Source organism: Drosophila novamexicana, unplaced genomic scaffold (genome assembly GCF_003285875.2).
Source record: "Drosophila novamexicana strain 15010-1031.04,08,12 unplaced genomic scaffold, DnovRS2.1 tig00000008-arrow-pilon, whole genome shotgun sequence".
NCBI lineage: Eukaryota > Metazoa > Arthropoda > Insecta > Diptera > Drosophilidae > Drosophila > Drosophila novamexicana.
The window spans coordinates 37,583-325,319 of NW_020824765.1; the positions used below are offsets into that span (position 1 = coordinate 37,583).

Here is a 287,737-nt window from a genome sequence, read left to right on the forward strand (position 1 = left end):
GCTCGAAACATATGTATGTATGTATAACAAAAACTTTCTTGCCAGACGTGACTCATTCCCTTTCAGAGTCTGGACCCCGTCCCGCCAGGCATATAAATTATAATGCGGAGTAGGTGTAAAATTTTCGATTACGACAGGCGGCGGGCAGCCCTAACCACCCGCTGGAAGCCACACTGCGCTGCTGTAGCTACTTTGCGAATCCCCTTCTTCCACGGCGGAGTCATTGTCCAGTGCAGGTCGTCGTGGCTTGCAAGGACATGCACAGGACTCGGACTCGAGGCAACGTTTTGCATTTGCAAAATTATGCGGCATGTGTGCGACGCTTCCCACACCAAAGGCCCGCCTCCGCCTTTTCCGCTTCCCCCTTGCCGCTGACGCTGCTTTTGGCTTTTGTTATTTTGTTTGTTGCTTTTGCTGTGTTGCTGTGGTCAACCGGATGGCAACAGGGATAATTAATGAAATTAATGCGCTTGGGCATGAGTTTTAAGTGCACGAAATATATTCGATAAATGTAAATTCTAAATTATGAGCCGTAGCAGGCAAAAGGCACAGGTACAGTCACCATTTAGCCAAATGCCCGTCGATAGGGTTGTTCGCATAACCAGCTGCATTTTAATGGCAATTAACTTCCGTAGACACATTGGCATACCTATTAAGAAATTTCACAAATATTATACCCTCGAGGTGCCGAAAATTAGATACTCTTGCGAAATTAATTTTATATCTTTTCGATATAAAAAAGCTCCTACAGGTCAGAAGTTAAGTTTTTGTATGAGGACACTTGTATTCCGGCAGGGATATATTTAAAATTCAGGCTGATAAATGCTCTTTTTATTGTTTCCAGATATTTCAAGTATTATTATATTATTATTATATTAATGCTAAGCAAGGGTTCAGCCAGCCGTTAATAGGTCTTAGACGGATAAAGCAACAGGTTATATTCTTAGCTAAGGTAGAAATTATATGTAGAACTATTATTCTAATTAAAATATTACTGTAAGACTTCAAATTTCACTTTATTTCGCGCAATAGCATATTGATTTTATTAATTAGATGATTACAAATAGAAAATAATTTAGTTCTATCAAACCTATAAGCTAATATGCCGAATAGTTGCTGACAAAGCAGACAAAGGGGAACTCGAATCCTGCTGCACAGCGTTAAATTTTGTCATATATACGAAATATAACTCATGCAAGTCATTCATTTATTGTTTACACCCACACGATGACAACCTGTTAAGATGATCCTTTGAAGCTGAACTGTTTGATTAAAGGCAACTCTTGACTTCTTTGCTCACCTTTCTTGCAGACGGCGCACACAATGCGAGCGGGTCAGTGACATGGCCGAGGGCTGCGAGGACTCTGCCGGCGCCGCTGAATCCACCACGTCACAGTATAAGCTCGACAAGATGCTGGGTACGGTGCTGCCCTGCGAGGCGGCTATTGTAGCGACGCCCGGCAGCAGCAGCAGCAACAACAATAACAACAATAACAGCAGCAGCAACAGCAACAACAACGGCAGCAGCAACAACACTGCCAGCAACATTGTAAAGCGAGAGTTTTGCGATGGCAGCATCATGCCAGGTGCTAGTGTCAACAACAACAACAGCGCCGTCAGCAACAATAACAACAACAACAACAATACCAAAATGCAAGCATTGATATGCAGCAGCAGCAGCAACAACAATATTAACAGTAGCAACAATAACAACAACAGCAATGCCAACAGCAGCAGCAGCTCATCATCATCCTCCTCCTCCAGCTCATCCAGCTCGTCCAGCTCGTCAGCCAGCACTTTGACCAGCTGTACCACCGCGGCCGTAGTGCCCTCCAATTGCTCCACAAATGCCAACAAGTCGCCCGGTTCGCCCTACTCCCAAAGCGGCACGATCGGCATCGGCGTCGCCCTCGCCAGCCCCCTGCGCGAGGCCAGCCCGCTGCTCAGCCGCTGCTCGCCAGCGGCCGCTGCGGCGCAGTCACCATGTGGCGGTGCCACGCCCGCTTCGCCGCCATCTGTCTCCTCCAACAGCTCGTCGCATGTGCTGGCGCTCAACATCAAAACCGAGTCGGTGAGTCGCTAAACGCAAACATTTCCAATTAGAATTTTCTAATCAGAGCAACTGCGTGAGTCGTGCTTAAGGGGGTTAAATGAAGCGCAATCGAAATAGATCAGCTGGGCGGATAAAAACGATCAAGTGCATAGTTGAAGAGATAATAAAACAAAATTAATTGCGTTTTTAATAGAAAAATGGGGTATTATAAACCAAATTCGATTCTTGCATTATTTATAAAAGTTAGTGCCTTTTTGAAATCGAAAATGTAGTGCAATATTACGAATCACGCAGAAAACTATATTTAACTCCTCTAAAATCTATTCTAAACTCTTGCCATTGACACGAAAATAGTCTCGCTTGGTTCTGCGTGACAAATAATATGGTCACGCGCGCATCTCTAGTTGAATACTTAAATTGGTTTGCATTTAATTAGCATGCAAGCGGCGCGGCGATCATTAATTAGTCGCGGCACCGACTGGCTAATCATGAAATCAGCGAGCTTGCCGCAAAATGTTGCCACTACAACAACTTTGACAATTCCTGCAACTCAGGCCGAGCGTCAAGGGCAAACTTGGCGTCAAACATTTTACGCTACAAAACGTTATAAAGCAGCCGCAGGCTGAAGCCATGTCGTGCGCAAAAACAAAAACAAAACAACAATAACAAAAACAAAACAAAAAACGAGTAAATAAATAAAAAACAAATGCCGAAAACTTAATACAACAGCGGCAGCAACACTCGGTCAAATATTTGTCCCAATTTTAATGACCATAAAAACTGAGCAAAAAACAAAACAGCGACAACAACAACAACAACACCAACAAAATGAGATCACAAAAAAGTTTGTGCAATTGTCAGCAATAAATAAAAAATTTCGCATGTCCTCGTTGGCTCAGTTCGCTTGGGCTCGCATTGGCTTTGCCTGGGCTCGATCTGTGCCTGCTGGCGCATAGTTGCTTGGCGAATCAGCAGAAACCAACAGCAACAACAACAACAAGAACAACAGCAACAATGCCAATAGGAAAACAACATTGAAGACGCCGATCCGTCGATAGCCGAACCGAGCTTAAATCAGTTTTTTTTTTCTCTCAAGTTTCAAGTTTATTTTTGTTTAATTTTAAGTCTAAGGCGATTGTTGTCGTTGCTCGTAAAATTGGGCTAAATTATGGCCGAAATGCTGTCCCTTTTCGAGTAGGTTCAGGCTGACAAAAGCAATAAAGGCAATTACAAATTTCGGATCCATAAAATTATGATGTGCAGCAAATTTAGGCAAACAAATCAAAATTGTATATTTTTTCGAATCATTAATTTTAAACCATATTTTCTTTTTCTATTATATAAACATTTTTTCCATCAAATTTAAATTTAAATGAATTCAAATCTAAATCTTCCTGATTGAGTGAAAAAGAAATTGTATTCAAATTGATTCACAAGTAACTGCAATTATAAAATAATCGAATTGTTCTCTTTGTTGGCCATTCCATATTCGATAAATAATAGAAACATATTTGATATCTTTGACCGCATTTTGGCTTTGCTCGCTTTGTCTCTGTCCGATCCGCATTCATTCTAATGACACAATCAGCTCACACGACACGCACACACAACGAGTGACACCCTCTCATGCGATTTAGGCCCCCTCTTATCCCTGCCAGCGACCCCTGCATACCGCCTGCCGTTTTCCCTTGAGCAAATCATGCAACTAAAATGCGACTTGTAATGCTCAAAAAGCCAAACAAAATGTTGTAAAAAGCAATTAATAAAAATAAAGCAATCAAAAAAGTGCATAAAATTTATGTGCATGCAGTCAAATGAGTAATCGCCTGATCCAAACACACACACACACACACACACACACACACACACACACACAATAGAGTCAGCAGCAACAACAAGAGCGACAATAATAAACCAGCAGCATTTATTGAAAATTAAACAAAAAAGAAACGACAGCAGCAAGAAAAAAAATCGCATAAGCCAAATAATAAGCGCAAAATAATCAGCACACACACAAACACACACTCTCACACACACATTCACTCACACACTCGTACAAAAAAAGAAATAAATTTATATTGGCGACTGGAAACAAGAAAATCCAGGTGCTATAAAGATCGTATTAAAGGCCACAGAAAAAAAGAGTGAGAAAAGCCAAGTTTTTAAAATACCGAAATTTACATACACTTGCAAGGATAGCAAAAGTTGTAAAATATTATTCCTAAAATTAATTAATTAATCAATTTAGTTTTTAGTTTAAATTAATAACAATAGTCTCATAACAACTATGACGCCTTGTGAAAAGTGTTTGCCACAATTTTAGTTGCACAGCCTCAAGACATTGGCGAGCAACTCTGTTGTAAGGGTATTTCGAGTTAAGCAACTTCACAATAGCGCACTGACAGCAGCTGGGGAAGCGGAGCTGGGTGCAGTTCACAATATATTACAGCTAATTATGATCGGGGCAGTCGGGCAGCCCATTGGCTACGCAATTTGACGGCTTTGGCAGCGCAACTGCAATTTCAATGCTGCATTTGAGGCCAAGGCGGCAGCCAGCCCGCTGGGTGACTCATGTTGGCAACTGCAGCGTCTAATGAGCCTGCTCAGCCCGAGGCTTGGCCCGGCCGGGCTCTGGTGAAAGCACCGCAGTCCGCACATGTACTCTAATTTAAAGTCTAAAGTCGCTAATTACAAGCTGCGCTGAATAAGCACAGGCTGGTTGCACTATTCGCACTCGCACTCACACTCATGTTCATACTCATACTTACGCCTTTACTCGCTTTACAGCGCACATGTTGCGCATGTGCAATGAGGATGCCTTCTGCTGCGTGGTGGCTGCCACGTTTGACACGGCTGCGGCTACGTGAGTGCCAAGCGGATTTCATGTGCGCTGCCTCTTCTGCCCTGCTGGGTGGGTGTGTGTATGCGTGTGTGTGTGTGTAGAGTGTATGAGTGTGCTTTCGCATTCACATCTGCAACGTCATCATCATGATGATCGGCAAGAGCACAGAACAGCAACTGGCAGCTAAGAGTGGCAACCGGTTTCTGCATTTACTTTAAATGTTGCAAATATTTAAAGCGGGATTATCCACAAGCGAACCGGAGGCCTGGCCTGGTTCTGGGCCCAGTTCTGGGGCTTGTGCTCCCTACCTCTCTCCCGTCTCTCTGTCCACCTCTCTCTTCCACTCTCTGGCCTTAGCTGCATGGCATGTAAATCGTTTGTAATTAGTTAAGAGTCTCTACGCGTCAACGTTTAAAAGGAGCAGACAATAATTGCTTATTAAAAAGAATGTTTTCTGCAACAATTTTTATGACCGCCGAGCAGCGCGAAAATTGACTGCAAATGAGGTGAGTGAACAGCGCGATAAAGAAATCAACCCGCAAATACCTTTGAATTGGGCTCAGCAAAAAAGCGCAGAGTGCATGTGCTCAAATAGGTGTTTATTGGTGATTTAAATAATTAAAGTCTGAAGATATAATATGTTATTATTAATTATTTTATTATATATTATACATTTTATATTAATTTTTTAAATTTTCAAATAGTATTTTATAATTTGAAAGTAAAAACTAATATTGAAAAAGTAACAAATTCGTTTATTTTATAATTGGAACTAAATACAAATGCTTTTTATATTATCTAATATACCAGACTTTTAACATATAATTTAATATTAATATTAATATTTTTTTTTTATTTTTTTCAAGTTATATGAATCCTAGAAATTAACTAAATTAAACAAAAATATCATTTTATTTTCTTGGTATTACAAACAACTTTTAAATTAGTCTATCAATAAATCAAGTTTCGTGAGCAACTTTTATCAATTAATTTAGTTATCTCGCTGAAAAATTAATTAATCTCCACTTTACATATTTTCAATATCCTCGACTTACTATTTACGAAGAGTTTCCCAAGCTGAAGCAGCAACTACAGCGGCAGCAGGTTCTCAGCTTTAGTCCCACATTCGACACGCCTTCACCGTCGCTTTCACATGGCTGACATTTGACAGGCTCTTCGGCTGCCCCCAAAAACTCAGTATTTATGTGGATAATGTTTCCCCCCGCTGTCTGAGGTGTAAGTGTAAGTCGCAGCCAAGACAAGACCCAAATTCCATACGGACAATTTGTGGTTTTTTCTTTATTATTTTTTGTTGTATTAATTCAAAATTAATTGCAAATAAATTACAAAGCAATTTGTGTGTCGGACGATTGTCGTTGTTGTTGTTGTCGGTAGTTGTTGTTGTTCTTGTTGTTGTTGTTGTCGGTATTGTTGCTGTTTCTGCGTGCTGCTGCTGCGGCTGTCGTTCTTGTTGTTATTGTTGCTGCGGTTGCTCCGTCAGCTGCATGCAACTTGAAATTGGCAGCGTATTTAATTATAAATTAATTATAATGCAAGCTGTACTTATGCACGTCCACGTAATGCCAATAATCATCAGGCGCTGCATTTATGGGCCGATATTATATGGCAAGTTGATTTTTTTTGACGTTGAGCTCATTTTTCATTTTATACACCCCCTGCACCCCAACACCACCCCTTCTGTTCTCAGCGGAGGCCTTGACTTGCCTTAATTTCATTTTACTTACGCAAAAAAAGACAGCAAATGGCAAATTGTCTTCGTCTTAATTATGATGGGTATTAAAAAATTATTAACAATGTTGTTGACGTTGCCCACAATTCTGAAGTTGTGTTGTTGTTATTGATGCTTGTGCAGTTATTGCTGCTTGCATTTGTTAAGTAGTATAAGCTACAAATAGAGCTGGAGACTCCGTTCGCGCTTGGATATGACAAGCATGTGAACAACTCCACCTGCCCGCTGATAGTGGCGGCTAAGCGTATTAAATATTTTAAAATTTGAATGCTAATGGGAAAATGAGCTAATTTTGTGACTATAAACTTTTAAAATGAGACATTTAAGCGTAGGATAAGTGAATCCTTCTTAAAGGCAATTCTCGAGCGGAATACAAATTAAAAGGAGAAAGGGGGATCATATGTCATTCAATAAGCACATAAAATTCAAAGCCTGAAACCTAAAAAACTTATTAAAATAATAATCTTATGTGAAATAAAATATAAAATTAGATAAGTTTAAGATTAGTCACTACACGAGCTCGCATAAGTCCTTAGTTCCAAAAATCCATGTTCTTATGAACCTCAAGATTTCGCTGTGTGGAATTTTCGTTGCTGCCTCAAGTGATGAAAATATGTTTAACTTATGAAGCCATTGTTCTTTATAGATCAGCTAGTTTGCCCTTTGCCAGCCTAGAGTTCTTTATTGCTGAGCCCTGACCTTTGCTTAGTCATCTGCCATATGCTACCGTAAACGCAACTAAATGAATGTATCTATACATTACAGAGTGTGTATCTGTGTATGCTTTCATATCGGCATCTGCATTGCATTTATGGCCGTATCTCTATTGATATCTGTGCCTGTATTTATATCTGCCGCCACGTGCAAAAGTGCTGCACATCTGCATATGCGGTTGACCTCTTACCTAAGCCAAACTTAAAAACCGTTGCTGTAGCTGCAGCAATAACTGGCTAAAAGAGCAGGCCAAGTAATTAGCAAGAAGCGGACCAAATTCAACGGTCAGTCAGCGAGTTGGGCCGGGTGAATACTTGTACTTAATAAAACATAAAGCGCAGCACATTATCATTAAAGCCCGCGCGACAAGCCAAGGCGGTGGAAATCAAGGCAGCAAAACAATACCTATGCCCACTGGCCATATAAGACGGGGTCTTGATGCTGAGATTGAAACCGAACCGGGACAAGACGGGAAGCGTCTCTGCAATGAGCGCGCGCGCATTAAAATAAATTTAATATTGGCGAGTCGAGCCGGTTGCAAGTTTGCTAGTTGCCAGTTGCCAGTTGCAAGCTGCGAGTTGTGAGCTGCGCATGCGCCACGTTTTGAGCCTGAACTTGGCGGGCCTCTCATAATTTGCAACCGAGTGGCAGATTGGTAGAGTGCTGCAGCGACGTTGTTGGTTCAACTTTGCTACACTCAATTAAATGCCCCTCGGTAACTCGATGTGCCTGTGTCTGTGTGTGTCTGTGTGTGTGTGTGTGTAAGCCAGCAATAGTTAAAGCCAAAAATAGCATTTAAACTCATTAATTTAACGCGTGATTATGACCATGTTTGAACGAGTACGAGTACGACTATGAGTACCCGTTGCAGTTGTTGTTGCAGTTGTTTTTTGGGATTTGAAAAACTGTTGCCAGCAGGCATAATATTTGTTGTTTTTATTGTTGTTATTGCTGCAGTTTGTTGTTGCTATTTTTATTTTGGCATTTATTTTGCGCTTCTTTGAGCTGCGGCCTCTGGAGTCGTACGTGGCACCACTTCGGCCATCGCATTGATGTTTTATGCATCAGCGGGACAATTTGGCCAATGCGAGTGGATTACACTGAGGGACAGATTTAAAAATGATGACTATAGAGCTCATTATGGCATGAACTATAAATAATATAAATATATGTTTTTGTGAATTTATCTCAGTCTGCAAGTAAGAGAACATTATATTACCCCTAGGCTTGTTATATATACTGCGAGTTGGTTTACATTTTCAATGTTTTCCTATATATTTTTTTAAGAATTTTCGTCAAATTTGGTCGAGAGCATCATTCACTAAATAAAACCGTCAGAACATTTTTATGCTTCTCTCGTTTATCTCATCTCAGCCAGCTTCGAGCTTTAACTTGCTGTCTATTTAAAGTCAAATCTGAGCTTCGCACAACTGTATAATATAGCTCCCATATAACTAATCAGTTGGCAATTGAATTTTGTACTAAACGCAGCTGAGTATAAAAACAAGCCGCTAGGGTAAACATTCTTCGGCACTTTTCTTTTTACTTTTTAGTATACTTGGTTTTAACTTTGTGCAATTAGTGTTTAATTTTTTTGAGTGTTGCCCGTCTGCTTTACAAATTAAATGCACATTCGTTTTGGCATAAGGTAAAACCCACAACTACAGCAACACAAACCCACAAACGGCGACTAAACATAAAAGAGATGCCACAATTGCGATAATTTTTCTATTTGTTAGCGCTGCGTTTGTGGCCCCAAAAGAAATTGGCCATGAGCGAAACGTACCTGGTTTTAAGCCAGCATTAATATTTTATGTGATTATTCGGGGCCAATGAGGGGACAGGGGCAAGTAGAGGGGCTGGCAGCCCGGTGACTGGGCCAGGGCAGCAGCGGCTCAGTTGTTTATTCAAGCCAGCCATGCAACAGTCCCAGCGGAGCTCCACACAAGTCGAAAGAAAGAGCCAAAGTTGGCGCTGCAGTTGGAACTCGAACTCGATAATTGCAATAAAGGCGCATTCTTTGGCCATTTAGCTGGAGGCGCTAATTCGTTTATTATGAGCGGGCCAACTGGCTCGAGGAGTCGTTTTCATAGATGCACTCGCAGATGGCATACTAAATTCGAGAAGAAAATGCATAATTTTTTCTCTATTTGCTTAGAGTTTGCGTTTGCTCCTGGGTGTGGCCAGCAAGAGCACAAACAATGCCAATGCGAATAAGTAACGTGTAGCTTGTGTTTTCTGAATGACCCGAAATGGGCGGAAAACAGGAAAGCATAAGGAAAGCAGAGCGGGGAGTGAACGAAAGAAGAAAATATTAAACAAACAAGCTTTCGTCCAGCAAACCGGAATCGCATTTTAAACGATCTTAGCTAATATATCTATCTGTACTTTGGGCAAAACTTAATTTTTCATTACATTATGAATACATTTAATGATAATTTGCAACTATTTGTAAATGATTTATGTATATGTATGATGATTATGATTATGTATATGTATATTATGTTGCGAAATATGCAAAACTATTATAGCCTACAATTAAATTGATTTACAAAAGATTTTTAAAAAATTGTACTTTGAACTGTTTTACAAACTTCTGAATTCTTGACATGATTGCAACTTTCTTAGATATGAATTTAACAAGAGATGTTTTCCTCTGTGGGAATAGAACCTACTTCAAAAGTGCTTTGAGTGTGGATCCTTTTATGGCCCATACTCTAGCCAAAAGTGATTGGAGTGTGGATCCCTTTATGACCCATACTCTGGCCAAATTGGTGGCAAACATCTGTCAGCTGCCTTTGTAGCTGCTGCTGCCGCTGCTGCTCCGTGCAACTAATTAAAACATACAATACCCAAATTAATTACTAAAACAGGTTAACTTGTGCGCAATAATAGTCATCTATTCACTCAGTTGGCTGGGTCAACAGCGGCTACAACCTGGCGACGTTGCTTGATGCGGCTGCCAATGAACCTCCTGTCCCTTGGTCTTCCTTTTCATCTGCCTCCTGCTGTTGCTGCCTCGCTGTGGCGCCAGCGAAATTTGTTTGAATAATTATTGCAGTCAACTGCTGTGGGTTGTTCCTGGGTTCGTTCGCGCCCGACCTCTTACCATGATCGCAGCACTTCAATTGTTTTATTAGTTCGTACAATGCCGTTGGGTGGTTGTGTGGGGCGGGCAATGTGGCGTATGTGCAACGCGTCACAGTGTCATGTGTCTTCTGTTCTGTTCAAATATTCTGCTCTATATGCTGTATATGTATATTCACTAATAACTATTTTACCTTAGCGACATGTGTCGTCCCGAAAACCAACCAATCAAGCCAACTCATTTTTCAGGGTATCCTTGGACAAAAAGTTTGCTTTGCTGTTTTTGGCTTGTTTACTCTGACACTGCGCATATGTCAGCTGCGGCACTCATAATTTATTGAAGCACATAAATTTCACTTAATTGGCATTGACAACAATAAAAGAACAGCAGCAATAACAACAAACACAACAGCAGCTACAATATTGATGTTAGTAACAAAATATTAAAAAGTCTTTGCTCTTATATGCACATTAGTTGCAATTAGCCAAACGACTAATTACATGGTGCTCGGCATGCATACAGGGTGCTTCTACACTTTACCCCCACACATATTGTGCACCCATTATCAATTAGTTGCAAACAACTTTATTCTAGTTAATAATAACGTATTACAACTTGCTATCAGCTGGCAGAACTGGGCGTAATTAAGTAGAAAATGGCAAAAGCAGAAATTAGTATGAAATGATTGTGATTGGGCGTTCACTTAAAATCTTTTTTGAAATTGTTAGGCTTTGAGCTACTTTTTTAGCTAAGACCATTTTATATTACTGCTTTTAAGACTGAAAGCCTAGTTTAAGCCGAACTGGTTTGAACCCGGAATCAGAATATTTTATTCTCCATGAGAAGAAACTCTAATCGGTTGAATAACAGGTGAACCCAAAACTGAATCGAACCATACATTATAAGGAGTTCGGTTTTCAAAAAATGTAGTATTGCAATACCTTTAATTAGACTCAGTACTCCACGAGAAACCAACCAGTTTCTCCAAGTAGCAATTAATATTTAGATAATGTATATATGACACAGAACTGCAAGTCATTAACTTGAAGCAAATTTAAAAATATATATTTCCTTCTATCCTCATTAAAATCTTTCAATTATTATAATCTTACCCTGATTAAATAATACCTGATTCTTGAATTGTACAAGATAGCAACAACGTGTTAAGCTCAACTTCTAGGAAGTTAGCTGAATTTAATTAACTCAGCTACCCTCAAATCGCCAGTCTTGCTGCACCCTCTCCATGGGTAGATATATTAACTAGCTGCTAGCTGGAACTGGAGCTCGTTGCAGGAGTCGTCGCCCCACGGCCATCTAAGCATATTTCAAAACCTGGCTAAATATATTTTTAATTATGATTTCGCCTTAATAATTATGAGCTAACAAAACGAGTTGCAAGTTGCAGTTGTTGTCGTTGCTTTTTACTGCAGTTGTTGTTGTTCTTGTTGTTATTGTTGTTACTGCTGTGCCTACAACTGCTGGAACAACAACTAATTGTGGCTATATCCTACGATACCCAGCGGAGTCGAATGCTTTAAATTAATAATTACGGAGAAAAAGGCGCAGGCGACTTTCAGGCGCGTCGCCACGTTTGCATGTGGTTGCAAAACGCGAGTGAAAAAATAATTAATGCACTTAATGTGTAATTATTTCAATTAAACGATACGTATTGCTGTCCCGGGCCCGAGTTAGCTACCATCAGCGGGTCCTGTTCCGTATCGTTTTATTCCGTTTCATTTAATTGCCGGAGGGGGGCTGCCTGGATATTAAGGTCGGCCTAATTGGCATTGGCTCTGGCTCGTACTGGACTGAGCTTATGCCGCCCCCTTCTCTCTGGCGATCATCGATAGAGCGTCCGCATATGGAGTACTGGCGAGAGCAGCCACATCAATCAGCCAGATCAGCTAAATGGCATGCCAGGTATCGGTACCGGTTTTTTGGCTGGCCAACAATTTGACTTAATTATAAAATGTCGTGCGACTGTCATTACAATAAATTTTATTTAGTCAAAGTTGTAAATTGCCAGTCGAACCAAAAATCCGATGTTGGACAAAAACTCTTTTGGGGCTGCCCCTAATCGCGGCATATAAATTAATGTGGACGCGCAATCGCCAATATTATGTTGCCAAGCACTTAACCCGGCAACATGTTGCCAAGGTGTGAATGCAAATGGCTTAGCAGCTGATTAGAGGTGGCAGCGTGAGAATATTGTGGCCCTGGCCAATTGAAATGATTGTTGTCTTATTGAGTTTTAGTTATCGACTTAAAAATGATCTATATTTAATTTATTATTATTTTTTACGCCAAGCCAAAGTAAATGTTGCCTCAAAAGTGGGTGTGAGTTTTTATTAGCTGTTTAAGAGTGGGGCCTTGCCCAATGCTTGATTTATTCTCGATTAATCGATTATTAGTTAATTAGTCAATTATTTTCTATCGTTATGCATTTATTGTTCATATATACAGCTCGATTAATCCAAAATTTGGACTAGGGCGAGCTTTCATTTATTTTGTATTTATTTCAGTAGCAAATAGATTCTGACTAGACGGCATACATTATTTCTTCAATTTGTTCACGTGATTCTTGCACAGTCGATGAATATGCTCACGGTCACGCTGTTAGCTCCAAAAGAGCTTGGCAACATGACTACAAATTTCTTAGCAGCATGTTGCAGAGGCAACATTTAATTGTTGCATGGCAGCTGCGGCTGCAGCAACTTATTCTCCTTTTCTGCCTGCAATTATTGTGCGATTAGAAAGTTTTCCGCTGCCTCATATTGATATACAAATGCCGCCTAAAATTTGCACATATTTTTGCATGTGGAAATGACGTTGCGTCCGCTTTCCAAGTGGGTTAATGGCATATTTATTTATTACCGCCATTTGTCGCGACTTTCCAAGCGTGCTGCACTCACGTGCTTAGTTCTGACCACATCGTACTCATTACTGTCCTACGCTCTCTTTCTCTCTCGGCACAGCTCTGCGTCATAGCAGGCGCACAGCAAACGGCAGCCGGGCATCTGGCTAGGGAGATTGGGAGCTCACACTCACAAGAAACCCTCACACTATGAGTAGGCATATATATACACGAGTACTTCCACTTGGACAATACTTGGCTGGCAAGAAAATTCCGATAAGCGGAGTTGTGTGTGTGCGCGTATGCGGGTGTGTGTGTTATTTTGGCATGTGGGTGAGTGGGTTGAGCTACAGCTGTTTGCTTAAGGTTTGATTGAAGTTGCTTGGACACCCCAAGTAGAGTGTTGAGAAGGCAAAAAGAAACACTTGAATGTTTTTCCCTTCAGATATGCAAAGGTATGTGGAGAGTGTAAGGACAGCTATGTACTTGAAGCTAAAACATCTAAGTTTATCGAGAATTAGGAAACTTCAAATATTTTATGGCATATTAAGCAACAGCTAAGTGAGCAAAGTGGGTAATTTATCCAAAGAGGCTTAAATTATTTTACCTCAGTTAAATTTCATAATTATATGTATTTAAGTTTTATGCGTTAACCTTTAATGCCAAGATTGAAATGCTATGAAGTTTATTATCCAAAAACATATGCATTTATTTATACGAGTAAAGAAAATGCTAACATTAAATTTAGATGCGTGTCATCAAGTCTTCAAGTCCCACACAAAGCATGAACATTCACAGCTCTTATGCTTTGGACTGGCCACATTCAATTTGATTATGTTATGTCCGGCAGCTATTTTAGATTTGATTTTCACACACATTTTCTGCTGCTCGTCCGCTCTTTGCTGCACTCCCTGTCGCCTCGAGTATTTTTCATATTTTAATTTAAATTAGAGTTAGAGAGAGTGAGTGGTTGAGCATGTCAGATTGGGGGAGAGAAGTAGACCCACTCACACTCGGACACCCATGTTCGCAGAGATGCGATGCTAGCACTCACTAACAGACAGCTCTGATACATATAACCCATTCAGACACTTGCTCAAACCCACTCAGACCCTTCAGAGCCAGATACTCATTCTGCGCTTAACGCGCTGATGTATGCTAATGAGCCGCATTGTGCCGGGTCCGGGAGTTGAGTCTCTAACTGGGGGCCCGTCCATAAATATGCATAATGCAATTAACAACCAAATGTAATTGCGAGCAAGCAACGAAAAAAGAAATATGCAGAGAGAAAAATACAAAATAATGCAGAAGCTGAGGCAGGCAGTGACAAACCACCCGCCTGACAGTGACAGTGACAGTGACTGCAATACAGTGACTGCGACTCGTCAGCTGTCACATAGCGCCAGCAGCTGTGACTGGATGCCGGCGCTTTTGCATGTGCCGCTGCTGCTGCTGCTGCTGCTGCTGTACAACTTTCCAGGCTCTTAACCTGTTCGAGCGCACATTTTAATTAGGCTATTAAACAATTGCAGAACGCATGTTAGCTGCCTTTCCAGGCCCCAGCCCACCGCACCACCCCTTCTAGGCACCCTGTAAACCAGTTGGCCACTTGGCTCTTAGTTCCGTCTCAAATGGCTGCGAATCTGTGCCAAATTTCGCATAAGAAAAAAATTCAACAATTCACAGCCGAAAAAAAAATATACGAAAAGGCAAATAAACCGTTGCGTGCTTTAAAGCCTGGCCAGCAACTTAAGATCTCTGTCTCCATTACCAGTGTCTCAGTCCTTGTCTATGTCTATGTCTCTGTCTCAGTCTCCGTCCCTGTCTGTCTCCGGTTGCCTGTTAGCCTTTTTGGTAAGTTTGGCTGATTGGGCGCGCGTTTTGGCTTGTTTTGCATTTCACTGCAAGACTTTGTCTCTTGGCTGCGTAATAAAATGTATTTTAATTTGGCTAAATGTTCAATTAAATCTAAACATGCGCAGTTTGTTGTTAGCCGTTTGTTATTACTGTTGTTGTTACTGTTGCTGTTCACTGTCGGTGCGTAGAACTCAAGCCAAGCAACGGAGCCAATATATTAATACTTAAATCAGCAGCAACCAGGAGAGAATAAATCGAAACTTACAACAGTATAAAGATATTCACATTCAAAATTTTGAGAGTTTAAAAGAAAAAGTTCGATCCGTTTGCATGTGAAAATCTTGAAGAATACACAAAGGGAAGCGACTGTCTAGTTGCTGTTAATCAAACAAATGCATTGATTTTAAGCTCACACATATCATTGTAAACAAAATCTTCAAAATCTATTGTTGTTTTAAATAATTCACTAACAACAGGCAATAAGACGAAGAGACGATCTAAATCTAGCAACAAGATTAGCTAGTTCTAATGGCGGGCACCTCCATTCTGGCTACGATCTGTGCGGAGCGCCTGACCAAGTTCCTAACGCGTTACTCTAAGGCGCAGACGGGCAACTTGCGCAGCAGCATTCCAGTGGCATCGATTAAGCCAAATGTTGCACCACCCACCGTACGAGTAGTTCCCGTCGAGCGCAAGTATTCGCTGTGCCAGTCGGTAGAAAATCAATTTCAAATGCCGCTCCTGGAAAGGCCCAAGCCTTTAGACAACCTCTACGGTTTTATAAAGGGGCAGGGCAAGTCTCAACAAAGAGACGCCAATTCGGACGCGAGACCCAGAGTCAGCGGCCTGCAAAGATCGCAGCTGTTGGCCGACTTTCATGGATTTGACGCATCAGAAATGCTCTGCAATGGACGCCCTGTTTTTTGCGGTCTAGGTCAGCAATTTTTCGATCAGACCTTGACCAAAACGAAGGCTCGCTATCAGGTCCTGGCCAAGTATGCCAATGTTCTACTTAATTCCAAGCCGCAAATACGCCCAATCTTTTAATTATCCCTCCACCGTGCCATTGGGTCCAAAGTACTTCTTTGTATTTCGTCTTTAATCTGTAGTATGCAGCAACGTGATCCTTCTTCCTCTTTCGGCTGTAGTCCCATTGCTTTCACAATATTTTATTGTGAATAAACAACAGTCGACTGTGGCAGAAGGACCCCGCTGCTTTATATCCCAACAAATAAACAACTATTCTCGTTAAGGTTGAATCTTTCATTAAGCTCGTAAGGCTTGTGTAGGGGAACCAAATTGGAACTCCATTCAAGATTGGATGGTCAATGATACGTCTGGGCCTTTACGAACCCCCACATGTTAGCCTGGCTAGGTAACTCAGAGAAAACAATTTGTGAAAACAATCGTTCAAAAAATATTTCCGGCATTTATAACAGTTTTTGGATAAGCTTTCGGTAATGTCAATTAAATTTTAAATTTATTCCTTTTGTTAATAAGCGTAAGCTAATCTCTACAATGCTAAGGAATGCGGTCACGGGTGTTACCGTTCGGTCAATAACGCGATGTCAGCCGAAACATATACCCAAGATCCATTTCCATTGCACTAACAGGTTGCGAGAAAAATATAATCCCCGTCGCCCGCTGGACTGCCCAGTATCAAATACTGAAGATTGCAAAACCTTTCTCTCAAAGCCATGTCGCCCAACGGATCCTCCAGTGCGGCCATGCAGCGAGCAGGATTGTCCAGAAAAACGAAATGAGTCCTGTTGCGCGAGTAAGCGAATTTCGAATAACATTTGTGAAAAGCCTGTCAAGGCATCAGAGTTTAAAAGGAAGCCGGACAAGTTTATATCGATGTGGGAAAAGAAAGTAAGTAAGGAGCGGGCAGGGAATCTCGTATGGGATTATCCACCCGAGTGTTGCCCCATGTGCCCGGATATTCCCTTTGACGTGATGTACTATCGACCATCGAACAAGTGTCGTCAGTTTCAGCGTACGTGGTGGGAATGCTGTCCTCGAATGGTGCCCAAGCGCGTCTGCTGCTGGTGCGATTCCATTCCGCCCGAGATATCACGGCGTTGCTTGCCTCTCTGTCCGCGTACCAGTTGCATGCAGGGCCGTGACAAAAAACGTATGGACTGCGTCAACCAGAAGGCCAAGGGCTGCCCTCGGCAAACCATGCCGTGCTGTCGCGCGTCCCGCATACCGCCTAACTGCCAATTAACTCGTGAACCGACCGACTGTGTGAAGACCAAATGCCCCTTCCCTAGTTACTCCGAATGCGATCGCATGGACCCTGCTGTAGTAGCCGAACGTCCTCGGGAGTGCGGTTGCTCAAGCTTGATATCAATATGTGAAGCCTACCGCTTTCAGAACAGAAAGGAAAGGATTTCCCAAAAATACTGCTTTTGCCCCACTTGCGAATAAATTAAGTCCACTTAAACTATACTGTATTATTTCCTCTCCGATGCTAAATATGCAGTATAGTTTAGAAGGATTTTCTATATATTTAAGGCCTGGGGCAAAATGCTCAAGTGTGCAATTCAGAAAAGATATTAACAATATAAATGTTCTAATACAAACATTATCTTTATTTTATTATGCAGTTATTCTCTTAAGTGTGTTATAAATTTCAAGCGATATCTATATTGAATTTTTCTAGAATTCTATAACCTCCCTCGGTTCGGTCATTAGCGAAAGAATCTTCCATTCTTCCGCTTGCGAACAACTTGTTTTAGAATTTCACCCGAAGCCTTGTTGACTTCCTGAAGTGCTTGCGTTTGTCGATGATGGTTTGTTTTCCAGTTTTGGTTACATTTTTACTCACGCGTCGCAATAGCTCCTTTAGTTTCTGTATACTGGATTAAGACAAGATTCCGTTTTAAGTTTTTCCCCTTAATCCAAGCAGCCCCTGACAGTTACATTATTTAATAGAATAATTTTCTTGTACTAGTCTACTGTAGCTCTTGAACTTTACAAATTATCGTAAGCTCTTAACTTATCTTTGGAAATTCTAAATTTTCGGCACCAAAATTTATATACAAATATTATCAGCGCTTGTCTATGAACTACAGCCGCTGTGATGTCCCGTCTGTTTGGGATAACTTATTATGTACGCTCATTATGTCGTTGCACCCTAGCCCCGCCCTCATGGATGCCTGTCAGACGGTGTAGTACCTCAGAGCAAAGTCCGCCGTTGGATGGGGAAGTTCTGAGCGCTGAGGGCTTATCTCATCTCAATGAACATCAGAATGCGAACAGGATCGAATTCCCACATAATGAAAATGCTGTACCGAAGGAAACGTATAGTAACAACAGCAATGAAACATACCAGGACCTAAGTAACGAAGATCTGAACGCTGGAAGTAATCTAAGCAAACAGAATAGTAGCATGAATGCTTACAGTGACCAGCTCGGACAAACTAATGAATCTGAGTATGATCAGGATGGACAGCTTCACAGCTCGGTGCTATCAGATTTTCCAGATGAATTAACCGAGACTTGGAGTGAACAGAAAATGGATCCGGAGCTGGAAAGAAATGTGAAGTCTATAATACAGCTGTGCGGAACGCGAGATGCCGAAATAACAGACGATAATTGCATCGGGGTCGAAGAATTCCATGTGCCATTCATAAATAAAATGAATTTTGATTCCGGCGAGATGTTGGACGAATACATAAGCCAACAAGTCGAATCTGATGGTTCAGTTCGTAATCCCTTGCAAGACAGTGCAGATAATGCATATTCAATAGATGCCTCTCAGAAGAACTTGCAGTCAAACATTAACCAGAGCCCTATCTCTACAGATAATTACGAGGCAGATGGCGAAATTCTTGGCTTAAGCCCAGGCAAGAATCGGAATGTGGACCTGCTTGATATCCATGGCTATAAGAGTGCCCAAGTCTACAATAGCATGAAATACTCTGGCTGTAGGTCGCGGCACTGGATGGGCCAATCTGAATACTGTGAGGCTCCATGCCGAATTGATGGATTACATGACGGCAAGCTGAAAATTCTGCATCAAAAAGAAAATCTTAGGCGCTTGTCTAATAAAACTCCACATGATTCCCGTAGCCAAAACGACGGTTTCTATCAATCAAAGAACCCGGAGCCTTATCAGCAGAAGGGCAGAGACGACAGTACCATACCCTCTTATAAGCCCTTTCGAACTATTGAGGTGCCGATAACAGTTCCAGACGCAAAGGAAGCGGCAAAAGCAACTAAAAAATCTGAACATCCAGAGAACGTTAAGTACGAAGGAGTTAATCAAGATGCTGACCTCGATAAGATTAAAAAAGCTGGCAAAACTGAAATTGAGACAAATATGGAAGATCCCGATTCAAGGCAACTGATGCGTTATGCCCTTCTGCGAGCACTTCACAGACTGGATTCTGGGACCGGTTATTTTTCGGCTAAAATTACTATCACAGAGCCCTAGAAAGTTTTCAAGTCGTGTAATTGGATATAATTTTGCATTACGTACAAATAAAATAAAATTCTAGCTGATATGTCCTTTATTTGACTTCAACGAGTATACAGCAGCTGACGCGTTCTTTAACGAAACACTGTAGCTTATCCTTGCTAGGAGGATGGGTCCACAGTGTTGTTAAGGTACCGCTGCTGGCCTATATCACATTTGTCAAATTGAATGATCCAAGGCTCGTATGTGGATCTTCTGTAAAATTTTGTCTTGGGTTAAGCCTACGCCTTTGTGTGTCCGTAAAACGCTTTCCGTTCAAAGTGTGTGAGGCTTTTGCAAATTACGTTCTAGAACAATCAATGATGAAAGACCATGGGGTATATCTTCATTGACTGCTCGAGATCGTGGCTGGACTAGCAGTAAAAATTTTTCAATCCACTAAGTTCTCGTTTGTGCAACATTCGCCAGATTTCGCACCTGCTAATGGGCTCTTCGTGGCACTGTCGAGCTCGCAGTGGTTGGTACCTCGGGCGTTGTTCCGAGAAACAAGGATACGGAGTTCGTAGCCTTCTACACTTGCTGAGCCTCTTATGAACACGGCAGCTGTTATTACAGCGCGCTGGCTTACAGCACGGCCAATGTATCTTGGGGCAGCGATACACAGATTCAGCCCCTCGATTCTTGCAAATGTGTCGCATGCGTGAGTAGTCAAACATACAGGTCGTTTGGGGACAGCGCTCCTTGTTGCGCTTATGCACCTCCGGCGGACTAATGCCATCCAGGCAACAGACCTTCTTTAAACGTTCCTTCACTGGCGGACATTCAACCCACGTGCGCTGATAGCATCTACACTTAACCGACGGCTTGTAATAGATTTCATCAAAGCGCGGTAACATTCCTTTACAGTAGCGTTGCTCATGTGTCTGACACTGTATCTCCCACATAGAACGGAACGGCGGACACTCTTCCTTCTTCATCTTCTTCCGTATTGGATAGACCCCCACACAGGGATGCTGATGGGCCGTGCGTAAAACGCAGCACGGCGGTTCCAACAATTTTTCTCGCTTCAGCCTCTCTAGATCAAGCATGTGCTTGTCAAAGGGGAGCTCAAGTTCCAGAATATCACGGGACGGCGTGCATTTATCTTTCACGTAGTGGCAAAGCAGATCGGGGGGCTGGCAGGGTGGATCAGGAAATGTGGGTGAAAATTTAGCTAAATTGCGAGAGCTAGATAAACCACCACGCACGCTCCAGAGGCACCTGGCTGGTGACAATAAACGAGCCAATTTAGATTTTAGTACCATTTCCGAATATAAATTTAGAATTTGGAGTTATTTTTGATAGCAAATGCCGAATATTGTATCAAAAGAATCGAATGACTAGATCTGTGGAAATCAGCATAACCTGTTAACCCACTCAGCAAGCGTTTCGCCCAGAATTATCGCAAGCCTTCTTGTTGGTCTCTAGCCTATAGGGCGTCCACGATTCTTAAATGGACAGTAACCAACTATAGCTTCAGTGCACTTCTTAATCAAACTTGTGTTGCGATGATGCACACTCCATAAGTCGCAGAGAGAGGGTGCCAATTTGCAGCCGCACTCTGTGTTACAGTAACCCTCTATGGAGTCTTTTTTACACTCGGAAAAGCTTGGAAATGGGGCCTCTACCTTCTCGCACTTTTTGGGTCCTTTGATTATTTTGCATTTCCTTTTCAGCGTCACATCCCTGTGACACTTCGACTTGCACTCCTTGTCAAGTATGTACAAATACTTTTCGATCGTAGTCATTGGTGGCCGTGGTGGTGGCCTCTGGCGTCGACAAATAGGCGGATAATACTCCGGATCAGGGCAACAGGTCTTTTTTGGGTGCAGCCAAATAAGTGGACACTCGGGCCATGTGCGCTGATAACGACGATTCTTGTTTGATGGTTTATAGTAGCACATATCATGCTTGATTAGGCCACAATCAACCTCTGCGGGTCTTAAGATGTGAAACAATTGCATGGGGTATTCACCAAACGACACATACTCCTCATCGACTCGCTTGTAACATTTATTCGGAATTTTAATGGGCTTGCATTTAAATTTACCATCTAAGCATTTATACGTTTCAGCGTCGTGCATTTTACAGCACTTTTTAGAACTGGCGTCGTAGTTGCCCCAGTTGTAGGCTCGTTGTGGATGGAATACCAGAGTTTTAGTCAATACTCCTGGACGCTGCAACAGCTTTGATGTTAATAGCGGCTTAGAAGGCATTATTTTGAAATTTGAAAATAATTTTCAGGTTTGCCGAAAAGGAAATCAAAGACTGAATATAGAGTAAGCTATGAAATACAAAGAATTTGAATTATATTACAATAGAAGTTGCTCGGATTCGCTAGCCTCAACAAATTAATGTTGAAAATTTACATCCAACGGCCCCGTAGTCCTTGTTGTGGTTAAAAGGAAGCTCCTTACCGCCCACGTTACTGTTCATATAAGTCAGCTCGCGCTAATCGGGCAAAGGAATTAGCTCTTTTGATTTACTCAAAACACATTGTTTTTTATTTTAAATTTAAAAAAGTGTTTCTATGTTCCGTCTGTTCAGGGGCTTGAGCCCTTCTCTACTGCGGACGCTTAGTCAACTGCTATACTATATTGACTGACCAAAGACGAAAATAAAATATATTGTCAAGGGAAACATAATTATTAGTATTAGCTTTGCATTACTTTCCACTTAATTGTTGTTTTTTAATCTTTTCTTGTATTTCTTTGTGAGTATCAAATTCAATAAGTTGAACCGGCGACTTCTTGATTGGACACCTAAACCAATCAGTCTACTTACATAACGATTTCTAAGCTCAATTGTATGGCTGACTTATTTTAGTTTTTTGTAAAAACTGACCCAATTATAAGAGGACACTTCAGCTCATCCGCCTTGTGCTATGCCTTGGTTGCGGTTCAGTCAGTCAGGACACTAGATGACATGAGATATGTGAACTATTAACTTACGGAATAGCTGTCAAATAAACTATACGAATTATTATCCTTTTCTTATATTTGATAAATTCTGATATTATATTAAATATAATTAGTCTGCCATAAATAACGAACATCCTACTACGTTTGACAAATATTCCTTGTCCGTATATCGTAAGATCTATTATTTACCTTGATGTACCCAGTAACACATTTGAAAAACATGCATACTAAACAAAATCGTAGATTACATACTTATAGGCACTCAACATAGGGTGCGCACCTTAAGCCGTGTCGTGCTCCTTCTTACGTCAGCTCCCCATAAAAAAAATGCATTCTCGAAAATTAATTTTTATTATCCACCTTCAAAGAGGATTTTCAATTAGTGGTGAAAATTGCAGAATTTTGTTTAAGAACCTATATACCAATTTTGACTTCTCTCGGATATCGAAAACGGGATTTACAAGCTCCTTCTGCATTCCTTGCGCTATTTTTGTCGACAGTTCTTTTAGTCAATTTGATTACTGTCTATCGGATTTGTGTTGCTGAGCAACATATTATTTATGGCACTTTGATATGAAATATTTATGAGTCATTTAACTGGATACGTTATCTTATGGTCCGATTTGTCTAGGATTTCTTGTTGCGGAAGTATTCCCAAACTTTGCACATTGGTGGAGTCTTATAGCAGTTGCATTCGATAGGTGGAGTGATCGGCAATGGATCTATGAGACACTCTGAAAAAGCAGGATACTTCGTTAAACGCTTGTGGCACTTTTTTGGCCCTCTGGCGCCCTTCTTGCACGTAGGTGGAACAGCACCCGACTTACAAAACGGCATTGTTAAACGTGGACATAACTTTTTTTCTGGCCGTTTGCAGACCTGTAGTTTTAAATGTGGGGATCCTAGGGCACAGGGTGGCTTTTCACAGGCCGAAATCTTTTGTGTGCGCTCAAACTTGCGCCGCTCGTGTGTAACGGGCTCGGAGACGCACTGCAACTTAGCCTTGCGCTGTTTTACCACACAATTATTCCAAGTGCGTGGATACTTGCGCTTCAGCTTGTCGGACGGCTTATAGTGGGTCAAATCAAGACGAGGAGCATCCCATGCACAGGGGTTTCCTAGACACTTCTTGCTTGCATCAATGAAAGTATCCAGCAAAAACTCTGGATCAGTACGGCACTTGTACTCCGTACGACGAAGTGCTTGCCAGCATGGATCCTTGTTTATTAAGCGATCAGGCTCTTCCATTTTCTTGATGTCTTCTCGGACCGGAGATATTTTGTACGACCCTGCGCAATCTTCACAAGACTCTGATTTATACAAAGTATCCAAGCCACGCTTGGAGATTAGGAGGTTCGAAGAGCCAATGGTAGAAACAAGTTCTGGTTTCTGCGAAGGTGGACTCCTCTGTACCATCACCAGCTGCAGCTGAGAAAAGCCCTTTCTCAGGAACTGCATTTCAAAGAAATTTTGTACCCAAACGCGTTGAACTATTAAAAAAAATATTTTTTATTGCTGAACGATTTTCATATTTCTTACGGAATGATACTGCCTTCAGTAAATCTAAATTAAAACTGAAAATTTTTGAAAAGAACAAATAAACATCAGAATAGAATAAATCTTGTTTGAGTCAGGCACAATCTCATACATGTGGAGAAGTTGTGTTGAGGTTTCATTCCCAAAAAGTCACGTGAAATTTGATGATATATGTGTTCCTGAATGGTATATATGCCAAGACGCAAGAAGAGGGTGGTATAAAAAAAAGTAATCGACGCGGCTCGTCGCCGTGCGCCTTCCCCGTTCGGTTTCGTAGCTGAGCAACTGATGTAACCCTCTCATACATATGTTTACCAACTTTTAATCGGCTATGACATCGTCCCCATTAAGTATATATATTTCTGACCTGTATCAACTGCCTTGGCGACCGCTTGTCCCGGATTCACAGCAATCCTGTAACCTTCCAAAGGTCCGACTTTCTGTTGCTAATATAACATTGCTAATATAACATATCTCACAACCGGTCGGATCGGACCGGATCTAAATGAGAAACCCATAAATAACTTCTAAAACATGTCGAATTTGATATTCTCAAATTGCTCTAAGTTTAATTTTTGGCGTAGATATTCCTAGTTATAAGACCTTTTAAAAGGTATGTGGCTCAGCATATTTTATTATTGACATTAATATTTTAAAGTAATTTTATCCGTCATTTAACTGAATTCATCTAGGATTTCTTGTTACGGAAGTATTCCCAAATACTGCACATTGACGGGGTCTTGAGGCATTTGCATTCGACGGGTGGTGCTGTCGGTAACGGATCTATAAGGCACTCTGAGAATGCAGGGTACTTGGTTAAACGCTTGCGGCACTTTGATGGCTTTCTGCCGCTAGTTTTGCATTTGGGTGGAACAACGCTTGTCTTACAAAATGGCATTGTTAAACGTGGACACGTCGTTTTTTCTGGAGGTCTGCAGATCTGTAGCTTTAAATGAGGGGCACCTAAAGCGCAGGCGTCCGCTTCACAGGTCGATGTCTTGTGTATACGTTGGAACTTGCGACGCTCGTGTGGAACGGGCTTCCAGGCACACTGCATCTTAACTTTGCGCCGCTTCACCACACACTTAATCCAAGTGCGTGGATACTTGCGCTTTAATTTGTCGGACGGCCTGTAGTAGGTTAAATCAGCACGGGGTACATCCCATGCACAGGGGTCCTGGAGACATTTCTTCTTTGCATCAATGAATGCATCCAGCAAAAACTCGGGATCAGTGCGGCACTTGTACTCCGTACGACGAAGTGATTGCCAGCATGGATCCTTGTTTTTAAAGGGATCTGGCTTTTCCATCTTCTTAAGGTCAGTTCGGGCTGGAGATATTCTGTATGACTCTGCGCAATCTTCACATGACTCTGCACCATACAATGTGTCCAAGCAACGATTGGAGCTTAGTACGTTCGAAGAGCCAATGGCCGAAAGAAGCCCTGGGCTCTGCGAATGTGGACACCTCTGTATTACCGCCATCGGCAACTGAGAAAAGTTCTTTCTCAAAGACCGCATCGTCAATTTAGATTTGTTAGAGAATACAATTTTCGAAGAAATTTTATACCCAAACGTGTGATTAACCAAAAATATTTTGTTACTGAACGATTTTCATTTTTATTTTTCCGGAATGATCATAACTCCAGAAAATCTAGCTAAAAACTAAATAATGTTGTATGGAACACATGACCATCTCCCGATAAATTTTAAGTAAAAGTCATAGCCAACCTGATGAAGTTTTTCTTAATATCAATGATAATACTTTGATGTTTATTTTGCTTGATATTACCCCATACTTTTTATAATGTAGTAGAAATGATTTTTGGTTGCAAATGCATGGAACAGAAAAAGACTTTTTCGACCGCATTAAATACACATACAACCGTTTATATCCGAGTCGATCCAATTCGTCGGCCATTCTGTCCGTCGCTTCATTCTAGGAACACATTTGAAAATACAAAGTTCTGAGATTGTCATGGATAGTTAAATCTTTCTTATGGGCCTATTTTGGTAAATGGGCTGTGAGAGAAACTATAAATACAAAAACCATTGAAATAATGCCTCACAATATGTGCTAAATGTCTGGCCTAGAGCCTTCGTTTAAACCGATTTTATATGCAGCTTTAATGCAATCAATGCCCAGCTAGCATAATTCCCTTTTTTTAAATAACAACCTCATTATATTTTCTCGAATTATTTATAATCATATTTAATCGTATCTTAAACAGTAACACGTCGGAAGAAAAGGGGTGGGTGAGTCCGAGAGTATCGATTGCAGGCAACACACTCATATTTAACCATGTTCTTGTCCTGGTCATCCGATTTTCTGAACTCCGCGGGCTTTCTGAACTTGACGGATGACATAGTTTCATGGGCCAGTTTTGGCTGTGTTGCCACACAGCTGGGTTGAAGCGAGTGTAACGGTTCAAAACTCTTCATATCTTCAAAATCAGCCCAAGTACGCACATAAAATCGGTCCTTTAGTTTTTTCGGTCTGTAGTGGATGTAATCGAAGCGGCTCTCGCCCAAAAGCTCATGTACAGATTCAACCGGCTCTTGAACGCAGACTGCCTTGTGGTTATCTTCTTTCGCCACACCTTGAACCACATCCTCTCTAGACAACCAATTTTGACTGAATAAGTGGCGCTCACGAGAGCGCGGTCGATAAAAATTTTGATCGTAGCTGGAATGTCGCTTTTTTTGGGGCGCTTCAGATTGGCGGGCTTGCTTGCGAAGGTCCCAGCATTTATTATCCAGTATAGACGAGTTGGCAGCTAGATGAAGGCTCAACTCTCCATTTTTTAATAGTCGCCAGAATTGTTTTAATGTTTGCATATTCGCTTTTAGAATTTAGACACAACAAGAATTTATATTATTCTTTTATTTTTTCCCCCAAATTTCAGTTTTAAAATAAAATTGTGTAACAGACCCAATCATGTAATAAAAGGTTATAATTTGTAAAACACATATATTTGATATAAACCCAAGATACCTAGGGTTACTTCGTTTTCAATTTGAAAAAGTCTTCAATTTGAAAGTAATGGCAGCATATGATGAATGTTTATTGATTTTCCAAGAGCGGAAAACGAAAAGCTATAATATATATTCTATTGGCAAGAGAATATCTCCAATAAAATTTTTCAAAAAATCTCCCTTCTTTCACCAACTAGGACGTTCACATTCATTTAACTTTGAATAATTTGCAGTTTTATTTTTACTATTAGCTTAAATCATTTGTCCGGCTTTAGGCAATCGCATTCGCTGGGTGACTTCGGCGGAGTTGGCTCTTTTCTACACTCTGAAAAGCTAGGGTAAGGAGCAGACGTTTTCTTGCAGTCCTGGGGCTTGCGTGTGCGTTTACAGCTAGGCTTGGCCTTGTTTTTGGAGTCGCACTTGGCTGCCTTGTCGCCACATGAGGCATCCTTACTAAACAATCGAGGAGCAATTGCGACTGGCCGTGCAGTGTGTCGCAATGTCAAATGCAAATGCCAAGCCATTTCTCGAAGCATTATTGAATTTTGTGTTAATAATTTCTGGGAATAATTTCTATTTTAAGAGCACGTCTGTAGAATTTTAAGCACTGACAGAAAATAGACGGCAACCATGATAAAATATCGAAAGGGTATCTGATAAAAATTTGCATTTGCGTTTATTAAGCATGAAGCTATTTTAAATTTCAGTTTCTTGCAATAAATTGAATAATTGTAAGTATTATTTGCACAATCCGTTGCGAGTATTTCATACTAGAACTCGTGCTCGTCGGGCATCTTGCAACTCAAGCTAAGCCTTAAGCTTCGCCACAACTTTGGGTTGGCTGTTGTCCCCTTGCAACGCGTCGACGTAATACCGCCCATGCATCGCACAAGGCAAAGGCACTCAGGCATTTACATTCTGCCGGCGGTAATGGTATCGCGGCATCCTTTTGGCACTCGGAAAAGCTGGGATAGGGCGTCTTGCGCTTTTCGCATTGGCCAGGAGTGGGGAAGGCAGCACGACACTTGGGTGGTCTGCGACCAACTTTGCAGCAAGGAGCTTTGACGTACACGCATGTATCTTTTGCTAATAAGGCGATACAAGACTTCGCTACCTGCGGAACAGCAACCACCTTGGCGTGCTTGCGACGCTCTATCTTGGGGCGCACCATTCTTTCATAGAGACAAACTTTTCTTGGTTTGACAAGAAGGCGTGGACATTCGTTCCAAGTCACCTGGTATTTGCGCTTCTTCTTATCTGAAATGCGATAATACTTCATGTCGTAGCGAAGGTCCAAAGTACATATGTCCGGTTCACAATTCTCTATCTTCCACATTGACACCAGGGGAGGACGGGTAACCTTCGGCTTGGGAACGTACATCTCAGTGGGCTTTAAGCCACAGGTGTATTCGTTTAGCACAAGACCGCACTTGGAGGCAGTTACTGGCTTACACTCTTCTTTGTCCGAATAATGGCGTACTGGTCGGCTTGTCAGGCTAGGCGATCCCAGCCGAGCCACCGAGATGATGTTGCCTACGCCACATCTTTTGGGAAATCGGAGCATTCTGAATATTTTCTCGCAATGAAAATTTTAAACGAATTTTAATTTTTTTTTAATTTAGAAAACCGAAAATCCTAAATAAATTTTTGAAATTCCAAAAGATCTATCCAACGAACACTCGTAACACAACTAATCCCCGGGCAAAGCAAACCCCTTTAGCTTACCAAAAGCAAGGGCTCCTTTGATGTTGTGCTGTTTGACATAGCTATTTTAACTTAACCATATTAATCTAGTGCCTTGTAATACTTTCGATTATTTAATATTTATTTCATGACAAAGTACCAACTTATGTACTGAACTTAAAGATACAAGACTATGCAATCATAGCTAGAAAATTGGTTTCAATATTGGTGCATTAAAAAATAACAAGCAACTAGGTCGCTGATAACCACCTCAGGAATTTTGCTCGTCGTCAGACGATTCTTTCAAGTGAAGTGAAATTACGAATGCTCTTGTCGCGAGTTCATACATAAGAGACACTCTGAACCCGGCCCGAAATAAATTTTACAAAAAATCTTTTGCTCTCAGCCCAACAATATTAGTAATATGGCTATTTATATATATATTTTTTTTGGGTCTAGTGTGATTTTAATAAAAAATTGCATGGACTTTAAAATACATTTTATTCAAGTGTGGGGTTCTTCGGATAAGGTATCTTAATTATGTACACCCTATAAAACCTTAATACCCAGATTACCCAATTTATCTATAGAACCTCCGATATCCGCTCAAAAACAAATGCTGAAAATCTATAGTTTTGATTTTCGGAACAAGAGGAGAATGCAAGATTATTAGGCCTTAAACATTTACACTCCTAATCGATTTACCATCTTATCAATTATCAAGATTTCGGAATCGATTAAATCGTTCAGCGCAATCCATTCGACGGCCCACGTTCAAGGCTTTTTGTCTTTGAGATTAAAGCAGACAGGCGCACCGAAAAGGTTCACCAAATCTATCTGCTTCTGTCCCTTACCTACAATTTGAATAAAGGAATTAATAAAGCAAATAAGGCTTCAATTTAACAATTTATTTATTTTTTTATTTTGTACATCGCATACGATAAGAAATTTGCCGTCAGGAAAGTCTTATTGTCTAGTTGCCGATCCGACAGACAAGCGACCTGCTTTAAGTAAATTATCAGGCAAAAGCACTTTCTCAAAGGGTTTCTTCCTTTCATCCTTTTGCTTTCTGCCAAAAACATTCTCAGTCATAGGCTTCTCTTCTCTTTGCTTTCTGCAGAGGACCTCTCCGACCATTTCAAAGGGTTTTTCATCCTTTTGCTTACGGCAGATAATCTCTGGATTCATATTGACTGGCTTCTCTTCCTTTTGCTTTCTGCCAAAAACATTGACAGTCATAGGCTTCTCTTCCTTTTGTTTTCTGCAGAGGATCTCTTCGATCATTTCAAAGGGTTTTTCTTCCTTTTGCTTGCGGCAGACAATTTCTAGATTCAGGCTGACTGGCTTCTCTTCCTTTTGCTTTCTGCCAAAAACATTCGCAGTCAAAGGCTTCTCTTCTCTTTGCTTTCTGCAGAGGACCTCCCCGACCATTTCAACGGGTTTTTCTTCCTTTTGCTTGCGGCAGATAATCTCTGGATTCATACTGACTGGCTTCTCTTCCTTTTGCTTTCTGCCAAAAACATTGGCAGTCATAGGCTTCTCTTCTTTTTGTTTTCTGCAGAGGATGTCTTTGATGATTTCAAATGGTTTTTCTTCTTTTTGCTTGCGGCAGATAATCTCTGGATTAAGACTGACTGGCTTCTCTTCCTTTTGTTTTCTGCCAAAAACATTGGTAGTCATAGGTTTCTCTTCCTTTTGCTTTCTACAGATGATTTCTGTATTTTTAACGACGGGTTTTTCCTCCTTTTGTTTTCTGCCAATATCCCCATTCGTACCAACGGGCTTTTCTTGCCTTTGTTTTCTGCCAAAGATCAGCCCATCCGTACTGATGGGTTTTTCTTCCCTTTGTTTTCTGCAGAAGATCTGTCTTATAGCCTCTGGCTTTTCGTCCATTTGCTTTCTGCAGAAGATCTCGCCATTTATACTGGTAGGTTTTTCTTCCTTTTGTTTTCTGCAGAAGACTTCTCCACGAACGGTCTTTTGTTCCTTTATCTTGCGGGATAATATTTCTCCACTGGTAAGGATTGGTTTTTCTTCTTTTTGTTTTCGGCAGTAGATTTCTCCATCTATACTGAAGGGTTTTTCTTCTTTTTGCTTTCTGCAGAAGATTTCTCCATCTATACTGACGGGTTTTTCTTCCTTTTGTCTTCTGCCAAACATCTCTCCATTTATTCGAAGGGGTTTTCCTTCCTTTTGTTTCCGGCACAAGATCTCTCCATGCGTATTTAGCGGCTTTTCCTCTTTCTGTTTTCGACAATAGATCTCCCCTTCGAGAATTGGCTCTTTGCTCGTTGGTTTTCTTCCAAAATCCTCCCCGGCGACACTCAATGGTTTTTCTTCCTTTTGCTTCCTAACGGACATCCCACGGTTGAAAGTGCGGGGTTTATTTTCTTTCTCCAAAGGATAGTTACTCAATTGCTTTTCGCTTATGGTGCCTCCAATTGGGAATCCCGCCAACAAGGATCTTTCATTTTCTGTATGCCTCTGTAAGAATCCCTGTCCACCTATCGTCCTCGAACGCAACAGCGCTGTCAATCTTGAGCTGGAGGACATACAACGAACCATGGGGCTTACGACACGAACGCCTTTCGCAATAGACAGCATACCAGACATTTTGTAAGTGTCGAATCAAAAACAAAGTAAAATAAATAAATTTAATTTGGAAGTTATGCCGAAAAGAAAAAAAATTTTAAATTTGTTCTTATTGTGACCAAATCATGTCTGAATCTGACAATGCTACGAAAATGTCTTTCGAACTGTGTGGAAAATCGAATATATGCCTACTTTGATTTGAAAATAGCTAGCTATGGCTGCCATGCAACGTGGCAGCCAAAATCGGACTACCTGAACTCGTGCAAAAGAATCCACTACGCCGCTATAAACTATAAAGAATGATCGTATAAATGTATATGCTCTGCCCGCCGCAAATTAATTTTTTTGCTTAAAATGAATTTTATTAATTGATAAACCGCCAACAGAATAGATTCTATTTAGCAATTTTGGCTACAAAGGAAACCATTTTCAAGCTTTAAAAATGTTGGTAATACCGAAGCCTCTGCCGAGAATTGGAGGAAAACAACAAATATTTAGAATCAGTATTTATTTATTATGAATTCGAATGAATAATGTTCTATTAACGCCTCTGATTTTCAAATAGAGTCTACGATCAATTGATTCTATTAATGCCAATTATACTGTCTGCTACTCTAGCTAAACACCCAGTCAATGTGTAGCCTTGATAACCATCAGTTTGTTAGGGCTTGCAGGGATTCATGCTTATATTGCCGGTAATGAGACGCCTGTTTAGAACCCTGAGCAGCTCGCACATTGGTATTTCATCCCAGCAATGGCATTCGGATCTGCGCCTCTTGCGCAGCTTGGGACGGGAGCACTCCGAGAAGGCTGGATATGGCGCCTTCACCTTTACGCAATCAGAGGGATATCTGATACGTTGGCACTTGACTGGAACACGCACAGGCCTACAGTGGGGCATTGTAAGTTTTGGACATTCCAATTCCTCACACTTTTCGACAGGTGGCTTGCAGGCCGTGCTGGGTCTTTCCTTGGGCTTGCGACGCTCAAAAGGTGGGCGCGCATCCTTGACATGGCAACAGATCTTCTTTGGCTTGATTTCAATAGGTGGACACTCCACCCAGGTGATCTGGTACTTGCGCTTGTTCTTGTCTGATTCTTTGTAGAGACACTTGTCAAAGCCAGGAAACTCTAGCTCCGCGCAATCCATTTCACAGCAATCCTTGCTGAATTTTATAAGGTTGTAGAAGGGAAAAGTTTCTTCAATATTCTCCGCCTTGCGTGCCTTGGGGTGGTCATCGACGCAAGCGTCAGTGTTCTGTTGCGAAATCTTACTTCTCTCCATGCATGTTGGAGTGGGATTGTGGCCCTTCTCCGAAAAGCGTCGAAGCCCAACAGAATTTAGAATCCCCGCTTTTCCTAGCAGGCATCGAGACCTACCAGATACTTGTTTCCACATCGACATTGAGCTTTAAAAATTTGGAACCAAAAAGTGGGAAATTTAAATTTTGAAAATTTTTCCAGAAAGCCGAAAAGGAAAAATTAAAATCAAATTTCAACTGTCGCAGTTGATTGCAGACTGAACGTTTTCAGGCTACACATTCCTACCCAGAAAATCAATGACAGTCATATTAACGTCTGCTTTGATGGTTTTTTTTTTTTTTCAAAAGTAAATAGGGAAAGGTTTTTTACATTATACTAGCGGGTACACCCGGGTCCAGGCTACTTAACAATGTAAATGCAAAACAACAGAAAGGCAAGAGTAAGAGCAGTCAAGTCTCTCATCTGGCATGCAAAGTATCTTTGGGCTTCCTGCTGCGCATGTGCAAATGCACACAATATTGCTCTAGTCAAGCGTGCCTGACTAGCATATACCCTGTACTCCGCTATAAGCTGCCGTAACAAACATTCGAACTTTCTTCGCTGTCTATAGTCCGATCTTAATGAAATGTTTAAGACTTGGGATGAAAATAAAAAAAATATGGTAGTACTTTTAGAGATGAGTTATGGGTTAAAGGGAAATATGCAAAAATTAAAATAAAATAAGAAATAACAATTAAATATGTTAGACGCGATCTTTTGGCTAGGCAGGTCCAAGCTGTAGGCTATCAATTTTTGGGGTATGTATGCTTCCGTGGCCAAAAATTTTAAACCTTATCTTAAAAGACGATTATTGTAGAAGTCTGAAGGAAAGAAAATCAAGGGGCACTGCGTGCCATATTACATTCGCTTTATAGCAAATTACCAATGCAGATATATACACACAAATCAGTTATACTCGGCATCTATCAGCATATGGTCGCAGATACATATATTTGTAGATCGTATATGCATGCGGGCCGCATTTATTTGAGTTCGACTGCCAGCAACGGGCTGAGAGCTTCGAGTTTGATGTACGAGCGCGTCTACCAAATGCATGTGCATAATCAAGAGGGAGACAATCGAAATGAGTGGAATCACATTTAAGCAGCTGCCAAAAGGCAAAGCTCGACTTCAACATAATTGATGGATGGATGGATGGTTGGATGGCTTGGTTGCCTTGGTTACCTGAGATAGTTTGGCTGCCCTCGCTGGCTTGACGACAAAACGTTCTGGCCGCATCCGCAGCTAAATCTTTCGCCTACCTGCCTAAATAATGATGTCGCATTATTTATGCGGCGCTTGATTTGCATAGGCATAGTGGGCCGGAGCTCAACTTGTGCTGCTTGGGCAAGGCAATGCTTTCTTTAATAAATGTTTAATTTATAATTGATTTTCTCTCAGCTCCACATTCACACACACACACACACACACACACACATGCACGAGCGTAAACACATGGACAGAACGCCTTAGCCTTAGCTAAGCCCTATAACTTTTACTCAGCCCACGAGGCAGCTGAACCGCAAAAGGATTTTGCCCGCGCACGAAAACACTTAATTAATTCGCATAGACAGACAGGCTATATGGTGCTTGGCATGGGGGAATCCGGCAGGTCGAGGACACAGCCCACCCAGCTGGTCAGACAGCCACAACTACAACCACTAAACACATACATACACACACACACACACACACACACACACTCACATAATTGAAATAATTAGAAATTAGAATGGAAAATGTATGCAAGTCGAGTTGACGATAACAACGCCCTAGAAATGCGACGCCCACACTCCGAGTGGCCCACCGAGGCATATTTACAGTGTAGCGACGTCGACTGCGGCAGAGCAACTACTATATGATTTAAACTATATATGTTTGTGTGTGTGTGTGAGTGTGTATATATACTTAGTCCCTTTTAAGCAAACCCGCGACAGCAGTCCAAGCCCAGTCGAGCCCAGTCGAGCTGCCATGCGGCAAAAGCCGTTTCGATTTACATTGTAGCACTAGCAATTAGAGATGACACTTGGCATAGCGAATATCGAAAAGTTGATATTAGACGACATATTAAATATTGGCATATGATAGTTTGTGTTATACAGTACATTTTATGTAACATCTTGCCTAATTACTTATTCGGTCAATCATGTGTTTTTATTACATATTCTCTAGGTAATTTATGAAAACAGTGGAAAATGATATGCATCAAATGTGGTATAATATAACTCTATTCAAAATCGATTATTATCAATTCAGATAGCTATTTTAAGCTGGTACTTTGATTTTAAAGAGCTTCTGTTAAATAATTCGAATGAAACACTTTCATATATATGAGCACATACATACAGTGAGAGATGACATTTTCATATAGAGAATATTGATAATTCGATATTTATATGACTGTAAGCATATGTGGATGGACTTAGTATTGTCTTTGTATTGTCCGAATATCGATTGACTGATATATATGGGGCATTTAAATTAAGTAACTGTTATACTCAGAGGTACCTTCTATATAATTATCAAAAAAAAAAAAATTCGATGCTGTAAGTAGCTCATTCCCATGCATTATCGCGCTATCTGGATCTATTTGTATACTGTAATTGCTCAATTAATTGAAAGTTTGCAGTTGGCGATATATCAACCCTGCTGAAACTAATCAGCATATTCGATAACAAAGGGCGCTTCCATTGCCATTTGCTGTAAGCAAAGTCAACGGCAGGACGACGTTAAGGACTACAAATGACGTGGGGATACATTTGCTGCTAATATCCGTTTACGTCTTTAGCTGGAAGAAAATTACAATATTTCGTGTGAGATAGTTTGCCCGACGCGGACAAACTGCACCCGAACACCCACCATGCAGCCCTGTATATAAGCATATAGGATTTATATATACATATATATAATGTATATAAACAGTGAGCTTGAGCTACTTTTGTATCTAATTTAAATTTCACAATTTGGTGAGCAAGAAAAACGCCAAACGAAAAATGAGCTGGGCCTCAGCTTAAGCTAATTTTCTCGAGCTGCGTAGCTGCCGGACTGGGTTGGGTTATACGGGCATGGCTCGGGTTCTCTGCCGGATTAAAGCCCAGCAAGTGGACACAGACAAGGGCCTAACAAGGGGTTTCTGCAGTATGGGGTTTTGGTTTTGTGCTTGTGATGTTGCTTTTTCCTTTACTGCTTAGCCAAATTATATTATGACTTGTTTAAAATTCAAATTTGAAAACACTAAAATCATGTTTTCGATGTCTGGCCGCCGTTGTCCCCCACATTGGGCTGGGACATAGTTTTGGCCAAGGGTTTAAGTAGCGTACGCGGCTGGCAGTTGGCACAGGCTGGGGGCGACATGGGGGTAGCTTGGCATCTTTGCCTTTAAATGCGCCGCTCGCAACTTTAGCAGTGTCTATGTTTCTCTCGGCCGGCTCAAGGCAATGTCCTTTGCGTGTATATCCTCGAAATGGATGTGTGTATAAAAGTATATATGTGCTTATTATATTTACCTTCAGCTAGCCACATAAATTTAACATGGCGCTGTTTACTAATGTGTGCGTGTATATGTGTGTCCTGCATGCCTTTTGAAAATTTGCTTCTAAACAATTTTAATGATTTCATTACTTGAAGCCATGGAAAACTGGCATTAAAATGAGACAATTTCGTAGCATGAAATTAAGTTTAATTAGGGTTGAATTGATTTGCGCTACAGTCAAAATGTAAGGTTGACAAAAACATCTGCATAACAAATTGTGTACGTACACTTTACATTATATTCGATTTATCGTATCTACATGCAAAATCAATGCCAGCTTGCCTGTCCTAACCACTTTCGCAACCAAGTCAATTAGGCTCATTTACAGGCAGACATAAAGTTTTGCGGGCGGGAAACTATTGCACCTGCATAGAAAACTTAACATTATACCTGCATATATCCCTTACCTATCCTTACAATCTAATTAACTGTCATTGTGTTAAAAAGACGCCAAACTGGCAACCAAAACTCGCTACCATCCACACTTCACTTCACTCCCCGCCGCCTGTGGCCTGCCAGCCGAACAATGGCAGGCCCGCAGACCGGCTGTTCGCGTGTCAGTCCTGACGGCAGCCCAAGTCCTGCCGCGTTGCAAGCTCCCCCCGCGGGCCCAACACGGGCAAGTCACGTCATTTGAAGCGCTAATACTAATGCGTTGGCAATAACTGGGGCTACACAATTTTACATGCTCTCGCGTGGCTCCCTTCGCCAGCCTTCGGAAACTAATCAATAGCGCAAAAATTTTACGTTTAATTAAAAATGTCTGCGTGTGTAAACCGGGCAGGTGGCAGAGCCTCAAGACAGTTTCTTATTGTTTAGGAGTGTTCCACGTGTGCCGTGTCTATGACTATGCAAAATGCTATGGAGTCGGGGCTAGTTAGCCATAGGGTTGTGGCATTAACCGAACTGTCAGACTGATAATTGCATTGCATAATGCATAATTACGGCCCAAAGCAAGGGGCAAACAAGGCCACAGATATTCACTCAGTAGATACTTTTCGAAATTGCTTTTAACACAATTAAAGTTTTATACATAATTACATAATTAATTTTCAAAATCAAAGGCATGTTTTCTTCAATTTCAAAGGACTGCAATGATAGGGCTTACTAAAATAATTTATGATCAAGATTTTTTTATCAAGAGTTTCACACAAAAACCTTACAACAACCTGCTAAAGGGACCAGCTTATTGATACAAAAACTTCGCTATCAACTCTGGCATTTCGTCCGAATCTTCTGATTAATTTGTATTAATCGCTTTAAGATTTATATAGTACGGCCTTCACATATTTGCTTTTGCAATTACCCAATATTGCATTATAAAACTTGAAAAAAGAAAATCATTTCCGACGCATCTAACCATAATTCTTCAATTATATATACATTTTGAAACCTTATCTTAAATATTTTTGAATAATCTCTTTTGATTCGATTTAGGTGTTTCCCTGGCGAATCTTTTGCTCGCAGTTTGTTTAAGCAAGCCATAGATATGCTTCCTCCGCATCCTGTTCTCTTCCGTTGCTGCTCTGGGCAACAAAGACAGGTCCGAATGATGCCGAATGTAATTACAAATCCTTAACAGGCATACACACACACTCAGACACAAGCATACCTGATAATGTGTGTGTGTGTCTGTGTGTGTAACTGCGGCTGCATTTGGTTTGATGTGTAAAATGAAGACATTTGGCTGCGGTTTGAGTTTGAGCCCCGTCGGCTATAGATTTTCTTAGGCAAGCCGACACACACACACACACACACACACACAAACGCTCTCTGTTATATAATGCACAGCACATATGTGTATGTATGTTTACCTGTGCCTGTCCTAGCGTCTCAGCCTGATTTTCCTGCCCGCTGGCCATGCGGGGGCATCAATATAAACTGCCTTCAACATTTAATTAGTGTGTTTTCGCATACATAGAAACTGGTTGGTCATGTATACAACGTGGACTATGCAAATGTCGACGCGCACAACTGTACATGCTTACATATATACCACACACACACACACACACACACACACACAACACACACATGCTGGTCGCATGCAGAAGACATTGACGTTCAGTTGGTTATGCAAATTCCATGCCAACACCTTTTCGGCCAAAGACCAAGACAAACTTAAGTGGGTGTGCGGCTGTATGTACGTGTATAACATGCATATACATTAAGACAAACATGCACATAAGCCCAGACACACACACACACACACACACACACACACACAATTGCCTTTTATAATTAATTTTACAGTTAAGTGTATTTCAAGAAAGTTAAATTTACGTAAATTCGAAAATTTTGAAAGGCCATTGCCTTGGCCAAATCCTACATCTAACAGGCCAGAGAAGGAGACAGAGAGGAAGTTTTCTAAGAGTGTGCATGTGTGTGCGTGTGTGTGTGTGTGTTGGACAAGGCATAATGCCAGGGCGAGACATCGCTGCGGCTTGTGTCTGAGACATTTGACTGCTTTTTGGGTTTAGTTCGTCCCAGACTAGCACCGAATTTTATTGAAATTGCCTCGGGTAAGGGTTAAGGGCTTAGACCGGCTATGTGGTGGGGCTTGGCGTCTAGTGGCATCCACTGGCCGCCTTGGCAACACTTACATAATGCAATCTAATTATGTGAGCCGGCACATAAGTGTGTGTACATCTATCCTGTCTGTCATTTCACAGTAAAATGGCGACTGAGTTTTAAGCTCGCTTGCGCACAAGACATTTCTAAGCGCACAAGTGGTTTTAAATTTATATAAATTGATTAGGACGCAAGCGTAATATTTTTAATTTCAAAGCAAATTTTTAACACTAAAAAGCTTTTGTTCTTTAATTGAGGATCTGCTAGGTTATAAATTTAACAACAAATTGGTTGTATTATATTGTACAATAAAATGTTTGACTCTTAACCCTAAGAATACACTACCCGGCGTAGTTATTTGACTCAAGTTTAATATTTGTTTTCGTTTTCACCTACTGCCCTCCAATGGAAAATCTATGTTGAGTTATTAAGAAGTATAAGGTGGAATAAACATTATAGTCCCGTGGTATGATTTCCTCAAAGCTTTGAACCTAAGATATCATATAATCTTCGTGCATTATAATACTCTACGCATATTTAAGAATGTTGCAATTATATGCAAACTACTTTGTAATTTATGTTCTATGGAACTCAGAGTAAAGGTTTTGCATACAATGCCTCGACTGTCTTAGCCTGCGTAACAAATAACGCCAACGCCTAAGTTGAAATATTGATCAATAAATTGCTATAATACAAAAAACTAACAAGACACGAAAATCGTAAATACGAATACCTATTCCTACAAACAACCATCGGGGGTATGGTGCAGCCACCAGTAAATGCAGCTAGATGGACACACACAGTCATATACATATGAACAGCTTGTCATTGGAGTTCAGGCAAGTGAAGAACCGAACCATTTAACCGACCGAAAATATTTCGAATTCATGACAAATGCATAAGATTTCAACAATGGCAGCAGAATGTGATGTCGAGGGCTGCACGTAGCATGTTACCCTAAACAGTTAAGTGCAATAAATACATGACTCACACACATACCCACCCACACAGATACTGTGTATACACACTGCCATAAACACAATCACAATCAAATAAATTACAAAGCATTTAATAATTCATTCAAAAAATGGCCACAAGTACATGGCTAGCAAATGGCAGAGCCACAAAAGCTCAAACCCTGGCTCGAAAGCCTGATAATTTGAAAAATCAACAAGATATATACAACAAATATATACATATATGTGAGAATATGTATGCATGTGCAGATGTGTATATTCATAACTGTAAATGCATTTTGACCACAATGGAAGGGTTTGGTTTTTAGGTTTTGTTGCATACTTTAGAGCAGCTGCTGCTGCTGCTGCCGTCTGCCTTGAATTTGTCTTTATACACTTGTCTGTCTAACTCGCACACACACACACATCTATAAATATATCTCTCTTTTCTCTCTCGCTCTCTCTCTCTCTCTCTCTCTCACGCCCATGCCAGCATGCCATTGCACTCAATTAGAAGAATTTTGTCATTGTGTCTAACAACAGTTTTGCCATTGCCCTATCTCGTTTCCACGCACTCACACCCACACTCACACACATACACACACACATTCACACACACACGCACCCGGTTGTTTTGTATTTTGATGTTGTGTGTTAAATTTCGCTGCCATTTTTGTTATTTTGCACTTTTAGTTTAAATATTTGATGCCTTGCATATTGATTGGTGCTCTGTGCAACGTGGCGCATGAGTAATAAATTTATCCATATACACTTACAGGCACTTTAACTACTATACATACATGTGTAGCATATACACATGTATATATTGCAATAGCAATTTTTCATTAGTATGTGTATTGCAACGTATTATAAGCCAGTAGAGATATGTATATTATAAGAAGCGAAAGGTGTGAATATAACAAAAATAAACTTTTGAAAATTTACGTTTTGCAAATTATTTAGTTTTCCAGCTGATATTTTAGTATACCCAATTTTCATCCCAGTTGGATATCAAAAGATCTTTAGCTTTAAATCAACTTTAATTTCGTATTCATTTGTTTTTTTTGTATATAAATGTATTATATGAGCTTGGTCTAGTTGATTGTTATATTTTTAAAAGAAGAGATCCGATTTCATGTGGAATTCAGATTAATGTTTAACTATTTACGTTGGGGACAAAACAAACAAAACAAATATTCCCAAAAGTTTTATATTCTTGTAAAGTTATATTTAATAATAATTTATGGCCGTCTTGAAGATATGAAGGATTGTGAACCAAGTTTTGTGATCTTTTTCTGCTATGTAAAACGCGTTGAACACTGTCCAACCTCCATTTCTTATTTGGATCACTCGATATTTCACATATTAAATCCAGGGCTGGTGCTGAAGGAACTAAAGCGTTTCTGTGCCTACAGACCAATGCCATTTAGGCAATGTCTTTTGTTCTTCACCCCGAAATGCGAACCGTAATTTCTCGTGGAATGCGTTTGCCAACGTTTGCCGCCATCGCCTATGGGCACGTCGTGGAGTAAGCTCCAGCTGGAGTCATCTGCCAGTCACAAAGTCGGCGTGGGTGAGAGATTCGTGGGCGGCGAAACCAAAGCCACGCAGCGACCGACAACAGCAGCACTAATCAAGAAATCCAAAAAGCATAGCATATTTTCAGGCTGATTATATTTGCAGTCGGACGGGAGGCGGCGTGACACCTGAACAGAGCACAGGGAGACAGAGAGCAGGCAGGCCTGATTGCCAGCGCCAGTCCGGGATGGCCGTGTCTGGCTCATTCGCATTGTTGGGCTTAAGTTGCGCCTAAGCGTTGCCAACAGTCGGCCAGCCGGCCCTAATGTATGCAACAAATCTCGCCGAAGCAACGCATTTTGTAGCCATTTAAGCTACTTGCATAAATGTAGCTGCAGTCAGCAGGCTCCACCCGTCACCCGGCACCCGGCAGCCGGTAGCCGGCTCCCAGCACCCCCGTCAAAAGAAAACGCAGACCCACTGAGCTGAGATCCAAGGTAGGCGACTCCAAAAACAGAGCCGGGTGTGAGCTGTTGGGGTAATGAGTGCTCCAGTGCGGCTTTGACCGAACACAGGGCCATGGGCCTGTCCAATGTTGCAACTCTCAACTCTCGCATCTCGCCTACCCGCAAACGTTGGCAAATGAATCTCATTTGCATTTAAATTAGGAATGAAGCTCGATTTGTTGTTGCTGCTGCAACTTCTAACGTTACATGGGTCTAGGTCTGGTTCTAGGCTCTGGGCAATGGGCTCTTGTCTCTTGGCTGGGGTACAGGTTGAGGGGCGATTTTTAATGAAGACAGCGCAGCTACTTAGGCGCCAACATGCATGCATGCATGTCGCCACCTATAGCGCTCCTTGTTCATCCAAATCTCTCCATCACCCTCTTTTCTCGTGTTTCTCACCCCACTCTTTCCCTCTGTTTGCATTGGAAATCTGGTTATAGAACTTTGCTACTTAGCTGAGCTGCGTTGGGCAGCTCATGGTTTTCGGACAAGTTGCTCGATTGCATGCGAACTAATGGACAACAGCTTGGGACAAATGTGCTGGTAAATAACACAGACAGGAGCCAAGGGTTGGCGGTACTGAGCTCAACTAAATGGGCGACGTTATGGCAAATATGTTAATAACCATTTTCGGGAGCGGGTCTCTACAAAATTTTAATTAGAAATGTTATATGAGGCGCACGTTTTTCGCTCTCCATATGCCGGTCAGTCCTGGCCGTGCTTAGACAACATTAGGGTTAAATGTGCAATGTGGGCGGACTTGGCATAAGGAGAGGGTCAAGGCAGTAGCGTGGGCCGATGCGACGCTCAACGACATGACAGTAATTAAACTTTAATAGTAGATAATGAAAGAAAAGCTCGGTTAACGCTTGGAGATACTCCATCTGAGTTCTGTTTGTGTACAGAAATCATAGCTGTGACCTGTTTCAACTACAGGTTAGAAAATAATTATTTCAAAATAACTAAAAATTCATAATATACTGTCCAATTTAATATAAATTAAATAAAAACAATTAGATTGAATTACATATAAAGGAAAGCTTAAGAAAAATTGTCTGAAAATCGATAGTTATCGATAGCGGGCAATTATCGAAACTTGTAAAAAAAACATGGTGCAATGCAACTTTAAGGTTTCTAGCACTTTTAATCTTTGAACTAAGTTGATATTATATTACATTAGTTACGATCTTAACGCGGAACTTCATTATGCCGCTGCCACCTTGACCTTTTCGCTTATTATTCCAATAGTAGTTCTCAATAATGATTTTATAATAATTTCAATTTCCATTTTTATCTAATACAATTAATTTCTGTCAAGCATTATTTGAAATTAAATAAAGACATTTACATATAACAGCCATAATTATCTAACTCGTTTAGACGTATCATTAAATCGTTCATTTGTTACGTTTATTCGCTCACGAGCTCCACAATTCAACCTGGTGGTAAGCAATTGCAGTGCTCACCTGGCTCATGGGCCGCTTCTTGGCTTTAATTAGCTAAGCGATAATGCGAAATTACAAGAAACTAAATGCAGAATGCTTGTGGCGCACCCGCTCGGCTGGTGGTGCTCACGGGTGGGGGTGGTTGGGCTGGTGCTGGTGCTAGTGCTGGTACTGTTGTTGGTGTTGGTAATCTTGTTTTGCAACACTGGCCCACCACTGCCAAATGCAATGAATGCAGCTATTCATTTATGTCAACGGTAATGACATTTTACATTGGGTGTGTGCCGTCCACGACGATGACGACGACGTCCGACGTCCGACTAGCAACAATTGCAACTCATGCAGCCGTCTCCTGGTAGGCTCTCCATTCGCAGGGCGGGCTGGGGTTTTTTGTGTTTGGGCCCGGCTGCCATAGACAAGTGTCAGTTGTAATTGAAAATAGGAATATTAATTTTAAAGCGTTATAGCGTCATATGGCTTACACCAAGGTAGTTGCCGCGGGGCTGGGCGAAGGGCACCGCGCAGGGTCGACAAAGTGTAACATGTTCGAGCAGCAGAGACACTATACAACAATGCAGCACAAAGTAATTACATTTTGTTTAGTCAATACGCACGGCAGCAGAGATGGTTAAGGATTGTTTCGACAAACAGTAAATGGGATCTTACGGTATATGTAAATTAGCATAAATGTTGAACATGAGTTTATACTCAGCTTATACTATTTTAAAAGATATTTCGATACACATACTTTTTTTTTCATTCAAAAAACCATAAGGGTATTCCCAATTGCAAGCAAAGCTGCAAAAAGTAGAACGGTGAAAGTTACAGAAGAAGAATCAGATTTCAAACGGCAAACTAAACTAAACAATGGAAGAATAGACTAAACTCCTCCTAAACTACTGGGATACAATATATGAAAGGTCGTTCACACTAGATCCTGTGGGAAATGTATTAACTCAACTTTAGTTATCCTTGCTGACAACTGTGAATAACCGAATATTCAGCACGAACCTTAAATTTGATTGGAAAAACATGAGAAAATATCTTTTAGAAATGGAGAACTTAGACATTGCCTAGACTTTATATCATGTCATGTCATGTGTCTTTAACTTTATCAAATTTAACCAAGAAAACTAAGCTATTTATGGGTTTATATACCAAATCGCAAAGACATGTTGTAGTTATCTTACATTTCCCAAACTTGTGTAAAGTTCTTCATCCAGTATAGAGGTTTTACTGTATGAGACATTTAATGGCCACGAATTTAAGTTACGAGTGGTATCTTTATTACTTCTACCTGATCGGTAGAGGAGCACTTCTTTGAGATGCACTCAGCCCGTGCTAATGGCCAATCGCGGAGTACACAGGAAACGGGAGCCGCTGGAGCTGAGGAGCTCGAATAGTGGCCGCGCCGGTCGCCCCCGCAGCGTGCGACAGGGACAATGGACAATAAAATGGGTGTGTTGCTCTACGGCTAAAACAAAAATGTTTCTGCTGTTGTCATTGTGCTACTACATGTGTTGCCTGAGGGGGAGGGGTGCTGGGGCTTGAGGGAAAGGGTGCGCTGGGGTAACGGGACCAATCAGCAGCAGGCACACAAACGTTACTTTTTCTTTTTCTTGATAAAAACGCAGCGTCGGCAGCGAATGAGAAGTGTAGAGAAAAGCGTAGAGCAGCACACACGCACACACACACACACGCACACACGCACACGAATACGTACGCTCACAGTCACATCCCATAGCACATGTGAGTGTGGCCCAAAGAGATGAAAACAATTGCATAAAAATGCAAAGCTTTTGTGTTTTCTCAACTGCCGCCTAAAATAAAAATAACGCATCAGCAACAACAACAACAACAACAAGAAAGAGAGCAACAAAGGAAACAACAAAATGCCAAAAAATAACAACAAGAAGTAAAAGAAAGCGACAGACAAACAACAAACATAACGGTAGCCAAGCAGAGATCAAGGGAGCAGCGCATCTGTGCCGCAGAGCGGGGAGGGGGAGTCATTGCTAAAAAGGAAACAAAAATTGCGTACGAAAAAATTGTTAAAAATAGCAGAAGCCGACAACAAGCAGAAGCCAAGCGGTTTGGTGTATGCATTTCGGGTAGGGTAGAGGGCGAAGAGGTGCGGCAAACGTTGGAGGAACAAAAAATAATCTGACTGGCGCTAAAGGTGACAAAGCAGCTGCCAAGTGGTGCAGTGGGTGGAGGGCGTCAGGTGCTGGGTGGGCGGAAAGAGGAGACAGGAAGGCGAGAGGGTATGACTTTATTTGATGCGCTGATCTGAGCAATAGTCTGATAATACACCTTTAGTACAGTTTGCGAGAGATAGAGAGAGAGTGAGATAGAGAGAGAGAGAAAGAGAACAGAGAAAGACCTAAGCAAAGTTTCCAAAAATGGAGGAAAGAGACTTACAATTTTTTGAAGATGTACGAAAATCTCTACACTTGAATATCAGATAATGCTGCCTGTTATCTTGATGATAAAGTGAGAGACAAGAAAGACAAAGAAAATATCAAATAAGAATATGAGGCAAAGAAAAGCTCAGTCAACACATAACCAATTGACAAGATAAACAATAAATTAGTAGAGAAAAAACTCCGAAAAGAAATAGATATAACAGATGCCAAATCAACTTATTTTAATGATTCCACAGTAGGTAGATAAAGTAATTATATGGTATATTCATTGAGATATACTAGAAAAACTGTATGATGAGTGATGCCTTTGTAAGTCGACAAAGTAAATATATAGTATATGGAACTTGGGCTCTTAGTTATATATGGGGCCAGTAACTCTGCAAATTTTAAATCGTTGAGCTTGTGAAACGAAAGCCTAGAGTAGTCGCAGAGGGGCGCAGAAAGAGCCAATCAGTATTTCTAAGCCGCTTCTGGCTTATTGTCTTTCACTGTCTCCACTGCTGCTCCACTGCCCCCGCTCTCTGTGCGCTCCTTTATGCACACGTCCACTCTCTGGCACCAATTCCAATTAAAAATTTGATGTAAATGAGCAGCAGAGTCAAACGGAGCGGCCCCCAGGGGCTGCAACGTGGCAATAAATGCCGCGACAGACGCCCGAAATGGTAGAAACGCGTGGACTGAGGCTGGGCTCACAACTGACCAGTCAAAGGAGTGGGCAGGTGGTGCAACGGGGGGTGGGTGGGGTGTGGGTGTGGGTGTGGGTGTGGGTGTGGGTGTGCGGTGCAACTTTTACTTTTATTTTGGGCCGCAAAAAAGAAATGTGCCGCCAAAAGTGAAAATCAAGCAAAAGTTTCTCATACGTAACGCACGAGGGCGTTGCCGTTATCCAGAACCTGCAAAGAGGTGAGTGTGTGCTGTGTGGCGGGAGGGGGCAGATAATAGCATTTATTTGACCAGCGAGCGTCGAGAGGGGCCCAAGAATAACTGCGGCTGACCAGCGACCAAGCAGTCAGAAAGTTCTAGCAGGCAAACGCGGCGCTCAGGCCATGAAAAATGGCCAACAGCAAAGAGAATGAGCGAACAAGAGAATGAGGAAGAGAGAGAGAGAGAGATAGAGAGAGTGAGAGAGAGAAAGGTGATGAGCAAGAAAGTATACGAAAAAAATTAAATGAAGCGGCGCATAAAAAAAAGCTCCGTAAATATAGTGGGAAGAAAAAAAATTGGGTCTGCCTGTACTTGTGCCTGGGGTTGGGACGCGCTGCCTGGACAATACTTGGCCTTCATTGTTGTCAAGCAGCAGCCGTCGCCCAACACTCCCCACTCCCCACTGCCCGCCCCCAGCGACCCTTGACAACACCCAGCCCGCACACAATTTCCAGCCTGCGTGGGGTTGATTGAGTGGCGCGCCCATTGATGTCGCTGCTGCCGTCGCTGTTGATGGGCCCATCGACTGCTGGACCGAGCCTCGAATGGGGTGGTTGGGGGGCGGGCAGGCGGGCAGGCGGGTCCGCAACTCTGCTGTCAGTTGTTGGCTCTGCTGTGTTTTGTTCCATTTTTATGCGCTCTGCACTCTCTCCACACTTTTCTCCATTATTTTTTACACATTTTTGTTTTGGTTTTTGTGTTTCGCTGTTGTTTTGCACGCTTTTTTGTTTTCGTTTGGCCATTCGCCATGCGACTGTCAGCTGGCTGCGACTGCGCCCCCGCTGCCCAATCCGCTGCCTACCTATATATTTTCTAGTGCATCTGTATGCGTGCGCTTCTGTGTATATAGAGAGCCGGTCAAATGCTCGTGAAAATTGCAATGTCTGCAGCTCTCAGCTTTTGTTTGTTGTGGACTGATTGAACTGCGCGGCCGAGTTGCGGGCGCAGCGGGTAGCGGCGTAATGGGTTTCGACTGCGACTCCGCTGTATTCGTATTTGGTTTCGGCTGCAACTGCAACTGCAACTGAAGCTTACATTTTGATTCACACTGTGTGCCGAGGAAATTGTGCAAGAAATCGCTTGGCTATTGCAAATGGCGGCTCACGTTTTTTATTTGTCTGCTTTATTATCGTCTCTTTTGTTTTTTTTTTATTTCTGTGTCAAATTTTTGCTCTTCTTTTGATGTTGTTTATTATTGGATATTTGGGTGATTCTGCAGTTCATTGGATTTGGCCAATGTATAGCGGGGGGCTAAACAGTGAAGGGGAGGGGGTGGGGGATCTATATAATCTGCCCTATAGAGGAATTGAATAAACGAAAACTCGGATTTCAAACATGAATTCGTAGCTCAGATTAGTTCGAAAGTCATACTTATTAAACAAAATTAATGCCAAAAAATAATAAATAAAATAAAATGATGTAATCGAAATTTAGTTTTAAATACGCAAACATGATGCAGAAATTTGGTGCACTCATTTTATACATATCTTACTTAACTCTAGAAGGCTTTCTACCAACTTGAGAAGTTTTATATAATTAAAAACTAGCTAACAAGTTAATATAGGTTTATATATATTTATGTGTATATGGGTATGAAAGGCAGGACATATAACTTTATATAAAATACAATCTTGATGTACCTTATATATATATTATATATTTGCAGCTTTATCACAAATTGTGGTAAAATTGATTGGTAAATATGTATGTGTGTAAATATGTATCTGCTGCATAAGGGATATGTCAAGAGAAATGCAATAGGCAAACAAAAAAATTTAAAAACTTATTTTAAAACTGAATTCCATTAATATTGCTCACACACTAGCTGGTAGCTGCTGCAGAAGTTCAATGAACCACATTGGACTCACATGGAGCAGATCGAATCAGATATATGATGTCCTTCTGGCCACGCCCTTAAATGTTAGGCCTGGTCAAGCCATTTACCAGAATACAGTGTGGTTTCATTTGAGACTCGGCATTACCAATTCAGGCATATAAAGCAACATAAATATTAATTGAAAAATATTTTCACATCTCTGAGCGACTTAACAGGCGCAGAAGTTGAAATAAAAGAAAACTATACACAAACAGAGAAATACACACACGCACGCACGCACGCACACACACGCATGCTCAATGATGAAATTATGTACATTTGCATTAAACAAAACATTAAATATGCAAAAGTGCATGCAGCTACCGAGGGATACGAGGCGAGGGGGGCTACCAAAAATATTTGCATCCACACGAACAAAGCGGGGGATGGCTGCCGAGGGATACAAAGGAGAGCTGGCCAGCAAGCATGTAGCATATTGCTGGCCACAGCAGGCGCTGGCGACCAAAAATAGAACAAGTCAAATATTTTTCGACAATTTATGAGCCTGTTTCCCCCCCAGCCCCTGAGAAATGCATGTCCACTCCAAGCTTTTGGCCGCGTGCCGGGAAAGGGTCCCCGTGTGGCTGTTGGTCAGCCTGTAACGCGGGCGCCCCACAAAAAAAAGATGCCATTTGCAATTAAAGCAAACAAGCAACGCAGTCGACGCTGCAGCCGCCGTTTTCTTTTTATTTTTGCTGGCTACTTTTTGGCAATTGCATTTTTTAACAGGCGACGGACGCGCACCCTGCAAATGGCCAAGTACAGCCTCGACCTCCCCCCAAAACACTCAGACGCCCGGTCGGTCGCAGCCCCTGCCACAAGTCGTTCGCCCTGGTCACATGTGTGAATTATAATTTCGCATTCGGCGTCGCGCTCAAAAGCATGCAACGAAACCAGCAAAAATGTGCTAAAAAAAAAAACTGAACGACAATAAGATACCCTGTATACTGTTTCAGACGGTTGTTAAGCTCTTAAGAATATTTTGAGCACAGCGAAAAGTATAATTTATCATTTATTTGAATAAGTAGATGACTTTTGTATATTCACATAATATTTAACTTAACTTAAACAAACGTCTTCTGCATATCAGAAAGTTTATACACCAATTTTGTGGTATATTTATTATTTGTCTGAACCCAAGCTACCCTCTTAGACTCACAAAACACAGGGTATACAAAACAAGAAATACAAAACACAAACACACACACATACAGACGCACACGCACACGCACACGTACACGCACACAGATAGAAGTCCCAGGCCTATAATAAGAAGAAAGCAAAAGCCGCCGTTTCCATCGCATTCGCCGCCATCGCATTTCCATTTCGCGCCGGGGCTTTTGCTTATCATTGGGGCTGTCAAGTGCCCAGCATCCTACCCCGTTCCCACTCTCCCTCTCCCTCTCTCTGTTTCTCTCTCTCTCTCTCTGGGAAGCAACGCAGCTCGCGCTTTTTGCAATAATTCAATTCATTTTCTATTTTTTGACTTATTTTCATCTGACGGCGTCGCAAAAAGCAAAAAAAGTAAAAGTTGTTTCACATTCATCGTTCGGCGGCTTCAAGTGCTCGCTTGATACGATACGAGTCGAGGGGTGCCGGCTCATGTGTGCTCCTGATGCTTCTGTCCGGCCCTGTCCAGAGTGCGGTCCGAGTTGCGTGGCTATAAATTTGGCGCTTTACCTTTTGTGAGCATTTGTATTGCATACGTTGAGGCGCCTCACAACTAAGATATTAACGCAAAGAGACAGCTCCGATTGGGCAGACAATAACCCCAGTAATGACGAACTCTACAAGCACGCCTTGAAATGTGCACGATCTGATATGAAAATCAATGGAAATTGAAAAGAACAACAATTAGCTTGTTGATGTGGTACTATTCATATATATAAGTCTCTAAGAAATACTCTATAGGTTAAGTTAGTTAAGGGGGTTTTGTGGTGCTTGAAAAATATTAATTAAAACAGCTTTCTTCGAGAAGATAAATTGCTTTTATCTTAAGATTATAGCATTCATAGCCAAGGTAGTTCATTTTGTGTTGGACCCTTTTGTGTACATTCTTATTCGAGTGAAGAGAATGTGTGGGATTTCTAAAGCTGAAATCTGTTTCTATTCAGGTTAGCTCATGTGCAATGAGTGTATTCCAGGAATTTTGGCATTCCATACTGCTGCAGTCATCAGTTGTGGCAAGCCTCTGCTCGAGGACTCGCAACAACAGCCTGGGGTCGTTGCATGTGGCGAGTCGTTATGTTCACAGCTCGAGTGTGCAACATTCTGCTGGTCAGCTGGCATCTCTTCATCTATTTTGCTACAATTCGTTCGTAACTTAGCTTTTGAGGCGCCCTTCTGTGCTGTGCAGGCTCATATAAGTTTTGGCTGCCCAGAGCATATTAATGCATATACATATGTAGGCAAATGTTCATAAGTGAATGATATCTCTCAATATGTCTCAGCTGCAGCAGAGTCCGTGACACTGCCCTGCTGCAACACCCCCCACTCTCCCACTCTCCCACTTCCCCATCCCCGCACTGACTGTCATCATACTAAATCAGTTTTTAATTTCCGCTCATTTGCGAAACTGCTGCGACTGCTGCAACAATAACCAACGCCAGCGCCTCATTATATGCCCCGTTTTGTTCGGCAACTTTGATGCCGCGGGCGCAGCGCTAGCCACGCCCCCGCACATAGTGGCAGGCAGCACCTCCTGGGCTGTGGACTCACTCTACCATTCAATTGAGCGGGTGTAAATATGTTGAAAAGTTAATTCATTGCACATCAGTGCATCAGCCAACCCCCGCCCCAGCACCAGCCCCCGCCAACTACTACTGCCTGGCATATAGTGACTGTCAGCGTCGTCGGCGGTTGTCGTCTGTTTGCATAAAGGACATGCATACAGGACATTTACGTTGGCTGCTTTTCATTTTTTCCCTCCCTTTTTTTGTATTTGTAGCTTTTCACCTTTTTTTTCCTTTTTTTGCGCTCGTTCAATGTGTGTGTCATAAATTTAGTTCGATTTGCTGTTCAACGGCATTAACTTGCTCGTCCTCACCGGGTGGCTACAACTATCGAGAGTCCTGTTTGCGCACTGGCAACCGCTCCAGCTCCTGGTGTTTTAATGAATTTTGCTGCCCTGGCCAGAGCCCAGCACCTGCTTAAGTAGTTGCGGGTGCTTGTGCTCTCCCATTGCCGTTGTCGTCGCCAATCAATGCCAATTTTCACACTCGCTTCCCAAATCCAAGACGAGTCTATTAGTTTTTTGCAATGTCCGAGTTGCTTTCAATTCATATTAGCGTAGTTTTTGGACCAAGGTTGCAGAAAGAAGTGCAAAAAAAAAAGTCCTCAAATTTGGAAGGTCTTATTACCAACTTTTGATCCAAGGTCAGTTAATGCATTATGCATTATAAAAGTTCATATGAACATCAAGTTTCCTATTGTTAAAGTCTAAAGATACCCAATCCTTACATTAAGTAGACTCTTTTCGACTAATGCAACCGGCTACAGAGTATTACGCAGTCGGTTTTAGCTACGTGCAACGTTTTTACGTCTTTTAATGTAGTTTAAGCACGCGGCAATGAAATATATCAAGCGCTTAATTATTGTCCTGGCATATGGCAAATGTCGTTGCATACTTATTGCAGTCAGTTTTGTAATAGATGGACACAGGATACGTTTTTAGAGTGTGTCATTAGATGATAAAGGACAGCATTTATATGCCGTGATTTTCAGAGTAGAAAAACATACGTACAAAAAAGAGAATTAAATGAAATCAAAAAGAGAAAAATCATCTTTCGACGGTCGATTGAAAGCAGTTTTTTGTTATCTTTTATTCGAAATGTGATACTAAAATTCAAGCTGAAAACCCGCTTTGGAATGTAAAACAATAAATTGTCTTCTATAAAGTCACATAGTTAACAGATTAGTTGTGGTTACGAAGCGTTTGCTGTAAAAAAAGTTGTAAAATTATAAAATAATTTGTTATCTTTTTATTTAACTTAATTAGTAAAAAGAATTACTGCGAGCTTAAATATTATTGAAATACAAAAGTATATTTTTGAAATAAGTACAAAATTTAAATTCTTTGTTCTTATGTGATTATCTGTAACCCTTATGCTTAGTCGCATTGCAAACGAAACATGTATTTAGATTGGTTTCCATTGGTTCGGCGAGTATCTAACGCCTCTATAAAAATTCATTTAATTATCACTGTGGCCAACAAATTTCTATTTGCATTTATTCCTTGCACATTTAACACTTTTTCTGTACTGTCACGTTCGCTGCTTATTTTTATTGCTTTTTGCCGTGCATTTTTCTATTTTTTTCTGCTTTTTATTTTGTTTTTGGGTTGTTATTTTGCACTACAATTATGTTAATTTCCTATGCAAATAAAATTTAATTGAAGCTCTGGCCAGGGCACGTCGCGGCCCACGACGCCGGAGACGCCAGCAACCCGCACTTAGGCAACTGCGACGCCCTGGCATTAATGTGGGGCCTCTTCCCTGCCACATTTCCTGGCCAAACGGGCGCGTTCTACCGCCGGTTCCTGCTGGACTTGCAGCACATTTAGAGAGCGTTGCCAGCATTAATTGCCAATAATTATATTGGTTTACCTTTCCACTTTTCTTCTTTTTTTTATAAATATTTTCTCTATGGCGTCCTGTTTACCCAGAGGCAAGTTCCTTCTTTAAATAACAAATGCTTCGATGGAAGATACGGACGGAATATTTAAGGGCTTTAGCTGCAGAATTTTTTATTTGAAAAGGATTCTTTAAAATATCACATTTAAATATTAAAATAAAGATAAAATATATTTATTATATCTTCTATTCTAACGCATTTCGCATTGTATAAAAACATTTTAAATTGATTCGGCAAAGTAAATTGAACGTCTTCGAGTTGATGAGCTTCAACAACGAAACTAAAATAAAGAGACGTTCCTTAATTAATTTAATTGTTAATTACCTAATGTCCTTCAAGTTATGTGCCTCCGTTTAAATGCCCACACACTCACACACAAATTGGCAATTGCAACCAATTAAATTTGCATAAATTGCGCTTGAGCCCCTGCCAGCAGGAAACACAATAAGTGTCAAACAATAAAAGTGCGTTGACAATTACAACAAAAATTAAATTAACTTATTAACTCATATAGCCCCCATGTGAAATATTTAAACATGTAAATGAACACTCGGCAGAGCTGACAAAATGTAATATAATACGAGTAAATGCCGCGGCTGTCGCTTAAATAATAATCCAATCAGCAAACATTTGGACCCCTGCGGCACAATGGCCACCTCCCGTATGGGGGCTGGGCGTGGTCAAACAATTGACAGTGCTGTGGATTATGTAATTACCAAATGCGCAAATATAATTTAATAAATGCAACCACGGCGCTCAATTCATTGGCTGTGCCGTGATTTATGGTGCACGCGGCGTATGTGTAATATTCTGTCGGTTCTCACGCAGTTGCTCTTGTTATGCAATAGTTTTGCCCAGCTTTAAGTTTTAAGTGCTTTAAGCTCATAACTAATTATCAACTTTATCCACTTTGGTTGCAGGACTACGACAAGGAGATCAGCTGCCACAAGATACATTCGCCCAGCAGCAGCAGCAGCCACGCCCACCACCCCTTGCATCACCAGCACCACCAGCAGCAACATCATCAGCAGCAGCAGCAGCACATAGCGCACCACCACCACAACCACAACAACAACAACGAAGATGACATGGAGCCGACGCTGCTCTCGCCCGCACACTCCACCCACTCAGCCTACGACTCCAAGGAGCATGTCAAGGAGCTGGAGTTCTATAAGAATCTCGCGGCCAAGGCTGCCTCGCTGGCCAACCACCAGCGCGATACGAACTCTGCCTCGCCCCTGCCCATGCAAATCGATGCGGATGAGGACGAAGCGGAGGATCAGACTGCCGAGGCGTTGCGTCTGCGATGCGAGGAGCAAGCCCAGGCCAAGGCATTTGCGGCACATCTCAATGGAACTAGTGAGTACATATCGAAAACCAAACTTTAAATGACAAGCAACAGAGATGGAAACTATTATATACAGCTGCATAAATATGCTAAACAACCAGGGTACTTGTTAACAATAAAATAATAAGCAGGGAGACTAAAATATAAAGTCCTTATAAGTTTAGTTACATATGTATGTATATAACATGAGTGTATTTGAATTCTTCAGCTTGTTTTATTGTTTGTAAACTGGCCGAGAGTGTTCGACTGAGAGACACCCTGTCATCAGCGGCGAGACGAATTAAATATCTCCATATCATATTGGATGTGATTGGTAGTGCAACATATTGATGAAACACACATTACACATCATTAACACATTACATATGTTAATAAATAGAGATTGTTATCGATTCTTAACGTTTTTGTGATAGTTTCCATCCCTGAATAACACATTCACACACTTGCAGTCCTTCGATAGAGTTAACTGGCAATTAGTGCTGGCAGCTTTTAGGGCTGCTTCACTACATTCAAGAGCTCCGTTTTGACATTTCTGCTAATTTTGCAACTGCTTCACCAAAAACTAATGAAAACATTTTCCATGTACCTTTTTGTTTATCTCCCACTCGAACCAACAGTGCAAGACATGATAAATTTGCAAAAATTACAAAATTTGGCCACACTACAACAACAACAACATCAGCAACAGCAACAGCAACAGCAGCAGCATCAGCAGCAGCAACAACATCCGCATTCACATCATTCCCATCATCATCCCGCCACGGCTGCCGCACTGGCAAGTCTTCAGGGCTTAGCCGCCTCCGTGTTCAACTCACCATTGAATCTGAGCGTTGGCGCAGAGGCTGTTACAGCAACAACAACAGCAGCAGCAGCAGCAGCAGCAGGTGGAGTCACATCCACGTCCGCAGCAGCAGCTGCTGCTGCAGCGAAAGCGAGTACCTCGCCCAGCAACAACAACAACAACAACAACAACAGCAGCAGCTGCCACAACGGGAACAAGCACAAGACGTCAAAGGGCAACAACAACAACAGCAGCAACAGCAGCGCAGCCGGCAACTCCTCCAGCCAGCAGCCGCAGGATAATCCCAGCAGCAGCAGCTCACCGCATGCCCATGCCCATTCCCTCAACGCGACGACGCTGGCCAATGTGTTGGCTGCAGCGACCGCATCGCCACCGCCAGCGCTCCAAGCGCCGCCGGCGAGCGCGCAGATGCCGCAACTGATACTCGCCTCCGGGCAGCTGGTGCAGGGTGTCCAGGGTGCTCAGCTACTCATACCTACAGCTCAAGGTGGGTACACACACACACACACATGCCCAGGATGTGTGTGCTGGGGATTAGTTTTAGTTGTGTTGGGTATCAATAACATAGTTGACTTCACTTGACTTTGGCTTATATCGCTGCCAAAGTCGGTGGCTGGCCGCGTCTATTAAAGCCACAGCTAAAGCGATTTGGCAATTTTCAATTTTCTTGATTTAGCAACCCATTTGGGCAGTTCCGACTTGAGTTTCAAGTTAGGATTAACGTTTATTTGAAAGTTATAGATTAAAATTAAAAGTTTTCTGCTTTCTTTGGGTCGCAGAAATGGCATATTGACGGATTGTATTCGGGAAGATTTCTTAAATAGCTTATATTCAAAGTTTCGTGCAAGGCAATTTTAAAGATGGTCATTTTAAAGATGCAAATCAAGTTTGAATCTAATCGATTGAAAATTGTGCTATTTCCATGGAATATTATACCACATAGTTCGACAGACAACCGCTAGAACACAGTTATTCAGATTCAATTCAATAATGAATCTGCATAATTTATTTTATCTTATACTTTAAATTATTTAAAAGATTTACCTAGAGAAGCACAAATTTGATTGGGCTCTGCCGAAGTCTAATTCATATTAAGGTTTTAATATTAGTACAGAAGTCTTAAATTACTTATGTCATTATATGCTATAAATTTATGATTACATATTTATATGTATATAATTATTGTAAATAATAATTGTAAATTGTGTATCATATATATCATACAGTATATATATATATATATATATATATATATATATATATATATATATAATATGTACATACTTTTATATACATTTAATTTATTATTATTATTTCAGTAATTTAACATTTATTTATTATTATAGACATCTACGATTATTTATTTAATTATTTTTATAAATATCGAATATTATAACAGGCATCTAACTCACAAATTTTTTTAAACTCTTCTGCACTCTACTCTCCCTTCGTAGGCATTGCTGTGCAGACCATTCTTACCATTCCGGTGAGCCCACAGATTCCCACCAGCGAACAGTTTCTACCCAACGCATTCGGAGCTTTTGCCAGCTATCAGCAGCAACAGCAGCAGCAGCAGCAACAACAACAACAACACCAACAGCAGCAACAGCAACGCGAACAACAACGCGAACTTTTGGCTCCACCGCTGGCTGCGTTACAGCATGGGCCAGCCTTGCCGCAATTGGCGCAGACACCGACGAATTTACTGAAGCCTAATCTCTTTTCCACGGGCGTACAGCAGTTGCTGACAGCGCTTCATCCGGAGCTATTTGCAGCCGCTGCCGCCAATCACCAGCAGCAGCAGCGCGAACGGGAACGCGAGCAGCAGCAGCAACAATTGGCGGCAGCAGCAGCCGCCGCAGCGGCGGCGAGTCACTTGCCACATGCCCACCTGGCCGCTGATATGCGTCGCTCTGCGGAGCGAACACCGCCTTCTGGCTCACCCACTGTGGGAAGTCCGGCGCTGCCGACGAAACAACCACCACCACCGCCACCGCCGGCTGCGGCGTTCTTGCTGCAACAGCAGCTGCACATCAAGCCGGAGACGCAAACGCACCTGCATCATCATCTGCACGGCACGACGACGGCAGCGTCAGCTGCACATCCACAGATTAGCTTGAGGCATCCGGATGAACTGACGGCTCCGCAGCTGGAACTGAAGCCGCTGGAGCTGAACAGCAGCAGCAGCGTCTCGCCGCCCGCGTTGCCGCCTTCGGCTGCCCTGGCGCGACATCATTTTGGGCACAATTTGCGCAGTGCGGCAGGCTCTTCGCCCAAGCACAGTCCAGGACGCGGCTCCTCCGGGGCAACAGGCATGAATCTCAGCCAGCACCATGACCGGCTCGAACGACGTTCGCACACGCCCACTGCGACGGCCACGAGAACAAGCTCTGGCCTAAGCACATCCAGCGCTGCGTCGGTGCATCATTTGCCGCATGAGCGAGGAACTGGCAACATGCTCAGTGGACGCCTGACGCCCACTGTGTCTACTCCAACCGCTATGGGCAGCAGCAGCAATGAAAGAGGCTACTCATCTCCACTGTTCCGCTCACACTCGCCGCCCGTGCACGCCTTGAACATGGGCAGCTCGCCGCGACTGGAGCGCGACTATCTGGGCAATGGACCAAGTTTGAGCGGCGGCTCCAGCGGAGCCTCAGCCGCGGCCACCAACTGCACAGCGACGGCAACGGCGTCCAGCTCCACGGGCAGCGTACTTAGCAGCATCAATAGGTAAACTTTTGGCAGGAATTATACTTTGAATGGATTATCTAAACGCTTGCCTTCTTCTGCTCCCCTAGACTAAACGCCTCCAACGGCGAGCTAACCATCACCAAATCTTTGGGCCCGCCGACGGCTACAGCCACGCGTGCCTTATCCGCCTCACCGCGTGACGATTCACCCTTGCCAGGGCCATCCACATCAGGGGTTTCACTAATGCAGCCTTTGAAGCTGAGCCCCTCATCGCGCAGCGAGCCGCCACATCTGTCGCCCAATGGGAACGATAATGACAACGACCTGCTTATGGATTCACCGAGTGAGTAAAGATCGACTCTTTTTCCATATTTTCCTCTAATATTAGTTAGTCTGTAACTGCCTGATCCTTCGATCAATTTATTTTGTTAATTTTTGTGCAGTGAAGTTTCTAGTCCCTTAAAACCATCCACATATTTCTTGAAATTCTTTAAATCGTTTTCAAGTCTAATTTCGGGTTCAGTAAATAAATGAAGTGTAAAAATAAAATTATTTCATTCCAGTCCATATTTTAATTAAAAAACCAGAACTGAATTAAGGTTAAGAGTTAAGTTAAAGGTCTCTAATGTAAATCTGGAGAGCATTTAGTTGCCTTCTATCTACAATTTATTAGTTTTCTAATAATCTCCGTACTCATTCATGCCAGTTAATCGCAGCAACTTAGTGAAACGCCTTTTGACAGGCTGTTGCTTGAGATTTGTTTCTTATTTCCCCGGACTTGTTACCGACGCGTGACAGGTTCAACACTGCTGCTAATTTGGCTAACACTTTCGGCTGACATCTTTCAACTTTTGGCAGCGCGTTGCAAAATCTTTGGCTAGAGTTTTGTGCGGCGCTCGTCAAGCAGCTCGCGGCTGCATCAATTATGGACCATGTTCTGGGAAGTCGTGTAAATGCACAGCGAAACTTTTGCACACATGCGACGCGGGCCAGGCCAGAACTAGCTGCTCGAAAAGGCCTGTTGCTGCACCCTCCCTCCCCCACTGTAAACTTGACGCGCATTTTCTTTTAGAAATTACATAAAATCCTGTTAACTTGTTAGGGCTTGTTTTCATTTAAAACGCAGTCGAAGTTTTATTTATGTTGCTGTACTCGAATCGCTTTAATTAATGTTGAAAAAGTTGCCGAAAATGACTTACTGCTTATAAGTGTGTGTGCATGTGTTTGTATGTGTGCGTTTGTGTGTATTTATATCACTCATACGCCACGCTGCACACGAAGTTTTGGGGCTAGCTCTTAAAATATCAAATCATCAGGGAACTGCATCAATTCAACATTATCAACAAGCTGAAAAAACAGCAACTCCAATTGAGCTTTTCACCTGGCACTCGAATTTCATGTACCCTAATCCCAGCTCTGTGCTCATTGAGCATTACATGATGAGTGTGTGTATCTATCTGTGTGTTTGTGTGCGTGTGTGTTTCTGAGTCTTGAATATGCTTACTAATTGTGTAAGCAAATATTTACATTTTCTGTTCGGTTCTTTTTTTTATATTTTGGCTGAATAACAAATCCTTTTTCGAACCTTTTTAAAATAATTTTGCGAGATTTATTTTATTCAATTCATTTTATTTTCATTTAAAATATATTGAAATGGTAAATGCGAACAAGGTTTATCGAAGTTTTTGAGAATTTGGATTTAATTTATGTAAATGTACCAATTTTTCAAGTTAAATAAACTAAACTTTCTTAAACGTCAGCACTCTATGATATTTTGAGCCCGTGTCAATTAATGTTCTGCTCGCTAGCAAAAACAAATGTATGCATGCGTGCATGGATGTATACATGTATACATTGTGGTAGCAGCTCGCTAAGACCTTAATTGAAACTTTGGATGCATTAAAAATGCAATCAGCACAACAAGAAGGCAAAGCCAAGCCCCAGGCAGAGGCATCAGCTAAACCATCAGCTAACAGGTTTAGTACCACGTAGCGTACGTAGTCTCGATTGCATTGGGGGATCGTTTGCTTCTGCTTCTGCTTCTTTGGCCACTTGCTACTTCGTACTTGATGGCAGCTCTCTAGTGTCGCATCGCATACAAATTGCAGACAATATGCAGCTTAATTACTACTAATTGATGCATACAAAAACTTAAGATGTTTTCGTATTTAATGACATATTTCACTTCTCGAAGCAAAACAAACAACAAAGACGGCGACGACAGCAGCCCAAGTTATGGCTTGGCAAGGATTCAGACAAGGATAAGACTGGGTCTGGGTGTGGGTGTGGGTGTGGGGAGGCGCATCTTAATTACCGCTAAAGCTGGGCTGCAGTTACAGTCAAGTGAATGGCTTTGGTTTGGCTTGCTGCCACGCCGCCTGCTGATGGTGTCCTCTGTCTTCTGTCCTCGTCCTCGTGCTCGCCTCCTTGTTGTCGTCTCCTTGTTGTCGTCTCCTTGTTGTCGCTTGCATATCATTAATAAATAAATCAAATTTCTGTGCGTGTAGTTTGGCGCAGCAACAACAGCTGCTAACAAATTAAGCATATAAAGGCAATAAGTTTTGCCTGCCTTGGCTAATAGACAAGCATAACAAGAGCTAAGTGACAGGCCAATAAAAACAACAACATCCGCATCCAAGTTCCTTCCCGGGCTATATGGAAAATGAGTTTTATCAATTTACCTGCGACACTCTAATAATATTTCGCAATTACCGCAATTAACTGTAATTAAGAGCCGCGACTCGGAGGCAATTTATGGTGTCATTTCGCATTGGCAGTTATTTACCGTGAACCGGGCTCGTTAAGAGACTGTCAGTGAGGCAGACGACGAGTTAAACTGTTTGACAGTCGGTTTGACTAACTGGCCGCCATTTTAGCTTATCACTTAGCGTTAGCAAAGTAAGGCTCGCTTATGCCCTTTTGACTTTAACCCTTCAACCGAACGCTACTTTGCAGATGAACCCACCATCAACCAGGCCACCACCAATGTGGTCGATGGCATTGACCTGGATGAGATCAAGGAGTTCGCCAAGGCATTCAAGCTGAGGCGCCTCTCGCTGGGCCTCACCCAGACCCAGGTTGGACAGGCTCTTTCGGTAACCGAGGGACCCGCGTACAGCCAGAGTGCCATTTGCAGGTGAGCTATGAATAGAGGACACGTTACATACGTATCTACGAACAAATTATCTAAATTGATTAAATGAGATATGTACATTAAATATTAGATATTAAATAGTTTACAATCGTTTTAGATTAAGTTACAAAAGAATTTTAATTCTGTTTTATAGTATTCAAGCACGTTCGAGCGTTAGCTGGTATCAATCGAATTTTTTATTACACTCAGAGCAAAATCTGTTAAATACAACTTAACATAAAATTATTATGTGAGCCTTAAGTATTAAGTATTTAATAAATATTCAAATTCCTCTGAATTTATTCCTTTATTTACATAAAAACAAAAATAATTATGTGATATACAAACTGTAAAGCCTTACTATAGTCTTTCTTTATATAAAATTGAATTTTTATTATTTACCAAATTTAAAATTCAAATTTACTCAAAATTAATCCAACCTGAGGACAAAAAGAGCTTAGAAAATCCATAGAGTAAATCTATTTTTATAATTTATCAAAAAAAAAAACGGAAATTTGCATTGTATTGAAACAAATTGAGAACGCTTTAGTTTTAATTAGTTTTATAATATTTCTGGAACCATTTTTAGAGTGCCAGGACATTTTGAACAAGCTATTAAAAGTAAATATATATACACAAATATATATATACATATATTGTATGTATTAATATTAATATATCGAACATAATGCTTAATTAGTTAATTATTTAAACAAGTGACAACAAAAATAATGCGAAATTTATTTTATTTATTTTATTTGTTTATTTTGATATCGCCAAATCGCCAACCGTCTCTCCTTCTTCACACTACCGTTTCACAACTCGCTGTCAACCGACTGTCAAAACCTCACGTCAACCGTTAACCGTTAACCGTCAAACGCCAAATGTCAAATGTCAAATGTCGAATGGCAAATACCAATATGCAAGCAGTGCACTCGCTGCGCAGATGTATGCCGCTCAACTGTCGACGCAACAACAGAACATGTATGTGTGTGTGTGTGTGTGAGTGCGTGTGTGTATCTGTGTGTGTGTGTGAAAGAAACTTAACTAAAGTGCAAGAGCTCATTTTGTTTACATTTTCTTTTTGTATTTATATGTTATAAGTATGCGCTTTTCCAACACCATCTAATCAAATTGGCCAGGGCATTGCCAATGAGCAATTTTAGCAGCTTTCAACAACAAATTTTGTATGTTTTTTGTAAAGCCAAAAGAAAGACAAAGTATGCTACTTGACAATGTCCTGGCACTTTAGTTACGTTTCTTTTACGTTAATCCAATTAGCGCATACAGACATTCGGTGTGTTACTAAGATACTCTATCTATATACCATGTAGGTTCGAGAAACTCGACATCACACCAAAGAGTGCACAGAAAATCAAGCCCGTCTTGGAGCGCTGGATGAAGGAGGCCGAAGAGAGGTGAGAGTATGGAGGCAGTTCCACGCAACGTCTAACCATACAATGGGCAACCCAACTAAACTATATCTCTATATACTCCCACATACAGTCACTGGAATCGCTACAAGTCCGGCCAGAACCATCTGACAGACTACATTGGCGTGGAGCCCTCGAAGAAGCGCAAGCGTCGCACCTCGTTCACACCTCAGGCACTGGAGCTGTTGAACGCGCACTTTGAGCGCAATACGCATCCATCGGGTGAGTGGTAACTTTCAGTTGACCAAAATGAAAATCAAACACTGGGACTTGTCTTTAATGCATATTCTATTTTCATTATGGACTAGGCACCGAAATAACTGGCCTGGCCCATCAGCTGGGCTACGAGCGCGAAGTGATTCGCATCTGGTTCTGCAACAAGCGGCAGGCCTTGAAGAACACTGTGCGCATGATGTCCAAGGGCATGGTCTAGTAGGGCGTGTACATATAGAGGCCTGCTATATACTGTATATAGTTTGTGTGTATTTTGTGATAGTTTTAAACACTTAGCGTTTAGTTTTTAGGCCATGTAAAGTAAAAGCTGTGTCATAGCATTTACAATAAATGTCAGCATATGTCAACCGCCCCCTTCCCCACACTTCGCCACAGTCAACAAAATTAAATACAACCATGTACTATTTATGACTAACATTATGGACTAACATTTATCATATCCCAAATAGCCTAAAAGTAGGCTTACGTCTAAAGTCTACAGGCGCAAACCTTTGCGGATTTTAGGGCCTATTTTATGATATTGATGTGCCATTCCAAAAATTAAAATACAAAAAAAAACAAAAAAAACAAAAATATATATATATATATAAATGGGATAGTATATGTATAACAAATTCACAACTAGAGATTTACATTTATCAATTTGTATGGCTAAGCGCAAAACCAAAATGAAAAAAAAGAAAGAAAAAGAAGAAGCATAATGACACAAGTAAACAAATTCTTTATAAAACGTAAGCTATTTGATTTAAAAAATAATTGCATTTAATGCGTTGGCTATATTGATATAACGTGTATACTAAAGTGTATTTTATTTAAACAATTTATAAGCAAATTATAAACTCTAGCAATTAACGATTCTCATTTGGCCATCAAAACCCTCTAGCCCATAAACAAACAACCCACTAAAATGTATGGCAGCGCACTAAAAATCTAGAATAAGCAAATTTATGTAGCAATTGTCGAAGGCCCAGAACAAAAAACTTAATACAAGAACAAACGTATTTCGATTGCAAAATTCAAATGGTACACAAGAACAAACAAAATCATGAAATACTGAAAACGTAAAAAATATTTAAATAATTGTAATAAAAAACCAACATAATTAAAAATATGAATCTCCTTTGCGTTTTATTTATAAAACGATACAAGTAATCCTTGGGTCTATTAATATCCTTTTAGATCGATGCTATCTGTTCGTTAGCTAAAAGTAATCCACTTGGGAGCACTTTCTTTGAAAATCAAATTTTTTCTTTTCTTTTTTAATTCTTTTATTAGCTAATTTGTTGATACTACTCTTTAGCATCTTAACCTAGCTTTACAACAAGAGAATTAACATATTTCCCATTAATTATTAAGTTATATACACCGTTTAGTTTTATTATTCAACTTATATAGCTTATAGCTTAATAGCTTCGACTTAGCTTATATCTATCCAAGTACCCGTTTTTAGAGATCGATAGGGTGGATCCTGCGCAGTTTCCGTCGCTTTTTTCTGCAAAGCCTTCTTGCCAGTATAGAAGGGTGAGCAGAAAGACGGGTTATGTGGCAGGTGGACTGCTGTCGTATAGCAAACAAACAAATCTGTGGAGGTTTTAGGACTGAAAAATCAAAACCGAACCAATTTTTGCTTGAATTGTGTAAGTTTTCGAGGTCATTTCATATTAGTGCAAAATTCATCATTTCATATAAGCTACCAGAAGAAGTGACTATAACCTTGTCCTAGTCTATCGCTTGGACAAGTTCGTCACTAATCGATGCACAATTTTCAATCAAATTGATGAACCGATATGAACCGATATGAACCGATATGAACCTGTATGAACCGATATGAACTGATTCAGACGTCTCTTCTAAATCAATATATATATTTTTGTGAAAATTAACCCATGATATCAACTTTGAATAAATACAAATTTCAATTTGCAAACGTATACATTTAATAAAAAACATTGAAGTAAAAACTTAAAAAATAGTTGTTTAATACTAATTACATTGTTCCTAATTGCTCTTAGTGTAGTCTGGCAATATCACATCAATTAAGATTAGAATGGCAGAGTGGATCAATCGCTTAACATGGCTTCCAAGTTCTTTTGTTTTTGCCACACCCGATACTCTATCAGACCATAACTGTAAATAATACAGGGATTTTAAAAATGATATTCCATGGGTCTATTCAAAAAGTAAAACTCACCCCACGCAGCCCACAAGCATGGCACACATTAGGATTATCAGTTTGGTGGACGTGCACAACTGCGAGCTGATGACGTAGCCAATTACCGAACCGGTGCTCTCCCATAAACGAAAGTTGCTATACGCGGCAATCAGGTGGTTCGGAAACAGAATGCCATAAAACGCTGTAAAGAAACGTTAGCAGCGCTGAGCAACAGTCAACGAAAGCTGTGGCACTTACCATTGACAACAACCAGCCAGACGCCATCGCAGATACCCCAAATGGCCGCAAAGGCGCAGTAGGTCAGATAATCACCCTCGCGCGCCTCCCAGCTGTACATGTAGGCCAGCAGGCAGAGATTGAGCACCGCACAGATGGCTGCCAGTGTGACACGTCCGATGCGCTCCACCAAGGCGCCGGCAATGCCAGCGGCAATTGCATTGGCAATGCCAAAGCATATCATGGCAAATCCAATTTTGGAAATGCCCCAACCACAGGCAACAAACGACTATGGTGAATAAGAGGCAGGGAGTTTAGTTGGGTCGCGCACCCGGCTAAGCTCTAAAGCTCACTTACCCGTGTAAAGTCCACGGCCAGAAAGGCCTCTTCCAGGCCAATGAACATGGTAATGGGCAGCATGAGTATCTGGCGGCGTTTGCGCAGCAGATTGATTGTCACCGTCAACAGCCGCAGGCCAGAGATGCCATCGCCAGTGTCGCCGCGCTTAACGCCATAGCTAAAAGTTGTAGAAAAGGATATTTTATTCGTAAGTTACATAAATATATAAACCTTGCGGTGCATTATAAATCACAAAGTATTCCAATCTTACCGCTTCAACGAGCTAACGCCAAAGATCATCATGACCACAGCGCCGGCCATGCACGTGAGGAATATGGAGTTGAGCAGTTGAATTTGTTCGGGCGCAGGTGGCACCAAATTAGGATTCACCTCGGCACCAATGCCGGGGCAGAAGCGGGCGCCGCACAGCTCGCCCACGCGACTGATGCTCGCCTCCAGTGGCTCCAGTTCCAGGCTCTCGTTTGCCGACGTTGTCGCTGCACCAGCGCTGAGTGTAAGCACCGAGGAGGATATGAGATTGCCCCAGACCTGGGCCATTTGGTAGAAGATGAAGAACAGGCCAAAGAACTTAACCGTGTTTACATCCTTGCGAGAGTTGCTGCCGCGCACCTGCGTCAGCGCCTCGGAGACGGTGGACAGATATGTGCACTTGGAGCACCACAGCGGACCACCGCCAAAGCCTACCATCAGGGCGGCCGGGATGAGCGTTTCGAAGCGCGGATAGAACTGGGCGGCTATATACGGCATGTAGGCGAACAGGGCCAGGGCCATGGTCAGCCGGCAGCCAAACCAACTGTTGATTAGAGTAAGTGGTAAAGCTTTAGTGTGTTGCCCATTTGTTTTGGCCCAGTGGGGCAGCCATGCAGGAAGTGAACAGCCAAGCAGCTGACCCAAGGACAGCCATAAATCTAAATAAATCGAGTTAACTGATTAAAGTTGCCACGGCCAGCATTTTTGGGCCGTCGGCTGGCGCGCGTGCCTGGAATAAGTCAAACGGGTCGGAAAAATTGTCGAAACATGTGCGGGAGGGCAGCTACAAACGTTTTCTATAAATTAGCGATTTGTTTAAATGTCAGCCAAAACAAAATGGTCGCCAGCCAGCCAAGGGACGAAACGGCGAAAGGATGCAAAGACAGGCAGCAAGGGCAAAGAGAACGCTTGGAACTACGCCCCCAACTCCCAAGCTCCTTCCGTTGACATTTCGCAGTCAAACGCTTTAGGACGCAGCCAAAGTATTAACTGCTGACTGTTGACTGCTTTTCTGACTGTAGCATCTGCATAAAATTGCCATAAAAGCGCCACGCAATTGCCAAACATTTATGGCAATGCCGAAAATGTATGGCTAAGCACCACTCCAACCTTGACGTATGGAAGCAATTATTTGACAATGAGACTGTCTTTCAGATTTGAAAGAAAACTTTTGGGATTCTTTAAGTTTTAGCTCATAAATGTAAAATGGGGTCAAAAGCCGTTTAAATATATAATCTTGACATATAATATAAAACACCCTTCTATGCGATTCTCATCGATTCAACGAAAACAGCTTTGAAGCTCTTCCTCATTCGTGCTGTCTGCCGCTCTGTTACTTATTGCCATTTGCATTCTAAATATATTTTAATATAAATTTACTTTTAAGTATGATAATATATTTTATTTGAGAAGGATTTATTTGAATGCAAGTCTCCAGCAAGTTGGCCTTTTAGAGTAAATTTTTGAAGAAACTTGTCTTCTAGTGCATATCGTGGGTATATAAAATCAAAAGAAGCTTTATCATAATTAGTTACTTTAAATATATGCATAAAGCCCACAGTTACGAAAAACAATCGATGCAGAGACCAAAACATTCGAAAATTAGGACGTTTGGCAACACTATAATATGCACATAGGTATAGAAAATGGCATAAAATTCAATATTATATGTACACAAAGTGCTTGGTACTTATTTGTATCTTTAATATGTTTATCTATCGCTCATTATGCTATTTAATTATTGCCAACCTATTTTTAAACTACTCCTGGACTAGTCTAAAGCGCTCTGTACCCGTGATTTGTCTGTAATTGTTCACGCATGCTATGGAGTCAATTAGTGAGCGGAGTTTTTGCGATCCACTCATGCGTTAAGTGCGGCATAGTTACTCACCTAATCACCGTCATGGGTAAAAATATGTTGGACAATATGAGCGAGCCATAGATGACGGCAAGCGTTGTAGTGCCCAGCGCCTTGTCCGCATTCACTGAGCTCTGGAGATTCGATGTGCCGTGAAAGGCCGTGAAGTGTATCATGAATGCCAGACCAATGACAACAACATTTTTGGTTATAATAAACCGCTCTCGTGGCTCATACTGTCGCTGATTCGGCTTGCTGTCACCATTTGCGCTGCTGGCGGCAACAACGGCCGCGCCAGAGTTGCCATTTGCATGTGCGATGCTCGTGTCCAGTGCGAGCTCCTCGTTGTGTGCGTCCGATGCGTCCTTCGGGTAGACCATGTTTTGGAAATTTGTTTTCTATAATGTAGTTTACAGATAAAAACTCTTTTAATTATCTTTTACAATTATTATATATTTACTAATGAAGTCTGTATTATAAAAAGGTTTCTAAATAATGTTTAATTTTCTCCCATAACGTTTATATGCTCTTATTCATAACGACAAGCTGAGTCCATCTGTTCGTCTGAATGAACGCGTCTATCTCGAACTTAAGCGTCGTTTGCAAGGCATAGGCCAAGTTATTTTTAATGTTTGATAGCTTCCTCTATGGTGATAAGCGCTAAGTATCAAATTTTAATCATATTTTTAGGAATATCTGGTAGATCACAAGATATACCATATGCGCGGAATAAGACAACTGAGCTAGATGTAGATTATCTTTTAGTCGAATATGCTAGAAAGCCGTGAGTCATCTTAAAGCCCTCTAGAGTTTTATAACTAACAATTACAAAGGAAAATATCTTAAAATTGGGGATAAGTTTGGGGGGTCGATTAAAACATGTGATTTAAGTAGAGTCTACAAATTGAGGAATTCATCTTTGCTTACGATATGTTATTCAAAACGGAATCCCCTGTTTTAGCCAATTGATAGCTTTTTATTGCGCTCTAAGGATTATATTATCTCTTTGCTTTAATTCAAAAGGGCACAACTTGAAAGCTATACACAATTTCAATGAAGAGACCAACGACAACAGACACTTAACCGCAGAACACTTGTCGGCATCGGCTTGCCATACCCTTAACCCAGCTGCACGTAGGGTATATTAGCTGACGTATGTGCTAAGTAACTGTTGCTAAAGCGCTAGTCAAGTAGGTATACACAGGTTCTCAATAAATCTTGGTCTTGTGCATCTTTGCAAATTGTCAAGCGCCAGAATCGTGAGCTGTGATACAGGATACAGGATGGGCTCTGGGTGGGGGTATATCATAGTCAATCGCTTGTCTGCAGCATTGGCGCTTGTTTGGCAATAACTCTGCAGGCGTTACGCCCCCCTGAATGAAAGTGATATAAATTCTTACGTCCTTGCCAAGGCCCGGCAGGCAGCCCGGGCCTCGGCTTGACTTGGCTGCGTTTCAGTATCAAGGACGAAGTCTGCGACTGCCGCCTCTAATCCTTTAGGCAGCGCCACAGCACGTAGCTCAGGCTTCAGCGTAAATTTATGCCTGTCTACGCCCACACACTGAAGGGAAGCCCCACACACACCCACACACACCCACACACACCCACACACACACACATGCACACCGACACAGATATACAGAAAGAGAAGGAGTCTGTCGGAGTCTGTTCGGCCAAAACTGAAAATTCGACTCGACTTGTTTGATTTCGCGATGCCAACGACATTTTTGTGCAAATTTAGCACCTTTGATAAAGTTAAAGGTTTGTTTGCCAGCCGCTGAGTGGCCTCCCACGCGACCGTAAAGTGTGTTGATATTTTAGAAGGGCAATGATTTTGATTTAACGTACTCGCAGGACTCGTGCCCCGCCCCAGAGAACTTGATTGAATTGAGTATCCGGCGCTGGAGCGTGCGCTGACACCCCTGGGCGCCACAGCCGGCAGCCGGTTACTTACCGAAATGTTTTCCCAGATTTTTGGCAGCGTGATAAGCGAGTTAAATAATCAAGGGAAATTGATTCGGAATACCTTGGGGCGTGACAGCAACAAATATTAATTGCCGCAATTTAAAATCAGCCAAACTTGAATTAATCTCCAAATGAACCGAGAGCGTTGCCAACAATTTCTGAACTCTTGATAGGCAATTAACTTGGCCCAAACGCAGTCCGTAAATCACTTTTATGAGCCATTTCCCAGCACCCAACTCCCCGCATTAATCATACGCAGCGTTGATCGATTGCGTAGGGTCCTTGCATGCAACTAATTGTTACCATGAAGTGCACTTAGCAAACACGTCTATTCCGCTGAACAGAGTCCATGCTAATGTGCAACAAATGCATTATTGATTACACACATTCGTAATTCTAATTACATATACATTGAGTGCCCATGCTCTCATTTATGCAAGGCGTACTTGCGAAAGCTATCGGAACATGATTTATTTTTTGAATTTTGTATCTTAGCACGAATAAATCACTGCAAGGGTATAATTAATAATTCTCTGCATCTGTTATTCAAATGTGACCATAAAATTGGCACTTCAAATTTATTAATAAATGGTCGACAAAACGAGTGAATAAAAAATGAAGGGCCAAAAAACTATACTTTAATACAAATAACATATATATAAATTTGTTGAATTCGAAAGTGTGCCATTATTGTTTTGGGGCAAAGCCTTTATCAGCAGTCCAGCAGCGTTTAGCATAAATAAATAAAAATCCCAAAATCACTAAGCAACCAGCCATACACACCGCCACACACTCCAAAACACACACACACAGATATGCGCAGCCATTTGGAGCGACAAAATTGAAGCCACGAGACACCATTAAAAATAAAAGTTTTTATGGTTTGTTGACAGCTCACGCGACGCAGACATAAAATTTAACACATGCCTGCCAATTGACGGACATATTTGGCTGGCCTGCGCTGTGAGTGCGGGAGATGAACAAGCTGCTTGGGCCTCGTCCATCATCTAAATGGAAATCAAGCATAATCACCGAATGGTGAGGCAAATGTGACAACCATTCTATCTACTCTCTAGGTGGGGCATAAAACAATGAAACCTGGCGCTGGACTCGGGCGGACTTGGTCCTTTTGCTCAAAATTTGTGTCATAAAATAGCGTCCAGCTTGTGGTTATGCCTGTGTATGTTTGTGTGTGGGAGAGCCTGATAACAATAATTTGTTGGTATTTTCTTTATGTTTGGTTTTTATGTAGCGCCCCACAATAATTTTATTAAGCTGTTGGAGCCCACGACCCACTTTTTAGCGAGCTCGCTTTTAAGGTCTGAAATTGTGTGCACATGAGATATGAGACGAGCTCCACATAGTCATATTCATTTTCTGTTCCCGGTACTGAGGAGTATCTCTGAGAATCATGAATTTCTGTTGAATAAATTAACCGTTTGATTGCCCATTCGACTGTATGAAAGCTTTCCTGGAAGCTGCTTTGACAACAGCCTCGGCTGACCCACAAACAGAGTAAGGCAGCAGCTGGCCAACAGCTAATCAATCACTGGTTAAATTAAAAAGAAAACAACAGGAAGAGTGCCAAAAAAAGAGCAGCAAGTCAGCCGAAAGAAAAACAAATACTTTGACTTGTGGCACAAGCCGGTCAAATGCATATGTATTACAGGCGCCCGAAAAAATGTCGGTAATTATGCCCATAACTAGGCACTCAACAGCACGTGTCGAGTTGAGCAACAGTAATGACAGTAATTAACTTAAGATCTGTCATATATATATACACACACATATATATACATATATATTTGTATAAATATGCGTTTGGATTCAGGCTCAATCATGCACAAGAAAAACAAACACAAGTGACTCGAATACATCACGAAATGAATGGGCAGCAAACAAATCATTTGCTTGACCAGCTCATTAGAAACAACAATCAAATTTGAATCGCGCCCGAAAGCAGGCAACACAAAGTTTCCCATATCATCGCCTTGTTGTTTGTTATGTGTGGAATCTATGAATGGGGAGCTTCACAAAAGAATCTCGAGACATAATCTCGTACATTCTCAATTACAGTTATCTGCGGTTTCCAGACATTAAGCCAATGTGCTGTATATTTCGAGACTCTTCTTCTTATTTACTTTATTATATACTTCGCGTCATCAGATTAGCGCCCCCTTTACCTTCTTAATAATTGTTCAATATTATGAAAACCATTTGAACTATTGTCTCAAAATTTTTGTCCATTTGACTCTTATCAATTCTTCTTATAATAAATCAAAAATGGCTATTCTAACATTCAAGATAATATTATAATTAATTTTTAAGTAAAACTCCACAAAAAAAAACCTATGCTTTGAGTATGTTAGGTCGATTGTTGCGACTAGAGATATATATTCACAATTAAAAAGATGCACAAACCATTTCGACCATTGCTTGCACTGAGGCAAAAGCACGAATTTCATGACGATTGGAACTAGACGAAGAAATTCGCTTGCAAAAAACACGTTTGTAGTTCTTTTCCACACTAAAAGTTATTCAATACTTTTTTTTGTGAATTTTTCTATGAATTTCAATGCAATCCCAACGGTTTTGTGTTTGTCAAACGGCTTGCACTAACAAAAATAATCACAAATGTTTTGAATGGGTTCTCACAAGGAAAGGAAACAATAACGACAATAATAATACCCTGTAATTGGTATATATTGATGCTGAAAAAAGTGCGATAATCTCTTAAAAAATGCATATTTATAATTCATAATTCACATGGATGGAAAATGTAATTTAAAACCGAACTGTGCTACTTTACATCTTATATGAAACATATTTGAAAATTCAGATCAGGCCATTTCACATATACTTTGAATAGTTGGCTTTAAGTATTATTTATTATTTCAAGATGATCCTAACAGACTTGCAACTTTCCTAAATAATATGCAACTCTTAGTTGAGCATAGGTCCAGGTCGCACCTTTAACGAGAACAATGAGTATGAAATATGAAAGCCAGCTTTGAGAAAAACAGTTGACACCAAGGAAATGATATATATAGATACATATACAATGTGTGCATGGGTGTATGCGGATATATTGCTGATTGTTGAGTTGGCCCGTGGAGGCTGTGATTACATTTGATTTGCCGGCTTTGCAAGCCGGCAGTTGCTGTATGCAGCCATTCGACATAAAAGAGTTTTTAATATGAGACATCAAAGAGGAGCGCGCAGTCGTCAAAGATATCTAGATGCAGTGCGTCAGGTGCAAACAAAACACATCAAAGCAAACAATGGAAACTTTTGTTTGCATTGCCAAAAACAAAAAAAAATTGAAGTACAAAATAAAACGCTGCTTGCCATGAAAACTTACTTTGTGTGCTAACCAGGCGGCCAGGTCACGCCTTCTGCGCACGGCAACATTGTAAGAATGGCAGCAGGCGGCGGGCGGCGGGCGGCAGGGCGAGTGGGCGGGGCATATAACAAAGTTGTCCAAAAAATTAAGCAAAAAGTTTTTGGGTGCCGCTTACCAAAAATGAAAAACAATTTCAATGCCAGAACATCGAGGCTAGAGCATAAATCTTGGCAATGCCTGCCAAGCGAATGCTGCTGCTGCCGCTGCTGGGATTTCTTTTGTGCCGCCGCGGGGGATGCCACATTTTTACAGCATACTCTTGGGCGAAATTGTTTTATTGCCCAGTGAGTAACTCGGGTAACTTGTCTTGGACCAAATAGTAGAGACTACATGAATTATGTTAGTTTTTCATCTCAAAGCCAAAAACAAAACGCCAAACAAAGCCAAAAATCAGTTAATAAAGATGTATTAGAAAACTATATAAAGGTGGAATTTACTCAATTGGGCGCTGCTGAAAACACGGCTAATAGCATCTATCTTACACCTGAGCATTTATAATATAGTTGAGCCTGTCTCACTTTGCCCACTGTGCGTCTTTGCAACGTGCAATCGCTTTTGTACGTTACATGCCTATGCGCTAGCTCAGGCAAGCCTTTTATTGTTACTTTGAGTACGCGATAATTTAGTTTATGTTTTGCCATTTCCTAATGAGCCATGCCCCCAAAGTCAGATCCGCGATTTGGCGCCCAGCAGGGACGCAACTGCCGCACATATGCACATTTTATGAAACAAAAAATCAATGCCAGAATTTGGCGAGGAGTTTAAGGCCCGAATGCGGCGTCGTCAGCCAGTCAATCATAAATTTATAATGCTTACAAAACCTATAAGCATTTTTATGTTTATCACCTACCTCCCACGCGAATAAGCACAGCTACTTAGGAGACTGCGCGCGGCTTTTATAGGCCGTGTGCGTGAAACTTCGGCGGAACTTAGTCATAACGAAAATAAACATACAAAGTGTAATGCAAACGTAAACGTTTTTCATTACTTCAGCGGAATTTGAAGGGCAATAAAAATGACAATAATAACTGAGACGGGCCAGCGGAAAATCAGACCCAGCCAAAGTACTCGTTTATTATGGATTTCAATCGAATGAATTCTACTTTTGATTTGATGTGCGGCATTTCGTTAAAACTTCAACATTGCTGCCTACTTTTTGGCTGCCCAGTTAATGTTACTGTGCGCTCGCATTACAGAGCGCTGTTAAAATTTCCCTGCTCTCAGTCCATGTTACTGGCTGTAACAGCTTAAGAGAGTCTTACAGCGACAATATTGGGGAGACACAAATGAAAAGTTTTACGACTCGCTTTGCCAATTTCCGTTATCAAACTGATAAGCGGCTTAAACAAGTTGTCAGCAAGCATCGAACATTTTAATGAGGTCGTAGTTTATTGCCAAGTTGTCAAAACTATTCAGCAAAATGACTTTAATCAAGGGAAGCTATTGCTGGAGACAAAAAGTATTGTATTTATAATGTCTTAACAGCCATAACAAAATCAGAAAATATTAATAGAGAAAGAGTTTCTTATAAGTAAACCATATTAAATAGCGAAGAGGTGTTGTTCTTTTGGCACAGAAGCTGCTTCTTGAAAGTCAAAGAATTAAATAATAACATAGAAATGTATTTCGTAAAGCCAGCAATAAGCAAAAAAAACCTGTCTTCTTTTTTAAGGTATCTTGACCAAGCTAATCTGTATTTAACTTTGCTAATATAAGAATGAAAGTAATTAAATCATTTTGTTCATGTAAAAGCAATTAGTCGCAGATTGCATAACTATATAAAAAACAACTCAGGTATAAGGATATCTTGAACAAACTCAGCAATTACAAGTTTTCTCAAGCTTTGGCGCAAACTTGTGGCGCATATCCTACAGGTCTTAAAGTTAACTCTTTTTTTAAATTCATAAAACAAATTTAATTTATAATTTATTATGTTTACTTTATATTCCAAAGACTTATTTAGAAGAAAAGACTTTCATTTAGTTAGAGCATTTGGTAAAGAAGTCTAGTTGCTTTCATTATTACTTTAAATTAGCTTGTAACTTGTTGCATGTCATAAAATCAGTAAAGAAAATCAAAATATATTTTTAAGGATGTTTTAACTAAAGGCAATTTTGATTACTGTCAATAGCTCTGCAAAGGAGGAACAGCTCTTCAGCTAACAAGTCAGAACTTGTGCAGCTGATGGCAGTCGAAATCTTGTCCAATTCTCCTTCTAGGCTAATTTATATTTTTTAATGCTTTCAAAGCATATTTTCATTTGATGACAATGATACAGGCAAATAGTATAAATGTCTTTCGCTAAACTAGAAAACTTCTAATAGATTAAGCCCTAAACATATTCATATTCATCAAAGGCAGCGCACTGCTTGTCTTTACTCCTTGCCACTTACTGTTAATTAATTGATTAAAGTGCAAGTGAAGCCAATTGGAGATCGAACTTGCTTATTAGAAAGTGCTGCTCAAAAATTAAAACGAGGCTTGTGGCAAGCAGTGTGCAACATGCGACATTGATCAAACAGCACATACCCATAAAGTGCACCAGCTCAGAAGCAGAGGCATCTGCAACAAAGTATGCTACAATTGTATATGCGTATGTATATGTGTGTGCGTTGTAGCTCCCACAGCTAATTTGCACGTCTGGAAGCTTTGCAGCTGGCCACATAGTGTAATGAAAGATAAGCTAACCGAGGTAAGCACATAAGGAGCATGCAAAACAAATGCCAACCGGAACCGGAAATGGAAATGCTAACTCACGCATTTGAAATCGAAACTCGAAATGTGCACTTTTCGAGCAGGTGCAACGATTAAATTGCAAATGTTCTTCGTATGCCAAATGTCAAAACCATAGAAAGTCCACTTCAGATGGTTTATTTATTCTGCCTCTGAGCTACAAAACTATGAGTCTCCAAATTGTACAGAAAATAGCATTGTAATACGCTATGCATAGCAAGGCATAAAAGAGAAGAAACCATTAAGGAAGAAGAACAAAGCCAAATTTAAAAATTCTTCCTCAACTGTGCTAGCGAGGGTAGCTGGAAATGGATAATAAAATATGAATGAATTATAATTACAAGAAAGCGCAGTCTAACAAGGCACAAAAAAAAGCGAGAGTACAGGTATAAAAGCGCATGCATATAAGCCACAAAGCAGTAAAAAGCTACTTTAATGCCACGTTTGTGTACGAGCCACAAAAAAGAATTGGCAAGACAAATGCTCTTTTGGACTTTTGTAAATGAGGGTGGACAAAGAATTCTCAAGCTTAGAGTATAAACAAGGGCAAATGAGAAATGATTTTGTGAGTGAGGATGAGAGGTTCCACGCATGCAAACGGACTTAAAGCAAACGTTTACGGATGAGCCGCAAAGCAGAATTGAAAAGTGAAATGGTCTCGAGAATTTTTGGTTTAGACCGAATTGTGGCAAGTGCCAAAAAGGCAACTCTCTGCTAATACGAAAAACCCGCATACTCTGGCTAACCACCGTGAATATTTCTAACAATCGCCAACGGAAGAAAGTTATTTTCAGCTGCAACTCAGATAAAATAGCCGCCGGAATATTGTGTAAACATTTGTTCAGTTGCAGTTTGTCGTCTGCTTCTCTTGCTCTGTCGCGAGCTGATTCCTAAAGTGGAACTCTGTACCACAGGCATGTGCCAAGTTCGGGATGCGTGTGTGCATTTGCTGAAGTGTGCGCACAAAAACTGCTAGTTTTCCTCATTTTTTTACTATTATTATTTGTAGAGTACTTCCGCTTTGCTGCTCTTTATGTTGCTTATTTTCTGCTCGGCTTTCTTGTCGCAACCAGTGGCTGACTGACTAACTGACTGACTGACTGACTGACTGACTGACGGACTGATTCACTGACTGACTGGCTGACTAAGTGAGTGCGTACGAGTATATTCAACTCTGAAACCTGCACTGAATGTGTGCATTGTAGTATTTATCATCGTCTTTTTCGTATATTGTTTTTTTTTTTTTGAAAGGCCACGAACAGAGATCTTTGTGAATGTGCCAGTTGCTTGCTTTTGGTGTGACTCTTTCGAGTGTTGTGTAAGAATAAACATTAAGCAGATGTCCTTAAGTCCATTTGACGTATGTTTTTTTCTGAAGCGGAAAATGGCGATACCAGGACTGAGTAGTTTGGTATAATAAATAACTTTTTAAAGATTGAACTTCAATAGAACTTAAAATAAGCAGACTATCCATCGTGTAGCTCTTTCGGCTCGCGGGTTCCACTGACCAATGCCAATAAAGATTGTGGATTGACAGCCAAAATAATGTTCGCTTTCGGGCAACTTGGACAATTTCAAGGAAATAAACTAGCTTTGTCAATTTGAAAGAGATTGCCATGGACATTTAGAACCAAAGCAGCAACTCATGAGAGTTTAAGAGATGCTTGATTTAATTATTTCCAATTTTTATATGCGATTTGTTATTTAAGAATGTTTTGAATACAATTGAACTGAACAGAATTAATGTTTCAATTGCTAAACGGTTGTGAAGAAGCAGACAGTGAAAAGCTTTTAAGATATTAAGAGAGCGATAGAACTGACTTAACGATTCAATTGTCTTTATTTTTTATACGACTTTATAATTAATTTAAATTTCAATTATTCCCCATTCACTTCATACATAAGGAAGTGCGCTGACCTGTACTAACTTTTCAAATTTGCTTTTTCGATTTGTGTACCCTATTGTTCAGCATTCCGAGAGGCAATTAATTAACTTTATGCCAGCAGCTGCCAATAGCCATAGCTTTGTATAAATATGCTTTGAAAACCCGAGCTCACACCCCGAAGCCACTCCGTCGCATTGTTGAGCTACAAATCAAAAATCGCAGCTTTTGATTGCAATGCAAACGAATAACTATAAATGCATGAACACCCCTTCCATGGTGAGGGTGTCAGTAGGGCTGAAACACGTTAAAAGCGTTGGCAAAATAGTCCATTGGCTAATAGCCAGCTGCGGGAATGGAACGGTTTTTTAATTGGCATTAAATATGCAAAACAAAGGCAGCACCATCGCACTTATGGCAAAGCTGAGCGTGAGAAAAGCCAGTCTGTAGCCGATAATCCCCCGTTCAATATATGTATATATATTTGTATATATAGTCGATGCTATAGCTGATGCAATTTGTTTGATGGCAGCGATCATCGAGCCACAAGCTCAAATTGCGTAAATTACAACAAACTCAGACCAAAAATGGCTGCGGTGTCAGAATCCCAAGTGTTATTTATGGCAAATGAGCAAATGCGCTGCACAGATTGCAATATGGTCTGGTTGAGAGGAGGGTGATTGGTATAGAGCGTAGAGATGGACATTTTGATTGCTACATGAAGACGAGCACTTGTCTAGCACGCACGAACAGTTGAAATAAATTGATTGGATTTAACTAATAATGAGATTTGCCATTGCAATGGCATTACTTTTAAAACTATGTGAACCCTAGCGAAACGAAAGGCACAATCATGGTGACACATAATGATATCTTCTTGCATAGTTTAATGTCCAAATTCGTGCGGGGCTCACCTTAGACACGCATGAGCTAACATCAACAGCAGAGTTCGCTGTTTATCGTGCTTCTTCGTGTCACGAAAATGTCATTGAGTCACGGCGCTCAGCTCCATGGCGAGAGGTAGAGTCTCGTGCTCGTGCGGCAATCTCGTAACTTAATTTATATGAAAAGGCAACAACAACATTTGGCACATGCTGCACGCAAAAAGTTGTTTGGGGAATGTGGCGCGGCTGGGCTGCAACATGCGTGTGAGTATAACAAGAATTCTGGGGACCAATGTCGCGACGCGTTTCTTGCCACCTGCCACGTGTGCAGTGCCTGTGCGTGATATTCAAGAAACGAATCACACTTTGCGTTTCCGTTGCGCATTTTAATGAGTTTCTCGTGAGCGTGTAAGAGCCCAAATCAACCAAATGCAAAGAGGCCCTCTTAAAAGCAAACAGCATCAGTTGAACATTTATTATACTATATATTATACTATACTACTGTCTATGGGCGCACGCTTGATTCCAATATATTCCTATCCACCCAACTCATTAACTATGCTTGACGTTGAAGGCCACAAGCTTTCAATATTTTTTGATATTTCACTAATTAAAGCCTAATAATTCCCCCTTATAAAATGGCTTTAAAATGCTGTACTTAAAAAATATGACAAAACTATATAATTTTGCTAGTGATGGTACCAACTATCGACTATCGGGCATGGCCGATATAGAGATTTTAAAGGGATTTGGAAATTGAGTAGCTTGTGGCAAGGTATGGGATTAATAGCCATCATCGTCAGTATAGCCTTTTTATATATATATAATTTAACAGGAATATAACACTTGAAAAATATTAAAGAACAAACGGCTTACGGTACCAACTATCGAATATAGATCAAGGCCATTTGGTTTGGAAATAGTTCAGGTAACAAGGTGTTAAACCTAAAGGATCATCAAATAATCCGTATTACAAAGTGTAAGCACATATGGATCCATTCAATATATCAACATAAGTGAAATAGTTCTAATAGTATATAGGCTTTAGATTTAATAAAAATATAAGTTTAAAAATGTAGCTTTATAGCAAGAATAAAAACCATCAATTTATATATTCCACGTGAGTTTTACTCTTGATTCGTAAATTTTCTTTTAAGATATTCCAAGTTATATCATTAAGAATGTGCTCTCGAGCTCCATAGTTTACCTCCCTTTTGTTTATTTTCCACTTAAGAGTCCTCAAACTTAAGTTGGTTACTTAAATTGATTGCAAAATTTTTAAATTAATCGCAATTATTTACCCGCACTTAATTCACTTTTAGCGCTTTAAAGGCCATTGCGAAAGTTTTAACTTTGCAACTTTGTTACTCAAACAAAATTTAATGCTGGCCGGAGCTAAATGAAAACCATCAATGTGACCGCCCAGCCACGCCCAAGGCTGCCAACGCACATTTCAATTATCATACAATTTTTTGCCTTCCAGCCAAGAGTTGTCTTCTTTCGTTCATTTTGCTTTCTGGTGGATTTCAGAAACGCCCTGTTGTGGCCCATTTGTGCAAATGCTTGGCCAAGGCAGATGCCAGCGAATATGTAATTGAGTAAAGTCTGTACAATCGAGAGCCGCATGCATTTAATTAAAGATTTACATTTAAGGAATATATCACAGAATTTTACGGATATATTTTATTACCAATCAAATGTAGGCTAAGAAGAAAAGTCTTGGAAATAACACATAAAAGAGCTACCTAATAATAAATGTGGTTTTTGCACACATTTACTGGCCACACTTATGCCTAATACTGCCAATTTAATGTTTTTTTTTTTTTTCGGCAAAAGAACGAGTAATTAAATGCTAAATTAAAGTTGCGTGGCAATATAAAACTAGAATGTAAATTGATTAAATTATTTGCGGCTTAAATGAAGATTTATTGAAATGAGCATTTCAAATGAAGGCATCACAATCCATGTATCGAATACAAACAAAATCAAACTGGAAATACAGCGTCTTACAGATATGGAAGTGAGTTGAAATAAAACACGAGCCCATTGTAAAAACTTGATACGCTCTAGAGGGTCGCACATCTTGTTGTCTGCTTTAATTAAAATTCATGGCAAATATTCCGCATGGGGGAGGTTTTGAACGGCTCACTTTTTTGCAGGGCCCAACCATAATTTACAATTTAACCGCTTGCTTTTTATTGCATGGACTCTTGATTGTGTGCACAATTGATGCAATTTGCTTTTCGCACTTTTGCGTATACGTGATTTTTTCAGTTCACACTTCACCAGCTATCAATTATTCTTGCTTAATTCAATTTAGTTAGCTTTTGATTAATTGCACTTTGCATTCAAATATTAAGCAATTTACCTGCGTTAAACAATTTTGAAAAAATACTTTTCACTTTGTATATATTGATAAAATAGATGTCGAACTGGGAGATGACACTCCACGAGATATGCGAACCGCTCGAGCTGTGGCACTTCGCGGCGAACTGTACCGTTGTCGCGCGCTATTAAAACTGAACTGAAATCTCAAATGGCAAACTTCTAAATATGAAATGACATGGAAATGAATGCGACAATAACAACAAGAGGGCGGGCTTGCCAGCGGCCAGCAGATCGAGACTGGTTTTGGGTTTAGCTCAGTTCCAGCTCTCGGGCTCCCCCTTATTTGCATGCTGCGATTGCCGAGTCGCCGCCACTGGCGTGAGCTTAGTGCAAAGCATTGTTTAGGTATTTGTTTATTTTTATAATAATAGTTTTTATTACAATTCTTTTTTTTTTTAATGTTACCTTGCCACTTGCCACGTCGTGACGCCTTTCGCCACTTGGCGCTTGGGCGTGTCAATTTAAGAACTAAACGCGGTATCTCAGCGAACTTTTTGAGCAACAATCAGCAGATGCTAACCACAACGTGCGGCTAGCCAAGGGCTGCAGGTGAGCATGTGTGCACATTCGAAGGTTAGGCTCAGATCAAGTTTGCACCTGACTCATACGCCCTGTGGTTAATCTGGCATGACACAAAAAGCGCAGTTGAACCCGTTTTTAAGCCAGAAGTTGTAAACATTTCCACAGGTGAGAGTAATGAACGGATGGATTTATCGGATATGCCTTATATTTGATGGGCCGAGGTCACGTGAGTTGTATAAACTTTTACTATGTGCATTCATTGTTTTGTTGAGTGTAAAATCAGCTAAACAATTGGCATGCCAAATTAATTTTCGAAAGCCTTCTAAATTCTACATGAAAATTTGTATTGGAAGCTACGATGAAAATATTTTTGTACTTCTCCATTTCACCTTAACTAAGTTCAATAGCAAACAGATAAGAAAACTACAAGACAAACCATTTGTATTTTGAGATAGCAAAAGATAACAAAATATTGACACACAAGTATTGAACGAAGTTAGGTTCAAAGTTATGTTAAACGCACTTTTTAATCGTTGACTCTAGCTTCTTTTTAAGCTCAATTCTGATTTTTAAAGTTGTATAAAGAAAACTGTGACGATATTGATATCTACTAAACAATATGCCAATATGCTTGTCGAATGTTTAAGATTGTGAACAGAGTATGGCGCAGTCTGTTACACCCAGCTGCAACGTGCATACTTGTATTTTATAACATTAAGCAAATCTTGGCGAAGCATTTTATTTTTACGGATTGAGGGTCTATTAAAAATTTCACTGATAAAATAAGTGCTGGAAAACGAAGCTAATATTTATCGCCCTTAATCACCTTTTGTCCCTTATGAGTTAATGTTTTCTCTCGTCTCTCCTTTCTCTCTCTCTCTCTCTCTCTCTCTCTCTCTCTCTCTCTCTCTCTCTCTCTCTCTCTCCCTCTCTCTCTCTCATGATTAATAAGTTCTCAGATACTAGACCAAATGAACCAACAATGGTGTAAATTATTATGATGAAATATGCCACGTTATATATTTTATATATTACAAAGGAATCATTTAATTTCTGGAAAAAAAAATATACAAAATCAAACTGTTGCAGATAATTTTCCTTGTTTCTTGAAGACATACTTCTGGCATTGCCCATATTTAAAAATATATATTTATAATTATCGCTTAATTTTAAAACTGTAAATAAAATGTAACACACAGGTAAATACACAGCTCTGATGATGACGGTATTTACTTATTTAAACCAAAATCGGATTCTTTTAGCCCGTTCAATTAATTTGTTGACTTTGTCGTAATGATTTACTAATATATGCTAATCGTATCAAAACAACGCACAACGGGGACAAAAATTCCCGTGCTTTAAAATAACATTCATAAAGCTATTAATTTGTTTCGGACCAGTTACTTGACAGTCAAAAATAAATAAACACGCCGGAAAGTTGAAGCAGATTCGGCATGTGGAAGCAGAGGCAAAGGACGCCGACACTTTAACTTTGTTCTGCTTTATGGCTTAAAGTTCAGGCCAACATTGTTGCTGTAGGTATATCTAGGTATTTCCCCAATTGTTTGTCAATGCGTCAGGTCTGGAAACTCGTTAATTGTTTTTGTTACCGGTTGTTTTTTTTGTTAGTTCTGCTGTCGTTGTCTTTTGAAGCTCTCATGCTCTGGTGCTTTACATCTGGTTGACTAATTGAAGATGTCTAGTACGTAAAACGCGCTCAGTTCTTGGAATTGGAGACAACTTTCATATATTGTGTGCCTTTTTTGCATAATCCGCTTATATGTGCTCGCCAATAACCAGAAACCAAACATCGAAGAGGCACGCTTGGGCGCTAAGCCCAACCCCCTCTTATGATTTTGCTTTTCTGTGGCGCTTTTGGCTGTTTGGTTAAGCACAGCGTACTTTAGTGTTTGCCAGTTGAAGCCTTTCACTTGAAACAGTTTGCGAATTGAACTGGCCGCATTGAATTTGCAGCTCCGGCTTTGATGCCATAAATCCAGTTGAAGGTCGTTTTTATTTTTATAGTTTTTGTCTGCTTTGCTTGACAGTTTTTTGTCAACTGGATGCCGCTCTATGGCATAACATATGTACATTAATATGAATGTATGTAGCTTGAGTAAAAATCCGTCAACAGTTATGGACTGAAGTAAATGCACTCGAGTAGCAATTGAAATGGTTTTTTTAAGTGACTTTCATTTCAAATTATTATGAATGAATATAGGAAAACATATCGTAGATATTCTTTGAAAAGTTTGTCGACTTTTTATTATCATAAGACAATCGATTTTGATGGCACAATATTAAGACGTTGTGTACAATTTTCTTAAATTCGATCCGAACATATAATTTTGTGACCTTTCGAATAAATTTATATTTACATAATCATTGGTATGCACTTATCTGGGTTTATCTTTGACTCTAGTTCTGCGCTATTCTTAATAAATCGCACCTAACCGGGACTTACGTCAAGCATAAAACTAATTCAAGGTAACGATAAGAACTTAGCTCATTGTTAGTTTGCTGTAAGGTGTTAAATAGTTGCCCATGGATATTGACTAGCGTATAGAATTTGTAGATATTGATTTATGAGCCATGCAACTGTGAATGTTTATTTGTGTTTGAGAATCCCTAATTAATTGGAGGCCCCGATTATGCATACTCAATCTCAATCCATTAGTGGGCACATTAAATTACAAATTGATGCAGGCAACCGTTGTATTTGTTCTTGCTGATGTTGTTTTTGTTGATGTTGTTGCTGCAGCTGACAAATGTTGATTTTGCCAAAAAAAAAAAGTCGAACAAAACGATGTTTTGATTTAATGTGTAATTATTTGTACATGCATGTTGAGTTTATGCGACAAAACATTCGTTTATTTAAATCAATTCTCATACAAATAAATGGTAAATAAAGGCCAATGACAGATTATACGACGATATACAATTAATAATAAGATATGTATGGTATTGTGCCTTAAGATAAAGTTTAACGGTCAGTGACATTTAAATTAGATGCTAAATTAAAATATTAAATTTAATTATATTAAATAAAACCTAATTTTAATCAATCCGTCGGCATGTCGCCAGTTGCTCAGAAATCTTATTAAACCAGTTTTAACATAGGCTCCACAACTGGCGACTGTTATTCGAAAAGCTTTTGCTATTTAAGACACGAACCAGCTCTTGGGACAATGTGAGTGCTGTTAGCGCGCACTGTTAGCATTTTAATCGCTTGGGCAGTTGTTATTGGTGCATAATAAGTTTAAACATGAAAATCAATTTTATAAACTCAAACAACCTTTAAATAGTTTGATTAAAATATAATGTCAGCAAAAGTATAGCTCAGATAAAGTTAATTATAAATTAAATTATATTTTAGAAATTTGTATGAGAAGTCCATTTATATCAATACATACTATGTATCACTGGCATATTCAATCGCTAGCTTTCCTTTAATTTACATGCACTTAATTTATTAAATTGAATCCCTTGTATTAATTGAAAAAACAATTGCTTTGATTACTTTATTTAAATAGGCGTAGAATGAAAACATTTTTGTTCAGGCGAAAACGAAACCATTGAAGATACCAAAGCCAAATCAAAACACAGAAATCCCATTTGGGTAACATAAATGTGGTTGTGTGATCGACCAGGATATGACCTGAAGTCAGGCTTAAGGGTATCCAAGTGAATACAAAAACGTGATTTGAGATTGTTCTGTATCAATGAATGCATATATTATACATATATATATGTATTTTTTTTTTTAATTTACTTCTTTTCATCGGTTTAGTATAATATTATTATTATAATTATATGTAATAATTCATAAATTTATAATTATAAATTTAAATAATTTGAATGATAACAAGAATTAAAATTCGTACTATTTATTGAATGAGTACAGTTATTTGTATGCATATTGACTTCATTCAATACTTTTGCAGCACCAAAGTAAAGCTAGTTTTGTAATAGCCATTTATTTATGTGCGTAGAGTGTAGGGTATAGCAACATATGTTAATGTTGAATACGCTTATCAAAATTGTGCAAACAGTAAACAGCAAAACATATTTTGATGTTTTAAGTAGTTAATGAATAGAGAATAGTCGATAAGTGAACTGTATTAAATGTAAACCCACATTTAGTGAAATTGCAAAGTAACTTAATATTCATGGCTGATCATTAAGTTTTAGCTAAACAATGCTGTTGACTGTCTGTCAGTCCTTACTTTTACCTGAACCGAATTGAGGTAATTGAATTATTTCAGCTGTGCAGCCGATGCAAACGACAAACACCTGCTCCACATGGAACTTATCTCGATGGCATTCAATTTGGAATAATTCAAATCAATTTCCAGGTGCGTGCCAACAAATGCATAATTATACTCGACATTATTGTCGGCTCAAATGAATTTAGTTATACCCCGTATTCACTTCTTAGGCTGGGGATTGTCAGGACATGCCACGCACAAGCATGCACACACACACGCACACACACACACACACATGCATATATTGAATATCAGACATGGTAAAGCGATATTTCTCAAAAATTGATTGAACAAAAGTGCGTTTGGAAAATATATGTATGGTTAATTTTGTCAGTGGCTGCCTGTCTGGCAATATACGTGTGATGGATCGAAATTTAATTAAAATAAAGCCTTTGAAATAGTTGGTAGCATATTTTCGGGGCTTATGGCAATAAATTGTGCAATTTATTCGATCTGCGAAAAATGCAAAATGCGTTTCATTGCAATTTTCAAATTTCCAACCGCAAAACTTGTTTTAGTAATTAGGCTCAATCAATTGTGGTCGAGTGCGTGTAATTACAAATTCCATTAGGCTTAATCGATGCGTGCAATTCAATAAATAATCAGGTAACAAGCTTTGCACTTCAACACGCCCAAAACCTTAAAGGCCAATCATTCATCAATGTCAAGAGCTAGACAGCATTTTGTTGCCACCTTTTCAGCGTGCTTTAACCGGGACCTCGGCGCTTTAAGCCCCCTTTTTTTGCCGTGCGCGTCCCAGCTGCCTTTTTACATGCGCGCAAATATTGACAAAAGAAATGCGAACCGGCCCCGGGCCTGGGCTAAATTTACAAAAAATGTCAGCCACGGCAATAAGTAAACATAAAAAGTTTAACCAAACATAATGAATGAACCACGAAATATGCGCTCAATGAAATTGATTTTTTCCCCCCATTTGTTGCTCTTTTTTTATGGGTATTTATACGTGTACATTTGTTTCCCTTCGAGTACTCTGAATTGAATGAAAAATTATTCAAATTAAATCAACTCAGTTGAATTCAGAATTCATTTAATATTATTAATAATTGCATGCCTATTCTTCTTCTACTTTTTGTAACTGACAATACATATTATTACAATATTGATCAAGTTAAATTTAATTGCACAATAACAATTTGTGTGAAACACAAACAATTATTTTTCAATAAATCTCCGATTATATGCTGCACTTATTCAGAAAGGATTAAAGAGGCTATCAGAAGGATATGCCAATACATGCAGAGCAATCTCCCACATAGGAACCAAAAAACAGGGCTTCAGCTGAAGTGAAATATGTGATTTTTTCTTTGTAGATAAGTTTACAATATAAACAAATTAATTAATTAATCAAAAACATTCAGTAATTAGCTGCGAGCTGTCGATTTTTAATCGGCACGAGCTGTGCTCCCAAGCTGGGTCAGTGCTTTTTTTCCTGCTACAAAATATTTATGTATTGTATTATATTTTTATTTAATATAAACACTTTTGAGCTAGCTTTCATAGTCTCTGAGATTGACGCGACCTACATTTTATTTGTTAACCTAAGAATTGAATACATAAGAATTTATAAATTAAATGACCGCGAGGTAGACGGAAATGTATACCCTATCCAGCAGGCTATGCCCTTACTCATAGCTGGCCACGGTCACTGAGTTCCCGAAAGTATCCTGAAGGCAAAGATTTTATTAGAGCGAGAATAACTTCCGTGATACAATCTATTGTAATTTTAGCATAATCCACGAAAAGAGATGTGCACAGCTTAATCCTATGTGCACGTGGATAGAGGTAAATAGAGAATAAATTTATACATTCTGGGTTTATGGATAGTTGAATTTAATATTCGCCACGCAAATAAATAAAACGTTTTAAACTTAATTGAAAACTTTATGCAAAAACAAGTATACGCGACAACAAAAGACAATTGCATATAACAATTTGTTTTGTCGGGCAGGTGAACAAATAAATCTTTATGGCTTAAGTAGCCTGCGAAGCCAATGTACACCAGGAGTATGTATTTTATCATCGATCTAGATATTGTTGTTCTTGTTGTCGCTTCAGTATTCATGCAGTAGCGCACACAAAATTTCGAGCGCTTTTAAACTACTTCTTGGCGTGGCACCCCAAAAAAATGTTGCGCCCCGAGAGCAGAGCACGAAGTTAGAGATAAAAGGTGGTGCACGGCTGAGTGGGAACCGGGCGGGGGGAGGGCTGAGGACGGCGAAATCAAATCAGTAGCAAGCATAATGGCCGCGGTCAGCAACGAGTGATTTATGCGGCAAGCGGCTGCGGTGTGGGAAAGTTGGGGAGACATAAGGAGGCGAGTGCTGGATGTGGGAACGAACATTAAGCTTTAATGAGCTCGCATCCTAATAAATAAATTTGTCAATAGAAATGCGGCCAACAACAACAAGAAGAACAAGAGCAACAGCTGCGTTAACAACTGCCGCCATTCAAAGTGCAAACAAAATGGCGACATTGTCCTTGTCCTTGCTGGCGGTGGGAACTGCTAGCTTGTGCTTGAGGCTAGGATTACGAGTACCTCAAACATAATGAAATGAAGACGAATGGCATGCCCATACTATACGTAGGCCTATTGAATGCTTGGCGTCTTTTGTTGGCCATTTTCATTTGCCAACCCCACTCCCCAGAAAGCGGGCAACACATTGCGTTGCCTAATGAGCCTACCAAAAGCTAATTTGCACTGTGTGGAATTAAGTGCTACGCGAGTAAGAAATGTGTGAAGAAAAATACACAAACTTACACACACAGCAACGAATTTAATTGCATTGAAGTATCGACTAACAAATGGATCTGCATATCTAATGAGCATCAGCTTTAAGTCGAGCAGACTGCAGAACTAATTATCGGTAATTAGGCCACTGACAGCGTGTGCAATTCTATAAATAATTGATACAGCTAATTTAATATGTTCAATTTAAATAATTCAATTTGCTTTTTAAAAATGAAAATACAATAAGTATTATGTTACTTATCACACATACTTTCAAAGAATCATAGCCATCTTTTTGTACAATAATATGCCTTTTCTTTATTTTAGTAGTATAATCACATTATCAATCAATCAATCAATCAATCAATCAATTGGGCCAATTGATTATTTAATACGTTAAAAAAAATAAGTTCAATATTTATTACTATTTGTATTTTAAATTCATATGTTTGACACTCGAAACATAGCTATTGAAGCTAGTACATATTTGACTTTTATTAGTAGTTCCCTTTACCCGAATTAACGTTGGGCAATGCGGGGATTCACAAACATTAGAAGGTCAATTTATTTGATTTAAAGTTTTCTTCTAGCCAATTAAATAAAGCTCTGCGAATCTCATGTCTCTGTACAGGTATAAAGGAATCGAGAATATTTAAAACTGGAGCTGGACTCTTGGGTCTAGTCCGGCATTCCTGACTAGAGCACTCATAGCTGCTTCATTATGCAATTCATCATCATCTTCCATAGTTTTTAAGCGTTCCACGTCAATTTCCCAATGCAATCGCTGTTCCGCTCCCTTCAGGGCAATTCAAACCATTTGCTTCCTTATTTAAGTGTGCTTTAATTTTAGTTTTATTTGATACTCGAGCTCTGCCATTCCCAATATATGTATATATGTATGTATGCATGTGTTACAGGGACTACATTGTAGGTGCTGCGAATGGCGCGTCTTTGGTCAATTTTCCGCTTGATTTTATTGTTTGCTGACCAATTGACTTGTTCCTTCGTTTCCAACGTCTATCTCCCGTTCCGCCTGCCGCTGCTGCTGTGCCCGCTGCTGTTGCTATCCGCTGGGGCAATCAACACATCATCCACTTGAGAGTGGGGATGAGCCCTCGCGTGTCATTAAAGTGGCATTGGAGCAGATTCACATTCCGACATCCTTATTATCCATCGTGCACATCATCAATGACAGCAACAGCAACATTATCGTTTGTTTTGATAGGTTTTTTCTCTCTGCATTTTTTTTTGTTTTTTTTTTTTTGCTTTTTTTGGTAGGTGGGAGGCAGGAAGAGATTCAGTTCAGGCACATGTGAGTTTTTGGTCTATGTGAAAGCTGTTTGTTTTCATTTTACTTTGCAGCTTTTGGCCCTGTCTAAATTTTTTGTTGCCGACAGTGTGTGCCCGGGTTTTCAGGCTTAATCTGCACAGGAACAAATCATGCAAAGCATTCATCAATTCTTTTATCCTTCTGGTGGAGGCTTATTGCCTTTGGCTTGGAACATGAACGTTCAACATGATTGTTAGCCCTACTCTAGCAAACATTTGCAGGTGCTTAGTCAACATGTTAAGAATCCCAAAAATAGGCAATGCAGATTGAAATTGATGAGGCTTGCTTAGGCCCTAGAATGGGTAACTGGTAACTGGGTAACGGGCTTAGCTCGTGCCCTAACATGATATTTTGAAATGTTTAAGTTTTCATTGAGAATAGCTTAGGACGTTTAGGAAAGCTTAGTGTATATCAGAATGTTGTTATTTAAGATGTTGAGATTTAGAATACAGTAATAAAAGCACACATAGTAAAAGTTTAATTTGAATATCATAATTTTCTAATAATATATTCTATTTAACTTATAATACAACTTTTCGGCTTTTTGGTTTAGAGTTATCACCTTATTTTAGACCTAAGGCCTAAATATACCATAATTTGTTTTAAATAACCAAGAATTTCCGCTTGCTGATTTGCCAGCCACACAAAGTATTTATAAGCTGAAGCACACTCAAGTGGTTAGTAACAGACACACCTGCCGTCACCTGTCTACTCCCTACTACAGCTATCTATCAAATTGTATTTTGGGTTGCGTTTCCCCAGGGACAACAAAATAAACAAATTTGTTATAATCATATGTGACGCCTGACTGACTTACATATATAAGCACATGTATACAAATATATGTATTTATATTTTTCTGCATAGATATGTATTTATGGTGTGTATTTGCATATGTGGTGGGTGTTCGAATACCCTGTAACCCCTGAAAAGGATAAAGGGAGTCCAATCAAATTGGGTGTTTGGTCAAGTAACAGCAGAGATAACACCGACGGCTGCGGACATCATCCAACAGCAGAAAATAACAATCATAATTACAGCCTAAGAGCAAATAGTTTTTTGCGCGCTCTTTGTAAGCTGCTGCCCACTCTCCTTCTGCATTGCTTTGCTTTGCATTGCTGCCCTTCGCTCTAACCGGCGAGCGTCTTATTGGAGTTTCGTTTCGATTCGCTTTACATATTGTCATAGTTAGTCTGTCTTTCGTTTGATCGCAACCTAGGCACAACTAATTCGAGTTGGCTGCCAAGCAACAATATAAAACTTATAAATTCTAATAAGTGCCCTGCGCGGCAAATAAATCCAATGAAAAATAATCTAAGTGTTTGAATTTCGCTGCACAAGCAGTTAGAATTAATTGGTTGCAAAAAAGCTTGCAACTACACATTGGGCTTGAATATCTAAGACGGACACAATAAAGTATGTTTATAAATATATATGTTCTTCACCAGCATCAAAAGCGGAGTCGATCTACCTTCTCTCTGATCTTCACATTTTATATGGATATAAGCTCCACGCTCATCATCTGGTTCTCATACAGCAATATTTTAATCTTTGGATATCTCTCCTACTTAGCCCAACTGTGAAATCCAATGCAATTTTTATAGTGCTGTGTTCTTATTAAATATACGGTATATTCAAGTCGGGCACCCTTGAATACATCACTTTTTCTTGTTTGTATTTGTTGTGGCTGTGTCCATTTATGGATTTTGTACAACTTGTGATTTGTGCTGTGTGATATCTTTTGTGATTGTCAAAAAAAAAAAAAAAAAAAAACGGACATTGACAGACAATATCTGATAAATTGAGATTCGGTCTTTCAGCTGTGTTGCATTTTGTTAACTTAATTTGATATTTGGGTATTTGGCTTCAAATTCAACAGCTTTTCCAATGAGCAATGCATATTGATGAAATGATTTAAACAATTGATGAAGTTGTTGGCTGCTTGCGTAATGTTATTAGGCTGCTTTGCTTTAAATAACTTCGTCTTTCAATTGTTTAAAATTTTGTAGGTTTTCCTCTTAGGCACACAATATAGCTTTTGCCATTAGTTTTTGAAATTGGATTACACAATTAATAAGAAAATCCGTGTAAGTTGTGCTTACAAAGTAACCAAAAAGTGTTTAAAGTCTCAGACCAACTTTCCGTAGCATATTCCAAATTACCTTCTGACTGCCTCATTTCCCACCTTACCCGTCTTAAGCACTATAAGGGACTTTATATTATTGCGTTTGGGCTTCTGTAGCATATTTAATTTGCAACATTTTTGCTTTGATTTAAAAGTTCCGGCACAGGACTTTTACATAAGCCAAGGTGAAAAATACCGGCTAGTGCAGTAAACTACAAACAAACTATCACAATGGAGAGCAGCCCGAAAAGGCTTTCATTAGAGAGTTTACAGTAAAACGTACGCATATACATATAATGCATACAAATATATAGCTTCAGACTATCATTAATTACGTTTTTATTTAAAAATAATTTTTGCATTTTGATTTCGACACTTTTCATGCAAAGCAGAAGCATGAATTGCAAACATATTTATTTTTGTTTATTTGTTCATTGTATATCCAATTATTTATGGAAGACCAATTACTTTATTTGTCGTAACAACAAATCAGGTCTTATGTTTAGCGCATGTTGATATGTGTGTGCACATATTTATTTATTTGTTGATGTACAATTAAACATGATTTTAATTATATGAATATTGTGTATTTATAAAGTTTTGGTCATTTGTGTCAATAAAATTAACATAAGTCGAGACAAACAAACACGAGCAACGACAATACAAGAACAAGCCACAAGCAAATGCACACAGACACATAAACACACAGACACACGCACACAGACATGTTCACACAAAGCAATTTCAGTCTTAATGAGCAGCGCGCGGCTCGAAGACAAGGTCAAGCAACTATCCTGCTCACTCGCTTTGCCCTGCGCGCCGCCTGAGGCTGATAAAGATGATAAGCCAAAGGGAATCGCCGCCAGTTTATGTTCACGTAGTGCACGACACAAGGCAAGGGAAATATTAGGGGTGGGTACCAAACAAAAGATTTTTAGTTCACTGTTATAACAGTGTTGTATAACAGAGTATTTCCCCTTAACAGACAGCTTCTTGCTTAGCTCGATTCTGAACCACAACACAAATTGATGTCATAAAATATTAAAATAAATGTGATAATAATTTATACATAAATATATGAAATCTATGAGTTTAAATGTTAGTGAAATTGTTCAGTTCAGTTCCTTTTAAGGTTCTTGATACTGCTTCAAAATAAAAAAAAAAAAAACAATTATTCTTCCCCCTTGTTCAATGTAGATGTTAAAATTATTGCACTGAACTTTGCCAAGAAGATAATGTGATTGTTAACTAAAAGACATATGAAAAACAAGTCATAACCAAAGCTTTTTGAGGTATGTTCTCTGTCAAGAAACTCGTCTACCTACCTTAAACTGTTATCCCATATTCGATTGGTCAACTCTAGTTAAGTAGATTGCCTACATAAAAGCCATGACGCATCCTGCAGCATTTATCGCGCTTGCTAAGCACATTTGAGAGGGCTGACAACCCTGAAATAGCTGTTGGCAATTGTGGCAAATGCGTGGAATCTGTGAATCCAGTTTGAATCCAGCTGCCAAGTGCTGCGTCACTGTGTGTCAAATTAATGACAATGCAGTAAAAGAGTAGAATACGAAAGTAAAATGCTGCGCGTAATGATAAACATTTCAAAAGTTTTCGACAGCGGAAATTGTGCGTGGCACATCGCAACGGAAACCAACCAAAAAGCCAATTGGAAATTGTTCAGCTAAATTACTGTAAATATCTAAACAAGTTTTTGCCAAATCGCGTCAAACATATTACGATGCATTGCACAATACACGCAACTATTTGAAAATCCGTAAATTGGCAAACAGAAAACAATTTTGGATGCACACAACATGCAACGTCCTCCGAAAATCCAATAAAATAGGCTCCCGTGCCCAGCCACGAACGGGGGCGTGTTAATCCAATTGGAAGGCAAATTGAACTGGTCAGCCTGTAGGCCAATCGTTGTGACTGCCCCCAACTTCTACAATGCTAATGGCATTTGTATGCTGCCACAGGGCTGGCAGCCAGCTAACAATCTGCAGTGGTCGGCATAGTTGCATGTTGCGTGAATAGACATGCCACATGGCAAAAAAAAAGTTTATCAAAAAAGGCATTAGGCCCAGTGTTTTTGAATTTCTTCGTGCCTTTAAAGCGGATGCGGATTGTCTTGCTGTCATGCTTGAGTCCAATATATGTCCCCCAAGGCCCTTGACCTTTTATATGCGCCTCTCTTAGCTTTTCATAATCGATGAGCAAGCGAGTCCCCAAAGGCTTCACACCGAAACAGCTGCACAGACGGCGCCCCTTAATAAAGGGTTTCCAACTTTGACCTGCACCTTTTTTTTACTTTTTTTGCAGACTCGGCAAATACATAATAAGTGAGGCCAATGTAGAAAGACGCACAAAAAGTTCGGCAGCGTTAGTTGATGAGGGGGAAACTTTATAAGGCTACCGGCATTTTTACAACCGCTCCCCAAAGATTTTGGCTCCTGTATGTGCGCGTGTGCGAGTGTGTGAGTGTGTGAGTGTGTGTGTCAGATGTGCAAATTGATGTGAGAGCCTGAAAAGTGGTTTAAAGAGAAAACAATATTGTATTAAAAGGTTTTAAGACCATAAACGAGTGGCTGCTCTAGAAAATAGAAATGAAATTTTGTGATATTCAAGGGTTTTGATTAAACGTTTAAGTGCCTGTAATAAACTTAATATGAATCTGTATCCATTAAAGTGAAGTCTGTTTTGTACACAAACATTATAAATATGTATCACAAGCTTAATCTTGTTCTACTATAATAAAATCTATTTATATATGTCCCTTCGTGGTATTTTTAGAGTTTAAATTGTTTAAAAGAAATGTTTAATGTTTCCATTCGTATGTTTTTATTAAGCTAAGGCTGTAAAATTTAAATCTATCAAAGCGCGCGTAAATTTTCAGCCTACATAATTCGATTGTCATAGCAGCCAGCTTCTTAACATGCTTAGTGCTGCGAAACAGCTGACGCCAAAAACTTATATATCGATAGAGCTGCAGTCGATAGTTTCTTCCTTAACGCTTGCCATGCTATATCATTATATCGTTTGCTGTTGTCACAATCGATAGTAAACCAAGCAATAGCACAGCAGCTGTGCAATTAAAGAATAAGAAATAAATTGCAAATTAAACGCAGACAGTAATCAAAATGGCTCAGGATATGCTGCTCGGCAATGAAGAGCCCAGCAACAACAAGGAGACATTTCTGCAGCAGTTCTGCCTGCTGGCCAAGAACGCAACCGGCGCCGCGCTGCTGGATGTCATAAAACAAGTGCTGGACGCGCCGAATGTGTTTGTGTTCGGTGAGCTACTGGCGGAGCCCAATGTGGCCGAAGTAGGTACCCGGTAATATCCACTCCAAGCCTAGCTAAAGTTTATTTTTGCTACAGCTGAAAGACGGACCCGATGCCAAGTACTACAACACGCTGAATTTGTTCGCCTACGGCACCTACAAACAGTTCCGGGCACAGCAGCAGGAATACATTGAACTGACGCCCGCGATGCAGAAGAAGCTGCAGCATCTGACCATCGTCTCGCTGGCCATTAAATCCAAAAGCATTCCGTATGCAGTGTTGCTGAATGAACTGGAAATCGATAATGTGCGACACCTGGAGGATATCATCATAGAGGCCATTTATGCAGGTGCGTAAATTATCTATTTGTACACCAAATTGGTATCATTCGATGTGGAATACTTCGGAGCTTGCAAAGTGGAGGTGTGCTATGAATTGATGTAAGAATATATAAATATTCAAGATTCCAATACGAATTTCATAAGGAAAAATTTATATAACGCTTGGCAAAAACTTATAATTTATACCCTTGCTGACGGTATTATAATATTGTTTCTAAATATATAACGCATAAGAGACATGTCCGACCCCATAAAGTATATATATTCTTGATCAGTACCAACAGCCGAGCCCGTTTGTCTGTTTTTATGCGTACTAGTCAGTCAGTTTTAAAGCTATCGTCATCAAACTTTGCATACGTTCCCATTTCTGTTGCACGCAGTCCGTATGCCTAAACCGGCTGGATCGGACTACTATATCATAAAGCTGCCATATGAAGGATCGGTTGAAAATGAGGCTTCTGTATGAAAAACTTTTTTTTTATCAAGATATCTTAGCCAAACTGGACATTTATAAGTGTAACTATGCTTCTCCTATATATGCAAAATCCTTTCAGCATCAGAACACTGTATCTAAATATTCATTATATTTAATTAAGTTATTTTATGGCATCATATTCGGTTTTCCAAGATTTTTTTGTCAATCTCAGCATTTACGAGCACATCACATCTCTGCAAGTGTATTAAATCTCCGGCGTACCAAAGATAACTTTACTTTCTCGTAGCGGGTATTGCCCGGCCTTGCCCGTAGATCATTGTGCTAAAAGTTTTAGGTATTATCTTTCCACTAAGTATACGCTCGTGAAAAATTGAAATCTCCTTAAAATAAGAAACCCGGATTTATTTGTTTATATGTCTATTAATAGAGAACAAATTAATTTGATTAGTGAAATATTTTTGGTTTAAAAATGTATTGCTAGGTCCAGTCCATCAGGTACTTCATTTGTAAAATAAAAAACAATATTCGCGACTAAAACAAGTTGGGTGGTTAAGGTGATGTCCGCTTGTAAGAACCGTCCAAAAGAGATTGGTCAGCTTCCTGCTCCATCTCTCTATACCTGATTCTCCTTCTCTCCGAACTAAAGCTGCATTCATCAGACTTTGCAAAGGGTCCTTTATCTGTTGTCGACGGAATCGAGTGGATGCTTTAGAAACATCGGTTTCGTTCTGGTACGAAAACGTTTCTTGTTTTTCTATAGAAAAAATCGATCGTGTATATGAAATGTGGCCATCTTAACATTTAGAAGTTATTAAAGTCACTCTACTTCTACCATGTCAAAAACTTCTCTAACTTGACTAAACTCAGCTTCAATCTTCTCGCCTCATATTTGTAAAACCGTATTAAAAAGACTGTCTAGCTCCTGTAGGGACAATCAGTCAAAAATATAGAATTTATATCATATCAAAGAAGCTTACACATTAAAGTATTTTAAAAATCAAAGCAACAAACAAATTACATTATAATAAAATTTTAGTTCATTATCATATCAAAAGTTTTATTACCGCAGATATACCGTAATACTGCAAGGGTAATTAATCTTTTTAAGGGGGTAAAAAATGCAAATTGTAGCTGTAATTAAAAAACTTTTAGCAAGCATCACCCCAGACGACATCCGCAAAACTTTACTCAAAGCTAGTTGAGCATAAAATAAGTTAACTGCATTAAATTTATTTCAAAAATTGCAGCGTGCGTGCGTAATCAGAGTTTGCGATAAGCTAAAGTCGCGTAATGTTGTTTCTCGATCTGCATTTTGTTTTGAATCCTTCGTATGATAATAATAATTATATTAGCGTAGCTAACACTTTTCCGCTTTAACTGATGCATTTATATATTACCACTAATTAGGTGGTATACATCATTTTAAAAGGGCCTGTAAATACAATTTAATTCACCATGCGACTGCTACGGCTATCTCCCTTTTGCCCCACAAATTGCCGTTATGTTTCACAAGTTTCACATTAAATCTTACATAATTAAATCAAATGGTAATTTTTCAATTTTTCCGACTGGCTAACGAACGACGAGCGCGCCTCAATTACCATTTTAAGGCCGCAGCAACAGCTGAGAAGGCATCAAAACGGACTCAATGACGTGAATGTTACACCCCAGAATATTATTCGCGACTGACTGACTGTCTGACTGACTGGTAACAGTTGGTACGAATTCTAAATAAACTCGTGTCATGTTTCTCGTCTGCTTCAACTCCTGCTAAGGCAGTGCACTTGATTAGCCCAGTTAGTGGACATTCCTTTACCTTTCTCCTCCTAACGCGTGCTTTTTTAGAATTTATTAAATAACGTGGGCCGTTGTCGGAAAACAGTCTGACTAACCGAAAATCAAACCCACCAGTTGCTCCCTTAAGTTTGCCATGATAATATTTTACTGGCCTGAAGTAAATTCAACTTAAATGTAGTGGGTGGCAGCATTCACTTTGTTTTACGTTGAGTTCTTGGTAAGTGCATGGTTAAAGGAATCTTTAACCGTATATAAATTGTGGCATTTATTTTACATTTGAAAGAAGTAGAAATCAACTTTTAAATACCTTGCATACTATTTATATATAAAAAATGCATTTTTCTTTTTCTATAAATTAATATCATAAATATATTACATATGTCGAAACCGGATCAGACGACTATATCGTAAAGCTGACTTAGGAACGATCAGTCGACATGAATGTTATGGTTTGGCAACACTGTGATCCCCATGAAAAATCTTATCCATATCGTTTCACTATATGATAATTTACCACTGTTGCGGGAGAAATTTCCCAAATCGCTGAAACACGTATTCATGAAGTTTTTATGTGGAGCTTTGAATTTAGAAATGAATTTGAGTCAATCCAAATTTTTCTTATCTATATGAACAAACCGTCGCATATAAAATTTTTGTATCAACAAATCGTCCCAATATCACAAGTTTGCTACGGTAGTCAATCTTCCTCTTACTTTAAATTAATTAAAATAAAATATGACTTCAACGTCGCATTTTAAGATGAATTTTTGCTAGATGCCCCATATTTTGTTGCAAACCTAATTAGCTTACATTTCTGCTGAGCTGACCCCTTGCGCCTGAGAGCATGAATACCCTAATAGCCTCAGGGGATAAAATGCATTCAGGTATTTTCGAAGAATTTTCCAACCAAAGCTGTTGCCATTTGCGTATTTTGTGGCTTATTTGTTGTAGCATGTAGTAAAGCAACTGAAAATGTTGCAACATACTTTTATTTCCAAATTTTCAGAGGTTTCTCTCTCGTTCTCTCTCTTCTTTCCCTCCAGCAGCGCCTCCCGCTATTTTTAATTAATTTCAGCTGGGCTTGTACAGCATTCTAGCTAACTATTTGACCCCCTATTGCAGTGAATTTACATTCTGTTGTGTGCAGCTCGCAAAAGCCACAAGTTATACGCAACCAGAGCCAATCCCCAAAAAATTGTTAGGATTGCTGCATTGATTAGAAAACTCGCGCGGATTTTCTCGCATGCTGTTGACTTTTCGGCCTAGGCCAAAGCAAGCCGCACAAATAGCTTTGGAAATAGCCCAACTAACTGCCAGTTGTAATATTGCTCAGCTCAACAAATGCAACCAACCAAAAATGTTGCGAACGGGCGCAACCGACTTCGTAATACTCGTTCGGGATCCAATATCTGGTTATGAATTTGCCTAATGTGCCACGCAAGAATAGAATATATAGAATATAGAAGAATCTTTCTGTATTTGATATTCAAAAATTGGATTCTAAAGCTATCGAAAATATATAATCTTAAGACTTTCTCTAACGCGAGTACACACAAGGACATATATAAAGCTTTTTAGGTCGCAATAGTGTCAACAAAAAAAAAAAATTGCGTTCATATGGACAGCAAGGCGGACATTCTACATAACCTATATACTCCTTTCAGTCGTGTGAAAGAGTATACAAACTGTGGACGCCGTACTGTTGCGCGGCTGAGCCACACACCCGATTAAAAGCTTTTTTTGTCTATTTTCTGTAGCAGCAATTTCCAAAGAGAAACAAACATTTTTACGCTCAAAACTAAACCATTAAACAATATTCATATAAAAAGCAAGCCGGCCGCGACTGCTTGACTGAAAAATACTATCTAAACTTGACTTTTGCAATCAAATATAAACAAATTTTATATTTTAAAGTTAAAAAAGAAAAAACCATTTGTATGAATGAGTACAGCAAAATAGTTCATTAAATTTTTGCATTTTTAAGCTATGGCAAGCTGTGAATTTAATGGAATAAATGCGGAAATCTGAAAGGCGCAGCTCTTACAATAAGCATATATCCATTTATATAGAAATATGATATTGCTTGACGTGATATCTAATGGGACGCATTTGCTCACTTCTCGTAATGGGATAACCCTGCATCACACTTTCTACATTTGCATTAGTACAGGGTACGCTTAAAATAAATAGAGCTTTAATATAATCTCCTCGTCCATTATCGAAGTAATCAACAGAGCAAATAAAGTGATAACTGAATGTTGTTAGACCATAGCTCGTGGGCTTTAGGCAGTCTGTCCTCATAAATAAGACGCAGTACGCAGAGTGGCTGTCCAGGCGAACTACCTGTTTAATTGCTTTTCAAATTCAAAACAAAATCCCGGCCACAGACGCAGCCAGGAGCAACGGCAGAGATTTATATTATGATAGGCATCATTGAGCCATCACGAGAGGGCGACAATCTGGACACCTAAAAAGCGTTGCATACTATTAGGCGCTGTAATCTAAAATCGCAATTGGATAGGCATTGTGAGGCGGTCGCGGGGATTGTAGACATAAGCTGCCATTAGGCAGCTACGGGGCACCACAGGACATGACTCCTGTTGTTTGCAGTAGCTTTTAGGGTGCTTTGTGTGCCGTTAATGTTTGCTCTTCCCTTACGTTTCACGGGGGCCCATTAGAGCATCATTTGTCTTGGCAGCGCGCTGATAAGCATGCCGTCGGAGGTGTTGTGTCCCAAGGTGCTTACGTTAATTAAATGCGTTCTATAATTGAAACTTGGCAAGTTGAGTGGCTATAGTTGTAAACAATGTCCGGTGGTGGCAATCGTCTTGTCTAGATTAATTTTATGCACATTTTTCAATTCTTTGCTGCCCAGCATTTAAAGACTAGGGAAATAATATAGAATTGTATATATGAGTGTATTGTATAGGCATTTATTATTCTTTTCTTTTTAAAACATATTATTTTTTAAACAATATTTTGATCGTCGTCTAAACATAGTTAAACAATGCTTAAGCAGCCCCACTAAGAATTCGTAAAAGGAGAAACAGCATACAATTTACATATTGTTCTTTAATTAATCAATAGTGCGCGGCTCTTGGCGATTTTTGTGCTTCTTTTGATTTTCTATGGATTATATGACATTTAGTTAGATATTTAGATACATAAACTTTGCAATAAAATTACTAAAAATGTACTCTACATTATTCTTAATCTGTGATGTGATACACTTGTAATCACCTTTACGTCATGTCATAGACTGTGGTTTCATCAGGTCTTACTAATTTACCTTAATTTACCTCTGCCTTTGTGGTGCCCTCATTTGTTTTGCTGCTGGCGCATTGGTTCTGACGATTTAGACCCTCATCAATGTAGGTTAAGCATGTGTCCGTTGTCAGATGCATCAACTTTCCAGCTAAGCTTGCTTTAATTCTTAGGTCTACCAAAATTTGCACATACAAAAACAGCAACAGCAATTGAAACAACGACGTCAAGAGAGCTTTAAATAACCGCAGCAAGCTCCTAAAGTCTATTTGTGATGTTATTCCCACTGCATCGCGATGTGTGCACCAGTCTTTTTTTCCCAATACCCTGTACCTATGACTAAGATATGGCCAGTCTCGGCCTCAGCTTAAGATATAGTTTGCATTTTTATAAGAAGTTAAAACTGTTAAATAATAGCACTTAAAAGCTAACGTACAAAGATTAAAAATAATATAATAAAGTAATACAAAAGTAATTTCTCATATAAAATAGAAATTTAATAGTTTATTTTTATTCAATACAAGATTTAGCTATAGAGTCTGGCAGCAGATGCAAAAGATAATTCTTATTTTCTTTCAACAAAAGTTTTTACGGGAATATTAGCTTTATTGTTACCGAAACTGACAGCATGTCTTCTAAAGTAAGATGTATATGAACGCACTATATGCAATGTTTAAATGTTTAGGGTAACTCTTCGCCAAGCATCCGCATAGTTTTGATACTGGACTGTTTTTTTATGCGAAAATCTGCGTTGCTTTTGTGAAAAGGTGACGGGGGCTGGGGCTGATAGCAGGGCATGGTTTATGGGCAAAGCGTTTAGTTTCATCCTCGCTTTAAGTTCTTTAGAGGATGCTGCTCTTGTCAAAGCTGAAATGACGCATTATACATAACGCTTTTGAGCGTTTGACTTGGATTTACCTTGTTTCATAAACATTGAACATGTTTAAGGGCGTTTTGTTTTTGGGTACATGAATTTAACAGCAACAGGAAGCATTTCAGATCCCATACATATATTATTTAGAATACAAGCTGGGTCGATCTAGAGCTAGGTATTTTATATTCATATTTCATATTTCCCATCTCCTAAGCGATAAATATCGACTTCGAGTCTTGGGTTTCTAAGCATAATTCCAAAAGTATTCGGTGTGCTGGCTTATCTTATTTAAAACGAAGCTTGCAACGACAGCTTGTCGCGGGGCACAGAGTCTGCCCTAGTCGGGCATTCCTCAGTTAAGCACTCTTGTTTATTACGTTTTTTTTTTCATATTTTTGTGGTTTTTCCGATTTTGCGATGCGTGCATTTATTGCAGTTGCTGTTGTTTGTTTGACACAACACTGACAACAGGATATGAGCCACGCCCAGGCCGACGCCCTCGACCACATGTTGGTCGTGCAGCTGTTTTTGATTACTTTGCGCTTGCAATGCATATTTTTTGGGCGAGTGCGGAACATTGTTGTAAGTCGAACCGCCAAAGTTTCGAACAGCTTCCCCTGCACTTTTTCAGTTTTAGGTGAAAAGTTTCCAATAGTTGCCTGCCCGACTTTATATTGATGGCACAAGTTTCCGGGGCGGCTATATTCTACCGTACCTCTGTATACCCTGTCTGTCGCCTGCTGTCGGTATTTTGAATTTTCAATTAATAAGTTTTCATTTTACTTTCGGGGAAAAAATCTGCTGCCAGCTTTAGCTAAAGCTGTCAGCGACAGGTGTATGCAAACTTTTCATAATGTTCAGCTTCACATTCCTTTGACTGGCCATTTAGATGCGCCGCTCCGTTAAGCACTCAGCGGGGGCAAAATTGGCGTCAAGTTATTGCGTTTTGCGGATATAACAAAGGATGAGAAACAAAAAACAAAATAAAAGAATAAAAATAAACTCTACATTTGGACAATCAATTACCGAGAAAATTACAAAAAACGTATTATATCATTAAGCCTATTTTTGAGAACTTTGAACAGACTACAAATATGTTTTGTATTTTATGTATTTTAAAATAAATATATATTAACAATCACTTGAGATAGATACTGAGCAAACCTTTAACAATTTATATGACATACTTGTTCATTTGACCGCAGGGTTTCCACTTTTGCGTCTTCCGTCAATGTCCTTAGTGAGACTTTGTAATTGTATTTGTATTTCTGCCACTTGGGCTATTATTCATTTAAATAAAATTGAGTTTTCACACTTAGCTCACACTAATGGGTTGAGTCATGCTTTTAAATTCAAATGTCTGATGACTCAAGAAGTGCATTGCGTCTTATTTAACGAAATTAACAAATCCTTATTGCATGTTTGGAGTTTTTCATTTGTGAATGTTTATTTTATGATTTTTCTTCGTTTGTTTTTTGTCGTTACTCAAGCGCCTAAAAGCGTGTTTTAAAAATTTTTATATACACTACGCCAATATAATATATATATAAGCAGCCACTACCCAGCCAGTCTCTACCAGTCGCAGTCAGATTCCGCCCGGGCTGCGCAATTTTTGGCACAATTTACGGCAGCCCCTGGCCCCTGGGTGCGGCGTGCACAAAAAGCATGATTGATTGTTTTGGGGTTGAATTTCCAGCTTTGCGAGCTGACACCCCCATTCCCAGGCCCACACACATGCACGCACATGGACAAGCGCGTGTTTTTGCGCACCGCAAAACCAAGACACATGTCAACGCCAAATATACCGCAAAACTTTACAACACTTGTGGAAGCCACGCCCACTTATTGCTGGCGTTGATAAAGGCGCTCGTCATGTTTTTTTTATACCCTGAACCCATTAAAAATGGGTATAAGGGTATATTGTATTTGTGCGAAAGCCAAATGTATGTAACAGGCAAAAGGAAGCATCTCCGACCCCATAAAGTATATATATTCTTGATCAGCATCAATAGCCGAGTCGATCTAGCCATGTCCGTCTGTCTGTCCGTCCGTCCGTCCGTCCGTATGTATGAACGCAAGGATCTCAGAACCTATAAGAGCTAGAGAAATTTTAGATGTAGGTGCTCCTAGTTCCCGCGCAGATCGAGTTTGTTTCCGATAATCGATAACTAACTCCGTTTCCAAGCAATCGATAAAAATCGATATCGATATCCTGTTTTTTGGCAATCTTGGTAAATAATAAGAGTTAGAGTCACCAAACCTGACATATAGCTTCTAAAATAGAATACATATGTGCATTTGATGTTGGAAGAAGAGGGTTCAGGGTATCCCCTAGTCGAGAGCTCCCGACTAGAACCTCTTACTTGTTTTATCATTTATTTGTTGCATGCTTCTTGGGCTCAAATTCAATTAAAATGCCTGCGCCCAAGCTAATCAAAGGAAATGCTTGAATTGACAGATAGCAAGAGCAAGGCAGGAGGTGGATACCCTGGGCACAAGGATTCAGATCTGTGCTGGCAACTAGGCTGCACATTTTTTGGTGCGTATTTGTGACAAAAGTTGGTCGTGTGCAGCGTACTTCAAGGCCAACTAGCCGTTAATTCAATGCCAAAATGCGCTTAAGGTCTTAACTTGTGCTTTCACATGGCCAGAAAAGGGCGAAACTCCACACAGGACATTTAATGGGCTCGCCTGGCCGTGGCCCAAAGTTTCTGACACTAGCTATCATTTTTGGCCATTCGTTATGGCCATGCTCGTAGTCCTCTGTCCTCTGTCTTTCCCTCGACCGATTATACAACACTTAAGTGCTCTATAGCACAGCGAACGCAACCCCTTAGGAAAACTGTTCAATTGAAAATTTCTACTAATCCATGGTTATCCGATTTAAGCGCATTAACAATTTCAAACTAATTACGGCCAACAATCGTTGTCGGCCTGTCCCGTGCAATTTCCATCCAAAAGCAGCGCTTCCGGGCTTACACTTTCGACTGGATATTGGTAATAAAGTAGCTGCTGGCCAACACTGAAAGCTAATCACATAAGCCCTCGGCTATGCTAGCTGCCGTAAAATATCTAAAACAAAAGTTAAATATTCGAATGTTCATTGAATAACGAGTATTTTTTATTATTTTATCAATTGCCAGTAGACTCGACTCCCCCTTGGGAGCTGATGGGGCCTGCTTGCTTGTACGAGTACATAATTATCATCGATATTGTTGTACGGGCAAAATCAATTTGTCTGAATTTTTCGATATTTCTGATTTTTGTTTTATTTCTCAAATTTCTCATCAATTTAATTGATATTGATTTGATAAAGGGACAGATTGCAGCCAATTCAATGTTGATTATGAAAGCTTTTAAAGCTTTTTGAATGGATTAAAAGAGACTTACGCTTATATTATTATAAATATCTCAATTGAATACTCGAATTTCTTTTTTCACAAACGTTCACAGTATGACAAAATTACGTTGCAGTATTCATTGCAAAACTATGTATTAACGAAGCGATTTACCAAAAGCAAGATGGGTATACTTATTTTATAAATGCTATATAAATGATATTATATTGTTACATTTTTGTCTTAATATATTTTGATAATTTATTTGTTTTAAAAGTCAGAGAATTAAGAATTAGGAAATCCTATTTGTTGACAATTAAATATTTATATAGCAATTTAAGATTTGAGCTTAATATGAAATCCTTTTAGCTGGCAATCAAATATTTATACGGCATTTTTAGATTTTCAATCTCAACCTTCTTCTTTCGGTCAGAAAGTTTTGTAAGTTTTTTGAACTCTGCCCTGCCCAAGCAGCTGTTGCCAACTTGGTGTTGGGCTATGTTTAATGCCTTCGGAAAACTAGACTGTCTGTGTGAGCCCGAAGGTCACGTTCTCATACCGAAAACTTTTTGTGTGCCCGGCACTAAGATGCCAATGAATGACACATGGAAGCACTTTGAAGTGTTCGCCAAGGATCCTTTGTCGCAGTTATTGGTGGGCAGCTAACTATTATCCGCAGCCAAATACAGAGACCACACAATTGCCACATATCCCGGCCACAATCAACTCAAACTGTTCCTGAGCTCTGGCTGTGCTTGTGTGTTGTGAAAGTCGATTTTTTGAGCTGGCTGCAGGCGTCACTTGAGTCCACTTATTTATTGGATTGGCATTTAAATTCAAAATTGCCCTCTGTGCTGCCATTGGCCAGCTGATGCACGACGCACTCCACTCGTTCTGGACAATTAATCAGCTTTACTTGACAGCATGTGACATACTAAGTAGCTGAGGTAGAGTATAAAAAATCTGCATGACTATTAAAACAGGGGTCAGTATTTGGAATAAATGTTGGATTTGTGCAGCAAAAAGTGCAGTGTAGTCTCTCATCGTTTTATGTGCTGCTGATGGCTTTTTGTCGCATTTTGAACCATTTAATAATTTAAGCTAAATGCTTCTTCTTATATGCAGACATCATACATGGCAAACTGTTTCAGAACACACGCATTCTGGAGGTCGACTATGCCCAGGGGCGTGACATACCCCCTGGCTATACAGGCAAGATAGTGGAAACTCTGCAGGCGTGGGTCAATTCCTGTGATGGTGTCTCCAACTGCATTGAAATGCAGATTAACTATGCAAATGCCGAGAAAGCCAAGCGCCTGTATAACAAGGAGCGCATCGAACAGGAGGTAAGTGGACAGCCACACTATTGACCATCATGCTGAACCGTGTTCCACTTGAGTAGCTTATCAATTTGAAAAAAGTTCTGAAGAGCCAGGCCTCGGACAGTGATGAGAGCATGCAAATTGACACACATGGGCCGGGCACAAGTGGCACCAGCGGCATGAGCCAATCGGAGGTGCGCAAGAAGCCCACAAAAATGAAGAATCCACGCAGCAGTGCGGGTGAGTAAAATAATACATAAATTAACACTTTTTCAACAAATAATATCTGTTTTTATATTCCTTTCTTTGAAAGTTGGTCTTAAATTCAGCAAGTGAGTGCAGGCCGGCCGAGTGCCAAGAAGCCTGCTCAGGCCTAATTCGGCGCCGCGGGGCAGCTGAGAACTGGCACATTCGGCATGTACTGGAACCAAAATGCAACTCATTTAAAGACTTAATACAGCAATAGCAGCCGCATTCGCACCAGCATACACGCACCCTCTGGTATCCATAATTAGTCATTAAACTTATTGCTAAATAATAACAATTAAAAATACAGTTCAGCAAATTTCAAATAAAATTCCAGAAACGTTGCTACTTATTTTGATAAATGCGCTTGTCTAAATGCGATATTTGTTTACGTGCTCATGTCCATTTCATAGCATTTAATTTGCGCCCGCAGTAGATACACATCCACACCCACATACAACTTCACGCATGAGTGTGCTTGTGTTCGCGCGGGCCGCACAATGTGGCATACATCAGTTATTTGCGGCTAATTAGCAGTGCGCCCAACGAGGCGCGCAAACAGTGTGAAGTTAAATGCGTGCCAAAACATTTTGGACATTCCATGATTGTTTTTGCCTTTGCCACTCGCTCCATAATTGACCTGATTCCATCAAATGTTTCATAAATTTTCAGCAAAAGCGTTTAATGCAAAGCTTATTTGGCTGTCGAGCACAACCAAACACGATTAAGTTCTGTAATTTAGGGACACGATGGATTTGGGAATATTAATATATTTTCAAGCATATATTTCTTACGGTGTCCATTTCGGAAGCATACCAAGTAAGTCGGGCATGCCGGACTAGGAGGTACCCTCAACGTCTTTCTGCTAAAATCAGAAGCACGCATGATGGGATAAGCTATCGATGATTTAAGACGATCCGCATTTATGGCTTCAGGGTAAACTTATGAAAAAAATATCGAATACATCAATAGATGTCTCATATAAATATGCATTTAGTTGATTTAATTTGAGAATGCATATTAATGTTCATTAACACACGCACATGAAAAAAACCGGAAACAACTCGAGCTGCTCGTTCACTTGATCGGGTTTTAGACATAGAAATAGATCTTTTGACGTTGTTACCTAATTAATAGGTAAAGTGATAGCATTATAAAACAAATAATTTTAATAAATTCTTCCCCTCAGCGATATTTTTCGCTCCCATCAGTCAAACAAAATAATTGCATTGCCTCACTTCCAATTAAATGAAATAGCTCACGCATATCAATATATTCATATGCATGTGACTGACACTAACAGACACATGGTTATGCCAATATGCCCACACGTTTTCTTTAATAACATTACTTAACCAGTTCTGGTGAAATTCGCAGGTTGCACGAAAGCAATGCTTTATTCATCCTGTTACATATACTTCCACAAAAACATTATAGCCTTCATCAATGCTTTCTGGGTATATGTATAATAAAATGACAGATGAACCCAATTTCCACGCTATTATTTTTAATTGTTGGCGTTATGAGTAGAGCGGTTACGAGAGAAGTAGGGCTTGGACAACGTATAACAAATTAAATATATTTAGCTGTTATAAGAAGATACATATATTTCTATGGTAAAGCATACATAAATATACGGACAAGACGAGGTTTAGGCAGGGAAACGGAACCTGTGTAGATCTACTAAGGTTACTCTTGAATTGAATATTCTATTCGCTAAATACATATACGTTTTGTTTGTTTCTCATTTTAATAAAATGTGTTTTAAAATATATCAATGAATCTCAAACTACATTAAGCAACCATACTTTGTATTGAAATCTGCTAATGTTTGCGGCCAAGTAGAATATAAGGAAATGGATTATTTTATGCTTCTGTCATAAATTGTGTGTATGGGTAAGTTGTTGTCCTTAAGCACATGGGCACGTTCACAATAGCTCGACAATTCGAGCTGATACTTGACCTGTATTACCAAAAAATTTCCATAATTTTATGCCGCTTACATTTGCAGATTGAGAGCTGCCAAGCCCACAACTAAACATTCATCAAATATATTTCAAGTGCTGGGCCCACGTCATGAGGAAAGTAACCGCGTGACACGCCTGACTTCGTACGTGTCTATGATGTCGATATTGTCGAAAATCTAATTCATAAATATTAAAATTTAAAAAAATTAAATTTTAGAACGAATTTTTCGGTATGACTTATTTGATGTGAAAATCCGACGATGACACGATGTTTGCAGAATCTAGTATAAATCTGTAAGCAAATCAAAATGTTTTTTATAGACAACTGAAATGTAAATCGTTTCGTGCGCAGGTTTACGATACAGTTGTCCGACTCAATTGGCAAGATGTTTGTATAAAAACTGACAGACGGAGATGACTAGTTGTGGCTCGGCTGTTGTGTGGTTTATTCAGTTTGTACGAATAAATCAATTTAAAAAAAAAAGAAATACACCAAAAGTTAAAAGTTGTGCGTTTGTGTTCGTGTATCTAAAAAAAAATACAACATGTACACATCTCTAATGCTCAGCAAGGCTTTAAAGCAAAAGCTGCACATATGTACATACACACTATGTATGTACGCACATTCATTCAGCATCACAAACAATAGACTGCTATGTGAGTTAGGGGATTTGAGGCAGGTGTCAGTCACACTCGGAGTATCTCAGCAGCAATTACTTAATTGAATTCGTCTAACAATCTTGTTGAAAAACTTCATCATAAGCATCGAGTCAGGCCGAAGTCGAGAGACACATATTATTGTTTCATTTGTAAGTGGTTTTCCAGTTAAAATTATTTTATATTAAAGTTGTATGTTGCATATAAAGAAAAAAAATCTTTCTTTGACTTGACGCTTAATTTGTTTGTTGCCCTCTGCATAACACAAATTCCGAAAATTATTTGTATTCATTTAATACTGTCTGCTGAGCTTTGTTGTTGGCAAAATGTTTGCCAATCAAGAAATCAGATCTGCTCAGATTAAATTAACTATGCAGCTGCATTTAAGATTTCAATATTTGTATCCGTCCCTGCTTAGCTCAAAAGAAGAACAACAGAATATGCAAATGTGCTCTAAAGGAAATATACTTTTAAAGACGAGTTTAATATGCAAAAGTTTGCAATGGATTTGTGTCTTATGGCATTAAATTATTTATTAAACAAGTTGCCTTAATTACCTCTTTTGTTAGCAGCAGGAATAACGTCGAAGAATACATGTGTTAATCAAGTGGAGCAGGATTTTTTAATCCAACAGTACTACAGAACAACTACCAAATGCTCACCATTAAAAATGCTCTAATTAAATGGTATATATGCCACTTAATGCTTGCATTTGTTTTATAATTGCTTCTAAGTTGTAATGCTCTGAACTCGGATAGGGAACAACGTGTGTAGCAATAGAGTTTCATTCACCACACGACACTTATCACTTCTGAGACAGATCGGCTCGTAACTGGAAATTGTTGACTGCGACATAGTTGCACATTTTTAATCTCGTCAAAGTCAACTTCCAACTGATTGCGCACTCGCCTCTCTGTAATTGTAGTGAGCTGCGTGCTGGTTGTAGTTGATGTCTCTAATTTACTATTCGTATTTTTATATTGATAGGCATTGGTAGATAGGTGAAATGAATGCTGTTGAGGCTGGTTGCATTCAGTAATCTCGAATCGCTGCTCATGTGAAAATGTTTGAGGTAGTCTTCCTAGTCGCGATTAGTGCTATTTTTGTTCTATGTTGGGTTCTGTATGGGCTTCGATATGAGCGCCTTGTCAAGCACATCGACCATCAGTTTGCTGGGCCGACATCCTGGCCAGTTGTGGGCAACCTATCACAGATGGGCATTAGCCCAGACGGTAAGCGAAAATGTCAACGGGTAACACTAAGTGCGATAGCCTTTGAAGTCTAATTGGCATACGTTTTTATGATTCCGTGCATATCTATGTGATAGGACTGGTTTTTTTCGGTTTGTTTTTTGTGTTAATTAAAATTCTGGTTTTCTTGTTGCTATCCTAAAGGTACAATTATTAATATGTTCGATTTAATCGTGATGTTAGCGCCTTTTGGCATTCAGTCTTGAATCTGGTTGCTGCTGTCATCTGTCGCAGTTTATGTATGTGCAAGAAAAAACATTTGCTTACCTGTTCAGATCAAGTTTGTTATATGATTCGTGCAAATATCAAATGCGCCTCTTTCTTTTTAATGCGCGTCACATTTTAATTTGTATGAAAGCATATTAAACGTTTGTCAAATCACATTCAATATAACTGTCCCGTACAAACTTAAAATGGATATCGATAGCCTTTAGACTATAGGAAATAGCTAAATATATAAAATTCCTCGTTCTTGGCCTTCCATTTAATGTGTCATAGCTATCGATACAAATAATATAAAATGAAACTGTATATGTTATACGAAGACCTTCGTTCTAAAAAAAATAAAAATAAATACAATTCGATATTCTCTAAAATTAACGCGTTTATTCAGGCAGAAAGACGTATAGACAGACAGCAGTACCATACAGTGCCGACTCAGCTTATGGTCCTGATCAGAAATATATATATTTTTACCCTAATCCCATTAAAAATGGGTATTGCAACTTTGTATTTGTGCAAAATCCAAATGTATGTAACATGTAGAAGGAAGCATCTCCGACCCCATAAAGTATATATATTCTTGATCAGCACCAATAGCCGAGTCGATCTAGCCATGTCCGTCTGTCTATCTGTCCGTCTGTCCGTATGTATGAACGCAAGGATCTCAGAACCTATAAGAGCTAGAGACTTGATATTGTAGATGTAGGTGCTCCTAGTGCCTGCGCAGATCGAGTTTGTTGCCGATAATCGATAACTTACTCCGTTTCCAAGCAATCGATAAAAATCAATATCCTGTTTTCTGGGCAATTTTGGTAACTAATAAGAGCTAGAGTCACCAAACTTGACATATAGCTTCTAAAATAGAATATATATATATGCATTTGATTTTGGAAGAAGAGCTCCCCTAGCTCCCCTAGTCGGAAGCTCCCGACTAAAACCTCTTACTTGTTTTTCTTTTGATCAGGGAACATTTGAGCTGCCTGTTACATACATATTAAATTAGAAAATTGAATTTTATCCCCAACCGACTGTTGATGGGAAATCTAAAATACGAGTTGTGAAATAAAAAAGCGTATACAGGCTAGGACTATAGGATAATACTATCTAGTTGCTAGATAGCATAGAATATAAGATTTAATTGAACAGAATACTCTCTAATGCTTATTGCTACATTATATTACATTAGACAGAACCCGCAACGATTCACCTAAAAAAAATGTTAGAGACGAAGGTGTATAATTATGTGTTATTTTATTAAACATTATATGCCTGAATAAGACTTTCTCAACTGTTTTTTGAAGTGGGGAAAGAATATTCGTCAAATAGTTTAGATTATTCATAAGAACACAAACCTAAAACCTGACAAGAGAAGCATTTATTTATGTCTTACTAAGTTTATAAGTGCTTATGAACATGATTACAAACCTTAATATAATTAGTAAGCTGTTAGTTACTTTATTCATGCCCCTATAATTATTCAATCTACGAGAGTATTCAGAGCAATGAGAAAATTATAATAATTATTAGCTAATTGGAATAATAACGAAAACAACAGCCAATTACAAACTCTCAGCAACAATATAACAACATAAATAAAATAGAAATAAAAACATTTTGTTAAGCAATTAAGTCAGATGAGGTGTCTATCATATAGCAGACATTGAACCCTAGAAAGGAAATAGTTGTAAATGATAGCGCTTAGCTACGGTCGAAAGATTTAAATAATAATAAACTGACTGCCGGCCGGCGAGACAAGATCCCAAGATCAGGGTGATCACTTGCTGCTAAAACTTGTTTTGGCCTTGACGCTTTGCTTTAGCTACTGGAAAGAATAATATACGTATTTGTTTTCGAAATTGGCGAATGTTATGCGAATCGAAAGCGAAATTAAGATTTGCAAATTTGCAACCGGTTTGTCAGCTCGATTTACAGTTAGACACTTTTTTATAGGGCTCTTGCTCATTCATTGGAGTATTCCGTGTTTTTGCAGGCATTGTTCTTCGACTGGGAATAGTTTCTGCTGCTGAGAAAGACTCTTTGGCCCACTGACTGCTTTGGTTAGTGGCAAACAGTGGTGATTAGAAAAACATCAGCTTTTTAATATGCTTTCAACAATTCGCTGCATATATTTTTCAATTAAAAAATTAGTATGCGGCAAAAACAATAAATGTACGGATTATTTTTCTGGGAGTGGTCCATTCGATCGAGTCAACATGTTCAGAGCCTATTTCTCAAGCTTTGAGGGGTGGGCAGCAATCCATTCAAGAGCGCGCTGGATCTCAACTGGGATTGGGGGTGGTGTGGGCAGCAAATCGCTCTGGGGCTGGTAACCATTCTCATCAGCCACATACTTAACCAGAACATGGACACCTTCGGGCGAGACCCAGCTGAAGTCTCCCTGAGAGTTTCCGTGCTCATCACCGCTCTGAGCTTGTTCAATGCCATTGGAGGTCTTCAGGAGGGTATTGAAACCATCTGGGCGCACATCGTCCTTGCGTTCAAGAGTTTCCGCATTCGCTTCAGACTCCACAGCGGCGGCCAGGCCAATAACTGCGCAGATCAACAGCTGAAAGACCAGATCAGATACTTTTTATATATTGCCAATCCTTAACATCTTTTGAGGTACTCACGATTTTGAACATTTTGAGTTAAGTGCAGTTGTTGATTGTAAGGAACAAACGTTGACTGATGATCCATTTCAGATAGGCGCCGTCTTATATACAGCTCCATTTAGTGAAAAAAATATCAGACCTGTTCCTCCATGTCGCATATGCAAATTTAATATCAAAAATAAACCAACTCATCACGCCGAATTTTGAAAAAAAAAACAACTTGCAAACCTATTAGACGAGTTTCTACAATTGAAGCTGCATATTATATAACAGTCTACATTCTATATAAATACTTTGCCTTCTAAAAGAGAGTACAGTAGAACCTAGATTTTTTGTGATGCTATGGAACGAGCTCACAAACGAGCTCGAATATCCAAGTGAAAAGGGGTCATATATACCAGTATAGAAAAATATGTTTATAGATCAACCACTCAACTTCCCGGCTAATAGATGTTCCAGCTTAATAATGATATCTGTATAATCGAAGTTCTACTGTATTTCACAAGAATTCCGGGGTGCTATCACTAATTAACAATATTAAAATTCGCATTTTTAAAAGCATAAAAACAAAGAGAAAGAAATAAAACAAGAGGACACTGTCGGGCATACCCGGCAGAGAGATCCCCTGAGTTGCATTTAAAAGCATTCTAGCTTATTGCTAAGTATGTATATAAAGAAACACACGTGCACACATGCACACACACACACCCACAGAAGTGTACCCAAGCTGAGTTTGTTTGGAACGGAAGAGATCCGAATGTGCTGCACAAAGGAGCATAACTTTCATGTCGTTGTCTAACTTATGTGTATGTTTGTATGCAAAAACAATATAATACGCAACGTCTTTTAAAATAAAAAATATTTTTAAAAAATATTTCTCGTTTTGTTGTTATTGTATCTTGACTCGATACTATAGCAAAATAAACAGTCTACATCTTCCACAAAACTCGTTCAAGTTTGGTACAGCTCTTCTCAAATATCTAATTATACTTATAACTGAATATCACACTGCAAACAAAAATGTGCTTTACTGTATAATAAAAAAACATTTCTATGAAAATCACAAAGCCGAATATAAACTGTGCTAACTGTATTAATTCAGATACAATAAATCTATTACGATCTAAATGAGCAAATTCTTAGTTTTACTCAACTAAAAAGTGTTTCATAAAGTGTTCGTAATCTGTTGAGACCAACTCTAATTAATTGGTTTAAAAATACATTTTTTTAGTTTTAAGGTCAAACATTTTTGTATTGCTACTTGCAAAAAGAGTATTTTATTTAAGAAATAGTTTTTTAGATTGGAATAAAGTTAATTTGCGCTTTGGGATTACTTGAGAACATATCTAAATTTACAAAAATTTAGAAAGGATGTAGCTTAGAGGCATATATCAGCATGTTCAGTTCAGAGCCTGACAATGAAAATCAGAATATTTTTATTAAAGCTCACTACTGACAACATTTTTATTCATAATGTTCGCGATCATTTTTTTCAGGCACTGCCTTTCCTAAAACTTGTAAAACAGCCGAAAAAAACAATCAAAATGGTTGATTATATGAGTTTATTTTGAATTTCAAAAATCAATCATGCTGCGAAATTGTATATGGTAAGATTATGGAGAGAAGTCCATTAGAAGATCCATTCAACTGACTCAGAGCTTAGTCCCGCTCAGGTGGTACTATTCAGAGCTCAATGCTCGGGCTTTGATGGGTGAGCAGCAATCCATTCAAGACTGCGCTGGATCTCAGCTGGGATTGGGGGTGGCACGGGCAGAGATGCGCCTTGTGGCTGGTATCCGTTCTCATCAGCAACATAAGAGATTTCGATTTTTTCACCCTCGGGCGAGATCCAGGAAAAGCTGCCGTGGATGTTTCCGTGTTCATCACCGCTCTCTGCGCGTGTGATGTGGTTGGTTGTGTCAAGGCTTGCGTCGAAGCCATCCGGGCGAACATCATCCTTGCGGGAAACAACTTCGGCCTTTACATCGTCAGGGTTAGAGGCAACTGGCAAGGCGGCGGCCAGGCCGATAACTGCACAGATCATCACCTAAAACGAGCTCAGTTTATTTTTACACTTTTCAACCCAATCCATTTCAGAACTCACAATCTTGAACATTTTGATTTTAGTGCAGTTGCTGACTGAAGGGACTAGCTTTCACTGATGATCCAGTCTAGATAGGAGCTGCCTTTTATACAGCTTTCTCCGTTCTGAAAGAAATATGCAACCTGTTTCTAATCATCATAAATGGAAATTTGGGCGAATATTCAAATTACTAAAAATCTTCATACAGCCGAATTACGAAAACTCTTTAAGGCTTTTTGACAGAAATATATTTATTTAATTAAATTTTTATTTCGTATTTATTTCTTTTATTAAATTAATGTTTTTAAAAAACTATTTTAGAACTTAAATGTTGTCTTGACTAAGATATTTTCCATCAAAAATATGCATACCTGAGTAGAACAAAGTTAGCGATTTATTTATATTGCCTGGGTACTCAAGAAAAGCAGGGATATCATACGCTATGATTAAATTATTAAACCTTCAATGAGAGTAGATGAGGAAAGTGGATTTCTAATATTCTGATTATTTTGAATGCTAAAGTGCATCAGCGGCTTCTGAAGAAAACTGGTTCATCTTCTTCAAGACTAGTTATGACTGTTATTTTAGAACTCTTCGAATCACGTCTTAAATGTATAATATTATTCACATAACTTCCCCCTCCAATTTTGAAAACTGGCTCAAAAGCATCTGATTTCGATGGATAAGCAACGTCATATATGACTTTATTGTTGGTTGAGTGAATTAATGTCACGAACGTTATTTCGGGATTTCGGGAGTCCAAGATCAATCATTCCCAATACTTATCACTGTTTTCATACCAAAATTCAATTTCCGGCCTACTGGTTTTATGGGTTCTATATAATAATCCACAAATAATAGACAACAAATAAACAATTCGTTATCTGCACAAGTTTCGATTGGTTTAAAATAACATGTTTCTTCTTAATATCTTATATATCCCCTTCCATCCCCATAAAGCTAACACGGTCTTGACTAGCTTTATTAACGCAAGGATCTTATCAAGTAGTTACTTATAAGAGCTTCATATAAGAAAAAAATCAGAAGGTGACACGTGCAGTTCAAAGTTGTTTTAGATAATTAAATCTTGCCAGCGTCTTCATGAAATCAAGAAGTCGAGAAAGTAGACATTTGCACTACGGGCTATGTAAAATAGTGAAGCTTGTAAATCTGAGTTTGATTAATTTATCATAGAAAAAAGAAAATATAATTTGACATAGAAGAACCTACTTTTTGACCAATCGTTCCGATGGCAGCTATAAGTTTCAGGACGATTGCCTAAAAACTGAGATACTAGTTCGCATAGAAACTAGATGGATAGACGGTCGCGCCGATTCTAGTGGGGTAGGGTAAACTCTCGTGAAGTCTACATAAATCCAAAATATTTCACCATTTGCATCCCTCTCCATATTTATTTTGATAGTCATATGTATTTCCTGACCGTTTTTTTAACGTCTGACAATAAGCCCTGCAATTATTGAATAACGCATTTTCCATTGTGTTGGGTTGATAGAAAGAGAAGCAGAGCCGCAGCATAAAGTGAGCAACTTGCGGAGTGCTTATGTGTGTTTGTTTATGAATGTGTTTAGGGTACCTCTCAGTCGAGTATTCCCGTTAATCTCTGCAAGAGTATTTAGCTGATCTATGTTAATGATATACACATATATAATAAAATGAGTCTGATTTATGATACTTTTCGACTGTTAACAGAGTGTGTCAAGTTCTCTAATGATGCATACTTACTTAGTAATGAAAATTGTTGTAAAAACATGTTAAAAAAATACCAATTCCAATTCCCAAAAACGTCTACCAACATGAGGACCCAGGGCCTGTCTGTCAAATGATAACAATATTGCTTGATAGACAAAACTTCTTTTTTATTTGTCATAAACAATGCGCGGATAACTTAAAAATTATAAACAAAGGGAGTTCGAGGGTCAAGTCCATATGCGAACCAATATGCACTGTCAAAAGTCATTTAGTGCTTACTATCGTACTCGGGTGCTGGGGGATGGGCGGCCAACCATTGGAGAGCTCGTTCAATTTCGACAGGGACTGGGGGTGGGGTTGGCAGAGCTGCGCCCTGTGGCTGGTATCCGTTCTCGTCAGCCACATAAGAGATTTCGATTTGTTCACCCTCGGGCGAGACCCAGGAGAAGCTGCCGTGGATGTTTCCGTGCTCATCACCGCTCTCTGCGCGGCCAATCTTGTTGCTTGTTTCCAGAGAAGAGTCGAAACCATCCGGGCGCACATCATCCTTGCGGGAAATGACTTCGGCGTGCACATCCTCAGAAGAAGGAGCAACTGGCACGGCGGCGGCCAGGCCGATAACTGCGCAGATCAATAGCTGAAAGATGTGCAACATAGTTAGCCATTGACAATCCTTGTGCTCGTGTCCAGCTACTTACGGCTTTGAACATTTTGAAGTAAGTGCAGTTGTGGAACGTGAGACGAACGTTGACTGATGATCCACTCAGAGAGTTCTCGGCCTTATATAGCTCTCTTGGTATACTATTAGATGACATTTTGCGTGCAACAGATATGCAAATTTCGCTCGAAATTAACGAGTCCCGCATATAATGTACATATTATCGATTTTGACTGTTGCAGTGCGTTAATAACTAGAGAAAACGGGTCTAACTGCTTGCAAACTCGTTTTGACTTCTAAATAACTGCTTTAAAATTCCCAAAATAACGCATCGCTGAATATCTGCTTCGCAACAGCTCTCGTAAAGAAGAAATTTATTTCTTACCGAGCCCCAATTTCATGTTTTTAACTTATGATATTCGGTAATTTACTTTACAGATCGTTATAAATCTAGGCAGTTGAGCTTCCAAAATAAACCTCTACCCCCTTATTTGTCGGAGTCATGTACAGTTTTTTTTGATTAGTTGAAATATGAATGGCATTCTTTACTCGTTAAATATATACACTAACTGTATACATATAACTGTAAAGTTGAATGTTACTCAAAAGGCTTACAATTATTTTATTATACATCAAATCACAATGTTCATAATATTTAAGCAAAACTTATCCATAAACATTACAAAATGTTATAAGGTAAAATAAACTAATAAATCTTTAATATGAAGAAAAAATATAATATTTTACATATCCATAATATACAATTTGGGCCGTGGGGCTCAAATAGAACAAGTCAATTTGCCTTTTTTGCCACAAAGCCAACATTTATTTGGAGAACCATCTGCCCGAACAATTTATTTGATTATTGCCTACTTTTAGGCACTGAAAAAAGATGCGACGGGATTCTAACAGATTTTAACAGAACACCATTCTACAAAGATGTGCGGTAAAGTTCAATGCCTAGAAGTGATTGCATAAAATAATTTATATTTTCAAATGATTATTCTTATACTATCTTATACTTCTTCTTGACGACTGAGACTGAGACTTGCGAGCAAGATTTTAACTGAACGCTTAATTTCCTAATTGTCCTAACCGAGTCCATATATACTGGTCAGATGAAATAGTCCCACTCAAGTCAAGGTCTACTCCTGAACAATATGTACATAAGTAATTTGGGTCTTTTCAGATATTTATATAAGTGAAAATCTTGCAATATCTGAAAAGCTTTTATAGTTTTTCTTAAAAGGGCTTACCACACTTTCTTAAAATCGCCCAAATTAACATAAAAAGTAAAATATTCAAATATATTTTTTAATTATTGCAAAAAATGCGTTAATTTATGCTTTGGGAACACGTTTTAAAAGGAGAAGTTGCTTTTGACGTCACAGATTAGGTGGGTATAGTTCATGAATTGGTTTGGTCTCACTTTTAATTTATTTAATAACGACACGATTTGGTTAAACAGATAGCTTCGGTGACACATGGAAACAAGTTTGCGACCAGTTGGCTCAAGCCGCTCTTGATGCACTTTAGCATTCAATAAAATATTATAGTACTATATCATTATTTTTGAACTCGCATTTGTTTGGTGTCGTCCAAGCATTGGTTTTTCGTGTGGGTGTGTCGGTTAAACCCATAACTCATGCGCCTGAACAAGTCTCTAAGTGGACACTCTCTAAGCTGCGGCTGTATAAAAGACGCCGCCTGGCCGTTTTGCAGCATCAGTCATCGTTCGCTTTCTGTGTTCTACAACTGCCAAAATATCAAAATGTTCAAAGTAGTAAGTAGTTTAAGACTGGGGATTAGCGGCAGTTAATAGCCAGTTGTTACAGTTGATGATTTGCGCCTTTTTCGGCATGGCCGTCGCCTTGTCACCTGGTCTTCTGCGTGGCATCCGTCCGGTTGCGCATCCAGTGCGCTCCAGCCCCGTTGGACACGGCGAGGATGTGCACGCTGAAGTTCTTTCTCGCAAGGATGATGTGCGCGCTGATGGCTTCGACGCAAGCCTTGAGACCAGCAACCAAATCAGCCGCGCAGAAAGCGGTGATGAGTACGGAAACATCCACGGCAGCTTTGCCTGGGTCTCGCCCGAGGGTGAAAAAATCGAAATCTCTTATGTGGCTGATGAAAACGGTTACCAGCCACAGGGCGCAGCTCTGCCAACCCCGCCTCCAATTCCAGTCGAAATCGAGCGCGCCCTTGCCTGGATTGCAGCACATCCTCCAGCACCCGAGAAATACTCTCATCATTAAGTATATGAGTTGCATGGATCGTTAAACTGACTTGGTTCTGAAACTCTTTTGTGCTCAAGTAACTCGATTCTTAAAGACAGTTAAATAAACAACGTTTACTACAGTCATGATATCGTGTACTGAATATGAATTATATAATGCTTTTATATTTTTTGCAAGTTTTACCTGCAAAGACTCAAACATTTACCAGCTTCACTCAATAGAGAAAATCTACATCTTTTTAAATATTAATACTTACTTATATGTGTTCGCAAGTTCACGCATGTGATAAAGCTTGATGTAAAAATATATAGCCAAGTTTATAATTTGCTTGCCGCAGTCCTCGGTAGAAGAGCTGTCTGAGTGAACCATGCATTCAGTTAACAAAACAGCTAAGATTCGAAAGGACTATGACTTTTTGACTATAGCTCTATTTTGTGTAAATGTAATTATTGAACGAAAGAATACACAAATAACGTTAGAATAAACTAAGAGAACAAAACAAAGGCTGTACCTTTGCAACCTCAATCTTTTTGTGAATATGTATAATTGCTTTTTTATTATAAGAAAAACATAAATGTATAGAAAAGAAAACTAATAAATATGCAATATGCTTGTTTTGCGTCCCGCGATGAGTAGATGGAATGTAAATTAGCCACGTTTTGTTTAGCCTAAACACGCCAATTCCATTATTATTATTGACACCCAGCCTAAACCTGACTTGTATTAACAAACTAAAGCCAAAGCTTATACCAAGAGGAAATTCCTTATATAAGGCAAAAAATGTAGACAATGGATGATTAGTTTCTGTTTTGCTCTGCACTAAGTAGTGAATATGTTCAAAATTGTGAGTAGCCCTCGACATTTGGAAACTTGTCCTTATTGTTGACACCAATTTTAGGTGGTTTTTTACGCTCTAGCCGTTGGAGTTCTGGCTGCTGAAATTGAGGTGGTGAAAAATGAACATGTTGTCAATCCCGATGGCTCATTCAAAACTGAATGGGATCTGAGCAACGGCGTAGAGACAGCAGTAGAGGGAGTTCTAAAAAATCTAGGAGACGAAAGTGCTGTCGTTCAGACGGGAAGTCAAAAGTGGGTTTCACCCGAAGGCGAAGAAATTAAAATTGATTTTGTGGCAGATGAAAATGGATACCAACCAGTGGGAGATCATATTCCGACCCCACCACCAATCCCCGACGCAATCCAGCGTTCACTCGAATATATAGAGAAACATCCTCCTCAGGCTTAGTCTGAGCATCGGACTTATCCTTGTTTTATCCCACTGCAACGATTGTAATTTAGGGTGTTTAATTGTACGGCTATTAAAGTGTACAAATCTATATGGGTATTTTATATATCGCCTTTTTATAATCAACGAAATGCTATAATCGATTGGTCTGATTAATTATTAGTATATTAATAATAGTCAAGGTCGAATATCTGTTGGGCCTCTAAGCTCGAGGCTCACTTTATATTTGAGCGGTATTAACATAATTAACATGCGCCTAATAAAATCAAATCAAACTAGTTTGTAATAATTTTCAAAAAATTTTCAGACAACGAGGCCAAAATTCGCAATGTTTTAATTGTTATATTATTATTTTGTGATAATTTTTTCACTTTACGAAATATAAAAATATCAAATTGTCGACGAAACGTAATATATGTTCAATGTTTTTGTCAGACAAAAAGGATTTTATAAAAAAAGAGAACAAACAGACGAGCAGAGTGCTTGTTGTAACTAATCTAGAATATGTTTACTTTTTTGTCCATTTGATTTGGCCCCTATATATACCCTACCTGTTATGTTGTAGCCAAAATTGGCTGGCTGATTCTTGGCAAAACAAATACAAGTAAACTAAAATATTATATGTTCATCCTTGCAGCCCATTTAAGAAATCTCTTAAAATTGTATAAACAATACAATTACAAAAACTTTCGCATCTGGATTGGCCCAATGCCCTATGTGCTATTCATAGAGTGCAAATATGTAGAGGTAAGCAATTAAGTGTAGATTCAATCCAGTTCTGATCTTTATTTCAATGAATCAGCACGTTCTGAGCAGCACTGCTCTTACGTACAAACATGATCCATATACGTTACTCTACCCCTGGCTGGGCAGTGGCCTGCTCACCGGGAATGGCCGTCATTGGGCGGTGCGGCGCAAGCTGATAACGCCCTCCTTTCACTTCCGCATCCTTAAGGACTTTCTGCACATTATAAACACGACGAGCAACCGTTTCATGAAGCTGCTGGAACAGGAGTCAGACGCATCGAAGGGCCAAGTGATGGATATGCAGCGGCTAGTCTCTAGACTTACCATCGATGTCATTTGCGGTAAGCTCTGTAAGCTCTGTTTTCATTTCGCATATGCAAAATGCAATTTGCTGCAGAGACCGCAATGGGCACCCGAGTAAACAGCATTGAGGGACGACCATCGCCGATTGTGGGTGCCATCGATGATCTTTGCAACATCATTCCCGAGCGTGTGTTCTCAGTATTTAAGCGCATGGATTGGTTTTTTAAATTTACATCGTTATATAGGCAACATCAGCAGGCTCTGAACACACTGCACGTCGAGTTCGCTCAGGTTGGCAGCCAAAAATGACATTCCATAGCCTCGCATATAACCATGCATGCATTTCAGATCATTGAGCAGCGTCGTCGCTTGATTCAAACTTCAAACTACCAAGCGGCGCAGTCGGACGATGAACTACTGGATGCCAAGCGACCTAAAATGGCATTCCTAGACAACCTTATAACCGCCAAAGTTGATGGTAAATCTCTAACATTTCAGGACATTTTTGAGGAAGTTTCCACATTCATGTTTGAGGTAATTCCTTCCCAATACATGTTTACTTGTACACACTAATACACACAACATATAAACATGGACATAACCAGAAAGAGCTCGCCGTTTGCGCTTGATGAAATGGATAAAATTATACTTCTTTGTAGTATTATCACAAAAGTAGTTTTATAATAATTGTATTCCCTTTCCTAGGTTCGATATTGGCCACATCAAATCCAAATACGTTTACAATATCTGTCACTGGGCTTGCCAACATTTTCTATCTAAAAGACTTGCGAATTTGCAATAGGGAATATACTTCACATTGTGGCATTAGTTTTAACCCGACTTTTTAATTATTCGATTTTGTAGAATTCCAAAGAATAAAATAATTTACCCCTTTGTTCTTGTCTATGGGTTAAGATTATAAAAATCGTATAGAAATCGGTCTACTAAATTGAGATGCTATGACATCATTCCGAACATAATTCTCAGTTTTTTTTGTAATAACAGATTTGTATATTTCAGCCTGATTGTTAGAAGAAGATTAGATAAACTCAATAATAAAAACAATTAATAATACGATTCTCGAAAATCGAAATTGACAATTTCAACCAAATTTTTATTTATCATAAATTATGTTTTTAATGTTGATGATTTTGAATCCTTAGGGTCATGATACTACCGCTTCAGCCATTACATTTTCCATCTGGTGCATGGCCAGGGCACCGGATGTACAACAACGCGCCTATGAAGAGCAAGTGTGCCTGTACGGCAATGAAAAGGAGCGTGAACCCACATACGAGGAGCTGCAGGACATGAAGTATTTGGATTTGGTCGTCAAGGAAACATTGCGTTTGTTTCCTAGTGTGCCATTCATATTTCGAACGGCCCGCGAGCCGAGTGTCATACGTGAGTGATGAATGCTGCATCCCTGTTCCCTGTCTAAGTTAACTGTCTGCATTACAGTTGACAAATACTTGCCCCAGGGCACGACCATTGCACTGCCCATCTTGGCCATTGGACATAGCCCGCACAGCTTTGAAGAGCCCTTCGAGTTTCGACCTGAGCGATTCGAGGCCACTGAACGAACACAGGCAAATGCCTTTGACAATGTGCCATTCAGTGCGGGTCCAAGAAACTGCATAGGTACGTATCAATTGTATGATTTATTAAATATATACTTTTTCATCATTTTACTAACAGGTCAAAAGTTTGCGCTGCTTGAGCTGAAGGTGACGCTGTCTAAATTACTGCGCAGATTCCGCATTTTACCCGCACCCTTAGCTAAACAGACCATTGCACAGGTATTCAATGCTAATTATAAGCCCGGGCCACAAGAGTTGAACCTACACATGCCTATTACTCTCAAGTCTTTAACCGGTGTGCCCGTGCGACTGCAAAGGCGATGAAGTCAAAGCTCGGGTTAAACGGGCTTCATTTTTTTCTCAAAGTTTCTTTATTTCTGTACTTTATACATATTTGCACGCTCCTAAGGGTTTCATCGCAAGTTTTAATGTTCTACATTCATTTACATAGCTTATCAGCATCTGTGAGGCTTCGTCGTTAAGTGTCCAACTCTCTAATTGGGCTAGTCAGTGCAGCTCTGTCAGCCTATTCTTTGAAGTTGAACATATATACGATCATTAAGTTAGCATAAAGATATATTATATAAGTGCGATTTCCAATTAATTTTTATTGATTGCGCGGGGAAGGTGGGGGAGTGGTGTGAGGCATTCAAAAAAAAATGCGCTTGATCTGGTTATCGTATACCTCCGGTTTTATTTGATCGAAATATTAGAAATAAATATATTTTGCGTATGAAATGGAATATTATTATAACACGGCTAGATACTGAGGTTAAGGCATAAACCAAACAAATTTAAGCTTAATCTGTCTTGAATTATTAACGTGCAGCATACTCGTCGATATACATATGTAACTCCAATGTACGAGGATTCTAAATAATCTTCAGTGAATCCATCCGCGCTATAGAGGCTTTTATTGCATAGCTGTTCGTTGTTTGAGCCTGATTTGTATGCCATTTTCGGATTTGAGCGTTACACGAATGTTTAGCACCGGATCGTATTCACTTTGAGGCACGCAGTCCACTTGGCTGTGGTCATTGATGCCCGGCGGCAGGCCATCCACTGCGGGCAGTATTTCAAAGTGTCGCACCAGCAACGAGAGCAGCGCCTGGAGCTGATACATTGCATACTTTTCAGCTGCAAGGTAGGAAGAGTGGGCATGGTCAGGACTGAGCCGGTAATGGGCTGTAGGGCGGACTTACCAATGCAGCGTCTGGGTCCAGCGCTGAACGGGACACTCTTAAAGGCTTCGATGCCTTCGTTCGTGTTCGCCCGCTCGAATCGCTCCGGCCGGAAAACGCAGGGCTCATCAAAGTAACGCTCGTTGTAACCCATGGCAATAAGGCACATGATGACAGTTGTGCGTTTGGCCACCTTTGTGCCATCTGGAGGGGCGACAGAGCCTTAGATTGGCAAAAATCATGAAATCTTCGTATACTTACTTATGTCTATGGACTTGCGGTTGGTGCGTGCTATCAGCGGTACAGCGGGATACAGGCGAAGAGTCTCGCGTATTACCAACTCCAGATAGTGCATTTGCTCCAACCGCGCTATGTCCGCTTCTTCGGATATATTTTTTCCAAAAATACGTAGCTGTTCGTCATAGACCTTCTGCTGTATTTCTGGATGACGGGAGAGTATGTAAATTGTAAAAGAGATCGCAGAGGCAACTGGATCGTGGCCCTATTGGAAAAGAGTAATTTTAGCTGGAGTCTATATATGGTAGAATGTGAGTGTCAAGCTTACTGTAAATATAAACGTGGACAGCTCCTCGATTATCTCGCGCTCCTTTAGCGCGCCCCCATCAAGCTTGGAGCACAGAAGGACATCTAAGAAAGACTTGTTTTTCTGATCGTTGGTTTTGGACAACTGCTGTTGCCTTTGTCTGTCGGATATTATCTGATGGAATAATGGTTGAGTGGACATTACATCTAAGCAGTTATATATAAAAACGTACGCGTTTTATTTCATTCCTGAGCAACTGCAGCGCCCGGCGCTGCTTCAAGTAGTAGGGAGTCAGACGGAAAAGTGCATCAAAGCGCTTGACTATACTAAATGTGCGCTCCTGAACGATTTCGCACAGGCTAGCAGAGGGTAAAAGTGTATAACGACTGATCGGCTGAATGCTAGGATTATATTGAAGCTTACTCTTTAATGGCGCTGTGTAAATCTGACGGCTCATCGTTCAGTGAATTGCTGGCCACGCCTGTTGCATTCTCTAAAAGGATTTATTATAGGAACAAAGTTAAAGTGAATAATTTAAAAAAAAAAATGATAATTTCATAAAAATGTCCCATTATTTAAAAAATTTAATCATTCTTGTACACAATTTTTAAAACATGTCCTTTGCACTGGTACCTTAATAACTCACGGAATATTTTGGGCGCGGTAAAACTTTTTTGCCAGACAATCTCTGGCACTTGTAGCCATTTTCTATGTTATAAATCGTATTTATAAAATGGCCATAATAAATTACAAAAATAAACGAGTGCAACGCTCCCGAAACCGCACCCTGAAAGTTAACCAAAAAAAAAAGAAATGCCCATGACAAATGCTTAAAGTTTTACAACAGCATGCCTGTGCCCGCAACCTGGCACCACTGAGGACCAGCTACCACCTACCGCAAACAATATCCAGCGTACACTTGGCAACTAGCTCCTGGGCGTCAAAGGGCTTTGATGCTTCCGTCTGCTGGCGCAGCTTCTGTACAAACCTATCGCCGGTTCGATGCACCACACGCAAATAGCCCTCGATGGCGGAGCGTTCGAAGGCGGGCGCATAGAGCTTCTGGTGTTTGAGCCAACGGGCACCGGAGCTGGTGAGCAGCCCATCCCCCAGCCAGGGGCGCAGAAACGAATACAAGTGCTCCTTGTACAACAGTGAAGAGCTCGACAACATGTTCTATCAACGGCAAATAACATTAGGGCGCTTCCATGTAAGTGTTCAGTCTCAGCTGAGGGAATGGGCAGAACTCACCTGAATTTCCGCCGGATCGCTGAGCATTATGTGATACTGCAGGAATACAAGCGAACGGAAGCCTTGAAAATCATATTTTCTGCAATACTGTAATACCTTTTTGGGATACTCTGCAGAAAATTAATCACATTTTAATTAGTAGTATTTCCAACCTAAATTTGGTTTAAGTTCTTAGGTACTTATATTAAATTCATATCAGTATATACCCCGACCCAAGTCTAACTCATTACTTAAGTTATTCGGATTTGGCAGCTCAATTTCTAAACGCACAACTTCCCAAAAGCTGTAATTTCCTGTGCGAGCTAGCTTGACAGTTTTAATATTCAGCTTCCTGGCTGTGAAATGTTCTTTGTGAGCTCAGTTACTGGTAACTGCACGCATTATGTAGGTTACATTTGAATTTGCAAATTTCATTTGCTTACATTTCAGTCGTTCAATAATGTTATGTGCATTGAACTGATAAATTGTCAAGTCCTGGCTGCAAGATGCTATCACTGGCTTTAAGGCCTGAAATGGACCACCTCTCTGAGCTGTGAACTGTGTGAATTGGTTCTGAGCTGACCTTACCACAACTTTATCCCATGCATGCTTTAATGTGCTCATTTTTTAATCCGCAATGCACAAGTCAAGTCAAGCAAATGGAAAAGAAATGAGCAAAAGCTGCCAACAAACAGTGACTGCATCAAGTATCTATTAAAATCCAATGAAAACAAAATCAAACAAGGATAATGGTATTGACAACGTAGAACCCGACGGGGATGCCTACACTGAGCAGCACACTCGCAGAGAGAAAGGAAGCAGTCTCTATTGAGACAGCCAATGCCATTGGAGCATGGCAAAGCTATCAATTGTTGTGCAGCATTTTGTGCTCAGGCTATTGTGCATTTGGAATGATTACTTGGCAAGCACGTTCAGGAAAACAACACCAAAATTACTCAACAAATTGTGCGGGCGTCTGGCGTTTGAGATTCGGCCTGGGCCTTTGAGCTCGAGGGAAATGCGCTGGAAAACAAAATATGATGAAAATTGCAAAGAATATTGCAAAAATGAGAAAATGCACCCTGGCTATGATTTCTGCTGAAATATGTCGTAATATTAATATCTAAGATAAAGAAATCTTAAATTTTTATCATAATCAGGCAAGTGGAAGCAGAGAAAAGTATTATAAAATAATATTTTATGCTTATAGTTACTTTTCATTAACAGTCGCATTTACTTTCTAATCTCTGACTGCCTATCCAAATAGTGCATAAATATTGTGCTTACCCGCTGGCTTCAGACCGAACTGAAAGATATTACCCACAAATGGGTATGGCGTTGGGCCCGGTATCATTTCCATAATGCCAGCCATGTGATCAATATAATTGAATATCTTGACACCCTTGAACACCAAAATTGTGGCCAAAACAATTGCCGCTGCTAGCAGAAACATGTTTTGATCTAATACTTTTTAACTGATGTAAGGAAATATATATTTATTTTTAATATCACAATTTCTGTTTCACGTTGCGTTCACTTTGCAAATGCTTTGCTAACTGATCGACCCCCAAAAAATGACTTCGGCTTTCGCTATAATTTTGTGCTCGAACCGACGATAGCGTAGTCGATAGCTTATCTGTCTTTTAGCTACCCCTTTCTTTCCTCACAGTGCTCAGCTCTAACGTTGGCTACTAAACAGTCATTAAACGGAGACAGTTCAAAATAATCATAACAATTATCGCCAGCTTATTACAACAGTATTCAATTACCTGTAGCTGCTGGCAGTAAGATAACTGTCAATAATAATTATAATTGCCTTATTACCTGTTCAATTGACTCACTTGAGCATCTATATTATGACGTGTAAGTCTAAAGGGCACCTTCGTAATCAGTTTGTTTGGTTGCGATTGCTGACAAGAGATTGCAAAATTGCAGCTTGGGTTATAATGTGACTCAAGACTAATAATAACTCCCAAAATATTAACAAAAAAAAAACAATTATTCTATTATTTGACACCTGATAAAACGGATAGCATTCAAACTAAACAACAATAGTTTCATATATTAGGGACAATTATTATAATTGTTGTTGCCATAACAGGATGTATATCCTGATCCCTTAAGCAGCTCATCTACCAAAGCCTGTGATAAGATACCAATATTCATATGTACGTATGTTACCATACGAGCACTAGCGATTACCCGGTGCTGTGGGAAAGGTTAACACTGTTCAAAACGCAGCTCTACTATATGTCACGAATAAAGGACAGATCAAACAAAAAGCTTTAAAAAAACTAAAAAATTAAAAAAAACGGACAGAAAACAGCACAAAATTTGCAAATTTATTGATAGTTATTAATAGCTGTTTTTTGTCTTAGTCAATATTCTCATGATACTCATGAAAAAAAGGCGAAGCTGTTTTTTTGATTGATTTGGTACCCTATAAAATATGTCGCAAAATTGGGTCCATCGGCTTAGTTGTTGTTACAAGCTTTCATTAAGCCTTAGCATATTTTGAAAATTAAAAGCTTTTTGTAAAAATAATTGAAATACAATAATTATGGTGGAAGAACCATATTATGCTGATAATAATGGGTTGGCTCAAACAATCCATATTAAAAGAAAAAATGTTTCAAAGCTAAACATTAAATAGATAGACTTTCGGATGTAGAAAAATTTGACATTTTTACAGTCGGTAAGTTTGAAAAGATCCGATTTGGTGAGAAAAGAGCTAAATCGGCAACACTGGTATGCTATATTTATCGAAGACTTGCACCCCTTCTCAATGTAATGAAAACATTCCATACTTTTGGGCAGCATTTTCTTCTGCCGATAATACATATTCTACTAAACATCACAATTATTTACGTTTTAACCACATCTGCCATCTTTTAGTCCTGAAAATAGCATTTAGAGATCGGACCATAATCACCGAAGTTTGTGCAGAATGAATACAGCATTGTGTGGGCCCACGGAAGGAGTAGGACAGCCGCTGAGTGAAGTGCGTAGTTTTGAATGTTTGTATATATGTATGTATTTGTATTTACATATGTATGTGGAAAAGTTTGAATTTTTTATAAATTTTAAATTGTTCACTTTTGTCAATGAACCTTGGATGGGAAGAAATATTTTCAAAACGTTTCTTCAGAACGCAAAGATCAATATACAGAAGAGAGTATTTGTCGGGTCAGAAGAGAGATAATTAGTTGCCAATGTTTAGTTGAGCGTTGTAAAAACCATTCGTTTATGTCTGTTTTGATAGTAATGAGTCACAATTTATATATAATTTTATTAATATTGTATATATACATATTATTATATAAAAAGGAACAATTGGCGCTTTTTAAATAGTTTTCGATTCGCTGCTGAACTCTAAGGCTGAACTCGGTTCTCTTTAAGATGGGCTTTCTCTTAGTTTTTTTTTCTGCCAACTCATTATGATTGGCAAGTATTCGCGAGTGTTTGGAAGTTGTTTAATCGAAGAGACAGCTGCTAGCGATGGTTGTATTTAAGTTCTTCACAGTCCCCAACTAGAATCATTTTCATTACTTTGCTTGGCCCGAGCGGATCTGATCGAAACGTGGATTTTTGTTTGTTGTTAAGTTTTCGTGGGCTTACAGTCGTGTTTAAGAATGTGGTTTATTTTGTATGCTTTTCTGGCATTGCCATTGTTGGTATTTGCGTACTTTGAATTGAGTGTTGCTAAAAAGAAACGTGTTCTTAACAAAATAAAGGGCCCACGCACACTGCCGATTCTTGGCAATGCTCACCAAGTGGGCAAAACTCCTGCTGGTAACTGCCTTACATAAGAAAAAATTACTTTAATAATACTAACCAAAAAGGACGAGTGCTCGAGTAGAGACTGCTCCACGATTATATGTATACCATGAAACAAGAGTGGAGCTACCGTAAAAAATATTTTAAGCAAACAAACATATGCACACAGTCCGCTAGTCTCGTACTTTATCCCTTAAAGGGGAACGCATTATTATTACAAATATACTGATAACTATGTTTTCCATTAGTTAATACAAATATTCTTATTATTGTTTTAATTATTATTATTATTATTATTACATTTTTAATTATAAATAATATTATTATATTAATACATGCATTAATTTTTATAATTAATAGTTAACAAATAATAGAGTTTATCTATATAATACATACTGAATTCAGATTTCGCAACTCAGTTCTTTGATCCAACGTCTACTATTACGATCTTGATTTTATGTGGTTTATCTCTAGCGGTAATTGTATACAATTTAAATTACGGGTTCACCTGTGTTTTAATTGAGTAATATGTCACTGCAAATATGTCTTTAACTAATTCAAAAATTGTTGTAGAAATGATTGCAGTTCGTAAATTTGCAAAAGTCGTTTGATAAGATGCAGCATATATATAGTTTTTTATATAATTATATACTCAAAGTAAAACAGTAACTGGTTTTTTTATAAACACTTAGCCATATTAAATACCTTGTTTGACTGGTGGCATGAATACGACAAGGATAACTATTGCATGTGGGTAGGCTACAATGGAAACATTTGTGTGACTAATCCCAAACATTTGGAGGTAGGTAAAATGCTATAATATTTGAAAGCATTCTTAATAAACATTCCTATATTCTCAGGTCATATTGAACAGCATCACGTTAATCAAAAAATCTGGTATTTACGATTTGTTGAATCCTTGGCTGGGCGAAGGTCTGCTCACAAGCTCCGGCAGCAAATGGCATAAGCACCGCAAGATGATAACGCCCGCCTTCCACTTTAATATCCTCCAAGATTTTCACCTAGTCATGAATGAGAACTCAACCAAATTCATCAAGCGACTCAAAAAAGTTTCGGCTGGTGACAGTATTATAGATTTCCAGGACGAAACACATTATTTAACATTGGACGTCATCTGCGATACAGCGATGGGAGTGACCATTAATGCCATAGAAAAACGGGACACAGTAGAGGTTGTAAAGGCTTTTAAAGAGTGAGTTCCTTCTTGCAACTCTCTTGTGCCATGTAAATATCTCTCCATGTGTTTAGCATGTGCTACAACATAAACATGCGGGCATTCCATCCCTTCAAGCGTTCAGAGCTGCTTTATCGCCTAGCTCCCGAATATGCCGCCAATGCGAAGACCCTGAAAATTTTACAAAACTTCACCAATGATATAATCGAGAAGCGTATTGAGGCTCATCGCACGGGTATCGCCAAGAAGACGGAAGACAACGAATTCTCCCGTAAGAAGATGGCTTTTCTGGATACCCTTCTTTCGTCTACCATTGATGGACGTCCTTTGAATCAGCAGGAGATATACGAAGAGGTCTCCACATTTATGTTCGAGGGACACGACACGACGACGTCGGGCGTGGCATTTGCTGGCTACTTACTATCCAGGTTTCCGGAGGAACAGGTAACACGCAATTATGTGAGCTACCGAAAAGTTGACTACAATTTTACTTTCCTTCTATTGACCAAAGCGTAAGCTTTTTGAGGAACAGCGAGCTGTCATGGGCAATGACATGCATCGGGATGCCACATTCCAGGAAATAGCTGAGATGAAATACTTGGACTTGTTCATTAAGGAGGCGCAGAGAGTCTATCCCAGTGTTCCCTTCATTGGTCGATACACTGAGAAAGATTATGTGATATGTAAGCAATTGAATGGCAATAGCTCATGAGTCGCAACTCTCCCCCTCTCTCTACCACTCTATTCATCTCTCTCTCTCTTTCTCTCTCTCACACTCTTTTAATAGATGGTACCTCAATACCTAAGGGCACCTCTCTAACTCTAGTACTTATTATTCTGGGCTATGATGATCGCATTTTTAAGGAGCCACATCGATTCTATCCAGGACGATTCGAGGTGGATAAACCTGGACCCTTCGAGTATTTGCCCTTTAGCGCAGGTCCACGCAACTGCATTGGACAAAAGTTTGCACTGCTGGAGATTAAGACTGTGGTATCGAAGCTTGTGCGCAGCTTCGAAATATTGCCCGCAGTAGATGAGCTTGTTTCCAAGGATGGCCATCTTAACACGTATTTGGGCCTGCCCAAGGCGGAGAAAGAAAAGAAGGAGAGCCAAGGTCACAAATACGATCCCATATTGTCAGCCGTTTTGACCTTAAAATCAGAGAATGGTCTGCATCTCCGCTTGCATGAAAGAAAATAAGTGTTTTATATCGCATCATAGTACTTTTTATCAATATTAAATGTCGTTGAATTGACAAGCTGGAAATTAAATTGGCCACTTCTGGTGACGATTTTAACTCTTACAAAATTTATTTATTGGGCTGCAATTGGCTGTGGCCCATTGCGATTTCCATCGCCGTAAAATTTAATAATGTTTTTGAAGCTGGTAGAGGCGTGTGTCAACGACTAACCCATGCCATTCGCAGATCATGTCGTAGGACTCTTGCTAGAGTGGGTCGCTTAAGCTGCTTCATATCTTCCGGATCGGGGCAACTAATAAGAGCAACTAATTTTAGAGCGTCTTATTGGGAAATTGGTTTTAGCGAGCACCTCCGTAAATAGACTGCTAAGAGTAATCAGTTTGTTTGGTTATGCAAATCATACACTATATAATGGGAATAATAGGACCTTCTAATATTTATGATATTTATTAATAATGTTATAGAACATAGTTAAAAATAAGTGAACTGTAACAATGTAATAATATGCCTGACAAAGAATACCTATTAACGGCTTTTTAGTAATTCTTGTCATATAGGCAAGGAAAAAATTATATTTGTTAATGTTAATTTGCATTAATTTTCAATTTAATTGTTGTTTCTTAATTTACTACTCTGACTTTCCAAAGTAATTAAATGAATATTAAAGTTGAAAATATATGTATATACAAGCTGCATCTGGGCGAGTCGCTCGTTAAGGAGCCAGCCAATTATACAAGCCGTGCCACCGCCTCGGTGCGCTCGCCCATACGTAATCTGGTCGATGTTAATCACAATGTGAACGTGCCCAAGCTGTTCTCCGCCGTGGGGTATCTGGAGGATGGCGGAAGTTGATCAATCAATCCCACGGAGAAATGGTTCCCTGGCATTGAGGAGCTGCGCGCCAACTATAGCTCTTGGGATTGGGTCATTGGCAAGAAAAAGATCTCGAGGTGAAGGGCGATGAGCGTTACATGAAATGTCCTGCAAAATGTTTAAATGCTTAAAAATAGGTGCTAAGTGCAAAAATTATGACTTGCATTTATGGCTCATAGCTCCGCCAAATAAAGCCCGATTGTGGGCAGATGGGCGCGTTAAGCTCGTGGAGGTCCATATTCCAGATTGGCATCAACAGTTTTTTTCAGATTTCAGAAAAAGTCATGTTTCGTATCCTGGCCAAATCTGGTCCGATCTTGGTCTCGTTCGACTCGTAATCATTTTGGCAACACAATAGTGATCGCAATTTTCTCAATTTGGTGGGATTTTTTAAATAAATGCGAAATGTATACCGAACTTATAGCATATTTTTGGGCTTAATGATTTAGTACTGCCAGATCACACGGGTTCAACAACACAATACACTCTTTGGGTATCAAATAAGAGTGGACTGTAAGTCAAACACTCTTAAATGCTGCTCGCTTATGTTTACATTTTGACCCAATCTAGCTTAAATTTATTCTGATACCTCTACAAGTAAACACTTTTTCGTTTGAAAACTGGTTTTTGTATAATAGTGGTTCAAGTTTTCACTTTTAGAAAAATAATTAATATAAATTTAATTAAAACAATCCAATTTTATTTGAGACTCACGACATGACAATTTACTGTTCTGTAAATTATGAAACTATTGGCTAATTAATTATCTTGATTGAAAATAAAGAAAATATATATAATCAATTTTATCGATACGCTGATACTGTTAGAATGGCCCCAAAATTTGATTAACCAATTTTTATATATCTTGCATGTAAAACTTGTGTCAAGAAAACGTAATCGAACGTAGTCTCTTGATAATTTTCTTTGTCTTTTTCTCTCTCCCGATCTTACTCGCTCTCACTAGTTTCCGTCCTACTCGTTATCATAGTTTTCCGCGCTCACTTTCCAATTTTTGTATGAGCTGTAACATGGAAGTAGTCCAACATCTGCTCAAACTTTTACACACACACATATATCTTTGAATGCATGAGTAAAGAAACAATATATTAATTGTCGTTACACTCATAGAGACAATATGATGAAATCTCTGTATTATTTTAATTAAAATACAATTATACTATGCACACTGTGCTCCTTATGATGAAAAAATAATGAAAAAATCGTAATCAAATATTTTTATGTTGTTTCTGACTTCTTTAGAAAACTGATCCAGAATTGCTTCTCAAGTTGTTATGGTCTGCTCGTGAGGCACACATAAATTTCTGTGGCGTTTGTTTTTCAAATCGTACATTTTATATCAACTAACCTTGCACAAGTTGCAATACATCCTAAGAGAGGCCCACAGAGAGCCGAATCGCTAGCAATGTGTAATTAAGAGATTTTACAGCAATCTGTTTGTTTGTTTTAGTTATAGCAGCGATAGCAACAACGAAAAATAACTTTAGATAAGAGGAATTCCACGCTCAATGTGGAGCAAATCCACATTAGCGAACGATGCACTATTCAGAAAATAAAAATATGCCAACCAAAAAACAATCGGCGACCATTTGAATAACACGCGATTCACGGCTGCTGTAAAACTAAATTCAAGCGTTGTTTGAAATTGACGCTCTCTGAATTTTTTACGCTCATTAAATCACGTGTATTTTATAACAAACAAATTGAATTATATTTATTTGTATACATGTAGGCATAATGTTAAGTACACATATGGTCTTATGTAAATCTATTTACTCATTAAAATATGTTTAGGTGACTCCATCAAATCTATGCGTAGCTCTTCTCTCCCTGCTCTCGGTTGTTTTTCTGTCAACTCATTCTGACAAGCTGAAGCCCGCGAGTTTTTTGAAGTTGTTTAATCTGAGAAACAACTGCTCGCGATATTTAAGTTGCTCGCAGTCTCAATCTAGCAGTATTTTGATTCTTTTGGTTGGCGCGAGCGGATCGTTTTGACTTGAATCGTGTTGAGTTTTTTCGTATTTGTATTTAGTTTTCGTGGCCTAACAATTATCTAAATCGTTTAAAAATGTGGTTTATTTTGTATGCGTTTCTGGCATTGCCATTGCTTATATTTGCGTATTTTGAGCTGAGTGTTGCTAAAAAGAAGCGCACGTTGAGCAAAATAAAGGGCCCTCCCACAGTGCCGCTTCTTGGCAATGCCCACCAAGTGGGCAAAAATCCGGCGGGTAACTGCCCTACATAATAGGAAATGACATTAATAATTATAACAAGAATCTGAAAAGTTTTAATGGTTCACTTAAGTGGCTAATTGCCTTCTCTCGAATAGCATTATGGCTGATGTCAGTTCTGGAATAACATCAGTTGAAATGCCATTCGGGTTAAGGCATTTAAGAATTGGCAACGAGCATTTGAGTACAGACCATAGAAACATATAATTTAATTTTCATCCAATCAGCTGCGACAGACCCAGACGTATTAATTAGTTCGCTAATAACTTTTTTTTTGTATGCTAAAGATTAGAGGAGCGATACAGCGAATAAAGAAATGTTATTCGGGCCATAGATTGTGGTAGTGCAATAAACTGATAAGTTTAACAAACAGTGATTGCCTGCTTTTTAAATATATCAAAAATGTATTATATATTTAGCTTTAATTATTATATTTTTATTATTATTATAACTAATATACCTAACTGTCTACTGCGCCGTTGATCTTTGACATCACAATCTCAAGTGGCCCTGCACGATATGCATTAGATTTGGATTGTATGCGATAAGATTCTACGACTATACAATTTGAATTAGGAGTGCGGTTCAACAGCCAATCACGAAGGGTTTAACTAATTGAAAATTGAGAAACTTAGCTCGTGATTATTGCAGCTGTAAATTAATTGCAATTTTAGTTTAATTATAACAATCTTATATAAACGTCTTATATGGTAATCTATGAAATTATCTATTATTGCACACTCAATTTAAAACATTAACCGTCTAACACATTTTTTCTTCTTCTTTTTTCTTTTGTTAAACATGCATAGAAATTCTAAACACCTTCTTCGAATGGTGGCACAAATATGATAAGGATAACTTTCGCATATGGATAGGCTATTATGCCAACATTTTGGTGACTAATCCCAAACATTTGGAGGTAGGTCATAAGCAAAATATTTGAAAGCCTTCTTAATAGACATTCCTATATTCTCAGGTCATAATGAACAGCAACACGTTAATCAAAAAATCGGATATTTATGATATGTTGCATCCTTGGCTGGGCGAAGGTCTGCTCACAAGCTCCGGCAGCAAATGGCATAAGCACCGCAAGATGATAACGCCCGCCTTCCACTTTAATATCCTCCAAGATTTTCACCTAGTCATGAATGAGAACTCAACCAAATTCATCAAGCGACTCAAAAAAGTTTCGGCTGGTGACAGTATCATAGATTTCCAAAATGAAACACATTATTTAACGTTGGACGTCATCTGCGACACAGCGATGGGTGTTCCTATTAATGCCATAGAACAACGTGACACAGTAGAGGTTGTAAAGGCTTTCAAAGAGTGAGTTCCTCCTTGCAACTCTTTTGCGTCATTTAAATGATTTTTGTTTATATAGTATGTGTTACAACTTGAACATGCGGGCATTCCACCCCTTCAAGCGTTCAGAGCTGCTTTATCGCCTAGCTCCAGATTATCCCGCCAATGCGAAGACCCTGAAAATTTTACAAGACTTCACCAATGATATAATCGAGAAGCGTATTGAGGCTCATCGCACGGGTATCGCCAAGAAGACGGAAGACAACGAATTCTCCCGTAAGAAGATGGCTTTTCTGGATACCCTTCTTTCGTCTACCATTGATGGACGTCCTTTGAATCAGCAGGAGATATACGACGAGGTCTCCACATTTATGTTCGAGGGACACGACACGACGACGTCGGGCGTGGCATTTGCTGGCTACTTACTATCCAGGTTTCCGGAGGAACAGGTAACACGCAATTATGTGAGCTACCGAAAAGTTGACTACAATTTTACTTTCCTTCTATTGACCAAAGCGTAAGCTTTTTGAGGAACAGCGAGCTGTCATGGGCAATGAGATGCATCGGGATGCCACATTCCAGGAAATAGCAGAGATGAAATACTTGGACTTGTTCATTAAGGAGGCGCAGAGAGTCTATCCCAGTGTTCCCTTCATCGGTCGATACACTGAGAAAGATTATGTGATACGTAAGCAAGCGAATATAGAGAAAAAGGCTTAGATTTTAACCTTTTCTTTCCCGCTCTTTCTCACTTTTAATAGACGGCACCACAATGCCTAAAGGCACTACTCTAAATCTAGCACTTATTATTCTGGGCTATGACGATCGCACTTTTAAGGAACCACATCGGTTCTATCCGGAACGATTCGAGGTGGATAAACCTGGACCCTTCGAGTATTTGCCCTTTAGCGCAGGTCCACGTAACTGCATTGGACAAAAGTTTGCACTGTTGGAGATCAAGACTGTGGTATCGAAGCTTGTGCGCACCTTCGAAATATTGCCAGCAGTGGATGAGCTTGTTTCCAAGGATGGCTATCTTAACACTTATGTGGGTCTGCCCAAGGCGGAAAAAGAAAAGAAGGAGAGCCAAGGTCACAAATACGATCCCATCTTGTCGGCTGTATTGACCTTAAAATCAGAGAATGGTCTTCATCTCCGCTTGCGTGAAAGAAAATAGTCTCGCAGGCTTTGTTATATGTTATATCATAATACGATTTATTATCATTTAATGTTGTGAAAGTTAGAAGCTGGTTTTGCTGGAACTTTAGTTAATGGCTACCAAAACGGTGCCCACATTGCCGTTGGCAACAAAGGTTGCAGTCTTGACGGTTTCTCCATTTATGTACTGGGATTGCAACGAACTCGTTATGACCTCCGCATCCGCGCCCAAGGTAAAGTACTGGGTGAGGTCAATAGTCTTGTCGCTATTGCCTAGATTCAGGACTACGATATATAGATCGCTGCCTTCCTTTTGCCTGGAAAATTAAAGAGAATTGTTAGGAGAGTGAGCCCTTCACAAAAGGACAAGTTAGGTACCGTGAGTAGACAATGATATCATCATCCAGAGCTTGAATCTTGATCGCACCAGCACGGAAAGAGGGCTCCTGACGCAGACGCACTAGCGTCTTGAAGATTTGCAGATGAGAGTGTGGAGCGCGCAGCTGTTGCAAAGCATTATTTGTCTTATAGTCATCCGAAACTGGGAGCCAGGTGTGATCAGCACTTGTGAAACCTGTGCAAATAATGCGAAACCATATGAAAAGAAACAGGCAACGGACAATTGGTTAGAGTGCTACTCACCCGCGTTTGAAGATGCATCCCATTGGTAGGGTGACCTGGCGGGATCACGAGACCGATCATAGTAAGTATCCGGATCAGAATTGCAGGCCTGAGGATCCACTGTGTCCTCCCAACTGATGAATACATCGGTCATGCCAAGTTCCTCGCCATTGTACGTGACTGCATGGCCGGGCAAGGTCTGGAGCAGAATGTTTATTAAATCCGTACGCTGGACACCAAATCGTGAAGCGACACGTTTGTTGTCATGATTGCCCAGCACCCAATTGGCATAGACGCCAGCAGGCATGGCATTCAGCCACTTTTCTATGTGCTCCACGTATTCTTTAGCCGTAGAGGCGTTGTTAATGTTCGAAAGAAAGTCGAAGTTGAAGGGAATTTGCGAGCCATTGCGAACGCCATCACCGTAGAACTTAATCATATTTTCAAAGCTGGTATAGGCCTCTGTCATAAGCAAACGCTGCTCCCCGCCGTGTTCCGTGCGGTACTCGTCGACTACCTCACGCCATTGATAGATCATGTCGACAGTCTCGGGCTGGTCTTGGACGTAAACGTGCGTTAGATAGCAGGCATCGTCCGGATCAGGACAGCTGGTGTCATTAGAGAGCGCCTCATCAGGATACTGATTGTAGCGATCCAGGTCGATTTCAAACAGATAGGGTATTGCATCAATACGGAATCCGGCAACGCCCTTGGATAGCCAGAATCTGAGCACATTTTTCATCTCGTTGACCACTGCAGGATTACGATAGTTCAAGTCCGGCTGCGCCGTGGCAAATTGATGGAGATAATACTGCTGCCTAACATCGTTCCATTCCCAGGCGCTGTACCGAAATACCGAATTCCAATTGCTTGGAGGCTCACGCTCTCCGGTTTCCTCATTGATTTTGCCATCGTGCCAGACATAAAAGTCCTTGTAATCAGGATCACTGTTCACCGACTTAATGAACCACTCGTTTTCGTCACTTGAGTGATTGGGCACAAAGTCCAAGATTATTTTAATGCCCACCTCCTTGGCGCGTGCAATCATGCGATCAAAGTCCTCCATGGTGCCATATTCCGGATGTATCTGATAAAAGTCAGCAATGTCGTAGCCAAAGTCCACCATGGGTGACTTGAAAATGGGCGACAGCCAAGTAGCGGTGAAGCCGATGTCCTTCAAGTACTGCAGCTTCTCCGTAACACCATTCAGATCTCCAATACCGTCTCCATCGGAATCGCGAAAAGAGCGTGGATATATCTGATAATAGTTTCCACTTTCCCACCACTCAGTGGCACTAGCGAAGCCCAGCACCGCAGCTAGGATCGCAACAACTGTCAGCAATCGCATGTTGAATAAATTTGTTCAAACTAAAAACCGACTAGGGCCTTTTATGCCGATTGATAAGATCATGCCCCATAAGTTTTTGCCCACTTGGAGTGGGCATTTCGATTGCTGGGTAAACAGCTCGCCCGCATGGGTTCATGCGCTTCCATGCTGAAAATAATACCCCGCTCGAATGTCATTGTTTTTAAGCACTTTACTATGGGAAATCAAAAAAGGTGATTTCGCATTGCATTTTAATGTTACCCAACAGCGATTTGTGATAGTGGAAAATTAGTAATTCTCTCGTTGTTTTTGCTGTAACTGAAGTGCAGCGGTTTTAGTCAGTTGGGCAATAATCAGCTGATAGGAAGTAACGAAGAATTGTCAGAATACTTAAACCAAAAGGGTTTACTTCTAGGGCAAACCATTAAAAGATAACTCTAAGAGCCATTTAATAGTTAAGGTTTAAAACAATATTTTTTTTACGAGTAAGCTATTTTTCATAATTGTTGGATAACCTTGCGAATGACACAGTTTAATAAGTATATTCATATGTGTGATATAGTTGAAACATTCATTGCACTTTAAATATAAAAATTACATTGAGTGCTTCTAATTATGCCACAAGCTTACGTTAGAAACTAAATTGCAAAATATGTAACAGTTCACAATTGCATTTTTTTTGTATGTTTTTTTTTTAATATATCTTTATTTCTATATGAGTCCACATGATACCGATTGAAATCGATCTGCAAATGTATATTATTTTGTACCTATGAAATACAAATATGCTGGACTCAATTTGATGCAACTACATATTTATTAAACTTATTTAAGAAAAACATTGTTTAGGTGTGAAGAACTTAAATGCTATCGAGAAATATCTGAGACTAGTCCGTTGTACGTTCCAAGTCCACTATAAACAATCAGCTTAGGAGCTGAATTTGCCTTAATGTTGAGAGCCATGGGGAGCGCTATGGGGAACGCTATGGGGGTTGTGGGGCTCGGGGGCTTGGGGATGCGCCTCGTTCCATGCAATGGAGCGTGCGATGGCTTCTGGGATAGCGGGGATGGCAGCGCCCGATGGCTGGTAGCCGTGCTCATCGGCAACGTACTTGATATCAATGTGCTCGCCTTCTGGGGAGATCCAGCCGAAGCTGCCTTGGATGTTTCCATGCTCATCACCGCTCTCTGAGCGAGTGATGTGGTTGGTGGTCTCAAGGCTTGAGTCGAAGCCATCTGGCCGAATGTCATCCTTGCGGGAAACAACATCAGCGTGAACATCCTCGCTATTATGAACGGGCACTGGGTGTGGTGCAGGGTGTGGTGCAGGGTGTGGTGCAGGGCGTGGTGCAGGGTGTGGCTCAGGGTGCGATACCTTCACTGGATGGTGGGGCACTGGGCGATGTTCTATTGGGTGATGCACAGCGGCGGCCAGGCCGATAACAGCGCAGATCATCACCTAAGGATAGATCGATTAGTATGGAATCATTACCGATCCTTTGATTCAGTTCGCTCTACTTACGAATTTGAACATCTTGATTTGGATGTGGTGCAGTTGTAGAACGTAGAGAACAAACGTTGACTGATGCTCCACCTTGGCCAGGCACACGCTTTTATACAACTCCAGTGGGTGTTGCCCTATATAAATTGTGTCCAGTTTACGACTTGTACCCATCGAAAAGTTATCGCTCTGAGTTATTGATGTACCCGTCGAGCCCCCTTCCAATATATTCGCTTAGAAACAGTCCCAAAAAAACAATGTACGGTTATAATCTTAAAATTAAAATCAATGCATTAGTGGGTAAACAACTGCCAAATCAAACGAGTTTAGCTCAAAGCCCAAACCCGTTTCCATTTCAAAACAACAGAGCTCCAATGTGTCACAAGCCCCTTGAATTAAACGAGATCCGGTTTCTAATAGGCAATAGAGTTTGGTAATCATCAAATTGCAAATTTTCCACAATTGGTTCGAGATGGGGTTCTTAGACCTCACATAAATTTTATTAAATTTAATATGATTGACATTAAAAACTGTGTTAGTTTATTTATAGATCTGGGTTTAATCTTAAAACTTTAAAACAAACCATATACAAATATAAATACTTTTGAATATTTTTTAAAATTATAGAATAGGCAAAATTATGTATATCTTAAGTAACAGTAGTTAATGGTTGACTAAATAGAACACAACTTGGAGTATGTCCTTATAAAAAGATTGCTCAAAAATAAAAAATACAAAAGTATATATAGAATCTATTCTAGATATCGATTGCGATCAAACTTTTCGGGATAATATAAATCCCAAAATAAATAAATAAAAGGTGTAATTAATAGGTAAGCAACTCGAACACAAATTGGAAACTAAAATTAAAACCTATCGAATTGAAACCAAAGTGTACTCAATTGAGGCCCTTTTGCCTTAGGACAATCAAAAATTATTTTCAACATCGAATTTGTTGTCACCAAGCACAATAAAGGAAAAAATACTGTTCTACCAATTGATATGGAATTGGAATTGAAACGATTTGAAATATTATTTTCATTTTATGCCGAATCGAAATAGTTACAGCTAGTTACCTTACAGAGTAGACTCTATCTGTTTATTTCGTTTCGTATTTAAATTTGGCATGTTTCATTTAAATTTGGCATGTTTTACTAAATCTGATGGCTTTCGGCTGCAGGGCTTAACATTTTAAACATTTTAGTTGCATAAAGCTAATACTGCTTTTAAAAAATTGTATATTTTTTGTGTTTTTATTAACGTAAATACACAAAAACCTGATCAAAAAATAATTAAAGCGGCAAAATAAGCGCGAATACATTAATTGAATTTAAACAAATAGAACCGCCCTGGGCCAGGCACTGTAGCTACCCCGTAACCCTGATGAGGCTAAAGCAAATGTGTTGCTATCCATGTGGAGAACGTGTAGAATGAAATTTGCTATAAAGAATTTTGGTTAGCCTTATCCTGGGTGCACATTTGGACGTTTAATTCCAGTCATTAATTAACTAAGTATAAATTTTAAGCAATGTAATTTATTTAAAAGCACATCAAGTTATTAATGGCCGGGGGCTGGCAAAAAATTTGTCAAAATAAAGTCGAGCACTTTTGAAATGTCAAGTGAGCGGTCGTCGGTCACAGTTGACAGCTGTCAAGAGGCCAGAAGGACACGTACATGAGCTTTTCGACCGTTGGCTTTTATTGCGTCAAGGATAAATCTTTATGTTCCGTTCTGTCATGCATCATTCGAGGGCAATTCCACACTACTATTAAAAAAAAACAATGACTGTGGTATGTCAACATCCTAGCCATCATTTTGGGCTTATTTCCCATTAATTGTGAATCAATGTGAAACTGAGACTATTTAAAAATATTTATCGGCCTGGCAAGTTTTTATTTATAAGCGACAGCGAACTTTTGACTAATTTATGTTCTTCTCAGATAAACATTATCAGCATTTTGTTCCTTTTAAAGTCATAAATAGCAGAACTTGCGACATTCCTTTGCATTTCTTAATGGTTTAATTGGATCGCTATCTAGAGATGATTCACCTGGGAAAACACTGTTATTTTAAACAGTTTAAAGACATTAAAAACCGTTCGCTGTCCAGCAAACCTTTCGGTCAACCGTCGTAAGTGCAAAAGACAAAGCCGCTGGGTATCTGAATGTTATGCTCAGGTCACATAAAACCACTTTATGGCAGCTTTGGTGATTCCGCAGGGGACACAACCAGTTGGCAAGTGTATCGACATCAACATCGACGCATACGCATATCCCCGGCACACAAGAGTGTTCGACTATAAGATACCTTGCAAAACATTCGGAATTCGTAAAAACACTCTCGGGTGGAATTTCCCGAAACTCCGCCTTAAAGTGCACCTACATCACTTACGCTACAGTGGAAACTCCAAATTCCTAGCTCCTACGAAGGTCAGTTAGTCAGATAGTCAGAACCAATTTATGTTTAATGATTTATATTTTTAGCATGCTACATTGATGAGAACAGGGTACATTCAAGATTGCTTGCAATTACTCTGTTTCAAGCTTAAGATAGTGGTAATTTTTATCTTAGTTGATAACGACTTCGGAAATGAGTAAAAGGCACAAATGTGCGAAAAATAATAGACGTGTCTAAAATTAAAGGTATCTAGATTTTTCCTTCTTGTGAAGCAAAGAGTAGGCGCAAACTCCCTCTAATAGACAGAAGAACACATTGGCATTGCAAAAGTCCAATACACTCTTGATAACTTTGGAAAGAGGGTGTTATAAAGCACAACCGCAACTTGTGTAATCTAACAAGAATGTCATAAAAGTGGGCAGATTACCCACGTGCTCTGTGGGCCATGTATGCCATATTCGAGTGCGCTGGCGTTGTTGAGTTTAGCCTTATCGCTGCAATCCCTATCGCAACAAGGAAAAAAGCAATTGTTATTAACTAATTGATTTTGCAACACTCAAACGCGAGCGAAATGTCAACGCGATTACTTCTTGGGCTGCTCGCGGCGCTTTTAATAGGCACAGCAGCTTCGACAGACATTGATTGGTGGGAGAATGCCGCGCTCTATCAGATCTATCCGCGATCCTTTCAGGACAGCGATGGCGATGGCATTGGCGATTTGAATGGCATAACAAAGCGTCTGGGCTATCTCAAGGAAATCGGGATCACAGCCACTTGGCTATCGCCCATATTTAAGTCACCCATGTCCGATTTTGGCTATGATATATCAAACTTTACAGAAGTCGATCCTATCTTCGGCACGCTAGCTGACTTCGATGCCATGATGGTGCAGGCCAAGGCGCTGGACCTGAAGATTATATTGGACTTTGTGCCCAATCATTCAAGCGATGAGTGCGAGTGGTTCCAAAAGTCTATTAATCGCCAGGACGGCTACGATGACTTTTATGTGTGGCACGACGGTAAGCTGAATGAGGAGACGGGTGAACGCGAGCCGCCCAGCAACTGGGTGAGCGTTTTTGGGGGCTCACAGTGGACGTGGAATGGAGTACGCCAGCAGTACTTCCTGCACCAGTTTCAGGTGAAGCAGCCCGATCTGAACTTTAGTAATCCCATGGTGCGTGAGCACATGCTGGACGTGCTGGGCTTCTGGCTAGACCGTGGCGTCGACGGCTTTCGCATTGATGCCGTGCCACACATCTACGAACATCGTAATGCCGACGGCAGCTATCGAGACGAGCCCATCAGCAATTGGAATAACGATCCAAACAGCTACGACTATCTAGATCATATCTACACCAAGGACCAACCAGAAACAGTGCAGTTAATGTACGAGTGGCGCGATTACCTGGTACAGTATCAGGCACAGCATGGCGGATCGACCCGAGTACTGCTCGCAGAGGCCTACAGTCCGGTAGAAACCCTGAGCGCCTACTTTGGCAATGGAACGCGGCTCGGCACACAGCTGCCCATGAACTTCCAGCTGATGTATCTCAGCGGCTACTCGACTGCAAAGGATGTGGTCGGTTCAATTGACTACTGGATGCAGACCATGTGGACGGAACATCAGACAGCCAATTGGGTTGTGGGCAACCATGACACACAACGCGTGGCCAATCGCATGGGCGTACACAAAGTGGATCTGCTCAATGTGATTGTGAACGCGCTGCCAGGTGCCTCGGTCACCTACTACGGTGAGGAGATCGGCATGTCCAATGTAGAGACTGAGTGCACGGAGATCTCCTGCGACGACCGCGATGGCGAGCGAACGCCCATGCAATGGGCTCCAGTGAAGAACGCCGACTTCTCAACAGCCGAAAATACCTGGCTGCCCGTCAGTCCCGACTATGCGCGTTACAATGTGCAAACCGAAAGAGGCGTGGCGCGTTCCTCGCTCCAAATATTTAAGGGTCTGCAGCAGCTGAAGAGCAGCTCTGCCTTTCTGGCTTTCAAGGAAGAGGGTGGCTTCTCCTACGAGGCGGTCACAGAGCAGGTACTCCAGATTATACGGTAAGTGATGAGTTACTGCTTTAGAAATATAGTTTCATATACATTAACTTTGTTACAGCACCAATAAACGCAGTGAGGAGTACCGTATTTTCGTCAACATGGGTAATAGCATCGAAATTCTCGAGGGTCTGTCTAATAAGGTCTATGAGTATGTGCTTGTAACCGCCTACTCCTTGCACACACCAGGGTAAGTATGTCTAGTATGTAGGCTGCCTTCCATGATAACGATAATTATTACAGGGAGACGATTGATCTGAAAGAAATACTGGTGCTAATGCCCTATGAAGCAATCGTGCTGCGGTGGTTGGCTTGATTCACGGAGTTTTGCTTAGCCTAATCAGTGCATTTTATGATCCTCATAAAGATTAAATTTAAAAATGGGCCTACAGCCATATGCCTGACTATAACAACAGTTTTTCGCCACATGCCAGTGGAAACTGTGTAATAAATACAAAGTCCAATTCGACTTTGAGTGGGCAATTACTCGAAAGAATTGTAACTTCACCACTTGATGAGTTTTTCAATAAACTATTTACAACAGCTTCTTAATATGGGCTCAAGATGTAAATTATAGATGAACAGAATTTCTGTCTTCTGAGAATGAGATTTATGCACGTAAATTAAAATCGATAAGAAATAGTCGATTTCCAGCCCCAAGTTTTTGGTGTTAGTAGAGACCCGAATCTCTCATTTAACATACGCTGATAAAGTTTATTAGGGCTATTGATTTTTTTCCCATTTCCGACTAATCGATATAATTGTTTTAGTAGTCGTTCGTCGACCAATCGCTATTTTTTGTTTTTTAAATGCTTCAGCCTATCTTTCTTTTTTTTTTTTTTTTTTTTTTTTTTTTTTTTTTAAGGATCGGACTTAATTAAGGCCAGATTTAGTTAATTTAAGTTTAAATAAGCTAAAATTATAAATTATGCTCGTTTTGTATAATTTTAAGAGAAATAATTAAGAAAATTAGCATAAAAACAGCAATTTTATAAATTGAAACATAAATAAATTTAAAATAAAAGCGAAATTCCTGTTTTTTTATTTAAAAATTTAAAAATCAACGGTTTTTAGATATCCATTGCATACCGCTGGCGCTGGAGTTATGTCGTTTTGGAACGTCATATCTCCATTGGCAACCGCTGGCGCTGGAGTTATGTCGTTGGAACGTCATATCTCCATCGGCTGGGTCCCAAAATTTAACTAAAATTTCCGAAAAACACCAGGCGAACAGAAATGCCCAGAAGGTCGACAAAAAATATTTTTAGCTGCCGAAAAAATTCGTTGCATACCCTCACGGGGCGCCCTGGTCCGCGGCTACGCCCCAAATTTGCCCTAAAACTCCACTAAAATACCAGGCGAACAGAAATGCCCAGAAGGTCGCCGAGTGGTTTGAATAAAAATTTTCATTGCATAGCATCAAGGGGCGAAAATGTAGCTCAATTAAATGAGTGCTGTTAATTAGCAGAATATGTAAAATGAGTGCTGTAAGCTGCCTGTTAAATAACAGCTGCAGCTGCAGCTAATGTAAAAGGGCTCCTGAAAAAAAAGCATACATGTTTTTGGACCATTTCAATGCACATTTTGCAAGGATCTGATCCTTTAGGTTCCCAAGGACTATATCGATGGTATGGTATAACCAAGGATATCCTAGTCAACTAGCAACCATTCAGGGGGAGGGGCTGCTGCTGGGGGCGGCTGTAAAAGAAAAGTATACATATTTTTGGACCCTGTTCATAAGCATTTTGCAAGAACTTGGTCCTTTAGGTTCGCTAAGACTGCATCCATGATATGGAATAACCAAGGATATATAGGTCAACTAGGTACCATGAACAGCGATCATTTGCTGACCAAATGTTTTCCATTGGCGTGGAAGATAAGGTAAGATAAGGCTTGTAGAGCACTTAACTTCCCCATTTTAAAGTTTGATAATGTTAATTGAATAAACTTAATACGCTGATAAGCTGATATAACAAACTATTTTAAAAGCGGAGTTACAAATCTATTAAAAGAGTGTATAATTTTTGTATGATCTTTTATTTTTTGTAATCTGTATTTCAAACATCTTTTGGTCTTAGAGATTGTCACGAAATATAATATAAGCTAAATGAGTTTTGGAAAATAGGAAATTAAATAGTGCTAAGGACAATGGCTTCCTTGGGCATCAACAGCACCGAATTGGCATAGGTCACATCACTACAGAAAATAAGAAAGAAAAATTAACGAGAGAAAAATGAAAATTTGTAGAGTAAATTAACATTATCTTGAAAGTATAGCTTACTTCTTGCGACGCGCACTCTTGTCATTGACCACAACATAGCTCAGCTGTGAGCTGAGTTCCGTAAAAACAGAGTCCAGATTAACCGACTCGACATCATCGTTGATGTTAATGACAGTAATGTATGACTTGTGACCGGCGAGAGAGCTGTGGATAGGTATTAATTATGCTTAGCCCGGTATGGGTCTTAGTTGAAAAATATGGACACTAACCGCTTGAAGGCCAGCACATTGGGTCCAATGGCATTGACCGTGACATCACCCTGTTTCAGGGTGGGTTCATCGCGCAGAGCTCGCAGCTGCTTGTAGATGTTCAGATGACTGAGAGCAATGCCACGCTCCCGCTTCACATTCACCAGCTTATATTTGTCCGAAACAGGCAGCCAGGTGCTGGATCCATTAGTGAAACCAGCAAATTCCTCATCACTCCACTGGAATGGCGTGCGGACGGGATCGCGTGTGAGGCGCTCGAACTCCTGTTGGTTGGACTGGCATGCCTGCGGATCCACAGTGTCTTCCCAACTGATCCAGACGTCTTCCATGCCTAATTCTTCTCCTTGGTAATTGACACTGATGCCGGGCAGCGTCAGCAGCAGCATGTTGATAGCATCAATGCGATCGGCGCCCAGGCGCGTGCCAATGCGGCTCTGGTCATGATTGCCCAGCACCCAATTGGCAACCTTATCGGCAGGCATGTTGTCCAGCCAATTATGCAACAGCTCCGAATAATGATATGCATCGGAGTTGTAGTTAATGTTTGAGAGCAGCTCAAAGTTGAACGGAATCTGGGAGCCATTGTGGGTGCTGTTGCCGTAGTACTGCATCAGCACATCCAAGGGGGCATATGCCTCGGTGAGGAGAATACGATCATCACCACCCAGCTCCTGGTCAATCTCTTCGATGACCTGGCGGAATTGGTAAACCAAATCAATGGTTTCGGGCTGGTTTGTGGTATAGATGTGGTCCAAATAGGAATAATCCTCCGGATCGCTAACATACTCATTTCTTGGTTCATCGGGCCAATCGCCGTTGGAGTCGGGCGCGACTTCGAAGACATGCGGTACAGCATCGATGCGGAAGCCAAAGACGCCTTTGCGCAGCCAGAAACGAAGGACATCCTTCATGGCCTCCACAACCTTTGGATTGCGGTAGTTGAGATCCGGCTGCTTGGCAAGGAACTGGTGCAGATAGTACGCCTGGCGACCCTCGTGCCAAGTCCACTGAGAGCCGCGGAATACGCTTATCCAATTCGTTGGTGGCTGCCTGATGCCATTGACCACCTTGCCGGTATGCCACACATAGAAGTCCTTGTACTCCTCCTCACCCGCTGCAGAGCGTATAAACCAGTCGCACTCATCGGACGAGTGGTTGGGCACAAAGTCCAAAATGATTTTGATGTCCAGTTGCTTGGCGCGCTCTAACAACTTTTCAAAGTCCTCCATGTTGCCAAAGAGCGGGTCAATGTCGTAGAAGTCGGCCACATCATAGCCAAAGTCCGCCATGGGCGAGGTGAAAATCGGCGACAGCCAAGTGGCTGTAACACCGATCTCTTTCAGATAGGCCAGCTGTTGCGTAATACCTGCACGCAAATCAAAATGACACTTTTATCAGCTTTTATTGTTCTCACCTACCATTAAGGTCGCCAACGCCATCGCCATCGCTGTCCTTGAAGGATCGCGGATAGATCTGATAGAACTGCGCCGTGCGCCACCAACCCACCTCGGCGAGCGTGGGCAGCACAAGTGCCAGCAGGCAGCACAGTGTCAGAGATTTGGTCAACATGTTGTCGCAATACTGACTACGACTGCGGATTAGTTGGTAGCCTTATTTATGCACTAGGCCCCATGCAGCGAGCAGCGATGATAAGCTTAGGCCGTGATAAGCCCCCAATAATGCAAACTATCGACCACTGATTAGATCTGAAGGTCTAGGCCTGATATGTTTACGACCGAAGCGTTTTCAGCCTGGTCTTCCATAAGAAAACGGGCGTAGGTATTTATGAGAGCCACTCATTATCGCTATTATTCTGGTTTCACGTTTGCAGATCATGAGACAGATAAGCAGCAAATTAATTTCGTAAATGCATAAAAAATATGACTCAGCCCAAGACCGAACAACTGCTGTTCTTATGTTAAATTTATGAGTCCAATTTGCTGGGGATATTTTTTAAGTATGTGCACATCAAGCGCCATCCAGTACATTAATAGAGCAGCTAAATGAAGAAGAAAATGAAAACAAATGTCTAGATAGAGACCATAATATTTTTTGTTAAAATATATTCTTGCAGCAAATAAATTTCCAATTGGAATGACACACTAAAACTTTGTATACAAAAGAATTCCACCCACATTCAATTTATAAAAGTCCCTCACCCATAAAACTGATCAGATTGGTCAGTAGAAAAAGTTTTAAATATGGTTTGCTATCGAGGGAAAAACCCTGTCTATCTTTTATAAATAAATCAGCCTAATTGTCAATTCCATCTTGTTCTGCACACTGTAAATAAATCTATAAAGTTGTCTAATGTACTATCTTTTCAGTACTAACCTATTCCAACAGTTCTTTGCAATATTATTTATAAATTAAATCTAAGCTTCATAAAATCGAAGCCTAAGAGGTTTTCTACATCTTTAAAAAAGTACGCGAATCCCAATTTTTTCCATTTAGTTTCATAAATCACTGGACTTACCCCCTAGTGAAGAGGGCCCACACTTCTCGAAAAACAACGATAAGCGCTAATGCCAATTGTTTTACAATTTAGATTCGAGCATTATCGATAGCAGCTGAAGGCATATAATAGGTCGATGGACCTCGGGGCTCCTTTAGTTTGAAATGACTACTTGGTCTAGCATTGCCTTACTACTGGGCTTAGGCCTGTTGGCCGTGGATGCGGCTGCGCCGTGGTGGCAGACGGCCTCCTTCTATCAAATCTATCCTCGCTCTTTTAAGGATAGCGATGGAGATGGCGTTGGCGATCTGAATGGTGTTACCGAGAAGCTGGAGTATCTGAAGGAGATTGGTGTGACAGCGACTTGGTTGTCGCCGTTCCTGCGCTCACCTATGGCTGACTTTGGATACGATATATCGGACTTTAAGGAAGTGGATCCTCTCTTCGGCACAATGGAAGACTTTGAGAACATGGTAGCACGTGCCAAGCAGCTAAATGTTAAAATCATCTTGGACTTTGTGCCCAATCATTCGAGCGACGAATGCGACTGGTTTATTCGCTCTGCTGCCGGTGAAGAGAAGTACAAGGATTATTACATCTGGCATCCGGGCTTTTTGGAGAACGGCGAACGCAAGCCGCCAACCAACTGGGTGAGCGTATTCCGTGGCTCGGCTTGGGAATGGCATGAGGGACGCCAGGAATATTATCTGCATCAGTTCCACAAGAAGCAGCCGGACTTTAACTTCCGCAATCCCGTCGTCCGCGAGGAAATGAACAATATTCTGCGTTTCTGGCTGGAGAAAGGCGTCGACGGATTCCGCGTGGACGCCATATATCACGCTTTCGAGGTTGAAGCCGATGAAAATGGCAACTATCCGGACGAGCCTCGCAACGACTGGACCAATGATCCCGACGAGTACGGCTACACCCACAAAGTCTACACGGTCGACCAGCCCGAGACGCCGCATTTGGTGTACGAATGGCGTGAGATTCTGGAACAGTTCCAGAAGGAAAACGGCGGTGAGGAACGGTAAGTTAATTAAACGCTTTTTCGGAATGTAGACTTAGTAATTGCACTTGCTACACTTAGCATACTCATGGTGGAGACCTGGTCCCCCATTGAGATTGTAATGCACTACTATGGCAACGAGACAGCCGAGGGCGCACAGATACCCTTCAATTTCCAGCTGATAAGTAATCTGCACATGGACTCCGATGCCTATCACTACGAGTACTTGATCAACAACTGGCTATCGCTAATGCCGACCGGCAAGAGTGCCAACTGGGTGGTAAGTTGACTACAAAGGCTTCCTACAACCATGTGATTAATCGCATATCAAATCAATTGACTATACGGCGCACAGATTGGCAATCACGATAAGAACCGCGTCGGTTCACGGTTTGGTGCCGATCGCGTTGATCTGTTCAACATTTTGTTGCTCACGCTGCCCGGCTGCAGTATCACCTACCAGGGCGAGGAGCTGGGCATGCTGGATGGGTATGTTTCGTGGGAAGATACAGTGGATCCTCAGGCCTGCAATGGGTACGAGGAGAATTACATGGCGATGTCCCGGGATCCCGCCAGAACGCCCATGCACTGGACAAATGGTAACTTGGCTGGTTTCACCAGCGGCAGCGACACCTGGCTGCCAGTTGCCCAGGACTATGCCCAGCGCAATGTGCAGACAGAGCGCGGTGCCCCGCTCAGCCATTTAAATGTCTTCAAGCGTTTGCAACAGCTACGCCAGGAGCCAACCATTGAGCAGGGAGCCGCTGAGGTGAAGGCTGTCAGTGGCTATGTCTTGGCGGTCAAGCGGTAAGTGAAGCCCTCTTATAATAAGCCCCAGTATATTTATCACACCATATCTCTGACAGCTATCTGAGTGGCAATTACGTGTACATTTCACTTTTTAACATTTTCGATAATATTGAAAATGTGAATCTGAATGACGTATTCAGCGGGCTGCCTGACAATTTCCAGTATGCCCTGGTCACCGACAAGTCCATCAAACAGCTAGGCGACAAGGTCCCCGCCAGCAGTGTCACGCTTATGCCCCATGAGGCCGTTGTTCTGCGCTCCACAACAACCATCTAAGCCAGCACAGAATATCAAGAGTTGTGCGAAATAAAAAATGGATTTATCTCGATAGGATTTATGTTTTGGACTTTTATTTAAACTGATTAAGCTTATCTTCGACTAAAATCTGAATTTATTTGCGCTTGAATCATGCATTTATTCTTGTCGCTAAAAGTGCTGTGATAAACAGTTATGTATGTATATGTGTATATGAATGTACATATATTCCCATATCAGTCTATCGACAAATAAATGTAAACAAGCTTCGACGCTATCGAATAAACACCCTAGAAACGAAAAGGAAAAAGAGGTTTTAATTTGTAAAGATACTAGTTGGGCAATCAAGTATTTTTCATTATCAGAAAATAATACAAACAACCACTTAATAATTTTATAAATCTACATCTATCGCTTCTACCACAAATAAATTAAATAAATAATACCATCCGAAGATATTAATATTTGCTAGTTCTTAAGGTTGGCAATCCTCTTAAATAAGTTGAGTACAGGGTATACAAACAACAGCAGAAAAATATGCCGGCAGCTGTAGTGTCAACTGAGAGAGCAAATTAGAATAATGATCGAATTAACGCCAAATATTGCAACTGTATGCACAGTGGGTTCTGTATGTACATGTACATTTAAAAATAAACATAAATATATATTAAAATGATAAGTTAATTCCTTCTATTTCTATACAAACCAATATATATATTATTATATATCTATACAATATGCAAAATTCGAGTATTTCCTTATTTAGTTTACCTAACAAAGAAAAAGTTTAAAATACTTAAATCTCCTTGAATATAGCATTACATTAAAACGATCTTATTAGCCTATTTATAATCTTGTCCGTAAAACCATAAATTATCCCCATTCCGAACTATTTTATTCCGATCACCCACTGTGCCCATTCGAATATACTTTTTATATGTTTGAGAGTAAATGTGTTGCTGTGCTCTCTGTTTTTTCATGTTTCTATCAATTCGTAAGTCCTCTCTTTGCGGCTCAGGTGGTACGGAGAGCACGTACGCTAAAAATAAATCAAATAAACCAAATTCATATGCTCAGGAGAGCACTAGTGGAGGTGGCGTTAGCGGACAGTCTGTGAATTTGCATGATCTTCAAGTGTTTCGCTTGCAATCGTCAGTCGCTTTTGTTTGTTCGTTGCATTCAGTTCCAACGGAGACAGTTTCTGTGGCGAAGCCGATCATAGAGGAGCTATCAGAATATGCTGATCTCAGTGAAAGCTTTGCTGATGCTGCTGCTGCTGCAGTTTATTGGCCCGGCGTTGAGTCAGCCCTATCCCAACTATCATGCGGACTTTGTGGACATCGATCACCGTAGAACTGAGCCCAAGTGGTGGCAAGCCGGCGCCTTTTATCAAATCTATCCAAGGTCATTTAAGGACAGCAATGGCGACGGCGTGGGCGATCTGAATGGTGAACCAGAGCGAAAGAATAAAGCAACAAGTAAAAGAGATTCTGAAAGTGATAAACATTTTTAGGCATTGCGGATCGTCTGCCATATCTGAAGGAATTGGGCATTACGGCCACTTGGCTATCGCCCATTTTTAACTCGCCCATGGCGGACTTTGGCTACGACATTGCCAACTTCACCGAAATAGCGCCTATCTTTGGCACTATGTCCGACTTCGAGCGACTCATGAAGACCGCCAAGCAACTGGATATGAAAATCATTTTGGACTTTGTGCCCAATCATTCGAGCGATGAGTGCGACTGGTTTAAGCGATCGGCGGCAGGCGAGGTGGAGTACAAGGATTTCTATGTTTGGCATGCCGGGCGTATGGTTAACGGCACTCGCCAACCGCCTAGCAACTGGTTGAGCGTGTTCCGCGGCTCCGCCTGGGAGTGGCATGAGACTCGCAAAGAGTATTATCTTCATCAATTTCTCAAAAAGCAACCCGATCTTAACTATCGAAATCCCAAAGTGCGGGAGACCATGAAGGTGGGTTAAAGATATCTACTAATCTTAAATTAAATAGTCTAGGCTTGACTTATTCTTGCCCAGCAATAGAGACCTTGGCTGGGTCTCAAGTTAATCTCTATTGGCAATGTCCAATATGAACCGTCTCTGATTTTTCCACTATTTTCTTTTCTCGCAGAATGTGCTGCGCTTTTGGTTGGCCAAGGGCGTTGCCGGCTTTCGAATTGATGCAGTGCCGAGCGTGTTTGAGATAGCGCCCGATGCTGCGGGTCAGTATCGCGACGAACCGCGCAACGATTGGGTCAATGATCCCGATGACTACGGGTATCTGCAGCACATCTATACGGTGGATCAGCCGGAGACACTGGCCATGGTGTACGAATGGCGTGCCGTGCTCGATGAGTTCAAAGATGGCGACGAGCGAATCTTGCTTGCGGAGACCTATTCACCCATCGATATTGTGATGCAGTACTATGGCAATGCAACATCAGAGGGTGCTCAGCTGCCGTTCAACTTTCTGCTGATAACCGAAATCTCAAACAAGTCCAACGCGGTGGACTATGCTCAAACCATACAGAAGTGGATACAGCACATGCCGCAGGGTCGCACAGCCAACTGGGTGGTAGGTTTCCTACTGTCCCCTTGTGCTTTATCCCCTGCTAAGGTTTTTCTTTTCAATATTCACAGTTGGGCAATCACGATCAGTCGCGTGTGGGCTCGCGTCTTGGCGCCGATCGCGTGGATATGTTGAATATGCTGATCACCACATTACCGGGCGCCAGTGTTACCTATCAGGGCGAGGAGCTGGGCATGACAGATGTGTGGATATCATGGAAGGACACCGTTGATCCCTCGGCCTGCAATACGAATGCCAGCATCTATGAACATTTCTCACGTGATCCCGAGCGCACACCCTTCCAGTGGAGCGGCGATGCCGATGCCGGTTTCAGCAATGCTAGCAAGACATGGCTGCCCATTGCCGGAGATTACAAGCAGGTTAACGTGGACCAAGAGCGCCAACAGCCACTGAGCCATCTCAATATCTACAAGGATTTGCTGAAACTCAAACGAACGGAGAAAACTCTGCAACTGGGCAATATTGAGGTAAAGGCCTTAAGTGGAGCAGTTCTGGCCGTGAAACGGTGGGTGCACTATGTTTGCAAAGCGAATCATTTGTAATTTGTCAGCATATTCTTTTCATAGCTTCCGAGAGAATGACTTCACCTATGTGACATTGCTAAACATCTTCGATGGTTTTGAAACAGTTAATCTGAATCAGAGCTTATCGGATTTGACAGCTCAAATGGAGGTGGTGCTGGTATCAGGCAACTCCAAGCGTAAAGTGGAGTAAGTAGTTTATATATTAATTATGTCTTTGGTAATATTTAATTAGAGACTCATATGTTAAGAATACTCTACATAAGCATACGTAAGTAAACACACCAAATATGACCAGTATGAAATATATGTATTTAAATTTATCCCTTCATTATATTATATAAAATATATTTTTATTAAATTCCAATTTGCAGACAGCAAAAATAGTGAGACTTACATCCTCCGCCCATTTCATTTCATTAAAATGAAGCAAATTTCTTAACATTCCTCTCCACATAAGTATATTTACACCCTTATATATCTAACATATATTAACAATCGACATGTTTAGATTGTAATTTACATTTCAATCCTGTTTTCTATATAATTGGATGAGAGCGAGCTTATATATGTTTTTGTCCGTTTCTTAGACTTGCTAAAGACTTGGAACCTTTGATAGTATTATATCTTTTGCCATAGCTGACATCCCCAAATGAAAATAGTTAACAATATTAATTATCTTTAGTTTCTTAATAAGTTATTACTTCTAGAGAATTAAGGCTTTTTAGATGTTTAATCTAAATTTTAGACTTTTATGCTAAGTGATCTCTGCTCAAAGCGACCTGATATATTAATATTTGTCTTCACATCTGTATTTCCTTAGTGATCTCATCGATAGCAGCTCTCTGCAGCTGCTTCCCAAGGAGTCGTTGATTCTGAGAAGCACATCGACTTATTACACGTACTATGTGAATGGAGAACATCGTAAGTTGCCTGTGCTGGGCATTTATCTGGTGTTGGCTCAAGTGGTACTCTATCTGAACTATTGTCAAGTTCTCGCACTCAATCGCAGGTGGTAGTCATTTATAATAATGTGAATACTCATAGCCAAATAAATGTTTACAAACATTCGATGCACTTGATGCTTATCAATCTAATTGGAACGTTCGCTGGGGAGCACGATGAGTATATATAGCTCTGCGAAATCGCGCATTTAATCAGTTATGGCGCATTTATTAAAGTTGTTAGTCACGTTGCTGTGCTTGGGGCTGCAGTGCGGCCTGGGCCAGACAGCTGCTGTCGATCTGGAGAGCGCGAGCAGCAGCAGCAGCAGTGAAGCTACTCGCGATTGGTGGCAGGTGGCACAGTTTTATCAGATCTATCCACGCTCCTTCAAGGATTCGAATGGCGATGGTATCGGCGATTTGCAGGGCATCATTTCCAAGCTAGATTATCTCAAGGATCTGGGCGTTACGGCCACTTGGCTGTCGCCCATTTATACCTCGCCCATGGCTGACTTTGGCTATGACATAGCCGATTTCTTTGACATTCAGGCGGAATACGGCACTCTAACGGACTTTGATGAGCTCATTGCGGCTGCAAACGAACGTGGACTTAAGATCATACTCGACTTTGTGCCCAACCACTCGAGTGATGAGAACGTCTGGTTCCAAAAATCAGTGCGTCGCGAGAAGGGCTACGAGGATTATTATGTGTGGCACGATGGCTACTTGAATGCCACCACTGGCCAGCGTGAACCGCCGTCCAACTGGCTGCAGGCCTTCCGAGGCAGCGCCTGGGAGTGGAACGAGCAACGTGGCCAATATTACCTGCATCAGTTTGCTGTAAAGCAGCCCGATCTTAACTATCGCAATCCCGCGGTGGTGGCCCAAATGAAGCGCGTCCTCACTTACTGGCTGGATCGTGGCGTTGCCGGCTTTCGCATCGACGCCGTGCCCTGGTGCTTCGAGGTGGTGCCCGACGCTCAGGGTCGGTACCCTGACGAGCCGCTGAGCGGCTATACGGATGACCCAGATGATTCGTCCTACCTGAAGCACATATATACCCAGGATCAACCCGAAACCGTGGACATGGTGTATCAGTGGCGGCAGCTGCTCGATGACTACAAGCGCATACATGGCGGCGATACGCGCGTCCTTATGGTGGAGACCTATTCGGCCGTGGACTATGTAATGAAGTTCTATGGCAATCGCACCACAAAGGGCGCTCAAATACCCTTCAATTTTCAATTTATTGTCGGCGGGCAAGGCGATAAGAACAACACGGAACTGAATGCTGTCGGCTTTGTGAAGATCATTAATAGCTGGCTAAGCCAGATGCCAGCGGGCCAGACAGCAAACTGGGTGGTAAGTATTTAGGACTATATATTAAATATTATTATAATCTATGCAGTATCAGACATCAGAGAGCATTATTCATTTAAGTATAATATAGTACTACTTTCGATTCTATATATGTACTATGTCATTATGCAGCGCCTAACTTTCAATCTGCCTCTTTTCTTAGATGGGAAACCATGACCAGCGTCGCGTGGGCAGTCGCTATGGAGAGGATCGCATCGATTTGATGAATATGCTGCAAATGTTTTTGCCTGGGGTGAGCATTACGTACCAGGGTGAGGAGTTGGGCATGACGGATCTGGATATAAGCTGGGAAGACACGCGTGATCCGGCTGCCTGCAATTCTAATGAGAACATTTACGAGCAGTTCACGCGAGATCCCGCCAGAACGCCCTTCCAGTGGAGCAGCGAGCAGAACGCTGGCTTCTCCAGCAACAGCACCACCTGGCTGCCCATCAATCCGAACTATGTGACCGTCAATGTGGAGACAGAGAGTGCCGCCAACTCCAGTCACCTCAAGCTGTACAAGCTGCTCGTGCAGCTGCGTCAGTCCAAGACACTCCAGTACGGAGCCACTCGTTATGCAGCCGTCAACGACAACGTAGTGGCCATCAAGAGATCGTTAAGTGGACAGCCCACCTATGTGCTAGTTGCCAATGTGCTGGGTACCAGTGTCAGCGGCGTAGACGTGGCCAGCGCGCTCTATGCCTCCGGCAGCTACAAGATTACGCTGCTCAATCCGCAAGCCCAGGCAACTGTGGGGTAAGTTCGCTAATCAATAGCTCAATTTAAAGCTGACTTTTATTTCAATTTCTGCAGCGCCAGCGTCACGTTGAGCAGCCTGAGTTTGCCGCCATATGCGGCTCTGATTGTGGAATCTGTTTAGGTGTCCCTTAAATTATTTGCCTTGTCATAAGTTATCAAGAATATATATGTGTGTGTGCTCGCATGTAAAAGTCATTGGGAAAACTTTTCAATTTGGGGTCCCAGAATCTGGGAACTTATTATAAATTATTAGAGAACTTTGTCTGCCTCAAGTATGCCCGTGCCACCCCACCACAAAAAAAGAAGAAATTCCATTAGACGTGATTGATAAGACACACAAATCACGCATACGCAGTGTTGCAGCAGACATCAAAACACCTCCGACTCGCTGACTGTAAATTTGAGCTCACATCCTTGCTGCTGGCCGTCGCCTTGGCCCTGACAACTTCCCCGGCCAGCCATATTATAGGTAAGTAGGTGTGGTTGTGGTGTGGGCAGGACACGACCAGAATGCCAAACAACAGCAAAAAACGACTGGGGTTAGCTTTTTAATTTACTCATAAAAAACTGAAGTGAAATTATTATTAGCTTTCAACTCAGGGCAATACTCATGGTGTGCTTCAAATTTATGTGCATTTCTCTCTACCACAAAAACATGCCCTGAAATGAAACTTGAACCTGTTAGCCACAAATTAAGAACGAGCTGCGTCAAAACAAAAGCAAATACGCGAGGGTAGGGTTGGTAATGTCCTAATTCACGCTGGAACTGAATGTAAACAAGTAAGTATCGTCGGGAGCTCCCAACTAGGGGATACCCTGAACCCTCTCGCGCTACGAGCTCGTTTGCTAAAGCAGTAATAACGAGAAAGAAAGGCTATCTTCGGCACGCCAAAGATCTGATTACCCTTGCAGACCCAACCTTTTCATGATGCGTTACACATATCACGACAAAATGATAATACCCTCTGCAAGGGTATAAAAATAAATTTAAAACAAGTAAGAGGCTCTAGTCGAGAGCTCCCGACTAGGGGATAGCCTGAACCCTCTTCCTTCAACATCAAATGCATACATATATATTCTATTTTAGAAGCTATATGTCAAGTTTGGTGACTTTAGCTCTCATTATTTAGAAAAATTGCCCAAAAAACATGATTTCGATATCGATTTTTATCGATTGCTTGGAAACGGAGTAAGTCATCGATTATCGGAAGCAAACTCGATCTGCGCAGCCACTAGGAGGACCTACACTTAAAACCATTTTTAATGGGTTCAATGGGTATAAAAATCAGAACAGTTCCCTCAATAAGACTTTAATCCATAACAGTACGCACTAGAAAGCGATTGCTGTAAAAGGAAAGATACTGTGGCATAGTATCATACTGTTCTTTAGGAAATAGGAATAAATTGCGCTGTGTATTATTTATATTTTATTTATTTAACGACAATTTTACTCCGAGGTATAAGTTCAATGTGGCAACTAGCTGGGGTATTTTGCGACTATGTGATTCGGGGACTGATAGTTTCCTTCGAGTGTCGTTTGACCTTCGCTCTAGTAAGTTAGCTGCTGCAATATTATTTAGTGTCAAATAAATTTAAATCTTTATAAATTTATATGTATACAATATCTATCTGGTTGCCGGCAGTCTGCCCTTTAGGACGCAGTTCTTTAATACGTTGGCAAAGTAATTTACATCCAATTGCTCCCGTTTATCACAGTTATAAATCAATATATAGTATTTAAAATAGCACTATGCATATTTGCCTGTCATAAAAAAAATTAATAAAAGGAACTGTTTGGTAATCAATCTCAAATCTTGAAATAATGTATATATCTGTATCTGTATCAAAAACTAAAGTTCGGTCAGCTCTTTCTTGTCATTGCCTTCAAGCGTGAACTTCGGAAAATTAGCAGTCTGTGCCGAAGCGGCTTACAAAATAAATAAAAATCGTGTAAATGGCGGCGTGACTGGCCAACCCATTAAATGGGTCGCAGACACAATCTGAGCCGGGGGCTGGAGCCTCCTTACTCTCGTTTACGTGACCTGAAACCCAAAAAAAAAAACAAACCGAAAAGAAAACCAACAAGAAATAAATATGTATACATATGAATACCGCAAGACAAGGCCGAGCGCCACCTGGCGGTGGAAGCCTACCTAGGGCGGCATTTTGCTTGGTTGGGCGCCATTTTGTGTGCATTTTATTTTGTGAAGATAATGAAGTTAATTTCCCGAAAAGAGGGTGCTTAAAAAATCAACGCATTTCGCATTAAGTTGAAGATGGGTTTCAAAGATTTACGATGAAGCAAGCCGAAAACTTTTACCTCGTCCTACACCAAAACTTTGAAATGCATTAAGTTTGTAATCTGTGGTAATTTCGTAGGCAGCAAGGAAGGAAACAGTGGCACATTTACTAAATGTATTCCAGCCACAACAGCGTTTGCATATTAAGTTTGTTTGCACACGGAGCGTATGCGTAATATTTGAGTGCGTCTCAAATTTGTTTGGCTTCTCTAATTTTCCAGGTATTTCTAGCCTAGTTTCTGTTCTTATTATATAGTTGTAAACGAGCCTCGATGATTTTTTCTGCGATCTACCCTATGCCAGGCACGTACACATTTGGTCAGGTGGGCATACAAAAATTACAATAACCTTTCGATGCATCGTATATTTGAATTTATTCTGCTTAAAGACCAAGAAAACATGGCCAATTGACTTACAAATGCTAGTGAAGGTTAAGCCCCATCAAGTAGTTTCAGTTATGACTATTTCTTATCAGCTCTTTACACTCTGAACGCGGTGGAAATGGGCATAAAGGTTATAACGGGCTATATATATGAAAATATATGTAACAGGCTGTAGGAAGCAACTCCAACCCCTTATGTTATACGTATTCTTGGTAAGCATCCAAGGTGATCTGGCGATATTAGGGTATTTGTGCTATCAATGCTCTTAATAGATCGGGTACTCCCGACTTGTGCACTCTTACTTGTTGGTTTTGAATTTGAATTTGTTGTATTACCTAAAGGTTAAGCCTTGTGAAACAGCTAAAAAAAAATTCCCAAACACTTCATGACATTATTTTTCCGAAATATTCCAAAATTTACTGACTTTAAAAAGGAATTGTTTTTTGCTTAATACAAATTTTTTAACCCATCGATTTTTAACTTTTTTGAATGCCTACAAATTCAAAGGGGTTTAACATCTCAAAATTTGACGATATTACCCGAGATATTAATAAAAAATGATCAAAAAAGTTTTGCTTCTCTAGCCAACCATAACGATAACGATAATAGCTCCACAATTATAGCTCATTAACCCTTGTGCAACACAGGCAAAGGGTTCAGATGGGCGCTTTCGCCATTGGCACCGCTTATTTGGACGCCACTCACGTAGCTGCCACCAAAACGATGACACTTAAGTCCAACTAAAGGGCAATAAGTGAGAAGAGACCACTTGGCATCGCTGCTGTTCGGTGTGAGCATAATGGTATTAGGCATAAGAATTTGCGTTTTTCAAACGCATCAATCAAAGGTGATTCGATTAAACATCAATTTTATGTAATCAAATTCTGATATTTAGCCACATAGTTTCAGTCACTTAAATGAACATTGATTGCATACAATTAACTCTATTAAAAACTATTGGATATACAGGCAAAATATGTGTTGACAATCTAAAAGATAAAAACCTCTATAGTTTTAAATAAATTAAATCATTTTTCAGAAATAAAATATACGATATAAAACGATGTACGGTTTAAACACAACTTATTAGACAGTTGCATTTTCGTACGTATCATCTTTATACTTGCCTTTTAAACCTCTGGAATATACGAGAACAGCTTTTTTTTGAGAAAAGCCTGTTTTTAGCTAACTAAAAGTTGTGAGCAAGGTAAACACTTGCCGTCAACCAGGCAATTGATTTTGTATTCTCGCACACCTCAGTCTGCAAATCCGATATGGAAATCCGGAGAGGTACTTAAACTAAATACGTGTGAGTGACCCATTTCTGACGCATTGAAGTTGTGCTTTCACCTGTGTCACCTGTAGGCACTTTAAAAATTCTCAACTATTGTACGGCTATTTTTGGTCGTGGCTTACGCGTCATTTGCCTTGCTAGCGCCAACAAATTAACATGTGTAAACTCAATTTAATTATCTTTAGCATAATTGAAATTTCACTTACAGAAACCTAACCCATACAAGGGTATAGCTGCGAGGGTCAGTTGATGAGATTTCGTCTTTTGAGTTATAGAATCCATTATATAAATAAGAAAAAGCTCGTGACGCGTGTTGATTGAAGAGTATTCCCTAGTCGGGAACTGGACGCATTGAGAAATATACTAAAAATGTTTTTGCTCTACATAAGCACACATATTATATACCCTATAGCTCTTTACATCTTCGAGACATGACTAAAGAAGGCTACATATAGATATTTATTACGTAGAAACAGAGGTTCTTCTGGTAAATTAAAAGTGAAGTAACTTGAGTATGAAACCGAACGAACAATCCTCTTTCCTGCTCTTTAGATCCATTTGTATAACCCAATTTCTTTGAGTACATAGGAATTAAATATATTTCTTTTTTTCGATTCTTTTCGACGTTCGCCTTCAATATAACTGTCCACTAAGTAATTAATTGTACGCAACCGCAAAACCACCAGCCAGCCCTCGTTAGGTGCTCTTAAACTTCAAAGGTGGCCAGGACATCGTATAAGGTCGTCATTTTTGGGGGACTAGGCCCCACATATCTCTGTATTTACTTTGTGTCACGCATACTTTGCTTTTCGGTTAAGCAAACAATTTATAAAGTACCAAATACGAGACGGCTCGCAGCTCGACTTTAATTTTTGTGTAAACACTTTAAATGGCGACCCCCGTAACGAGTCCCGCGTCTTGCGGAAATTACATGAGTGTGTCGAGCACTTGAGCCTATCTGCGAGCATGTGTGTGTGTGTGCGCGTGAGGGTGTGTGCGTGTATGACTGAGTGGTTTGTTTGTCGATTTGTTTCTTTATATATTTACACAAGCTTCGGCATATTTGCTTTAAGCCAATTTGCGATAGCAAACTTAATTGGTTATAAAATAAATCCAAGTAGAGGAACTTTGTTGCAGTTAACTGGCACTCATAACCAGAGCCTCTCCAGCAGCCAAGCTGAGACCATTGCGCTCAAACAGAACCCTTTTATATAAATATAATTGAAAAGAGTTTAAGTTTGTCAATTGTCAAGTTGACCTAATGACTTACCCCTCTGCCTTTGTGGAATTCAGGCTGCGGATCTGCAAAGTCAAGTGAGATGGCAAAGTCTTGTCAAACTGGTCAAGATCAATTGTGGTGCCGCTGCTGCCTAAATTGGCCACATAAACAATGCTGGGAGATCCAGACAAGTAGCTGGGTAGTAATAAAGATAAAGATTGTTAGAAAAAATAGACAGAGAGCTTAGCTGGATTTTTAGAGAAGGTCATGCTTTCGTGGCTTGCCAGCTCCCAAAAAGGTATGTATCCAAAAGATTTGAAGATCTTTGTCTGACTCAGATATACTCAATTGAATAATTATAATATATTTATTAAGATATAAAAGCAACTCGGATCGATGGCATTTTTTCCATTAATAATCATGTGATAAAAACTTCCGATGCTTGTGAAGTAAAATCTCCACTTAAGTGCTAGGTGTAAAGTCAGGATCGTAAATTCTTCAACTTGTCATAAGGTATCTTGATAATATAAAAAGAAATGTTTTTAAGGACCTATGACTGCCAAAATATATTGTGATCCAATTCTACACCAATCTATTTTATCCATGCAGAAAAGTAAGATAGCTTCATGACTAAGAACGAAGTAGGTAGAGCCTTCGCCAGAATTTGTAGACGGGATCAGGAAAATATATGTATAAATATTTAAAAGGTCGGGTAGAGCCCTATGATGTTCACTCAGAGTTTTGTCAGGATTCGAACAAGCGAACGAAGGACCAGAAGCGACAAAGGGTGTGCACTGAAAACCTGAGAGCTCCTGAACTCTTTAATTAAGATAAGTAAGGTTAAGCCAACTAAGTTAAGTTAATCTCTGCTTACTGAGTTAAGTTAACCACTCACCGCTTTGCCACAAAGACATTTTCATTAAGCACAGCATATTTAGTAGCGCCGTTCTGTAGGGTTTTGGAACTCTTACGCAGTGCCACCAGCGACTTGTATATCTTTAGATGTGAGCGAGTGGCCGCCGATTCCACCTCCACATTGACCGTTTTATAGTTCTCGGCAAGGGGAAGCCATGTCTTAGCGGCTGTGGAGAAACCCGCGTTGGTGCCACTTGTCCACTGAAAAGGCGTCCGTGATGGATCACGTGTGAACTGTTCGTAGAGGCTCTGGTTGGAATTGCAGGCAGCAGGATCTTGAGTATCCTCCCAGCTGATCCAACCATCCGTCATGCCCAGCTCCTCGCCCTGGTAGGTAACACTTCCGCCGGGCATAATCATGACCAGCATATTCATGGCATCCGTGTTGGCCACCCCATAGCGACTGGCCGCTCTGCGCTGATCGTGATTGCCAATCACCCAGTTGGCAGTGCGTCCGGCAGGCATGTTCAGCAGCCAGTTGTCCACAGCTGTCTTAATAGAGCTTGCCGAGACGCCGTTACTCGCCGGCACGGTAATCAAATTGAAATTAAAGGGCAGATGAGCGCCCTCCACCGAGCGATTGCCATAGAACTGCATGGTGTAGGCAGGCGGGGCGTATGTCTCAATAAGAAGTACTCGAGTGTCCCCGCCGTAAATGCGCTGATGGTCGTCCATCACAGTACGCCACTGGTAGGCCATATCGATGGTCTCGGGTCTGTTCTCAATCAGGTCGCTCTTCAAATAGTTGCGATTATCCACGTCGTCGGTTAAGCCACTCACTTCTTCGTCCGCATACTGGCCATTCTCATCCATCTCAACCTCGAAAAGCACCGGCACCGCATCACATCGGAAGCCAGCGACGCCCTCGCTCAGCCAATAGTGCAGCACGCGCTTCATCTGAGCCACCACATCCGGATTGCGATAGTTGAGATCCGCCTGCTGCACCGCAAACTGGTGCAGGTAGTACTGTTGACGCTCCTCCACCCACTGCCAGGCACTACCTCTGAATGCCTGCAGCCAGTTGGAAGGAGGCTCCCGCTCTCCAGTTTCAGCATTGACCTTCCCGTCGTGCCACACATAGTAGTCCTCGTAGCCCTTCTCCCGCTTCACAGACTTCTTGAACCACTCGTTCTCATCACTGGAGTGGTTCGGCACAAAGTCCAGAATAATCTTCAGATCCAGCTCGTTGGCTTTCTTGATAAGTGCTCGAAAATCTTCTAATGTGCCATACTCTGGCTGTATGTCAAAAAAGTCAGAGATATCGTAGCCAAAGTCTACCATGGGAGACTTGAAGATGGGCGATAGCCACGCAGCTGTCACGCCCAAGTCCTTAAGATACTCCAACTTACTAGTAATGCCATTCAGATCGCCGATGCCATCGCCATCAGAGTCCATGAAGGAGCGTGGATAGATTTGATAGAACTGCGCTGTTTGCCACCAGTCCTTCGAGTTGCTTTCTGCTGTTGTTGTGTCCTGGCACGTCTGGCCAAGAAGCACCAGGCAGAGCAGAGGAATAAGCACTTGCAAAGATTGCATTTTAATCACTAGTCCGGTGGACGGTCAGAGCCGTGGTTTTTATACAAGCGACCAGCTATAAGCTGACCAGATCAACTGGGCTTAAATGATAAAAAACACGCCTCAAATAGCCAAGGAATTTGCCAAGCACTTAAGCGGTAAACATTGCGAGTCAAGTACACACTAAACAAGTAAGAGGCTCTAGACGGGAGCTCCCGACTAGGGGATACCCTAAACCCTCTTCTTCCAACATCTAATGCATATATATATTCTATTTTAGCAACAACAACATTTTTCAACCAATCGAAGATTAATTTGTTTGAATGCCAATTGATGGTAGGGATCCGTACGCATTCAAAAAGGTATAACATTTTAAAATCAGACACTATTTACCCGATATATTAAAAAAAAAATCATCGAAAAAGTTTCGATTTTCGCACCGACCTCGATTTAAAAAAAAACGTGATGATTTGGAAGGTCATATCTCCGCGCGGAGCTATGTTGTTTTGGGACGTCAAATCTCCGCGCGGAGTAATGTCGTTTTGGAACGTCATATCTCCGCGCGGAGTTATGTCGGTTTGGCACGTCATATCTCCGCGCGGAGTTATGTCGTTTTGGAATGTCATATCTCCGCGCGGAGTTATGTCGCTTTGGCACGTCATATCTCCGCGCGGAGTTATGTCGTTTTGGAATGTCATATCTCCAAGCGGAGTTATGTCGTTTTGTCGATTTGGAACGACATATCTCCGCGCGGAGTTATGTCGTTTTGGGACGTCATATCTCCGCGCGGAGTTATGTCGTTTTGGAACGTCATATCTCCGCGACTCGGCTATTGGTGCTGATATATTTATACTTTATAGGGTCGGAGAAGCTTCCTTCTGCCTGTTACATACATTTGGATTTTGCACAAATACAATATACCCTTATACCCATTTTCAATGGGTTCAGGGTATAAAAAGGTTGCGACAAGTGGGTGCAAAAAAAAATAATCTCAAACATTCTTGAAACGGTTAAATGTGCATTTTTCGCACATATACCCTTTCCCAATTGTTGCCCAAACATTTATTTTTAGCTCTTCTCTTTTCTTCTCTTCTTGTTTTCCTTTTAACTTTCTTTATATTTAATCCTTATAATTTATTTAAATTTATATAATATTATATACATTGTTTATTTGAATTTTTAATTTTCTCAAGGGTCTTTTTGCAAGACTAATCCCTAACGAATTTTAGTTGAATGTCTGATCGTATTTACCCTTCTTCATTTAGTTAGCACCTTATTTTAACTTGCATAAGCTGCAGACATTGGCAATTTCCACTTTTGAAAACTTATCAATATTATCTGACTTCCCGCTCGTTGGGTATATAAAAGTGCCTGACCAGCTATACACCGGTACAAAATGATTTTATTTTCAAAGAACACGTTTGCCTGGCTGAGTCTTGTTGTTTTGGCTACCCTTGGCCAGGCATGCCAGGACACATCAGCCACGGTGAGCACCAAGGACTGGTGGCAAACAGCGCAGTTCTATCAAATCTATCCACGCTCCTTCATGGACTCTGATGGCGATGGCATCGGCGATCTGAATGGCATTACTAGTAAGTTGGAGTATCTTAAGGACTTGGGCGTGACAGCTGCGTGGCTATCGCCCATCTTCAAGTCTCCCATGGTAGACTTTGGCTACGATATCTCTGACTTTTTTGACATACAGCCAGAGTATGGCACATTAGAAGATTTTCGAGCACTTATCAAGAAAGCCAACGAGCTGGATCTGAAGATTATTCTGGACTTTGTGCCAAACCACTCCAGTGATGAGAACGAATGGTTCAAGAAGTCTGTGAAGCGGGAGAAGGGCTACGAGGACTACTATGTGTGGCACAACGGGAAGGTCAATGCTGAAACTGGTGAGCGGGGGCCCCCCACGAATTGGTTGCAATACTTTCGGGGAAGTGCCTGGCAGTGGGTGGAGGAGCGTCAACAGTACTACCTGCACCAGTTTGCGGTGCAGCAGCCGGATTTGAACTATCGTAATCCGGATGTGGTATCTCAAATGAAGCGCGTGCTGCGCTATTGGCTGAACGAAGGCGTCGCTGGCTTTCGGTGTGATGCGCTGCCACCACTATTTGAAGTGCGGCCTGATGTGCAAGGTCAGTATCCCGATGAGGTGGTGAGTGGTACCACGGAGGACACCGAAGATCGCGACTATTTGACAACGACATACATTGAGAACCAGCCGGAGACCATTGACATGGTGTATCAGTGGCGCGAGGTGCTCGATGATTATCAGCGAATTCACGGCGGCAACTCGAGTGTGCTGCTGATTGAGACGTACTCCCCGGCCTGGTTCACCATGCAGTTCTATGGCAACCGGTCGGTAAATGGCGCTCACCTGCCATTTAATTTCAACTTGATAACTGTGATGGAAGAGAGCGGATTGAGTGCCGGTAATGTGCAGAAGGCCATTGATCTGTGGCTGCAGAACATGCCCGCCGGACGCACAGCCAACTGGGTGGTGAGTGGTGCAGATTGTTCTGAAGATTCTTGAGATAATTACTAAAACAGCTGCTGCTTTTTAGCTGGGCAATCACGACAAGCGCAGGGCGGCTAGTCGATACGGTAAGGAGCACATTGATGCTATGAATATGCTGGTCATGATTTTGCCTGGCGCCAGTGTCACATACCAAGGCGAGGAGTTGGGTATGACTGATGGCCAAATCAGCTGGGAGGACACTGTTGATCCCTGGGGCTGCAATTCCAATCCAGAAATTTACGAGAAATACACCAGAGATCCCGCACGCACGCCCTTCCAATGGACAAACGGCACAAATGCTGGCTTCTCAGCTGGCTCGAAGACTTGGCTGCCTCTAGCTGCCGACTATGAGACTATCAATGTGGCCACGGAATCCGAAATGGAGCACTCCCATATAAAAATCTACAAGTCGCTGGTGGCGCTGCGTCGCAGCCTGAAAACGCTGCAAAACGGTGCCACCAAATACGCGGCGATTACTGAGGATGTTTTCGCCCTGAAGCGGTGGGTTGGAGTTGAAAATTCCCTTTAAGAGTACTTTATAACTCTCTTTCGTATCTTTAGTTCGCTTTCTGGAGCTGCCAGCATTGTGTACGTGTCCAACTTCGGCACAGCAGATGTTTCGATCAATCTGGAAGAGTTCGACAAGACCTTGCCGGCCAGCTTACAACTGCTCGTGCGCAGCCTGGAGTCCAATAAAACAGAGGGGTGAGCAAATATGCCAAACGTACTTACATATCACAAAAACTAATTCCGCTTTTATTATATAGTGTCGGATACGCCACCGATGAGCTGCTGCTATTGGCTGGAGAGGCTTTGGTTTTAAGCACTGAATAATTCAAATGCCGTTGAATTATTTAGTATTTTATTGATAGTTCTTTGTTTAATGCTTTGTAAGTTCTTGTAAATATATGCCACCCAACAAGATTTATCGGTATTTAATTTACGTATGTATACATATATATACTATATAATTTCATGTATTTTAATTTTCGGAGACATTCAGTTATATGTGTAAATATGACTTGTATTTTCATATGAACTTTCTTGTTCTATTTTGTATTTTTTATACATTTAATACACACAGAATATTTAATACACATGCATTTTGCTAACAATTAAACTCATTTTAATTTGGCTAGACTTTTTTTTCAATTTCTTAATGTTTACTTTAATTAATTTTATTTGCGGGTTTTCCTTATCACCTCTTCATATCAACTTATATTAAATATTTTGTTATAAGGAGTAGAAATGCTAAACTGCAGCACATTCAATAATTACGAATACACAAAAAGAACGTACAACTATATTATTATAGGTATGTGTATACGTGTAAGTTTGTATATGTACAGCTCGCTTACAATTAAATGTTGGCTCTGGACGCCTTTTTATCCACTTAACAATTAAATCTACCATGTTGCTGGGCTCAAGCAGCACAGTAAACGCAATTGTTAAGGCGCCGTCATTGCCGCTACGTTGCAAGGGGGTTGCGGGTGTGTTGCATGTGCTGCATGCAACCCCTTTGTAACATAATCACACCAAAATAAAAATTCACTCGAGTGCGCAAGATGTTACTTAGGTTACGACTTAGCCTAACAGTTAGTACAAATACAAGATAAGTTTTGGTTTTGGGTTCAGAAACACACACATTTTTGAAATTATATCACATTTTTTCTTTTTGGTAATCTTTGCTGCGATTGCAAGCAAACCCCATGCTCTATAACTAGTTAAGCTTAAAGATAAAACATTTAAAACGTTTCGCAATTATACAATTAAATGTGGCTGACAATTATTTTTGACTCTTCGTTGGGGTTATTGTTAAAATTGTTGCAACTTGTTTTTTTTTTTGTGCAACAGATTTTGCACAATATATTTTCCAAGTAGCGATGCAATCAGGGCAGGGAGGTTGTCTAATAACAATTATAAGCGACCAAAAAAAAGCTTTAAATGCTTCAAGCTTAATGAATCAGCGAAAGAAAATAAGCCATAAAAAGTATGAAAAGTAATAAAATCTTATTCGATAGAAATGTAATTTATTTATCGCTAAAGCAAACAACAACATTTAAGTTAAAAATATAAAAACAAAATATATAAATCCATAAAAACTAAAACTTTAAACTTTAATATATATTAATTTTTATACAAATTTGAGATATTTAGCAAAAGAAAATATTTAATAAAAAAAAAATGTATATATAAATAATATCCTCTTTTTTTTATTTCTGAATATACAACCTTTCAAACAAATGATGATGACACAAAATAATACTCTTCTTATCAACCTTGCATTCCCTGTCTTTAGATCACTCTGTATGCATTTTAAGATTTCTATCTAAAGATACCCTCACTCATCCTTTAGCTGCGGCCTATGGCTGACCACAGCTCAAACTGGAATCGCGGAACGCTTCTTGCCGCTTCCGTTGCCGATCGTTGTGGCACTTCCGTTACTACTGCCAGTGCTTGCAACATCGCTGCCATGGTGGTTGCTGGCGGCAACTTCACTCGCTGCCAGTTGTGCTTGATCCGCTTGAGCTGGATTGAAAAACTCAAGTTGCTGCTGCTGCTGTTCCTGTTGCTGGCGTTGCTGCTCCTTTAGCAGCTGCTGTTGCAGTTGCTGTGCGTTTAGCTATAAATTGGTCTGCAGCACCGGTGCTCGTCTGCTGCCGTTTGATGTGGCCGTGGGCACAACTTCCGTTGCGGATGTTGCATCCGTTGCGCTAACCGAAACCGTTGATGCCGTTGTCGCTGTTGTTGTTGTTGCTACTGTTGCTGTTGTTTCTGCTATTGCTGTTGCTGTTGCTGCTGCTGCTGTTGGTGTTGGTGCAGTTGGTGTTGCTAATGGACTGCTGGCCATGTGCTTGTTGGCCGTGCTGACTACCACAACAACATTGGCCTGGCCATGCTGCTGCTGATTGATTTTGTTGTTGTTGGCCACAACCTGCTCGTCGGTTGGCTCAGTGCCACTGCCATTGGCAGTGGGCGTGACCGTGGTTGTATTATTTGGCACGTATTGATCGGCATACGGAATTTGGTTGTAAGTATTGCAGTCAAGGGACGCAAATATGCTGGATAACGCAATCGTTTGTGTGGCCATTTCGCACAATTTTTTCGCCTTAATCGAGTGCTCTGCAAAAGATCGCCACACATTTTTGATGGGCCGGGCAAGAGACGGGTTCGGGTACCTACCTGTTTCAGTGGGCGTGATATGTTTTTGTAATTTCTCCTCCTGTGCACAGGTGGCGGCAGTCACAACCGCAGCGGCCATCATTGAGGATGGGCCAGTGCCCGCGGTGCGATGCATGTTGCCATAACGCGGGGGCATCATGCTTTGGCGCACATTACGCTCAGGTCGAACAAGTATTATGTAGAGCTGAGTGTTAAGAGAATGAGAAGTGGAAAGCGAGTCAGTACAAAGACAAGCTTGTAACAGGAACAGTTACAACTTAAATTGGCCCACATTTACTGGGGCCCTTCATTAATCATACGCCCCATTGTACGTCCCCTATTTACGACTTACGCTACGACACGCCCCCAACAAGGCTGGAATACTGGCGCCATTAGTAATATGCCGTTTTTTGCGGTCGCGGTAATTATTATCAAAGGCCACTGACACTGAGACGGCGTTCAACAATTCCAGGCCATTAAATTGTCAACGCTCCTCGCTGGCCTTAGCCGAGGCTCAACGTAACGTTAAGCTCTTGCGTTACGTAACGCGCTGCCATTTCCGGTATGGTGTGACATTGTTTGCCAGCCATTTGCCGCCGCTTGTTATTGTTTTTCTTCTACAAACAAACAACGGAACACGGTACAGGAAGCAGCACAGCCGGACGCTAACTCGGACGGAGACGGCACACGGCACTCGGCACCCGGCACCCGGCACCAGGCAAAGAAATACACAAAAAGGCAGCTCCGACTCGCCAGCAAATGGTGGTCGGAAGTTGCTTACAAGCCTGCCCCCACTTGTGTGCCCCGCCCCAAGGGGGCATCGCGACGCGTCGGGCAGCCAGCTCCATGGCTTGGATCTGGTTTGTTGCCTTAGTTCAGTGATCCCAGTTGCTTTGTGCTGGACTATTTGCTGTGGTCTCTTTTGTAGTTGGCAAAACAGCAAATACTAAATTGCATTTTTATGGCTTGAGGTGTTTATGGCAGCCACCTGCGTGAAAACATGTGTGTGTACGTCTTGGCTTGGTTGTGGCTGTTAGTGTAAAGGAAAGTGTGCATTATGTGACACCTGATAGCTATGTGGGCCCAGAACCCTTCATTGTGCTGGTTAATAACGACAACTGCGCTTAGTATTTATTGCACGGTAGAAACGTTTTATGATAACTAGTTGGGAATTGCTGCCCAACAAAGGAGCTCTTAAGGCAAAGTTCAAAGATGCAGAGTTAAAGGAAGTTTCTTTATGTAAATTATTTGCGCCATCTACATCTAGGATGCTAGCTATTCAAAATTTTACGTACTGTAAGCGGACAGCGAGTTCAGTTATTTTAATATTATATATATATATATATATATATATATATATATATATATATATATAAGTTAGGGCATTTGCTATATCAGCTCGGCACCCTCGACTAATCTACATATGCACTAATTTGTTTGACAAGAGAGCAAGCCTAAGGACATCTAAAGTAATTTTTTGTGCAGCTCAAACAGCAAGAAAAAAACCCAAAGTGAATCCCAAGTTCGGCATTTAATGGCAAACTTTAAGATGTCAACTAAATGTTACAATTTTAACGAAGTGCGCCTTTGGGCCAAGTAAGTTGTAAATCTCCGAAACTGTCCAAGAAAGTTGTTAGTGAACTTTTATGCGCAGAGTGCAGCCAACTCAAGCCAAATCCTCCGCTAATCCCCACCTAGTGCCAAATTCTTGGCCCCCAACAGTCATAAATTGCTAAAGATATAAAGCTCGTCTTGCGGTTCGCCGCAATTTAATGGCTAATAATGAAGCATTATTAAAAATGTTGTGGAAATGTCATGAACTCCTGGTCAAAGGCAGTGAGCATAGTGAGAAGAGGCGGACACTAGTTTGGAGTTCATTGCACAGTGCTTGCACTTTTGTCTGTTGACACTTAAAGCTACTAAGTTGGACGCTTCAATAATGCAACACGATGTGCCTGGGTAAGCTTTATCCAAGAAAGCGCTTAAGGGAATTGTAAATGTAATCAGCACGGGATCAGATTGGAAACAAAATACCTCAATTATTAATAGGAAAGATAAGCAATAAATGGGCGGCCAACGTGGCAATCGATTCGCGCTTTTTCAGACGACGTATAAATTATTAATAGCCACTCATCTTACCTTTGGAGAGAACAGACACGCAATCGTCACGCTGGCGGACAGGCTAATTGTCACCGACATGCTCGTTATTCGCAGCGGCACGTGATTGGCGGTTCCAAAGTACAGTGGCACAAAGGCCAGCCAAATGACGCAGGTGGTGTACATGGTGAAGCCTGGAGTGATTCAATGGATGCAGAGCACATTAATGCCAAAATCGATTAAAATCTCATCTTATTGAAATATACATCAAAAGCATTCTATTCATAATAGATGCAAGGAACTCACTCTTACAACTTAAGTACAGCATTTTAAACTTTAATTTGACTCTGACTTCAAGCTTGTTAGTTGCAAGAATTTAAATTTGTAAATAGTACAATTTAAAAACCAAAGATGTACATCATTTTTCAACTAGCGAACAATAAACGATAAGTTTAAAAGAAACCCAAAAAAAACTGAACCCTTTCTTGTTTATATTTGTTTTTAGTTTGTATAGTTCTGATTAGATTGTAATTTTTGTTGAACGTATTCTTAACACTTTAAAAAAATGCTGTCAATACTTTGCATTGTCTCTTTCTTTATTGTTGTTAACATTTTTTAAGCAGTTTTTGAAGCTTGTCAGTTTTTTCTTTTAGTTTTTGTGATTTTTATATATGATCATGGCTTGCGCAAGTCCTTACAGATTTGTATTATTTTAAAGTTTTTCAACTGAGTTCGAATTGAAAATGTTTGTATTTTTTACGTCTACGACAGGCTACCGAAATAAAATATCGCTGTAGAAAAAAAATGAAACCTTAAATACTATAAATATTTCAAGCAACTGCAATTAAGCTCTATCTCAAATATCGTATCGTGTTACTGTATCTAAATTTAAAGATACAGCATCAAAATACATTAAAGTTAAGTTATATTACTTCTTGCTGTTAATAGAAAATATATGCTGGAATATATTAAAAATCAACATAATTATATAGACGACTCACCGATATGCTTAGATTCATTGAAAGCCTCGGGTATCTTGCGGGTAAGCACAGCATAAACGGTGCACACCACAATCAGGAGAATGGGATAGAAGAACGCAATCATGTAGGAGGCATCTATGTAGGAGTCGCACACCAGCAAATTATCCTCGCGTGTCGGATAATGATGCATAGCATGTGATGGGGCAATTACCATCCAAACGCCATTAATGAGTATCTGCAAAAAGAGCGCATCGCAAAGTTAAGCTTAATGGGTGCTGCATGAGCGTGGAGAGAGATCCTTCACCTACCTGCACAGAGACTAGGCACGTGCAAATCACCAGCTGCGATTTTGGGCTAATGAATGAGGGCCGTTTGGCTGACTGTTTGCCAGCCTTGAAGATGCGCGCTATGCGATTCGTTTTGGTCAACAATGCGGCATAGACGACCGTGAAGCAGAAGCCCACGCTAAAGCTGCAAGCATGGGACATGACCAGATAGTTTGACACGATAGCTGCACTCACACAATCGCACACACTTACCGCTGAATGGCGCAGACAATATTCGTTGGCTTCAGCACGAGGGCAAAGGTTACGCCATAGCACATAAATATGCCAGCCAGGAGTATATAGCTCAGCTCACGACCAGATGCGCGCACAATGGGCGTGTCGTTGTGCCTGGACGGAAGATGGTTGGGCGAAAGAGCGAGAGAGTACAAAGTTATAATAGTTATATAAATAACAATGCCAATGCACTGCCAATTAAACGAACTTGAGTTTTTGCAACTGGCGTAAATACATACAAGTTGTTACTTGCCACAAACACACACACACACGCGCACACCTTACATTTGGTCACACAGAGAACTCAATTAAAGTCACATAGATTCAGTTACACAAAAACATGCACAGACGAAAACTCACCTGACAAACACGCCCACGACAAAGAAGGTTATCAATATGCCTGTCGCACTGAACGCCATGGCGCCAATGGCCCAAGCGGACTCGGGTCTAAGGTAAACCTCCGGTATGGGACGACAGTACTGCTTGTGGGCATCGGGCAGCGTGCCCAGTTTGCAAACGAGGCAGTGAGTTTCATCAACCGGATGCCGTATCTGCAATTCGCGAAAATTGAAAATAAGATACAACTATTAAATTATGCGCAATTGGTAATTAACGGCGCACTGCCCGAATCTGTTGCATTAAGAACTGAATGAGGAGCCAGAGAAATAAATAATGGGTGAAATAAAAATCACAAATATACAGCATAATGAGCTTAACTGCTGGCACGTAACTGAAAGCAAGTCAGAGTACTTCAGTTGTGAGTTCAAGACTAGAAGATACCCTACCTTCAATCTAAGCAGCTTTATCATACCTTATGTGATACCGAGACGATAGTTACAAATGCAGCTTCCGCTACACACTCCTTTGCCTTACCAATAATTATAATTAAACAACAAAAAATTTAAAGTCAAGTGTCCAGCTCTTATAGATTCTGTTATCGACTCGACTATTGATGCCGTCCATTAATATATATAATCTTTATTGGAACGGAGATACTTCCTTTTGCCTTGTACATGCATTTGCACAAAATCATTGTATCAATTAAACGGTAATCAGAAGATTTTAATGGGGAGCAAACAATATTTTAATGAAATATATCTATGCATGATGCGCAAGAACCAAGATTTTAACCTTATTTATTGGTAATCGACTATTATTGATCTGTTAATGGCAATACTTCCGATATCATACGTTTGATAAAATTCAATGCGCCAATGCTAATTAATTGCCTGAGTACAGGGTATACAAGAAGCAAAAATGTACATTACAAGATTACATATGAAAATGGAAAAGCCGAGCAATCACTTTGAAAGTTAATCTCTATAGTAATAAAAAGCGTATTGGGACTTTCTAAATTAAAACTTGTCTGCGTATTGAGTTAAACTTAAATAAACTGTAAACTTGTTATACATTTATGCAAAAAAAAAATTGACATTTCAGTGTTTTTAGAGTGCTCTTTTCTGTGAAATTCATTGAATACCCCTAATGTTGTTCACGTTAAATGAATGATGCAGCTCGTTTTCTGAATGAATTTAATGACATGCCTTTCATGCCACACTCTTCGCATAGTGTGCATTTTTTATGGTCCTGGACATTGAGCATAGAATCTATTCATGCTCTAGTTCTCACAATAATTCACTACATTACATTTCAATCAGGACAAAAGCCTTGCAAATAAATTACGAATTTTGCGCCACTTGCTTGCGGCAAGCCCCAGTTTCCCATAAGCTCAAAACAAGCGACCAGCTGAATGCATTACATTAGAGTTGCTTTCAAAGGAAGAAAGGGGGAGTTTCACTTACTTGATAAGTCGTACAATTGAAACAGTGCCAACAACAGCTCTCGCCCTCAACGTATCTCTTGGCCTGACCACGCTCGCAGGGCAGACTGCAAACGGATTCCGGTGGCTTGGGATGCAACAGCTTGAACTTTACCTCTGGAGTGTGCAAACGAATCAGCATAAGTTGCACCTGGCTGTGAGTACCACCTGTTGAGTGGTGTCTACTTACCGGACATGTTCAGGCGTAGTTCGCCCTCGTAGTACTCGCCCACCTTGACCCAGCGGTACTGACCCGCCACAGACTGCTTGAAGTGGATGATGTTATAGCGCGCGGGTCCGTCGCCGTTGCCGTCGAAGCGAAAATCATCGCCGCTGAGGCCTGCACACAATAAATGTTCGGGGTTAAATGCGTTTATGGCTTGACGCCCAGCACCAGAACCATGACCAGAATCAGAACCGTGAACCCACAGCCCAAAGCTCGAGCAGGCTTCAGCTTATCAGAAAATTGACAATTTGCGCGTTTTGCGTCAGTCGGCGGATTGCCTGCTGCTGCTGGCTGCTGTGCTGGCCTGGCCTAGGCTGGGCTTTCTTGTATAATTTATTGAATTTCAAATTGAGTTCAATGACGATGACAAGCAAGTCAATTTTCCACTCGAAAGCATGGCCAATGCGCATTGTGGGCACAGCTATGACTATGACTACGACGGCTGCAGGAATACCCACTGTGCGCCTTGGATATAACCACTTAAATTATTTGCGCAACACTTGCGACATTGACACACACTCACACACTTAAACAAAAACCAAAACCAGAAGCCGTCATCCAAGTCATCCTATAAAACTTTCGTTAAATGTTTTACCAACCGCTTGAATTATGCAGCTTTCCAAAGAACTTTTAGTTGTTTAAATTGTATTTCAATCGCTATATCCATGCCTCCTCATTGGCCCTTAACATAGTTACTGATAGTAATTGATATATATAAGTTAACAGAGGTCAGCGACACCAGCTCCACATGCTGATATAGCACTGAGCCGAATGTTCTTACGAGCTAACAGAGGTCAGCAAAATGCAACATAACACCAGCCGCAGATGCTGACATAGCTCTGGGCCGGATGTTCTTGCACGACGGCAGCGCACGAGGCGCAAGCTAAGCATTCTAGCGGCCGTTGTGAAAGCACACAATAGCTTAGGTATTTTTGATCAATCTTTTGTAAATTTAGTTTTTAATGCGGCTTTCACTGAGGCACATCGGCCCAGAGACTTCGCGCGTAGTGTTTCAAAATTTATTATTACCCAAATAAAGTTAAATATAGATAATCCGCGAGGACTATCATTTAAATCTTAATTTATATACACATATATTCCAGAGATTTACTAAGAGCATACCATGAGCATAAAGTCTAAAGAGTAATTTTGTAATTATGTAGTCTGCCGTCATGAGTATGCGTAGTACTTATACGCGAAGCGTAAACGGGACTGAAATCAAAATGAGTAGAAGTAGCAGGGGCGGCTAAAGCAAACATCATATCCGAGTGTATTGGTTGGAAATTTAAGCCCACGTAATGGACGTACTCTAAATTAATTAATTTTAAATGTCTGACAAAAACTATGATGGTTCTAGTGTATTTTGAAAGTCAAATTAAAAGTAAATTCAAAATCATTTTCTCTCTTATTAATAATAATTATAAAAATAATTAGCAATATTCAGGAAAGAATTCATTAAAGATCTCCGAAACAAACTTTTTGATAATAAATTTGAAAATCAATTATTATCTATACCGACATCAAAAATACGTATCGAAATATATATCGAATTTATTGATACTAAATGTAAATCGAACAAAACTTTTTCTGTTCCTTTGAGCTATTATAAATTATAAAATAAATTCATAAAAAAATAGGTAGTGTTCATGAGGAAATTCATTAAAGATCTCTAATAGAGACAATGATGGTAAATAATGAAAATCAAATAATATTGATACCAATAATGATATAGAGAATATATACTCATTAATCAAATTATTCTCAAATCCTCGTAAATATTGAAAATAATTTTAAAGACCTACACAATGATGGTAAATATTTAATACAACTATTATTAATAGTGATATTACTAGGGATAGATAAAAGTATATAGAAAATTTCCTCTATTTTCCTTAAATTAATCTGATGTCATTATTCAATTGTTCTTTTAATAAAGTAGTATTCAGAAAAGAATTTACTAAATATTAATTTATTTAAGTTTTTATTCAAGCGGTTTGTTAAAATTCAAATATTTATTAATTTTAACATTTAAATAAATTAATTGCAAAACCGCATATTTTCTCAATAATTCCCATTTACGCCTTCATTCAATTTGTGATATTTTTTTCGAACCACTGATAAATTAATATGTAATATTCATTTGATTTAACAGTTGAACAGAAATTTAATCGTTCTGTATTTGCTTGGGGCTATTTGATATATAAATCGATATCAATTTATTTGTTTTGCTGCCCTCACGCTTTGCTTCTTTGGCACACACAAGCTCGTAATTAGTAAATGTACCCGTAAATTTGACTTTGCGATTACTCAACTTACCCTTGAATTGAACCTTGCGCAAATATTTGAGCAAATCAGCACCCTTGGTCGGCTTCATGGCATCGCAGAGGGACGGACGACCGCCGCACAAATCGCGATGCATGTCCCTGCGAGGATTGGGGCAGTTGTAAACAGCTATTGGCTGGCTTATTGCACGGATGTGTGTGCTTTGGGTTGAGCTTACCTCAAGGCATAGGCAAATGCCATCACCGCATCGCTAACGAACTGCAGTTGATCCTCAAAGTCGGTATTCTGCCGGGATAGGCGTTCCTTGGTGGTGCAGGTACGGGTGTAGTTGTTGTACGGTGTGCTGGTGCTGCCCGGATAGCGACATTGGAAATGGTCCTCCCAGAATTCTGGAATGTGAGTTCGAGTAATTAACAAAAGCTCCCCAGGCTGAACAAAGGAAAAGGCAAAGGAATTTTGCGTACCCACAAACCAGGGATTGCGCTGGTTATTCTCCACGGTCAGGTTAAGAAAATATTCCTCGAAGCCACGCACAGGATTCGCCTGCGGCTGCACAGACAATGTACCCTCCACCTACAAAAGGAAGAAATTATAACGTGGACGCACGTTGCGTATGCGTAATAAATTTGAGTTCAGTTTCGGCTGCCACTAAGGGTTGTGGGGCTTTGGGTGGCAAATTAATTTGCCAAAGCCTCGCCCTGTGCCAGGCATACGCAATACACAATTTATTTCAATTAAACCATAATTCATCATAGTAGGGCTACATTTTGTCTGGTTGGTGCTTTTGTTTGTTGCCATCATTTATAAATTTTTAGTTGGTGGCATGTCACCGCACGCCTCCATCACTCATCTATGGGCGTGGCACATCAACAACTTGCCCAACGATTCATTAATCACACTTTCCCGCACATTTACGCTCATAATTTCCGCGTGGCACTGACACCACAACATTTAATCTAAGGCTAATAGTTTCTGCTACTTGCCTCTGGCTCATAGTCATCCGAGACGAGATTTCGTGCACTCCAGCCGTCGGAGCCAATCCAGGAGAAGGCGCCTGTTGCATTCGCACGCCTCACCGCCCGCATCACTTGCCGCACTTCCTGATCCGAGCCAAAAATGATAGCTCCTGTTCGATGGCCAAAATTTCCATGTTTGATTTTCAATTTTCCAATTTCGATGCGAAATGCCAATGGACACGCGGCGTAAAATGAGATTGGGAAAGAGAGTGAGTGCGAGAAAGAGAGAATGTGCAAAAATTAAGTTTAATTGCATTAAATATTAAGTAAGCGGATTCACATACAGAAAGCCAGCCAGGCCTCTGACTCTTCTGTGTCCATTTGAAATAATTCGTTGAATATTTCATTTTATTCTGCGACGACCTTTTTCACTGCAAATTGATTGCAAATTGCATTTTGAGTCGATGCATGAGTACAGCATTTCTCATTTATTAACATTTTTGACGTTAACCATATTAAGTAACCTGAAGCTGTGACAGTTGACAGGTTCATAATTCAGGTTGGCCCAAGTCAGTCTAAAAACCGAAGTATCACTCGAAAAGACGCCACGCTGTTCACATCAGTTGATTCTAACACAACAATTTCATTACTGATAGCTAAGAAACTTGTATTTATACAAATTGTTTCACGTCAATTACACAGGGAAAAAACATCTGCACTAATTTATTCAAATCTCACTTTTATTTCAAAATTGTATTGAACATATATTCCCTCTTCCGTCTCTTTAAGTTTTTCAAAGTCATGAAACCGAAAATATTTATGAATCTAGAAAAAACGCAACTCTTAAGCTAAAGCTTATTTATAATTGCTGTTCGGGGACTCATAAATATCTTTTTGCTCGGCATGCATAAAAAATTAAATTCGGAGCCCCAGCGCCGAATTCCCTACATTTACAATACTTTATTGCCGACATCTTTTGGACATTCAACATGGCAAACCATAAAAAAAGCCCTTTTAAATAACTTTTCAACTACATTTTAAATGGCGACAGCGCAAAATCCGTCAATCATACGCCCATAATAAAAAAAAATTCATTCAATTCGCTTTGATACCCTGTTGGCAGACAGTGAAACTTTAGGGTATGATGAAGGATTCAAAATGTAAGTAATAAGCGGATAGAAGCAGCATTGACACTGTGAAGTGTATTAGTTTTATGTGATAAATAATAACTAGAAATCTAGTATGTGTTATTGGGGTCACAAAGGTTACAGGGACTGTGGGTTACTTAAAAGCTAGATTCAGGGTGTTTTCTAGTCTATCAATGTTGCTTTAAGCATTTCCACTTGATTTTTTATTGCTTTGAGGTATTCGAAATGTATGTATAAGTCGCTTTGATTTGCAAATATTAATCAAATGCCAGCTACAGATTACCAAGAAATATATTAAAAATAATTACCATCACGAGCTCTTATGCATATCATTAATCAGGAGCGACTGCCAATGAACAACAGATGGCGCTACAGTCGCTCCAGTCGCTCGAGTTGCTGTTGATTTACATAAATGCGCCATCAGTAGTCGTTAAAAAATTGACTGGCCATCGAGAGGAGAGGTGCGAGCCTTTCGAAAAGGGTTTCTCAACAATCATTATTTATTGTGATTTGTGATTTGACGCAATTTACCAAACAGAGTCCCATTCAATACCCTCTGCGCCTGTTCGACTCATGTATTTCGCTCTTTTCGTCAGATGATTAATCAAACTGACAAAGTATTTTCCCTCGCACGAATATTTTACACATGTGAGGGGTTACTCCACTCGTAGTTCTGGGCGTTACTTGAAAAATTATACTCGAAATTGTATATGTAACTGCGACTTTCTTAACTGCCAACGCGGGTAAAGTTTACCTTGTAATGCGGCCACCGGGTGGAACCCTATAGAAGGGTGTTTTCAAGCGCCTTACAAGCTTTTGCTCTTTATCGCTTCGGATTAGTTAAATTTATTACGCAAAAAAATGTACAAAATAAACATACAAACGCAAATTTTCAGTTTTTTTATTAAGTGGCAACTATGTGGAGTTCAGAGTTTATTATGAAGCGATATATTTTACTTAGATAGAAATAACATTTTTTTAGAATCTGTTTACTCTTTAACATCATTTTTAATAGAAACTCTGTCAAGTTTCATGTTTAGCCAACTTCACCCAAGAGTTTCAGTCTTGACATGATGTTAGTTTACATCCAAATTCCACATTTACAACACCACAACAACGAATGCCAGAAGGCCGCTCACTTGTTTCTTTTTTTTTCTTTTTTCATAAATGTTTATTGCATTTAATCAAAAATAGCATACATTTCTATTACAACACAGTTGACTTAGGTGATATTTCTCCAAGCCTGGTTGGGTCCTCGTGCTTTATTACTTGTTTCTATTTAATCTCAATTTTGTCGAATATGCAACTGGCATATTAAAGTCTAATGCTAGATATTAACAAGGAAATCTGCATGAGCATGCATCATATTTGACATCCTGCTAAAGCAGTAGCCGTAATTATGAACGTATTACCATCGATATACATGGGCCACATGGAAAACTCTCAGCTGAAGGCTCTCAGCTGCCCAGTCACATAGAACAAAGGAACTGCTTGAGTGTAAACGCAATGAAAGCACAAAGAAGTCCTCAAGTTAACGTATTCTCTGTGCAGCTGTTGCTGCTGCGCCTGATTAAGTTTCGCTTAACTTTCAGCTCAACACAAAAGCCAATCGATAAGTTTGGCACAGGACAAGCCGCTACAGAAAGGAGCCACAAGGACAGCAGGCCAGGAAGTCAGTGACGCAAAAGTATGACGCGAAACAAAAGCGAAATGTGAACGAGCTTGAGGCTGGGTAACGTTGCTCCTGTTCCTGATAAGAAATGACAACTGCAGTCGGCACGACAGAGCCAACGAAAGGTTGGGCGAGGATGACTGCGGAAGATGGCAGCATCAGCATCAGTTTGTCCGTCCATAACAATGAAAGTCATAACAATGAAAGAAACATCACCAAGGAACTCGGCTGCTTAGCAGCGAGTCTCCCGGCTGACCATCAAGAGACAGGCGTCAATAAAACGGACAGTTTTTGCCCGTCCTGGTCTATCATTAGAAGCCCCCAACAAAGAATAAGCAAAAACTGAAACTGAAAATGAAACTAACCCAGAGACTGTGGACGAGGAGCGCTTAAGTGGCCGGCTGCTCGCTCGTACAGCGAGAATTTCTGGCTTATTGTTTGCATTTTGATAAGTTCTGCCAAACACTTTGTTGGCAGCAAGGCCAAGGTTCTCGAGCTTTCACAAAGTATCTGTCGAGTGTGCAGTGGCTGGCCTCCTGCCTTGACCACTCCTCGGCCTGTGTCCTTATTTAATTAAATATCAAGCGAAAAAAAAAAAATGACTGTGTTTTAAAGGTATTTATTTTAAATGCTTGACTCTCGGCGTCGTCTTTTGCTGTTTTGATTTGATCTTGATATTGTTTATAGTATTTGGTTGCTTAATTTACATTTCGCATTTATTTGCGGTTCTTGTGATTGATTCTGTGTGTACTGCAGCTGAATCTAAGGCAAATGTAATTCTCAGCTTAATTGTGGTTGGAATATTATTGATATTCGGTTAAGTAAATATTGTGAAGCGGTCTGAAAATATCTAATTTACAAACCATATTGTGAATCGGCAATTGTGGAATACAAACTGATACGAAAAGTCTTTTAATTTGCGGGTGGAAGGGCAATCGATAATTCTGTAAATAGGGTCGATTGGTTTTTGAAAGTGACCATCTCGACACACTGTCAAATGCGTAACTATATTCAGTACAGAATTGTTTTAAACTTTTTTTTCTAATTATTTATTTTACGATATCTTGACGAAAGTTTTCGTTTACTAGGTTCAAAATGTGCTAGATTTTATACACTTCGGACCACAGGAAGTTTTGGTTTAAAAATAAAGCAAATACAAACAAATATTAGGTTCGATCCAAACTTAGCATAAGTATTCGTAATTGTGACTAAAACTATTCTCCGTATTAATAAATAAATTTATTTTAATAGTTAATTTGAATTTAAATAAATTCGTATATATCGATAAGAACGCGTCTAAGCGTTTACTTTAAATAAAGAAAATGGGTAATCCTTGTTAATTCAGATTTGATTTTCATGTAGAATACATAGAATACATCTGTATTATCAACAATTGAGATACTTTAAATTTAATTCGAAACAAAATAATACTTTAATTGACCATCTAAGAGACTCGAATAAAGAGAGTTTTAAATAATTGTGAGTCACCTTTAATTGATCAAGCAGCTAACAAGACTGACAAATGGCAAATACCATCAACATGTTTTCACTATTTGCTGGCATATTGTCATTTTTTATGGTTTATATTTATTATATTTCTACCGCTTTTGCCGTACTCAATCAGCTCCAGTTCAACAATTTGCCAGTACCCATGGTAGTTTATTTTATCATTTGCAAAGTCGCCAGACGTTTCATTTTAATTTCCTGCGCTGGATTCTGCAGGCACTGATAACTGGAGCTCGGCAATGGCAAACATTGCAAAACGCAACTAGAGAAATAAGATAAAGAAATAAGGAATACTGATGCTCTGGTCGGGCTGCCCGACTAGTGGATTCCCCGAACCCCGCCAAAACAAACATTCTAGCTTCCTTCTACACAAATACACAAAGTTGTGCATACACTCACACATTTACGCAATAGCGTAAATAATAAGCTGCACTGCTTCTTCCCTTAGCACCATGCCAATAGAAATTCTTTCCTAATTTACTTCGGTGTTTATTGTCCCATTTGTATTAAGTTTTCAGGTCTTAACAATGGCACCCATATGTGTGGAGATGCTAAAATGCTTCGAGTAAAATATTCTGAAACTGTGGATATCACATTCCAAAGTATACATCTCTAGCTCTTATAATCTGAAGATTTCGATATTAATTTTTATCAGTACCATGGAAACAGGGCAAGCTATCGTTGTTTTGAAACAAACTCGTACTGCGTGTCCACCAGCAGGCCTACATTCAACATTTCAAGCATATCTTAATGTTTTGAGAATTGATCTACTCAAGAACTAAATGCTATTGAAATGGCTGACAATGACCAAATATTGAACACAGTTCACAGACCAAGTCTAAAATGCCAAGGCGGCACTCCCTTCATATTAAAGATTTTTTTTTTTTGGAAAATTGTTTCTTAAATAGTTTAGATTTTGACTAACCGTTTAGCTAGATATACAAAACTTCTTTATATTAAGTGTGTTGGTAAAAGTGTGTTCATAAATATCAGTTAAGTTACAATGAGAGTTGATTTGTTTATGTATAAATATAAAATACACTTGTGTCAATGTATATAAAGCGACTCGACTACAGATTATACGAATTGAAGGAAAAGTCGTGTTGCTTAAAATGTTACGATTTAATTTGTGCAATTTCCGTGGCACGCCTCTGGAGAAGCGAAAAAATCTCATCTCTCACGCGGCGTGCTGCGAATGTTGATGTCTGCATTTGGTCGCTTTCCGTTGACATTTAATTTAAAATCTTTTTTTTTTTTTGTGTGGAAGTTACTGTTACTGCACTTACCTCTAGCGCGCGGTTTCGTGAGCAGCTTCTGCACAATATTATCGTATGCAATATCTTCAGCCACTCCCGAATCCTTGACGAGCTTCTCCTTAATGGCAATACAAATGTTATGGCGTGCCAGTAACTCTTCTAGTTCCTCAAATGCCTGCAACAACAAGTAGACAGAAATAGAAATTTACTTTGGCGCGGAACGCGCGACGAACCGCACACGGAGTTGGGCCACACCCGGGGCATAAGTGGCGACCAGCTGCTGTGCCGCAATAAAAGCACAGAGCTTTCCGCAAAACAAATATGCAACGCTTCGTGTCACACAAAAAACAAAAACTAACAAAAATACAGAACAAAAAATAAAACAAACTTGAATTGAAGCTGTCGAATTAAAACTGTCTCCAGAAACGCGATATTCCTAAACCGAAGCGGCGAGTCGCTTCCGAAATCGATTAACCCCTTTGAATGCTTTAAATACCTTTTAACTTTAAATATTACATTTTAATCAACAGAATTTAGCGCCATAGTAAATATTTATAAAAAATTGTTTTGCTCAAAATGTGTAAAAATTGCCTAAATTCTTGTCCCTTTATTTTTTAGTAAAAATTGTTGATGCGCTGCACTCACCTTGATGCCATAGTTGCTTTCCTCGTAGATGATCGAAACATAGGTCCATCCCATGCTCTTGACAATCTCAACCATGGCCTTTACCTGGTAGTGGTCGGAGGGAATGGTGCGTGAGAAATACTCAAAGCGCTGCTTGTTGCTCAGCTCCGGGCTGGTTGAGAAATATGAGACCTGCAAAAAATAGATGCACAAGCAAATTTTGATGAAAACTATTCCATTATAGCGACAACAAAATTGCGCAATAAAAAATGAGCTGCAGTTGCCGTTGATTGAAGCTGGCAAAAAAAAAATGGTGTGCTCTGCACTTTTGAACGGTCACAAAGTATGCTCAAGGAAGGCAATGAAAAGACTTTTTGCTTCGGTGCAATTGCCCTTCGGAAATTGCAGATACTTTTAATACAAAATCTCAATAAAGCTATTTCTTTGTTATCCAAAACAGATTAATACTATTTTTACGAAAAGCGATACATTGGACATAAAATATAAACCGTTTTGATGACTTCATCATAGCTGAAGCCCTGTCGCTATTTAATGCAACTAAGATTCCACCTGCTTGCACATTACCACTTACCGGCGCATAAGATTTTCTTACGAATTTACAAATGTTGCGCGTCGGGCCTTCAATTAAAAGCTTAATTCCAGTTTATAAATTCATCGTTTAGTTTCTTAGTTTCACCATTCTCCTTGCATAAGTCTTACTAGACCACTTCATCGATAAGCTCAATGTCTAGCAGAACATTTAATCTACAACATTTTTACAAATATAATTGAATTCCGTATAAATTAATATTTTAATTTTCCCCATTATCGACTACTTGTCGTCTTATCGTTCAGCCTAATATATTAAATAGAAACTTTTCTAGCTTTCGTTGACCGACTCTTGCAAATGCTGAGCCCCCAACGTCACATTTGTAGCATAAAACAATTTCTAAATGCAGCAAAAATTCACTCCTCATGATTTTGAAATTCCAGCTACAAGTTTGTGCTCTAAGCACTCGAAATTAGCCAACGACCATACCACGCTGAATACATCGGTTCTCTTAAGCAGCGTCGGGCGCGGTTAGTACTTAGATGGGGGACCGCTTGGAAACACCGCGTGTTGTTGGCATCGTCCACAACTTTTTTTTTCTAGCTCGAACAAATTGTATATTACTTCAGTTAATCTATTGCTCATTTAAAATCTCATTTTCTGTATCAAATATTATTTTTATTAATATTATTTTTTATATTATTTTTATTATTAAAGTCAGATATAGATTTTGGATATAAGTATAATTCAATAAAATACCGTATTAATTAATATATCTGCGCATTTTGTACTACTTGCTATCTTATCGCTTAGCCTTATATTTCAATAGAGATATTGCTTGATATTTTTCCTCCTGAGCAAACTCAGTAATAACGTGCTTCACAGTTCTCCTCACAAATTTGTATAGCTTTACGCTGTATGTCTAGAAGGGTATTTAGTCGTCTTATTGCCAAAAAATAGCTTCTGTTCCATTGTAGCGATATTTTCAGTTATATGCTTGCTTCTTGCTAATGTTAGCACCAATTAGCACCATACTCCGCACTGTTTTCTACTTTTATATTTTGCTGGACATATTTTTTAAATATCATTTTCTACTCGTGCCACAGTTGTCATCACTTCCAGACGCTGTTTGCCTTATATTGCAAGGGTGGGAAGGCCACAATTCACAAGAGCGCAGACAATGCTCCAAAGTCAAAGTGAGTATCAAACCGTAAAACCGAAAAACCGACACGCCGTGCCGACATAGCTTTAAGTTTTTCCCGTTGTAAAATGGGGGGAAAAGTCTTCCAATGCCACTAAAATCCAATTTCACGCGCAAATTAACGCCGCTTGCATGGTGACTGACAACGTGGTAAATGGAGGCGCGGCGGGGGGCGTGGCAATTGAGCCAATTGCAATCCACATGACTTGCAGTCGTTAAAGGAATGCTCAGCGAAACTTTGAGCACAACGAAAATGTTCACACAATTTCCCTGGAGCATGGAGGGAGGTTGCGCGGAACGCAAAGTGCAGCTCGGCAGGTATTTAGCTAACTACTTGATTTCTAATTAAGTGCTATTATCATCAAGGCTATGCGCTATGCTCCCTCAGAGCCTCTCTGCTCGACTGCGCGTCTGCTCGGTTCTGCCAACAATTTACTAACGAAGTGTTTGTGCAGTCTTAAAGACTGATAATGAAATTCTTTGAATGCTATGAAAACTGTCGCCGCTTAGTAAAAACTTTTTCGAGCATTTCCATTCGCAATGATGTGAATGCTAATAGCATTCGAGGATGGTATTCGTGTGGGCATGAGTATATTATGCAGGTGTCTATGAGGTGCTTATTCCAGCAAAAAAATATGAAAAATTATATATTATATTTTTTGGAATAAATATTCAAAGTTCCTACATCACGTATATTTTCTGAGCTGTGTTCTTGTGAAGGATCAAGGAAGATTCCAGGAAGATTTTTGAAAAGGCAATAGTGTCACCACATTCTCCTAAAATGTTATAAATTACCACGACGAGCCATTTGTCCTGGTTCTCTCGGTATAGTCCATAACACCCGCCTTTATATGAAGCTCTCATAGGACACAAAGCATTCTCGCCGATTGAACATCTCGATTTAAGAGTCTCTAGGAGATAGAGGCAATAAATTCGATATACTAGTTATCGTTCTCCACATCACATCGAGTTTTCCAAATACGTAAGGTAAAATGTATTTATTTGTGCAAGTGTATGTAAATGTAAATCGGAAGCTTCCGACTAGAGCCTTTTACTTGTTTTTAACGAGGTAACTTAATCGATCCCCACATTTATTAGTTTTACTATGACCCAACTATGACGATATTTGGAAAATCTTATCAACATCGGACCACTATATCATGTAGCTGCCATTGAAAAAATTGCTCCGAAAGTAGGCTCTTGTATAACAAAATATTGTTTCCAAAGAAATATTTTATCAAATCCAGCATTTATGAGGTTTATTATTCTCAGGTATCTGCAAATCTTCTGCGTGCCGAAGATATATATTTATCGTTTAATGCCCAATAACGCTTCCTGAAATCGAATAATATCGTACTTCTATTTTATTAACTGCGGGCACCAAGTTTAATATATTGTCTTACTTCCTTCTTGGAAAGGTAACAACCCAGTTATCTAAACAAATCTCTTCCCTTGCTCTGGTTTATAAGCACATATAAATCATATATTTATGCCAGGAATTAACGACCAATATCCACAGTATGACGCTGCAAGAAGGTGAAGCACGGTCCTTGCAAAAAGTGAGCAGCTTGTGTGTGTGTTTCTGGGTGTCCTTGTTTTCGTCAGCTAAGGGCTGGTAATCTGCCAGGCTGGCACCCTTGACTAGATTATAACTCAAGATCTTGACAACAGCTTTATATCAGAAACGAACTACCTTTCAGCACTCGGGTCGAGGCGGAGCCACTCTTTGGGTCTGGAGAGTGTCATTCAAATGGCACATTAAATGAGCTTGAAAGGTATATTGTGGTCATCAACGTGCTCGACTTGAAACCCTGCCTGATTTGAAATCAAAATTCGTACTCGCTCGGCCCGCAGCCCTGAAGCCGGGCTAACAATGTTTTTGCTGGCCAGGACAACCATCAACTACCAATGAAAAGCAATCAAAAGCCAGCGCTTGATTTATGGCCATCTCGGAGCAACTGTTTTGGGGCTGCAGTGAATGGCTGCTAGGTGCGTGTGGTGCGTGTGCGTTTTATGGCATACTTGCAGGCGCAGTTGCCTGTTGCCGTGTACCTGCTTACTGTCGCATATTGACTTTTGGCAGTTGCTCACGTAGGGGCAGCGCTGCGGCTACTCAATCTTCCCAAGCGACGTGACTTTGCTGCTGCCACACGATGTCTCGCAGAATCAAACAGTTACAGACGGGGGCAACAAGAGCCAGGACAGATGGAAGCGTGTACTAGGCTTAAACGGAGTTTTGTAAGTACCCTTGACATGTCCCGTGTGCAGCTGCTGCACTTTGCTTGATTTGTTGCCTCTCGAAAGTCAACTAATTTGGAGCCACGTGCTGGCCGTTAAACTAATTTCCAGCTGAGCATTCTGCGACAAATTTTGTGCACTTTTTAATTATAACCACAAAAACTTTTCACTGCCAATGTGAGGCCAACAACTTGCTAGCAGAGCTGCCAAAAGTTACGATCAGGCAACTAAAACCAACTGCGAACAGCGTCCAGTTTTCAATGTTACGTATACGACATGTGCATCGACCTACCTGCGGTATCCGAAACAATCTCAGCAAATTGGCCACCTGTATGGATGTCACCGATGAGGCAGCACCAACCACGCCCGATATCACCTTTCGCACTTGGGTCTTGTTGCAATGATATTCGGCATCGTCAATGTTACTAATGGATCCTGTAACAAAAGCAAGAAGGCGCATAATACTGTTAGTGTTGAAATTTATACTATATTCTTACTATACATACATTTAAGTAATATTTAATTTAGAAATTTATTCTAAATCAGAATTAAAAGAGATACACATTACTTTTTAAACATGTAAATAATATTAATTGATATATAATTTTTAATTATATAATAAAGCTTCAATATAGATGTTTTAAATTATGTGTATAACTTGTCTGCTGATATTGAAATATCCGTAGCTTATCTAATGAACTGTTATTATGTTTACTTTTGTTTTTATTTAAAAACGCCTTCTCTGAAGTTTTGATTATAAAGTATACCAAATTCTTTGATTTAGTTTTTGCTTTTATGTAAATTTATTTTGTAGCATTATTTTAATATCATATTCAAAATGTTTGCATCCTCTGAACTCTTGGTTATTTTAACTAACCACTTTATGCGGCTAAACTAATAACTAATACTTAATCGTTAATAGCCCGTGGCGCAGACGAAGTTAGAAATGAAAAGCCAAAGTTTGCCAGCGCTAGCTCAAGTCAGAGCAAACCTTCGGAGAGCACATCCATACAAAACCAGACCCAGACCAAAAGCAAAGCCCACACAATGTAGTTGGTCATTTTGTTCTTGCAACTCAATCGCGACGACCCCACGGCACTCATTCATTTGCATATTTGTGTTGATGCTTGCAAATTTGTGTTTCTCCGCTTTTTATATATTTTTTTATGGTTTACTCTGCAGCGTTTCATTTTTTAATTATAAAACTTTGTGTGTGCAGCTATTTATTGCTCCATTAAATAGTTCTAGTCGACAGGGCCAACTGCGTAGTGAACCATATTTACAGTTGCCCCGGTAATTATATTTACATTTTTTTAAATTAATTTATTTTTCGGAAACTATATTTACGCTTAATCCAATTTATTTGTATTCAATTTTTGTCGCTTAGTTTGTTTTTCGAAAAACACTAAATAGTTTATTTTCTGCAATTTATGTTTGGGTCTTGTTTTCTGCTTTTTGCATTTGGCAGCCACAGATAACTTTGTATACCCTATAAAAAAAGGAAATGTTCACCTATCTGAAGAGGAAGACTACACAAATCTTGCCAGAATAGTTCGATAATATTTATTATCTGTCAATGTATTGTAAGATTTTGTCATGGTTGCAAAAATAATAATATTTTGCATCGCAAATCTATCACCCAGGTTTTTTATTTTTTTTAAATTTGTTGCAGCATTTTAAATATGTGTTAAAATAATAATTTTGGGAATATATTGCGATGGCATTTAGAGTATTGTTTAGGCGGTTAGAATCTGCTTTTTATTGTTGCGTGTTTAAATGCAGATATATCTGCGCTATGTTATGCGAATATAGACGTGTGCGTTGTTTTCTAAAATGCACAGCTGCTAACTTTCAATTGTAGTCTGTGGCGCACATCGATGCGGCTGGCTGCTGGTGGGGTCTAGAAATAATTAATATAATCGCAGTAGAAAACAGATGCTGGCAGCTCCAGCTTCCGATTTCGATTCGATTAAATTAAGCTAAGTTCGATTTAATTCCCCAACAGCCAGACAGACACGGACAGACATAAGCAGATCATGCAATTCGGCTTGGGGTTATTTTTATGAGTCTGCCACGCCCACTAGGGAGCACAGTTCGGCAGCTGTAGTTAAATACAAATTAATTAACTCCATTGGGTAGGTCACTTAATGGGTTCCCCAACAATGACGAAGCTGATGACTTGTGCTTGTTGGGGGGTGTAGAGAGATCAGGGTCTCATAGTTTGCGGGTTGCCTAATCCTGTCAATATAATTCAGTGACTTGGAAAATTATATTTTTCATACGTCGGATGCGAGAAATGTGGCCGCTAGTCTATGCGGCATGTCGCTCAAATAAATCCTTGTTGCGCACATAAATAATGAAATTATGGAGATTAGAAAGTGTTCAGGCCTGGCGCAAGGACAAGCCCAACGACAGCCAATCCTTGCCATGCTGGCGCAATTGATTATAGATCGTTGTAGCTGTCGTTGTCGCTGTTCCATGCGCCGCTTTATTGCCAGATAAAAGCAATATGCGCCTCCTTTATGTGCACGGGCAAAGTGCCAGACAAAACTGCCGCACGCGGGCCAACTTACATATGTGAGCCATGTGGCAACGCCCTCACATCCATCGGCACGCCCTCGCCCACTTCCGGCCATGTTGATCTCTGGCGGCGCACTTAATTTTCGCTCGCATTGACACGTGGGACTTCTGATGCCTTACTCAGTGTGCCTGTGTCTGTGTGTGTGCTTCTGTGTGTGTGTGTGTGAAAATTCAATAAATGACACCGTTTTGTCTTAGGGGAATTATGTATATTAGTTTTGGGGCACGAAAGCGCTTAGAGGGCTTAAATGTTCCCGTCTGCTGCTGCTCCGATATTCGCCGCGAAGAAGTCGCTTAATTTATTTATTAATTTTGTTTATTAATTAAACGTTCGACGCTCGAGTAAATCGTATTTGCGTCAGCTTTGCCTTGGGTTCAACGAAGTGCTTAATATTCGAAACAACAAATATTCCCATTGCGTGGGCAATCAAAGAGGAAATCCTGCATTTGTTCTCAGTTTTTATATAAACTGTAATTAAATAAGTATTGATTTTAATATTTATAAAAGAGTTCTGCATAAGCCACAAATTGCACAACAATTAAGTTTTATATTCATTTCCCAGATCGTATGAATGTAAGTCACAGCAAATATGTATGTTGTTTCCTTTAAAGTTGTTATTTTTTATGTTCGTCATGGATTCAACGATGTGTAGGTGAAATTCCGCAGATTTTTGGTTTTTTATATCATTTCTTAAAATGGGTTTTAACAATTTTGTGGAGGCATCTTTGACTACATTTTTCTGATCATGCACCTGTCTGTCCCTATGTTTAAATGCGTTTACCATAGAGACCATATGATAGCTAGAGATTTTAAATGTTAAGCTTGGATCCACCTATCGCGGTCGCTAACTGAATTTCCTTTATTATCGATATATCTCCCCGTTTCGCTATCGATAACCATATAAGTGCTAGATATCTATTGTAGTATGTAGGCTTTGTATATGATTATTCAAAATACACTTCACATTTGAGGAATGAAAGTGTGCAGGGCACAATATATGCATATAAGTCCCATTGCTCTTACCTTTTATGAAATCCACAGCCATTTCCAGGCCGTACGAGTCCTTGTCGCAATCGTCGAGAATATGGGCGCCGAGCGTAATATTAGGCAGCAAATCCATCTCATTGATACGATCAATTGTGTAGAGCATGGCCTCTAGTGCCTGGATGCCGCCCTGTGGCATGATGGGGCCACAGGTGATGCTGTCCTCGCGCGAATGCACCATCATGAGGGCGCCCAGGATGACGTCGCCCTCAACGATGGCCTCCCTCTTGACGGGCCAGTGCCGCTGCGCCTGCGTTGCATGCAGGCGATCTTGAAGAAAGTCTACGGAGTCGGGCAGCGAGCGCAGATACTTGCCGCCCAGCTCCGAGATCAGCGGCAGCATTACATTGTTCGCCTGGTTGTTGTTGTTGTTGCTATTTTGTGGCATCACATGGCGTCCACGATGTCGTCCAGAGCGCGTCGAGGCGCCGGCGGCCGCCATGTTGGTTGGCAGCTCGATGTTCGCATATCGCTGATAGCTATCCAAATCGAAATGATTATTGCCATAGTCGAGATTCCCTACATGCTGACTGTGTGGCTCGATGTCGACCTCCTCGTCGTTGACATAATCAGCAAAGGGCACAGGCGTAGGCGGGGCCAGGGGCCGGTTTATGGTCGACTGCAGCCAGTGCGAGTGCTTGCCTAGCTGCTGCCGTCGCTGCTCCAATTCGAGCGCCTTGTAATGATTTTCTCTGTAAGTCCGACCATGGCCATGTTGCTGCTGTTGCTGCTGCTGATGATGATGATGATGCAGATGCAGATGCTGTCGATGCGGGTGCTGATGATGTTGATGATGATGATGATGATGCCTCGCGGCTGTTAAGCTGTTCAACTGTTCAACTGGAAACGACAGCAGCTGCTTCTTTTCCTGCTCCTGCTCCTGCTCCTGTTGCTTCTGCTCCTGCTCCTGTTGCTGCTCCTGCTGCTGCTCCTGCTCCTGTTTCTGCTGCTGGCTATCATCATCGGTCCACTTATCGCGAATGTCACCAATTACCGCATTCTCGACGCTGGCAGCTTTCGATTTGGCCAGCACCAAAAGTACAACGACAATAATAACACAAACTTGCACAAACAACCGACTTAAACATGTCAATTTCATGTTTGCATCAACTTTGAACTGGAGTTTTCGTCTCTTTCTTTGATAATTTATTTGATATTGTTGCATTATTTTAGATTTATAAGTTCCATTTTCGGGTTGCATACACAAATTGCATGACGCATGTTTGCAGCACTCACTTTATCGTTTGATGTTAATGAATCTAGAAATATGCCGGTGTATGTAATGAAACTTTAACTTTAACACATGATGTGTACTTGCACACAATGTGTTTAATTAACGAATTTATGCCATTTCGCGGTAATTGAAATGCTGGTATTATTTATTGTTGCATTGTCATTAAAATTGCTAACATTTTGTGGTGCTGTCAGCATTGCAACCGAACTCTAATATCATTAGAGCAAAAGCCCCGCCCAGCTTATAAATGTCAGCCACATAAAGCCCTAGAACTGTGGACCCATTGAGTGTTGAGCAGAGCCCGCGGCAAGCTTGCCATAAAAATTATTGCCCAGTATTTGGCCTGAGGTAAATTAAATTTTGCATAGAATTTATGTGGCGAAGGCGCACCACAAAACGGAAGCAAAAGTGTGGCTCACATAATGCACAAATCCTTTGCAGCGACAGCGGCTTCAACAGTTCGCCTGCCGCAGGGTGGCGGCATAAAAAAGTGAAGCATACAGTCAGGCGGCGGGTGCGGTAATTAATCAAATTGTTGGCGGCATAATGAGCTTGTCGGCTTGTCGGCTTGTCAGAGCACCTCTGAAACAAGCCCCCAAAAGAAACATCTCCTTCGTTCCGTCTCCTTTTCTAACTTGAATTCCCACTGCGACTCCGACTCTGACTAATCAACGGGCGCATTAACGCCGCTTTCGAGGCGCAAACTCGGTCTGCAGTTCGAGTTTACAAAATTACTTATCATCAGCATAATCAGCGGCATTATCAAGTCGAAGGTGGCAAGACGGGGGCTGTCACTGTGTCCTGACCTCAATGCCTATCACTGTCAGGGGCAAATGCTTAAAAGGGGCCGGCCCGGGGCTGCAGCAGCTGGTGCCCCCGGCTTTGGGAAGCATCTAATAATGAGATTGCGTTAAACAAATGGTGCTTTCCTTTTATTGCCCTTAATAGACACCGGAGGCTGCTTACACGCTCGTAATTTATTTTGATTACATTTGTCTTTCTCTCTCTCTTTCTCTCTCTCTCCCTCTCTTTCTCTTACACATTCACACTCTCTCGCTCTGTTTGTCTAGCTAAAAGTGTGTGAGTGAAGGATATTAAAATTTGCTTAGGTTATTTGGGACACAATTAATAAATTGATCAAATCGGCTTTTTATTTTAAAAAGATTTATGCATTCTTAATATTATAGTATAAGACTGCAATTCCACAATTGAAATAAGCCAATAATTTGTTTATAGTCTTAGTAATCAAACAATACAAATAATAATCTTAATTGCTAATTATTAGCTGTTTGAATCGGAATTGAGTCCAGAGCATTGCGCTGGTCTTTTATGAAATGAGCAGATCCTAAAAGAACTTAATAAGCGTCTCTGCTGAGCTGATTCAAGCGTATGTCCATGACTATTTCAGGGACAACAGCAAAAAGGATAATAAATAGCTCGTCTAAGGATAAACGAAAGGTTGCTCCACTTGAAATTCACTGCATGGGATATTACAGTGTATGCGAGGCCCGATGTCTTATCTGGGCTTATGCCCGATAGAAGGTTCTGGTGCCTACTGTTTAATGGCAGGAGTGTAGCTGACACTGGCCCGGACTCGTCATTGCGCTGTATCCTTTGTGCTATTGTCTTATTTTGCATTTGGATGTGGGGACTTTGATTTGATTGAGCATTTCGCTCACTGGCTGAGTCCCTTTTTGCGCTTATTTGAATTCGCAGACTGGCATTGAAATTGAAATATGTATGTATTGGCATGGTAGAGATTCCCATGGCCCGGATTTAAAGATAATTTGTGAGTGCCAGGGACAAGTTTGAATGCGGCCAATCTGTTGTGTGTCGCGTGAGTGCCTGGATGCGTGGGTGCTGAATTTCAGCTTGGGCGAATTGATTTCCATCGATAACAGACAAAGTTGCATAAATTGCCACTTGATGTGTTTGCGCTAAGCCTGGCACAAGGTCAAACACTCGATACGATGGCCGCTTTAAAGCCAATATCGTATTAACTATATACAAAAAGACCTCCATAAAATAACACTCGCTGCGCTGATAAGTAGGCTGTGAAAAAGATGCGCAAAGTCTGTAATGTATGCATTCATTCATTTATTTGACGCCCAGGGGACAGCCCAAGTGGTTTTTGCTTGTCACTGTTGCAAGTGCAAAAAAAAACTCAATATATGCGTCCATACATATATTCCCGCCACAATGATTGATTGTCAGGCGAAAATGTTGACCAGTAACTGAATATTTAAAATGTTGTGCAATTAACCCGACTTTCTCTGCTTACATTCTGAGAGTTGGTTAATTCTGGCTCACTTTTGTTTGACGTGTCACAGTTTAAACAACATGCACTTTAAATAACGAATAACGCCCTTTTCCCATGCTGCTTGTTAACATTCCTGGGACAGCCGTACAGTATGCTAGGGAAATTGTAACATTTACATAAACGCCAGTCCAAACAACAGACGCATAAAGAAATTTCGAAATACGCATCAAATAACATTCAATCATACTTTCGTGCGCCCACACACACACACACACACACACACACATACATATACACACGAAAACACGCAGCGAGCGCACAGGCTGACACCTGGACAAGGATGTCAACGTGCTGCAGTTAATAGCTCGGCTCAGCTTCTACGCGGCAGCAAAACGCCAGCCGCGCGGATTAGACGACGTCTTCAATTTGTTACGCGTTGGAGCAAAAAATTAATAGCAACACATGTAAAAAATGCCGAAATGCTTTACATAAAAAACAACATTGAAGGAAAGAAATGCGAATAACTTTGACAGGTGTACACATACGGGCAGATATGCAAAGTCCCTGCCCCGCTGCAGCCGTCATCCGGGCCCCCTCTCTGAAATTCTGCGCCGCTGTCTACGTCAGTTACAAATGCCTGAAACTGTGTGATAAATTTTGTTCACACGCAGCTTGAACTGGGAGCAGGCGGAAGAAATTGTAGGCTACCGGCAGCTGCTTTACAGTGCCTGCGTTTATCTGCGTACTTGCGTATGTCTAGATGTCAGGTAATCTGCACCAGCGGCAGCGTCAGTTTTGACACTTGCACAACAAATTTTAATTTGATTAGAAGCTATGGTTAAGCCGTTACACATATATTATTGGAGTAGCTGTTGTTATCCGGCATTGCCCGGTCAAGCGTTATCCTTTTTCATATTTTTATGAACGGAACCGAAAACCAAATCAAATGATTCAAACAAAGAAAAAAATATTAAAATAAAGATAAAAGTATTTATCTCTCAATAAAAATATTTATTACAGATTCCTACTTTGACATAAACTGTTAAAAGTGAAATTTTTTAAGGTCCGCATTTTATAAATATAGATGTGTACCTGATATTAATATTATATACATATTTTCTAAAAAAAATAATAAAATAAGAGGGCTACTCTCTTAAAGGATATTAACCACAAAATCATCCATGATTTATCAATATTTGTTTGTTAAAAACAATTGAAAGTTCAAGGTACGGACGGTATCGCGTTGCAATTAATTTTTGAAATTTTTAAAATTACGAATTTATATATAGATTTGTTCTCAGTGTAATTATTGTTTATTTTTGAACATTAAAATAGTTGGCCATTGTCCATGTAGAGTTTTCCTTATTCAAATAAAAACAAATTACCATATGATCTATTCGTAATAGACTGTCAGTATCTTGAGGGCCTTCATTAATATTAATATCTATACAAATCTAGCTAATTGGGCACTCCTTGGCAGCAGAGTTCCGCGTAGCTAATGGGAATAATTGCTGATTTCATTACGTGGGACTTATTAATGAGCAGAAAGCAATTGCTTGCCGCGCCGCATTGACACACAACGAAGCAATAAAAGTCATTTTAATAAAGGTCAACAAACATAAATATGGAAAAAAAAAAACAATTTCACTTTCATTTCCGGTTCACACACGCACGAACGCGCAGTGAAAAGTTTCTCTGCCAAGAAACTTTTGCTTACGCTCTCCTGCTGTAGCTGAGTTTGAGTTTGCGTTTGAGCTGAGTTGTGGAAACGCTCCCGTAAATACATAAAAATATGCGCAAATAACAATAAAACCTACAAAATTATTGATATTGGGCGCATAAAAATTGCTACTCAATGTGGGCGTAGCTCAACGCACGTATCTGGGCGAGGCTGAGTCTGCGAGCTAATGTCGAAGCTGAACTAAGCAAATAACCCTTAGATGCTATGTATACGCATTTTATGCATGCTCCAGGCCAACTAATATTAAAACAAATATGCTGGAGCCCAGTCCATGGCACTGTGGCACAGAAACTTGTGCGGCAAATACTTTAAGGCAAACTTTATTAGCTACCAAAATACCTGAGATTTGTGTGCTGCCTGACTAAATATAGCCGAGCATCGTGGGCCCTACCCGACTCTTCCTACGACTACCCTACAGCCCCGCCGGCAAGCTATGCATGCGCCGAGCAAAATACAAAATGGAAGAATTGTAATTGGTTTCGTGTGTTTAACGCTTTGCGCCTCTGGGCCACAAAATGTGGCTAATAATCCCGTCTAGGCACGCAGCTCAAACAACAGGTTCTCCCAGGCATGTGATGGCACGGCTGATGAGACGGGGGTGGCAGACATGTTGGGTAGACCAATTTTAGGGCCTCAAGATTAATGTAAAAGTTTGGGAAGCTATGCGTAAATTTTAGTAAATTGGACATTTGATAAGGGATCTTATTTACTTAATATTTCAAATTATGCTTTTTATTAAAATGGCCATGAATATTATAATATTCAAATATTAAAATCGACAACTGAATTAATAAGTTTAATATTTAAAAAATAAAACAATATGATTATTTTAGATCTGTTGACAATATTTACGAGCTTCTCACAAGTGCTTTAAAAGTCCATGCTTTTTGGTGTTGTTCACAAAGTTTGTGCTATTTCCCAAACGAGATCAAACTTAACGAATCATAATAAAATCAAAAGAACAATTTGAATAAGAGAAGAACAATGAAATATAATCAACGGAAGGAAGCAATTAAGTGAATGGTATGAGAAATGTCAAAACCAAGTGAGACTCAGCAGCGGAAGTGCCACATAAATGCACAATTATTGAACACAAAAACAAGCAGATAGATATTCAAACCCGCTTTTTCACACATATAGACACGTGCCACAGAGAGTACAAAGCAAAGTCCCGGGGCGAAAGTGAGAGCAGGAGCAAAAGTAAAGCAGATGACAGGAAATCGACATGCGCTGCCATGTTACAATTTAGCAGCAAATTGTTTTCTTTCACATGACAGCCGCAGGCAGCCCGAACTCAATCAAATGCCATGTAGCGCAGTGTACCATATGCTATATGTGTGTGCTATGCCGAGCACTGATTGGTCAATATTGCGGTACAAGTTAACAACATGCACCTCACGGCATCGGCCGAATATTTTAGTATACTCTCCCGCAGATCTAGCCGAGTCGCAAGAAAACCAATCAAAGCTCGAGCTTTTAGGCTATAGATAATACATATAATATTTTACGGATATTGTAAAGGTACTTTACACCTTAAGCCATAAGAAGCTCTCACCTGTTGCCTTTGCCTCTATCCTGTAGTCTGGTGATAATCTACAAATCGTTTTGCAATGGCAAAACTTAAACTATGACCAGGGCTTATCTTGACATGCTCGCCCCTTATGGTGGAATATATAAAGTAGGTATAAAAGAAATGACTTGCAGCATTTTACTTTGCTGAAATATGAGACATTTTCATAATTAAATTCTGCACGCCAAATAAACGCATTATATTAACAAAGTTACAAGTAACCAAAAACTCAGACGTAAAGTGAAAATTTTCATAATTAATTTTTGTGGGCTTCAAGTTGTTGGGGTCTGGCCTGACAAAAAGTTGGTCAGCCAGCCCACGCCAAAGACACAACGACCGACCCCGAGCTGCCCCCTCCCGTGCACCTTTTTTTGCTGCCATGTTTGCGCGCAATTTGTCCACTTTTCGGCGCGTCAATTTGGGCGACTGTTTGCACAACGCCAACGCGAACAACACAATAAACCTCACACCTGAACGCCGATAGAGACCAAAATAGACAGACTAACGCCGGCCACACACTTTCAGTTGGCACTGTGGCTGACCGCTCCTAGCACGCAGCCAGTGTTGCCAGCGACATTGAGTGTTGCATACTACTAAATTATTGACGACCGCTGGAGAGCGCACTTAGCCTTAGCTGAATACGTTAGACTTGGGTCAACAGCAAATAGTTGGCATATTTTTTTTCTATACCCATGTATTTGTGCGCATTTGATAATGCATGCCTTGAAATAGAATCTAACTGGGGTCTTCTGCTGGAGCAGCAACAACATTCGGTCATTCGGCCATTCGGCCATTCGGCAATTTGGCTAATTGAATTCCTAAGCTAGCCGACCTAATGCGGCTATTTATAGCCATATGTTAGGCTCGAATGGTTGTCTAACAAATACCATTTGCTGGCATTTGTGTTATTTTATTCTTGTCCTTTTCGCTGTTGGACATTTTAATTGTTATTATTGTTATTGATATTATATTTTCGCTTGTTAACTTTATCTTCAGTCTGGCCAGTTTCATACATTTATTTGCCTTTCAGCAACAGCAGTAAACATTCTATTTGAGTCCTTTCAACATTGCATCTAGTTAAAAGTTTCTGCTTTCATTGAGGTTGACTAGATGTTTGAAGTTTATTTCAAGTATAAAATTTATTCAATTTTAATTGATTAATTCTATGACTTTTAACAACTAACTAACTTTTGTGCATTCCCCTGTTTTTTATTCCGACGATATTAAATACCTTCGGGAAGTCGCTGACCATTCCCAGCTATGAGCAGGGGCATAGCTTGCCGGACAGGCTAAAAAATTTTCCCCCACCGGGTCGGTGATTTCCCATTACTTTTCTCTCTGTCCTATCTACTTAACACTCTTTATCTAACTTACATTGCTTTACTTTATTAACAATCTTCTTACTTTCATTTTTCCTATTTATTGTATTTTCTTTATTAATATAGCAAATTAAGACTATTTTAATGTTACTTGTGAACACTTTTTTCCTACTTACAACCTTCTGCTTAGATGTAGGCTCTAATAGCGTCACTGACAAAATTAGCTGTGAAAAGGGGCACAGCTGGCCGGACTGGCAAATAAAACACCTCCATCGGTCGGTGATGCTATTTAGAAAATTGTATCCTTTAACTAGGCTTTTAGCATAAAATTCTATTGTATAATCTATTGAATAATGAGGAAGACACTCGTTTTGTCGACCATTAATAAATAAATAAATAAATAAATAAATAAAATAAATTCGATTTATTAAAAGGGGAACACTTAAAATATTTATATTTATCTAACTAAATGACAATTTTTGGCAGACAAAAATATATTTTTCTTCATCGAATCTTTCCTTTAAAATTACAATTTGACTGATATATAAGTACAGAGTGGAACTAAGATATGCTCTAAGAAATGCCAATAAAGACAATTTGATAAACAATAAAGTTGTTCAAAGTATAAGAATTTAATTTTCGAAATATCGTTTATAATGCATATACATGATAAATATATATACATTTGGAGCTTATAAGGTCTAGAGAATCAGAATTCCGCATGTAGTTTTCTATAGCATACCACGTCATATTTCCACAGAAATCATAATAATATTATTGTTTAAAATGTTATATTGAGTATTAGAAAAGATAAACTCTATTGTATAGCGCACTGGATAGTTATATAGTTATAGAATTCTCTGACTAACACTTTTGCATGGAAAACTGAACGTAAATCACGGCCAAGCGCAGATTGAGCTATTTGGTACTCCTGCCAAATACCTGCTCCAAACACAATTATATAAACCTTTACGGATGGCCCAGTCAGTTCAGTCACTTTGCAAGTTGTTTTGGCGAGCGATTTAGGGTTCGGGCAGCTGCTGACAGGCAGCCAGCTGGCAGTCATCAGCATTTACTACCACAAGCCGTCAATCTTGCTTGCACAATTTCATTTGTGCATTCGTGTAAGGCTATAAGCAATTTTTCTTTGGACAAGCGACAACAGCCGCTCCTTACGCTTATCAGTGCCTGTTCACACTTCTGACTTTTTTTTTATGCTTTTTGCTGAATTTGCTCTGGGTGTGTCTGTGAGTGTGTGTGTAGTGTGTATGTGCAGCAGGAGACAGAGTTGGTGGATCAAAGCTTGAATGGCAGCTGTAGCACACAGTTTGCACAAATCGTTGTGCATGACTCTGTAAATAATCTATTTCATGTTTACTTGCCACTTTCCAGCTAACCAACAGTAGAGCCCAGCTCGCCAAATGTGTGTGTGTGTGTGTATGGGTGGCAGCTCTGCCAGACCCGGTCGGCTGCTGTACCAGGCGAACAGCAAACGCGAACACTAGATGGCGTCGGTTTGTTGCCAGTTTGTCTGCTCGTGTGACAAATTATTATGGTATATTGGTTCTCAAATCAAATGTGCACACATGTAAGCATACTTCAGTACATTCGATCATTTCACGAATTGACTGGCTGTTTCCATGTTGCCTTTGGCTGCGAAATGGTGTTGCCAAGCTGCAGGCTCAGTTTAGATTGACATTCGTTTATCGCAAATTTCGCGTGCCAAATGCGATTTTTCCAGTTGAGCTTACAGTTTTTGGCACGTATTCAGGTGTGGTTTTTGGGTTTGGATATAGACAGCTCCACTAAACTCTTTAAGCACGGCGTTGATTAGAGATGTGTAAAACAAAAAATTTTGAACGGATTCGGTATACTTGAATGTGCTTCAATATATACTGAAGTTCCGAAGAAAATCAATATTGCTAAACGAAAATCATCACATTGTAACTTATGAAGTAAATAGCAAAATATTGTGAAAAATCGTTGATTTTTTAAGTAATCAATTACCAACAATTAGTTGAAATTCATTTATCACAGATTAAAGGGTCTTAAGGTCTTATATTCATTCTAGATTAGATTGGTAATCGAATTACTTGCAGCTTCTATGATCTCTGCTTATAAGGTTAAGTGTATAACGCATGCCTGAGCTTGTTTATGATTCCTTAGTACTTTTTTATTCAGAGGCTTATTATATTTTTATTTGACTTAGCTGGTCGACAATCTGGCAAGAGTACAAATTATTGAGAAAAATAATTGTCAAAGGCATAAAATAATCTTACCCAAAGCTAAATTGCAACTGTGACTTGATTTTAGTTTGACTAATATGCTTTTTACAATTACATTTCTGAATTTAATGGAAATAATTCTTGACATTGATTGTGTGCTGCTTTTCGTTTGCATGAATTTAAATTTATTTACTGCTGGCTTTTTGGTATTTTAATTTGATTTGGCCCCTTTGTCAGCCCTGCAAATAGCCAGGATGCAGGTATCCGTTTTTGTCTAAATTCCACTTGCAAATTGCACTGTGAAATTCGTTTGTAAGAGTTAAACTGGCTAACAAGTCCTGTCACATATTTCTACGGACACTTACAAAGGCGAAAGCTAAAATTATTTTATGCTCTTTGCTGGGATGTATTTAGTATTTTATGACATTTTTATGAAACTAGCCAGTTAAAACGCAGGGCAAACAAAGAGCACAGCCCATGGTCCGTTCAGTCTATTTCCGAGAATTATTACATTGCCATGCAAATTTCATAGTATGCTAAAACACGACATGCAAATCATATGAAAACTGTTAACAAAGCTGTTGGCCAAGTTCCGGTTGCGGAAATTGAATCATTGTTTTCGTAGCTGTTGCACCTGGCTGACCAGGCTATAATTAAAGCCAACATGCGAGTTGTTTTTAGACAGGTAACATAATTCAAAAGCACTTGGATAATTTAATGGCTTTCGACATGCAACAAAGTACACAGAACATCAGCAGCAGAATCACGACCACGACTGCTAAACACGTCGAAAAAACCCCTGAAATGGTGTTAACTGTTTCATGCAGTTCACTGACCAGGCTGGAAAAATAATTTACTAAACGGTAGTCGAAAAGTAGCCTAAACGGAAACGGAAATTGCCTTTGCAATGTGGTATGTGCTGAAGAACAACGCACATAAATGGACTAAGTGATATTCCTTAATATTAATCTAAGTAAAAGGTGATCAACGAACAGTCGTAACTGAATTTTTTACAGAAGTTTCTTTTTGGGTCGAAGGTATGTACAAAGATGGGGCTTTGGAAAATTCAATCGAACAAGTGAGGGTTAGCGATGGTCAAAGCTTGTATGAATAGCATCAACAACAATTTGTTAACGTGACATCATGCCCTGTGTCTGAGCGTCGGACCAACAAGCGGGAAGCCGCCGGTTCCAATCCTAGCAATTCTACGCCTGTTTATTTGGGTATTAAAATTGTATTGCTTCACAACAGATAAAACCAAAGCAGATCGAGCGAATACATAGCTAATTCTGCTTTCTATCTGCTTGAAATCGGTTCGATTTTATGTGTAAATTATTGAGTAGAGGGATTGACTGGGTATACTCTGAATTTTAATCTCATCTATTGTGAATGGCAAAGATCTTAACATGACAATACTGGGGAGTCAGCATATAAAATTATAAGTATTATACTCCTAATAGGCTGTTTGGCAGGTAGCATGACATTATAGATATATATTTCTTGAATATACCAATTATATTTAGATAATAATTTCCTGAACAAAACATTATTATATATATTTTTTGCACAATGTTTTTAAATGCTTGGCAAACTGTTTTATGTGAGCTTAAATTCTCAATTTAAAGTCTCCGCGAGAAGAACAAAAAACATTTTACATTTTATGGCAATTGTTCAAATTCAGAGTATTAATATTTCACTAGAAGCAAGTAAGTGCGCCTAGCTAATCTTGAGTGCCATGGGCTGCCGCAGAGTATGCCTCAATGACCAGCCGCAAATCCAGTCTAGTGCTTGGGCCAGCCCGTATTGGCAATGTATCAATGCTCATAAATTTTTGAAGAGATCCCTTGCGGCTTCTGTAATTGCGTGGGGCAGGGCAAAGGACTGGGCGAGCATAATTCAGCGCCCCTGTTGCCATCGTACTGCAGCACAACCGAACTCATTCCCCAGCGGAAGCAGCTGAAATTGGGTGCAAAGTGTTGGCGCCGGAAAATGTTGGAAATAAAAAATGTAATGTGACTGTAAGTGTATTTGGTAATTTGGCAGACGGTAGAAATTTTGCACGCCAATGTAAGGACGGAGGTCGAGGCACGTAAATGCCATATTTACTTTTTACGATAACAAAGTAATTTCTTCTTTTTTTCGAGAGAGAGAAAGAGAGAGAGAGGGAAAGATCGTAAATAATTAGTGCTGCTTTTTGTTAGATATTTGCCATAAAAAGCCTCGTCAGCTTTTGTATATGAATTGCGAATGACAAGTGACAAGACACAAGCTACTTACAGCATGTCAACAATTTTTACGATTTGTGTAAAATTTTTAATAATAAAATTAAGTTTATTGCGAGCTTTCGTGATGTTCGACGTGGGGTAGGGGCGTGGTGTAAACTGCATGTGAAATGGGCGTGTAAGCACTGTAACAAGAAGTTCGTGTCGGGTCTTAACAGTGTTTTCTGTCTTTTATTTTATTTAACCAATTTCATTTTTATTTCCTTCGTAGGATGTTTTTGTTGTATTCTATTTAACTGCAAGTTGGAAATGCTCCTCAATTTCAAAAACTGCTTTGGCAGCGCAAGAGTCGTTTCAATATACGTAAAAGGAGACGATGCGTGTTGAAAACTTTTTAATGGCACTTGTTCGTTGGGATGCTTTGGGAAATTAGTTTTTCCTGCGGCTGCAAGGTTGTCTCAAAAGAAAATTGTTGATAATTGTTGCAGTTTGGCAACGACGGGTCCCATTAAGCCAAAATCAAATCCCTAAGGAGCACACACACACACACACACATACACACACCCGCACATGTAGAGGGGGCTAGAAGTTATTTAAAGATACTCAAGTGGCAATTTCCGTTTTTGCCCAATTGAATTCCAGTTACTGTAAAACTTGCAGTTACACCAAGGCAAATGGCTTTTTGCAGAAGCACAGCGCGCGAGTTGGAAATTCCATTTGCTACAAAAACCAAAAACCTAACAGCGGCAAACAGAATACAAATATAAAAAAAGAACATCCTGGCCAGCTGTGCGTGTGGCATAAAAAACTTCATTTGAAACAAAATAATACGATAACAGAAACGGACGTAAAAAACAAACGGGAAATAATCACCCATACGCTGTATGCAAAACAAACCCGAATTCAAAATATCCACAGGAAGCTGCCAGGTGAGCTTGGAATTTAAGTAAAAACTGCATAAAACGTTGTTTTCGTTTAATTGAGCAATCTGTGAATAAAAGCGTGCCATTAACTGTGATGCGGACAGCAGCTGACAGCGAATTGGTTGAATTCAGTTAAGCTCCAGGCATGCGTAGTGAAAACCAGGCTTACATTTTTGATAGCTGGTGGTTACCTTTTTTACATTTTTTCAATATATTTAAATCTTAATTGAAACGCGACACTCTTTATACGCAAGCCGAATATGGTCGCTGCTAATGGATGCAATAAAGTCCAAATAAAATATTAATTTAAAGCAGTTCTTTGCTCTGTAATACTTTAAAAAAGTGTCATTTTGTTTCCTTTTTAAAATATTGCTGTTGTAAGTAAAATGTAACCAAATGGAAAAGAGTAAACGAGGCTGCATTAATAACAAAAAAATGAAGTAAATCAAAATAAACAGCTTACATTTAAAAACATAATTACTTGCAGCTTAAAATGTATAAATCACAATTACGCGCTGTATTTAATTTTCATCCCGAATTAAACTTTCAGCTTAAAGAAACTGTTGAAATCAGAGAACGTCCTTTACCCATTTGCCCAATGCGCATATTTAAATAGCCGGCGCTGTTTGTTTTATTCCAGTGTGGCCAGACTTACTGATTGACTATGCATTAACTGTGACCACAGTCTCCCTGCGGGTCGATTGGTCGAATGGCCAACACATTTTTATTGAATTTCTCGCGCGCAGTCAGCACATAGAGCTGTTGACGTCAAAACTTTTGTCAAGTTCGGGTTGATGGATTGATATTTATGAGGCTGTCTGCCTGCTTCATTCTTTTTTATCATTTAGGAGGCAAACCTTTTGGCATCGATTAGTTTGACTTTGACATATTTGCTCAGAGGCCAAAGAGCAAACAGCTCGAAAAAAGGCAAACACTGCTAGCGACAAAGTAATAATAATCACACGCCCGAGCTGCCACTTTGAAGTTTGTATAATATATAACTTTTATATATATTCCTTAGGATTTCATTTCTGCATTTACATCGTTATTTTTTTCTCTCTCTCTTTCGCTGCTAGCACACAGTCGACTTCATGCAGCTGCTTGACTTTGTTTATTCAGCATACATACATATTTATGTCTCCTGTGTTTATTTGCCTGCTCGTGTGTGTTTGAGCGTGTTTTAGTTTTAATTTTAAGCGCAACGCACGTACCACATACATGCGGACAGTGTTGCGTATACGCAACGTGCTCTTCGGCCATGCTCTGCTGTGCAATGTGTGTATCATCCATTATGGGCAAGCGCTTGCTTTAATACCTTCCGCGCCACAAATGATTTTTAATTAAAACGAACAGCGAATCTGCTCTTCGAACTCGCTCGCCCTTAGCTACAATATTAAATTCGCAATATATAGTATTGACTCCTCCTTTCAAGCTTGAGACAAAGGTAACTTTAAAAACAAACCAAGTCATAAAAAGTAAACGAAATTTCAGCTGACGATGGTTGTCTACAGTTTTAAATCACCTTTAATTCAGCGTAACTCATTTATATTATGGTCAAAAAAATAAAATTTAAGTGCAATTAGAGCAGAGAAGTTAACTGAATATTTCAGTGATTTTTATTTTCACTTTAAACTAATTCAAAACAGGGCGGCAGGCTAAAAGCTGAATTCTTTACACATAGGGAAACTGGACATAGCTCCCGTTAGGGAAATAGTGAATAATAATAGTTATTGATGACGCTGTCAAACTTTAATCTTTATTAAAAAAAATAGTAAAATGGAATATTTAAATGACGTCGAGCCCTTACTTCGACATACATACATATCTAAGATGAAGATTTTCCTAGAAAAGAATGAAAAATTCCATTTGAAAATTCAGAATGCAATGCTTGACAGTAGTACACGCACTTAGTAGAAACTTAACAGCTTAGCTGCAGCTTTTAGTGACGTCAGTTTGGGTTGAGTTTGGGAGTTTTAATTGCAATTCGGCAACTGATATAAGGCAAGTGGCAACGATCTATTAACTGAGGCACTTGAGCACGCCAGATTGATATCTGGTATATGAATCTTTTGACATCAGCAACATTTACCTAAGCGACCATAAAAAGCATTAATAAAGCACTCGGCGCGAATGGGCCACAGCAGCGTTGTCTTCGGCCTGCTGCGTTGCGGCTGCTATCAAGAGCCAATAAATAAAATCTCATTAAGTTGAAGCCGCAGCAGCGCGACTCGAGGCGGAGCGGAGTGGCATGCTTATGCGTGTGTGTACACGTGTGTGTGTTCGAAGCTCTTGGGAAAATTATAAAATTTCCATTTTATTGACATTTGAAATTGACTTATATCAGGCGCGAAGAGTGCGAATTCTTGGCTGGGCTTAACTGTTTGCCTGCTGGCCATCTAAAGGGAAATATTCTGTATGAAAGATAAATAAGCAAAAACGTGTAGCATAAAACAAGGCGCTAAGCAACAACAAAAACAACAACAAGAACAACAAGAACAAGAGAAACAACAAAAATCAGTCAATCAAGTTTGGCGAAATGGTTCAATAAAGACAACACACAGCACACCAGCCAGTGGGCGGGCAGGCGGACAGGCGGACAGGCAGGCAGGTTGGGCGTGCCGTCGCGCCCTGCGGCACAGCAGAGTTAAAGTTCAAACAGAGCGCTGAAAATATTTAAGGGCTCCCTTCACAAATTACATTAACACCGCACCCAAAAGCCAAGCACCGAGAGAATATAGCAGAGAAACAAGGGAGAGTACAGAGTGGAGTTGGGTGCACAAGAGAAAGTCAGTGTGTACAAATGAGCGCGAAGGAAGCGCAGTAGAGTGTCGATTGCTGATAACAGCCGGAAGCGAAGTACAACAACAACAACAGCAGCAATAACAACAACAATAGAAACCATATTACAAACACCAATAACAAAGCTTAAAAGACAAAGCCTTGGGCCACGCGCTGACAGCGGGGTAGGGGCAAATAATTTTTTGTGACAAGGCGAAAATTTTATAAAACGAAATTGGCTGAAAAGCAATTTTTGCATAAAGTTCATTCGAATAGGTGCGGCGTTATGGTAGGTGGTACCCTGGCACGAAAGGTGGGCGTGCCAGGCGTGGCATCCTTGCGGCTTGACACAAATTTAGACATTGTCTGGGCCGCCTTTACGAAACGCACTATGCTTGGTTGGCTTGCCAATCAATAATTCAAATTATGTTTGGTTTTTTTCCACGCCTGCATGGATAGGGGGTAGGGGATATGGGGAAGTAACGCATTAATTTGCATGCAGGGCAAAATAAACTTGAACTTGTCAATATTTTTCTTGCTATATTTATTATTTACTTTACATCGAAAACTTTTTCGTCTTTTGTGGCCTCTTCAGTAATTTACGCAAAAGTTTTTATTATTTCGCATAAGTTTCGTTCAGAAAAAGCAAGGAATAACTATGCAAACTTTTGTATGGGCACCTCCCTAAGAGAATCGATAGTCTTATGTTAAAATTGCTACTATCGACAGTATCGATAAATTGACGCCTTGATCGAAAACTTTTCCAGGGCTGCTTTGGTGATCCCGCAACACATAATGCAGATCAGATTAGAACAACTGTCTTGGTCTTTATGATTTAATAGCGCTATAAATAAGATTAGTTTGGACTTTTATCGGAAGCCTTAAAAACACCAACCAAATTGGCCGTTCATTTGGGATAAACATTGGTGTAAGCTGTAAAACTTTGATTACAAAGAATATGGCGAACCAACAGGACGAATTGTAAGCAAATCAAATATGCAACATAAATAAACAATAAATTATGCAGTCACTTAAAAAGTCACAATCACCAAATACCCTGACCCGCCGTTGCCTCTTCATATGATGTGCCACAGTAACTCATGAATCAGTGCCGAAAATAATGCCAGGCAAACAGAAATCGAACTGTGACTGCGAACTGCTCACTGTGACTTTGTGGCTGCCTCTGCTGTTAGCTGGCTAACAGGGCGAATGTTGATTTATGGGCCCTATGTAAGCTCAAAAGTGTTAAAAGTCGACAAGCTGCGTCATGTTTCATGCTTCTGCTGCTGCACTTGGCACATGCTGGCCAAACAAATTGTGGGCGCTGTTCGGGGCTGTCCTCTCTGAATGTGTTTAATTGAACGATGTGCTTATGCTGTATGGTCAGCAGCAGATGACCTATGAAATGTATTAAAGTTACCATGTGAGTATATTTCGAGCAACATTTACATTTGGGTGGACTCGAAAAGGTTCTCCGGTAATATCTTCTGCATCTATTAGACTTATATATATTTGGGCTAAATTGCTGCAGGTTCTGGTATTTTAAATAAAATCACTTTTTTTTCTATTCTGTATTCTATTCTAAATATTTTACATTTCCTTAGGCATATAAAAAATTGTACCCTTATACCCTTTTATACAAAAGGTAATTTTAAAGAGAAATATTCATTTTAATATTTGTCCACAATTTTATCCTTCATACAATAATTTATATTAATTTTGTTATAAAATATATCTTATTTAACCAGTGTTCAAAATAATATTTATATATTAAGAGCTAGAAAAGAAAACAGACGGGAATTTTATTCAAATATTCTGATATGTTTTACATATTCCAAAACTGTTGGCCTTTTTCAAGCCTTTTATTTCGACGATTTCACAAAATATTTATTCATAAATTTCTGATTATAATCGATTTCTTGTCTACTCTTAATCAGCCGAACAAACAGATTTGAATGTATGTATGTAAATCGTTGACTAAGCACAACGGCGTGTCGTTGTCTAGTGCCAGGCACACATAAAACAGAAACGATTTATATAAACTGCTCACAGGCAAATAAACAAAGACAAACAACGCCAAAAACAACAGGAGGAACAACAACAACCACAAGTTTACGATATACAAATCAACATCAAAGACAGCACATGAAACCAAAGCTCGACTTGTGAGCCATAAAACGAATTCACATTTTTTTATTATTATGACAAAAAGTCAGGATATCACGCGTTAGATTAAAGAGAAACAGTGATAGACAGAGTCGTTAAGAGGGGAAGAGAAGCAAGAGAAGTTTGACAATGTCTGCATCAAAGCGCTGACAGTTCGAAATTTAAAAAAAAAATAAAATAATCAACCATATTAAGCTCAGCCTTCTTTCAAATTCTATTCCTCCACTTGGTACTCTCACAAACCACTTGTTAAAACTGGCGAGTGTCCATCAAAATGGCAACCAACGGCACTCGCCACACGGGCCCCTCATCTCTGTTGGCGCCGCCGGAAAATGTGCAATGTAACGTCCTGACAGCGTTGCGACGATATTTTGATTTTTGACTTTTTATGAAAATCTCGCGCTTGTTTGTGAGTGCATCATAAAGGGACTTTTGTGGCAGAGGGCGGAGGCGTGCGGATCGCGTGGTGTCAGGGTTTGTTTTGATGAGCCACAAAAACTTTAAACAAAGTTTTCATAAAACTTTTATGAGCAAATAGTTGACAGCAGTTTGCGGTTGTGATAAATGAATTCGACTTCATTTTTATAGACTGTACACCCGCCTGCAGTGGTAAAAAGTGCATAAAACGAGGTTTCTTCAATAAGGAATAGAAAATACTTAGAGAGTTGACTTGACCTAGCCGAGCTATTTATTAAATCGATTCCAGAAGCTATAAGTGCCAGCTAAAGCATAGTTTGCGAGCATTTTCTCGTTTACCAATGTATCCATAATTTAAGAAATAAATATATATAATAAAATAGCTAGAGAATCTTATTGTTGAAAAGCATATTTAAGGAAATATAGGCAATAAATTTGCAATCCTTTCTGAAAAAAAATTTTGAATGCTTTAAAGTTCATGGAATAAAGCACAACATTCACTTATTAAATATGCCAAGCATTTCTCATTTCCTTTTCGATGGGAATTTTAAATTCCGAGAGCCGCCTAAAAGCATTCTCGATTCAACGCTAAAACCCCATTGAACAAAGTCAAACAAATTATACAAATTATGACAGAAGAGCAATTTTGTGTTTAATTGTCAGTCGGCTTTGAGTTATCTTTGACGTCGCACAATTTGACGGCTCATAAATAAAAAACGCTCTAATTAAAAAAAAACAAAAAAGAAAACATATTCAAAGCCTAGGAAAACTGGTTCAAATTTGTTCGCCATTAAATTGTTATCACTGTGGGTGGCGAATTATTAGCCTTGGCTGGCGTTGCCTGTAGTTGGGTATTAAATTCATTAGCGTTCTTTGTGAGTTCACAGACAAGTTTAAGAACTTTGTGCTGCCGAGTGATGGACTTTGAAATACCCCAATATATTCTCAATTAATAATAAGTATGATGTAAGACTTAATTATTGAATATGTATTGTATAGATTCATGTACATTTATTTTAAGTTGTTTCTTTAATAAGATTAAAATTAAAAATCAAAAATAAATTAAAGAGAAAAGAAGAAAATAATATGAAAATTATGTTCGCTTTCAGTTTAACAATGTGAATTAACGAGCTGGCCTCTGTTAGTTAAAGCTAGAACTGCGCCTGTTAACAACATACAATTAACAGTGCGCCAAATGTTAGTGTTAATCTGATTATTGTACTACCTATGAATCCCATTAAACGCTTTCTTTGCTCTAACATAATACACAGCATCAGCCATCCTAGAGGTATACTAGTTATTATGAACGACAACATTTCTGGCAAGAAAAACTTGAAGATTTGTTTGCTATTTAAATTCTTTTTTTACATATTTCTGTACGTAAAAAGATAACTTTACAATCGGCTTTTTCTGAAAAAGGCTTCTTTGTCAACTGCCCGATAGCCGAGCATACTTATTTATTATTTCGCTTGTAAGCAATGCCAGTCGCAAACGACTTGAGCCATCAAAGGCTTTAAATTTTGTACTTCTCAGCTGGCTTTAAGTTTTCTAATGACCGCGCAACGGGGAGCACGTGTGCGGCATTTTAATCGGATTTGTATTCAAAACATGCCATTGTCTATACAGAATTCAATGTATTGGAATTATAAAGGAGAGTGATTTTCTTGCTGCTGCTTCTTGCGTGTGCCGCCTGAAATCTGTGCGTGTCCTTGGGCAGCAAATTCTTGTGCTTGGCGGCCAATTTTCAAATATTTGTTGTTGTTGTTGTTGCGTCCGCCCTTTAATAGCCAATGCTGCCGAAATGAAAGCGCACTCATAAAACGCTAACCGAAACCGTAGAGCTGCATAAATATTTTTATTTTTATTTCTATTTTTACGATGCCTCGCGCTTAGATAACAAAAGCAAAACACCAAAAAAAAGGCCAAACAGTGAAGAAGAAGAAAAACCTGCCAAAATCCTGGGAAATGATTTTTGGTGTTTTTTATGCACAGCTGCAAATAGTTGAAGTCGTTAATGGGCGGCCATAAAAGAACGCAGCTCGCAGCCGTAGGACAAAGCAAAAAGCAGACACGGACCAATAATAAGCACAGCTTACGTATGCCCAAGACTTGTATAATTGGTGGGGCAGTGGACCCGCGGCCGCGGCTAAGGACCACAGACCCCACACTACGAATACCCTACACTTTGGTCCTCAACAAATGCGGTCAAGCTGCTGCTAAGCTTCGCATTTGACGCCGACAACGCACAGTGCCGGGGCCGGTAAATAAAAAAAGGGTCAATGTTGGGTCACAGTATTCGATTTATTTGTTAAATTGTGTCACAATGCTTTAAGCACATTAAATTCATAAATGCTGGATGGAAAGTACGACAAGAATTGTTTCTCCAACAACAATGTATCTGTGGAAATGCCAACAATGCTACTGAAATATAAATGCAAACATTTATTTAATTAAGATAAATTGCTGAAGAATTTTATGTATGTAAATATTACTTTAAATTTTGAATTTTATTGTGCACTTTGGAGTATGAAACACAAGAGTTGGCTAAATTCAAGAGAAAGAGATTTGGAGGAGCAGGCAATAAAGAAGCAACACGACATCCGTTTTCACTCCGTTTGACAGCCATTTTAATATGTTACCAATGGCATAGACAGCGCACACCGAGATAGCCTCGCTTTAGAGTGCGACAGCTGCTGCATGTTGTGCCTGTATGGGTGTGTGCCCGTGTGGGCGTATGCATGTGTGCGTGTGTGAGTGCGTGCGTGCACAAATTGATATTATGCAAAAAAGGGTCAAATGTGTTACATGTTTGTTTTACGCTCTCCTCGTTTATTCCGGCCGCATATATTTTCAGCGTTGCCTCATTTTTTTGGGCTCTTAAATCGTTTTTCTGTGCTTCCCACAAATTGTACTTTATGGATTAAATACGCCGGTCGCTTATGCAATGCCAACGGGCACGGGACGCATTTGGGGCGCAGTGGCATTGGCAATGGCTGAAGCGCAGAAGCTGACATTAATTAAATGACAAACAAACAACTCCCAAAGAGGCTTAAAAACGAAAAACAACTGCGGCTCGTTGAACTTCAAGCGGCCTAATTAGTACGAAATGTGTCCCTTTTGCAGATTAGTCAAATATGTACTACAAATGGGTGTCAAAAATGCGTTTATTTTATTTGTAAAGTCATTTTTGCTTTGCTCAATTCGCCACATTTCCAGTCATTGGAAGGTTTTTGGAATTTTCCACTCTTATTTTCATTATAATTTATAATTCATTCAGCCGAAAACTCATTTTAATATTTTATGCCAACATTTAGCTGCGAGCTTGGTTAAAATATCATAAAAAGGCAAATAACTGTGAACTAAAATGATAACAAATAATATTTGATAATAAGTGTAATCTCTATGAGGTCGAAGATTTGTTCTTTTCTGAAAAGATTCAATCGTGGTCATCTGTTTAGATTCTCTTATATATTCCTTATATGTGCAGCTTAGACTTATCACATCAATTCAAAAACTTTTTCTTGTATGCATGGTAAAAAATTATTCAATTACCGCCCAATTACTTTGAGGTCAGTTTTCTAGAACCCCGTTTTATTTAGTTTTTAGGCCACATTTTACTCAAATTTAGCTTACTTTGTTCTTCAAAGAAATGCTATTCTATTTTTCAGCTTAAATAACATTTTGATTACGTTTCACCCGAGTCTAAACCTGCAGCTTTGTTTCTTATGCTCATACTAAGAACTCCCTTTCAAAGGTACATTTAATTGAATTGCAAATAAATTATTTATCTTATTTTGCCTCTCAGCGCAGCAATGCGGTAATTACATTTTTGTTGGCCAATTGTCTGTCTGAATAAAATAGGTATAGCGATTGGTATTTCTGTTTAATGAAACATCAAAAGCAACCTTTGCAATTGTCAGCTTATGCTTTGTGGTGTATTTTCTCTCACTACAGCTCACTTGAGTTAGAAGTTTTGTGGTATGTCTTTTTAATATTTTAGATAGCTTTATGCCATACTTCATATCTCCACATAACTGAGATTGTTGGCAATGTCAAGTAAGACCGCAGACGCTCATGCTCAGCTCATGCAAATTCGATGCAACACTCCGTGCAGGAGTCCTTGGGAAATGCCCTAGTGAGGATGAGTACGTATCTACGTATGTATTTGTTGCTTGCTTAAGCTGGTTAGATTGAATACTCGGTGTCTGAATGCGGCTCAAAGGCTTTCAGCTGAAGTACAGATGTATTGCGGTATTCTGGCAATGATATATAAATTCAAATATCCTGGAACATTTTATTGCAATCCCCATTTGCATTTGACCTTTTCACTCGATATGTGTGTGCACTGTAAAAGGGATATTTGCTGTTGAGTTCTCACCCTCTGTCACAGCTTATTCAAAAGTTAATTAATTTAATGTTATTTCGGGCTGAAAACCTCGTCTGTTTTGCTCCGTTCTGTGTGCCGGAGTCCTCACGCACGCCAAACAGAACTCGTACATATTCAATTAGACGCTCCTAAATATTCATAATTATCATAATATACTTGGCTAAGCATAAATGACAGTTTACCTGCTATGAAAAATGTTGAAAGGTACAGCTTCGCATTGAGGGGGGCAGCCCCCTAAAAGCAACCGAGCGAAAGCAAAAGCCATTTGGCGACAGAGGGTGGCTGGCGGCATGCGGAGTGCGGCATGTGGCAGGCAACATTCAGTCAACTTTTTTTCTAATGGTGTCAGGCAAAAGTGCAACCCAGGCAGTGCCCATAAACCTGACACTTGAGTGGCAATTACAGCTCGGCAGGTGTCGCCTTGAGACTGGCGCGCTTCTAGCTAGAGATGAACGTTTTTTAAATATACATACATATATAAATATACATATAAAACATAAACAATCAGGTGATGTGATTTTTCAATAATACTCAAATTTTGTTGCATGTATAGAATACAGGCAAATGGCAAGAGTAAATATTAAAATTAAAGCTTCAACAAACTGTTAAATATAAAGAGAAGTTATATCGCATATATACGTATGGCCTCAATTGATTGCAATGAAACTGGCAACAGTTAATTAATAAAATATAAATTTAAGAAATATTAGGACAATTTCTTGTACCTTTATTTATTTATTTTATTTTGATTACATATATTCAAAGAATAAAGCTTATATATATATATATATATATATAATTTTACAATATAAAATATCACTCGTCCAGCTCTAGACATTCTTGCAGGCAAAGTATTTTGTTTATTGTCACGTTGTCATCTCCATTTATGTCAACTCTGCTCAGCCATACTCAGAAGGTGTGTGTAATTCGCATAACGGCACTTAATTATTTTCGCTTGAAGCTGTGTCTGTGTGCGCGTGTGTGTGTGGTGTACACGTGTAAGCCGTAGAACAACATTTGTGATAAGAAACGACAACTAAATGGGTCTAGGCCTGCATCTTCCTGTATCTGTTAGAGTGAGGAGCCTAATGACGGGCATTTGATAATACACATGTTTCTAGCCGGTTGCCGGTGGCTGACTAACTGGTTGGCTGGCTGCTTTCGACAGGTGCTCCGCATGCAGCGTAATTGCCAAAAAAAAAAAAAGAACAACACAAATATACAGCACACACACACAAAAATGTAATTAAGTTATTATCTCAGCTGCCACTGTTTTGCCAGACCAGCCTGGTTTGGGCGCTATTTTAGTTTTTGGCAGCTGGCTGATTGCGTGTCAGCATCGCAATTCGCGCACACACGCCTCAGCTAACTTTTGTAGCAAACTTCGAAGCGCTGTCAATATGCGAAAATTGCAAGTTGTAAAGATTTTTGGCAACTGCATTTAATGAGTTCCAATGACCAGCAGCTTATGGCTCTTGGTCTCCCGCTCGCTGAGCGACGATTTGGAGAAGCTAACATTTTAATGCCTTTAAAAGCAATTCCTTGCTACGTACAACTTTTAATTTGATTACATGCCACAAACACGCGAACACATACAAATACACACACACATAGGCACGCATGTGTGTCTTATATGGCGAAGGTATAGAATATGACATGCCAGAGCACAACGTGTGTCAGCTGCCAACACACACGCATGCCGATGGCTGCCCACACATACATGCATATTTCATAAGGCCAACACGCACACGTACGCACTATAAACACTAATACGCACATAGCTCGAGCCGAAAAGTCGAAATTTATGTGCTGCATAAATATAAATTTCAATTTTTTCCTTTATTTTTTCTCTTTTTAGGCACATCGACCCGACCCTCCGCCCGTCCCTGTCTCAATCTAGACCCAAAAGGTCTATAGTCCTGCAGCTTTCCGAGCTTCGGCTCTATTTTCGTTGGTTGGCTGCACAGTGGAGCAGGTGATGGTTGGGGATAGATGGGTATGCGGTGGGTCTTTGATGTAGCCGTAGCTTGAGGCTGGTAGTTTCAGCCAGCAGACGCAGACTGCGTAAATATTGTTGGCATTCAGGCAGCTCAGATCGTCGAGGCAATACACACGCAGACCGGCACCCACTTAGACAGCTACTTACACACAGAAACTGGCATTCTCATATGCCACACAGAGGCAAGCTACTTGCAATTACAAGTGGCAGACTCTGAACTACCCTGCTTCAGTTTTATTATCATATAAATACATTTGAAGTTTCATACGAAAAAAAAAAACAAACAAACAACGAGCTCACGCTTACGACAGTACATAAAACTATGTATAGCGAAAGTGGGTTAATCAGATGCGGGTACGAATCCCCTTTCACTATCCTGTTTATTATTTATGTAGATAGTTTGTTACTTACTATACTAATAAGTATTATTATTAATAAATATATATGAGGACTCACAAAATACATAGTTCATTCGACAGCCGTAAATACCCGAGATCTATCCGCATTCTTCCTAGCGTGACAAACTTCAGCTGGATATTTTGATATTTTATAGATGGCTGCGCTTAATTGTACGCTTGGCTCCGCATGCGTTGACCTTCGTTTGGGCCCAGTTAAAGTCAGCCCGAGTAGTTGCCAAATTGATGGCGCTTTGAGTGCATATAAATTTACCTCTTAAAGGCAAAATGTGTCCGAAATGGCCAAGCAAATTGTTTATGTACAACTTGTGCAATATCCGACCAGGCTGGCTGCTTAAACTACTCTTTAAATGGAGCGAGCAGGCAGCCACACAGCATTCAGCGCAGGCAAAATACCACACAAATTAAGCAATCCCCTCTCGTCAGCTAGCTGGAAACTTTTTAATTATTATTTCATTGGCCAAGGATGGCAGCATGTTTTCTTACGTTTATTTTTCTTTAAAGCTTAAGTAACTGCCTGCTGAATTGCAATAATTTATGACTGCATTATCAGCACTGCTGCTGTTAAAAAAATCTTTAATTATCCAAACTCTGAAAAATTAAAGTTTGCCAACAACAGCTGATTTTGCGTTAAAGTCCGTACAAACTTTTTGCCAACCGCATAGCCGAATTTAGCAGGATACGTTGGTGAAAACATCAAATATATTTTCAGAGTAAACTATGTAAATAAACACAACAAAATCAACAATTAATTTTAGTAGCAGAGTACTGAAGAACTGACTTCTCGAAATTTTAAGAATTAAATAGAGCAAAGGATTAAATTAAGAATTTATATATACCCTATACTTATAATACCCTATAGAGTGCTATAACAAATTGACGGAAGCTAAACATATCTGACATTTTATTTTATTTTTATCTTGCTGAATTTCAAATCTTAAATTCATGAAATATAAGCAAGTGCATATACTAATGGCATTCACTGTTTGCGCAAAAGTACTCAAGCTGGCATCTAATAAGGAAACAATTGACAAAATCAAATAAAGTAAAAACCTTTTTCCTCTTTTTGCATGTAATCTGTTTTAATCAGCCAGCAGCTCTCTGGCCAACAAGAAATAAGTAGCCGCAGATTGTGATATGAAAATGAACTCACGTTTTCCGGCAGACGCGAGGCTGCTGACAGGACAAATAAGCAAATAGTCAAATGGCAGCAAATAGCCACTGGAATAACAACAATGGCAACAACATTAGCCACAAGTCGTCTGTGGCTGGGTGGGGCAGAGAAACAAAGCAAAATGTTAATGGCAGGCAAATATGTGTGTGTGCTATTTGTATGTGTGTGTGAGTGAATGTCGTATAAATCACACGGCCAACATGGCAACATACGCATAAGTGGCGCCTCTCTTGTCACTGCCATTGCTGGCTGCTGCATTTTTCACATTACCCACGCCGGCCGCCTGGGCCCGTCCCCGTCCCGTCCCCGGTGTCGTTACATGTGGCATGACATATTGGTTAGCCCTGGCTTATAAAATGTATGTGCGAGCTGCTTTATTTTGGCACGTGACTTGCACAACAAGTGTTAAGTAACGCAAATTGAAAGCAACAACAAATACATTGCCTACTTACGGGCGGCGGCCATTTGTAATGTCCTTGTGGCCTTGTCGCCAAGTAATGGCCGCCTGTCGTCTTTTCTTCGTGACACGAACACTTTACAATATGAGCTAGAGCTTGTTTATTGGATCTTGTCTTTTGGCTAAGCAGAAATTACAATGATCAATAAGTTTAAGATAGGTTAACAATTAAATTAGAGTATATTATTTTTATGTTATACTTTAATCATGACTGAACTCTAACAGCTTACAGCCGAAATGCCTATTTATTAGAATCCAAAGTTAAAGCATGATTACAATCAGCTGCAATAAACTGTTTTCAAAAATGGTTTGGCTCAAAGTAATTAATCTTGGTGGACTTGCCCCGAATAGTATAAGACTTTCGCTCTAACCATTGCCCAACAAATCGGTTCTAAGGGCAGAGAGTTGGTCCGAACCACCGACAAATTTTTAATCATTATGTATATATAGCAATGATATGATTCAGAAATTGATCTCAAATTTTATTATTTGAGCAGCAAAACTATTTATATTTATATCAAATTCTTGTCACACGCCCATCTCTATTGCAGCGAATATTTAATTTCTGGTAATTCAACATTCCTCTGCTAAAATCTGAGCAAGCATTAATGTAAGCGCTTCATTTTTGTCATTTTGCTAACTCAGCCCACATTTTGCAGCATGAAAAAATCATGAAGGTGGCCGCAGTAAAATGGGCATCAAGTTGGTTAACATAAAACTGATTTAAATGCTCTGCATGTGTCAGCACTTGGACATCAAGAACTATACGAATTTGAATTAACAGATTTGCTGAGAATTGTTTCGCTGAATTGTTGGTTTAGGAACCTCCGCGGCCCACAAAATGTGTGCCTTAGAAAAGCGACGAAATTAAAATAAAAAAAAATATGCACTGTTTTTTTGTGTATTTATCCCCTCTTTTTTTCCTGTGGTACCCAAAAGCGCAAAGTCATGACAAATACAACAAAATAAAATGGCATGCGGGTGAGTGTGCAAGGTTAAGAGTGTGCGTGTGTGTGTGTGGGTGTGTGTGGGCTTTTGTTTGTTTGTTCTTGTTTTACGTTGTGTGTTTTTCGGGTTGCCAACTCCGGCATTTGTGCCAGGATATGAGCAACAAAAAGATCATTACCACAGTGTCTATTGTCTGGCATTTTCAAGAATGCTTAGCATTCCGTTGGGCTTTTATTTGCCGCTGCACATGCCCCTAAGCTGTGCTGCACAAAACTAAGTACTAAATATTTTATAGCTTTATATATTTTCTATATATTTTTTTCTTCTCCTCACTAATAAATGGCAGTCAGGCATGTTTACTGCTCTGGCCGCTGGCATAACAAAAGAAAAACATATTTGGCATATAGGCATGTAAATACAGATATACATATGTGTACTCGTACTTAATTCTGCGCCCTGAAGTGTGCTTTAATTTGAATGGCGAACAGTTTTGTGTCGGCCTGTGATTTGGGCCTCTTGTGCGGCATTTGTTTTCATCATGTTTTATGACATTATGCGTCAAGCATTCAATCTGATTTGCTGTCCACCAGACTCGAACATTTCATACTTCAAGTTGTATTTTTGGGCTTGAGAATACTCGAGTGTGGACCCTCGAAAAGTTACACATGGCAAACTTTCAGAAAGTTTTGGGCAGGCATCATAATAAATTGGTAATAAAATAATATAAATTTGAAACTAGCAATTAGCAAGTGCAAAGCATAAATTAGAAAATAACACACTAACTTTTCCATATAAATTTCTCTGCCGCACTCTCCAAAGCCCATTTAACTTTTGCCTTCGCTTGCGCACCGCCAACTTAATTAAACCTTATCTAAAAACAATTTAAATTAAAGCACTGGTCGACGCCATAAAAAACATCCCAGTGTCAGCAAAGTCCATAAAAGAATCGTAAAACTGGTGGTTGAAAAAAACAAGCAACTGTAGAAATTAATTGCATAATTAGTGACGCTTATCTGGCTGTCAGGGAGTGTTTGTCTCCCAGACTCCCAATTTAAACAAATTGATATGCGCATTCATTTTGACAAATTGGTAAGGCACAAGGCGGGCATATTGGCTGTCAGCTGCTGGCTGCGAACGTTTGTGACAGCCACCTTTTGGCTGCCACATCAAATTGACTTAATCGGAAAAGTTTCCGTCGCCGAGAAGTGTGCCAAACTTTTGCTTAGACCTGCCAACACACTCATCTCTAAAAGTTTCTTTTTTTTTGCATACACAGCACAAAGATGTGTACATGAAATACTCCGACAAATACATAAGTTATAAGCGCAGGCGGAAGAGCGAAAATCTACCGCATGCTTGTCAAGTTTTTTGGCAACACTCACTAACCGCAGAGCTACCTGAGCATGAATGGCGCTCTCTTATTTTTGCATATTTTACTGGGCGCATTCCAAGTTTCAGTTTCTTCAATGTATATTGAGGCGGTGACTGAAGGGTACTATTCTAATTATGTGATGCAAATTTCAAGGAATAGAGGCAGGCATATCCGAGGCCTTTTCATATAAAAGTCATAAATCAGTATCAGTCGGTGTATCTGTTTCTTTACAAACTAGTCACTCAGTTGTATAGTTACATGGCCAGCAAATCATATACCTCATACTAAGTCTAAACACCTTACCACTTGCCTTACCTTACAACTAAATCATTTACCTCATATAGGAACAATCGTTCGTTATTAAAATCAACCTGGGCGATTTGTGATGCTGGAACAGCCCAGATGGCCTGTTTTGTCTGGCGACAGTACAACTTTTTAAGCGCCTAACCTCTTACTTTTCGCTCCAGTTAAAGTTTGGCGCAGTTGCGCTATTTCCGTTTCCGGGTGTGCGTCATTTTGACTCCCTCTTGCCGTCTGCTCTTGAATGCTATCCGTTGGTGACGTTTATTTGCTTGCCTGGGCAACTATTTGATTTTCTAATTATTTTACTCATGAGAATTAATGGCGTGTCTGGCCAACAGCTAATGCCAAATACACATTGTAAGCGGGGTTTAAAAGCTTCCTTTGGGCCATAAATAAATTAACGGTTTTCGCTGCGCATGTGTGAGGGTGGATCACTGGATCGCTGGCTAATGAGCATTATACACATTTATTTATTTTACCTATCGCCCCAAGTTGCATGTGGCATAATTAATTCGCTTTTCTCAGCTATGCTCACGTTGCTTGAGTTTTACGAGCAGCTTGCCAACCATGCGATGCGCTGGCAAATTCATATACACAAAATCAATTCTCGCCAGAGCGAACATTTTTCCCAAATTAGAAGTTCGCATTTGCGGAACGTGCGGGCTGCTGTACAGTTATTGGTAATTAGCATTAAATTTCTAAAGATTGCTCATTAATTGAAATCAAGTTTTACGCTATAAATAAAGCTAAAATGTTTGCAAATTTGCAGCTTCCAGTGAAATGCATGTTCAAAGTACACGACAGCAGACGAGGAACAGTTCCTGGCCCCAGCATAATTAATTACAGTGCATTAAAATACAAATGCCAAACGAGCACTGACATACATTGTAGGGCTTACGCTGGTAAATGTTACAAATAGTTTTAGTTTAGAAAATAATTTAATGAGCTAAAGCAATAATTCCACTTTAATATGAAACCATATAAATAGTTATATAAAATGCGGCAAATGTATTTTGGAGTGGAATATTCAATAGATTCCAGTAAAAAATAATATGAAATAAATCATATTGTTAACTAGCATATACTTTACTTTCTCCCCCAGTTTATTGCTTTCAGTTGCCATTTTGGCTTATGGCAATGGCAACGACAATGGCAAATTCAAAGCGAATTTATAACTGGGGGAATTTATTGTCCAAGCCATTTATCATCTGAAGTCTGCGTTCAGTTACTGCTCCTGCAAACTCTCTAAAATATATTGCTCGCCATGCATACCAAAGCGCATTTTAATACTTAACTCTGCAGCTAGAAAATTGCAACGTGCTAACACAATTTGTAATTCGATAAAGCTTTCACTTTGGAAACTAACCTCTCAAAAATGAATGCCTAAAAATACGAGAAAGTATTTAAAAAATTAGCTGCCATCAGTGGAACTTTTTGTGTAGAAATCTTCAGGTGGCAATTGTAACATTTTCCAAAGCTGGCAACAAAGGATTTAATTACACAAAAGGGAGAAACAGCTGATAGAACAAATGCTATGGACGAGTTGACCGACTTCATTAATAGGGACCCTATTGTAATTAAGCAGAGGTCAGCTCGGGCTCATACGACAATGTGTCAACGACTGGCCCTCCGGGTCTGTGCCGAATTTATCACAGCACACACAAAATACGTGACTCAACTATCTGAAACATCTGCACACATTACAATGAAAACTAAGCTGGAGATTTGTATAAAGACCGGAGCTCTTGTAATTATTAGACAGAGGTTAGCCCAACCTATATCCTGCCATGCGCTCGCCTTTCAGTACGTTACGAGCTGCTGTTGCTAATGCGCTTAAACTGGAAATAAAATTTTCAAAAGACAGGCGTTTGTTGCCCAGGCAAGGAAATTAAATATCCTGTTGGTGCTGCTGAGCATGGTGGAGTAGATTTTGCCGCTCAACACACACACACACACACCCACACTCACATTGGGCAATTGTATTTTAATTTTTATAGGCCCTGGGTTCACATGACTCGACTCTGCTTTTATCTGGGCTCTGCATGGCCTGTGATTTTTGATACAAATTTACCACACATGCAAGAGGGAAATTTAGAAAATTTTGCATAATTTTCTAATTAGTTATAAATGGCTTTAATTGCCTATTAGGACGTCCGGCTTTCGTTCATTAGCTTCGGCTGGTCTAGAATTTTATCAGAGGACGTCTGGAACATACCTGCGGCCTACGTGACGTATGAAGAACGGCTTTGCATAATACCTAAACATTTCGCCCTATTTCCTATGCATCAACTTTTAACAGGCCTATTAGGCGCATACATATTTTAATTAATGTGTGAGAAAATTGTGAAAAATTATATTTTCTGGAATTGTTCCAGCGTTTTGACAAGGCATGAAAACTTGTTTGGTATGTTAAAAACTAAACAAACAACAAAATAATTTTGTGAAGAACGAAGCATCAGATTTAATAGGCACTTTGCAATGAGTGCTAGCTGCTGGTTGCCAGCACAACGATAAATCTGATTGCTTCTTGTCCTGCCAGCACTTTAATTAAAATACTTCAACGCCTCAAACTCAGCCAATGAACTTTTCCTATTTTCAATTTCGAAAGAATAAAAAAGTGTCTATTCAGCAGCCCCCGCCAAAGCAGCAAATGGAAATGAATTAAAAAACAACTTATAATTAAAGGTAGAACATAAAGCAAAACGCAAACTTTGTTCGACTTTTGCTTCGCTCATTTTTAACAATTTTTTCGTTGCTGGAGTTTGCCAGCCGAAGTGCACAGAATTCCATTTAGATTTATATTAATTAATATTTGTTTGGTCCCTTTTGAAGTGACACCGGCCCCACAAACAGGACAACAGCCGAGCTGTGCTCTAGCTGGCTTCTGCAAACCGGAATTAAAAATACAACGAGCCCTCGAAGTTATTTAGGTATTAGAATAATTGAATTAGTTTCGCAATAGATGCGACTTAGGATTTTATGTATATATTTATGTTTTGCGGCTTCAAAAGAAGCTAAAGAAAGTAAGGGTCCCCAAATTCTCAATTTATTTTGTTTTGTCATTTATATATACAATTATATTTTTATTGCCTTTTGACAAGCCAGAACGGACTAATATTATTTTCTTTTTTTAAATTTGAGTTTTCTGATATTAAAGCAATTAAAAAATTTTATTTAGTTAGTTTTCGCAATGCGCACAAAAGTCGGGATTTCCTTTTTTTATATTTCGTTCTTTTCTTAACACACTAACAATTTTTTAAATAACACTATGTTTTTTTTCTTGTTTTTGTTAGCTTATTAATATTTCTCGCAAAATAAAAATCAGATTTTATTTTTAATATCTTTATTTCCGAGTATTTGATACACTTGCGATTTTCTTGGGACTCACATAAACCGTTAACCGTTACACTGTTCAAACGTTCACTTCAAAGCGATAAGTGATAACTGTTTGTTAGCTGCCGCAGGTGCGTCTGCATGGTTGTATGGCCGGCGTGCAACTGAAGGACGCAAACGATGCTTCACTGCCGCCAGGCTGAACGGACGCCCGAGCGGAGGACTCGGTTCTTCGTTTTCTCGTTGCTTCACGAGCTGCTTTGTTGGGGATGTGTGCTAAAAACTTAGTACATGTAGCACAGTTTAAGCACTTTGTAACCGTCGAATTCGGGGCACTGGGTTAGTCGGCAACAAGGCAATTTATGAATGGAACAAACACTTGTTAGCGTGCGCTGGAGAAGCTATATAACAGTTTTTCAGCTGTTATACAGCACAACTGGCATACTACATTCAGGGGAAACTGTTTAGACCACATTTCTAGTTTATGTGGCTATCAGGACAGCGCATTCAGCAGAGTGATATGCGTTTATAATTTAAAGACTGTTATTTATTTAAGTAAAAAATTATTTTTCCAAGTATCGGCCAGTAATTATTCACTCTCTTAATTGTCTTCTTTTTGTTCTTATCAATTATAAATATACTTGATTAGGATGTTTAATTCTATGTGATCAGAAAACTTGAAAATAACTGGTTTAACATGTTTTCATACAATTTCAACTCCCAATTTATAACGTCATAGATAGCTAACCCGAGCCATGGTCACACGTCTTCCGCACATAAATTATTTAATTATGTGACGTTGTTGGTAACCAGAAAACTATTGCAGCCAGAAAAACTACAGCAAATACAACAGTTGAAATGTTACTACAACAAAACGTGTCAGTGGCCAAATAGTAAACTGTTCTGTAATGGAATCAAGAATTAGCTTTGTGTAACTGATTCTGCCAACAACTGTAACTGCAGCCACTGACCACGAAGCGGGTGCCAGAGGCTATTTGTTAGCCGCTTGGTTAGTTGTTTCCTGTCCCTGCAGGACAACCAGAAATTACCAGATTTAAATTGTACAAGCGACAAGCTGGGTCACTGGAGTTTTGGCCATGGCCCAAAGGGCTCCCTGTTTGTAATTTACAAGTGACAAGCCGAGTCACTGGAGTTTTGGTCATGGCCCAAAGGGCTCCCTATTTGTAAATTACAAAACAAGCATATGCGGGGCTTCGGCTAATCTGCAGACCCCAAGGCTTCAAGTGAAGTTAGGTTGTATATAAATCGCTTATTCAATATATGGGATATACCCTCAGCGTCATAAGGCTGTCAGAATTATTATTATATTCTCAATTGTATGTTGATTCAGTAATGTTGTGCTTTGATGCATATTTAACATTATATTCAACAAGATTATGTTGTCTTTGTATTTGTATGTGATTTGTGTATTTGTATGTGTTATCCACATGATAAAATGATGATTACCTATAAATGTTTTTATACGTTTTTTCTATGCATACTTTTTGTGCATTTTATTGCTTAAAATAATTATATCATTTTTGATTTTAAGTTTATATCCTTCGGCATATTTCGATTGAATTAAAATCTATAATTGAGAGTACTTAAGCTTTTAAGGGCTCTGCTAAAATGCAGCTTTCAGCAAATGCAAGCTCAATTGGCAGATGCAAGTCAAAATGAGCACAATGTGAACAATGCAATAATAGATATTACTGCAAATGATGGTACAGGAGGAGAGGGTAGTAAGGGGGGGGGGGGGGGGGGGGGGGGGGTAGCAGTCTTCCTGTGAACTGAGTCAACAGTCAAGTGCCGGCAGGCAGTTCAGGGTCTAGCAAAGGCTAGGCCAAAGCCACGATAAATTCTCTGATCAAAACAACAATAAAAGGTCTTCAGACACCACGAACAGCAAGGCAACACACAATAGAAAGAAATGATAGGTGAGGAGTATGCTAGACTGTGTGACGGTTAATGTTTATATTTACCACAGGGTATATACGCCCAATGTGCCAATATATTTTTAAGAATAAAATCTTTTAAGTTGCGAAGTGCAAATTTAAAGTAACTTTTATTATCTCGTAAAAGTAACTGATCCAGTCTTCCCACTTTACAGGGTATATTAAGGCTTTGTTAGATGCCTGCAACACACGTAGCTTTTATATTATTGTTATCCCGATTCCTTATAACCCAAGCGAGCACAAGAAAAAAAAAAACACTTTGTTAGAGTATAGCATTACACCAACAGAGAACAACAATGAAGACAACAGAAAAATACCCTGCCGAAGCAGACAGCCGATAAATTTCCAAGAATATAAAAACAAACTAAGGGCAAGGATAGCGAAGACAGGGCATAACTGAAACCTATGTGGGATCTGGTGCTGCTCAATTGCTTCAAGTTTCACGTTGCATACCTTTAGGGCAACTGGAAATTGATATGCGCAATCGAAGAAGAAAAATATATGTTGTCAACAGCATAAATTATCATACACATACACACATATGTATGTGTTTGTGTGTGTGTTTGTATGTGTGAGTCCTATTAAACATTTTGTAAGCGGCTTAGAGCTCAGGCGATTTGAGTGTAGAAAAATGTTGAGCAGCCTACGGCTAAACTAGTTCAATACTACTAGACATATGTACACATATGCACACATTTGTGTAAGTAAATTAGGCTGTGAGAGCAACAGAACAGTTGGCCAATAAAATCTTGTTAGCAATCAAAGTCAAAGCTGGAAGAACAGGACCCATACGAAAAAGTCGAGACAAACGCAAGTCGGAAAACGAAAGGCAAACTTTCAGCCAAGAAAAGCGGCAAGCCAACTTTTAAGAAAAAAATGTGCTAGGAAAAAACCAAAAGCAGACGTGAATGCAGGCAAAAGGCGCGTCTCTCGTTTCGCAGGAACCGGAAGGCAGGCGAAGGAAGGATAATGCCTGGCATGCGTAACGCATAAGCCGCAAATTCCATTAAGTGCCAAACAGCAGCAACAACAATCAGAACGAACATGAAGAAGAAGAGCAACAAAAACAAAGAGTAGCCAACAGAGTAGATAAGTTGGTGGATGGGTCGGATGAGGGGAAGGGGGGCAGGGGGGCAGCGGCGAATTAAACAGATATGAAGCGAGCGTTGCCAGAGTTGCCGCTGCGTCATGGCAAATAAACATTTTTTATATGCCTTTTGATGAGGGTGTGCCAGTGTGGATGTGTGCGTGTGTGTGGTTGTGTGGTTGTGTGCGTGTGTGCCTGTGTGTGCGGAACGAGAAAATAAAATTTCAATTTACAAGTGTATAACTGGGTCAGTGAAGTCTGCGGATTCGGATTTTGATTCCGTGGCGCTGCTGTCGCCAAATCGTAAAGGAATTCGGGTTTCTTTTTTCCCCTTTCTGGTTTTTAAAGCCAATATAAACAGTTTATATTCATTGATTTACGGTCATATACGCATAGTATTTACGCATTTATTATTTACATATTTATTATAGCCGCAAAGGACGCAATTTACTATAAATGCAGCTCATTTAATTCCACAACATTAATGGCCGTACTTTACATCCAAATGATTTTAATTGCGAACCTATAAATTATTCAAAAACCTATGAATCGTGTTACCCTGCATTTCAACCGCAATTATTATGCATAATATATTCAATAAACTACAGGCATTTAATTTGCTTTATTCAATTGCTTATTTCAATGTATTTGCATCCGTGAAATAAATAATAATTCCAATTATCTAATGGTAAATTCGAATTTTATTTTCTATCACATTTCGGCTTGAATTCCGCAAGAATGTTTATTTAGCCCAAATTTCGATCTTATTTATTGACATTAATGATGCGTACTTTGGGATGCTTTCAAGATTTTAAGACAGTAATTTACAGACAGTGTATTACAAACAAAAGAAAATATTGCAATTTAATATTCTTTATTTACGTAGCAATAAGATCTTGTAAATGTCAATAATTCATTGACTTTGTTGCAAATTTTTATTTATAAAAATTAGATGCAAAACGAAATGTTAAAGAAAGTACCAGTAACAGTAGTCCCAAAAATGTTAATTGGCTGTTATGGGCTGAACGCTGGACCGGGCTAGTCCCAAAAATAGCCAGGACATGAACCGCAAACGAAAGCTTTCAGTCGGTTACTTAACAGCGCACAACAGCTTCCACAAGGCTGTTAAGCAAGAGAATGTTAAACAGCAAACGACAAGGACTGAGGCGAAAGGTTCAACGTACAGTAAAGGACATGTGTACAGGAAGAGTGACACAAAGAGAATGAAAACGAATGCATTTTGTTTAACCCAATTAGTTTGCTATTTGAAATTACAAGCACAAACACATAACACACTCGCACACACACAAAGCAGCGGATTGACAAAGTGCTAATTATACCCAATATCCTATAGGATACACAAAGAGCGACAAGGACCGTGAAGAATGATATGCCCTCTACAAAGACAATTGTTGAGCACAAATGACAAGTGCCGAACAGCAAAGGGAACAACAACTGAACGACTGCATTGTTGTTGAGACAGAAACCCACAATCACACGTGCCTGGGCTTGCAAATAGAGAGCTTCATGTGGTATATCCTCTTTCTATTCCCTCCCATGAAAGTCGGTATTAATATTGGAGACAATGGGTATGACGCTGTCGAATTTGCAAATTGAATTGTAATGAAGCTATGCCAGAACTTGCCAGCTAACTTGTCAAATACATGTGCTCTGCATACCCCTAGCCCCTTTCCCTCTTCACACAGACCCTCTCACTTTCTAACTTTACATCTCTATTGAAATGGTTTAACACAGTGAGCAGACATGTTTTTTGTTTGCCTCCTGCTCTCATAGGGCCTGCAGCTTCTTGCGCTATTGTAGGCAGGCTAATGGGCTTACGCATCTACAAGCATTTACGCTCATATTGTTTTTATCTACGTATTTATTTGCGGTTGGTTTGCGGCTTACAGCTGGCTATGCGCTCTACAATATGTAAACATTTGAATTGAATTCCCTATCTATCTAAACGAGCAGTGAGCGAGCGTGTGTGTGTAAGTGTGAGTGTGTGTGTGTGGGTGTTAACGACACTTGACTGTTGTATGCACAGCTTTTGCAAAAATGAATTGCATCTTTGGCGGAAGCTATTTAATGTTAATTGTTTTTTTATTTATTGTACAGCATCGATTATTTGCAGTACAGGGTATGTTACAGGGTATGTGACACTTGCGCTCAAATTTTCATCATAATCAGACCAAGACTTATCCAATTTAAATAATTTTATGCATATATATTTAAGCACTAGGTTGTTATTGCCTTGCTCGTCAGTCCGATCTAGACAAGCTATTTTATATTTTCACACTTACTTTTCTTAAAGGAATATAATTATTTCAAATAAAGCTCTCACAAACATCAAAATGCCTTTTCCTCAAACAACATTGCAAAGCGGATTTTTAGCTGCACAATAATTGACGAAGGCCAAGCTGGCCATCATACTGCTGGGTACCTTCCAGTCTGGATATTCCCTTCTGTTTCACATGCCAAATCTGATCGCTTTGTGACAGATCCCATAAACAGCATATCTGATAGTCAGGCTGTCATTATGGGACTCTGGCACTCTCATTTGCTTTATTTAATTGTCAGCATAATTTACCCACAGCATTTATTAAAAATTATTTATGTCTCATGTATGCAATGGCACTTGTATTCCCCGTGCCTTGGGCGTAGTAAATAAATAATGGCACTGTCATAAAAATATGATTGCACCTGGCATTTTAACTGAGCTCTGCTCATGTTTGATTTTCAATTTGCCCATGTGCTATGTACTTTTAATAAATGTGAATGAAAAAATTAAATTGACTATTTCGTGATGTCAACTTGCAGCGCGATCAGGCGGCAGTTTCGGCGTTATTTCAATTTATGAAATTTAATGTGCCACAGGCAATTGAAACATTGCGGCTAACCGATAAAAATTAACACAACACTTAAATTTAAAATCTGTCGCGCCTGCTGCTCACATATAGGTCAACGGAAACGAAACAAAAAGAAAATGCCCATATATGCCGTACGCTAATATACATATGTATATACTGATCCGATTAACTGGGCTAATTCAACGGTATTTCGTTGAATTCCGAAGAAATGTAGCATTTTCGGTGAATTATTTAGATATCATTTCCGCGAAATTCTAGTTAAAATGCATTTGCATTATAAATAGTTGGTAGACAAAAATATTAAAACATGTTTATGCAAAAAAAATCATATAAATCCCATCAACAAAAACAATCAAATTTTTGTTGTCTCCTTTTCGGAAATTAAATGTATATGGCTACACTATTCACTATTCACTCTTATAGATTCCCAGAAGCCAAATTTCCTAGACTTCTTATCATATACCCAAAGCTAGGTGTGATGCATTGCTAAATTGGTATATTTCGAGGATAGATCATTTTTGTCTATTCTGAAATTTTTATTTGGAATAATAAATATAAGATGCTGTTTCATATCGATCAAATAAATGCACATAATGTATTTGTAGTTATTGTTCGCTTCCCTTACGAGTACTTTGCGCTAGGACCGCCTTTGTAGCACTTAAATCTGTATTAATTTTCACCTCGGACCAACGGTGCACAGCCCTTCCCATACTTATCTGTCAGTTCAATTAAATTACACAGCATACTCGCGGCATTTAAAGCACAAAAAGCAATTAAGAATGTTGCAGTTGGTTGTAAGCGACTGCGTAATGCTCTGTAAGCAATGCAAATGCCCATTATTTAAGAGTTTTTACAGTGTCTTTCGAAGTGTAACTAAAACATGTGGGAAAGTAATTTTGAAGGCTTTCCGCTCAGAGCTTTGTATGTACCGTGCGGGGTATCTGCTAGTTGGGCAATCCTGCCTAGAGCACGCTTGTTTGTTTATTCACGTTTTTGGCTCGTGGTGCACGTGTCCCTGTCCACCAAGCTCATTTAAACAGTGGATTCTTACTGATGACTAGTGATTTTTCTGAAACTAAAGTGTTGTCAAGTTGGAGCGGGGCTAATAAATCACCTTTGTTCCGCTGAAAAGTTTTTACCCCAAAACGGAATTTACAAAAAGTATCCCCAACAGCAATATCAGCAAAACATAAGTAATGTCCAGGTCCACTTGTCCATGTCCTTGCCAACGTGCAGCAACTTTAAGCTGCTTTGAACACATTTCAGCAAGCCCTGACGGGTCAGGGGAATGCTGGGTTGCGAGGGGAGTCAGTGCATGCTAATTAAATGCAACAGAGGGCAAGGGGTAATCGGAAAGTGGCAACAGCGACGCAAGTTGCATTCATTTTGAATGGCTTTGCGCTGTTGTGCCTGTTTAATGGACAGCATTTGGGCGAGTATTACGCAAAATGCACAAAAACAACAAAAGATTTTTTATGAGCGTTAACGCTTTGAATGTGCCACGCCTCATAAATATTCAAAATTACAGCGCAATTATCGCGCACAGTTGGGATGGCGGGGCGATACGGAAGAGATACGAGCTGAACTTACCCTTTATGAAATCGACAGCCATCTCCAGTCCATACGTATCCTTGTCGCAGTCATCCAGTAAATGTGCGCCGAGCGTTACATTTGGCAGCAGTTGTTGCTTGTTTACCTGGTCCAGGGTGTAGAGCATGGCCTCCAGGGCCTGAATGCCGCCCTGCGGCATGATCTGGCCACAAGTAATACTGTCCTCCCGCGAATGCACCATCATCAGGCCACCGAGTATCACGTCGCCCTCGAGCACGGCGGCATGCTTCACTGGCCACCCGGAGGCAGTTGCCGGGGCGCTGCTGGCCAGCGGATTACTCAATATATTGGCATTCAGTTGCGACATGTTTGTGGCCCCCAGCCAGCGCGGCCTACCTTCAATTGCTGCTGTTGATGTTGCTGTTGTTTTTTCTGTTGCTGCTGCGCCAACAGCTGTTGTTGCTGTTTGCCAATTACTTTTATTATTTGCTTTTATGATGGCTTCTGCGTTCAGCAATGTTGCATTTGCAGTTGCCTCCGTTTGTATTATATTTAATTTGACTTTTGTGTTGTCCACAGCTGTTGAATTTGTTGTTGCTGTTGCCAACATTGCTGTTGTTATTGCTATTGATGTCGATGTTGCTGTAGGCGCAATGCGTTTAGTTTTCAGTGGCATTGCTGTGGCCGCTATTGCGTATGAGATATTTTTTGTATGTGTTGCTGATGCTGCTGTTGTCAATGGTTGCAATATTGCTGCTGTTTTTCTCAATTCTGTTGCAGGCAGTTTTAGTTTTTTCCCAGCGGCAACAGCTGCCTCGGCTTGACCCCCATCATTTTTTATAGTGCCTTCTCTTGTTTTCGTTTCTGGCATTGCTGTAGTCGCTGCATTCAAATTGCCACTTAAAGCTAACGCGGCTAGCCCTGAACTTTGACTTCTCACCGTCATTATTGTCCCCCCATCTATACCTGGCAACGGCTTTAATTGCTGTGTTACGCGTTTTCGGCTTTTCATCATCAATTGCTGTTGTTGTTGCTCTTGATGTAGCTGCAATTGTTGCTGTTGGTGTTGCTCTTGTTGTAGCTGCCATTTTTGTTGTTGCTGTTCCTCTTGTTGTAGCTGAAATTGTTGCTGTTGTTGCCCGTCTTGTAGCTGCAATTGTTGCTTCTGCTCTTGTTGTAGCTCCAATTGTTGCTGTTGTTGCTCGTGCTGTAGCTTCAAATGTTGCTGTTTCTGTTGCTCTTGTTGTAGCTGCAATTGTTGCCGCTGCTCCTGTTGTAGCTGCAATTGTTGCTGTTGTTGCTGCGCTTGGCACAGCTCGCAGGCCATTAGCAGCAGCATCAGCATGCATTTTGCAACACCGAACACCATTTCGTACACTCTGTTGTGTGTGGGGTGACTGGGTAGGTGTGTGTGCCAACTGCTCAGTGTGACAGCATTAAAAAAAAATGTGTCCGAATTTGTTTTCGACGAGCACCCAAATAAATTGCAATTAATTTCAACAAACAACAGCTTAAAATTGCTGCTGGCCAATGACTTTTAATTAAGTTGCCTTTGCCAGCTGAAATTGATGTGTCCGCTAATTTTGTTGGTATTGTTGCCGTTGCTGCTGTTGTAGTGGGGACGCATTTTCATACGTCTCAACTATGTAGCCGCTCTGGTTGCATGTTGTTGTTGCCCTGTTGCTGTTGCTGCAAATAAAACGCAAGTGAAACTCGTTGAGTAACGCAGAAAATACCAAAAAAAAAAAAGAGGAGGGAAATAAATAAGCATGTTCAAGCAAAAGTGAATTATAAATGTTAAGCAGTTAGGCAAATTTAATGAACAGTAAAAATGTACACCAAAATGAGCCAGACATTTGTTTATTTCCCATTTCACACTTTGTTGCGTGCGAAAATGTTGTTCGCCAACTGTCCAATTCCGAGTTGCCTACTCTCAGGGGCAACAGCAGTTCGGACTCTGTCCAAAACGAATCTGTTCGACTGGGCCAATGGGCGGCGGCACACGTACAGGAAGGCGAATTGTGCAGGCGTACAAAATGTGAGTGTCTGGTAATTAAAGCTACAAACTTGGCCAGAAAACTAACTAAAATGTAAGATTATGGAAATTTTCTGCTCATTCGCACGCTTTAAAACCAAAAAAAAAACAATTCTCATATTTTTATGGTCTGTATTTTTATGACGGCATCTTTTACGTACTTTTTCACAAAACAAATGAAAAAAGTCTTCCATGCAATTTTTGGTAGAAAGGCGGAATTTTTAGTCAATTGGGCTTAAAAATAAATTTGTACAGTTTTCGGTACTTTTCGAGAAAATAATCCCAACTTTTGGTAGAAATGCATGAAAATCGAAGCAAAAGCCCTAAAACATCATTAAAATATATGTCTTTAATTTGCTTTCGCCTTACCTAAAAAAAAAATAGAATAAGAGCAACCGAGGACTACAAATTCTCCTATAGCAATAATCAAGTCGCGTGTAAGTCTAATGCATTTTGATTATTTTTATAAGCATTTTAAGAGGAAAGATTTATTTTAATTATGCCTATCAAGAATTCATTAATGGGTTTTACAACATAAGTTATAATTGATGCAGTGAGTAATTATTCTCGAAATAATATCTGACAGACAATAGCCGACTCCGCCAGCTGAGCGCAGCATTATTGATTCATGTTCACAGTACATATATATTATAAACAACATGTCACTAGTTAATTACAGATATGTGTTTGTAGACTAAATATATCATGATAAAAGGAAGAACATTTTTAGCTCGAAAAAGAGAAAAAAAAAAAATGTACTATTGATGGAAATTGCTTACTGAATGCGTCCATTGTTACGAAAACCGAGAAAGAGAAACAACAATTTGCACAAATTGTTGATATTTGCTTGAAAACACAAATTCGAGAACTTTCAAATAGCAATTTGGGTTCATTAGAGTTCACAATCAAGTGTGAAGAGTGCTTTTGCCACATAATGTGGAAGCAAATAAACTCACAAACTGCTGAGTAGACAGAAGCCTGGTCTTAAATTGTTAGGCCTTAGGCAACGGCGGATATCCTTTTTACACTAGAAAAATAGGCTTCAACTGCCGCTGGGAGCAACAATATCAACAATATTCCCGCCGCCTACTGACCGGAAATGACAGCTGGAAAATAGCAGCAGCATATGCCTGGCAACACGGCGACATTCTAAGTGGACCTATGCCCAAAAATAGGCAAATAAGAGTGGGCGTTACCTGATAATAGCCTGGCGACAATATCGTGAAGGAAATTGAATTATGCGCCAATTGGAACACGTTATGCTCATTAAATATTAGCACACAACCAGTTAATTAATTAAGAGGCTTCAAGGAAAAAGGCCTTTCCGGTTTAGTTTTCGAGAAAACCAATTAGCTGTTTGCCTATATTAACAGTTCTTTCAGCCACCCAGTTTATTAACTTCTTATCACGAGCAGCCTAATAGGTATTCTATAGTAAGCTTAGTGAGAAACTCTCACACTTGAGCCCAACGATAAGCTTTAGAGGCCACACTTGTAGGGGTCAATTGCTTTGCCTTGGAATAAACTGATAAGCCGATAAACGCAAAGTAGCGTCTGGTTTTTAAGCTCTTTTTAAATATATCAACGATTAACTGCGGCTTTTTGGGTCTGCTCCGCCCCGACCGATTGCCTAAATACTTTGACGCAGAATATAAAAATACCATTGGCGCATATTTTTGGCTGGCTGTGACATAATCTTTAATACGCCCAATGCCACCCACGCGCCCCGTCCTGGCTGTGCTCTTATCTCAGATACCTGGCATGCCAGGGCTGGCCTACGCCCAACCCCACCTCTGTGAGTATTTTTGTTTAGTTTGCAGCCAACGAAAATGGCCGCAAGCTGCGCATTTCCAGTTGCCCTTTCTATATTTTATTTGTGCTAATATTCTCTTTATTGAAACGATATTGGGTAGGTCGTCGTCATCCTGAATGGTGGGCAAGGTCGTATGCGAGCAGGCGTCAACTGGCATGTGGCCTACAAACGGCCGGGACGTGCAAATAAATTCCATTTTGTGCAGCGGCAGCAACTAATGAAATGTTGCCTAGCATGGAACTAATGAAACGCTGCCCGCCAGGCAGATTCCTCATCGTCCATGTAAATTTAATTAAACTTATCAATTTTCGCAGTGCCGAGTGTCAGCCGCAAGTCAAACAATTGACAGCTGTTGACCATTGTCCTGGCCAGACCACACACATCATATGATATGTGATACAATGTGGCACATATACGGGCCGCAATGCCTGCAACCAGAAGCTGTTCCCGTTCAGGCGTAAATGTCTGCAGCAGCAAAGCCTTAACGCAGCGTCTACAACTTCTGATAATAATGCATGACAAAATAATGAACAGTCGATGCGGCTTGGGCACATGCTGGTGGCTTAACCCGTTGCTAGCATAGCTATAAAAGACACTAGTCTACATAAATACAAATATATTTGGTTTCATAGCCGAATGTTCAAAGTGTCAAGCAAAGGTCAAGTTTTTGCGAAGATTTAAAGATTTATATATATTATGAGATATATGAATGTATAAATGTTATAAACAGTTGATAGCAAATCATTTTACTTTCAGCTCTGCATACCCTCACTTACCAGGAACTATCGCTATTTATCCCCACCTACGTGCCCGACCTTAGGAATACCTTCGTCGAACACACTCACACAAAAATAAAGTACCTCCATCGTGTCGGAGATGGTATTAGAAATTTTTGTTTTCTGATTATGCTTTTGGCTTTTAATATTTATACTCTTTGTAGTAAATAGTGAGGTTGACAATCGTTTTGACGACCATTAATAAATAATTAATAATAGTTTCTTCAATGCAATCGGCCATTTTGTTAAACACATATTACTGAGAGGACACTTACTAAAGAAACCGCCGAGAGTGAAGCACTCGTAGAATTAGGTTATTATATTGTCTATCAATACTCTTGGTGTTATGGGAAGCTTATTTTTGTAGGTACTTTCTTTCAGCAGTTAATTAATGTCGCTTACGAAACCAAATCCATATTTTTGCTTACCCACTTATTCAAAACAATAAATCAGAGTCTAGAGAAAATAAATTTGGATTGCATTCGACATGGTAGCACGAAAAAAGCAAAAAGAGAGTGCTGTAGATAGGCAAGAACCAAGATTTATGGGATAAGCACAAGATGAACTGTTATTGCTTACAATTTTTGACACAAAAGTAAATCAATTGAATATTGGAACTTTAAGTGCGTAATATATTATAACTCATATTATCCAGCATTGATCAAAAATTGTACAATGGTGTACGAGTTAAAGCTACGTATTTTTCAGCTTTTGTTACATTTTTCTAATAATATAGTTGGCCTCAAATACGCTGTGGACCAGTGTGCTAAAGCGAAAGCTTTTAATCAGCTCAATAAATGTAAATTTGAAAGTTTTGTGGACCGAAATAATTAGCATATTATGGAATTGATAAATATTACACATACGCTATGTGAGCTGTATTAATGTTTAAACGTATAAGGTTTTAAGGACTTCTGTAATTCACATAGATATCCGTTTAATATATAAACATTTGCTTAAATGAACCCAGCTTAACGAAATTCAAACGATATCCACCTTAAAATGTTAGCTGCTCTTAGTCCACTCCCAATTATGGCACTTAATGGCCGGAAGTAAGTGCAGCTAATTAGAGGAAGTTTATTTTAATGGATATCGAGCGGCACACATTGATTTCAATCCTTTTAGCTTTAGCTGAACATTTTCAAGTGCGGCATACCGTGGGGGCGTGGAACTTATAATGTTTTAAAGCAATGGGAATATGCAGGCAGACACATTCAGGTAATGTGGTCGTAACAGTTTTGGCCATGTTTTTTTATGAGAAAATTATGCAGAAAGTTCGGTAAACTCCTGGGCAAGGAGCAGTAGCCGACGCCTGCTGCTGTGGCCCCGTCAAAAAGGCTGCAACAAATGCAAAATTAATGCGGCACCTCCATTAAAACCAGCGGCGCGGCATAAAGCAAGCGGCACAGACATCATCATAACGTGCATGCGGCCCAAGCTCATTTAGCCGCCGCTCTGTTATGGAAATATTATTTATAAGCCAAGTTAAAGCAGTTACCTCTTCGGAAAAACGTGAACATCAGCAAAAAAAAATATTTAAAAAAAAGTCAGGAAGGCTTAGCCCTCAGTTCATATGACGCATACGCAGCGTAATGCGTGGCACGTGACCTAGGCATAGAACAGCCAGCCTGGAGGGCCACCCGCCGGAGCATTGACCACTTAATGCATGATTATCTCTAATGAATATGCAATGCGCATAAAAACATTTTTTCTCATTTTTTTTTCAATTTTGTGAATTCTCGCTGTGGTTCAAAGTCATAAAATTCACATAAAACATTTGTATAGTGCGGTAATTTGTCATTTTCGAATTGAATGCGGGCGGCAGGAGCAGTGCGTGAAAAGGGCGTGGAATGTTAGCGCTGACTCATTGTGGGCTTAAAACGGAATTAGTGAAAAATGTTTGAAAGATAAAGTTCAAAAGATTACATAACTTAAAAGAAGATTATATTCCGAGCCCCTTTCCAACATTTAATAAGGTTCGTGTAGTTATTCAAATGCTTTATTACTATGCATAGTATTATTTCTTTTTAGACTTGGACTCCGTCTAAAACAATTCGACATCATTTCTTTCTGCCAACAAGCAATCCCAGGATTCGTCCTTTTCTTGCCTGGTGGACTAAGGCGGTTGACTTATGTTGGAGTTTAAAAAAAATATATTATAAATTTGAATACAATTGTAAATATTATAAAAAGTGACACAAACGCATTAATATTTCAATTTACTTAATAAATAATTTGTGTTTTTGATTTTCAACCAAATAAATGCCAAGTTGTGGCCGAGTGTTAAAGAGAGTGGTGAAACATTTCTTTTTCATATACTTTGTTTTGTTGTTTTTGTTATTAATTTCATTTATTATCAGTTTTATTGTTTCTTCAATTAAAAAGTTTTAATATTTATTCCGTTTGGGGTCAGCCAGGCTCTGTGGGAAAATTTAAAGCACAGTTTTGGCGCAAATTTAGGCGAGTTTCGTTGACAAAATGACGACACACCCTGCTAAAAAGTTGTGCGAAAACTTTTAATTAGCATCGTCCAACGGGGAGCAACAACGACAACGAATCGGACGGGCCAGGCGAAAATCCTAAAGGAAACGGCGCCAAAAACCAACATTAGAGCGCAATGGGTGCGGAAACACCTGCGCTGAAATTAAACTCAATTTTCGATGCGTAAAAATGTGCATCAGAAAGGGAAAGCCGGAATGCGAGGGTGTGGGAAAGCCTTAAAACTTTCGACAGGAAAGTTTCGGCTAGTTGCGGATTGTGCCGACAGCTGTGCGGCGAGTACTGCGGCTACTTATTTGAATTTGATAGATCAATTTGGTCTGCTGATGTCAGCAGCGTGGCAGCTGCTAAAGACCTTTTAAGCAGTTAGCTAACTTCTGATTCAAATAAATACGGCTAGAGAAGTAAGGTATAAAAGAGTCCACCTTAAAGACTTAACTATAACAACTTATGCGTTTTATAACTACAGAAAAACAGTTCAAGTTCCTTGCAGTAAATTAAAAATAAAATTCAACTTTATCTTAAAAGTAATAAAAGTGATTTAATTGAAAAGTTTTGTGTGCTCTCCAGGCTATATATCTTTCCTGATACAGCGCTATTCATCAGTCTGAATAATGTCTCTTTATTTTAGTTTTCTCTATCCTTTAAGCTTCCCCATATTGCTCGCATACTTGGCTGTAATTTGATCAATTGTTTTGGTTGGCCAAAATACATATAATTCAATTTAAATATACCTTCAATTTTTGCTCTTGACTTCCTTTGCGGTCAACACACTTTAAGCAATTTAATATTTCAATGTGGCCTAGTATTTTATATGCATGCGATTTCAGAACAAGTAAGGTTGCTTTAGTCTAGAGTGCCTGTCAATATATCCTGTAACCATTTCGACTTCCTTTAATACACACGCACCCACACACCCTTACACAAACTGTGCACTTTACGCAGCGCTCCCCCTCAACCCCTCAACCCCACAGCACGGTATATGCATTCTTGTGTATTGTCTGATTTTTATGAAATTTTCAGCGCTTAAATATGGCAGTAAAATCTGTACATATACCAAGAGCAAGGCTTCCCTCTTAAAATGTTTGATTTTGTTGAATGGGGGAATGAGGTGCAGCTATGCTTCGAAAGAAATTTACTTATAAATCAATGTTAATATTGTATTTTATTATGTTCAGAAAATGGGCGGATCTGAGGAGCGGATCTATTGTGCTTATAGCTTTCAAAACAGGCGGAAGCACAGGGCTAGAGCTAAATTTACTTTATGCGGTCGATGATGCTTCCCTCTGGCTGTTGCATAGATTTGCACAAAACCATTATGTCCTCTTCTAAGAAATTTTAAAAATTTTAAATGACTGTAGGATTAAAAAGTAAGAGGCTCTACTCGGGAGTTCCCGACTAGGGAATACTCTGAACCCTCTTCTACCAAGACCAAATGCAGCTCACCCTACGAGATATAGAAAACTTTAAAAAGCTTAAATTATAAAATGAAAGCTACTTCATCTTTATATACTATTCAAGAACTTACATTTGGTGACTGGCTCCTAAAACGAAGAGATTTGCTCATTAACAGGATTCGATATAGTTTTTTATCGATTGCTTGGATACGGGAGCAGGTTATGGATCATGGGAAATAAAGTCGTACTGCGCGGGCATTAGAACCTACGTTCCAAATTTCTAGTATCTAGCTCTTATAGGTTCTGAGATCCTTGCGTTACGGACGGCCGGAAGAACAGACAGAAGACATGGCGAGAACGGACATGGCGAGATCGACCGAACTTGTGATGTGATAAAGACCATGTATACTTGCATTCATTTGCACAAATACATTATACCCTTTTTACCCATTTTAAAGGGTTCAGGGTAAGAAAAAAAAGGTATGACAAACGACAAGCGGTACTACCCGACTACGCGACGTGGCGGCCCATTAAGTGCCCAAAACTGGCAGTGCCGGCATTCTGGGCACACTGTCTGCCTCCACTCGGCTGTGTAGTAAACAAATTAATCCAATTTCGCGAAAGCTGCGCCTCAGCCTCGACTGAGCCACCAAACTGAAACCGAGCGCCCAAGGCAAGGCGCTTCAGGCATAAATTAAGTAATTAAGTGCTTGGGCCAGCGCAGTTGCCTAGTTGTTCACTTTGTTAATTGATGCTGTGTCAAACTGTTTATTTAGTGCTTAAGTGCGCATATTTTGCTAATTAAATTGTAGCTGTGTTTTTTTTTTTTTTTTTTTTTTTGTCTAGCAAAATAGATTTGATTTATGCCCATTGCGTTAAAGATGTTTTCAGCACCACATGTCGCATGATTGATTTTTTATAAACGCCAAATGTGGCGCAAAGTTTGCCAACAATTTTAAATGCATTAAGATAAGTAGATTAAACGCAAGCCAAAGGAAAATGGCCTTCAAAAAATGCTTAAACATTTGTGGAAAAGCGAAGAAAATTAATCAAAATTAATCGCATTACATGAACAGCAAACGGCAAAGAACGAAGCATGTGAGTCGAGCACTCGACTATGCGATACCCTTTTCATCAGTTGCTCTGATATGGAAAAATAATTTAAGAAATATTAATGAAATTATATTATATATTATTAAATTAATCTGTATATTAATATTATTTTAAATACTAAAACATTGTTGGTCATGAACGGGTGAAAAAACAATAAAATGTCGCACGCATTGACACACAACTAAAACATCCGATCCGAGTACGTGGTATAAAAAGCGTCCGACGGGCACAAAAGCAATTTACGTTTTACCAACTTGACATATGTATGCACATGTCATATGATTGCTTTTTGCTCAGGCACGAACTGAAATGAAATTTCAAATTTCAAACACTTTTAAGTGAATACAGACTTTGGGAGGAGTGCTCAGAACTCATTACGGAAATTACTTTGCACAGCAGCCTGTAGGTCTTGGAGTAGGCAACACTTTCGGGTCGGTGCCGTAGATGGGCAAAGCGAGAGACTCCACGCAAATGATATGCTCATTGAAGTGAGCTTCAATGTCGACGCTAAATAAATAAACAAACATTCCCGAAACGGCAGTCAGCAGGCACCGAGGGTCGCGCCCGCCAATTAGTGCCAAGAATACGGCAAAGGCAACCAAGGAAGCATATGGGCAATATCCACATGAAATGCTGCCGCCAAAGACGGCGCTTCATAAGCTCCACAGTCACAGAGCAGGGACCACCGACTCCCACTCAATGCCAGAGACTGACTGATAACTTGGCCAAATGCGGCTGATGCCATGCACAGTGGCTTTAAAGCAACCTTTCCTAAAATTGATAAATACTCTTGATTAACTTAATTTATTTTGTTTTCCAATTTATTTTGCTTTGATAGATTAAATAAAATATTTATGAAAAAAAATTAGGATTTAATAATTTAGAATTAAATTAACATCATTATATCTAAAGAAGTTTAAGTAATAAAACTCATGAAACCATAATAGATACATGCATATATAAAATAAACAAGTAAGAGGTTCTAGTCGGGAGCTCCCGACTAGGGGATACCCTGAACCATCTTCTTCCAACATCAAATACATATATATATTCTATTTTAAAAGCTATATGTCAAGTTTGGTGACTCTAGCTCTTGCTATTTACCAAAATTAGCCAAAAAACAGGATATCGATATCGATTTTTATCGATTGCTTGGAAACGGAATAAGTTATCGATTATCGGAAAGAAACTCGATCTGCGCGGGAACTAGGTGCATCTACATTCAAGTCTCTAGCTCTTATAGGTCTGAGATCCTTGCGTTCATACATACGGACGGACGGACGGACAGACAGACAGACATGGCTAGATCGACTTGGCTATTTATGCTGATCAAGAATATATATACTTTATGGGGTCGGAGATGCTTCCTTCTGCCTGTTACATACATTTGGCTTTCGCAGAAATACAATATACCCTTATACCCATTTTTAATGGGTTCAGGGTATAAAAAGACATTTAACATACATATCTAAAGAAAGTGTTGATTATATATTTCCGACGATTTAAAACGTGCAACCAATTTTTTATTTTGAGAAAAAATAAGAAAAAAAATCATAAAAATAGCATTAAACAATCGATCAGCAATGAATTTAAAAATAAATTTCAATATATAAGCTGCAATATAAGCTGCTTCCCCTTTTTAACTTTCCCAGCTTAATAATTTCTGCTTCAATTTTAGTTTAATATATATAAGAAACTTTCTACTGTTCTATCTGTATGACAGAAATGGTAGCTTTCGCTGGCTGTGAATCTCTGTAGCTCGCCACAAGAATCCGACAACATCGACAACATTTTCTCGTCTCACCTTTCAGCTACTCTACACTTTTTTTTTGCGACTACCTGTCACAGTTGGTCAAGTACTTGAGTCCTGTCTGCTGAGTTGGTCCAAATTTGTCTGAGTTTGTCTGTCTGTGCTGTAAAGATGGTTTGTTTTACACTTTGTTCGACGCCCCGCCGAGCAGTTTGTTATAGCTGGCACTTATTGATTTAGCATCTCGGTGCTCCAGCGAACACGCCCAAGTCGATGTAGATTGCCGCTGATAACATTGAAATGATCTACACGGCACATTAAATGGATTATTTAATGTTGTCACTTGTACGTATGCCTGGCAAATGATGCGTACAGCTGATAGCTGTAACTCCCATGTCCCATTCTACGTACCCCAGGAGCTGCCTCTTCTTGCTTAAAGTCGCTGCTGCGCTGTGGATTACACACGCGGGAGTCGTCCTTATTTTTATTTGTCTTGTGTGTTGTTGTCGACGGGTTTGTCGTCGCCATTTGTTGTTTGGTTTGCCTTCATGACTTCAAATGGGGGCTAAAGTTGATTGTGCTTGAAATTGGGCGGGTTGTATGTGCGTGCCGGTTCCTGTAATTGCTGATATGCTCTTTACCCATCCGGCGCTTGCCACGCAGCTTGTAATAATAAATTTGGAAGCAAAGTTTGCGAACTCAGACTCAGGCTGACAGCCAACATTCTTGTGGTTATGCTTGTTGTTGTTGATTATGTTAAGGTGCTAAGCACTCAGAAGTCCTTTGGCATTATGAAGATAGTCGCTGAAAGTGAAATCCCACCTGTGGCTTGGAATGTTTAGTATATGAAATCAGGCACGACACTTGATTGGGGCTGTCCATAACATTTCTCATCAGCAGAGTCGGTAAGAAGTGACTTTTTCAAAGACGAAGCAGAGATAATTGCAATTTGTTCTGTTTTTTTAACAGTTCAATAAATGTTTAGTGATTCGCATAGAAAGTCGAATGCGGAAATTTAATATCCACTTTTGGTTACATTTTATATTTTGCATAGACTTGACCTGAAGTTAATATGTATCACAAGCCAATTATTTATTCTAGGGCCAAGCAATTTTATCGGTGCTCTTGGCTTGCTTATTATTGGCCTCTGAACCCACTAAGCCAGCATTTGACCTTTGACCTTTCTCAAACACTCATACACATACATGCGTGCATCATACACAGAATGATTTGTAATCTGCTTGAGATTTGTTTGCTATGCAGCACGCATATTCGCCAGCAGCATAATTAACCACATTATTCAAGTCTATCAAGTGTAATTCGAATAACAAACTCAGTCATTTTTCAGACTTGCCTTGGCAAACAAACAAACACGCTCTCCACATACGACCGAGTAGCAAACAAATATAGGAACCAGCATGAGCATAAGCCACTGGAGCGGACGCCTTTGCGTACTTCCTCGTCTGCGTACGGGCTTAGCGGCTGATCTATTTATGACCTGGCTAAGGCGCCCTTATAAATATGCATATTATGGCATACGCATGATGAATACCTCCTCTTTAAATAGCTCTGCTAAAAGTGAATAATAAATTTGGGAATATTATTCATAAGATAAAATCGAGGCTCGTAATTATTATGCCATTTCGATTATTGGTTGGACTTGATAAGCAGAGTTTTTTCGGATTAGTATTGTATTTAATTCGGTAATTTATGCCTATATAAACTATACAAACAGGAAAAACTTACTTGTTTCTTCTACTCCTCGAGGGCACGAGCAGGCAACAAACTTTAAACTTTTACATTATGTTTTCTTCTCTAAAAGATGGGTAACCACTTTACACTTGTATTTTTAGCTTAACAAAAAGAACACCGACAAAACAACGAAAGCAAAAAGAAAACAATTGAAATTTTAATTTAGCACATGGTGCAATTTGTAGGCGCTTGGCTAAACCACAACCTTAAGCCAAATGCAATGCTAATTTTTTGGCAGCAGCACAATGAGAGCTCATCCTTATGCTCCCATTAGGTCTTTTATTGCTGCGAGGGGGCAAGGTCGTCGCAGGCGCCCGTCGAGTCACGCCCACTAAAAACTAACTTTAGCTAATTCACTTACATTGAAATGCAAATGCAGATAAGTACTTGGATGGCGCTGCTTGAAAGGCAGCTGCTTTCCAGGAGACTTAAGCGCGGTCCGGGCCATGTCTTTGGCAAAGGCATATTAAGCCACTTGATCTGGCATCGCGGTGTACTCGACTTTTGTTATATCTTGCATCTGGGTCTTGGCAAAACAAATACTCAATGCATTCTTTAAAACACGTTTGCTAGTATGTTAGAAAAATAATTTAAGTTAATTGCAGGTTGCGAGTGTGTTTTGAGTGCACTCGCACGGCAACATTTCTGCATGTTGCGAATACAAGCGTAAAATATGTAAAATAAATAAGTAAAGGGTAAAGCTTTGTGCGAAATAAGCTGCTTCAGCCAAGTGCAGCTATGCAGAAAATCTTAAATGTTTGCTCAAGATATTTGTTATTCCTTTTTATTAAAACAACAACAAAAGCTAACAAATTTTAACAAATGTGAGTCCTCGAGAGTGCGCATGCAATTACTATGCATATGTGCCCGGCTACATGCATAAACCCAGATTAACTCGAAGCAGTTCGCTTTCATCAGCGCAGTTCCTTCTAAAAAAGAAATGATTCTTACTTTGAATCCGTATATTAAATGTAGATTGTATATCTCTATATATAAAACTGTTTGTCATGAATGACTGTCTGACTGACTGACTCACTGATTGGACATCAGTGCACAGCCCATTCCGTAAGAGCTAGGAAGCTGAAACTAGAGATTTGAAAATAAATTTGAAGCAAATCGGACGAAGAATCTTGGATTTTGCAACAAATGCTAAACACATCTTTTATGATTTTTCATATAGATACTTGGAAATTAATTTGAGCGCGAAACTTCACCCACCAAATCTTTGACGTCCATTTCCACAAAGGAGGAATGGATTTTCGAAAAATGTAAAACACCGCTCAAATTAATACGAACAAAGATCTTTAAAAATTATTAAGGTAGCGCATAGTAGAAGACAAGTCCAACCCCATAAAATATATATTTTATTGATCAGCTTCAAGAGCCGAGGTGATATAGTCATGTCCGTCCGTGTGTCTGTTCTTATGTGAACTAGTCCTACAATTTTAAATTATCACATTGAAATTTTGCATGGCAGTACATATGTCGCAACGGACTGGATCCGACCACTATACCATATAGCTGCCATAGGAACAATCGGTCAAAGAGTAGATTTTGTTTATCAAGATATCAAAACCCACTATGCACTATGCTCCCTACATAAATGCAAAATCATATAAACATCGGACCATTATATTTTATAGCTGCCATTGGGCAGATCGGTCGAAGAGAAGGTAGGGCAAAATAGTGAAAATATTTTGTTTTGCAATATATTTTCATCAGATTAAGCATTTACGATCTTCGTTATATCCTTATATTCTCATTTACTAATTACAATGCCATAATTAATTATCATTTCTGAGATCGCCACGATTGTTTATGTATATTATTCCATTGGTGTTTAATACAGCAGGATTGAAAAATTAATTAATTATGTATTGCAATAATTAAAAGGAGCTTTAACAACATATGGCTACAACATACAATGAGCATTAATACATTTTGAGCGAACAATTTTACAATAGGATTAATTTTAAGAACCGTATTTAAAAAGTGTTAATGCCTTGTTGAGGAACAACTGTGACTGTATACAAATTTAAAAAATGTATTCATATGTAGCCAACGGCAAGGACTTGCAAAGATGGGGGCCAACGCGTTCGCAGCTCTTAAATGAGGGATTCACTTATTTCCATTATGGGCCATTTGTTATAATAAATTCAATATTTTTGCTCTCGTGATAACTGCATGGAAAAGCAGCTTTTCACCTCATTAAAATATGGCTGCCACGTGCTATATGCTACGTGGTGCGCGGCGCGTTAATCTGTGGCAAGTTGCCGTTAAATGCCGACGGCGGGCAGCTTTAAAGTGCCATAAAAACGGATGCCATAATAAATATTAATGGCGACGGCCGGGTAGGCAAACTAACTGCAGCATTCGCATTCCGTCATAGGCTAAATGTGCGCTTCCGCTTCCGGTCCCTTTGGCTGCCGGCAGGTCCCAAGACCGAGCACTGGCAAACCTCAGTGGGGGCAGTTTCTTCGTTTTGTTTACATTCACCTTCAAATATTTATTTATTTGCGCAGCATACAAAACGTGCGCCAAGGGCATCATTTGCATTGAAACACTTTCATTGTTGTTAATCTTTTGCGCTCACATATAGAATTTAATTAAGGCGATGTGCTGCCATTTCTCAATTCCTGATGGGGCGCATTAGTCAAGCCCAAGAGTGCACGAAGTGTGACCAAACTTGGCCGAGACACGCCCCGTTGCCCAGCTGAGAGCAGGCGAAAGTAAAAGGTTGCAAAGTACAATATAACGCCTAAGAGTTTCGCTTTTGCCCCAGTTTAAATTGGTGTGTACTTGATTCTTTGGCTACGAGTGTGATTTTGGCCAACACACACACACACAAACACACAGTCGCCCACTCATAATCAAAATAAAATTCAACGGCGCTAAGAATAGCCTTTTGTAAGATGATACTCGCCAGTTAAACGAGGAACGACCAAGAGGATTTAATGTTATGATGTTGGCATTAAGTAGCAAAAACCCAACGGTCAGCAGCAGTCCGAATCCAAATAAAATAAAATAGAATAAAATAAAATATAAAGATGAAGGGATCACATCTTTGGAGAGCGCAAGACCTAAAAGCATGTCAATTAAAGCAAAGATGGCTAAATAGGCGAAATGCCAACAAGCAGAAAAGCAAATCGGGCTTGTCATTTCTCTTAAAATTCCTCTTAAAAAGTAACTTAAATTATCACATTATATTTCACAAACTGGTATTTAATCAACAACATACTCCAGCACTTTCACATAAAGAATTCTGTAAACGCTTAACTTAAGTGCAACTTCAATAATTTTGCAAGCTTTTAAGACTTAAAGGAATTGCTTTTAAATATTTATGTATTGTTTACACATTATAAAATACATAAAAGTTGCGATAAGCTTGAGAAAAAATGCTAACTATTTTGAAGCTTTAAGTAGAAATAAATGGTCTTAAACTTCCAATAGGGCGGATAATTATTATATAGAACATAATTAATACTATAGGTATAATATGACAATTTTATAATGTGCCAAATAAAATAAGAAGCTAATTTTCATTTTGTGCGTAATTTAGTCGGGCACGTTAGACCAGATAAAATTCCTAGAAATGTGGTAGAAAAGCAATTTTATAAAATAAGTCAACTTGTTTTGTTGGTTAATAACAATATGTAAAGTTTTTAACAACCTTTCGAAAAGTTACAAGAAATGTTAAATGAATGCCCTGTAAAGTAGGCAACAGCATTAGAAATACTTCCAACTGTTAATCCACACGTAGTCATACTAAGTAGGGTAAACTACTTTGAATCCATTTTCACAGCTACTTTCACCCACATTAGGGGCTGGCCAGGCCCAAAACTTATTCCACACATGCACACACACACACATGCACACACGCACAAGCTACGTGGCAGTAATGGTGCTCGGCTAGTTTCAAGTGACAAAACTTCTAAAGCAGCTGGGAGAACGAGTTAAAAGTTATTAACAAGAGTTTTACCTTTTACCTGTAATTATGCTAAGCCTGGGCGCAACTAAATACGACTCTAAGCCATCTCGTTAATGCGTATACGGGTATACGTGCATGTGAAGCGCTTCCTAACGATCAAAAGGGTCAAAAGAGCCGGGGGAAACCTTGGCTACTTTCTGACACTTTTGTGTGCCCATTGACGCCTTTTTACCAAACGAATGTGAACTGCCCAATGACCCAAAACTAATCGGCTGTCAACTCAGAGGGTGACCCGCGAATGAACAAGCCGATTGCTAAACATGAAAGAGTGCTTCAATCCCCCGGCTAGATGATACCCAATAAAACACATACATTAACAGATATGTTCACTGCCATCAGCGTTCACTGCCATCAGCGAAATTCAGACAGAAAGCGCACACTTTGGCAAATTGTTTCTTAGTAATTATGATTCCATTGCACTAATTGAAATCGAAATCTAAAATAGTAATCATTACTTTACATACTTTATCATAGCAGTATTATACTCTCTTTACCAGTTTGACTGATCACAGGGTATACAAGAAGAGCAAATGTTGAATCCTGTGAAAAATTGCATAGTGCAGCGGGACAATCAGCGATGTGGAAATGCTGGTTCTTAAAGTAAGGAGAAAATGGTTGGTAATAAATTTTAGTGACTTGAGCGTGACAACTCATTAGAACTGACAATGGGCCCACAGGGTGAACGGGGTTAGCGAGAGAGGGCTCGTCAGCCCAGCCTTAGTGAAAATGAGCAGAAATTTCGCTTCATATTGACAGAGCGCAGCCAAATGGGCATATGAAATGTGGTACGAATATAGTATGAAAATGACTATGCAATATGCTCCTCAGTTGTGGCCTACAAGTTTGGTATACGATGCTCCAGTACAAATTGCTGGCACATCAATCATAAATTCCATCAGAATTTAAATTGTTTGCTGAAAAGACATTTGCATAGGAAATTTTCCAGCCGCAGATAAATTAATTTTATTTTCATTCGCATTTATCACTACACCCACGCAATGAAAACAACATTTTTACAATTTTCAATTTTTGAAACATCAGCAACGCCCACATTACATACATTAAAAGTATACCAAGAATGCCTTTTGCCTAGTCATTTCCTCAATTTGGATTCAGCAGAATTTGCCATAAATCAGTTTCTTTTGCATTCCCCTAAAAGTTCCACAAGCAAATGGGTTGCAGCCACGCGAAACGTTTCCAATTGTAAGCTGGAATTAATAGACTTGAATTTATTTTGCCAGCTACTCGCGAATTGTGGCAATTGTGAGAGAAATTCATCACTCTTCCGGAACCTGTGCCATGTTCAATGTGCAATAGGCATATATCTAATTCAAAATTACAATTTGTTGATTCGGAAGCTAAATAAATGCAGATTGTATCTGAACTTCTTTAATATTATTTCCACTAACAATTTAAGCATAGACTAAAATCAGTTTGAATTATGTTTAATAAATTAATTTGAAATGCTGATACATATATTGAGATTGTACCATGCGAACTCACCGATAATATTAAATCAACAGTTTTTGTAATTGTAATTTAGCGCAGCACATAAATTTTGTTTTTTCTTGGAGCATGTAATTTATTCAAATTTATGGCACACATTTAATCAGGCACAGACAAATTAATATATGCATGGCCGTTATTTCGATATATATTTAAATTTCTTCTCATCTCATTTAGTATTTATTATTTTTTTAGATTTTGAACATTTATGGAGAACGTTTGTCGGTTTTTTTACTATCTGCACTTTGTTAAATTGAATCTTGTTGATTTTAATTGTGTTTAGTTCCTTTAAGTTTGTTTTATTTTAATTTTTTATGTTTTCGAAGCAAATATTTCCTTTAATTTCTTTTCTTAAAGATTTAAATTTTTATTGGGGTTTGTTAGTTTATTTTTTTTTTTTTAATTAATTTTCCTGTTCACCAAAAATGATGTATTTATTTGACAGTAAATTTCGGACTTTACCACTAACTATGTTTCATTTATACACCCATGTGCCAGGACACGCACTACTGTTCGCCGTCGAATCCCGTTCGAGACTGTCGCGCGCCTGTTAGATAAAGTGAACAGCAGCCGCCGAGCCTCTGCTTCTGTTAACTTTTGTTTTGGGATTTTTTAACAGACTTTTCTTACCAGCTAAGCGTTAAAATGGACTGTTAAGCCGCTGCAAACAAAGCATCAGCAGTGTACTTTTAGGTTTGCTGAGGCTATACACACTGAATGGAGCTAGACTTCTATTTAGATGAAGTTGCCTACTCTGCTGATATTTTTCGTCTGCAGCACGATTCATTTACTCTGTTCATAAATGAGGAACATGAGCAGAGCCTTGTGGTATAAAATTAATTTGCTCATGAGTGACGTTTCTTGCGCCTTGTTAGAAGCGCAACAGCTTCATTGCTGATTTTTTATGGGCTCGTCAAGGTTCAAGGAATCCCCGTGGGATATTGCACATCACGCATACGCATCGTGGAGTCCACAGTGGCAACGCAAAACCTCTTGTCGGTCTCTGAATAGGCATTTAATGCCAGACATTTGGCATTAACGCTGTTAACGTCAACGGGCCAGCGAAAGATAAACATAAACATAATTGATGAGATCGGGATAAGCATCAAAAGCGTGCGACCCATTCATCATTGCCGACCGGAAACTTTTATAGGCACCAGAAAGGCGTGGACACAAAAAATATGTGACTTTCACGCCAGCATCATCGCAGCAGGCTCTGTGTAGTTTTCAAATAAATGAAATATGTGTATTTTTGCCAAGTATTCTTGAATATTTATTTCCTGGCAACACCATTTCAACCATTTCGAATATGCCATTGAAACTGACAAAAATGATATACAGCTGAAAACTTTATATAGCGTTCAGGCCACACACTTGATTCCTTTCGTCCCCAATTTATATGAAAGTGTCTTGTACTCTTGCAAATAGCCCGGGAAGCTGTAACTTTCATGGACTGTAAATGTCTAGCTGAAGGTTTATTTCTTGCTGCAAATAAGTTTACATTTTCTCGATTTGCTTTACGAAGTAGGACTGTTAAGAATAATTTTAGTTACTGCCAATGTCGCATGAGTTTCCAATTAATTTTCCATAAAACTGAATGGAAGTACTAAAAACTACTTAAAACATCAATTAATATTTTTTCACTTGAAAATCTTTTCAAAGACTACACCGAATGGTCGTTAATTAAATGTCGATTTCTTCACGTTTTCGTCACCTTCTTCATTATGCGCAGCTTGGAAATCCTTCAGACAATTTTCAAGCCATTCAGAGCTCTGATCCACTGATTCACCTTAATAATTATTTTCACTTGACAACTGAAATTGAATAAAAATATATTTAAAAAAAAAAGAAGAATGTTAAATGCTTAACGCGCAATTAAGCAGGCAGCCAGAGCAAAGTGCGTGCCAATAAACATTGAATAAATATTTGCCAAAGGCATGACAGAGACAAACTCGGAGTCTGATAGACGGATAGACAGACAGACCAATGGACAGACAGCCAGCAAGGCAGTCGGGCTGGCAACAGCAAGAACGTGCACGGCGTTAAATACTTTTGCACGTCGATGCCAGGAACAAGAAAAACAGCCACAACTTAAGACGGCGACAAGCAGTTGATGATGACTCGAACCGGAGCCGGAGACTGGCGAGCAGCAGTGCAAGCCGACAGCCGACCGTCCATTTGTGATGTGCTTTTTGTTGACAGCATAATTACGTTGATGACAGCGGTCGAGCGGTGGGATGGGAAGACCAACAAACACAGACGTGAACATCAACCTGAGCTCGAACAATGGACATTGGGGCGCAGTCGAGCGCCATTAGGAGATGACCGCCAGAGCATTTTAGAATATCTCTGCGTGTGTGTGTATGTGTGTGTGAGGGTTTCTAACTGCACGCAGGTGCTTTGCGGTTGCCAATGAATTTGGCATCGCGCACAAAAGCGTGCTAAAAATACACTGCAAGTTGACCCATGTGTGGACTATATTTCATAGAGTACACTGGATTCAATGCGCACTTTAAGCGGCATTTAATCTTGTCTGGAAAGTAATTCAATTAACGCATCTTTGTTATGTATGCAGTATACAACCTGCTTAATCGTGATGTTAATACCTTATGTTGTGGCTTGTTATGAACAACATTGACCTCGCGCCGGCCAGCTTAATATTTAGTTAATACTAAACAGATCACCAAATATAAACTTGGTCAGGACGCTACCAGGCTCCCAAAATAGTTTATTTTAGTATGATGCCTCATGAAATAAACTATTTAAAAGTAGACTATAATGGTATGAACCTCCGCTTAAAATATAGTATAGGCTACATATGTGTGCTCACGTGTGTGAATAGCTATAGAATATACACGGCTGAATCAAGATATGATTTCTCACTGAAGATTGCACTATTTACGAGTCCATTGCTCAATGGGGCGAAGCAAAGTCTGTCCTAAAATGGACACAATATAGCCACTAGCTATATATGATGATGGAAAGGTACAGATGAGTAAGGGGAGCGAACAATTATTTATATTTTTCAATTCAAGCATCAGAGAAGGATGGACTGAGTTTATACAGTTTTCTGTTTCTTAACACAGCTCGCAAAACTCTTGTTGAAATTTAACACTGTGCATGCCATCAGAGTGTTCGGCTTAAAATGTTTTCATCTGTCTACTATAAGGCTCTTTAAATTCCAATGTTTGTGGTTTTTACTGATTTATTGTTTTTTGTTTTCAATTTGTAAGCATCATAGAACAACACCCACAATACACATGTACTTCCAGATATAGTATCTGTATAATGAAAAAATGGGCTGCAAGTATTTCCCTCATCTCTCAAGGTCCAATTTGGGCAAAATTCGTCCCATTCTCAAACCCCAAAAACCAAAGCAAAAACCACTAACAAAATTTACACTCAGTGGTCAGCAGGTTAGACATACCTTCATATCAAATAACAAAGGGAACCCAAACAAAAAACTAAACAAATAAACTGGGTACTGCTCGTATGTATACTTTTATGGAAGTGTACACACAAGCCCACACGCACACACTCCCATACACATACGCAAGGAATTCACACACATGGGAGTATCTGTAAGTGAGAGCTGGTACGAACGACACACTAAAACTTTTTTGTGGGCAGCGTGGAAAAAGTTTGTCCGGATCGTCTGGAAATAATCATAATAGCAGACTCATGTAGCTAATGAAGCCGTGGGGCATCTGCCTGAGTGCGATACGCCCCCAAAATTATGATTGCAACGAGCGTGTGCATATTAAAGAACATTCTGCAAGGACACTACCAAAGTAATTGCACACAGCTAAAAAGTTATTAATTATCTGCATGGCCTCAGAATGTTTGCCGAGCTTTGAGAAATGCAAATACTACAGCTTGTTCGCCCTTTGAGCCAACTTTTGCTCTCGGCCAAATCGCAAGTAATTAGTGAACATAAGTCTATACGTTTCCTATGTAGATGTGTATGTGAATGCTGGGGTATTTTTCGGGGCGTTGGTGCATGTAGTATGCGGCAGCAAGGTTAACTAGTTTCCAGTCTCTCAAAAGCAATTAGGCTATCACCAATTTGGAACGCTCAAAATTAATTAGCTACCTTGGCGATAACTGACTTTGTTTGAAGACAGTCAGGTGAGTGATATAGACAAGAGCGCTGAGTTGGCCTAAAACTAAAATTAAGATATAATTAATATACCGCATTGCCTTTGATCCAGGCCGAAGCTGATTTCACATTAGAATTTGCTAATTCTCTCTCTGCACGCTTTCCATTCCCGGACTAACAATGTATTGCACTGCGTTCTAGAACTGATTGGGAATTACATTGTTTTCGTTGCCATCCAATGCATCTGGTAAAATTCATTATAATTATTACACTGCAAAAGTTTCTTCGGTCGTCAGTGTACTAGACTTGGTTACGATTCCCAATTACCATTAAACATACAGAATTGCAACTCAGATTGATTTGGTTGAGTAGGTGAAACGTTTACATATCTTATCACTTAAAGATTTAACAGATTCAATTCCCAGTTGCATTCGGTATTTCGTTTTTTTAAGCGGAACTTGTTCGCTTTTTGCTTTAATATGCAAGTAACTCTCAGCTTCATTTTCCATATGCAAATTCAAAATATTCGCTCTGCTTGCTAGCTTGATTAATTTCAATATACTGTGGAAGTGCGGATGTATGCAGCTTTTGCAAATTAAACGAAATGAAACGCCGTGGCTGACTGGGACTCAGACGGTCAGTCAGTTGTTTGGCTTAACAATCAGCCAGTCGAGGCTTTGTGATGTTTCTTTCCGTGCATGGCTCGTTAAAATCTACGCGACAGAGAGAACGTGTCCAGAATTCCATCAACTGGTTGACTAGTCATATTCAGTCCATATCTCTCTTTCCCACTGCCTGCTCCCCTCCCACGCTATTCATGTGCGACCCTCTAGAAAATGCACACAGTTCTTTTGTTTTAATTTGAATATCAATTTGTGTGGACATTGTAGCCACAGTTATGGCCAAGCAATCAATTTAAATGCAGCGATTTTCTAATGCCAGCAAATTCCAATATTCACCTACTGGCTAGCGATGAGCGTGTGCCGTGTTTTTATAGTGACACGAAACACCTGACTTTTGCTTATCCTAATCGAAAAATGCTCAAACGAAAGTTTTTTTTTTTGTTTTTAATGTAATGCTTATATATGAAAACTTATACTAGAAATCAGCATTTCATAAATTTATGTCTAAACTGAAAATTCCTGTATTTTAAAGATCTAAAACTATGAAACAGAAAATTGCTAGAAATTTCCATGTCCCATTGAAATAAGTCTTTTCGTGTCGTGTCGCTTTAATTTTGAGAGCATGTGGTCTGTGCTGTACTGCAAAAATGCGAGAGGTAACCATTTCGACCTGTGACCCAATGTTGGCGCAATCCCTGTTCTGTGTGCCCGTTATCATTTGCATAAATAGCTGTACCGAGAAGACAAAACAGAAACAGGTCGGCGTACTGACCGCAGCCTAAGGCTGAGGTCATCTCTTGGCTCGCTTTCAGCCAACCCAAATCACAAAATATATAAACACATGGGGCCGAGGGCTTTAAGTTTCTATTTATTTCTCAGCGCACACAAAACTGACGCCATGTGGCAAAAGGGCGTAGGATGCGGACGTGCGGGGGCAAATCCTCGCAGTTGTTTGAACCGGGCAAACGGCACTCAGTTGTCATAAAACTGTCAGCTCGTGGCAGACACAAAAAGGCAAAATCTGCGATAGGTTCAAAGATTTGACTAGGCCAAATATGCGAAACTAGATAGAGATTTGCATATTTTAAATATGAAATGTCTCCTTAATTGTCCGTCCCATAAAATATGAAAATGAAATATTTTTATTTTGGCTACTGTAGTAAATCCACTCGATATAATTTGCAGACCTTGTTGAAAATGCACAGAGGAAAGGGAATAATAAAAATGTTCAAACTATAGCAGCTGGAATTCAGATGAACAACATTGTTTCTCGTTTACAAAATATTGGTTTTATGCTATTTCCGACATGTTGTGCGTATGTCCACCTCTCTTGTATATTCGCGTCAGATAAAGTACTTAAACTTTTTGGCCACTCCCAATCGGAGCATTAATTCGATAAATATAATGGATGGCATGCCTCGGGCTGTGATTGGATTGTGAAAGAGTATTGCTCAGTCGGTTGCACCCGAGCTCAACATTCTCGCTTGTCCTTTTTAGCAGAGTTGACAGAACTTTGAATATGTGCCAAGATTGTTAGTATATGAACATATTTAAATGGGAAGAAATATAGCGCATTTCAAATAATGAATTACTTAAAGTGTGAAGGTGACGAATGCAAAAATGGCAGCTCCTGCCTAATGTTCGCAGCATGTCGAATGTTTCTTTGTGTGCATAAATGTGTTCTATCGTATGCATATTTCTTTAAATGGGAGCAACCATGTCGGACAGACAACAACTTAATTCTTAAGATCTTCTGAATGCCACATTTGAAACAATTTCATTGAAATTTGCCGCCTCTTATTATTATAGTCGACGATAATTAAATTCGTCGTGACGTCATAGAATTTCCTTGTAAAACTTCTGGTAGATAGTTTAGTTTACTTTGTTACTTAATTATTTAGTCTAAGAAAGAAAGAAACGTGCATATGGTTTATTTACCACATTGCAGTTGCTCAATCAAAACACTTTGCACCCAAGAGTTTGGGATCCGAAAAACTTTGTTGCAAATTAAATAGAATTAATTGTTTTTACGTTTGTCGTGAAAAGTTTTCGGTTTACATTTCGCTTTACGAGCCAACACTTTGGCCAACCAACAGAACCCGAGTAGGATTAATCCCAACAATAACAACAACAACAGCAATAACAACAAGAGGAACTTTCATTATGGTGCTGTTTGGGGATTGGGTTGGAGGATTGGATCCGGGTGAGCTTACTGCGGTTTAGTGGCAGCTCCTAATGAAATTCGCTCGACTTGTTTCCTGTTTATGGCACGCCCGCCCACAAACTTTAGGCATTATGCAGTCATTGCTGCTGTTGTTGTTGATGTTGTTGTTATTGTTATACGCTGAAACAGTGAAAACTTGGAAATGATATTGGGTGTTCTGGATCCGGTTCGGTCCAGCTACAGCATGTCTGTGTCACTCAAATGATTAAAGATTTCATTTTATGACTGCTGCCTGGCTGCGTTTTGCTCTGGTTGCTCGCTGTTAGCTGTCGGCTGCTGTCTGCTACTTTTTGCAACAATTTATCAACTTTCAAGGTTATCCGCAGCAGTTGTAAAAACTTTGCCATTTGGCTTTCTCCCGCCCGCATTAAATTTCTAATTTAATCAACTTACAGCTCGGTTGGGGCAACACGCGCTCGCGCTTTATAGGCAAATATCTACTCATATTTCATTGCTAACATAAAACCAAGCCAACCGAGTTTCTCCTGACCTTTAAATATTCAATCGACTGGACCAACTCTTTTGCCCACTTCTTGTTGCTCTAATCGAAGGTCATGGCTAGGCCCATCAAGAATGATTGATGGGCGCCATTTTGCCACAGCAACAGGGTTCTGTCAGTTTTCAAGTTGCCAGCAATACAACAAAACTTTTCAGACAGCAGGATAAGCGTAATATGCCAACTTTTCACTTTCCAGTGGTGTCAATAGTTAACTTTTCGATAATTCCCTTTAATCATTTCGCAGCCCAAAAACTCCTCCCAAGACCGAATTTCCTAGAAACCGGTTTATCACCCAATTATTTACAAGGCGAGCTTGGATTATGTGGAGCCACATGCGTGTATTTTCCATCTCACTGACTGTTTTCCTAATTATTTATGTGTGAATTGACAAAGTACATAATTACGCCACTCATGCCCAAGGCTCAGACACTAGCTAATGGAAAACCGCAAAGGCAAATACTTAATTGTCTCGTATGGCAATGAATGGAAATTTAAATGCATTATTAAAACAATATGCCACAACATTATATTATTGAATATTATTATATATTCATTTTTTTGATATTATTTGTATAATTTATATTAAATTGCCAGTTGTCAGTTGTACAGATCACACTAGCTTTTGGTACATTTATCCACTTTTAAACTGTTTGAATACGTGAACAATGCAGACATATTGTATAATTTGTTTGATAAATAAACAGGACCAAAAAAAGGCTATATTAAAAATCTTTGTGACTCTAATTTCACTCAATAATTAGAACTGTTCCTAATGTGGGTTCAACTCTTTATAAATTTAAGTTTTCATTTATTTAATGAAGAGTCTAACATACGTTTTGGCATATAAAAAGTATTTGGTGTGATATTTTTTTGAACAGGATTTCAATCAAATATTTTATTTTTCCAACCATTTCCACTGACAATGAAAAATTTGTAAGTACTTTCTATTTGGCTAATAGCCAATACTCTTGATATTGGAACCAACTAGTGGAAGTTATTTTCATAATTTATGAAGCAGGAAAACATATACATTTTTTGACTTATCCCCATAAATGAATAACAATGAATTTTATGCTTTAAGTACTCTCAAAATATGAAAGAAGTCCCTTTTCAAGTAAATTTGTTGTTATAATGATTGTAAATATTATGACGAAAGTTTTTGAATTGTGTTAATTTTCAAAGTGCACATCAGCGCTTCCCAATTAATCAAGTCACAAGGTTGGGTCCACTTTTTTGCCTATTACGTTTTGAAACAACTCTTTTGAGGCGCCTGCGAAAGGAACAACTTTTGCCATTGCCCTGGAAACACTTTGAGCTATTGCCTTGAGATATACCTTCCCCTGCCGTGATACTGCATGCAGAGGGCTTTTGTAGGAGCAACTTTAGATAGTCAGAAGCAAGTTGACGCTTGCAGGTTCACAATTTCACCTAGGAGATGACAAAGTTAAACTTTTCAACTACTTAAATGCATACATACTCAGCTCCTGGCATAGTTTCGGCTGCAGTCACAGCTTAAATTAGATCATTTTGTTAACTTTTTATAATAGCGATTTCATCAGTGTTTTTTCCCAATTGAATATTATTTAAGCATTGTTTGCTTTTCGCTTCAGAAAAAACTAATGCATAGATTTCAGCGCGCAGGTCAAAGGATTTGCAATTCAAAGTGAGGAAAAGTTTTGCGCTAGAGGCGACAGTTTATGTATGTATATATATATAGATCTATATGTTTGCATTGCGTTTCACAGAGAGACCTTTCTAATGAGCAGCTGAAGAATGCTGAGTGCCGGTACGTGTCACCCAGTTGAACGAGCAACTTGTTGTCAGCGTTCACACCCTAACGGAAATTCATTGTCCCCGCATCAGCTGCACTCGCATTGCATTTGTCTTCTGGCGCTCATTTGGCATGGAACGCTGTTTGTTTGCATACATTTGACATGGCCACGCTGCCAGCGAGAGGCGCAGGCGGATGTGTGGGCGGCAGGACACCAAATGAAGACAAATTCAACAAGCCAGCGGGCGCACCCTGGCCCCATGTGCGCCAGATTTTATTGACTTTATACAACGGGTATGCGCTCCTTTGGCGGCTACTTAATATGCGAAATCTGCACGTAGGCGAGGCAGGCGTGAGCAGGCAGCGGGGCAAACGGAGCACTGCCTGTCTTGGTCATGCATCTGCCTCAAATGTATGGAAAAGAGTGGAAACAGACAAGGGAACCTTTAATTTGCACAAACAATGGCATTAAGATTTATACTATAAGACTGTTTTAGCTAAACATATGCAGAATTTTAATCAAAGTTATTGGCAACAAGGCGATTGGGTGATTGGAGAAATGTCTAGGATTTGCTCAACCTTGTGCATGCACACACATACGTAAGTCAGGATGCCAGTTGACCCGGTTCAAACCTCAGGGCGCACATGCTGGTGCTTAAAGTTACGCCATATGCATAATGCACTTCGCTCTTCTAGGGCAAACGCTTCGTATACGTAATGTCGACGGTTTATCATGCACGGGTCTGCACTTCTTCCACAAAATGTGTGAAATAAAAACGCCAGTGCCCACATATGACACTTAATACGTGTATGTGTGAGTGTGGGTGGTTGTAAGCATGTGTGGCTGCGTGTTTGGGACGGCAGAAAATGGAATTTTCCATTAGATTGGCTTTTGCAATCATATTGAACACTGTGCCCGCATAAATTCAATTTATCCACAGTTACTTTTACAATGTTGTGCGTGCAACAATTGTGGCTAACACAGTCGAACTGTTGGCCCAGCTGAAGGCAACTGGTCGCATAGTGGTCAAGCTCGGAGCATCTGTTGGCAGCCCAGTGCCAGCTACAGATATTAATCAGGCAACGGCATTTCTGAGCTGCCACCCGTTTTGTTTTAAGCGGCCGCCACTTAGCGGGCCAGCAAAATGGAACCTCGGCAAGCAGCCATGTTTTGGATTACACACTCCCAGTGCGCTCGGCCGTGACACCATTGCACACAACTGCAAGTCGGGGGTATAAGTGTATGTGTCAGTATGAGTGGCACAGCATGTCGTTTTATCATGTCTGTTGCATTATGTCACACGCTCTTTGGCTGCGTTTCCGGCAAATGCCAAACGAACGACGCTTAACTTTTGACCTATGGCACTGCACTGCAAGTGCTGCGCATTTTGCCACATTTGACAGCTGCCCTTAAACCGATTGAGAATTAGCTGAAAGCTTTAACAGCTTGCATTCTCTTTGGTTAATGCTAACTCTCTACACTCACACTAACACTCCCAAGATGGGCGGCACTCTATTAAATCGATAATTGGGTCAGTTGCTGCATTAACACTGGTTTCGTTTGATGAATAAAATAAAGCGAAGAAAATATTTTTTCTGATAAAACTCGAATATTAAAAAATTATAATATTTTCAGTTGGCAACTGTATTAATTCTTATTTAACCTCTTTTGTTTTATTTTATTGTTTTAGATATTTTATTAAATTAACTCAAAATTGATATATATATTTTTGTGGTTAATTGTTTCGTTTTTAATTGCTAATTCTAAACAGAAAAAGAACGCGTAAAACTAATTGCTTTCCCCTGCAATAAGTTAGAAAATACAACTTAAATGTTAAAAAAAAATAAATAAATTCAATTACAGCTGCATTAATTGCATTTTTATTTTTATATCCTTATTTGAATATAGTTTTTCTTTAGCCTCTTTCTTTCTTTAATAAAACGAAAACATAAAACAAATCCTATTTTACTACATGGTATGTCAAATAAACTACAAGCTTGATATGCGCATAAATGTTTTTTTATTGATGCACTTCACACCAAAGCTTTTGCTTTCATTAAACGAAAAATAATGCAAATAAAATCAGTAAAGCTGTGCTGCTCGAGAGCTTCTGCCAAGAAGGTACACTGTATTCAGCATTCAGTAAAATTTCTACCTACATACACATACATGATCTTTATGAAATTAACTGGGCTCATAATGATTATTGCATCATAAGGTGCGCGAAAACCAAGGCCAAGACTCTAAAATAGTTTATTTTAGTTTATTATGATTTATCCAAAAGGTATATTTTGTGCTCTGAGTCTGTATATGCAATACGAGAACCTTTATGGAAGCACTGTAATGCGCCATTTTTTTTTGGTGGCCTAGAATAATATAAACTAAATGTTATTCCTATATAATTTTGTTATAATACAAAAATACTAATAACATTTACATCTCTTTTGAAGCAATACTTATCTGCACACCTTCAAGAAACTATAACTATAAATTAATATTATCGATTTCGTGCAGACGGATGAGCTGTCGATCGTTCAAGATAAATTTTACGTTCGCAGGAGGACCAAAGTTCCTAATTCGAGGCCTTCACTCCTAAAATGTCCACTAGTTCATTCGGACTCATAGACGAGCATATATTTTATGCGGTTGGAGCAGGCTCCTCTTCTTGTTACTTATATTCTACATAAAACCCATTTTCATAGGGAGCAGGGTATAAATATAAATCGATGAACTTAAAAGAGAAAGCCTGATTTATGAAGCCGTTTGTAAGACAAACACCAGGCACCTGTATAACAAATCCATAGACCAAATCGAAAGCCAAATTTGTATGGCTCCGGCTAACCGCAAATCGAAGGGCGAGGGATTCTTCCACGTCAAAGCGAATTGATGGCTGGCAAAAAGCCAGAAGCAAACGCAGGAAAGATTAGGCCGCATGTAAAACGTGTCAAGGAATATAAAAAAAGGGAAATTTGCCTTTTTTTCCGCATGCAGTACACTAAAACACAAACAATATTTTTTGCAAGCTTCGTGCAGTTCTTGTTGTTATTTCTGATGGTGCCGGCATAAAATATTTATCATTTATCATTTTTGTGCTGGCTGTCGGCTCAATATTGACTGTGCTATATAAACATACGTACGTTGTGTATATACTTTATGTTTCACTCTTCAATTTGGCCATGCGCATTTTTGCCCAAAATTGGTCGGCACAAATTGAAATTTTAAGCAAATAAAAGATATTTTCTCTGTTTGTAGTTGCATAAATTTTTAGATATATCCTGTTTCTATTCACTATGCCTAATAAGGGTAAAATGAAGCAGTGCATACTTAAAAAACATATCGGGAAAGTAACATGGAGAGTATCAACTTTGTGCGTACATTGAAAGCACGTTTTGTTTATTCACTTTAAGCAATTTCTTTTTGGATACAGGGTATCATGTAGTCAGGCATCTCGTTCAAGCACTATTACTTCTTTGTGGTGAATTTATTTTAAAACACTTAAAATGAATAGATGCGCAATTTGATCTGGTTTTAATTACTTTTCATTGCATTGGCATTATAATATAAAAATATTTTGGTATACAGAGCAAATTTCGATTGCTCAACTCTGTAATGCCAAACAAATTGCTAAGGCTACAACAACAGCAACAACAGATTGAGGCTCTTAACATTCAGCACTTGGCCAAGACAAACAGTTTGATTTTTATTAGTTCTGGGATTTGTTTGCGGCTGTCCAAGTTTAATTAACTTTCAGAGCTGCTTTGTCTGAAATGTCAACGAGCCAATTTCGTACAATAAAAATAAACACCCTGTTCAGGGAATGGCAAACAAAGAAAAACATTTAAAAATTATGGCAAAGTGAGTAAATGAAATTGCATTTTTGGCAGACCACTTTTAGAACGTAGTCGAATGGGCTCCAAAATAATTGCTTATGCGGACAAAATTCTGCGAAAATTATTCACATTTTTTTGCTTTGTTGCTTCGCTGGACCCACGCGGCATAGGACATAATCGGCTTACGACTGTCCAAGCAGAGCCATAACAAATTATTATGCATCATTCAAAAAAATGATTTCGCTTTGATTAAAATTTCATTAAATTTAATACCAATATCAATCACTCCTGGCGCGTTTAAATATGCTGTATATTTTACTGCTCTCTGCCATAATCCAGTTTTGCTGTGAGTTAATAACACTCAGCAAATCATCATTTTGATGTTGTCTAATGTGTCATTTATAATTCATCAGTGTACGCCTGAGTTGTCATAAAAACTCAACCAGATGTGCCCTCAAATTGAATTGAATTAAGAACCCAACCTTGCGAACCTACATTTAAGCCCGATTCATCCGAAATGAGATGCAAAAAATGTCAATAGGGATCTTTGTTTGAGCCTCGAGCTTTTTCATATGTGCAAATTTTAATATTTATAATTTATGGCCCCTAAAAGCTTAAAAAAGACAACAGAAACGTTTATTTCAAGATGCTGCAGATTAAATACGCTGTGTCAAATGCTTTTTATATAAACCGAACATTTTCAGTTCTCATTTTCTAAGCTATTATCTTATGTTAAATTTTAAATAATCACTTCTAGATCCATCGGATGATGTGATTTGATGATCAGATTTCAATTCGAATTACAAAGCTGAAAATATTACCCGTGCACCCAACAGTGAGACAATAGGCAGGTGGGTGGAGAAAAAATGTTCACGGCATAACAAATCACATTGATTAAAAACATGAAGGCATAACGCAGTCGGAAATACCTTTTTTTGCGTAACATGTTGCGTGACAAAATTACAAATCACATTGCAGGCATATATAATTTTGGAGCTATGGAAGGAGCCAAGTCGCATTTTGCTCACCCAAAATTTTTTATTAAAAATTATAATATATATTTACCTAAAAGTTTATATAACACACTTGATTATTTGATATCCAATAGGGCGGATACGTACTTTTATAGATACACATCACTAAAAGAAGAAAAGAAGTAGTGAACGGATTAGTATGAGAGCACGAAATAGAAAGAGACATACAGTAAGAGATTAGACAGAGACAGAGAGAGAGAGAGAGAGAGAGAGAGAGAGAGAGAGAGAGAAAGTGACAACAACTGCGAGAGAGAAAATTTAAATTTGAAAAGTCAAATACATTTTTATAAAGATCTTTAAAATTTCTTTTTAAGCTGAGTAAACAACAAGCTGTGTTCCACTAAGATGCTTGAGGAATTTTCCCGATTTCCATTTTGGCATGCACATACGTCACAAAGACTAATTAGTACCAGCAACTAAGTTTCCTAGCTTTTAAGCTGGTTCGTTGATCACGAATCAGTCATTCACTATATCAGCAATCAACCTCCTTTGTCCCAACCACTCTCAGCTTACTTAGAATGTGCTAATGATATATTTGTGTGGACCGAACGCCTGACCGCCTAAGAATTCTCCAATTAGATAGAATTTTCTCTATGGATGCAATCAAGAATGCGTCTGTAATTCGGGGTATGCATAACCTTTTGCCATGCTGCCTGTGGAGACGCTTGTCTTATGCATAATGCGGCTTATTGCGTGGCCGGGTCAGAAGCCATTTCTGCATCCTGTCGCGCACCTGTGTGGTTGATCCCATGTACTGTTTGCCCATGCATGTTATGCCTCGACTTGCCCTCTGATGATTAATAATGCCTTTGTCTTAGGTTTCGTTCGTTGAAGGCAAACTACCGGGAATCTAATCTAGGGCGGGGTACTGTGTTTGAGAATACATTAATATGAATATGCATATGAATGTGTGCTAGGATGAAACATACTACAGAATATCTCCAAGTCAAGCAGTCTCACACTCAGCATGCTTGCTCAAATTAAAATAGTAGAGTAAACTTATTCTTTCTTTTTAAGGAACACAATCAAGCATATGGATTACGAAATGGTGGATGCCGTTTAGAGGCGCATCAATGTGTGCAGCACTTTTCTGCACAAGCGTTGCATTCGTTGTCAGGCGACAACTAAGCACAAAATGGCATAAATAACGAGCGGGTGTTGAGATCCCCAACAAAGTCAAACTGTTGACAGCACACCGCACACCACACACCCACACTTACACAGACACAACACACACACATAGACAGGCACTGCTGGCGCTCATGTGTAAAACTTTTGTATGCAAAATTTCATAGTCTAGTCGAGGCCCAACAGCAGAAGCCGCTGCCATAACGAGGCCCGCACATTAATATATCAGTGACGTGTTTGACTTTTATGAGCTCATATTGATATGATGTAGAAATTATTTTCATGGTCGCCTGACTTTCTATACCAAATACGCCTTGGCTCGAACATGCAAATGGTGTATGTTTTTCAGACTGTGTACGTATGCAGGCTCACATAGAATTTAAGTACGGCAACGCTGTTTGTTAGATAAGCTTCCGCTTTGTTATGCCTGCCCATTGCCTGCCTGCTTAGATTTGATTGACTGCGTTTTGAGTTGACAACGCAGCCATGCAGAACCGCCAATTACTATGATAATGTTCGTTCATTTTAACACACAAACAATCCACACACACACGCGCAGCAAGCTGGCATTGTCTGATTCCATTCTGCAAACTTGGCACTCTGGCAACATTAAATGCCAAAAAAAAAAAAAAAAAAAAACGAGAAAGAAAGGCTATCTTCGGCACGCCGAAGATCGAATACCCTGCAGACCCAACCTTTTCATAATGCTTATAGTGCTTTGCCCGTATCTAAGAAGCACAGGGAAAATAGTTAATGCCGAGTTTGCGCAAGATATCTTGATCAACAAAATGTTTTTTCATACAAAAACTTAATTTTCGACCGATCGTTCCTATGGCAGCTATATGATATAGTGGTCCGATCTTAACAGGATTTTGCATATATATGAGGAGTAAAGTAAAACTAAACAAGGTTCTAGTCGGGAGCTCTCGACTAGGGGATACCCTGAACCCTCTTCTTCCAACATCAAATGCATATATATATTCTATTTTAGAAGCTATATGTCAAGTTTGGTGACTCTAGTTCTTATTATTTACCAAAATTTCCCAAAAAACAGGATATCGATATCGATTTTTATCGATTGCTTGGAAACGGAGTAAGTTATTGATTATCGGAAACAAACTCGATCTGCGCGGGAACTAGGAGCATCTACATCTAAAATTTCAAGTCTCTAGCTCTTATAGGTTCTGAGATCCTTGTGTTCCTACATACGGACGGACGGACGGACGGACGGACGGACGGACGGGCAGACAGACAGACATGGCTAGATCGACTCAACTATTTATGCTGATCAAGAATATATATACTTTATGGGGCCGGAGTTGCTTTCTTCTGACTGTTACATACATTTGGCTTTCGCACAAATACAATATACCCTTATACCCATTTCTAATGGGTTCAGGGTATAAAAAGCCAACCTTCGTCAAAATCGGATGAGATTCGACCGAGTTATGGGGGTGGTAAATTTGGACCCATATCTATATACGAATCTTGGGGTAAGATTTGGACATGAATTTCGACCAAAAAATCGGTGTCGAGATTTGAATGGCAGATTAATCTAGAGGGAAAACCATGAAGAAAAAGCCAAACTTCGTCAAAATCGGATGAGATTCGACCGAGTTATGGGGGTGGTAAATTTTGACCCATATCTATATACGAATCTTGGGGTAAGATTTGGACATGAATTTCGACCACATAATCGGTGTCAAGATTTGAATCCCACATTAATCTAGAGGGAAAACCATGAAGAAAAAGCCAAACTTCGTGAAAATCAGATAAGATTTGGCCGAGATATGGAGGTGGTAATTTTTGACCCATGTCTACATACGAATCTTGGGGTAAGATTTGGACATGCATTTCGACTAAAAAATCGGTGTTCAGATTTGAATGCCAGATTAATCTAGAGGGAAAACCATGAAGAAAAAGCCAAACTTCGTCAAAATCGGATGAGATTCGACCGAGTTATGGGGGTGGTAAATTTGGACCCATATCTATATACGAATCTTGGGGTAAGATTTGGACATGAATTTCGACCAAAAAATCGGTGTCGAGATTTGAATGGCAGATTAATCTAGAGGGAAAACCATCAAGAAAAAGCCAAACTTCGTCAAAATCGGATGAGATTCGACCGAGTTATGGGGGTGGTAAATTTTGACCCATATCTATATACGAATCTTGGGGTAAGATTTGGACATGAATTTCGACCAAATAATCGGTGTCAAGATTTGAATCCCACATTAATCTAGAGGGAAAACCATGAAGAAAAAGCCAAACTTCGTCAAAATCGGATGAGATTCGACCGAGTTATGGGGGTGGTAAATTTTGACCCATATCTATATACGAATCTTGGGGTAAGATTTGGACATGCATTTCGACCAAAAAATCGGTGTTCAGATTTGAATGCCAGATTAATCTAGAGGGAAAACCATGAAGAAAAAGCCAAACTTCGTGAAAATCGGATGAGATTTGGCCGAGATATGGGGGTGGTACATTTTGACCCATATCTATATACGAATCTTGGGGTAAGATTTGGACATGAATTTCGACCAAAAAATCGGTGTCGAGATTTGAATGGCAGATTAGTCTAGAGGGAAAACCATCAAGAAAAAGCCAAACTTCGTCAAAATCGGATGAGATTCGACCGAGTTATGGGGGTGGTAAATTTTGACCCATATCTATATACGAATCTTGGGGTAAGATTTGGACATGAATTTCGACCAAATAATCGGTGCCAAGATTTGAATCCCACATTAATCTAGAGGGAAAACCACGAAGAAAAAGCCAAACTTCGTGAAAATCGGATGAGATTTGGCCGAGATATGGGGGTGGTCATTTTTGACCCATGTCTATATACGAATCTTGGGGTAAGATTTGGACATGCATTTCGACTAAAAAATCGGTGTTCAGATTTGAATGGCAGATTAATCTAGAGGGAAAACCACGAAGAAAAAGCCAAACTTCGTGAAAATCGGATGAGATTTGGCCGAGATATGGGGGTGGTCATTTTTGACCCATGTCTATATACGAATCTTGGGGTACGATTTGGACATGAATTTCGACCAAGAAATCGGTGTCGAGATTTGAATGGCAGATTAATCTAGAGGGAAAACCATGAAGAAAAAGCCAAACTTCGTGAAAATCGGATGAGATTTGGCCGAGATATGGGGGTGGTAAATATTGACCCATATCTATATACGAATCTTGGGGTAAGATTTGGACATGAATTTCGACCAAAAAATCGGTGTTCAGATTTGAATGCCAGATTAATCTAGAGGGAAAACCATGAAGAAAAAGCCAAACTTCGTCAAAATCGGATGAGATTTGTGTTCCTACATACGGACGGACGGACGGACGGACGGACGGACGGACGGGCAGACAGACAGACATGGCTAGATCGACTCAACTATTTATGCTGATCAAGAATATATATACTTTATGGGGCCGGAGTTGCTTTCTTCTGACTGTTACATACATTTGGCTTTCGCACAAATACAATATACCCTTATACCCATTTCTAATGGGTTCAGGGTATAAAAAGCCAACCTTCGTCAAAATCGGATGAGATTCGACCGAGTTATGGGGGTGGTAAATTTGGACCCATATCTATATACGAATCTTGGGGTAAGATTTGGACATGAATTTCGACCAAAAAATCGGTGTCGAGATTTGAATGGCAGATTAATCTAGAGGGAAAACCATGAAGAAAAAGCCAAACTTCGTCAAAATCGGATGAGATTCGACCGAGTTATGGGGGTGGTAAATTTTGACCCATATCTATATACGAATCTTGGGGTAAGATTTGGACATGAATTTCGACCACATAATCGGTGTCAAGATTTGAATCCCACATTAATCTAGAGGGAAAACCATGAAGAAAAAGCCAAACTTCGTGAAAATCAGATAAGATTTGGCCGAGATATGGAGGTGGTAATTTTTGACCCATGTCTACATACGAATCTTGGGGTAAGATTTGGACATGCATTTCGACTAAAAAATCGGTGTTCAGATTTGAATGCCAGATTAATCTAGAGGGAAAACCATGAAGAAAAAGCCAAACTTCGTCAAAATCGGATGAGATTCGACCGAGTTATGGGGGTGGTAAATTTGGACCCATATCTATATACGAATCTTGGGGTAAGATTTGGACATGAATTTCGACCAAAAAATCGGTGTCGAGATTTGAATGGCAGATTAATCTAGAGGGAAAACCATCAAGAAAAAGCCAAACTTCGTCAAAATCGGATGAGATTCGACCGAGTTATGGGGGTGGTAAATTTTGACCCATATCTATATACGAATCTTGGGGTAAGATTTGGACATGAATTTCGACCAAATAATCGGTGTCAAGATTTGAATCCCACATTAATCTAGAGGGAAAACCATGAAGAAAAAGCCAAACTTCGTCAAAATCGGATGAGATTCGACCGAGTTATGGGGGTGGTAAATTTTGACCCATATCTATATACGAATCTTGGGGTAAGATTTGGACATGCATTTCGACCAAAAAATCGGTGTTCAGATTTGAATGCCAGATTAATCTAGAGGGAAAACCATGAAGAAAAAGCCAAACTTCGTGAAAATCGGATGAGATTTGGCCGAGATATGGGGGTGGTACATTTTGACCCATATCTATATACGAATCTTGGGGTAAGATTTGGACATGAATTTCGACCAAAAAATCGGTGTCGAGATTTGAATGGCAGATTAGTCTAGAGGGAAAACCATCAAGAAAAAGCCAAACTTCGTCAAAATCGGATGAGATTCGACCGAGTTATGGGGGTGGTAAATTTTGACCCATATCTATATACGAATCTTGGGGTAAGATTTGGACATGAATTTCGACCAAATAATCGGTGCCAAGATTTGAATCCCACATTAATCTAGAGGGAAAACCACGAAGAAAAAGCCAAACTTCGTGAAAATCGGATGAGATTTGGCCGAGATATGGGGGTGGTCATTTTTGACCCATGTCTATATACGAATCTTGGGGTAAGATTTGGACATGCATTTCGACTAAAAAATCGGTGTTCAGATTTGAATGGCAGATTAATCTAGAGGGAAAACCACGAAGAAAAAGCCAAACTTCGTGAAAATCGGATGAGATTTGGCCGAGATATGGGGGTGGTCATTTTTGACCCATGTCTATATACGAATCTTGGGGTACGATTTGGACATGAATTTCGACCAAGAAATCGGTGTCGAGATTTGAATGGCAGATTAATCTAGAGGGAAAACCATGAAGAAAAAGCCAAACTTCGTGAAAATCGGATGAGATTTGGCCGAGATATGGGGGTGGTAAATATTGACCCATATCTATATACGAATCTTGGGGTAAGATTTGGACATGAATTTCGACCAAAAAATCGGTGTTCAGATTTGAATGCCAGATTAATCTAGAGGGAAAACCATGAAGAAAAAGCCAAACTTCGTCAAAATCGGATGAGATTTGGCCGAGATATGGGGGTGGTAAATATTGACCCATATCTATATACGAATCTTGGGGTAAGATTTGGACATTCTTTTCGACTAAAAAATCGGTGTTCAGATTTGAATGCCAGATTAATCTAGAGGGAAAACCATGAAGAAAAAGCTAAACTTCGTGAAAATCGGATGAGATTTGGCCGAGATATGGGAGTGGTAAATTTTGACCCATATCTATATACGAATCTTGGGGTAAGATTTGGACATGAATTTCGACCAAAAAATCGGTGTCGAGATTTGAATGGCAGATTAATCTAGAGGGAAAACCATGAAGAAAAAGCCAAACTTCGTCAAAATCGGATGAGATTCGACCGAGTTATGGGGGTGGTAAATTTTGACCCATATCTATATACGAATCTTGGGGTAAGATTTGGACATGAATTTCGACTTAAAAATCGGTGTTCAGATTTGAATGCCAGATTAATCTAGAGGGAAAACCATGAAGAAAAAGCCAAACTTCGTGAAAATCGGATGAGATTTGGCCGAGATATGGGGGTGGTAAATATTGACCCATATCTATATACGAATCTTGGGGTAAGATTTGGACATGAATTTCGACCAAAAAATCGGTGTCGAGATTTGAATGGCAGATTAATCTAGAGAAAAAACCATGAAGAAAAAGCCAAACTTCGTCAAAATCGGATGAGATTCGACCGAGTTATGGGGGTGGTAAATTTTGACCCATATCTATATACGAATCTTGGGGTAAGATTTGGACATAAATTTCGACCAAATAATCGGTGTCAAGATTTGAATCCCACATTAATCTAGAGGGAAAACCATGAAGAAAAAGCCAAACTTCGTGAAAATCAGATAAGATTTGGCCGAGATATGGGGGTGGTAATTTTTGACCCATGTCTATATACGAATCTTGGGGTAAGATTTGGACATGCATTTCGACTAAAAAATCGGTGTTCAGATTTGAATGCCAGATTAATCTAGAGGGAAAACCATGAAGAAAATGCCAAACTTCATGAAAATCGGATGAGATTTGGCCGAGATATGGGGGTGGTAAATTTTGACCCATATCTATATACGAATCTTGGGGTAAGATTTGGACATGAATTTCGACCAAATAATCGGTGTCGAGATTTGAATGCCACACTAATCTAGAGGGAAAACCATGAAGAAAAAGCCAAACTTCGTGAAAATCGGATGAGATTTGGCCGAGATATGGGGGTGGTAAATTTTGACCCATATCTATATACGAATCTTGGGGTAAGATTTGGACATGAATTTCGACCAAAAGATCGGTGTCGAGATTTGAATGGAGGGAAAACCATGAAGAAAAAGCCAAACTTCGTCAAAATCGGATGAGATTCGACCGAGTTATGGGGGTGGTAATTTTTGACCCATGTCTATATACGAATCTTGGGGTAAGATTTGGACATACATTTCGACTAAAAAATCGGTGTCGAGATTTGAATGCCAGATTAATCTAGACGGAAAACCATGAAGAAAAAGCCAAACTTCGTGAAAATCGGATGAGATTTGGCCGAGATATGGGGATGGTAAATTTTGACCCATATCTACATACGAATAATCGGTGTCGAGATTTGAATGCCACACTAATCTAGAGGGAAAACCATGAAGAAAAAGCCAAACTTCGTGAAAATCGGATGAGATTTGGCCGAGATATGGGGGTGGTAAATTTTGACCCATATCTATATACGAATCTTGGGGTAAGATTTGGACATGAATTTCGACCAAAAAATCGGTGTCGAGATTTGAATGGCAGATTAATCTAGAGGGAAAACCATGAAGAAAAAGCCAAACTTCGTCAAAATCGGATGAGATTCGACCGAGTTATGGGGGTGGTAATTTTTGACCCATGTCTATATACGAATCTTGGGGTAAGATTTGGACATGAATTTCGACTAAAAAATCGGTGTTCAGATTTGAATGCCAGATTAATCTAGAGGGAAAACCATAAAGAAAAAGCCAAACTTCGTCAAAATCGGATGAGATTCGACCGAGTTATGGGGGTGGTAATATTTGACCCATGTCTATATACGAATCTTGGGGTAAGATTTGGACATGAATTTCGACCAAAAAATCGGTGTCGAGATTTGAATGGCAGATTAATCTAGAGGGAAAACCATCAAGAAAAAGCCAAACTTCGTCAAAATCGGATGAGATTCGACCGAGTTATGGGGGTGGTAAATTTTGACCCATATCTATATAGGAATCTTGGGGTAAGATTTGGACATGAATTTTGACCAAATAATCGGTGTCAAGATTTGAATCCCACATTAATCTTGAGGGAAAACCATGAAGAAAAAGCCAAACTTCGTGAAAATCAGATGAGATTCGACCGAGTTATGGGGGTAGTAATTTTTGACCCATATTTATATACGAATCTTGGGGTAAGATTTGGACATGAATTTCGACCAAAAAATCGGTGTCGAGATTTGAATGGCAGATTAATCTAGAGGGAAAACCATCAAGAAAAAGCCAAACTTCGTCAAAATCGGATGAGATTCGACCGAGTTATGGGGGTGGTAAATTTTGACCCATATCTATATAGGAATCTTGGGGTAAGATTTGGACATGAATTTCGACCAAAAAATCGGTGTCGAGATTTGAATGGCAGATTAATCTAGAGGGAAAACCATGAAGAAAAAGCCAAACTTCGTCAAAATCGGATGAGATTCGACCGAGTTATGGGGGTGGTCATTTTTGACCCATGTCTATATACGAATCTTGGGGTAAGATTTGGACATGAATTTCGACCAAAAAATCGGTGTTCAGATTTGAATGCCAGATTAATCTAGAGGGAAAACCATGAAGAAAAAGCCAAACTTCGTCAAAATCGGATGAGATTCGACCGAGTTATGGGGGTGGTAATTTTTGACCCATGTCTATATACGAATCTTGGGGTAAGATTTGGACATACATTTCGACTAAAAAATCGGTGTCGAGATTTGAATGCCACATTAATCTAGCGGGAAAACCATGAAGAAAAATCCAAACTTCGTGAAAATCGGATGAGATTTGGCCGAGATATGGGGGTGGTAATTTTTGACCCATGTCTATATACGAATTTTGGGGTAAGATTTGGACATGAATTTCGACCAAATAATCGGTGTCGAGATTTGAATGCCACACTAATCTAGAGGGAAAACCATGAAGAAAAATCCAAACTTCGTGAAAATCGGATGAGATTTGGCCGAGATATGGGGGTGGTAAATTTTGACCCATATCTATATACGAATCTTGGGGTAAGATTTGGACATGAATTTCGACCAAAAGATCGGTGTCGAGATTTGAATGGCAGATTAATCTAGAGGGAAAACCATGAAGAAAAAGCCAAACTTCGTCAAAATCGGATGAGATTCGACCGAGTTATGGGGGTGGTAATTTTTGACCCATGTCTATATACGAATCTTGGGGTAAGATTTGGGCATGAATTTCGACCAAATAATCGGTGTCGAGATTTGAATGGCAGATTAATCTAGAGGGAAAACCATCAAGAAAAAGCCAAACTTCGTGAAAATCGGATGAGATTTGGCCGAGATATGGGGATGGTAAATTTTGACCCATATCTATATAGGAATCTTGGGGTAAGATTTGGACATGAATTTCGACTAAAAAATCGGTGTTCAGATTTGAATGCCAGATTAATCTAGAGGGAAAACCATGAAGAAAAAGCCAAACTTCGTCAAAATCGGATGAGATTCGACCGAGTTATGGGGGTGGTAATTTTTGACCCATGCCTATATACGAATCTTGGGGTAAGATTTGGACATGAATTTCGACCAAATAATCGGTGTCGAGATTTGAATGCCACACTAATCTGGAGGGAAAACCATGAAGAAAAATCCAAACTTCGTGAAAATCGGATGAGATTTGGCCGAGATATGGGGGTGGTAAATTTTGACCCATATCTATATACGAATCTTGGGGTAAGATTTGGACATGAATTTCGACCATAAAATCGGTGTCGAGATTTGAATGGCAGATTAATCTAGAGGGAAAACCATGAAGAAAAAGCCAAACTTCGTCAAAATCGGATGAGATTCGACCGAGTTATGGGGGTGGTCATTTTTGACCCATGTCTATATACGAATCTTGGGGTAAGATTTGGACATGAATTTCGACTAAAAAATCGGTGTTCAGATTTGAATGCCAGATTAATCTAGAGGGAAACCCATGAAGAAAAAGCCAAACTTCGTCAAAATCGGATGAGATTCGACCGAGTTATGGGGGTGGTAATTTTTGACCCATGTCTATATACGAATCTTGGGGTAAGATTTGGACATACATTTCGACTAAAAAATCGGTGTCGAGATTTGAATGCCACATTAATCTAGCGGGAAAACCATGAAGAAAAATCCAAACTTCGTGAAAATCGGATGAGATTTGGCCGAGATATGGGGGTGGTAATTTTTGACCCATGTCTATATACGAATTTTGGGGTAAGATTTGGACATGAATTTCGACAAAAAAATCGGTGTCGAGCTTTGAATGCCAGGTTAATGTAGAGGGAAAACCATGAAGAAAAAGCCAAACTTCGTGAAAATCGGAAGAGATTTGGCCGAGATATGGGGGTGGTCATTTTTGACCCATGTCTATATACGAATCTTGGGGTAAGATTTGGACATGAATTTCGACCAAAAAATCGGTGTTCAGATTTGAATGCCAGATTAATCTAGAGGGAAAACCATGAAGAAAAAGCCAAACTTCGTCAAAATCGGATGAGATTCGACCGAGTTATGGGGGTGGTAATTTTTGACCCATGTCTATATACGAATCTTGGGGTAAGATTTGGACATACATTTCGACTAAAAAATCGGTGTCGAGATTTGAATGCCACATTAATCTAGCGGGAAAACCATGAAGAAAAATCCAAACTTCGTGAAAATCGGATGAGATTTGGCCGAGATATGGGGGTGGTAATTTTTGACCCATGTCTATATACGAATTTTGGGGTAAGATTTGGACATGAATTTCGACAAAAAAATCGGTGTCGAGATTTGAATGCCAGATTAATCTAGAGGGAAAACCATGAAGAAAAAGCCAAACTTCGTGAAAATCGGATGAGCTTTGGCCGAGATATGGGGGTGGTCATTTTTGACCCATGTCTATATACGAATTTTGGGGTAAGATTTGGACATGCATTTCGACTAAATAATCGGTGTTCAGATTTGAATGCCAGATTAATCTAGAGGGAAAACCGTTAAGAAAAATCCTATATCATACATATATTCTATTTTAGAAGCTATATGTCAAGTTTGGTGACTCTAGTTCTTATTATTTACCAAAATTGCCCAAAAAGCATTATATCGATATCGATTTTTATCGATTGCTTGGAAACGGAGTAAGTTATCGATTATCGGAAACAAACTCGATCTGCGCGGGAGCTAGGAGCATCTACATCTAAAATTTCAAGTCTCTAGCTCTTATAGGTTCTGAGATCCTTGCGTTCATACATATGGACGGACGGACGGACGGGCAGACACACGGACATGGCTAGATCGACTCAGCTATTAATGCTGATCAAGAATATATATACTTTATGGGGACGGAGTTGCTTCCTTCTGCCTGTTACATACATTTGGCTTTCGCACAAATACAATATACCCTTGTACCCATTTTTAATGGGTTCAGGGTATAAAAATGCTGAGTTTGGTCAAGATATCTTGAAAAACAAAATGTTTTTTCATACAAAAACTTAATTTTCGACCGATCGATCCTATGGCAGCTATATGATATAGTGGTCTGATCTTAACAGGATTTTGCATATATATGAGGAGTAAAGTAAAACTAATAAATGCCGAGTTTGGTCAAGATATCTTGAAAAACAAAATGTTTTTTCATACAAGACCTTAATTTTCGACCGATCGTTCCTATGGCAGCTATATGATATAGCTGTCCGATCTTAATAGGATTTTGCATATATATGAGGAGTAAAGTAAAACTAATAAATGCCGCGTTTCGTCAAGATATCTTGAAAAACAAAATGTTTTTTCATACAAAAACTTAATTTTCGACCGATCGTTCCTATGGCAGCTATATGATATAGTGGTCCGATCCAGCTGGTTTTCACATATCAGCTGCGTGCAACAGAAAGAGGGACTTCTGCAAAATTTCATTAAGATAGCTTTAAAACTGAGAGACTAGTTCGCATAGAAACAGACAGACGGACAGACGGACATGGCTCTATCGACTCGGCTGTTGATGCTGATCAAGAATATATATACTTTATGGGGTCGGAGATGTCTCCTTCTATGCGTTACACATTTCACGACAAAATTATAATACCCTCTGCAAGGGTATAAAAAATAGACAAAATTCACATATAAAAAAGCGTCAATTGGCGACACGTTACACTGACAAATTGCCGAGCAGTTCCCAGGCGCAGCTATAAAGGCGGAGCCAAAGACCCCGTTGTTTATCGCCCTATCAGACATTATGGCTGGCCGACATTCAGTGTTCTGCTGGGCAACCATTCTGTGCTTCCTTTGGTATAGTTGGCAAGGGTTGATCATAAATGTGGAATATGAGTCGAAGCGAAACATGTTTCCGTAACTCACTTACGATCATGGACACAAACCAAAACACAATTTCCCGCTTTTCACACTTCTCCCGCCTCTTATTAGATACGGTTCCTGCACATGATTTTCCAGCCAAGCGTTGTTCTATTTTTGCAGCTTGAAAATTAAAAAAAATTCTCAACATATTTTGTTTACATTATTTTTTTTGTCGAGACTGGCTAGTTTGGCATAGTTGATGTTGCAACTATATTTTTCTGCCGTTTTTGGACTTCTAGTTCGGTTCAAGGCTAGGTTCGTAGTGAAATTCGTTTGCCTTGCACAAAATTATTCAATATCGTAAATTTAAATGTTTAAGCTAAACTGAAGGCTAAGAAAATGTTGTAACCTCTACGAAACTGTAATAAATTAAAAATTGAAAACACCTGCGCTTCACAAAAATTGCAAGCTAGGGGTCCGACCTCCTAGTTTATATCTGCTCAAACAATGTATTGGTAACCTCTAAGACATTCCATTCCAGTTGGTAAGTTACTGTCAAAAGTGCTGCATGGAATTTAATGGGTCCCCTTGGGCTCCCACACCGTGCATTGTTGTTGTTTCTTGATTTTTCCTCCTTTATTTCCTGTGCGACACGTAGCAAGTTTGTGTGTGCATGTGTGTGTGTGTGAGTGAGTGTATGGGTCAATCTCTAAGTTGTGACTTTGTGCTGCAGTTTATTGCAACTGCGGGGAAGCAATTGTGTTGCAGTTGTAAACTTAAAGATTTACAAGCTGACAACACAACTTTTGGAATGCTTAACAACAACTCGTGTTTGGCAGTTTGAACTGTAAAACACTTTATAGAGTGTGTTGAATGAGATTGGGTTTTAAACCCAATAACTGCTTGAGAAGACAGTAAGAGAAAGAGAAATAATAAATTATTGTTTTTGTATAATACCAAAAGTTGATAAGCCCGCAAATTGAAACCAAGTTAAACAAGTGCAGAAATGTCATCTATCAACGATTTAAGATGAAGTGTAACGAAGTTAAGTAACAATACAGAACCGTTGCCTGCGTTAAATCCTTGTTCAGTCGGTCCAATTTGTAATTGTTCAACTATCGTTAACAAAGACATCCAGAAACTATGAATTCCATTTTTTATTTAAAAATGATTACAGCTCTAAATGGAATACAATTTCAATGGCGACATTTATCGGAAATTGCTCGATAGAAATCACGCTGCATTTGGCAAGCGCCCGAAGTTTCATTTTTCATTTATTGCTCAAAATATATCATATTTTGTTGCTGTTCAACTATCAAATACTAACGACGAAACTTTCCACAAAGCTCTTTTCACAATCCTTAAAATACTTGCTATAAAGCGCACATCGTCGATTTTTGCTTGCGATTGTCGCCCGAAATACATAGATTTTCATCAGGCCAGTGATGCGGGTTTTTATACTCTTTTATATATATATTGTATTTTAATTTTGTGGTGTATATATACTTGATATACTTGGTTCAACAGCTTAGAGCGTTCGTCATAAATCTTAACATAGGTCCGTCTGTCTAATGCAAGCGGTACATATATTGGAGCCGGAGGGATTGGACCACTAAACATGAAGCTAAAAAAGAATTTATTAATTCCCCTATGCTCCTTCCATAAGAGGCAAGTCCTTTATCACATAGCTCCAAACTATGCAATTAAAGGCTTTATTGTATTCTCAACACATATCTTTAAAGCCGTTAGCCAAATGACGAAGAGAATATTTATTCTTCGAAGTCATAACAAAACTTGTATTCAATAAAAAGTTTACTAATTTTTTTATTAGTTATATTTAATTTTTGACAATATCCATTTCAATATTCGAAACTTAATTTTGACATACGGTAGGCTTGTCACTCTTATTCTAAACAGCAGGATCCACTAGATAAATATAACCATGCTTAATATGATTAAAATATCTTTTTACTTTTATGACTCGGTTAATATCGAAAGTTTGGCACTTAACCCCTTTTTAAAAAACATAAAACAAGCAAGAAAGCACCATAAGTTTAATAGTAGGTTCAAAGAGTTCATTCTTTGCGTGATTTTACTTTATGACACTCCAAAACGATTCAAGAGTCTTAATAAAATATGGAAATTACGATTTGTGAGGGTAAGAGTATATACGAAACGCGGTCTGCATCTTCAATTGCATTAGCTAGATAATCGGACGTTGCACACAAGCCAAATACGCATTATTATTTGTGAAGAGAGTATAAAAAGCCAGATTTGACGGCAAAATTTTTGATTTGACAGCACCGTATCCGGCCAGTGGAAAATCATTGCATTTATATATGTTATGTGTGTCCCTTATTGACAGCATGTTTTTCCAATAAATTTATTTATGCTCGCATAGAATTGCTCGGCTTGGTGCTGACATGCATCCGCACCTCCCCCAAACACAGACTCTCCCGCGGGTTACATGTACACACATATGTGCGGGCTTAGTAGCTGGCGATGAATGGGTCATTGGTCAAATTGAAATAGTTAAGCCGCGCTTGTGAGTGGCCCGGGCACATTTATCATAAATTGGTTTTAAGTGCCGCCGAATGGTAGCTTTGCAGATCAAAATTATCAAGGCCGGCAACCGAAAAGCCCAAATCAATTTAAACTTATCGAATAAGCTTTCGGTTGCCTGCCATTGATTGATTTGCATTGCAGCAAAAAAAAAAAAAAGCGAGCAATGACCAATACGAAAAGTATGACTTTGGCTTCTGAGATTGATTAACGATGCGAGCAGCTAGAAAAGTTTCCAGGCAACAATTGGGAGAAGCGCACCTAGTCGAATGGCAATGAAAAACGCATCAAATATCAATCAATGTGTATAACATTTATATAAATCTCTTTGAAGCAATGTATCAATTAAAGTACTACTACTAGCTCGGCTCAACTTTAAGCTGCCTATTACTTATTCAGCCCGATCCGAACAATAAACAATTCAAAGCAAGCAAACTTGTCACTTGAGAAGCATAGCACACACTTCTCTGATAGTTGTTGTGTGCCACAAAAGAACTTAATACATGAGTTCTTCGTAGTTGCTTGTTTTTTATTTTTTATTTTTATTTTTTGTTTTTTTATTGCGGTCGTCCTGTTGAATGTCTGCAGCCGCAATGCAAATTTAATGAGCTGCACAAAATTGTGTTTGTGTGCAAAGAGTCTGTATGCACTCGGGTCAATCAACAGATTGCAAATGTTGGGACAATCTGTCTGAATGAAAAGCATTTGATGACAATAGTAAGCTATCATAAATTCCTGATTTGACTTTAATAGCGTCTGAGTTATGCTCTGAAAAAAATAAAATAAAGGAATGCAATGAACCCTTTATTTAGGGGACATATTCCAAAAATATATAACAAAAACTGAATGTAGCCAATTGCATGGAGGCGACTTTGTTTTTGACTGTTTGCAAGATTAAACCAAGACAAATAGTTGAAAGAAAATTATTATAAGGACAATAATCTACCATTTTATCTTCAACTTAAGAAAAAATTGCACCAAATGGGAACTCAATCGGGCGACTTGCGGCCGCATTCAAAGACTGAGAACACACTCAAACAATAAAACCAAGAGTAAATCCAATCCGTCTAAAAGATGACATAATCATAATAATCATATAAATAACATAATGGCCTAAGTGCAAGCAAAATATTGTTGGCTAATAAAGATATTTATAGCCATAATAAAATGTTTCGTGAAGTATGTAATAATTTTTTAAGTGCACATATGTGCTCCTCCGAACATGCATGCGAACTGGAATTTTTCTCTAATTTTCTGCAGGTTATGTTAAATTGAAAATATATCTGAAGTTGTAACGGGTTGCTGCATGCTTTTCGCAGATTGCTATTACTCAAGCATTGGAAAGTTTCAAAGCAGCAAGCTTTACTAATTGTTAAATATTTGGCATAAGAATAGTTGTAGTTGGAGATATTTTTAAAATATGAACAGTTGTGCAACTGTCGTTGACTATTGTGGCTGCAGCAAGGCCTGGAGGTTAAAGTTTCTCAGTTCATTTTGAGTTTTTTGAGCGTTCTGTTAGCAGGGGAATAGAACTGTATTAGGCTGCTGGCAAATAAAGTGAACTTTGAGTGTAGACAGTGGGGCTTGAAGTTATGAATGTCGGTGTGTGTCGTTTAATGCAAGCGATGCATGACCAGAGGCAGAATACGCCTCGGCAACTTACAAAATGAAACAAACTGCGTGCCACCAGGGGCTGTGCTGACGGTAACAACGCAGCGGTAAAGTTTCTAATATGTGGCAAGCAAAAATGCAAAAGGAAAAATATTTGCGTACGTCAAAGTGCAGAGCAAATATGGCATGTGATTCTGGCAACGGCAAATAAACCGAAACGAACGACTTTTAACCCACACACGTACGCACACTCGCACTCACACACATTGTACATATGCCGGCACTAACAAGAAACGGCGGCAACAAAGCGACTGCATTGCATGTGAACGAGCAGCACGAGTTCACATTGTTGTCATTTGTTCAACATATTCTGCAGAGTCTGCAACAAAAGCTAAAAGCCACGGGAAAGTAACTTTTATGAAAAATGTGTCAACATATTGCCAGAAGTTAGTTTTGTGTTGCCTAAACAAAAAAAAGAGAATAAAAAAACTTTACTTTGTTTGTCCTCAGCAGGTATGAAAGCATTGATTAATTGAGAGCATAAACAAAATATGCTGCATTCAGTGGGCGCATCAAATAAGTTAACATCATCTTAACACACATGCAATCTCTATCTGTATGTGCGTACATGTGCATACGAAGCATGAAGCACACATATTGCTCATACGCAGCGTGTGCACTTAAATATCTACTTGAACTACACATGAGTGATGTGACAGCTCTCCAGCCAACGGCAATCAAGTTGGCAACGAACTATGATTGCAGTTGCCACGCATTTAATGGCTGCCTGATCAACGGCCTGTTAGCGCTCAAAAGCTAATTAAAGTCCGCATGAAATAAATCTAAGAGCCTCATTGTCATGGCGCCCGAGCAGCCAGGAACAAGAGTCAAAAGACAAAAATAGACAGGTCTATTAAAAAGTCATTGCCTTGGAGAGGTCGCGGCAAGCATGGCTATTTGAGAAGATGATATAACGAGCAAGGGTAGGTCGCCGACATTCACAGATATCCTAACAAAGCCTTTTATAGTGAAATTAAATAAATGTCCGTACATATAAATAAAATAACACAAAATTTTTATAAGTCGAAGTTATACAATATCTATATAAGGAAAGGCGCATTGCGCTCATTCACCTACAAGATATAAAGTATATTTATATATTCTGCAAATTTAATGGTTGATTATGAACACCCTCTGGAAGGGTATAAAGAGCGGAAAGTAGCCACGACTTCACGACAAATTGTTATTTAATTGT

The 287,737-nt window shown here is 39.6% G+C and overlaps 29 protein-coding genes across 32 annotated transcripts; 13 read left to right on the top strand and 16 right to left on the bottom strand.

Moving 5' to 3' along the window:
• Positions 1–1,342: 1,342 nt before the first annotated feature.
• Positions 1,343–63,690, top strand: LOC115764454 (myb-like protein I). 3 transcript variants are annotated; one of them, XM_030707491.1, is made up of 11 exons: positions 1,343–2,071; positions 53,935–54,373; positions 54,980–55,262; positions 55,344–55,651; positions 56,619–57,894; positions 57,963–58,198; positions 60,811–60,991; positions 61,916–61,972; positions 62,323–62,406; positions 62,495–62,643; positions 62,730–63,690. In XM_030707491.1, exons 1-11 carry the CDS (start codon positions 1,343–1,345, stop codon positions 62,852–62,854), a joined length of 3,867 nt encoding a protein of 1,288 aa, XP_030563351.1. In that variant the 3' UTR covers positions 62,855–63,690. The 3 variants fall into 3 exon arrangements, with proteins under 3 accessions (XP_030563351.1, XP_030563360.1, XP_030563368.1); XM_030707500.1 differs by having other exon boundaries at positions 61,919–61,972; XM_030707508.1 differs by lacking the exon at positions 61,916–61,972.
• Positions 15,425–16,410, top strand: LOC115764453. Its single transcript, XM_030707476.1, has 2 exons — positions 15,425–15,581; positions 15,635–16,410. Exon 2 carries the CDS (start codon positions 15,687–15,689, stop codon positions 16,203–16,205), a length of 519 nt encoding a protein of 172 aa, XP_030563336.1. The 5' UTR covers positions 15,425–15,581; positions 15,635–15,686; the 3' UTR covers positions 16,206–16,410.
• LOC115764396 lies at positions 16,582–19,667 on the top strand. 2 transcript variants are annotated; one of them, XM_030707389.1, is made up of 2 exons: positions 16,582–17,030; positions 17,148–19,667. In XM_030707389.1, the coding sequence occupies exons 1-2, from the start codon at positions 16,677–16,679 to the stop codon at positions 17,586–17,588; spliced, it is 795 nt and encodes a 264-aa protein (XP_030563249.1). In that variant the 5' UTR covers positions 16,582–16,676; the 3' UTR covers positions 17,589–19,667. The 2 variants fall into 2 exon arrangements, with proteins under 2 accessions (XP_030563249.1, XP_030563239.1); XM_030707379.1 differs by having other exon boundaries at positions 16,583–19,667.
• Positions 19,754–20,904, bottom strand: LOC115764405. The gene has a single exon (XM_030707402.1). The coding sequence runs from the start codon at positions 20,883–20,885 to the stop codon at positions 19,995–19,997; it is 891 nt and encodes a 296-aa protein (XP_030563262.1). The 5' UTR covers positions 20,886–20,904; the 3' UTR covers positions 19,754–19,994.
• Positions 21,032–22,155, bottom strand: LOC115764431. The gene has a single exon (XM_030707436.1). The coding sequence runs from the start codon at positions 21,834–21,836 to the stop codon at positions 21,045–21,047; it is 792 nt and encodes a 263-aa protein (XP_030563296.1). The 5' UTR covers positions 21,837–22,155; the 3' UTR covers positions 21,032–21,044.
• LOC115764423 lies at positions 22,973–24,115 on the bottom strand. The gene has a single exon (XM_030707426.1). The coding sequence runs from the start codon at positions 23,997–23,999 to the stop codon at positions 23,169–23,171; it is 831 nt and encodes a 276-aa protein (XP_030563286.1). The 5' UTR covers positions 24,000–24,115; the 3' UTR covers positions 22,973–23,168.
• On the bottom strand, positions 24,692–25,731 carry LOC115764413. The gene has a single exon (XM_030707414.1). The coding sequence runs from the start codon at positions 25,594–25,596 to the stop codon at positions 24,766–24,768; it is 831 nt and encodes a 276-aa protein (XP_030563274.1). The 5' UTR covers positions 25,597–25,731; the 3' UTR covers positions 24,692–24,765.
• Positions 26,875–28,718, bottom strand: LOC115764438. Its single transcript, XM_030707448.1, has one exon. It carries the CDS (start codon positions 28,613–28,615, stop codon positions 27,866–27,868), a length of 750 nt encoding a protein of 249 aa, XP_030563308.1. The 5' UTR covers positions 28,616–28,718; the 3' UTR covers positions 26,875–27,865.
• Positions 31,820–32,808, bottom strand: LOC115764447. Its single transcript, XM_030707460.1, has one exon. The coding sequence runs from the start codon at positions 32,729–32,731 to the stop codon at positions 31,988–31,990; it is 744 nt and encodes a 247-aa protein (XP_030563320.1). The 5' UTR covers positions 32,732–32,808; the 3' UTR covers positions 31,820–31,987.
• Positions 63,691–64,594: 904 nt separating the features above from the next.
• Positions 64,595–80,870, bottom strand: LOC115758833 (UNC93-like protein). The gene is made up of 7 exons (XM_030699614.1): positions 80,748–80,870; positions 67,545–67,909; positions 65,655–66,197; positions 65,402–65,561; positions 65,066–65,333; positions 64,847–65,009; positions 64,595–64,782 (listed from the first exon to the last, which is right to left on the bottom strand). Exons 2-7 carry the CDS (start codon positions 67,889–67,891, stop codon positions 64,716–64,718), a joined length of 1,548 nt encoding a protein of 515 aa, XP_030555474.1. The 5' UTR covers positions 67,892–67,909; positions 80,748–80,870; the 3' UTR covers positions 64,595–64,715.
• A 13,956-nt stretch (positions 80,871–94,826) lies between these two features.
• Positions 94,827–107,001, top strand: LOC115771786 (COP9 signalosome complex subunit 7). Its single transcript, XM_030717658.1, has 5 exons — positions 94,827–95,090; positions 95,146–95,398; positions 106,225–106,445; positions 106,502–106,661; positions 106,735–107,001. The coding sequence occupies exons 1-5, from the start codon at positions 94,905–94,907 to the stop codon at positions 106,755–106,757; spliced, it is 843 nt and encodes a 280-aa protein (XP_030573518.1). The 5' UTR covers positions 94,827–94,904; the 3' UTR covers positions 106,758–107,001.
• Positions 107,002–110,326: 3,325 nt separating this feature from the next.
• LOC115771276 (probable cytochrome P450 4e1) lies at positions 110,327–124,662 on the top strand. The gene is made up of 8 exons (XM_030716900.1): positions 110,327–110,523; positions 121,947–122,056; positions 122,112–122,397; positions 122,454–122,650; positions 122,708–122,893; positions 123,523–123,763; positions 123,821–124,000; positions 124,058–124,662. Exons 1-8 carry the CDS (start codon positions 110,355–110,357, stop codon positions 124,261–124,263), a joined length of 1,575 nt encoding a protein of 524 aa, XP_030572760.1. The 5' UTR covers positions 110,327–110,354; the 3' UTR covers positions 124,264–124,662.
• Positions 112,988–113,405, bottom strand: LOC115771300 (larval cuticle protein III/IV-like). Its single transcript, XM_030716938.1, has 2 exons — positions 113,394–113,405; positions 112,988–113,329 (listed from the first exon to the last, which is right to left on the bottom strand). Exons 1-2 carry the CDS (start codon positions 113,403–113,405, stop codon positions 112,988–112,990), a joined length of 354 nt encoding a protein of 117 aa, XP_030572798.1.
• Positions 115,066–115,491, bottom strand: LOC115771162 (larval cuticle protein 2-like). The gene is made up of 2 exons (XM_030716746.1): positions 115,480–115,491; positions 115,066–115,422 (listed from the first exon to the last, which is right to left on the bottom strand). Exons 1-2 carry the CDS (start codon positions 115,489–115,491, stop codon positions 115,066–115,068), a joined length of 369 nt encoding a protein of 122 aa, XP_030572606.1.
• Positions 117,437–123,569, bottom strand: LOC115771295 (larval cuticle protein 2-like). The gene is made up of 2 exons (XM_030716923.1): positions 123,537–123,569; positions 117,437–117,805 (listed from the first exon to the last, which is right to left on the bottom strand). The coding sequence occupies exons 1-2, from the start codon at positions 123,567–123,569 to the stop codon at positions 117,437–117,439; spliced, it is 402 nt and encodes a 133-aa protein (XP_030572783.1).
• LOC115761987 (larval cuticle protein 1-like) lies at positions 119,686–120,081 on the top strand. The gene has a single exon (XM_030704038.1). It carries the CDS (start codon positions 119,686–119,688, stop codon positions 120,079–120,081), a length of 396 nt encoding a protein of 131 aa, XP_030559898.1.
• A 128-nt stretch (positions 124,663–124,790) lies between the features above and the next one.
• On the bottom strand, positions 124,791–128,415 carry LOC115771286 (probable cytochrome P450 4ad1). Its single transcript, XM_030716911.1, has 9 exons — positions 128,182–128,415; positions 126,916–127,025; positions 126,561–126,840; positions 126,088–126,157; positions 125,897–126,023; positions 125,686–125,838; positions 125,382–125,622; positions 125,142–125,324; positions 124,791–125,076 (listed from the first exon to the last, which is right to left on the bottom strand). Exons 1-9 carry the CDS (start codon positions 128,345–128,347, stop codon positions 124,853–124,855), a joined length of 1,554 nt encoding a protein of 517 aa, XP_030572771.1. The 5' UTR covers positions 128,348–128,415; the 3' UTR covers positions 124,791–124,852.
• A 2,052-nt stretch (positions 128,416–130,467) lies between these two features.
• On the top strand, positions 130,468–133,493 carry LOC115771902 (cytochrome P450 4e5, mitochondrial-like). The gene is made up of 6 exons (XM_030717794.1): positions 130,468–130,686; positions 131,364–131,473; positions 131,532–131,884; positions 131,941–132,310; positions 132,378–132,549; positions 132,654–133,493. The coding sequence occupies exons 1-6, from the start codon at positions 130,527–130,529 to the stop codon at positions 133,067–133,069; spliced, it is 1,581 nt and encodes a 526-aa protein (XP_030573654.1). The 5' UTR covers positions 130,468–130,526; the 3' UTR covers positions 133,070–133,493.
• A 2,439-nt stretch (positions 133,494–135,932) lies between these two features.
• On the top strand, positions 135,933–138,736 carry LOC115771894 (cytochrome P450 4e5, mitochondrial-like). Its single transcript, XM_030717781.1, has 6 exons — positions 135,933–136,189; positions 137,002–137,111; positions 137,169–137,521; positions 137,577–137,946; positions 138,014–138,185; positions 138,259–138,736. Exons 1-6 carry the CDS (start codon positions 136,030–136,032, stop codon positions 138,672–138,674), a joined length of 1,581 nt encoding a protein of 526 aa, XP_030573641.1. The 5' UTR covers positions 135,933–136,029; the 3' UTR covers positions 138,675–138,736.
• LOC115771936 (maltase A1) lies at positions 138,692–140,624 on the bottom strand. The gene is made up of 3 exons (XM_030717839.1): positions 139,298–140,624; positions 139,034–139,229; positions 138,692–138,972 (listed from the first exon to the last, which is right to left on the bottom strand). The coding sequence occupies exons 1-3, from the start codon at positions 140,622–140,624 to the stop codon at positions 138,762–138,764; spliced, it is 1,734 nt and encodes a 577-aa protein (XP_030573699.1). The 3' UTR covers positions 138,692–138,761.
• An 840-nt stretch (positions 140,625–141,464) lies between these two features.
• LOC115771954 (larval cuticle protein 2-like) lies at positions 141,465–142,631 on the bottom strand. The gene is made up of 2 exons (XM_030717863.1): positions 142,126–142,631; positions 141,465–142,062 (listed from the first exon to the last, which is right to left on the bottom strand). The coding sequence occupies exons 1-2, from the start codon at positions 142,276–142,278 to the stop codon at positions 141,550–141,552; spliced, it is 666 nt and encodes a 221-aa protein (XP_030573723.1). The 5' UTR covers positions 142,279–142,631; the 3' UTR covers positions 141,465–141,549.
• A 2,442-nt stretch (positions 142,632–145,073) lies between these two features.
• Positions 145,074–147,372, top strand: LOC115771884 (maltase A2). The gene is made up of 3 exons (XM_030717772.1): positions 145,074–146,569; positions 146,628–146,756; positions 146,810–147,372. The coding sequence occupies exons 1-3, from the start codon at positions 145,074–145,076 to the stop codon at positions 146,880–146,882; spliced, it is 1,698 nt and encodes a 565-aa protein (XP_030573632.1). The 3' UTR covers positions 146,883–147,372.
• Positions 147,373–148,609: 1,237 nt separating this feature from the next.
• Positions 148,610–150,621, bottom strand: LOC115771945 (maltase A3). Its single transcript, XM_030717850.1, has 4 exons — positions 150,475–150,621; positions 149,057–150,422; positions 148,848–148,991; positions 148,610–148,762 (listed from the first exon to the last, which is right to left on the bottom strand). The coding sequence occupies exons 2-4, from the start codon at positions 150,343–150,345 to the stop codon at positions 148,696–148,698; spliced, it is 1,500 nt and encodes a 499-aa protein (XP_030573710.1). The 5' UTR covers positions 150,346–150,422; positions 150,475–150,621; the 3' UTR covers positions 148,610–148,695.
• A 1,052-nt stretch (positions 150,622–151,673) lies between these two features.
• LOC115771874 (maltase A3) lies at positions 151,674–153,871 on the top strand. Its single transcript, XM_030717762.1, has 4 exons — positions 151,674–152,541; positions 152,602–152,800; positions 152,876–153,327; positions 153,387–153,871. The coding sequence occupies exons 1-4, from the start codon at positions 151,676–151,678 to the stop codon at positions 153,604–153,606; spliced, it is 1,737 nt and encodes a 578-aa protein (XP_030573622.1). The 5' UTR covers positions 151,674–151,675; the 3' UTR covers positions 153,607–153,871.
• Positions 153,872–154,751: 880 nt separating this feature from the next.
• On the top strand, positions 154,752–157,756 carry LOC115771855 (maltase A3). Its single transcript, XM_030717739.1, has 6 exons — positions 154,752–155,033; positions 155,099–155,559; positions 155,717–156,160; positions 156,226–156,680; positions 156,742–156,885; positions 157,520–157,756. The coding sequence occupies exons 1-6, from the start codon at positions 154,823–154,825 to the stop codon at positions 157,713–157,715; spliced, it is 1,911 nt and encodes a 636-aa protein (XP_030573599.1). The 5' UTR covers positions 154,752–154,822; the 3' UTR covers positions 157,716–157,756.
• A 113-nt stretch (positions 157,757–157,869) lies between these two features.
• Positions 157,870–159,956, top strand: LOC115771921 (maltase A1). Its single transcript, XM_030717819.1, has 3 exons — positions 157,870–159,002; positions 159,163–159,758; positions 159,816–159,956. The coding sequence occupies exons 1-3, from the start codon at positions 158,145–158,147 to the stop codon at positions 159,880–159,882; spliced, it is 1,521 nt and encodes a 506-aa protein (XP_030573679.1). The 5' UTR covers positions 157,870–158,144; the 3' UTR covers positions 159,883–159,956.
• A 4,430-nt stretch (positions 159,957–164,386) lies between these two features.
• On the bottom strand, positions 164,387–167,423 carry LOC115771866 (maltase A1). The gene is made up of 3 exons (XM_030717749.1): positions 165,853–167,423; positions 165,009–165,152; positions 164,387–164,942 (listed from the first exon to the last, which is right to left on the bottom strand). Exons 1-3 carry the CDS (start codon positions 167,406–167,408, stop codon positions 164,876–164,878), a joined length of 1,767 nt encoding a protein of 588 aa, XP_030573609.1. The 5' UTR covers positions 167,409–167,423; the 3' UTR covers positions 164,387–164,875.
• A 1,377-nt stretch (positions 167,424–168,800) lies between these two features.
• Positions 168,801–170,995, top strand: LOC115771927 (maltase A1-like). The gene is made up of 4 exons (XM_030717829.1): positions 168,801–169,893; positions 169,958–170,412; positions 170,473–170,616; positions 170,679–170,995. The coding sequence occupies exons 1-4, from the start codon at positions 168,934–168,936 to the stop codon at positions 170,743–170,745; spliced, it is 1,626 nt and encodes a 541-aa protein (XP_030573689.1). The 5' UTR covers positions 168,801–168,933; the 3' UTR covers positions 170,746–170,995.
• A 1,716-nt stretch (positions 170,996–172,711) lies between these two features.
• On the bottom strand, positions 172,712–196,913 carry LOC115762134 (metabotropic glutamate receptor 2; the record flags this gene model as incomplete). Its single annotated transcript, XM_030704244.1, has 18 exons — positions 196,809–196,913; positions 195,794–196,547; positions 192,482–192,624; positions 188,222–188,392; positions 187,607–187,751; positions 182,022–182,164; positions 181,503–181,611; positions 181,256–181,427; positions 181,072–181,178; positions 178,720–178,869; positions 178,513–178,646; positions 177,071–177,261; positions 176,690–176,824; positions 176,459–176,621; positions 176,172–176,385; positions 175,213–175,364; positions 173,095–173,278; positions 172,712–173,034 (listed from the first exon to the last, which is right to left on the bottom strand). Coding segments are annotated over exons 1-18 (3,495 nt in total), but the record flags the coding sequence as incomplete, so codon positions are not given.
• Between the last annotated feature and the right edge of the window lie 90,824 nt (positions 196,914–287,737).

Coding starts and splice junctions, on each gene's coding strand:
- LOC115764454 (XM_030707491.1), top strand. CDS start 1,343: ATGGCCGAGGGCTGCGAGGACTCTGCCGGCGCCGCTGAATCCACCACG. Junction 2,072..53,934: donor TCAACATCAAAACCGAGTCG/GTGAGTCGCTAA, acceptor CTTTGGTTGCAG/GACTACGACAAGGAGATCAG. Junction 61,973..62,322: donor TCGACGCAACAACAGAACAT/GTATGTGTGTGT, acceptor TATACCATGTAG/GTTCGAGAAACTCGACATCA.
- LOC115764453 (XM_030707476.1), top strand. CDS start 15,687: ATGGCGGGCACCTCCATTCTGGCTACGATCTGTGCGGAGCGCCTGACC.
- LOC115764396 (XM_030707379.1), top strand. CDS start 16,677: ATGCTAAGGAATGCGGTCACGGGTGTTACCGTTCGGTCAATAACGCGA.
- LOC115764405 (XM_030707402.1), bottom strand. CDS start 20,885: ATGGTACTAAAATCTAAATTGGCTCGTTTATTGTCACCAGCCAGGTGC.
- LOC115764431 (XM_030707436.1), bottom strand. CDS start 21,836: ATGCCTTCTAAGCCGCTATTAACATCAAAGCTGTTGCAGCGTCCAGGA.
- LOC115764423 (XM_030707426.1), bottom strand. CDS start 23,999: ATGCAGTTCCTGAGAAAGGGCTTTTCTCAGCTGCAGCTGGTGATGGTA.
- LOC115764413 (XM_030707414.1), bottom strand. CDS start 25,596: ATGCGGTCTTTGAGAAAGAACTTTTCTCAGTTGCCGATGGCGGTAATA.
- LOC115764438 (XM_030707448.1), bottom strand. CDS start 28,615: ATGCTCCGATTTCCCAAAAGATGTGGCGTAGGCAACATCATCTCGGTG.
- LOC115764447 (XM_030707460.1), bottom strand. CDS start 32,731: ATGTCGATGTGGAAACAAGTATCTGGTAGGTCTCGATGCCTGCTAGGA.
- LOC115758833 (XM_030699614.1), bottom strand. CDS start 67,891: ATGGTCTACCCGAAGGACGCATCGGACGCACACAACGAGGAGCTCGCA. Junction 66,198..67,544: donor TTACCCATGACGGTGATTAG/GTGAGTAACTAT, acceptor TCTAATCAACAG/TTGGTTTGGCTGCCGGCTGA. Junction 65,010..65,065: donor CTGGCTGGTTGTTGTCAATG/GTAAGTGCCACA, acceptor GTTTCTTTACAG/CGTTTTATGGCATTCTGTTT.
- LOC115771786 (XM_030717658.1), top strand. CDS start 94,905: ATGGCTCAGGATATGCTGCTCGGCAATGAAGAGCCCAGCAACAACAAG. Junction 106,446..106,501: donor AGGAGCGCATCGAACAGGAG/GTAAGTGGACAG, acceptor CCACTTGAGTAG/CTTATCAATTTGAAAAAAGT. Junction 106,662..106,734: donor GAATCCACGCAGCAGTGCGG/GTGAGTAAAATA, acceptor TTTCTTTGAAAG/TTGGTCTTAAATTCAGCAAG.
- LOC115771276 (XM_030716900.1), top strand. CDS start 110,355: ATGTTTGAGGTAGTCTTCCTAGTCGCGATTAGTGCTATTTTTGTTCTA. Junction 122,057..122,111: donor TAGAGTGCAAATATGTAGAG/GTAAGCAATTAA, acceptor TCAATGAATCAG/CACGTTCTGAGCAGCACTGC. Junction 122,398..122,453: donor TACCATCGATGTCATTTGCG/GTAAGCTCTGTA, acceptor AATTTGCTGCAG/AGACCGCAATGGGCACCCGA.
- LOC115761987 (XM_030704038.1), top strand. CDS start 119,686: ATGGCCGTCGCCTTGTCACCTGGTCTTCTGCGTGGCATCCGTCCGGTT.
- LOC115771295 (XM_030716923.1), bottom strand. CDS start 123,569: ATGCACCAGATGGAAAATGTAATGGCTGAAGCG. Junction 117,806..123,536: donor AAAATGTAATGGCTGAAGCG/GTAGTATCATGA, acceptor CACATCTTTCAG/CTATTGATCTGCGCAGTTAT.
- LOC115771286 (XM_030716911.1), bottom strand. CDS start 128,347: ATGTTTCTGCTAGCAGCGGCAATTGTTTTGGCCACAATTTTGGTGTTC. Junction 126,841..126,915: donor GCGATCCGGCGGAAATTCAG/GTGAGTTCTGCC, acceptor TGCCGTTGATAG/AACATGTTGTCGAGCTCTTC. Junction 125,077..125,141: donor TGGACCCAGACGCTGCATTG/GTAAGTCCGCCC, acceptor CCTACCTTGCAG/CTGAAAAGTATGCAATGTAT.
- LOC115771902 (XM_030717794.1), top strand. CDS start 130,527: ATGTGGTTTATTTTGTATGCTTTTCTGGCATTGCCATTGTTGGTATTT. Junction 132,311..132,377: donor CCAGGTTTCCGGAGGAACAG/GTAACACGCAAT, acceptor TATTGACCAAAG/CGTAAGCTTTTTGAGGAACA. Junction 132,550..132,653: donor TGAGAAAGATTATGTGATAT/GTAAGCAATTGA, acceptor CTCTTTTAATAG/ATGGTACCTCAATACCTAAG.
- LOC115771894 (XM_030717781.1), top strand. CDS start 136,030: ATGTGGTTTATTTTGTATGCGTTTCTGGCATTGCCATTGCTTATATTT. Junction 137,112..137,168: donor CTAATCCCAAACATTTGGAG/GTAGGTCATAAG, acceptor CTATATTCTCAG/GTCATAATGAACAGCAACAC. Junction 137,522..137,576: donor GTTGTAAAGGCTTTCAAAGA/GTGAGTTCCTCC, acceptor TTGTTTATATAG/TATGTGTTACAACTTGAACA.
- LOC115771936 (XM_030717839.1), bottom strand. CDS start 140,624: ATGCGATTGCTGACAGTTGTTGCGATCCTAGCTGCGGTGCTGGGCTTC. Junction 139,230..139,297: donor GGATGCATCTTCAAACGCGG/GTGAGTAGCACT, acceptor TTATTTGCACAG/GTTTCACAAGTGCTGATCAC. Junction 138,973..139,033: donor GATATCATTGTCTACTCACG/GTACCTAACTTG, acceptor TTAATTTTCCAG/GCAAAAGGAAGGCAGCGATC.
- LOC115771954 (XM_030717863.1), bottom strand. CDS start 142,278: ATGGGTACAAGTCGTAAACTGGACACAATTTATATAGGGCAACACCCA. Junction 142,063..142,125: donor AAATCAAGATGTTCAAATTC/GTAAGTAGAGCG, acceptor ATCTATCCTTAG/GTGATGATCTGCGCTGTTAT.
- LOC115771884 (XM_030717772.1), top strand. CDS start 145,074: ATGTCAACGCGATTACTTCTTGGGCTGCTCGCGGCGCTTTTAATAGGC. Junction 146,570..146,627: donor CAGGTACTCCAGATTATACG/GTAAGTGATGAG, acceptor ACTTTGTTACAG/CACCAATAAACGCAGTGAGG. Junction 146,757..146,809: donor TACTCCTTGCACACACCAGG/GTAAGTATGTCT, acceptor TAATTATTACAG/GGAGACGATTGATCTGAAAG.
- LOC115771945 (XM_030717850.1), bottom strand. CDS start 150,345: ATGGCGGACTTTGGCTATGATGTGGCCGACTTCTACGACATTGACCCG. Junction 148,992..149,056: donor AATGTGCTGGCCTTCAAGCG/GTTAGTGTCCAT, acceptor ACCTATCCACAG/CTCTCTCGCCGGTCACAAGT. Junction 148,763..148,847: donor AAGAGTGCGCGTCGCAAGAA/GTAAGCTATACT, acceptor TATTTTCTGTAG/TGATGTGACCTATGCCAATT.
- LOC115771874 (XM_030717762.1), top strand. CDS start 151,676: ATGACTACTTGGTCTAGCATTGCCTTACTACTGGGCTTAGGCCTGTTG. Junction 152,542..152,601: donor GAAAACGGCGGTGAGGAACG/GTAAGTTAATTA, acceptor TGCTACACTTAG/CATACTCATGGTGGAGACCT. Junction 153,328..153,386: donor TATGTCTTGGCGGTCAAGCG/GTAAGTGAAGCC, acceptor TATCTCTGACAG/CTATCTGAGTGGCAATTACG.
- LOC115771855 (XM_030717739.1), top strand. CDS start 154,823: ATGCTGATCTCAGTGAAAGCTTTGCTGATGCTGCTGCTGCTGCAGTTT. Junction 155,034..155,098: donor CGGCGTGGGCGATCTGAATG/GTGAACCAGAGC, acceptor AAACATTTTTAG/GCATTGCGGATCGTCTGCCA. Junction 156,681..156,741: donor GCAGTTCTGGCCGTGAAACG/GTGGGTGCACTA, acceptor TTCTTTTCATAG/CTTCCGAGAGAATGACTTCA.
- LOC115771921 (XM_030717819.1), top strand. CDS start 158,145: ATGGCTGACTTTGGCTATGACATAGCCGATTTCTTTGACATTCAGGCG. Junction 159,003..159,162: donor GCCAGACAGCAAACTGGGTG/GTAAGTATTTAG, acceptor CTCTTTTCTTAG/ATGGGAAACCATGACCAGCG. Junction 159,759..159,815: donor CAAGCCCAGGCAACTGTGGG/GTAAGTTCGCTA, acceptor CAATTTCTGCAG/CGCCAGCGTCACGTTGAGCA.
- LOC115771866 (XM_030717749.1), bottom strand. CDS start 167,408: ATGCAATCTTTGCAAGTGCTTATTCCTCTGCTCTGCCTGGTGCTTCTT. Junction 165,153..165,852: donor AATGTCTTTGTGGCAAAGCG/GTGAGTGGTTAA, acceptor ATTACTACCCAG/CTACTTGTCTGGATCTCCCA. Junction 164,943..165,008: donor AATTCCACAAAGGCAGAGGG/GTAAGTCATTAG, acceptor TTTATATAAAAG/GGTTCTGTTTGAGCGCAATG.
- LOC115771927 (XM_030717829.1), top strand. CDS start 168,934: ATGGACTCTGATGGCGATGGCATCGGCGATCTGAATGGCATTACTAGT. Junction 169,894..169,957: donor GACGCACAGCCAACTGGGTG/GTGAGTGGTGCA, acceptor GCTGCTTTTTAG/CTGGGCAATCACGACAAGCG. Junction 170,617..170,678: donor GAGTCCAATAAAACAGAGGG/GTGAGCAAATAT, acceptor TTTATTATATAG/TGTCGGATACGCCACCGATG.